This window comes from Ambystoma mexicanum, chromosome 2q, assembly GCF_040938575.1.
Source record: "Ambystoma mexicanum isolate Mex_15411 chromosome 2q, UKY_AmexF1_1, whole genome shotgun sequence".
NCBI classification, from domain to species: Eukaryota; Metazoa; Chordata; class Amphibia; order Caudata; family Ambystomatidae; genus Ambystoma; species Ambystoma mexicanum.
Window position 1 is genome coordinate 535558288 of NC_090924.1, and position 219824 is coordinate 535778111.

The 219824-nt window shown below is 48.7% G+C and overlaps 1 protein-coding gene across 1 annotated transcript; it reads left to right on the forward strand.

Moving 5' to 3' along the window:
* The first annotated feature begins 103185 nt into the window (after positions 1–103185).
* On the forward strand, positions 103186–219283 carry ANKS4B (ankyrin repeat and sterile alpha motif domain containing 4B). The gene is made up of 2 exons (XM_069647675.1): positions 103186–103385; positions 217099–219283. The coding sequence occupies exons 1-2, from the start codon at positions 103222–103224 to the stop codon at positions 218183–218185; spliced, it is 1251 nt and encodes a 416-aa protein (XP_069503776.1). The 5' UTR covers positions 103186–103221; the 3' UTR covers positions 218186–219283.
* Positions 219284–219824: the final 541 nt, after the last annotated feature.

Below are 219824 nucleotides of genomic sequence, written 5' to 3' on the forward strand. Positions count from 1 at the left end.
CCAGCGTCTCTGTCATTTCAGGCCAGCTGCAGTGACGGCGAAAAGGGTGCAGTGCAGCACATAACACAACAGGAAGTGCTGAAACAGACACTGCACAAAGTCTATGTGCGCCTCTCATCTTCCCTGGTGATGCTGTGCTTATAAGGAACTTCACAAGAAAGAGGTGGGATGAGCCACGGTTCAATGGCCCTTTCATCGTGGAGGACTGCACTCCTTCAGCCGTCAAGGTCCAGGGCAGAAGGGCATGGCTCTTCCTGAATGACATTAAACCTTATTTAGCGGAGAGCCCTCCAACCGCATGTAACCACAAAGAAACCACAGACAATGGGGAAGAACCTCAGCACGCACATACAAGATCCATGGCGAGGAAGAAGGACGCATGAGCAGCAAAATAAAGGCAAAGGAACTCTGTTTTAAATTGTGGCTTTTAAACAAGACATTTCCTCAAACCAGAGAAAGGTTAAAGAACAATAATACGGACACTCTGTGCACCACAGTTGCAGGGTGATGAAGAGAACTACACATACAAAGCCACAACAACGTTGATAAAAAAAACTTTTGAAATCGTGTCACGCCCAAGTAGTATAAAGAATCAAGACTCTGATAGACCACAAATAAGATATTTTCTGAGAGCGTAACACAGCATCCTGAAGCAACCAGTGTCAAGACTTTGTTTACAGAATTTATGGTATCTCCCAGCAGAAGCCTCAAGTGGGATGTGCTCACTTATTTTCAATTGGTGGTGATATCATATCCATCACTCGTAGGGAGAGAAACCAGTGTAACATACTTTATCCAAGATCCTACTAACAAGAAAGTAATCTGGCAACTGCTGACTCATCGCGGAAGCCTTCGCCGAGCTATCCGACCACAGCGAAAAGGACACAAATGCTTCCACCGCCGGTAGACATTGATGAACTCACCTTCCCTTTGTTATTTCAAATAATCGAGAAATGCCCAGGACTCGTCGGGAGAACAAATGATACACGCACTTTCATCAGAGACCCAAGAAACCTAGCACAATTGAACCAGCTGTGGACTAAATTAAATCACCTAGTGGCAATCCACGCAACAGGGAAGTGCAGAGACTGTTTGAATCAAAAGAAAAGCTTGTGACCAGGACCCAGCCAAACAGGACAAATGTCCCTATCACCCGAGGACACCAAGCTGGCGCACAACGTCCTGGTCAGACTAGTCACAGATTATCCAGAAATGGTGGGAAGGCCTGCAGATGTTGATGTCATCACCTTCCTCAGGGATCCAGCCAATATCTCACACATGGGCACACTCTTCCACGGCATAATATTCCAGGTGTAGCTATCTAACTTCCAGCAAGAATACCTAAGGAGGTTCCAGTGAGACTTTCCACCGTGGGACAGATCGAAGGGACAGAGACACAGTTCTTCAATTTTCCACTGTGGGACAGACCGAGAGAAAGAGACACATGGCCTCATCACGAGTTTGGCGGTAACCCTTAAATCCAGTGGTCGCGCTATTACCGCCGGATTTAAGGGTCTGCCAAATCAGGGCTTCGGCGGATTTCTCCCCAGCTGTGAGAGCGTGAAAATTCCCCATTGAGCCCATTGGGGAATGGGGCATTCCCGAATGGGCTCAGTGGGGAATGGGGAATTCCATTACCGCCAAACCCGTAATCCCGCTCTAATAGCGCGGTGGGTTTGGCGGTTGGGCTAATACCACCGGCGGTAATACCGCCGGCGTTACCGCCCAACTCGTGATGAGGCCCACAGTGCCTTATTTTCGCCGAAGGACAGATCGAGAAGAGCAGAAACAAGAAAGTTCACCATCTTATTTTTCTTTTTACTTTTCCTACTTTTTCCTATTTTCATTCTTATTTTTCCATGTTTACTTTTATTTTTATTTTTGTTTTTATTTTTACAATGTTTTGTTTTTGTGTGATTTTTAGCAGTTCCATCTTTTCATTCCTTCGCATTGAACAAGTTCCAGCATGTCCCCAGGACCAAAGCAAATTTAAGGAGTGCACTGGGACTTTACCTACTATAGATATGCATACTGAATGTGACATGCCAAAGATGCTAGCCTAACCTTTTTCCATAATCTAGCAAGAGAACTGTACTCCGTACCCAGAGACTACCGTCACCACCCACAAGAGGGGGGACACTTGAGAAGCACTCGTCACTTTAGTAATTCACATACTCTTGAGCAGCGAAATCAGAGTAATAAAAAGAAATAAACGCTGCAAACGGACTCATGTTCGAGATGGGGGCCCGGAACAGTAATTTGGGTTTACCGCCGACAGAGGGGCGCCCCCGCTTCCCTGGAAGGAAATGCTGCCAACTGTCCTACAACTCTATAATGTGTATATGCGTAGTAATTATCATTGTGTTTCTGTCTTTGACTGACAGAACTGCATTTTTTATCGGTGCGCGAAGCGTCCCAATTTCAGTGCACCCACCTGATAATGAACGCCTGGGTCCCATGAAAGCACCCAAACCCTATATAGTTATCCCAGTTCCAAGAAAAACTGACAGTAAAGTTAACGAACTAAAGTTAAATGTAATTGGCAGTGACACATACACACTTGAGGTGATGAATGAAAAGAGAAGCTGGAGACAGGGTCAGCACGGAGTGAGAGAGAATGTGGCGCTGACCACTGCACACACGCACACACTGAATGCACACGAACAACGGCAAGTGTCAATGGCAGCAGGGCCTCAAACAAGGGCAACGGAGAAGGAGAAACTGCCTACCGAATGAACAGCCCCAGAAAATAGTGGAAGTAACCAAGAGGAGCCAAGTGAGAAACCAAAGAGAGAGGGCATAGCAAAATCCCTCAAAAGAACAGAAGTAATCACAAAGGAACTCACAGAGAAAACACAGACGCTGATAGATCATTTGTTCCCATTCATAGTTAGAGCAAAGAAACTGCAGGAGGAGCTGAAAATTAGAACTCCAGAGACTATAGCAGCAAGCATATCAGCTCCACCGCAAGGAACAAACACCAGGCCCACGACACAGCCACGCGTTGGGATGTTGGTGAGCCAATGGTGGTTTGAGGAAGCCTTCGAAAGACTACTACTTCTCCTACCACAGCGATACAGCCAAGGCAACCTGCTCCACCGAGACACCCAGAGTGGAAAAGCAGCACAGACGCATTAAGAGACATAGTCATAGCAAACTACAGAAAAATGCTGAGAATCAAGAGAAGCCCACATGAAGATAACAATGAACTCAACGATTACCTGGACAGCACAGCCCACCTCGGAAACAACATATTTTATCAGCACATGAAGGAAGTAGGACGAAGGCAATCAGAAGGAGAATGCTTCGTCTGTGCACTCCTACCGTACAGCATGGGAAAATCCAAGATCTTCGTGGCTGTAGAAATTGATGTCCCCGCCGCACACTGCATGTCACACGTAGCAATGTGCAACACCAGAGGACAGTTCATGGGGAGAGACGCCTCGTTGATATGGGCCAACGAAAAGGATTACCCAGATGAAGATGGCTACGTCCAGGACATTAAAACAAGAAACAGGGCGCACACCAGGAACCATGTGATCAGATATGGGAATCCTGACGTCAAAGGATCAGGAACACGATGGGTAATAAACCTGAGACTAAACGTTCAAGGAAAAACTGCAGAAGAGGCACAAATCTGGAAGAACAGAGGCCAAATGCATATCTGGGGAACAGTGGTTTCCCCTAATGTATGGGAAGAAGGAGTAGTGATCTGCCGAGCTTGGATGGTCCTTGGAGCCTGCCAAGAAGCAATAGAGTATTCGCAGAGGTTATGCAGACCTCTATGGCCGAAATTGGCAAAACTGCTGACATGGGTCGAAGACAGAGGAGGACCCCTGCAAATAGTACCACTGGAAAGCCCGAAACTATGCTTCAGAAGCAACGGAACGAGAAAGATGGGGGAGAACCAAAACTGCAGACAAATCTTTGAAGACCCAGGAATGACACAAGGAACCGCAGTCATTATGGACCATTACTGGGCATGTGGATCCAAGGCATATATAAGACTACCAAAGAACTGGGGAGGCATATGTACACTCGTGAACGTCCACGTTCCCGCACTAGTGATCCCTAAAAATGACCTGATTTTGGACAGTTTCCCGAAGGCAGATGCTCATCTGAGAAAAAGGAGTTATGTGGAACTGATATCCAGGATGAAGAGAGAAAAATACTTTTCGGCCAAATCAGAAGAGGCATTCCATGCGATCCCGTACGAGCACAGGCTGTTCAGCCTCACCTCAACAGTATTCACAACACTACTCCTGCCACACATCCAAGTTGGAGTAAATGCTAAATGGCTGCAGATAACCAGATGGGAGCTATTGCAGACAATCAACACCACCACTAAAGGATTTAACACAATCAAAGAAGAACTGAGAGCAATCAGACTGATGACCCTCCAGAATAGATATGTACTAGACATGATCACAGCAATGGATGGAGGTGTTTGCGAAAAAATCGGAGAATCGTGTTTTCACATTTATACCATCGCACAATGAAGAAAATGGAACCCTGACAGAAGCCGTAGGTATGTTGACAAACCTAAGGAACCAGATGATCGATGAAAGTGATGAGGTGCAGCACGGTACCCTATCAGACAGCCGTACCAGCAGCTGAGACGGAATGAAGAGTACCTACAGACGGTCCATGAAGTGACCCAAAGAGCCTTAATGGAAGGCCAGTGGAAATGACACAAGGGCCTGGACACACTCGCAAATGAACGAAAATAGCTATCGAAGTTAGCACGCCAGTGCGAGTAGCTATGAAAATAGATGTAATGGACACAGGAAAGAGACGATGTTAAAATGTAAGGAAACGATGCTATGAGACAAGATGGAAGTAACCAACCATTTAAACGCATGTAAATAGGCTTGGAACGCAAGAAGCTAAGAAAACGATACTGCTTGCAATGCTTAGTAGAAGAATAGAGTGGCAAGCGCCAACTATATCTACCTCAATAAGGCACGGTATACAAGTGCGACTCCATTTTGTATAAACAGAAGTATGCCCAGGTGGCCAGAGGCCTAACAGGCCTGGTTTCATATCCCAGCCAAACCCAGGAGAAGGAGCTGAATCAAAACTCAACAAAGAGCAGCTCATGCCTGAGAAATCGAGGTCAACCAGAGAAAGGGAGGAGAGCGTCAGCTAACAGGATTGGAAACTTCAGAGAATACCAGCCTGCCCCGTGAAGGTCAAGATAAGGGAGGCCCATGCAGGTGGCAGGGCCGAAGCAGAATTAAATACACTAAAAGCTGGAAACTGAAGCAGATTCATGGTGAACTACCACGTGACCAGCCAGGCGCAAAGAGGTACAACCGCCCGATGTCATCCAGTACCCGAGGATGCCATAACTTTTCCTGATAAGAGGCTACAGTTTCGAGGCCATACCCAGCCAACTAATTGACACATAGCCCTAAGATACTGATTGATGGAAGGGAGGCAGGGTGAATCTTGGGACACCAGGCACCTGGGTGTCCATTCTGCATGCTGCTAATTAAAATGGGGATTTATTTCTAGGGGTGTAACCTGCCCAATCACAATGGACCATGTAATCTAGGGTCCTATAGATAGTAGAACCAATAGGACGTTGTACTTGTAGTGACATCTATCACGTGTGATGTAGAGGGAAGGGCGTAGATGTCCACCCGATAAGAGTTATCCAATCTGCATGCTCTATTATCATATAGAGATATAGCACCTATACTTAAGTTACCTTTTCTAACCAATTATATTGCATGACGGGTTTTTGTATAGTTAGACGTCAATGATGATGAGTTTTATGCATAAAAGTTGCTGTTCAACTGAAGTTCGAGGAAGTTGGAGCGAGACAGGTGATCGCAACGATGATGATTCACAATTGTTTCCCTGTTTGATGTTCTTATCATTAAACGGACTTCCCTTTGCCAAATTACTGAGTCCTCATTATTGAGTCGTGTTGGAGTAAGTGAATCCTGCACCCCCATCCCTCACATGGTGCAGCTATCTTTTACAGTTGAATCTGGGTGTTTTGCATTTTATGCATGTTTGGAATTTAGGGTTTTTCCCTCTATCTAGGAAAATTGGAATCTGGGTGTTTTGAATTTGCTATTGTGTTTGAAATGTAGGCTTTTTCTCTCCATTTAGGAAAGTCGGATCTGGGTGTTTTTGCTTTCTCTGCTGTATGCTGAAACCTAGGCTTTTTCCCTTTATCCTTGACACTTGAATGTAGACAGTTGCATTGCTGTTGTGTTGAAGTTGGGCTGCAGTTTCTCCCTCCCTCCCTGTCCTTCTCTCCATGTTCTCCCTCCATGTGCTTTCAATCTCCCCTATCTTTTCTAACTTCTACTTTATCACCTATCCTATCCCTCTTTTGAAGTCTGGAAGGAAAACGTTCAAGAAGGATCTCCTGATCCTGGGCTGCCCTTCGCTGACACCTATGTCAATACTTCTTCCAGGCAGACTGTCAGTGACATCCTCTTTGTTGTTCCTTCTCCGGACCTTTGGACTCCCTATATGGTCTCAGTGCTCTCCCCTTTCTCTTCCTTCTCGTTGGGAAGTACTCTTGGCATACTCCCCTTCCTCTGGTGCCATCAGTAATGTCTACCTGAATGGGACTGTCATGGTCCAGGGCTCTCAGCCCAAACTCCTGCACTTTGATAGGCGTCTTCCGTCTCTCATCAACTTCCTCCCTTCTCCTGCTACTCCTCCTTCTGCCACTGCTCTGGCCCCTCTGCCACTACCTATAGGGGTACCACATTCTCACCCCTCCTCGGAAGACCTTCAAAAGTGGCAACCAGCTCCACTTAGCTACCCTCAACTCTTGCTTTGTTGTCAAACACTTCTGTAACATCTGCCACCTCCTTGAATACTTTGACATCCTCGCTCTCATGAGACATGATTCACGGTCAGCTCTGTCACAAGTTTTGACACTCTCCTCTTGGATGGCTACAAGTACCTCTCTAAGCCCAGACCTAACTGGCCTGGGGGTGGAGGGGCCCTGATCTTCCCTGAATGGGGGCCTGCTACTATAATACCCACTCAGTCCTACTGCTCCCTGGAATGCCTCATCTGCAGGCTGGGCATTTCTCCTTTCCTCTTACTGACTCTGGCCACCATCTACAGGCCCCCAGGTCCAGCCTCCATCTTCCTCTCAGAGTAGTCCGACCACATCTCTTCCTTCCTGGCCTCCATCTCCAATCCTATGAGACTTCAATATTCATCTTGACTCCATTGTTGCAGCCTCTGTACTCTTCTGCAACCTCTGTGACTTTCTTACCGCTCCATTCTTCCCTCCAGTCCAATGCACTAAGCCGGACACACCCTGGATGCTATCCTCTCAGCAGACATTGCCATCTACAACCCTCTCACTACACCTCTCTCTTGGTCTGATAATGCTCTCCTGTCCTCTCACCTGGACCTGCTTGGTCCCCCAGCTAAGCCCCTGCCCGCACTGCCAGTCTCCTTCTCCATCATTCGACCAATGAAGCGAGTGTCAGTTGCTGCTTTTGCCGCACCCTTCATTCCCCCTCTCACTCCTTCCACTAACTCTCACTCTGACACAGCCTTTACTAACCTTCAACTCTCCATCTCCAACACTCTGAACATCCTTGCCCCTGTCATGAAGATCTGCATGAAGCCTGCCTCCAAGTGCAATACCCGGTATGACTCTGACCTGGTCTCTCTGAAACACAAGTGCACAGCTGCTGAATGGAAGTGGCAGGCTTCAAGCACATCCTCTGACAGACTGGCCTGTCACCTGCTCAAAGGCAATACAAACTACCCATCCATTCAAAGAAGAGGGCATGTATCCAAGCCTGCATCTCTGGGGCCACTAACAACACAACTGAACATTTCAAAATCTGCAAGGAACTTGCCAATCCTACTGCAGTCTCCATTTCTCCTCTGCCTTCCCTGACCCTCTGCACTACACTGGCCTCTCACTTCATTACTAAAACTCAGGTCATCCTGTCCTCACTCTCCTCTACACCACTCCCTTCTCCCTCACCCGCTCTCAGGCCTCCCTTGGCCCCCTCTCCCGTTCCCTCCTTCTCTCCCATATCACCTGATGAGGTCTCTAGACAAGTCCGCTCTATGAAAGTCTCATCCAAACAGATGCTCCCCTAGTCCTCCAGAACTATCAAGGAGAACATTGTCTCCCTTGCTCCAGCCTTGGTTGATTACTGCAATCACTCATTTGCCACTGGATCTTCCCCCCTACTCCACAATGCACCCTCTCCTCAAAAAGCCTTCCGCTGACCCCTCATGTCAGGCTAACTGCTGCCCTATCTCCATTACCCTCTTCCTGGGCAAACTCTTGGAGAAGCTGACCATCTCCCAGTTTATCCACCACAGTGAATCTGTTGGTTGTCTCCACGACCACCAGTCTGGCTTCAGAGCAGCCAACGGCACGCAAACTGCACTCCTGAACACCCATGAAGACTTGCTCTCTAATCTCGATTCCAACTCTCCTTCCATTCCCATCTTTCTTGACCTTTCCTCTGCCTTTGATACAGTCAATCATGCTATCCTTATACATTGGTTCCGTGATACCCTTGGCATCACGGACCTGGATCTGGACTGGTTGACCTCCTTGCTCTCTGACAGACCTTCCCAGATTCAACTGGGCCCTTTTCTCTCCTCCATCTCACTCTCAACCTGTGGTGTCCATTAGGGCTCTATCCTCTCGCTATGGCTTTCAACATTTACTTTGCCCCTCGAGCCCATTCGATCTCTGACTTCTCTTCTAACTTCCAGTGTTGTGCAGATGACACACAACTCTCCTTCAAGCTTCCCTCCATGACCACCTCCTCTTCCTCTCTCATTCCTGACTGTCTGCCTGCTATTCAGGCATGGTGCACTGCTAACGATTGCTTCCTAAATGCAAGCAAGACTGGGATCCTTCTCATTGGGACCCCAGCTCCCTCCTTCCATCCTACACTCTGGCCTCCCTCGATGGGCCCCCTCCTCTCACCCTCCTGTGGGGCAAAAAACATTGGTGTCATCCTCGACTTCTCTCTCTCCTTCTTTCCTCACATCACGGACCTTGCCAAAAAGGCCCACTTTTAGCTGCACCTCCTCAGCTGCATTCTCCCTTTCCTCACCTTCCCCCAGAAACTCAATGTTTCCAGAGCTCTGGTCCTCTCCAGGCTGGACTACTGCAAGAGCCTCTTTCTCAATCTGCCTAACTCCTACCTTTGCTCCCTCCAACTAATCCAGAATAGGATTGCAAGACTTATCCTTGGCCTCAAGCCCAGGGACTGCATCTCTCCAGCACTGAAATCTCTCCACTGGCTCCTGGTTGCTGCGAGGATCATGTTAAAGACCCGCTGCACCATCCACAAGGCTTTCTGAGATCTGGAACACCCCTACATCCAACTCTCTCTCCCTAAATACCTCCCTGCTAGAGCCCTTCGGTCTTCTAGGTCCAACTCTCTGCAGATCAGATGCTTTTCCAAACAGAGAGTGTGGGGTAGATCTCTCTCCTCCACAGGTGCCTCCCTCTGGAACGGCATCCCTGCCCCTCTTAGACTTGAGCTGGATCTCCTTAAATTCTGGAAGCTTCTCAAGACCCTCCTTTTCTCTTCCACCTTCACTCTCCCCCTCCCCTGCTAATGTCCCCCTCAGCCTCTTTTCACTGGCTGCCTGGTTCCTACAGATTCTTACAGGGCTCCAGGCCCTCCTCAACCAGTCGACCCTTGCACTTGTTTCCCCTTACCCCCCAAACATACACTTGCCCTTCTGAGGTCCCTCCGCCTGAACTAGCCTGGCTGGGCCAGCACCACTTGAGCCCTTCCAGCCCAGTCCATCGCACTTAGCACCTGGACCTCTTTCCCCTGCACTCTCTGCATTCCCCTGGCACTTGTCCACCTGGCCTCCCCTTGCACTCACATAACCCATGGGCCCTTTCAGCCCTGACCGGCACTTCTCCCTCCTGTCTCCCACGCACTTCTTGTTACTGCACTTGCTCCATCCAAATGACACAAGACCTAGTAGGACCTTTTTTGTTTTCTTCATCCCTGCCCCCCACCCCTTTTCTTGTTGCATCTTGAAACATCCTAGCTGCATACGAGCATTATGAATACCCAATAAATAAATAAATACATGTTTTTGGTTGGTACTCACAAAGGGTGCAACAAGTTCGCCAGTTCTTTATCAAGCCTGGGTCATGGCCCTTACCGGTAGCCCGATAGCTAAGCACTTAGCTGAAAAACAAAGGGATGACTGCACATTAAATACAAAGTCCAAAAACTAAGGAAGTATCGAATTTCTTCCTACCCTTAGGGACCTCTCTGGATCATTCCCATGCACTTGATCTCTGGGCCAGATGTGGCTCTCTGGATCTTCTTGCTTTTGTGGAGGCCTCTTGGCTAGTCGAGTACAGTGAGGAGATGTACTCCTATGGTCCCAGGTTCAGAAAATTGGTCATCCAAGGGGCTGTGCAAGCTTTTCAGCCATGGACCTGATCCCACAGAAAGATCAAGGACACCTGATCCCACAGAAAGATCAAGGACATTGAGCAGGAGAGAGGATGAGTAATGGCTTCTGTGATTTGGACACTAGGCCTCTTACCTCCTCCCAAGCTAAGGCTTGTGGTCCACTACCTAGCAACCCACTCGCTCTACGCCTCAATGTATCGCCATGTTCTCATACAGGGGGATCTTCTCCTGCCTGCTCCTTAACCACTAGCTTCTCCTATACTTAAAGACTTGCCCTGTTTGACGTAGTTTCCCAACACCTTCTCCCCCTTTCCTCCATTAGTTGTCTCCATTCCACCTCTCCTCTTACCTTACCTTCTCTCTCTTTTTTCCAACTTCCTTCTAAAAGTTTGCCTACTGGCCATATATTTACGTACTCTTCTTCACATCCTCCTTTTGCCTTACACATCCCACAAACCCCCCTACCTCCCTGATATTCTACTTACTCCTTGTCACCCCCTTCTCTGTGTTCTTAACCAACTCCTCCTTTCTGTTCCTTGCCACCAATTCCTCTCTGTTCTTAACCACATCCTCCTCTCGCCAGTCTTCTTCTCTCCTGCAACTCCCCCCACTCTCTCTTCCAGCCTTCTGTCACTCTCCATCAGCCTCCTGTTCCCATTGCTCTCCAACCTCCTTCCTCCTTTGCTTCTGCTCCAAACCCCAACACACCGGGCTCTAAGTCAGACCCAATATCGAGGGGGGGGTCTCAATTTAAGGTTTCATATGGGCTTTGGGGTGAAACGTCAGACAAGGGTACTTAGATATCAAGCGGCCATCTTGGTTTTCCACTTTGACGTGTAGAAAGGAGTGCTCGTGTACCACCGGGCTGGAGCCTCTCCATGGCTCCCTCTGCTCATCTGCGCACCTCTCCCTGACAATGTTGAATCTATGTTAGTTATGTGAGTGGACGGGAGACAGCTCTTGCTTGTGGGTCTTGTGTCCCCAATCAGCCTGTATGGTGTTTTCATACAGACTAATTATTTGTGTACAAATTGTGTTATTGTGAAGGTTAAGAGGCCTTTCTTGCACCCTACAAGGCTGGGTCAAATCTGTACTGACAAGGCCAGATTCCTTAAATGGCCAGCACCCCATAATTGCACTAAGTGGTATGACCTCCCTCCAACACCTTTCGTTCATGCCTCTGTGTGTGCTGCTTTTATACCCCTGCCTTTCTTGACCTCTGCCCCCCCTTCCCATTGGTCTTTATTTATTTATTTATTTATTTATTTATTCGCATTTGTTTAGCGCACAGGCAGCCCAGAGGGCATCATGGCGCTTGTTACAGATATGAAAATGACTTGTTGTACATACAGTCATTACTTAGTTGCAAGAGAAAAAAAGGTAGCTACAGGAGAGGAGAAGATGAGAGGAGGAGAAGAGAGGAGAGGAGGAGAAGAGAGGAGAGGAGGAGGAGAGAGTAGATGACACGAAGGAAGAGGAATTAGTTAAACAAGGTGGTTTTCAGTTTTTTTCGGAAGGCAGTGAGAGAGGTTTCTGCTCTGAGCATGCTAGGTAGTGCGTTCCATAGTTTAGGGGCAATGTAGGGGAAACTTATTCCACCTGCTCTTGCTCGTTTGATGCGTGAGACCCTAAGTTGGTTGGTGTGGCATTGCCTGGTTGGTCTAGTGGAGTGAGATCTGGCTAGCGTGTCAGACAGGTATGAAGGTGCAGACAAGTTGATACATTTGTGTGCGGTGGTAAGTATTTTGAATGTAATGCGCTCTTTGACAGGTAGCCAATGTGCTGCCTTTCTGGCTTGCGCGATGTGGTCCCTTTTAGGTATATTGAGAACTGCTCTTAGTGCATTGTTCTGTGTTGTTTGGAGTTTATTGAGATTGGAGTTGGAGGTGCCAGCTAATAGCGCATTACAATAATCTAGTTTGGCTCCAATGGTGGCTCTGGCAATAGAGAGGCAGTTATCTTTGGTAAGGAAAGGTTTGATGGCATTAATGAACTTAATGCTCAGGGCGGAGGCAGAAACAATGGAGTTGACTTGCTTGTCCATGGAGAGTGAGGCGTCGATGTGGACTCCTAGTGTTTTAACAGAAGGTAGAACTGGGATGACACAATTGTCTATGCAGAAGTTGGTGTAGAGTGGGCCGAGGTTATTGAGAGTGGATTTTTGACCAAGGATGAGAATTTCGGTCTTATCTCCATTAAGACATAGGCCGTTCGTGGCCATCCATGCTTGGATGGTGGCATATATATTCTGGAGGGTGGCTGGGTCCTGATGGTAGAGTCCTGTGAGCGGGAGGATTACTTGGGTATCGTCAGCGTAGTTGGTGTATGTGATCCCAAGTGCGTCCAGTTTATCGAAGAGAGGTTTGGTAAAAAGATTATAGAGAGTAGGAGCCGTACATGAGCCCTGAGGGACTCCATGCCTGATAGTGGTAGGCTCTGCGTTAGCTATATTGGAAAACACTTTCTTCACTCTTCCTTCGAGGAAGGAGGTGATCCAGTTTGTGGCTTGTTTGGAGAAATGTGCGGCCTGAGTGAGATGGTTAGTGAGGTTGGCATGATCGACTAAATCAAATGCCGCCGAGAGGTCTAGGAGGAGCAGAAGGGCCGGCTTGCCTTTGTCTAAAATTAGGGTCATTTGGTTCTTCAGGTCTAGTAAAGCGGTTTCAGTGCCATGACCTTTGCGGAATCCGGACTGCCTTTTACTTAGGACAGAGTTATTTTCCAGGTAGGACTGTATCTGGATGTGTGCAGCTTTATCTAAGATTTTTAGAAGAAATGGGACCGTTGGAATGGGCCGGTAGTTGTTAGGTTGGGAAGGGTCCAGGGTTGGTTTCTTTAAGAGCGGGCGCACCCACCCCTCTTTAAGGCTGTCAGGGACTTTGCCCGTCTTGAATGAGGCGTTAATGAATGCTGTGATGATCGGTGTGAGGGGTGCCGCACACTCTTTAATGATGTTGGGGGGGCATATATCGCCTTTGCATTGAGATGGTTTGAGCTGTTTGAGGATGTGGAGAGCATCGGATTCGGTGATTAGAGAAAAATTGAATTTGGAAGTGTGCTTATCTTTAGCAGTATTGACGGAAGGGGTCTGTTGGGGGTGCAGGGCCTTGAAGTGTTCTGCTATTTTATTTTGAAGAAGGTCTATTTTATTTAACATCGCTGTTTGGATGCTATTGCACCAGGCTTCATCCTTAACAATCTCATCTGTACAGATAGGGGGGACGGTGAGCTCTTTAAAGATAGTGAAAAGCTCTTTTGAGTGGGAGTTAGCTTCCATGATACGTTTATTGTAGGTTTCTGACTTCGCCTTAAATATGGCACTTTTGTATTTTTTTTAAATACAAAGAAAGTCTATTTTGGTGGCCTCGCAGGGATTGGCCTGCCATGTTTTGAGGGCTTGGCGCTTGCATTGGCGGAGATTTAATAGGTCCTCCGTGAACCATGAGTTGGAGTGAAACGATTTTTTTTCTTTTTTGTTTTCAAGAGGAGCTGCGGCGTTGATGGCATGGGTAAGGGTGTCTTTGAAGATCTCTGCTAGAATGTTGGGGTCAGAGGAGAAAGGAGGTGCTAGGCAGGGGTTGTTGAGAAAGGGACGTATATTGTCTGCTGCAGGGGAGTTGCTAGGTCTGGAAAAGACCCGGGGCTAACCTGATGTCGGAACTGTTGGGACTGGGGGCTAGCTAGTCTTTTGGCTGTAGCTCCTGAGATTCTATCCGGGGCTACAACCAAAAGATCAGGGGCTATAGCCCCCTTAGCCCCCCCCTAGCAACGCCCCTGGTCTGCTGTAAGTTTTTTGGCACTTCTGGCTATCTTGGCCGGTGCGGGTATAAGTGGTTTGGAGTATAAGGACATGGGAATGCAGAATTGAAGGCAGTTGTGATCAGACCATGAGAGGGCTGTGTTGGAGTTGAGGGTGGAGCCACATTTGTGATCTGCCACCCAATCTAAGATACTGCCTTTATTATGGGTCGGGGCAGTAACTATCTGTGTGAATCCTAGATCTGTGAGGTTTCTGGCGAGAGTGGTAGCTGCTTTGTCAATTTTATCATTGTATCCAAGGTTTAGGTCTCCTAGGAGCTGTGTTTTGGAAGTTTGTTTGATGTTTTTTCCAAGGAGATGGTTGACTATGCCTGTGAAGTTATTGGCAGGGCCTGGGGGTCTATATATGACATGGATGTTAACTGTATCTTTAGGGGAAAGGGTGAGTTTGGCTGAGAGGATGTCAGCGGTGTCTTCCCCGGTGGTGGGAGTCTGTCTTAAGGCTAGGGTGTCTTTAAAAATTAGAGCAACCCCACCTCCCGTTTTAGCTACCCTGTCCTGCCTTAAGATCGAGTAACCTGATGGTAAAGCTAGGCTGATAGTAGGGCCAGAGGCAGAATGCAACCATGTTTCTGTTATGGCTAACATATCTAAGTCTTGGCTGGTAATAATATCATTGACTTCTAACGCGTGGGCGTTGAGTGAGCGAACATTTAATAGAGCACATTTAAGGTGTTGGAGCTTTTTTTGATTGTGGTGGCTTGAGGTCGATAATAGGAATGAGATTTTTGGTAGTGTGGGTAGGCTTATTGGTCATGTGATGTCTGGGAGGAGCGAGCGTCGGCGCCCTGTTAAGGCGCTTGTGGGTAATAGTGTATGGCGGGCGGCAGTTCTTAGCGTGAGTGCGTGAGCCTAGGCGTGAGTACCTAAGTGTTACCTGCATGGGTGTGGAGGGGAATGCTAAAGGGAATGTGCGTGTTCTGAGTCTGTGCTGCCTGAGTGTGATCTCGGGCATTTTGGGGGGAGTAGTGTGTGTGGTGATGTGCCTAAGTTCCATGATATGGCTGTTGGGTTGCCCTGTGGGCATGAAGTAGGCAATACTATTTGTAAGTAAGATGTAGACTAAACCTATGAGGATGTGCAGTGTGTGGGCGATGTACATATTGAGATAGGGCAGCGAGAGCTGGGATGCTATAAGGGTTAGACAACACAATATCACAGTGGTCTCTAAGCGACCATAAGGCACAACACAATAGCACAGTGGTCTCTAAGCGACCATAAGGCACAGCAAAATATCACAGTGGTCTCTAAGCGACCATAAGGCACAACACAGTAACACAGTGGTCTCTAAGCAACCATAAGGCACAACACAATGGCCCAGTGGTACACAGTAGGCAGATTCGATTTTAGCAGTGGATGCCTAAGACACAGTATGCAAGTATACAGGCGTTCTAGCATAGAACACAGAGGGCAGATTGGAATTATATTTGAGCGTCCAACTAAGCACAGGGTACAAGATGCTTGGCAAGGCAGATGTTGTCAACATATGCTCTTAGTACTATGCGGGGTCAAGTGAGTACTAAGCTGTAGTTATAAGCTACAAGCTACCTAGCAGGTACAGGAGAGCTAGTTGTAGGGTGGACTGTGGATGGAGATAGAGTGGAGATTGCTATCAGGCTCAAGTCATAGAGCGGACCACAGGTCTATAAGTAAGTAACAGAACATGTGGTACACATTGGGTATAATAAAGAATGAGTCTACTATCTTATTGCGTACAGACAGAGTCTAACAATCAGGCATAGCAGATGTCTCTAGCAATCTAGCCTAGCAAAAGACTAACAATGCAGTATTACAATGTGTTTAGCGAGACATAGGGCATGTTTTGAGGGGAGATATTACAACACGTCTTAGACGGACCTTACAAGATCTTTCAGAAAGTCAAGAAAGTCAGGTTTGAGCAGGGACTTACAAGATGTCCATGAGCGTTTTTACTGCAGGATGAACGTTAACAATAGGCAGGAGTAACGACGGCTGGATTGCAAGACGTTCATAGTATGGTCCGTTATGCAGGGCGGCACCGGCACAATCGGTGCAAACAGGGGTAAACAGGGGCCTTATGAGGGCCTTAGAGGGGCCGCCGGCGTTTCCGCCTGCCGGCGGATGTTGGCGAAATAAGAATATGCTAGTTGCCTAGCAGCGAGGCTACAGCCTCGCTTTAGCGCCGCGCTGCGCCCGCCATCATGGAGTCAGGCCGTGAAGGTCAGGCACGGATCTCCGTGCTTATGAAGGGAGAATAGCTGCTGGATCTGCTGCAGCCAGCGTGTGGGCAGGATGGTGCCTTACCCCGTAGTGGGCACAGCATGCAGCAGCTGTGCCTCGTGGAGCCATGGTCTTCTGGGGTCTCGCTGCACGAGGGGCCAGGCAGGGCCGCAGATCGCAGGAGTCGTCGGTGAGGAGGGGCTCCTGCCCTCTCCTCCGCATAGCTGCTGGAGTGTTCTAGTCATGTTTTTCAACATGTTTTCATGTTGAAAAAGGCTGCTGAGTGGCTTCGCTTCCGTCCGGTCCCGGGTTCGAAGACACCGCCTTCCTTCCCCCGCGTAGTCCTTGGTCTTCTGCTTCACTTTTCTGCTCTAGCCAATCCAAATCTAGCCTTTCCCAAGGGGATGGATTAAAACGACCGGCCTTTTATAAAAGACCTCTTTAACTCTGCCCCCTTTTCACTCACAGGTGTTAATGCGGTTATGGTGGCCTGGTTTTTGGTCGCCATCTTTATCCATCTGCTAGGCGTACTTGAGTGTGGCCATGTTGGCTTCTGGATCTTGTGGTCTTCCAAAAAAACAAAACTCAAGAGAAGTGTCTGGAAGGCAATGAGTGAAGGAGAGTGATACCAGCAGTTGTAAGTTCGGGGACTGGGGTGGCCCCAACTCCCTCTCCCTGCCTATCGGGTGGAGTGGCTCAGGCATACACCAGGTGGGCCACCTACCCCAAGTTGGGAGGAGTTCCTGTTCCCCACTGACAAACTTTAGCCATTAACCCTGTCACAGTTTATGACGAAGAAAACAATCCGTGCTGGTGGTGGGGGGAATCACTTAGTGCAGCCTTGGCACCCTTCGGCAGGAAAGTAAAGAAATCGGCATTGGGAGGTGGAAGTGTTTGTTGAAGAGTGTAGGCTTGTGATCTTGGACGGTCAATAATCCGAGCTCTTGTGTTCTATGGGTGGAAAAAAAGCAATCAGTAATGGGAGGTGGGGGATGTGTTGCAATGTACAATCTTGGGAAACAGCACATTCCAAGTTCTTGTGTCTCATGGCTAAAAAGGAAAGTAAGCAGAACTGGTAAAAGTAAGTGATTCATTGCCCCGTAGCCTTATGATCTTGGGCAAATGTAATAGGATGTGTGGTGTTCTATATCAAAACATGACTTTGCATATAAAATACATCATTAACTAATGGTTAGTCTTATTGCGAATTGTGCTATCGTCTCTTACAATGTAGTAAATTGCAAACATGCTTCTGTTATACCCACTCCACGCTTACTTGCGCTTTTCACTCTTATATAGTATATACTTGGGCTAGCAGGTAACCAATAATTCATCAGATGATAGCATCATTTTGGAGCTCATAATACCTGCTTTAAAATGGCTAAATGTTCTGCTTTGTCCACGTCTGCTCTCTGGGGTTTGTTCTTCATCTAGCACGTAGAGGTTTTGTTTGAAAAAGACAGAAATTGTAACAAAAGTTAATTTTAACTCCCTAGAAAAGGTTCTAGAATAAACTTTAGGAGATACTGCTAAGTTCCAAAAAAATCATCTGGCGTGTGCCTTTGACCTTCTTTCTGTGCAAACTGGCAGCTGTAGGTTTTGAACTTGCAGACTGCACTGGCCAGCACTACGTTGAAGGCTTGCTCTGAAATCATGTTTTCCCAATGCATACACGTATCTGTTAAACTTTCTAATGAGAAACCTGAGCAGATCTGGTGCACACATTAATAGCCTTTCTCCCCTCCCATGTGAGTAGGGCAATTTAACAGCACCCCACTGCCCACACGCGAAACCTAAATGTCCCATGAACCCCAGCTCCCCCCTCATAAAAGCTGGCTGAAAGCAGGGGATGAATGCTAGTGGAGGAATTCTACATACTTCAGTAGTGAGGCTGAAATGCAGCTCCACCTGCTAGTGATGAGTTCTAGAAAGACCAAGCACCAACAGTCGCTTGTTTCCCACTGGAGGCGATTCATACACAAAGAGGCCAAGAATGGGATGGACATGTGGACTGTAATTTCCCTACCACTCACAAGAGGCCATTTATCTTTGAAGAGTTCAAGGTTTGAATTATTCTTTGAGGCACTCGCCAATGAAGGCGATGCTCTCCGCCAAGGGGTCTAACCAAAGATTCACTGGATATAAAGTTTGGATAACCCTAGATTCAACGATAGATGAATTCTTGTACAGATTGGCTACATAATGATTGGGCTGCAAACCTGCACCTACTCCACAGAGTTTTCCTTGCCCACTATCACTTATATTTAATTCCTTCAGAGAGATACCACTTGATGGGCCTCATTACACGGTAGGCGGTAAACCATGGCGCTATTAGCGCCATGGTTCATGCTGGTCATTTACTGGTACCGCCTTGGAGGAAAGGGGAATTACCGCCCCATTCCAAGGTTGGCGGGGCAGTAATTCCCCCTTCCACCATTGCCCTTCCCCATTCCCATTTTTGCCCCATAGGGCTCTATGGGAATGGGGAAGGCGCTAATTACGGTACCGCAAATTGCGGTACCGTAATTAGCTCCACTGGTCCCTTTGCGGGTTGGTTTTTAACGCCTGCAAAAAGCAGGCGTTAAATTCCCCAACCCGCAAAGGGACCTCGTAGTAAAGCGGTAAGGATTTACCGGTACCGGTAAAATACCGGTACCGGTAAACCCTTACCGCCTACCGTGTAATGAGGCCCGATGTCTCTAGGAAAGGATCCAAATGCCCTCCAGAGATAATGGGGGTCATTCCGAGCATGGAGGTAAGGCAAAAACCATGCCGGTAATGAGTTACCGGCATGGTTTTCCGCTCCATGCTATTCTGACCCCTCAGACCGTTAATTACGGCACCGTAAACTACAATGCCGTAATTATCGGTCTTGGTTCGCGCTCGCACCCCACCATGCCGAAATTAACGGCATGGCGTAAACCGGAGCTGATCACAAGTAAGGAGCACACATAAATTACGGCCTCCTCAAGCCCATAAAGTATCTTACCAGCATGGAGTACATACAGGCATCTCAGAGAAGGAGTAAAGAACCCTGAGCAGTGGGTCCCAGAGCCACAGGTGCACACATGCAACACAGATGGAGGCCAGGAGTCTGCCACAGCAGAAAAGGAACACACCCACACACCACCCCCCTCCCACACCAAGTTGACACCAATAGAACAAGCAAGGCCACAACCACACAAACCCCTGCAACAACACCACGCCCCCCCACTGAGGAGACACAGGGGTAGAAGGAGGGGGAGACAGGCCCTGCATGCAGCACCAGTGCAGCCTCCGTTACCACCCCAGCAGACCCCATGCACACGCAGCATGTCTGGCCACTCAAGGAGAAGTCCTACCAGATAGACACCCCTGACCACCTAGACTGTGACACCGTCACCACCATATTGCGCCACAGACACAAGAAAAGCGAGCACCATACAAATATACAGTGCCAACCTGGCACAAGTGACGGTGTTGCCTGTGCCCCACACCCATGCCACAGGCACCTACCAGCACACAGTGGCATGTCACAACCGTCCATTATGCGGCCACATATACAAGTGCCGTTACACCTCCCCAAGCACACAAGGGCCTACCAATCCCCAACATGGACCACCCATGAGATACACAGCAGTAAAGCTGGACCTAATGCAAATGGAGGCATGCCAAATGACAATGGTGCCCCTGACAGCACCCACAGGTCGTATGTGGACCAGCATGGCATGCAGGTGGCGGACACCAACTGCAAACAATACCACTCCCCCTATGTGCAGATGGAATCCAACGCTACAAAGAACTGCACACATGGGTGGGCCCGACACCAAACAACTACACATGACTCAAAGGGCCAGCAGTTCACCACGCTACCGCGCCACATGGTCCAACATGCAGGATGACCTGCCTGGCTGGCGGTTGAGTCGTCTGACTGTGTCATGCAAGTGCACTGGTGCCATGGGGTGGGTGCCTGCACTAACCAACTGGGTTGAAACGATGAAGCCACCGTACAGTGTTCACCCCGACAACAAACCTGCCACAGAACCAGTGCAACAGCACATACGAACAGATTCCCACTTTGCTAGAATATGGCACTAACAACACACTACATCTCCACCAACTGACAAGGGCTAATCACACTACACCAGCACCACTCATTGGCAGACACCACAACCGTAAGCGCATATCGGAAGACACACTGCACATGCACAATGTGGCATCCCCAGCTTGGCACCACATTGGAGACCCATCCCTGGGAGTGGAATTAACAGAGGGCAGCAGGGGTACGACATCACATCACCGGCATGGCACACCCATAGGAGTGTTGGGAATCACCATAGAATAGATCAGAGCAGGATGATGACCATGATCCACAGACTACAGCCATCACACCCAAATACGATTCTACACAGTACACAGCACCACATTGATCCGACATCAGGACAGCAGCATGCAACAAAGGAACATGTACCCCAAGATGTCCACACCATCGTTCACGGACCATCATGTAGACGCAACCCCCCACTGCATTCCATTGCATCGGACACATATTTGTGTCCATGATCGAGCGCAATACATCTATGGACATGTGCAGATGGCCATCATTGAAACCCTGCCATGACAGCCAAGTACTGTTCTCCACCATGACACTCCACACACTCACCTCATTTGGCTACACATGCAGCTGTTGTTGGCTGTCCCTTGATAACAAGCCACATGACCCCTGTCATTAACCCCCTGAACAGGCCCATGGGGCAACCAGACAATGGCCATACCCGTGCCTGCGTGTAGATGAAGAAGTCACCTGGCTTGCGTGAAGCACATATGTGCCGGCGAAGCAGGACTGGTGGTTGACCCATCCACTGATATCTGGTGTCGAATGAGCCCATGTCATATGTGCAGATGGACAAAAAGTGCATCCCTACATGAGCGGCTATCACCTCTGACATGGTACTGCTACAACCACAGGACGATGCAGTGAAGGCGGAGGGTGAAGAGACAACAAAGGTTCATTGAGGCAGTGCACTTGAGGAACATGTAATGCTCTGTACTTACAGTGGACAAGGTCTCCAGGACACAAGTCAGTAGAAGGTGTCATGACATAGGCACACAGGGCACTGGACACGTGTATACTTGTACACCATGCACTGGCAGTAGTCAATGAACAAATGTGCAATGATAAATGTCCACAACGGTTGAAGTTTGCGACACCAATTGTGTATTGTGAGAAAAATAAAATAGTGCATACATCAGCAGCAGCCCCTCCCCCTTGCCCCTCCCCCCCAACTCCAGAACAAACCATCACCCCCCTCCCCCCCAACTCCAGAACAAACCATCACCCCCTTCCCCCAACTCCAGAACAAACCATCACCCCCCTCCCCCCTCCTCCCAACTCCAGAACAAACCATCACTCCCCTCCCCCCAACTCCAGAGCAGTCGTCCGATGTAGGATGTGAAGCCCACATGTGGTAGGAATGCCTAATGTTTCTTGCTCCCCTTGTCTGGGGGAGGCATATCCCGCTGACACATGGAATGCCGAGTGCGTCTCTCCGGGCTGCCTTGCGTGGCCTCACTGGTTGCGGCCGTGTCCTCCTGCTGTAGCTCGGAATTTGAATGGCCTGCCTCAAGGGCATTCGCTATGCGGCCAAGGACATGACATAGCCGGGTCGTGCTGTCTGTTAAAGAGTCACACAATTTGGTGGTGCACTCGGTGAGGGACTGCCGCATTTGACTGAGTTCTTCATGCAATTCTGCCCTGGCCTGGCGGTTGTCCTCAATGTAGTTTTGTATGAGGTCCATCAACTGATGCACTCGCTGCCCGCCAAAAGATGGGAAACCATCGGAAGATCCACTTGGTCCAGCATGCTCTGCAGGGGGCGGTATGGGTGGACTGGGGAGATCGGCGTCATACACCTGCGGGTCGAGTTCCGGACTGTGCACAGGTGAAGGGGCATCCCCAGAGTCACTGCATGAGGCCAGTGTTACGATGCATGGCTCCGGGCTATGCACTGTGTCTTGGCCGTCCTCCAACAAGGCCCCCCAGATGGGTGACGGGCTGTGCTCACACTCATCAGTCACGGTAGCAGCAGCCTCCCCTGAGACGCTCGACTGTGCCGAGCTAGGGGTTGGCATAGTTGCTGCCGCCGATGCTGTGTGGGATGGTGGTCCGGCAGCTTCCAGTGGCCTTTCCGTAGGCAGGGGTTTGGTTGTTTTTGGTGCTGACTTTGGCCTGACCCTGCCACTACCCATGGAGGTGCTTGGCCGGATTGATTGGGGCTCTGTGTTGTCATGGTCAGTGCCTGTGGGGGTAGAAGAGAGGGACAACATTAGTGAATGTGCAATGTCCTATTTGCATGCATGGCTGCATGGACATTTCGGTCATTTTAGGTTTGTTCTGTTTTGGGGTAGCTATGGCAGTGGTACATGTGCATGGTAATGACATATACGCATGTTTGGGAGTGACTCATTGTGCCCTGGTTATGTACATTTTGGCTAGTACAATGCCTAACACGCTGGACAGTGTGCATGATGGGCTGTGCAAGTCAATGCACTATGGTTAAGGTGCGTTATGTACTCGCACTTGGACCATCGTTAGGCGGCAATTGCCTCAGCATTTGTTGAATGGGGGGATGCGTTGGATGGGGGGAGGGCAACACGAGAGGGTGCCTTCGATGGCCCCTGGGTCAGTTTTCATCATGCAATGGACATTGCCAGTGTACACTGTGGACACTCACCTCCTTCTGCAGAAGTCGTTCCCCCGCACTCCATGGTCCCCACGCCCTCAACGGATTCAGTGCCAATGAGAGCCGCACAGGTCTCCTCCCACGGCTCAAGTTGGACTGCGGTACTTGGTCCACCTCCCGTCTGCAGGGCCTGGCTGCGGTTGCTGGAGAGGAGGCCCCGCACCCGCAGGTCATCCCACCGCTTGCGGCTGTCCCTGGGGATGCGGGGGGTGTTGCCTACAGCGCTCACCCTCTGTGCAAGTTCCGCCCAGATGTTCTTCTTGCGGAGGGTGGACTCCCTCCGCATGTCGCTGCTGAAGACAACATCAGCATGCTCTGCCAGGTAGTCGACCATGGCCTGGAGTTCCTCGGGGCAGAATCTCTGCTTGTGAATGCGATCCGCCGCCCTTTTGGGTGCTTTGGGCATGTTGTGAGGTGCCTGGTCCTGTTCCCGAATTTAGTTACCTCACAAGGGTGCTGGCGGCTGAGGATGGCAATGGATTGTGTTTTTAAAGATGGTCGCCGCTCTCCTTCCCGTTCCTGTGCGATGTCGTAATTTCCGGTTCCTTTTTTTTATTGCGGTGACCGTAATTTACGGTCTCCGTAAATTAAGGTCACCGTTATGCACTGACGCTACAGCTTACAGGGCGGTGTTGTTGTTTACGTGTCGCAGCATGCCGGTAGGGGTTTTTTGGGCCGTTTTGCGGCAGGCCGCTTGGTCCTTTTCCGGCATGGCACAAAGCGTGTGTCCGCGTGCTCGGAATGGGCCGAAATTTGCGGTCTTGCACCAGCCCGGTGTCGTACTTTACGCCATGCCGGAAAGTACCGATACTTACCGGCATGGCTCGGAATGAGGCCCAATGCCACAGATTAAAAAATACACTCTTTATTTAGAAAAGCCACAAGTCTGCACCTCTGCATTCCCAGGGGGTTCATCGCACAATGGTGGTGTGATAGTATAGTGGGTTAAAGCACCTGCTACATTTCTTGGGTCTAGCTCATGTATTTACCTTCCCAAGGTTGGTGAAACAAGGACAATTGATTGAATAAAAGGTTCATCTGTTATCTATAGAACAATACAGTTGCTGTAAAAGGCGATCACTGTGAAAACACTAGCTTTGCATTGTCGGGGTGATGGTTCATTCACTGCTGGCAAGAAGGCAGGCTAACGTAGACGTATTGCTTTGTAAAGACTAAATGCTTGGGAATGATAATATAGATGTCATATAGCCTCTAGATGACTTGGTTTCTGAGCAAGAATCCAGTATTCATCACACAGACTCTTTAGAAATCTAGGGTTTCTTAAAATAAAATAAACCATATTTTGTGTTTGCAAGGCCTCATCTATTATCGACAACACACACTAATTAACCTTAGTCAGGCTTTTGTTTATGCTATCATTGACTTGTGAGTCTGCGTTCCCTACACAATGATTGACATTGTAGAGCTTTTCGTATTACATGTTGCTACCACAGGGTACATTTGTAATATTTGCTCAATAACACTATGAACGGGATATTCTGTCACTTTGCCAGCAGTTTATCATGCCATTGAAAAATCAGTAATGTGGCAACCCTACTTCTATTTTCCCAATGTAGTTTGACAAAAGCAGTATTTTCGCTGTCGCCATCTTGGAATGGCAGAGCGTACCTACCAATGTTAGGTGTCAGATCTGTGATAATACTTTAATTCAGTCCTCCTTTCTCTTGAATGTGAAAACTTTGAGCTGCGCATTTAACTATTCACCATAAGAAATGATTCACTGTATCATCTCTGCAAGATCATGTGTTGTTTTTCATGTATTTTATTTATTTATTTATTAGGCTTGTGTGGTTTAACAAAAATAGAAACCTTTTGCCTTTTTTTCATCAAATCATGAAAAAACCACAAATAATTATTGAAAACGATTCCTTCCTCCGTTATCACTTCCTCTAATATGTTAGTTTATGAGTGCACCCTCCTTATTTCTTAGCGCCTCCATTCGTTCGAATACAATTTTCAAAGGTTTGATCAGAGTTAGTGTTGTCGAGATATGGGGGCTGATTCATGGAATTGTTTGCGCCGAAAAGCAGGGATTTGTGCGCCATTCTGCCTGCAAATCCCTGTTTAACAAGTGGGGATTTGCTGGCAGGATGGCGCACAAATCCCTGTTTTTTGGCGCAAATTATTCCATGAATCAGCCCCATGATCTCCTGATAGCAACTCCCTCCACCAGTCTTCCGTAGTTCTTGATGGGTACTTGTTAAATTCATGAATCAAGAGGGATGTTCTTGCATCGTTAATCACAGGGCAAAACAGTAGCAGGTGTTTAAGTGATTCTTGAGAGGCCTTGTCACAGAGTCTACATGATACCCCGCCTTTAGTTCCCTTTCTGTGACACAGAATATCCCTAGTGGGGAACAAAATCAGTCTCAGCCTCAGAAATTGGTCTCTATAGTGCCAGTTCGGAAATAGGCATAAATATTTGTGAAGGGTATTTAAACTTCTAACTTCTTGTAGGGGTTTTCCAAATGTGGTATATGACGGTCTTTCCTCTTGAGTTGCTATCCAGTCTCGTATGTATAGTTTCTTTTGAATTCTGTTTGGATTTTGCAGCAGGCTGGTATCCGTTTCCCCCAAGTCTGCTATGATGGCTTTGCAAATGGAACTCCACTCTTGCAACGTAGGTTCGTTGGAATCTTCACAGGCTTTCTTTAGGACCACAAATCCTCCCCTTGGTGATACACCTATGCATTTTCTGTAGAGGGAAAGTGATTTCCAGGTCACTATGGCTTTCATTGATGTTAGACCCAATTCCATTCGGACAGCTTGAATTGGTGTACTCTTTGGGAGCTTTAATACTCTTTTCCAGGAGATGCCTTCTAACTTTGACCCGTTTCTTGCTTGGAACGTGAAAGAAGTTTCCGCTCCATAAGTTAGAATAGGCAGGACCATCATCCTATAAAATGAGACCAGTGGAATTATTGAAAAACAACAAAATCTCTTTAAGAGTATCCTTCCCTGGCTTGCCAAGCTAATAGCTTTTAAACACAAAGACTCCAATCTTGGTATGTCCGTTTTGCTAGTATTCAGAAACATTTCCAGGTATGTAAATGTTTTAACATCTGGGATTTTGTCACCAGCTAAGTACCATCCCTCAGATTTTGCCATGGTCCCCCCTGGCACATCTCCAAAGGTCACTTCCTTGATTTCTGTGGATTCATTGTCAAGCTGTTTGTTTCTACTTATTTTAGTAAGGCGTCTAATTGCTGTTGCAAAAATTGCCATTTGGTCCAACAGCACAACATCGTCTGCATATAGAAGTCTTGTGATGAGAGTTCTGGCGATTTTAGGTGGAAAACATCGGACCGTTAGGAGATCGTCGTTGATGTCACTTACAGATGACTGTTTTTGCAAGGTAGTATTATTACTTCCGTGAAGTTCTGCAATGCTGCTTGTGGAGAGGGTGGGGAGAGGTCGTGGGCAGATTCCTGATATTTCTTGTCAGTGCAATGTAATAAACCAGCATTTCAAAATTATATCAAATTTGTATTTGTAGCAGTTCCTAGGAAAAATGTCAAAGTTACTTACCTCGTTTCTTCTCACAATGCTGTCCATGGACTCAAGGCCCTGCGTGATCCATTGTGCATGAAAGCATAACCTGATTTACAAGACGAAAGCAGGACTTGCATAATCCAAACAAGGCTCCATCAGCCTGCAAACACGACCTGGTTCTTTTCCGGCGTACAAGCGACATCAGAGACATGCAAACACAAATAAGCCTGCAAGGTAAACAGGGAGCTTGGCATTCTGGGAGACATTAGGAAGTGGATGGTGTTGTCTTCAATAGCAAATATACAACAAGCAGCACTGGCAAATCCAATAGCTCTAGCTTTGCAAATGTTGACAGTAATTTGACTCCTGTGTCATTGGAGCTACAATAAATGGTATTAGTACCCGGCGAGGGACAATGAGATTGTAACATGCAATCTCGTTGGCCCTCGTTGCGGCGTTACCCGACCGGGAATCCCTCTCCTAACGTTCCTTTCCTTTCTGTCCTTGGTGGGGGTGTGGGGGTGTCAGCCACTCAGCTAATGAAGCTCGGAACAGGGTAATCCCCGCTCCGAGCCACCACACAGCTGGAGGCTGCCATCTTCCCCTGCCAGGGATCGAGGTAACTGTTTTCTCTCCCCAGCACTCTCATCTAAACAATCCCCTCTCCGCCCTCTCAACCCCACTTACCTTCTTTTCGGTCCTTTTTGGGAGCGGACGTACTTGGGACACTTCTGTCGTAGTCCCTTCTTCCTTTCCATTGCGGCCATTTTCTTTGTTTACATTTTCCATATTTTTTTAATGGCGGCCATGGAAAGGGCAAAGGCACTACTTGTAGTATAGTGGTCGATGGTAAACATATGAATATGTATCCGCTTTAGTGATGTTTAATTATTTCCTCCTTCTCTATGGGGTTTTGTGAGAGGCTAACATTCGTGGGCACCTGCGTTTTTAAATGGCTGCTACTCCTCTCAATGTAATGGAAAGAGTTCTGGAGGGCTCAGGCTCAAGCCTATGTGCTGTGCCAGTGTTTGATTTGCTCTACTATTTTTGATTGAAGATGGTGAATGTTTTGTGAGAAGAACTTTAATGATTATTATCTGATTGGTGCAGGGTAAAATAATTATACCATAACCTATCTAATGAACTTCATTGCCCTCCTCTAATTATGACTTTTATTTATTTAACTGAATGTTTTCTGGGAATGTCCTTCAGACGCAGCACTAACAGTGAAGAAGGGTAGAGGGTGTGAATGTTATCAGTTAACTTGATGCTAAGTGTAATAATTGTTTGTTGTTGGAAGCATTTCATTATTAAGCCTTTTTATAAGTTAACAGAATGGACTCAATCAATAAAAAGCTTGCCTACAAGGTCCATCTTACATGTGGTGACTATATAAAGCTTCTGATGCCATTTTCATGGCATTTGAGGTTGCAGTTGGCATATTATGGTGGCACATGTGAGATTATAGCTTGCATATGGTAGCTTAACCAGGCATGTGAAGGCATTATTGGAGCATGTGAGGCTTATTAGGGCCAAAACCTAATGGCTTTACCAATTCTTGTTTTTACTACCGGGGCCTTACAAAAACATTCTTAGGGGGCGATAAAAAAATATTGGCTCTGGAGCAATTCAGGAGAACCTCTGAATACCTCTGTGCCTCAGACCTGATTCAGAGAGCCTAAACTAGAGCAAATCTAGAGCTGCCTGCAGCATCTGTCAGATGCCCCTGAGCAAATCTTTGTGAATCAGATCTGCACATAAACCCCTCAAAGGATTTCGCCACCTTCGGATATGCCCCAATTTCAGGCTTTCTGAATAAGGCATGAGGTAGCAGGGGCAAATCTCAGATGCCTAGATTTGCATTTGGGAATGGGGAATCCGAAGCACCAGCCTCATTCCTAACAGTGGCAGTGCTTCCGTAAAAGGTCTGCCTGCAGGGGCCATTGCGCACAGCAGGTCTGACCCTGCCGGGGGCAATAGCCCCTGCAGCTAGACTCGTAGTGTGACTGTCCGGAAACAAGGAAGCCGGTGATACCAGCGGAGGTAATACTGGCACCGGAAATCTGCCAAAGGTATATCCGACAACAGTATAACCAGTGCCGGTATTACCAGCACAATGGTATTACTGATGCATTACAAGATGGGAAATTGCAGTAATTCTGCCAAAAGCAAGGCAGAGATACCTCCACCTGAAAGCAAGAGGTAATTGCATACAGGTGATGCAAAGAAAGCCACAGGTGCACCCCATGCACCCAGGTGCACTCAATGCACGCATGATGGATACAAAAGGGCCACACCTCCCCCAACCACATATCCCAACACCACCATGCTGCTACTCGTGTGTGTACGTGTATAGACATACAGCTGCTCCAGCTGAACACTGAGCGGCAGGGGCTGGAGGACCAACACACGGAATATCAAGTGGAGGAGATGAGGAGGAGGATGGAGACGCCATCCAAGGTGAGCGCCCATACCCGAGGTCAGGGCCTCACCACGGACCCTCACAGATAGCCAGATACTCACCTTGCCCCGGCTGAAAGGGGTGACAATCGCTGAGCTGCTGACCCTGATCCAGGAGGAAATTGGAAGCAGGATCATCATCAGGACAGCCGGACTACCACTGGTGAAGCTGGTGTCGGCCCTGCACTTCCTTGCAACAGGCAAATTCCAAATACTAGCCACAGTGCATTGGTCATTGTGATTTTGCCATGCTGCCCTGTCAATCACCGGCCATGAAAGTAAGACGTATTGGCTATGAGCAGTATGCAAGATGTACCATGACAGACTACACATGCAAGGACTGGAATGTGAAAACGTGTGACATGCTTGCACAGACTGTGTATCGAGATGCTGTTGTTACAGGCAACGCATCACAGATCATCATGATTGACACCTGTGTCCTTTGCTCTTGCATGTGACTCTGGATACCCCCAGCTTCCATGGCTAATGACTCCACTGAGGAATCCCCAGACACCAACGGAGGTCGCATACAACCAGGCACATGTACGGACTAGTGTGTGTGTAGAGCGCACCTTTTGCCTGTTGAAGGCACACGCACACTTCCAATGTTTACACTGCTCTGGAGGGGCCTTTATGCATCGGCCCGATAAGGTGGGACAGATTGTCCTTGCATGTGCAATGTTGCACAATATCTGCATACGACATGCCACCCCCTGAGGAGGTTGACACAGTGCCTGCAAATGCTGTGCATGCATGCATTGAGTGAGTAGAGGTGCTGGAGGGGCGACTGGCTCGCCAGTAACTGATAGACACGCTTTTCTGAGCATAGCGCTTCCCTTGCACCTTTGTCGATTGTCGATTCTCACATTAAAAACTTGCACACAATAAGTTAAAATATTTGTATGTAAATACGTGTAACGACCTTCACCGGAACAGCATCTCCCTCCCCAATAACCCACCCTCAACTCACCTCCCCCAATAAACCACCCTCAACTCACCCTCCTCAAAAACCCACCCTCAAAACACTATGGCAGTGTCCAACTGTCCCTTTCTGTGCTCTTGCCCACGGGGCTCTTCACCAGCTTCTTGACAGTGGGGAGGTGCTGTGAGCAGTGCCTTGTGGTACCTATTAGGGAGCCCTCTGTGGAGGTCAGAGAGGCAGAGGGCTCTGGCCCCTGGGCCCGCATTAACTGCAGGGTAAGCTGCATGCAGGGTCTCGATGGAGATGGAAGTAGCCTTTGTGTGCCCTCTGTCTCATTGTGGTCATGGTTGAGTGACGGGGCAATCCTGTGGCTGAAACCCTGCATTCACTCATGCATGGCCCACATCTCCTGCAGCTGCTGGCCCACCAAAGCCTGGAAGGAAGCCTGCTGCTCTTCAATCACATATAGGCATGCACATATGGATGACACACTGGGCATGTGTAGAGGTGGTAGGATGTGTGGTGGGCCAGGGCTGATGCATGGAGATGCACCTTTCATCTTGTGCCCTTCCTCATTCCCCTCATCCTCATCTGTGGTGTCTACATGGGCCCTGCCATGATGGGTCAGTGGATGCACTACCAGTGATGGCGCGGAGGGTGTGCTGGAAACCCCCATCGTCTTCCAGACACAGCACGGACGGCAGCACTATGTCCGATAACAAGTGCTGGCAGTGGAATATCATTGGTGGCTTTAGCGACAGGTGCGTCACCTGCCTGGTTAGAGGAGGGGCCACTAAGCGCTGCAATGGCTATTGTGTCCTCCTCAGGACTTGTTGGTGTGTCCACAGCAGTGGCCAGGGGAGGTGGTGATGGTGGCCCGGCAGCACTGCCCTGCTGTTTGCTTCCGCTGGCAAGGGGGTCTGGCCTGTGCCGGGGTGTGGCAGATGATTTGCCTGCAGTGGAGGGTCTGGTGTTGTCACTGTCCGTGGACTGTGTTCCAGTTGGGAATAGAATGACATGTTGTTAGTCATCTAGCACACATGTTTGTTTGTTTGTTTATTTGATAATGCACACCAAACCCTAGGGTAGCTGGGCGCAACAGGCCAAGATAACTTAGAGCTTAGTTAAAGAACATATCGGATATAGGCACAAAGATACAATAGAATGTGAATACTGGCACTTCTAGTTACAGTAGAGTGGTGGGGGCACAGACTCACATATTATGTACTACATATTACAGGCGATAGGTACAGTCAAGTTACAGGCAATAGGTGCAGTTAGTGGCAGATACTATAAACTCGGTCAAGCTAGGTATAGGCTAAACATGAAGTTATAAGTCATTTGATGGTAGCCCTTTGAGTCCATTATGTCTAAATATAGGGTAGGGTTGTTCCATTCTGAGATCAGGTGGAAGCGCGTTCCAGGATTGAGCTGCTTTGACAGGGAAACTGGTTCCACCAGCTGTGGTTCGTTTGAATCTGTGGGTCTCTAATGTGTGGGCATTGGTGGATCTCATAGGGCGGGTAGCAGTTCTCCTGTTTATCCTGTCAGCAAGGTATGAGGGTGCTAAATTGTTCAGGCATTTGGAAGTGAGTGAGATTGTTTTGAGGAGGATCCTGTCATTAATTTTTAGCCAATGGGCCTCTTTTCTGAACTTAGAAATGTGCTCTCTGTTGGGTATATTCAAGGCTGCTCTTAAGGCATTGTTTTGCAATCTTTGGATTTTATCCGTGATATATTTGCACCTGAATACAAGGCATTACAATAATCTAGTCTGGACATTATAAGTGCATTGGCCAGGTTAATGCAACTAGCAATAGAGAGGAACGGTCTGCAGGCTCGGATGAGCTTACAAGTGTAAGCTGTTGAAGATGCAAGTGAGTTAACTTGTTTCTTGAAGGTCAGTGTGGAATCACGGTAGAATCCTAGAGTTTTCACAGCAGGCATCACCTTGATGAGATTGTTATCAATATTGAAGAAGTCGTAGCTAGGACTATGTTTTTTAAGGTTAGTTTCAGAACCTAGGATCAGTATCTCAGTTTTATCGTCATTCAGGCAGAGGTCGTGGGATGCCATCCATGCCTGAATGAGGAGGTATATCTTATTTACTAAGGCTGTGTCCTCAAGGAAGTTGCCCGAAAGGGGGATGAGGATCTGGGCGTCATCTGCGTAGTTAGTGTTGGTGACACCCAGACTGTCCAACTTATCAAACAACGGCTTAGTAAAAATGTTATACATAGTGGGTGAGACACATGAAGCCTGTGGTACTCCGCAAGATATTTGAATCGGGTCAGCGGAATCTGTAGGGGAAAAGACTCTCATAGTGCGGTTGGCTAGAAAGGATTGGACCCAGGCTATGGCCTCCCCTGAAAAATGGGCTGCCGACCTAAGGTGGTTGCAAAAAACTGCATGATACACCAGGTCGAAGGCTGCCGATAGATCCAGGAGAAGTAGCATAGCTGTTTTCCTATTGTCCTTCAATTCATCAATTTTAGTCTTAAGATCTAGCAAGGCTGTTTCCGTACCATGAAGAGGGCGGAAGCCAGATTGTCGTGTTCCTAGTAAGTCATTAGCTTCCAGGTGTTTCTGAATTTGAAGGTAAGCTACTCTGTCAATAATTTTGAGTAAAAAAAGGGACAGTAGTAATAGGTCTGTAATTAGTGGGCATAGTAGGGTCTAAGGTTTGTTTTTTAAGCAGGAGGAGGACCCAAGATTCTTTGAGATTGTTGGGCATTGAGTTAGTTTTGAAGGAGGTATTGATGAGTTTAGAGATGAAAGGGGCCAGGTCTCTAGCTGCGTCCTTTATAATTTGGGGCGAGCAGCTGTCATGCTTACAATTTGATGGTTTTAGGGAGAGTATGATTTTCTCTGTCTCAGGAATAGAGATCTTTTTGAAACTAAATGGTGTGGTCATTCTGTTCCCAAGGTGTTGGGGGGGATTGCTGCTCCGATGGGAGCAGTGAGGCCTTCTTGTTAGCTATTTTGAGTTGAAGAGATGCAATTTTATTCGACAGAGCATTTTGTATGGCAGTACACCATGGCTTGTCCTTTGGGACATTATCTGCCGGAGAGATTGGGGATTCCATTTCACGAAGGATGGTGAAGAGTTCCTTGGTGTTGGACTTAGAAATTCTCTTATTGAATATGTTCTTTTTATTATTCATTATTTCTTTTTTGTCGAATTTGGAGTGGTCAGTGAGTTTGACTTTGTTATCGTCAGTGGGTGAATGACGCCAGATGGATTGGAGCTTTCTTTTTTGTAATCTTAGTTCTTTAAGTTGAGGCGTGAACCAGGCATTAAGATGAGATTTCTGTCTGCCTTTGCATAGTTTAGCCAGAGCGATAATGTCCAAGGCCTTGGTCATGGCGTTATTGAAGACCTCCACTAGTATATTAGGGTCTGAGATATTGTCTAAGTTGTTAATGGCTGGAAGGAGGTAAGGGAGGAGTTTATCCCCTGTAATATCCTTTTTGCTTTTAGTAAGAAGAGGGGGTGCCATGTCGATAGTTTTAGGGTTAAGGAGATCTAACGTGGCCGAGAAAGTGATTATATGGTGGTCGGTCCACAATTGCGGGGCAATATCAGTAATGACAATGTTACAGTTCAGGTCGGCCACCCAGTCAAGGGTCCTTCCTGTGTTATGAGTGGGGGAGAGGACTTTTTTGAGTGAGACCATGATCTTTTAGTAAAGTTGCTATAGATTGGGCATGTTTATTGTATCCCAACAACAAGGTTTGTGAGTGGTCTTTAGTGTTATTGGCAATGAGGTTAGTTAAATCCTCCTCGAAGGTTCCCAGTGGATCCGGAGGTCTGTAGACCAAATAGATCGTTAATGTACGGTTATTAGATAGAGGAAGTTTAGTTGCGAGTATCTCACATGATGAGCAAGAAGGTGAGGTGGCAAGTCTGATAGGTAGGTTGATTTTAGATATGATAGCTAGACCACCGCCTCTAGCGTAAGGCCTATCTGCTCTGAGTATCTGGTAGCTATCGGGTACCGCCATCATAAGGGTTGGTGCTGCTGCCTCGTGAAGCCATGGGCCTCATTACGAGTCCGCCGGTCCAGACTTAACGTTGCCGGTATAACCATACCGGCGCCGTTTCCGTGATCACCACATTCTGACCTCCGATTCCGGAAATACCACCACCATAAACCACCACCGCGGAGTTGAGGCACCCGTAAACTTCATCGGCACGGAAACCCCCAAGTTACCTGGAAACACCGCCACAGAATTTGTGTAAAACCTGTGAACACGGTGGCAGTATCGCCACCACCGCGAACATGACGTTAAACAGTGCCTGGTGAGCTGAATCAGGCCACAGGTGCACCAGATGAGCCCAGCTGGACCCAGCAGGCCACTGGGAGCTCACAAAAGGACCCCACCCAGGCCAACTCCAAACACAACTATGCAGGCAGCAGCTCTAGCAACATTGGGAGTGGGGCTATTGAACCAACAGGCAGCACTGCACATGGTGGCAGTAATGGTGCAGAGGAGGATGAGGCGGAGGCAGAGGAGGCGCAGGCAGCAGTTAGCAAACCCTGTAGCCATGCCAAACCCAATTGTGCAGCTGGCACGACCCCACAGGCAGCCTGCAATACCCCGCATCAGGGCCTCACCCTGGAACCTGACCCCACGGCGTTGGTCAACACTAAACTTTTGGGGATAGTTGCAGCATGAGCCAAGTTCAGGTTGTTAGGTCTGGTCACCTGTGCTTGTCTAGTCGGGTGTTCATTAGTTTGGGTGGCATTCTCTAGGGGGCGGCTATTTAAATTGTTATTTATTTTGGTTCATGGAGGCGGGTCAGTCTTGACTTAAGCCTCATGTTTCTAGCCTTAGGTGGGCATGTTGAAATAGTGGTGAGGGTCATTATAGCGATGAGACCAAGTGTCTGTAAGATAGACAGGGTCCTCTGGTTATCAATCATATTCAGAGAGTTGATTAGGTTGGGGTGGCGTAAGGTGGGCTACTCAATAGTCAGAGTAGGCTAGAACTGGTTGTCACAGAATGGGCAAGAATCACTTTCGGGGAGTAGGCTAAAATCACTTTTCCTGGAGTAGGCAAAAATCACTTTTAATGGGGTAGTCTAGAAGCATTTTCCACAGAGTAGTCTAAAATCACTTTTCACAGGGTAAACTAGAAGCACTTTTCAAAGGATAGGCTAAAATCACTTTTCATAGAATGGGCTAAAATCACTTCACAGGGTAAACTAGAAGCACTTTTCACAGGATATGCTAAAATCACTTTTCATAGAGTGGGCTAAAATCACTTTTCACAAGGTAAACTAGAGCACTTTTCACAGGGTAGGCTAAAATCACTTTTCATAGAGTTGGCTAAAATCACTTTTCATAGAGTAGGCTAAAAACACCTTTCACAGGGTAGGCTAAAATCACTTTTCATAGAGTGCGCTAAAATTACTTTTCACAAGGTAGACTAGAAGCACTTTTCACAGGGTAGGCTAAAATCACTTTTCATAGAGTGGGCTAAAATTACTTTTCATAGAGTAGGCTAAAATCACTTTTCATAGAGTGGGCTAAAATCACTTTTCACAGGGTAAACTAGAAGCACTTTTCACAGGGTAGGATTAAAATCACTTTTCATAGAGTGGGCTAAAATCACTTTTCATAGAGTAGGCTAAAATCACTTTTCATAGAGTGGGCTAAAACACTTTTCACAAGGTAAACTAGAAGCACTTTTCACAGGGTAGGCTAAAATCACTTTTCATAGAGTGGGCTAAAATCACTTTTCATAGAGTAGGCTAAAATTACTTTTCATAGAGTAGGCTAAAATCACTTTTCACAGGGTAAACTATAAGCACTTTTCACAGGATAGGCTAAAATCGCTTTTCATAGAGTGGGCTAAAATCACTTTTCACAAGGTAAACTACAAGCACTTTTCACAGGGTAGGCTAAAATCACTTTTCATAGAGTGGGCTAAAATCACTTTTCACAGGGTAAACTAGAAGCACTTTTCACCGGGTAGGCTAAAATCACTTTTCATATAGTGGGCTAAAATCACTTTTCATAGAGTAGGCTAAAATCAGTTTTCATAGAGTGGGCTAAAATCAGTTTTCACAAGGTAAACTAGAAGCACTTTTCACAGGGTAGGCTAAAATCACTTTTCATATAGTGGGCTAAAATCACTTTTCATGGAGTAGGCTAAAATCACTTTCCATAGATTGGACTAAATTCACTTTTCACAAGGTAAACTAGAAGCACTTTTCATAGGGTAGGCTATAATCACTTTTCATAGAGTGGGCTAAAATCACTTTTCATGGAGTAGGCTAAAATCACTTTCCATAGAGTGGGCTGAAATCACTTTTCACAGGATAGGCTGTAAATAGCAGGCATTATAGCCTCGTGGCAGTTAATCAATGTCTTGTCTATTTACTGTATGCAGACTAAGCGGGCTGTGAGTTAGAAGCACCAAACAGTAATGCAAACAGTGGGGTAGAACCCATTTACTGACATACAGGTACTGTACTATACATAGCGGTAAGGTCCAGCATATATGAAAAGACTCACTCTGTTCGCAGTGCCATGGCTAGGTACAGTGCAGTGCAGCAATGGCAGCATGTATACCAGGTTAGCACATATGGGAGTATACACAGGCTAATTCAATAATATCATCAAATGTGGCCTATTAATCTAGTGGCATAATAGAGGATAAGTTCAGTATGGAGTACTCTGGTGAGACCTCAGCAGTGGCAGTCACTAGCGTTCTGGAATGAAGGGTCAGATATTAGTGCCAGGATGCTGAGATATGGGTTGCGATAACTGTAGAGGGAGGGGGTGAGTTCGGAGGGGTTTTAAGTTAGTCTTACCACTGTAAGCATTGAAGACATCTCCATATTACGACCAATGCGCGAACATGTGCGTTGTGGGTGAAAAGGGGTTCTGTTGCTTAGCAACAGGTACATGGCCTCGTTTCCATGCCGAGAAGCATGGCGGCCATCTTTAGAGCAGGCGCCGTGTGGACAAAGGCCTCAGACAGAGGGAAATACCATGTATTGCTGATATAATGTGCAGATCAACTGTTCACCTCAATGGTATGGGTGATAGAAGGGGAATCGTTGCGGCTGTAGCAGGAGGTGTGCCGCGGTCGAGTGGGGCTGTGCAAGCTCCTGCTTGAGTCTGCAGACTTGCATGAGATGCATACGACATTGTGTGTGACCCGGAGCTGCATATTTCATGTGGTTGGCTTGGGTGGTATCGCTCCAATGTCTGCTGATACTATCAGGTGGTGGTTGTGCCTGCTGAGGGTGTACACTGTGCATGAATGTGCACATTGCCTTTTGGTCTGCCAAGGTTGCTTGTTGTTGTGGGTGTGGAGTTTCACTTCCCAACATGGGCTAGCTTGACGCACATGGGTGCTTCTCATGTGTCCATGTGTTGGCATGCACATTTTGACTATAGTGCATGTGCATTGCCACATTTACCAGCCTCCCCTGGTACATGTGTGTCTTCACTGGCCATTTTCTGTGACTACCATGTGCTGAACCATTCCCGTGCCCATTTTGTGCATCTCTGCTGGGGACGCATGCTTTTGGACACTACATTCACATGTCCATGCTGTCAGATGTACTTAAAACCATCGCTGTGGGTTCCTGCTCCGGCCTCCGCACTCCTTATCCCCTCCATGCCCTGTAGAAGATGAAGCTGACCGTCTCCTCCCAGGGCGTGAGGTGGAGGGGTTCCACTGTGCCTCCTCCTCGGCCAGCGCTCCACCTCCTGTGTCTGGCAATGAGGCTGCGGGCCCTCGCCTTTAGGTTGACCCAGTGCTTTTGGCAGTCCTTGATGGTACGGGGTACAGTTTCCACTGCTGTCACCCTTGCCATTATGTTGGCCCATGTGGCTGTTTTCCTCTGGGCAGAGGTATTTCTCTGTCTGCTGCAGAAGGGATCTTCAGCATGCTCCACTGTTGAATCTGCCAATGCAGTTAGCTCAGCCTCTGTGAACTTTGCCTTCCGGAGCTGAAGGTCTGGTAGACGGGCCTTTCTGTGTTGTGCCATATTGTTGCCACAACTATGGGGACTGGATGCCAGCAGGAAATAGGTGATTCTGGGTGGATTGATTTTATTAACATAGCCCTGCCAAGCTTCCTGTTCTGGCGATGACGCTATTTCCGTCGCTGGTAATACCGGGGGCAGTAATACCAGCCGCTATGGTAGTGGAAATGGTATTACCAGCATAATCACTACACATGACCTTGACTCCATCTTCATCGCTGAGACCTGACTGACACCCACCTCCATCCACATCCTTGATGTCCCTATCCCAACGGAGATAGCATTCAACACAGTGACTTGCCGAAGAAGACAGGTGGAGGCCTTGAAGTCATACACAAGACCTCGTGGCTCTGCACCAGACTTGACGTTGACAATATTGGCTCCTTTGAAGTCCTCTCCTTTCATTTTGCGCTCTCCCAGATGGACACAATCACCTTCCATCTCATCTACAGACCACCCAAATCCAACACTTCACCACCATGTCCCTCACGCACGCATACAACATCTTCCTAGGTGACTTCAACCTCCCAGGCAACAAGGCCACCAAACTGATGAAGGAAGCTCTCCTCAGCCTTCTCGACACTCTCAGCCTCACACAGCACACGAAAGACCCAACACAAGAGAAAGGTTACATCCTCAACCTAATCATCACTGCACTGTCTTCCTTCCACTACAGCTCTCCTCTTCCACTTGACTGGTCTGACCACCTAGCCGTGTCTTTCACCATCCTGCTCACCACCCCATTCAAGCACTCCAAGCAGAAGCTCAGCAGACAAACCTTCGGGTCCTTCAAGAACTTCCCAGTGGAAGCCCTTACAGAAGACCATGCCAAACTACATCTTACGTGGACAGAACAGTCCCAGCCAAAGAGCGACTCTCTACTGGAAGCACTCAACGCCACCCTCTCAGCCTCCATCGACCGACACATGCCTCTGAAACAATGCACCAACAAACCTAAACCGTCAGCCACATTGGTACACGCAAGAACTCAACTTCAGCAAAAGAGTGATCAGGAAACTTGAGAAAACCTGGTGCCATTCCAGGACCGCATCCAACCTGGCGCTCCTTAAGGAACTCTGAGCAACCCGCCGACAACTAATCAACACAGGCAAGACCTCCTATGTTAGGCAAGATTTTGGGTAGTACCCTTAGAGTGCACTACACAACCCTGGCCTCCTGACAATAGGAACCCAACCTTTGTTATAAGTCTGTAATACACAGGTTGGTAGTGTGGTTGAGCAGCCAGGCTTATCTCAAGAGGGGTCAATGTGAGCAGTAGGGTAGGTACACAGAGATTCACAGTGACAAGTATCCAAATAAACACTTATACTCAAGGTGTCTTGATTAAACAATTATTAATTTATTTAACAGTCAGTTTGAATAAGCCTTGTTCCGAAGGGGGCAATATAATAGTAAGTTAGTTTCTCCAAATCAGCAAGTACCAGTTTGGGATGGCACACAGACACTTCCTACACCCTCAAGTGACTTCAATAGCTAGGACACTGTGGACATTAATATATCACTGGTACATTTAGAAAGCTACTGAGATGGGTGTCAAAGAAAAGGTTATCAGAATAAAACAAGAGATCACACAAATATTCTGAAGCAGGAAAGTACTTTTGAACCCCCAATGCAAAGTAAGTTACCCCTTCCTGGAAGAAAAGGTAAAGCACATGGTCAGAGGTAAGAAGAGTCTTTCAGGGAGCCAGGCCAGCCAATGTTAAGTTAGCAAAAGTCTAGGTGAGCTGAAGCACTTCTTGCAGGTAAGTAAAAGTCTTGCACAATGTTTTAGAAGTCTTTGTAGAAAAGTAGAATCAATGTAGGGCCACAAGCTGTTTAGGCTTGCGAGGGGTAAAGCTGTAAGCAATCTACAGAGCAACCAAGACAAGTCTCAACTGAGAACAAGAAAGGCTACACAACAAGAGGTATGTTCTCTTAGACTGTACAGTACCTTTGATTAGAAGAAATGGTTCCAGCTGACTTCTGTTCCTTTGCAGCTCTGAAGATCCTGTTGTTCCTGGGCCTCAGTTGTGGGGACAAAAGAGAGAACTTCTGGGCATTCCTCCACTGCAATGGGACGGTCAGTGGCAGCAAACGACAATCTTCAAATCAGTGGTACTTCACGGTTTCAGCTCCTCACGTCTCAAGCAAATAGCACCACAGTGGGTTCTTGGATACCATTCTGAACTTTCCTTGCATCTGGGGTCCAGCACTCTGTTGAGTTGGCTCAGGCTCGGTCAGTCCTGCTTCCTGGGAGTCTGGGGGATCTTCCAGGAGCTCGGGTCTGACTTAAAAGTGATGTACTCCAAACTGGTGTTCCTCTCCCTGGCACTTCGGTTCCTGCAGCAGCAAGGAAGTACAGCCAGCTCTGAGAGGATGTCCAGATGAGTTAACTTTGGAGTTGATCTGACTTCCAAGCTAGAAAGCCTTGCCCTTTATGCAGGTTTCTCCCATTCATTCCAGCCTGGCTGTCAATCACACAGCTGGGTGGCTGTCCTTGCCGGACAGCCAGCCAGCCAATCACCTTTGGGTGCATTCCTGTAACCAAGGGGATTAAGCACAGGGAGCTTTGGGCACCTGCCTCAGTTCCTGCCCCTGCCAGACATTCTGGAGCCAGAGGCTGGCTTCACTCATGAATCCCGCCAAAGACAAAATGAACAAAAGGACCAAACCTGGTTTGGCGTGCAGAGTAAATCTCAAGAAGGACCTTTACAACAAGAAATGGCAAAAAAAGACCAGGGCCATTGTGACAAAATGGGCACCCATGGGTGCTTCACTGCAGCTGTGAACGCAGTCTGCGGTAAAAACACACAACTTTAGTTAAAAGTAAACCACTGCCACCAGCCATTAATTGTGAAAAGGGTAACATAAAAATGTTACATGAGAAACTAGACAAAGGGGATACTAAGTAACCCCTCCAGCGCCCAATTGTAAGATAGTGTGTGCTGGGTCTAGAAAATTACAGATGTAAGTAAAGTCAATTTCACTTCATGGCTCTTGGAAACAGTAGTTTATCCAAGAGAAGGTATTTAAACCTTTGGGAAATCTGAATTACTTCCCTGTGTCACTGCACTGAAGGTGCTGTGTGTCACAATGTAAAACGATGATGCCTATGGAGTTTGTGAGACTCCAAAACCAAGAAAAACACAGACAACACATTGGATTAAAAGTACAAAGTCCCAAAGTTCAGCAAAAGAGCTGTGGGTCTCTAAGGTGGAAGGAATTTAGCACTAAACTGGAAATTCTCCCTAACATCCTACTATCAGAATGTCATAACAGAAGCTGTAAAACCTGATAGTATGGAGAAGTCTTGGTTGTTATCATTATGGCATCATTACTTTGTTATGGAATCATTACCCATCATTCCATCATTGTATCCTGTTTAGTTATCCATTATACATTCTGAAGTAGCATCATTAGACTATCCACATTATTCTGCCACATATATGTAGCCATTTGTATTTGCCTATAGAATGAGGCCTGTTATACTTGTAGAGACATGTAGAGATATGTTATGTATTGAGTGTGCACTTAGAAAATGCAATGAGTTTGCATTATGTAGTGCTTGGGTTTGTGTGAATGAGAAAGTAAGCACTATAGAAAGAATGAGGCCTATGGCATTATAAAGCCATTCCACTGAATGGAGACACACAGAAGCGCCACTTAATTCTGTGCAAAGTTGTTATGGTACAGTGCGAAGATTGGAATGCAAACAGAGATAACACGACCCTTGTCCGAGTAAAGAGGGATGCTGGCCTTATCAGCATGGCTGGCTGGTGTTCGCAGAGAGAGAAAAAGTGGGGGCCAGGCAGCGCCACATGGAGGGAGTGCTTTTGCATGGAGGGAGAGATGGTTTGCTCTCTGAGGAGAGAGGGATTTCATGACAGTGAATGGAGAAATAGATGGTAGGATGGTACTGCAGACAGAAGGCCATGATATCGATATTATGGCAAATGTCACGATGACAGAACACGAAGTGAAAGAACATGCAGCACAGACATTCACAGACATTTAGGCACTGGCTCAAATATAGAATTTGCTGACAGACAGAGAAAGGCGTTTTAGCTTAGAGAAAGACATGTAACCATGGCGAAAGTGTGACGTGAATTGACACTATGGGGGTCATTCTGAGGTTGGAGGTAAGGAATTACCGGCACCGGTAAGGGTGCCGATGCCGGTAATCCCTTACCTCTGTATTCTGAGGTCCCTTTGCGGGTCCTTCCTTACCGCCTGCTTTTAGGAGGAGTAAAGTACGGGACCCGCAAAGGTACTTCGGCGGTAATTACGGTACCGTAATTTACGGTGCCGTAATTACCTCCTTCCCCATTCCCATTGAGCCCTATGGGGCAGAAATGGGAACGGGAAAGGGCAAAAAGTGAATGGGGAATTACCGGTCCCTCCAACCCTGGAATGGACCGGTAATTACTCCATTCACCATGCCGGATTTGGGACGGTTTCGGAGGCAACCATGGAGCTAATTACTCCATGGTTAGCTCCAAACCCGGAATGAGGCCCTATAACAGGAAGCCTGATTTAGATGTAGATGGAGTTTGAGTTCGATGAGAGAGAGAGACATCTGGGTGGACTGAGATCAAGAGGCGTTTGGTGGAGGATTGATGCAGCCTTGGCAGACCAGCTTGGCAGAGATCAATGAGCTTGGCAGAGGCTTGAGGCAGTTCGAGTGACCAGACTTGGCTAGATTGGAAAGGGGAGAGATGGGGCACATTCGAAATGAGACCATGGGAAGCTCAAATGGGAAGTATGGGGTATGGCCTAAACTGATTGATTAAGGGCAGACACTCACAAAGAGCTTTGGGTTTGGAGAAGGGGCAATCAGACAGGGGTTGTCTTAGAGAGAGAGAGAGAGGAATGGTGTGGATTGGAGAGGAATGCTGAATGCTGACGCTTGCATTAGGCTGCATTAGAATCACAGGCTTGCATTAGAATCCTGAAAGGCTTATAGTTATTGAACTACGTGGTAGATTTGCACCAAAAGTATAAAGGTGCAAATTCGATATTTGCATAGTTTTAGTATTGTTTGCATCATGCTTTGCTGTGCATGAATAACAGTGTTATTATTGTTTGAATCGATTCATGTGTTTTCTTTGTGTCTTATGTTATTGTGTCCATAGGAGTAAAATAGGAGTATGTTGTTAGGAGTAATCTAGAAGTAACACAGTGCACAAAGGCCCTGAGATACGAAAGCAGGGGGGGCATAGTGATCCACACCCCCCTAGGAGATTGTCTAAGATTGTCTAAGACTGATGCATGGTCGCACACAAGGGGTAGGCCAAAGGCAGGATTTGTTTTAGGAATAACAAAGCCGACAATAAAATCAGAGCCCTCTTCAAAGCTGTCAAGCACTGCCTCAACTCGCTACCCAACCCTGGCATACCACACTCCATTGAAAAATCCAGCAAGATTCACCAGCACATAGATGCCAGCTCTGCATCCACAGATTCACCTCACATCCCTCATTGTGAAATCTCCACACCCTGGACAACATTCAAGACACTCTCGACAGAGGACCTAGTAGAAACCCTGGCCACCCTCAAAGCCACATCATATACAGACGACATCCTACCAGCTTCTATCCTCAAGAACCTCCCCACAGAAGCTCTCTTTCCCTACCTGGAGATCAACAGCTCCCTAACTCAAGGCACCTTCCCATTTACCATAAAAATAGGACAATTCCTCCCTCTACTAAAGAAACCCACTCTGGATCCTGACAACCTAGGTAACTATCACCCTATCACCCATCTTCCTGTACTGGGTAAGATCATTGAGGAAGTGGTAGCTGCACAACTGCCTCAACACATCGACACCAACAATCTCCTCCAAACCTACCAATCCAGATTCAGACCCAGATGCAGCACGGAGACAACAACCATACAGGTGGTCGACGATGCCCTCAACATCCTTGACGATGGCCACTCCAGCCTTCTGGTTCTACTTGACCTCTCGGCTGCTTTTGACACAGTAGACCACCAGGCTCTTACGGACACCCTACAATGGTGCATGGGGATAAGCAACCTTGTCCTATGCTGGTTCAAGTCCTAGCTCACCAACCGCAAGCAGCTTGTTCAGATGGACTTCCCTAGATCGCCAATGCTGCCTGTCATCTGTGGAGTCCGGCAGGGTTCCATTCTCTCCCCAGTGATATTCAATCTATACATGAAGCTGTTGGGAGCCCTCCTAGCCACACACAACATCCACATCCACCAATACGCCGATGACACACAGCTATACTTGTGCATCGACTCCATCAAGGACATCCATAGGCTCAAAACCTGCCTCTCACTGATCCAGTCTTGGATGTCCAGTGCATACTTGAAGCTCAACCCCTCCAAGACCAAATTCCTACTCCTCGCCAACAGCAAGGAATACCCATAAATACAGAACTGGCTATCAACCATGAACTCTGAGGGCTTCACACCCGAGCTCACCTCCTGCGCCAAGTCCCTCAGGTTCCACATCGACAAACAGCTCTCCTTCAAGACACACATAGCTAAGTAAACTCAGACAGCTTGGTATCAACTCTCCTTTCTGCGAGAAGTTAAGCTCTTTCCCTCCCTGGACAGCTTTAGATCCAGCACTGGTCCTATCCCACCTGGATGGGGCAATGCACCCCTCAAAGGCCCTCCATCGTCCTCCCTTGTGCCCCTGAGAAGTGTCCTACACACGGCTGCATGCTTCTTCAAGGGTCTACGCAGATACGACCACATCACTCTGGCCCCATCGACCTTCATTGGCTCCCACTGCATGTACAAATCAACTTCAAGTCTTGCTGCATCATCTATAAGGCAGTTGCCTTGAAGACAGTCAGCTCCTTCATTGAGAAACTCAGCATCTACGTCGGACAGCGCACCACCATAAACCAGAACACGTGCAGACTTAAAATCTGCTGCTGCAAAAAGGAAAGGACCATAAAACAAGCCTTCTCTGTCTACGCCCCAAGACTATGAAACCTCCTCCCCATCTGCATCAGACTCGCCCCCACGCTCCTACAATTCAGAAAAGAACTCAAGACCCACCTCTTCAAGGAGTCTGTCCTCCTCAACACCTAGGCGATCACGTCCCCCCTCGCGTCACCTGACTCACTAGACGCTGCCCGCCCCTCCCGTCCCCACCACCCGGTACAGCTGTAATCCCTCCTCTGTGCCCCTCTGTATCCTACCCCCGCTATATATCTGTTCTGTTGTTACCTCTGAAAAGTGCTCTGTTATGCATCTGTGATGTTGTAAATCTCTGTAAAATGCTCCGTTTCTTCTCGAAGCTAGGTCTGCGCTCAATAAATCCCATAACAATAATAATAATGTTGGCGGTAATACCGGCCGATGGACGTCGCCGCCGGTAATGCCACCAGCCAGTATCACTGTTTCTGCCGGGGGCGGGGGGAGTGTGCACGCCCCATGAGTCATAATATGCCGGTCATCTCAGCGGTACCGGTAAAACCATCAGGGTGGAATTACTGGCGTACTACTGGGATTCTTGTAATGATCCTCATTGTTTTTTTTAACTCTGACCCATACCCCAAGAGGGATCCAGGGAACGTTGCCTGGAGGAAGCCTGAACTTAGAGGCTATTGTTCTGGCTGATTTGTATGTTCGTTTTCCGTGAATTGATAGGCCAGATAGTAAATCATTTTTTGGAGTGAGGACTCTTTTGTTTTGACATGTGACAAGCCCTCAGTTTATAGGCAAGGAAATCCCTCTCAGCAGCAGGGATAGATAGGCATTTTTCCATTTTATTTAGGTAAAGACCCTTGATATGCAGTCCTTGAGTCTGACTCCTTCTTCTCGTACGCCGCAGGCCCTATTATAGAAACTTTGCTCTTGGTCTTTGTATTTTGTAGACCATATTTTAGGGAATTAGAGAAACAGTTAGTGGACCATTGGCCAATTATGCATTTGCAATTGTATCTCATAATTGACTGATCATTGTTTTATCATTATATTATGTGATCATATTGGAACTAATTGCATCCTGCTTTTATTAATGTTACATTTGAGATTTTAACTGTTGAAATTATGGGTATAGTTTAAGGCATTGCCGAATAAACGTATGATATAGAAACTTTTGCATCAAGTGCCACTTTCAATGGCAATTGAATAGGAGCAAAACTTGCACAAGTACAATTCCATATTGTTTCAGTGCATAGATTTGCATCAGGCTCATTCAGACAGGGTAGTCCAGTCCTGTTTCCTCTCCTAGGTAGCTGCACCCAAGTTCACAAACATAGTACTCAGAGAGGACGCACTATGGGATTTAGGGGACTACACACAACTGTCTGCACATGATGTCATTAACAGGTTTAACCAGTTCTTTCTAGTCCTTCTTGGTTCTGGATCGTCTTGAGTTGTCTGTCATGCTGGGTTGAAGTAAAAACCCTTTGCTACTTCTGCCACGCTAGCAAAACCAAATAGGTGATGGCTGGAAGGTTTATAATTAATCTTAACTTCTGCCATTGCTCTGGCCAACTCTCCATACCATTGTTCTTCGCCTGCCAAGGCATTACGAAAGGGGAAAGACCATATGCAAATCAGAATTGGTCCCACCTCAAAAGGGGCAGCCCATCGGGAGCTATTTGGTCACATCCGTTCTGCACGAGAACACACGCATGCCCATGCTAGCCTGGGCAAGATGGGGCAGAGCGAAGTTCAGTGATGTCAATTCACCAAAATGCCAGGCTAGTGGATGTGACATCATGTGCCCGATGACATCACCGGAAGTAGCATAAAATGAAGTTTGACCCTGACAACATCACAGGGAGTGATGCCATTTTATCATTTGCCCTGGTTACGTCACGGGAAGTGATATAACAGAAGTAAAAACAAATCCACAAGTGCTGAAGCCTGCATGGCCACTGAGGCAGCAGGAGCCTTGTAGTGGACATGGGCACAGGAAGCAACAAGATCCCTGTAGCAGGAATGGGTAGTGCCAGTACCTCTGTATGCAGGAGCTATGACTCTTGCATGCAGAGTTGCTTTGACAGTGATTTGCCTTGCCATGTTCTCCTGCATATGTCTCATCACATCTATTGTGAGCAGGGCTCAAAGGCCCATCTATATTTTGCTCATACCTGCTCCGGATTATTGCACACAGTGAGTCAGTCTCTGATCAATTGTCTCTCTCACTCTCTCATTCCACAATATCCATGATCTACTTTGGTACCAAGCTGGTCATTTTCACCTCAAAACACTAAAGAAGGTGATTCCCATGTTAATGGTTACTCTTCATCCTCCGGTGGTTGCTGCCTTGGTGCTGAGCAGACTTGATTACTGCAACTCTTTATATCTTGCACAGCCCAAATGCATGCCCAAATGCATGATCCACTGGCTTCAGCGGCTACAGAACCTAGCTGCCTGGGTGGCTACAGGGTCTCCTTATGGAGCCCAAATCTCTCCTGTGCTACGAACTCTTCATTGGCTCCCAGTCATGCAGCGGATTAAGTTTAAGGCACTCTGCATTGTGCATCGAGTGTTGCATTGATAGGGGGCAGAGTACCTCCAGTCTAAATTTACCCGGTATCTCCCCACCTGTCCTTTGTGCTCGGCGTATGCTGGTTTGTTACTGGATCCTACCTTTTGTAGGTCACGCATGGGAGTATGTACTTTTTCGTGACGTCGCCGCACAAATGTGGAATGACCTTCCTTTCACAGTAAAAAACTTGTCCATCCATCTGTTGTTCAGGAAAGCGCTCAAAACATGTTTGTTTTAGTTATTCCTGCCATGGGCTTATGACTGTTGACTTCCCTCTGTAGCGCCAAGATACCTTAGGGTGAATATCCGCTGTATAAATTACACTAACATAAATGACACTAACATAACAAATGGATCCCTTATCTTTTCTTGTGTTTACACGCTCTTGCACACATAATGCTCTCCTCTATGTATAGCACAAGCTGTTCAGTTGCTGTGCAGATCATAGGAAGCTCCCAGCATTGCTCTATGTTTACTACCACGTTTTTATAGCATATCTGGCCCAAGCTTACCCACAACTCGAACGAACTGTCCTTGTAGTATTCAGAGATCCTAGAATTAGAACAGTGTGGGAACAGCTATTTATCTTCGCAATGTCTGACTACATGATCCACAGGGCTTAAAAACTAATACAGCACAAATCGGTTAACACACAGTTTTTGAGCATTTCAGGCGGGAAATTGATATCTTCAAACTGCACAAGGATCCAGTAGCACAGGTAAATGGGAGAAATAATTATAAACATGTTTATTTTGTCGTGTCTCTTATTCCCAAGTGGGGGTTTTGCATTTCTCTTTTGGCGAATATCTCTTGTTCCTAGTGAAGCCGCTGTATCCTCTATTAACACTACCCCAACCCCAGCAAGTGGAACAACCATGTTGGGTGGACAGGAGAACACTGCTCAGGTGTCTAACAACATGGGGTATAAACACATGACCAAAGTAGGTAAGGAAATCACTGGGGAGAGCTGTTATGTCTGCTCACTAATCCCCTATGCAATGAGTGCCTCCAGAACGTTCATAGCAACTGCAATACCAGCAGCAAGAGCACAATGCCTCATGTACCTATCCATGGTTACAACCCAAGGAAGGTTCCAAGGGAAAACAGCAACATTGAGATGGATGTCTCAAACAACATTCCCCTATGAAGACAGTTACATAAAGACACTTGGCATGATGAACAATTATTGGCAGTTAGACCAAGCAACAGAATACATAACTGACGGCCTGCAGAAAGGCGAGACAAAAACGATAACACTAAAGAAATTACCATGTCTGAAGAGGGGGGTGAAAAAATAGGAGGAGTACTAGGATGTTGGGAAAGACCATAGATGCTCGTGTATGGCCAAGTATACACAGAGTAAAGATGGAAAGATAGAGTAGTAGAAAGCAAAGCACAAACCCTAGTACAATAACCAGTGAACACAGTATGATATGATATGAAAGTTTATTTATATCAGTGTTAGGGAGAATTCTCTCTTTAGGCTGAATTTCCTAACCTAGTGAGTCCCCCAGCAGCTTTGCTGGATTTCTGGAGTTTTTTTTTTCCTCCTGCCAAGAGTGAGACTCTTTTTCTCCCACTCTTGGACATGATTTATGCTATTCCTTTAACTGGTAATGGGCCTCATTACGACCCAGGCGGTAATCTGCCGACATTACCGCCATGGCGTAATGAGCGTTTACGCCGTGGGCCGATGGCGTAAAGAGCGCCACATTACGACCCATCGCGCACGAGCATTACGCCATGGCGGTAATGTAAATAACGCCATGGCGGAAAGGGCCCCTACCGGCATCGTAGGACGAGCAAGGTGCACTTCCGCCACCGTAAGTAGCGGCCACCGTAATTAGCAGTGGCCGCAATTAGCGGTCACCGTAAAAAGCAGAACCGGAAATAGCGTCATTGCGGCGGAACGGGAAACAGCACGTCGCCCATCTTTAAAAACACAATCCATTGCCATCCTTCCGAACAACACCAGATCCAACCCTGACACCTGTCCCAACCCATCACCCACCCATTCAACCACCCAAAAATGCCTAAAGTTGTTAAGAAGGCATGTGACCGCCAGCGCCAGGAAAGATTTACCCGGGAGGAACTCTGCATGCTTGCGGAGACCCTGCAAGACAATGCAGCTGTCGTTTTCTCGCCTGAAATGACCAGGCCGGCGATAGCAAAAAAGAAGGGCATATGGGCCCTGGTGGCCGAGCGCGTCAGCGCGGTGGGGACCGTACCCCGCACCCCACAGCAGTGCAGGAAGCGTTGGGATGACCTTCGCATATGGGTCAGAGCTGTCATCTCTGCGAACCGCAACCTTGCCCCGGGTACCGGTGGAGGTTCGGAATCCCCACTGAAACTCCAACCGTGGGAGGAAATATGTGCAACTACGATTGGCATGGAAGGCATTGAAGGCGTCGGAGGGATGGAAAGGGGAGTTCCGACATCAGGCGATGAAGGTAGGTGCCTCAAACAAGACATGCCATAGTCACTGCAGTCCATTCATGTGTAGCACAATGTTGCCCTAGAGTGTAAATGCAACACATTAGCTGGACACTGCCCATAGCCACATGCCAGCTCCACCCTGTATACACTGCTGGCACCCACATACCTCCATCCACATTCCACACAAAAAGGAGACAACCTGCATGGCCCTGCCTGAAATCTGCCTCATCTACTGACCAGAATCATGTCAATCATTGTCATTCCAAAGTCCGCAGACCCATCAATAACGCCCTCCCTCCTTTGCTCCACCCCAGGCACAGAATCACACCCCGAGGACCAGGACACCCCTGCGACGAAGAGAGCCAAGAAGGCCAATAATACCATCCCCGCACCCTCAACCTCAGCTGCAGTGAGGCAGACCCCACAACAAACAGAATCCACTGCAAGCAAACCGGACGGCCCACCGGCAAGCACCCCAGTAGGCAGCAGGCCAGCAGCAGCAGCACCACCTGTACCAACATTGCCTGCCACAGAAGGCACCGGGTCTGCGGCCAGCAGCAATATGGGTGAAACAGCTGCAATTGCTGCATGTTCAGACTCTGACATTGAGGAGCACGAAGTCAGAAGCCCCACTGACCTTCTACATTCCCCCTGTTTGTCAAATGCCAGCCCCCATGAGGATCACACACAGGGGCACACAGAGGAAGAGGAGTGGCCTTCTACCCCATGCCCAGTTCTCAGTCCACAGGAGGGGAGCAGCCCCTCCATCACACCACCAGCACTGGGCATGGCCCAGCAGGGGCAGCAGTCCCTCGAGGACATCATACAACGGCAGCAACATCTGTCCACGATGCTGACTGAGCATGCTGTGGAATGTGTGGGGGCTAGGGCAACCATTGAACAGGCCACGGAGACCCTAAGGGCCGAAATTGCGCAGAGCACTGCCACCCTGAGGGATGCTATGCAGGCCATGTCTAGGGACATTTGTGGTGAACTTGCCGGGTTGCGTCGTGCGCTCACTGAGCTCACCCACACCCTACAGGACGTGCATGCACGGGAGCAGGCAGGGACATCCTCCGCTGCCAGTTCTGCACAGAGCAGCCCCGTCCGACATTCCGGACGGAACCTGCGCTCCACAGCCAGGGGTGCCCCGGGGGCCGGGAGAAGGGGCTTGTAACAGCCTGTGGCCACTGTCACAGGCATCTGTTGACACTTACATGGGGTGTGTTGGGGTGTGCAGGGGGGAGGGGGGAGGTGGGAGGGGGTGTGTTGGGGTGTGCAGGGGGGAGGGGGAGGCGGGAGGGGGTGTGTTGGGGTGTGCAGGGGGGAGGGGGGAGGTGGGAGGGGGTGTGTCACGACGTTTTATGATTGAAATACACTTTTTCCTTTTCCGAAATGAAATGTGTGGACATTTTCATTGCATATGTGTGCTTTATTGGTGTACAGTCCACAGTGTGCATGTCCCAGAGACACACAGTGCCCCAAGTGCAGTCTCCATGTGATACACACCAGCCGTGTGTGCTAGAAGCAGTGGTCGATGATATTTTGACGCATTTCATGCCCCTCCTGTGCATCGCCTCCTCCATGGGGTGCCGCCCCATCTGCACCCTCCTCATCCTCATCGTCAGGTGGTTGCAGTTCTGCGTCAGGGGGCAGGGGCACATTCCGTCTGATGCACATATTGTGTAGCATGACACATGCCATGACGATCTTTGCCACCTTCTCATGGCGGTACAGGAGTGCCCCACCAGACCTGCTGAGGCATCGGAACCGTGCCTTCAATAGGCCGAATGTCTGCTCTATGACCACACGGGTACGTGTATGTGCACGGTTGAAGTCCTCCTCGTGCTGGTTCTGCGGGTTCCGGACTGGTGTAAGGAGCCACCTCTTCAGGGGATAGCCTGCATCACCTGTATGTAGGCGAGAATGTATGTGTCAGTCATGACGTCTGATCAAGAACATGATGTGCCACCATGGCTTGCATCCAACTGTTACTTTGGCTCACTTCTACATGCACTAATTGATTCACACAATGCAACCAGTATATGCTCATGGCTCCCATGGCCTGTTTTGCATGCCATCACCCAATGTATGCAGAGGGGTGGAGTGCATTGTGAGTGCCCATCCACTGTGTCCGTTCATGCCGTTTGGTTAGTTGGCCTGGCACATGTCCTGTGATGGCAATGTGCACATCATTGCAACATTGCTGTAGGCCTCATCATGACCCCAGTGAGCAATGCTGATGTAGACAGGGACATTTTGGGGGCCCTGCTGTCTGTGTAATGGTGTGTTGATGTTTCTGTCCGTCATGTGCCTCCTTCGTGGGCAGTTATGGGGGACAGGCCTATCGGGTGATGGTGTTTGGTGACGTGCATGTAGGTGCTTTTCATTGTTGACAATGTGGTCTGAATTGGTAGAATGCACTTGCAGATGGTTGTGTCATGGTTGGGACACAACCTCATTCACATGGTAGGGCTGCATACATTGGGTATTGGCTTTACTGGTGTTGGGTGGAGTTTGGGTTGCTTTAGGGTATCATCTGTCTCCGTTCTCTCTGCTACTCACAGCCAATTGGAGTATGCATCACCCCCCCCCCTTTCAGCCAGGTGGGGTATGCATTGGTACGTCATTCACCTACCCACTTCACATTTCCATGGTCATGACATTGGACTCACCGAGTAGCCAGGATCTTGGGCCTGCATGTCGCTCCATGTAGCGTGGTATTGTGGAGTTCCTCAGGACCATAGAATCATGGGTTGATCCGGGGAATCGGGCACAACAATGTGTGATGATCTTGTTGGAGTCACAGACCATTTGCACGTTAATTGAGTGGAACTGTTTCCGGTTGCGGTACGGTACCTCCATGGCACGTGGAACCACCAATTCCACATGGGTGCAGTCGATGGCACCAATGCAACCAGGTATGCCGGCTAGTGCATGGAAACACACTTTGGTGTTTGCAATCTCCGGGGCAGTCCGTGGTAATGAGATGTGGTCGTCTGTGTGCTTGAGGAGGGCATCGAGCACTTGGATGAGTGTTCGTGAGAATAATGGTTGTGAAATGCCATGCAAGTGCCCCACTGTGTGCTGGTAGGTGCCTGTGGCCAGGAAGTGGAGTACAGACACTACCTTCAGTCGGGGTGGGATGGCGGTTGGAGTTTCTATCATGCTGACGATGTCGTTGTGTGTCATGTCTACGATGGCGGTGATGGTGTCCCGGTCCAAATGGTACAGGGTGTGGATCTGCTCAGCAGTGAGGTTGAATGGATTGGCTCTGATGCGTGGGATTGGGGGCTGCCTGCGTGGTGGCACTGGCTGTGCTGGTGGGGCTTGCTGGGCCTGCCTTGCCCTCCTTCTCCTCCTGCGTCTCCTCTGTGCTGCCTGTTGTTGTTGTTGCTGTTGTAGCATTTGCATTGCTATCAGGTCCTCCAGCCCCAACATTGCTAGTCGTATTGGTATCATTGTGGAGTGTGACTGGGTGTGGGAAGGGGTGGGGTGTGCTCTTTTTGTACTTCCTGAGTCTGTATTGCCTTCACCTGTGCTGTTTCTGTGCACCTGTGGCAGCTGCATTCACTTTACATGGCCATTTACGGTTGGTTCGCGATGGCGTAATTAGCACCATGGCGGTAAGGTACTTAACGGGCTGGGTGATGGCGTTAGGTGCATGTCCGCTTGGATCGGCATTCGCGTACCTTTCCGCCATGGCGCTAAGTACAGTGTGGGAGGTCGCGTGCGCGCGCCCTTGGCGCAGTTAGCGGCAGCGTTAACTACGATGCCGCTAATGGCATCGTAGTTAACGGTCACGGGTCATGATCGGACCTAGCGGAAAACGATGGCGGTAACCATTTACCGCCATCGTTTTTCACTTAGCGCCAGGGTCGTAATGAGGCCCAAAGTGTTTTATGGGCTATGGGGTCCTTTACTGCATAGGGTCTCATGTGTTTTTCCTATGTGCGTTACACAGAACCCTCCGTGCAGTAACACAGGGGTGTCATAGTGACACCCCACCATAGACTCCATACCCTGGGACTGACTACTGTCTCCCAGGGCATGTAAAGTCACCATTGGCTTTACTAGTCCCAAATTATTAACAGAAACCAGTACAAACCATCATATTGTGGACGTACTGGTCGGGGCAATTCGATTGCCCCGGGGTCTGTTAGTCAAGGGGGCACGCCTCCGTCCCCCCTGATCGAGTTTTGGCTGGTGGCAGTGGAAACTACTTTTTATATTCGACCGCGAATATTTTCCCATGGGATTTTCCCATTTTTCGAGGCTACCAACTTTAATTATTTAATTCTCATAGCCTCGAACATACCGCCGGTTTATTTAATTAATATAAATTCTCCGGTTAGTATTTTTTGCCAAGACTCGATTCTAAAATGGCGTTTGTTTTCTCTTCTGTGACTCCAACCCAAGTCGAGCCCTTTGTTCCACTTTTTGGCAGGCTTCTCCACAGAAGCCTCCAAAAGTGGTGCCACTCTGTCTGGGTACCACAGGGGGTGTCGGAGGGGGTTTAGGCACCCTGGACCGAGTTACCTTGGTAACTCAGGTCGCACTCTTGTGTGATTGGCCCAAGTGGTGAGCCGGCCGGCTCACCACTTAGCATGTTTGAGTGACAGCTAGGCTGAGTGAATGGGGGTTTTCTGCATAAAAGCAGGGCTTTGGGGACTGGAACTTCAGAAGTCGCCACAGGACCTGAGAATCCGACGAGGGAGAAGCTGAGCCAGCCTACCACAACGACACCACCGGTGGAGCCCTGCAGAACCGACTCACCACTTCCCGACGACAGAGAAGATCTCCCGGCTGCAGAGGCTTCTTCCCCTGACTGGTGGGCACAACCAGTTTACCTTTCTTTCTTCGCACCCCAGCCCGGTTTGTGGTCGAACTGCCCGTGCCAAGCACCCCGGCAGCCGGATAGCCACTCACCACTGAACCGCGAATCACCGGACCGCTCCTTGTACCTAAGAAACTCTGCGGCTGGTTTCTTCCCTGGCAGTGCAACGGACTCCTGTCTTCCTCCACGACGAGATCCTCTCTTCCCCTGGACGAAGCACTGACTTGCACCCGGTGCCAGGAACAACTGCCCCCGCTGGAGCGTTCTCACCACTTTAAGGTACCGTGTCCGCCAGGCCTCCCTTTCTAAAGATTGCTACAAGGTAATAATAACCCCTTAACCTTCTGGACTGGGCTGGCTGTCTTGACCCTCTAACTGGTCCCTTTCTTTGGTCCAACTCCTTTTTGAACCTTTACAAGACTTTTGTGCACTGCAACCGTGTGACCCTGGACACATTTCATTTGGATCCTCTGAAAGTGGATCCGGCTTCTTGAACTCTAACTTCACGGTTTTACTTTGCCTTCCTCTCTTGTTATGTTCTGATAAAAGTGTTGGGATCTGTTTCAGCTTGTTCTCTGCTCTTCTCTCCCTTTTTAAAACGAACTATTAGAGTGCCATCTATGTTTAGTGCTCACCGCTGTCTGAAAATAAGTGGGGCTTTACTTAAGACTTGTCTAATTATTCTTTTAAGGGAGTGTATATCTTTTAGTGACCGTGTTTTTGAATTGCTTACTATTAGTGCCTGTGTGTTTTTCTAGATGTGGTTTTAAAATAAATAATTATATCTCTTTTACACCAAGCCCTGGTCAGTGTTTACTTGTTCTACTGTGTTCTCTTGACCTATTGTGAATACTCTGTATACTGCCTAACTCTTCTTGAGGGAAGTCTGACTGCTCAGCCACAGCTACCAAGTGAATCTGTGTGGTACAGACTGCTACCAAGTGGGTTTACTGACAAACACCTGTAGTCCTAAATCTTTTGCAGTGGTCCCAAAGGGAACTGCACAGGTTTCTGCCTAACACTGGTGTACAGCGGTGGGATTTGTATTGAGTATACATTTTAGAGTGCTTGTTGAACACTTTAGGACAACTAACCACAGAGCTTAGCACTAAAAAGCTGATTTTCTAACTATGTCTGCTACGGAGAGTTATACCCTAGAATCATTGTCTGCCAAAACTGCTGATTGCTTAAAAGTATTGTGTAGACATAAGAATCTCTCTGAGAAGGGCAAGAAAATGGAACTTATAGAAAGATTGTTAGAAAACCAAAGTCTGGGTGGTACAGAGGAATCTACCCCCCCCCCCCCCAGCAAATGTAGAAAACAGTGATGGTATTGATCTGAATCAAAGTCTTGAGAATGAGTCGGAAGAGGAAAGTGAACCTAATGAAGTTAGCCACTCTGAGCCTCTGGCTGCCTTACCTGCTGTACCTACTGGGCCCATACCAGGTACTACGTGTAACCCTGCTTATTTTGAACTTGAAAAAATGAAGCTTGAATTAGAATACAAACGTTTTTTAGCTCAATCTGAAAGAAACCAAGAGCTAGAGTTCAGAAGAATGAATGCCCAGGCTGAGCAGAAGCAAGCTGAGTTAAGACTCAGAGAAATAGAGCTTAATCATGAGTTAGAAATGAAAAAGTTGTCTGTGGAAAATGCTTCTCTCTCCTCTGGTTCTTCTAGGAGTTCCAGTCCCAAAGGACCCCGGATGCCTAAGGAATTAGTGGGTATGTATGAACCTAGATTGGATGTGTTGGATTGGTTGAAAATGTTTGAGTATAATCATGGGCTCCAGGACATCACAGGGAATGAGTTACTTCCCTGGTTGTTCTCTAGGCTTCCCCCTGTTGCAACTGATGTGGTAATGGAGTTGGGGGAGGTGGATAAGAAGGATTATGAATGTGTGAAGCTAGCTTTGATAGCTAGATTTGGGAAGACCCCTTCCCAGTACCTTAAGAGGTTTAAGCCCTCAAAAAGCATGATGGTACCCCTTGGGCTACCTGGGAGAGTGAAAGTTTGCAAAACTTAGAGGGATGGATTAAGGGTTACAGAGTTAACACTTATGAAGGAATGAAGAATCTTGTAATGTTGGAGTCAATTTATGTTGCCTGCTCTCCTGAGCTCAGGCAGCACTTGGCTGATTCAAAGGAATTAGATTCCAGGAAGTTAGCTAAGGCTGCTGACTTGTGGGTTGCCAACAGGGCCACTCACAAGGATTCTGGGGCTACTCAGAAAAAGGATGAGCGAAAACAGCCGAAAAAGGACTCCAAAGAGAATTCTAATAATTCCCATTCCAAAGAGGGCCCCAAACAGAACGAAAAGGGTAAGCCACCAGGGAAACCAAATCAGGCTAGTGTACCTCCTGGTGCCAAACCAGAAGGAGGTCAGAACAAGCCACCATTCCAGAAAGCATTTGGTAAATGCTTTGTGTGTGGCTCTACTGACCATGTGAAAGGAGATCCCAGATGTAAGGGTAAACCTTCAGGGGTCCAGCTTGTCTCCTTAGCCTTCGCTCCAGAGGAGGAAGTCCAAATGGCAAGTGGAAACTTTCTATTACTGGCTGATGAACCCATTGGAGTCTCAGCTAGTGTTTCTTTAGTGTCTCTGGGTCTGTGGGAACAACAGAACTTAGATGTCTATAATTCTATCCCAGATAATACTAAAGAGTATTATAAGGACAGTGTCCAGGTGAATGGTCAGGAGACTCCTGCCATTAGGGACACTGGGGCCAGCATAACTGTGGTGGACAAATCGTTTTTTCAGGCTGAGGATGTTGCTAAGGCACCCAAACGCCTCACCAAGTTAGCTGGAGGGCCTGTGCAGATGCTTCCCCAATTACCAGTTCTCATCCAGTGTAATGACATGACTGTGAAGATACCTGTCAGCATACAAAGTGAGGTGCCAGGAAGGATTCTGCTGGGTAATGACTTGAAAACTCTTGGAGTAGTGTCACATACCCCCAGACCTCCTAGTAAAAGGTTACAGGAGCTCATCAGACCTGCAAGGGAGAGAACCATGAGAGGTACTCCCAAGGAGATGATGAAGAAAGAGATCACTCCTGCTCCACTAGAGATGTCAGCTGCTGTCTCTATGAAACCAGAAGCAAAGGGGAAACCTGAGACTTCTAACAAGAAACCAGCAGTCAGCACTCCAGTGCAGCCAACAAGGACTTCCCCTAGGTTGTCCAAAGTTACACCCGTAACTCCCCCTCCAGCTGAGGCTGAGAGGGAGGTACAACCCTGTGTGGTTGAACTAGACTCTGAAGAAGAGCTAGTGGAAGGCCAGGAACTCATTGGAGATCTGGATCCTGTTGACCATCCTGAGCTGCAGTCTTTACTGGCAGAAGGTGGACCCAGCAGGGCAGACTTCAGTAAGGGACAGAGAAAATGTCCAACTCTGGAAGGTCTTCGCCACCAGGCAGATGCTCAGGCTGAAGGGCAAGAGCCTGGGAAATATAGGTTACACTGGGAAGATGGCCTCTTCTACAGTGAACCAACCGAGTCTGCACCTGGGGACAACAAACGACTTGTAGTACCCCAAGAGAACAGACCACAGTTCTTGCAGTTAGCTCATGAGATTCCTTTGGCTGGTCACTTGAGTTTCAAGAAGACTAAGGAAAGGCTCTCACTCTACTTCTATTGGCCAAAGATGGGGGCCGAAGTAGACAAATACTGCAGGAGCTGCCACACCTGCCAGACTTCTGGTAAGGTTGGATCCAAGAATGTGGCACCTTTAGTGCCTCTCCCAGTTGTGGGAGTCCCATTTGAGAGAGTAGGGATCGACATTGTTGGTCCCCTTGATCCTCCAACTTCCTCAGGCAACAGGTTTATACTTGTTGTAGTAGACCATGCTACTAGGTACCCTGAGGCAATTCCTATGAGGACTGTTACAGCTCCGGCTGCGGCTAAGGCCCTCCTTGGTATTTTTACCAGGGTTGGGTTTCCTAAGGAAGTAATCTCTGACAGGGGGTAAAATTTTATGTCCCACTACATGAAAGCCATGTGGAAAACCTGCGGAGTTACTTAAAAGTTCTCAACCGCATACCACCCTCAGACAATTGGGCTGGTTGAAAGGTTCAACAGAACCATGAAGAGCATGGTAGGTGCTTTAGAGGACCCCCTTAAAAGAAGGTGGGACCTTCTACTGCCATGCCTTCTCTTTGCTTATAGAGAAGTCCCTCAGGAGGGAGTAGGTTATTCTCTCTTTGAACTTCTCTATGGTCATCCGTTCAGAGGTCCATTGGCCCTGATCAAGCAGGGGTTGGAGAGTGCTCCTTCCCCCAAGCCAGACAGAGTGACTGACTATGTGATAGGTCTCCACAGGAGAATGTCACAAATGATGGCAGAAGCAAGTGATAACTTGAAAGCTGGACAAGCATTGGTCAAGCACTGGCATGACCAAAAGGCTAACATGGTTGAGTTTACTCAGGACCAGCTAGTTCTCGTTATGATTCCAACAAGGCAGAAGGCCTTGCAAGACAAATGGATGGGACCCTTCAAAGTTGTCGGTAAACTTGGAGAGGTCAACTATCTGGTGGACTTGGGCAACCCCAAGGAGGCTCCAACAGTCTTCCACACCAACAGACTAAAAGCGTATGTCTCCAGACCTGATGTAGGAGCTTTGCTTCTAGCATCATCAGAGGAAGAAGAAGAGAGTGAAGCTCTGCCTGATCTCCTCAGAGGCTTACCTTTAGACGAAAAGATTGAAGGAGTAAATCTCTCTGCAAATCTGACACCTGAGCAACAGGAAGAGTGCAAATCTATTTTGAATCAGTTTGCCTCCCTGTTCTCACTTTCACCAGGCATGACCCCTTGGGGACAGCATGACATACTCACTGGTGACTGTCTGCCAGTCAAAAGCAGAGGATATCGAATGTCAGAAAATGTAAGAACCCACATCAAAGGTGAGGTCAACAAGATGCTTGATCTCGGGGTAATAGAGCCCTCTACTAGTCCATGGTCTAGCCCAGTTGTGTTAGTACCAAAGGCAGGATCTAAAGAACTTAGATCCTGTGTGGATTACAGAGCTCTTAATGCAGTCACTAAGACTGATGCCCACCCTTTGCCAAGGACAGATGAGTTGGTGGATAGACTTGGTGCAGCCAAGTTCCTCAGCACATTTGACTTGACGTCAGGCTATTGGCAAATAGCCCTGACAGACCATGCCAAGGAGAAAACTGCATTTTCTACCCCAGTTGGCTTATACCAGTTTAAGGTTATGCCTTTTGGATTGAAAAATGCACCTGCTACGTTTCAAAGGATGGTAAACCAGGTTCTGAATGGGATGGAGGACTTCTGCATGGCATACTTGGATGACATAGCAGTGTTCAGCAATTCCTGGGAGGAACATGTGGACCACCTGAGATATGTTTTGCAGGCTCTTGGAAAGGCCAATCTGACCATCAAGGCAAGTAAATGCCAGATTGGACAGAGTAAAGTGGTCTACCTTGGACATGAGGTAGGAGGTGGAGAAATAAGGCCTTTGCCCAGTAAGATTGAAGCTGTGCAAAATTGGACAACACCTACTACTCAGACCCAGGTAAGAGCCTTCTTAGGTCTCACTGGGTATTACAGGAATTTCATTGAGAACTATGGGTCCATAGCTTCTCCACTGAATGTCATCTCCTCTCCTAAATTCCATAAAAAGGTTAGATGGAATGAGGAATGCAATCAGGCCTTTGAAACCCTGAAAAAGGCTCTTTGCCAAGCCCCAGTACTCAGAGTTCCTGACTATCACCAAACTTTCATTGTGCAAACAGATGCTTCAAATGTAGGAATAGGTGCAGTCCTCAGTCAACTGGATGGGAAAGGTAGGGAGCACCCCATTTGCTTCATCAGCAGAAAGCTGAAGGATCCTGAGACAAGGTGGGCAACAATCGAAAGAGAATGCTTTGCTATTGTGTGGGCACTGAAGAAGTTTAGGCCATACTTGTATGGTTCTACTTTTGTCATTCAGACTGACCACCAACCCTTGAGATGGTTAATGCAAATGAAAGGGGAAAATCCAAAACTATTGAGATGGTCAATCTGCCTTCAAGGGTTTGATTTCACCATTGAGCACAGGTCAGGGTGTCACCATCAAAATACTGATGGACTCTCTAGGATGTATGTCATCGACTAGAGGTATGAGGTTCATCCAGGAATGGATTAAATCCTCCTGTCCCTTAGTCTGGGGGGGGGCGAGTTTTAGGGAGAATTCTCTCTTTAGGCTGAATTTCCTAACCTAGTGAGTCCCCCAGCAGCTTTGCTGGATTTCTGGAGTTGGTTTTTTCTTCCTACCAAGAGTGAGACTCTTTTTCTCCCACTCTTGGACAAGATTTATGGTATTCCTTTGACTGGTAATTTGTTTTATGGGCTATGGGGTCCTTTACTCCATAGGGTCTCATGTGTTTTTCCTATGTGTGTTACACAGCACCCTCCGTGCAGTAACACAGGGGTGTCATAGTGACACCCCACCATAGACTCCATACCCTGGGACTGACTACTGTCTCCCAGGGCATGTAAAGTCACCATTGGCTTTACTAGTCCCAAATTATTAACAGAAACCAGTACAAACCATCATATAGTGGACGTACTGGTTGGGGCAATTCGATTGCCCCGGGGTCTGTTAGTCGAGGGGGCACGTCTCCGTCCCCCCTGATCGAGTTTTGGCTGGTGGCAGTGGAAACTACTTTTTATATTCGACCGCAAATATTTTCCTATGGGATTTTCCCATTGTTCGAGGCTACCAACTTTAATTATTTAATTTTCATAGCCTCGAACATACCGCCGGTTTATTTAATTAATATTAATTCTCCGGTTGGTATTTTTTGCCAAGACTCGATTCTAAAATGGCGTTTGTGTTCTCTTCTGTGACTCCAACCCAAGTCGAGCACTTTGTTCCACTTTTTGGCGGGCTTCTCCACAGAAACCTCCAAAAGTGGTGCCACTCTGTCTGGGTACCACAGGGGGTATGGGAGGGGGTTTAGGCACCCTGGACTGAGTTACCTTGGTAACTCAGGTCGCACTTTTGTGTGATTGGCCCAAGTGGTGAGCCGGCCGGCTCACCACTTAGCATGTTTGAGTGACAGCTAGGCTGAGTGAATGGGGGTTTTCTGCATAAAAGCAGGGCTTTGGGGACTGGAACTTCAGAAGTCGCCACAGGACCTGAGAATCCGACGAGGGGGAAGCTGAGCCGACCTACCACGACGACACCACCGGTGGAGCCCTGCAGAACTGACTCACCACTTCCCGACGACAGAGAAGATCTCCCGGCTGGAGAGGCTTCTTCCCCTGACTGGTGGGCACAACCAGTTTACCTTTCTTTCTTCGCAACCCAGCCCGATTTGTGGTCGAACTGCCCGTGCCAAGCACCGCAGCAGCCGGATAGCCACTCGCCACTGAACTGCGAATCACCGGACCGCTCCTTGTACCTGAGAAACTCTGCGGCTGGTTTCTTCCCTGGCAGTGCAATGGACTACTGTCTTCCTCCATGACGAGATCCTCTCTTCCCCCGTACGAAGCACCGACTTGCCCCCGCTGCCAGGAACAACTGCCCCCGCTGGAGCGTTCTCACCACTTTAAGGTACCGTGTCCGCCAGGCCTCCCTTTCTAAAGATTGCTACAAGGTAATAATAACCCCTTAACCTTCTGGACTGGGCTGACCGCCTTGACCCTCTAACTGGTCCCTTTCTTTGGTCCAACTCCTTTTTGAACCTTTACAAGACTTTTGTGCACTGCAAACGTGTGACCCTGGACACATTTCGTTTGGATTCTCTGAAACTGGATCCGGCCTCTTGAACTCTAACTTCACGGTTTTACTTTGCCTTCCTCTCTTGTTATGTTCTGATAAAATTGTTGGGATCTGTTTAAACTCGTTCTCTGCTCTTCTCTCCCTTTTTAAAACAAACTATTAGAGTGCCATCTACGTTAAGCGCTAACCGCTGTCTGAAAATAAGTGGGGCTTTACTTAAGACTTGTCTAATTATTCTTTTAAGGGAGTGTATATCTTTTAGTGACCATGTTTTTGAATTGCTTACTATTAGTGCCTGTGTGTTTTTCTAGATGTGGTTTTAAAATAAATAATTATATCTCTTTTACACCAAGCCCTGGTCAGTGTTTACTTGTTCTACTGTGTTCTCTTGACCTATTGTGGTGAATACTCCGTATACTGCCTAACTCTTCTTGAGGGAAGTCTGACTGCTCAGCCACAGCTACCAAGTGAATCTGTGTGGTACAGACTGCTACCAAGTGGGTTTTCTGCCAAAATCCTGTAGTCCTAAATCTTTTGCAGTGGTCCCAGAGGGAACTGCACAGGTTTCTGCCTAACAATCGCACCCATACACAAGTGTTTCAGGGCACGACGAGGCAAGGGAGGGGTACAAGGGAGGACAAAAACAACAATCTTACTTGGCCAAGTGACATTGAGAATGCGCAAGTGCAGCAGAGAGGGAAGGGAGAAAAGTGCAAGGGAAGGGGAGGAATGGAAAAGTGCTGAACACGTGATCACAACAACAACAGGTAGTACGACCGGCAGGTGGCAAGTGCAAGAAATAAGCGCAGACAACGGGTGTCCATAAGTGCAGGTAAGGGGGCTGTAGGGTTGCAGATACAGACCCGAGTGCACGGGTTGCCAGGTGGCAGTGCAAGTATGCAGTGGGAATGGGCAGAGATCTGGGCCCAAAATCAGAAGGTTGCCAGATGCCCAATGCAGAAAACAGAAGAGATCAGCAGGGGAGAGGAAGAGAAACATAAAAACAACAAGGAAGGTCTTGAGGTGCTTCCGTAACCGAAGATGGTTCTCCTCAAGGAGAACAAAGACAAAATGATCGGAACCGAAGATGGTTCTCCTCAAGGAGTACACGGAGAAAATGACAAGTACCTGAAAGAATGGGATCCAAGTGCCAAATTGCTCACCTCAGTAGACAATGAAACTGGACCGATGCCCATAATACCTCTTAAGAAGCTGGCATTGTGCTACAAGAACGAAGGAGCAGTAAGAGTTGGAGATAACATAGAATGTCAGTACACAGAAAAGCTTCCAGCAATGAAGGTCGGCACTGCATTACTGATGGACCACTATTGCGGGTGCCGATGCAAGACATACGAGAAGCTGCCACCTAACTGTGGAGGAGTTTAATCGTTGGTGCACATCAATATGCCATCACTGGTAGTGCCCCAGAAGGACATAAAGATAGATGACTTCCTGAAGATGGATACTAACACGAGAAAGAAGAGGTCTGTGGGAGTAGAAGAAAAGGGAAGAAAGAAAGAAATGAGTAGAGTAAAGAGAGGAAACTATTTCTCATCAGAATCAGAAGCATCTCTAGATGATGTACCACCTGAACATAGGTTATTCAGCAGGACATAAATGATTTCCAGCCGTCCAGACATACACAAACACAAAATGGCTGCAAATAACCAGATGGGAGCTGGTGCTGACAATAATCTCTACGCAATGAAAGAAGAGCTCCGAGTAGTAAGGTTGTTGGCACTCCAAAACAGATATGTTCTAGACCTTCTCACAGCAATGGAAGGAGGAGTTTTCGCAAAAATTGGGAGTTCCTGTTGCACATTTGTATCTGTCAATGACAGGGAAAATGGCATGCTGACGGAAGCAGTGACACGACTGTAAAAGATGCATGCCAAGATGGTGGAAGAAGCCAAAGGGACCGGAAAAGATCAGAGCAGGATAGCGTACCTATGGTCCTGGATGCCATCATGGCTGGCAGATGGGCTGAAAGTATTACTAGGGGCACTAATATTAGTACTCGTGGCACAGTGTGTGATAAAGATCTGCATTACTCAATGCCGCAAACTACTGAGAAATCAATAGGGATGAAGGTGATGGTGGATGTGAACATGGGAGAAGCAAAGGACAAGGTAGTGGAAGAAAGAGATAACCTGAGAACAAGAATAAGGGAATGTTCACTGTTCCCAACTGAGATGGTAATATTCAATAACCCATTCGACAACAAGATGTATGGGGGAAAATGGGCATGGTGCAACCCAGAATGAGAATGCAGTTATATGACCTGGAGTTTTGATGATCATGCAAATTACTATGGACATCTCAGAGGAGTGACAAAAACATGGCTACCAAGAACGAAGGTGACAAGGTATGGAGGAGTGGTCGACGGGTCGACCAGAGGGGGCACTGAAGTGAGGGTGCCAGGAATGCCCCTCCTCACCACCATGAACATGACAGGCTGAAGAGCCAAGAACGCACAAAGTCACTAATTTCTTGGACAATCCCAAGTGCACTACCGACTGGCACATATGCAGAGAGGTATCCCCTCAGACAGCCATTCCAACCATATCCAGTGCATATCCTTTCAGATACAGGGGACTTGACAGTGATCGGGGATGCAAACACTCTAATGGACTGCATCGATTAAATGCATAGAAAACACTGGACCGACGTCACTAATGATACCATGGCGTAGCAGCGTTAGTCATGAAGAACACTTGCAGCCCTGCACAGCATTACACTAACACACACTCGTTTACACGAAAAACATGCTTACACAGTTCTGTAGATAGAGAACAGATACATATACATACTGTCAAATCTTTTATTATTTTTGTCATTAGCCAAAGGCAAGAACACTGAAACGTAAGGCAACAAGAGATCCTGAGCAAGCTTGCAGATGCTTATAGGAGTATATACAGAGCCTGGTAGGACCACGTATGGCTAGGTAACGTAGCACAGCACGAGCATGTAGAAATCACATTATAAGTCTAAGGAAAATTGCAGAAGGCCTCAATGTTAGGCAGAGTTGCAGGCAGTACCCTCTGGGACCACTACACACAATTCGGACTACAGGTGTAAGCGAAACCAACCTTTGGTATAAGTCTGTACCACACAGTTTCTGGTAGCGAGCTGAGCAGCCAGGCTTATCTCAAGAGTGAATGTGAGCAGTACAAGTAGTTACACAGAGGACTTTCAATCACAGTAGTTCAAGCAAACACTTATTCTCAAGGTTTATTGTTAAAAACACTTAGTATTTTATTACACAATCATTTAGAAAACATTTCACTAGCAGAAGGCATCTTAATATTATATACCCATACACTTCAATATAAAACTGTACGTTTTTGAGACAGTTGGAGCCCCCCTGAAATAGGAGCCAAATGGCAGTTCAGTTACTTAGCAGTGAGCAAAAAGGACAAAACTAAGTAGAATAGATCACATATACTTTCTAGGCAGTGCAAATAGTTTCAGTTCAGCAGAAGAGTTCAATTCAAGTCAATAGGCCAGGCCAAAGTCAACGGGCTAGTGTTCTTGATAGGAAAGAGCAGTTCTTGTATCAAACGGTAAAGTCTTTGCGAAAGTTCTTAGAAGTAGTTTAGGCGAAAAAGAATCATATGTCGGGTCACAAGCTGATTAGGCCTGCAAGTTGGGAAAGTTTCACAAACTTTCACCGCTAGAGTAGCGTTCTCTCAATCGGGTTGGCACAGTACCTTTGTATGAAGAGAACAAATGTTGCTGAAGTCCTGGTTGCTGGCAGGTCCTGCAGATCTCGCTGTTCCTGAGCCTCAGTCGTGGGGACAAGAGGGAGGACGTTGGGGGACTCCTGCACGGCACAGGATCGTTGAAGAAAGCAAACAAGATGGAGTCACTTCAGTTCCAGTAGCTGTAGATTCAAGAACACAAACTGGTGTCCCTCTCCCTGGTTAATCCTAACCAGCCTTGAGAATGGTATCCAGGCGTTTTATGAGTTGATTGGTCCACCCAACTCAAGGGAATAAGACGTCCTTGAAGGAGCTCCTCTCACCGGGCAAACCAACGGTCCAAGAGTTGCAGCAGCCGTCCTCTTCCAGCTCGTCTTTGGTTCTTTTATTCCAGTGGTCGACTCTGCCTTCCAGTCCTGAAGACTTGCCTTTTAAACGGTTTTCTCCCTTTCATTCCAGCCTAGCTGTCACTCACCCAGCAGGGTGGCTGTCCTTGCCAGACAGTCAGCCAGCCAATCACGCCAGAGTGCATTTGGGTCTCCTAGGAGACTAAGCACAAGGAGTTTCGGGCTCCTCCTTCACTTCCTGCCCACCCAAGACACTCAGACACCAGAGGCGGTCTTCAGTCCTGAAGCCCGCCAAAGGCACACAAACAAAGGGACCAAACCTGGTTTGGCATGCAGAGCCAAATACTAGAACCTTTCCAAAAAGAAATGGCAAAAAAAGAAGACCGGGACCTGTTTAAACAAAGGGGCTTAAGGCGCCATCATGAAAAACATGGCTCCTGTGATTTTTAGCTACTGGTGTTCGCGGTCAGAAAAATCCTGGTAGTTTGTTGCAAAACCACTGCCACCAGCCTTTTCAATAGGAAAGGGTAGCATTTAACTGCTACATGAGTATTTAGACACAGGGGATACTATGTAACCCCTCCAGCACTCCATTGTACGATGGTGTGTGCTGGGTCTATGAATTTGGAAAGACTAGTAAAATCAATTTCACTTTACATTCTCTGGGAATAAGTAATTTATCCCAGAGAGGGTATTTAAACCTATGAGAAGTCTAAAAAGACATCCCTGTGTCACTGCACTGAAGGTGCTGTGTGCCACACATGAAAAGATGATGCCTATGGAGTTATCTAAAACTCCATAATCAAAGAACTCAAATGTAAAGCACACATCAAAATACATGAAAGAGTGGGAAAAAAGGCTCAGACTCTTTCCAGGTAAAAAGAAATCAAGTCCTCAAAATCCAACAAAAGTGGCTGGGGGTCTCTAAGGTGAAGGGAATTAACACATTTATGAGAATTCTCCCAAACACTCGTTCCCCCCAGACTAAGGGACAGGAGGATTTAATCCACCCCTGGATGAATCTCCTTACTCCAGTCAGTGAACCATTCTGGAGAGACCATCCACATTTTGGACATTACACCCTGACCTGTGTTCAATGGTAAAATCAAACCCCTGTAGGCTGATTGACCATCTTAACAATTTAGGATTTTCAAACCCTTCATCTGCATTAACAATTTGTCAAGGGTTGATGGTCATTCAGAATTACAAAGGTAGATCCATATAAGTATGGCCTAAACTTCTTCAGTGACCATGCAATAACAAAACGTTCTCTTTCAATGGTTGCCCACCTTGTTTCTGGTTCCTTCAGCTTTCTGCTGATGAAGCAGATGGGGTGCTCCCTACCTTTCTCATCAGGCTGACTCAGAACTGCACCTATACCTGTATTGGAAGCATCTGTTTGCACAATGAAGGTTTGGCTGTAGTCAGGAGCTCTTAGGACTGGAGCATGACAAAGGGCTTTCTTAAGTCCTTCAAATGTCTTGTTGCACTCCTGATTCCATCTGCCCTTTTTAGGAAATGTGGGAGAGGAGAACACATTCAAGGGAGAAGCTATGGACCCATAGTTCTCAATGAAGTCCCTATAATAATCAGTGAGACCTAAGAAGTCTCTCACCTGGGTATGAGTGGTAGGGGTGGCCCATTCTTGTACAGCTTGTACTTTGCTAGGCAATGGCCTTATTTCACCTCCTCCTACCCCATGTCCAGGGTAGACCACTTTGCTCTGACCAATTTGACATTTACTTGCCTTTATGGTCAATTGGGCCTGCTCAAGAGCCTGCAAAACATATCGTAGGTGGTCAACATGTTCTTTCCAAGTAGGGCTGAACCATGCAATGTCATCCAAGTATTCCATGCAGAAGTCCTCCATCCCATTCAGAACTTGATTAACCATCCTTTTGAATGTTACAGGTGCATCCCTTAGTCCAAAAGGCATTACCTTAAACTGGTAGAGGTCTGCTAGGGGTTGGAAATGCAGTTTTCTCCTTGGCATGGTCCGTCAGGGCTATTTGCCAATAGCCTGACGTTAGGTCAAATGTACTGAGGTACTTGGCTGAACCAAGTTTGTCCACCAGATCATCTGTCCTAGGTAAAGAATAGGCATCAGTCTTCGTGACTGCATTTAGAGCTCTATAGTCCACACAGAATCTCAGCTCCTTGGATCCTGCCTTTGGCACTAGCACAACTGGACTAGACCATGGACTGGAGAGGGTTCTATTACCCAGAGATCAAGCATCTTGTTGACCTCTTCCTTTATGTGGGTTCTGACATTATCTGGCATCCTGTAACCTCTGCTTTTAACAGGTAAATAGTCACCAGTGAGAATACCATGCTGGCCCCAAGTGCTCAAGCCTGGTAATAGTGGAAACAGGGAGGCAAACTGATTTAACAGAAACTTGCACTCCTCCTGTTGTTCCAGTGTCAGATTAGAAGAGAGATTATCTCCTTCTATTTTCTCATCCAAAGGTTGTCCCCTGAGGAGATCAGGTAGAGTTTCACTCTCTTCTTCATCTTGAGCTGAAGCTAGAAGCAAAGCTCCCACTTCTGGTATGTTGGCATAAGCTTTTAGATGGTTGGTGTGAAAGACCCTGGGGGCCTCCTTAGGATTGCCTACGTCCACCAGATAGTTGACCTCTCCAGGTTTTCCCACAAGCTTGAAGGGTCCTATCCATTTGTCCTGTAAGGCCCTCTGCCTTGTGGGAACCATAACTAAAACGTGCTGGTCTTGAGTAAACTCAACCATGCTGGCCTTCTGGTCATCCCAATGCTTCATCAGAGCCTGACCTGCTTTTAAGTTATCAGATGCCTCTGTCATCATGTGTGTCATTCTCCTCTGGAGACCTAACACATAGTTAGTGACTCTCACTAGCTTGGAAGAAGGAGAACTCTCCAACCCCTCCTTAATTAGGGCCAATGGACCTCTAACTGGATGACCATAGAGAAGCTCAAAGGGACTCAATACAACTCACTCCTGAGGGACATGTCTATGAGCAAATAGAAGGCATGGCAGTAGAAACTAAGTTGATTTGCGTCTGGGTATTCCCCATTCCCGTTCCCCTGTAACCATAGGGATGCGGACGCGAAGCATGGCAGCGTCAACACGCTCATCGACGCTACGCAGTGCCACGTCAGGAATACCATGACAACAAACTATACAAGGAAGGGAACGCCATTAGCTTTCAAGGATCCGCGAGGCTTCGCACACATACATGCTTTTGCGCGTATCGGTAAGGAATGTTTCTGATAAGAAATACTCGATTCAGTGCCCACACGTTTGTCACTGTTTCACACATTATTTACATCCGTGTTTACCATTTTTGTATCCCTTTCACATAGAACTCATAGGAGTTTCATTTACTCCATCAGTGAAAACTGTGCATAAGATAGAAGACAGTTAACTGACAGGTACACAGTTTGCATACAATTATGAATTTACATTATGATTTGTTGGCCCATGAGGACTTCGTACATGCATAATTTACTGAAATTTGCATATGTTATTTTTTATCCCCTTCTCTCGAACATATATTTTACATGGGAAATGTGGTATGTATTGTTTCTTTACTAATTATTTACTCATATTGTGATTGTGTTTTTGAATTTGGATTCTATATGTAAATTCATGTTGAAATTTAACCAATAGAATATGGTTTCAGCCCTGAGGAAGGAGCTAGACCTCGAAATGCATAGGCAAAGATAACCATAATTTGAATGCAGTTAACTAGGATGGTTTTTGTACAAATTTCATGCAAATGAATGAATAAGGGAAACTACTGTGGTATATATATCTACAAATACCATAACATGAATACAATTGTGAAGTAACAATTTACAAAGAACCATTCAAAGAATTTTCATTCAACTTTCATCAACATTTTATGAACTTCATCAAAATAACTCAGGATACTGAGTATTAGCGTGAGCACCAATCTTGTCTGGATGGTTTATCCAGCTTTCTTCTTTTTTGTCTAGACTTCTTAGGGTCCCGGTGTCACAAGGACTATTACAGACTGGTCGCTCCGCATCAAAAGATCTAAGTTTGAAATATAAAGAGAGAACTCTTTCGAAGGGTATTAGTGGTGCCCACCTTTCTCCCGGCTTATGAGTAGAAGGTCCCACTTTCTTCTAAGGGGTTCCTCTAAAGCACCTATCATACTCTTCATAGTACGGTTAAACCTCTCTACCAATCCATTTGTCTGTGGATGGTAGGCAGTTGAGAACGTGTAAGTCACTCCACAGTTTTTCCACATGGCCTGCATGTAGTGGGGCATAACGTTTGATCCCCTGTCAGAGATGACTTCCTTAGGAAAACCTACCCTGGTAAAAAATACCAAGTAGGGCCTTAGCAACAGCCTGAGGTGTAACATTCCTCATAGGTATGGCTTCAGGATACCTAGTAGCATGGTCTACTACAACCAATATAAATCGATTGCCTGAAGAGGTTGGAGGGTGTAAGAGATCAACAATGTCGATTCCTACCCTCTCAAAAGGGACTTCCACCACTGGGAGGGGCACTAACGATGCCACATTCTTGGCTCCACTCTTGCCAGAGATCTGACAAGTGTGACACCTCCTAAAGAATGTATCTACATCAGACCCCAATTTAGGCCAGTAGAAATACAGAGAAAGCCTTTCCTTGGTCTTCTTGAAGCTCAAGTGACCAGCCAAAGGAATCTCGTGGGCTAACTGTAGGAACTGGTGTCTTTTCTCTAGAGGCACTACTAGTCTTCTGTAGTCCCCTGGGATAGACTTGGTTGGTTCACTTCACTGTAGAAGAGGTCATCTTCCCAGTACAACCTATGCTTCCCTGGCTCTTGCCTGTCCAGCTGGGAAGCTGCCTGTTGGTGAAGGCCCTCAAGAGTAGGACACTCTCTCTGGTTTCTGCTGAAGTCTGCCCTACAGGAGCCACCTTCTGCCAGTAAAGACTGCAGCTCAGGATGGTCTTTAGGATCCAGATCTCCAACAGGGGTCAGGTCTTCTTCCAGCTCTGAATCTTCAGCAGCTGATTCAACCTTTCCTGGTTGTTACTCACACTCAGCCTCAACTGGTGGAGTAGTCACAGGTGTGACCTTGGACAGTCCTCTCTGGGATGTGCTTCTTGGTAGTACAGAAGTGTTTTCTGACTTTTTCTTTGAGAGCTTGGGTTTCCCCTTTGTCTCATTCTTCCTTGAAATAGCAGTTAGTAGCTCCTGTGGGCTAGGTGTTATAGATTCTTCTGTAACAGCCTCTGGAGAGCCACCTAAGGGACTCTCCCTGGCCCTCCTTGTCTGCTCCTGTTTCCTTTTGCTGGGAGGCCTGGGGGTGCTTGATACAACTCCAAGAGTTTTTAAGTCATTCCCCAACAGGTCTCTCCCAGGAACCTCAGTCTGTACACAAACAGGTATCTTGACAGTCATGTTGTTGCACTGGATGAGAGCTGGTAGTCTAGGAAGCATTTGGACAGAGCCTCCAGCAAGCTAAGTGAGGTTTTTGGGTGCGTTAGCAACATCTGCAGCCTTGAAAAAAGATGTATCCACTACAGTCATGCTGGCCCCAGTGTCTCTAATGGCAGGTGTCTCCTGACCATTTACAAGTATACTGTCCTTGTAAAATATTCTTTGGAGTTATCTGGAATCGAATTATAGACATCTAAATTCTGCTGTTCCCACAGACCCAGAGACACTAAAGAAGCACTGGCAGAGACTCCAATGGGGTCTTCAGCCAGTACTTGAATGTAACCACTTGTCACATGTACTTCTTACTCTGGGGAGAAGGCTAAGGAGACAGTGTGGACCCCTGAAGGTTTACCCTTGCATTTGGGATCCCCCTTTACATGGTCAGTAGACCCACAAGCATAACATTTTCCAAATGTTTTGACAAATGGGGGTCTCTGCTGACCTCCCTCTGGTTTGGCACCAGAGGTTTCACTAGCCTGATTCAGTTTCCCTGGTGGCTTACCCTTCTTATGTTTGGGGCCCTCTTTTGGATTGGAGGTATTAAAATTTTCTTTGCTATCTTTCTTTTGCTGCTTCCGCTCATCCTTCTTCTAAGTTGCCCCAGAATCCTTGTGAGTGGCCCCTGTTGGCAACCCACAAGTCAGCAGCCTTTGCTAACTTTTTTGGATCAATTTCCTTAGAGTCAGCCAAGTGCTGTCTCAGCACAGGAGAGCAGGCATCAAAAATTGATTCCAACAAAAATAGATTTCTCATTTGTTCAGAAGTGTTAACTCTGTAACCCGTTACCCAACCATCTAAGTTTTTCAAACATTCACACACCCAGGTAGCCCAAGGGGTACCATCATGCTGTTTGAGGGTCCTAAACCTCTTAAGGTACTGGGAAGGAGTATTCCCAGATCTAGCTATCAAAGCTAGCTTCACATTTTCATACTCCAATCTTTCAAGTTCCCCACCTGCATTACAACATCAGTTGCAACCTGGGAGAGCCTAGACAAAAGCCAAGGAATCAACTGATTCCCTGTTAAACCCTGAATCCCATAGTTATATTCAAAAGCAGCCAACCAATCTAAAATATCAAGTCTGACCTCATGCATACTCACGGCTTCTTTAGGCATGCAAGGCCTCTTAGTACTGGAAGACCTAGAAGACACTGGGAGAGAACCATTTTCAAGAGACAATTTCTTCATTTCAAGTTCATGATTCAATTCCGTTTCTCTGAGCCTGAGTTCTTGATGTTCACTTTTAGTTTGCATTTGAATTCTTTTGAACTAACTCAAGTCTCATATTTTCAAGAGAAACAAATTCTGCACTCAGTACTGGACCTGGTAGGGTCCCTGCGTTATAGCTTGAGGACCTAAAGCAAGTAAAGGTGCAGTGGGGCTCACATCCTGAGACTCCTCTGACTCTCCTAACTCTTCAATAACATCTGAGCCTGACTCTGAATCATTATCATCCTCATCAACATTATCCACATTTGCTGGGGGGATAGGGGTTGTAGCTCTACCTCCCAGTCTTTGATGATTCAACGATTTCTCAATCAATTCATTTTTCTTGCCTTTAACATAATAATAATTTATTTAATGTGTTACAGTTTAGTTAATAAACTTTACACATAACATACAACAACAATTAGACATAGAATAATTCTGAGATCAAATAATATAGCATAACATAAGATGATAACAACACAGCAAAATAGCACTTTTAGTAAAATGAGGAATAAAAGATAACAATCATACCTAAAAAAAACATATCCAAAGTATGCCACCTTAACTAACGAGGAGCAGAGAGTAAACATAAATTAAAACATTGTTCAGAGTTTCAAGACATTATAGTTCTCATGTCACAGTAGTCTGCAACGTTCCATGTCCTAGGCAGAGTCTAATATTTAATATGGACATAATGTTCAGATCTTGATGCCCAATATTTCCTCAATCCTAAGCCAGATATTGTAAAAAGCAGTCAAGACTCGAATACTCTCCAAATTTATACAGTGGTGCCAAAATAATGAATCAGAAATTGTTGCCAGATCATGGGTATACTTTCCAATATGGTGATGGATTACGTCTATCATACTTCCACATTGTGTCAGAACATGTTGAGCTGACTCCAGTACATTGACTACTTTACACAACCGGCAGGTACGTTGTTCCATTGGTATCTGCTCTCTTCTACCAGTGAGCAATGCGGTCAGGAGCTGGTCCATTCTTAATAGGAGTATAAAGCGTTGCAGTCTTTTGGAGGGGCAAAGGTTAAAGTAGTCTTGCGGTTTCATAAATTAATATAGCCTAAATAGCATGAATTTATAGCTTTTCAATGAACTGAGGTGGGCAAAGTTCTCCAGCCATTCCCACATTTCAACACGCTTGTCAAGAGCATTCTGGACCTGCTTAGAGTACCCCCCTTCTCGCCAAGACCATCCTATATCTGCAATATATTTTGTCATTTGACTGCAGGTGAGAGGGGATTTTGCTTCTTGCATAGTTCCTGATTGATTGTTATCAGCAGAGGATTCGTTGTGCCACTACGCCTTTTCAGGAATAACCCAGACCTCTTTTTCATAACGATGGCTTTCAATGAAGGTATTCCCAGTTCCAAGCGTATAATGGCCATTGGAATTCCCGGTGCTAGGCCCAATACCTGACGACACAATTTCCCCCAATGACCTGAAGCCAGCTGAGATCTAGATCAAATAGCGCCTATAGCCCATAGCTCATCATGGGGATGAATATTTGCAGATAAAGTTGGTGTGTGCCCCATAGCGTGAAGCCTCCTTGTTTGTTTATAAAGCTGGCAATTAAAGCTGTAACCTGCGCTGCGCACGTACTCCGGAAAAGTTTGCATGCCACATATTCCCCACTAGGCTCAAAATCAATACCCAAATAGCGATATTGTGCTGCATAGGCGATTATGCTATTGCCCACCATAAGGTTAACGCGAGATACTCTTTTGCTGGTAAATCTCAGGACCTTAGTTTTATCAAGGTTAATGGTGAGACCGTCACATTTAGCATAATCCCACAGTGCCATAGCCGATCTACGCAGACCACTGATCGTATGATCAAGAATGACCAAGTCGTCTGCGTATGCCAGAACAGAGCAGACCGCCTCCCCAATTTTAGGAGGACAATTGGAAGCGGCCGTTATAGCCACCGGTATATCGTGGACGTATAGATTGTATATCAGAGGGGCAGTCACACAACAGTCACACAACCCTGTTTCACCCCCCCGTTCTGTTCCACTTTATCAGTCAGATGCCCCTCTTGGTCTAATTTCAACCTGACTGAGGTGTTATAGTGCAACAGTCTAAGGTAATACAAGATTCCAGCAGGGCAGCCTAGGGTGGTGAGTTTAGACCATAGACCTTCTCTAGGGACCATATCGAAGGCTGCTTTGAAATCGATGTATAAAGCATATAGCGGTGGTTCATCCCTACAGCGGGCCCTTGATCTCAACAAATTCATGACCATAAGATTATGACTCGTCGAATAACCTTTCCTGAATCCACTTTGGAATCTGGACAAAATATCGGTCTCATCTACCCATGACTGGAGCTCTTTGAGCAGTAGGGAGGCAAACAGTGTGCCTGTTGTATCCAGCATGGAGAGTAGTCGATAATTGTTGGGATCTAACAGGTTACCCTTTTTGAATGCAGATATCAACACGGCCTTCTCCCAAGAGCTTGGTATTGACCCCTGCGCCATTATCTTCTCAAACAGTATAGCCAACAAGCTCGCCCAAAACTCGGGCTGATTTTTTATGACTATGTTGGCTCCGGTGCTCTGGAGGATTTAAGAGTCTTTATCTTGCTGATTATAGCTGTGTAGGATATATCAAAGGGCATAATGGGTGCCAAGGCTATCTGGGGGCAAGTCTCCCCTCTCTGTAAAATAGCGTTACGACCTTTTAGGAAATTTACCCATTCATCTGCTTTAATAGGGTTGACCAATTGGCCCTTGACTGTCTCCCTGGCTTCACCAAGAAGTGACCAGATGCTACGTGCATTTTTACAGCACATGATCTGCACTAGCTTCTGGTGAGCCAAGGTTTTTTCAGCATATATTATATTTTTGATATTGGCTCTGTATTTGTTTTTAATTTTCCTCACAATCACACCTAATTCTTCAGAAGGGCCAAGCTTTTTCTTGCTGATACGCAGCTCCCTTCTCAGGTCCCTCTTGGCATCTCTAATCTTCTTGTTAAACGGGGGAGCCCTCCCTCTAGTCTAATCATACTCCTAGTTGGGACCGTGGCATGTGTACGAGAAAAGACCTTGATCCAGTTTTCTATTGATTCAATAGACATGTAGTTGAAATCAGGTAAGTTGGGCCATTTGTCAATCTCAAGTGCTAATGTGGCCTGACTTATATTCTTGGCAGACCACCTTATGTTTGTACCTACTTTGTTTACATAAACTGTGCCCATATTGCTCTTTTCAGGTACTCTTTGTTGGATGTTTAATACGCATCGAAGTGCAGAATAATCACTCCATTTGCTCGGTGAGACAATCATATCATCAACATCAAGCAGCATTTTAGGGCACATGAATATATAATCAAGTATACTACTGTACGACCCATTAGACCAAGTGTGTTTCCCAGGGTAGTCACTGATAGTATAACCATTCAACATTTCCAGGTCCCATTCGTCAAACAGTTGGCGCCAACGCAGCCCCTCAATGTCAGTTTTAGTGTGAATCAATAGACGTTTCTCTCTTAACTTAGGATTTTGTGGATGCCAAGAGGCTAATATCTCATGAAGGGCTTCTTGCAGTGGTACACTTATCAAGGCGTGAGGAGGATTATATAGATGTATTAATAAAAATGTTTCCCTTTTAACCTTAGGACCATACTCAACCTCAACTGCCAGCAAATTGTTGTCTTGATTGCAAGGTATCCCCCTCGAGGTCAAAGAGCTAGCCACTCCTATCAGAAGCCCTCCAAATGGTCTACCTTTCTCACCCTTTTTAGCAAAGGATTGATAGGTCATATAGCCATCAAGTAGAAGGATGTTCATTGCCCATGTCTCTTGTAGGCATATTAGACTATGGTTAGCCACAAAGTTTACGGACCCCTCCGGAGTCAGTAGATATGCAAAGCCTCTACAGTTCCAAGATAATAATGATAAATTTCAGTGTTTAGGTAACACCTCAAGGAGAGATTCCGCTAGCCATTTTAGGACCAATTGGACATCTGTAACTTCCACTTTCTTTCCCTTAGGAATCAAGGGGCACACCACTGAGTTGACCAACCCACCTGTTTCCTCATATTCGACGCTGGGGTCAACTTCATCCATATCTGCATCGATCTCAACATCCACGGCCCACAGCTCATCACGATATTTCCTTATCATCTGTGCAGTGGATAAAAACTTTCAATGTAGGGTAGAAACACAGGGATTAAGGCCTTTTAATGGCTCCACGAACTGAAAGTCATCAGACTTCAGGACACGTAGTTCCGGGACTGAGTGTAGTCAGATTAGAAACTCAGATCGTGGTAGCCACCTGTGTTCTCTGTTTTTATACAGGTTCTTGATCAAACAAATTCTGTTTGCTGTAAAATCACTCCCGGCTTTAGCTAATCTAGTGGGGAGATCACTGGCAGCGGCAGAAACTGGCTGGGATTGAGGCAATGGGCCTCATCACAAGTTGGGCTGTATTCCCGGCAGTAATACCGCCGACTGTAATAGCCCTAGCACCGACTGGTCCAGTGGTATTACCACCGGATCACGGGTTGGGCATTAACGGTAAATCCCCATTCCGCATTGGGTCCATTGGATCCAATGGGAAATATTCGGTGCTAATACTGCGGGCTAGTACAACCGGCTGTAATACCGCCTAAAACAGGGATTTTCACCTCCAGAAAAAAGCTGGAGGTAAAACAGCCGATTTAGCGCCCAACTCGTGATAGGGCCAGCCCTTACATGCGGCAGTAATACTGTTACAACCGCATTTAAAGGCTACAGCCCAACTCGTGATGAGGCACAATATATCAGGGCTCCTGGGCTGTATTTCCTCCACCACTTGGTCGTCGTTCTCAAGTCATTCCCATTCATCTGCCTGTTCCTCTAATTTGTCCATGGTAGGTATTCTTCCTTCCTCTGCACTCAGGTCCTCCCTTACTGGTCGTTCCAGCTCTGCTGGCATATCTTGGTACTTATCTTGATCAGTAATCAGCCAGCTAGACAAACAGCCTACTCCCGAGCTAATCTTTTTCTTAGCTCTGGCTGCCCTTTTTTTAGCTTTCTTTGAACGGCCACCAATGTTCGGCATACCTCCCTCTATGGTACCCAGTGTCGGGTTTTTCCTGCTCTTTAGCGCCTTCTTGGCCATTTTGCATTGCTTACGGAAGTAAAAGACCAACTTGCTCTGATCCATGATTACCGAGGCTTCTTTATCTGATGTAATATTTATCTCCTCGGCCATAACAATGGCTTCAGATGACTTGATTTCTGCCTCTGCTTCCTTATTTTCTTCTTCTGCCCGGTTAGAGGTCAATGAGTTAGTGTTTGTAAGAATACGCCCTGTCATTTGGAGCAATATTTTGAGGGCAAATTGAAGAGAAGCCACAGAGGATTGAGTCTCTGCCAGTTCCTTTGCCCCAGGGAACAAGGTGGAAAGATCTCCTTCCTCCAAGTCAGGCGCATCCTCCATTGAGACCATTACCATGTTTGGGAAAGCTGACAATCTGCTCATAGGAACCGAATGGCCCACAGCATTGACTGGCGAAGACAAAGGGTTATTATCCTGAGGCAGACATTTATCTCCAGACAGCCTAGGGATCTGAGGGGTCATTCCTCGCTGAATACTCAAACAGAGTTCTAATAGCGAATTGTTGTCAATATCGTCAAAGTTGGTAGAACTCATTGGGTCTCCCCCCCATCTCCAGGGAGTATAGGTTCCTCGATAATTGTAGAATTAATTTCCGGTATAAGAAGAGGGGAGGGAACCAGTTATTGCCCCTTGACCAAAGAGAGTAGGCTTTTTGGGCTTCTTCTTGTTGTTTACTTTAGGACTTCCCATCTCTTCACTCTGCAAGGCATCTGCTTCCAGTTGTTTCTTTGTCTTGCGTAGGTTATATTTGTTTTGTGTCAATTATTTCCCTGGTGGCATTTTAAATAGATAGTTTGATCCGTATAAGAGTTAGATTATGTTCACCAATGATCATAGGCGCTCCTAGTGATATGGAGTGAATTGCTCCAATGCACCCCTATCTGAACCTTGGAAGCGCCCTTACGCTTGATGCTGTCACTCTGGCCCAAATGGAACACCTGACCCAGTCGGCCAGATACACCAATAGGCCACACACAGCACAGAATTATACACCGTTAATTCGGGCCATAGATCTTAATTTACAGGACCAGACAGAGCCCACAATTGCCCACACAAAAGTAACAGAGGGCTATGGAATAATCAATATAGGGCGGATGATGATAGTTAAAAGCGGAGTTCCAGGCGAGTTCTTTCTCTCTCACAGTCCCGCCAAGCTCCACTCACCACACAGCAGCACCTAAGTGTCCAGCTGTACCACAGTGGCTAGAGGCAGGACACAAGGCTGCCGTGGCAAGCGCTTGGTATCCCAGCAAAGACACGGCGGGGGGGCACAGACAGCTGGGGTACAAGCTCCACTGCTCTCAGCTCTGGCTCAGTGCTGGGAGTCTCAGCAAGCACCCGTAAAGAGCGGCCCACTGCTAGCAGTGGTTCCAGCTCTACTACTCAAAAGCATAGGCACAATGCTGGGTATCCCCACATTCCACTGCTCAAAGCCCGATTCACCTACGTGTGGCCTCCTAATGGAGCGAACCCTGTGTACTGCTATACACCGCAGTAGTGGACCCCAAGCGGAGACTCAGCATGGAAAACGCTACAGTCATGCTTCAGGATGCTCCCGCGGTCCAAGCTCCTCGGTGGCCACACGCCGAATTGCTCCCGCGGTCCAAACTCCTCGGTGGCCACACGGCAGAATACAGCAGAATACTCCCGCGGTCAAGCTCCTCCGTGGCCGCACCAGCTCCAGCGCACAGAGCCTCATCGCGTTCGGCGTGTTCGAGTAAAGGACCCAAAGGGAGCCAAAAGCCAACGAGACAGTCAAGCCGCACTGCACAAAGAAAGCCCAGCAGCCACTTCCGACAGTCACTCTATTGCACTAGTGCCATTAACAGAGAGAAACCTGACTTTACACATATCTTTCAGTTGATCTACTGTTAGAATGATCAGGGCTTCCTGTTTGAAGTTATCCATATCTGGCATTATGAAACAATTGCTTCTCTAGTGATGCTTTGAAGAAAAGTAATAGCAGCACTCACAATGTAATAACTATACTTTATCCTCACCGCTGCACACCAGTGTTAGGCAGAATTGCAGGCAGTACCCTCTGGGAACCACTACACACAATTAGCCAAACCAACCTTTGGTATAAGTCTGAACCACATAGTTTTTAGTAGCGAGCTGAGAGGCCAGGCTTAGCTCAAGGGTGAATGTGAGCAGTACAAGTAGTTAAACAAAGGACTGTCAATCACAGTAGGACAAGTAAACACTTATACTCAAGGTTTCTTGGTAAAAACACTTAGTAATTTATTACACAATCATTTAGAAAACATTTCACTAGCAGAAGGCAACTTAATATTATATACCCATACACTTCAATACAAAACTGTACGTTTTTGAGACAGTTTGAGCTCCCCTGAAATAGGAGCAAAATGGCAGTTCAGTTATTTAACAGTGAGCAAAAAGGACAAAAGTAAGTAGAATAGATCACATATACTTTCTAGGAAGTGCAAACAGTTTCAGTTCACCAGAAGAGTTCAATTCAAGTCAGTAGGCCAGGCCAAAGTCAATTGGCTAGTGTTCTGGATAGGAAAGAGCAGTTCTGGTATCAAGCGGTAAAGTCTTTGCGAAAGTTCTTAGAAGTAGTTTAGGAGAAAAAGAATCGTGGTTCCTGGCAGGTCCTGCAGATCTCGCTGTTCCTGAGCCTCAGTCGTGGGGACAAGAGGGAGGACCTCGGGGACTCCTGCACTGCAGGGGATCTTTGAAGAAAGCAAACAAGATGGAGTCCCTTCAGTTCCAGTAGCTGTAGATTCAAGAACACAAACTGGTGTCCCTCTCCCTGGTTAATCCTAACCAGCCTTGGGAATGGTATCCAGGTGTCTTATGAGTTGATTGGTCCCACCAACTCAAAGGAAGAAGATGTCCTTGAAGGAGCTTCTCTGTCGAATGGAGTTTGGCAATTCGGACCTGCAGCAGGGCTTCACCGGGCAAACCAATGGTCCAGGAGTTGCAACAGCCGTCCTCTTCCAGCTTGTCTTTGGTTCTTTTGTTCCAGTGGTCGACTCTGCCTTCCAGTTCTGGAGACTCGCCTTTTAAACGGTGTTCTCCCTTTCATTCCAGCCTAGCTGTCACTCGCCCAGCAGGGTGGCTGTTCTTGCCGGACAGTCAACCAGCCAATCACGCCAGAGTGCATTTGGGTCTCCTAGGAGACTAAGCACAGGGAGTTTCAGGCACCTCCCTCACTTCCTGCCCACCCCAGACACCCAGACATCAGAGGCGGTCTTCAGTCCGGAAGCCCGCCATAGGCACACGAACAAAGGGACCAAACCTGGTTTAGATCGCAGAGGCAAACACTAAAAGGACCTTTCCAAAAATAAATGGCAAAAAAAGAAGACCGGGACCTGTTTAAACAAAGGGGTTTAAGGCGCCATCTTGAAAAACATGGCTCCTGTGATTTTTAGCTACCGTGTTCGCGGTCGGGAAAAATCATGGTAGTTTGTTGCAAAACCACTGCCACTAGCCTTTTCAATAGTAGAGGGTAGCATTTGACTGCTACATGAGTATTTAGACACAGGGGATACTATGTAACCCCTTCAGCACTCCATTGTAAGATGGTGTGTGCTGGGTCTATGAATTTGGAAAGACTAGTAAAGTCAATTTCACTTTACATTCTCTGGGAAACAGTAGTTTATCCCGGAGAAGGTATTTAAACCTGTGAGAAGTCTAAAAAGACATCCCTGTGTCACTGCACTGAAGGTGCTGTGTGACACACATGAAAAGATGATGCCTATGGAGTTATCTAAAATGCCATAATCAAAGAACACAAATGTAAAACACACTTCAAAATACATGAAAGAGTGGGGTAAAAAAGGCTCACACTCTTTCCAGGTAAAAAAACCAAGTCCTCAAAATCCAACAAAGGTTGCTGGGGTCTCTAAGGTGAAGGGAATTAGCACATTTATGAGAATTCTCCCTAACACTCAAGCCACAGGACACCAGACAAGGAAAGCAGGCTCAGCCTGCACAAAGCGAAGACCAAGCTCACAGCCGAGGTCAGAGATAACCAAGCGCATTCTAAGCTCCAAACGACAAGGGGCCAGCTGCAGGAAAACTGAATAAATCATCATAAATGCAGACCCAAGAGCTCAATTTTGTGGTTCACACCCACATGATGCAGCCGAACTAGACAATGGGCATTCACCCGTGGTGGGAAGACGAGTCGTTCTCAGCAACCCAGCAACCTAGACGAGAAATGAAACAAATGTTGCAATGTGGAAGCACACTCTCATAGGCAAAGGTGGTCTACTGCAAGATATAATTGGGACACATAGTTATTTCACATCACCTTGAAGAGGTGCACAGAGGGCTGAGAACCGCACTGGGTCCCAGGCCTGGGGAGACCCCATCTAACCAATCAAGAGACAGAAATCCAGGGGTGGATGGCAGAGGGCAAGGGCCAATGGTAAGTCTATAACCCTGCAACAATGTAATAGATAGTTTCTTGGGGACGGGGCAGGCCAGCCAACTGACATGCGAGGGCCAGTAGAATAACATCTATATGGGCTAGCCATTGGTGATACCACTCTATTTATTTTTTATTTATTTGAATTTGTATAGCGCACAGCGGCCCTGAGGCATTGTGGCGCTGTTACAGAGAGTTTGCTTGGTACATACATAATAGCGTAAAAAACAATACAGCAAAAAGGATAAATTCATGTACAGAGAGAGATGGTGCGGTTGTCATGAGCTTTTAGCGGTGAGCAACCTATTTAGCTGTGTCTAGTTGAACAGGTTGGTTTTCAATATTTTGCGGAAGACATGATAGGATTCTTCATTCCTGAGTGCAGTGGGGAGGGCATTCCAGTTCTTGGGGGCTAGGTGTTGGAAACTGGCGCCTCCTGCTTTGACCCTTTTGAAAGTTGGGACATGTATCTAGTTGGAGAGATGTGAACTGGTGGGTCTGACTGAGGGGTGGCGGGTGATCCTTTCGGAGAGGTAGGGAGGTGCGTTACGAGAAAGGCACTTATGTGTGATCGCCATTGTTTTAAAGAGGATAGGTAACCATTGAGCGTCTTTCCTGGCCTGGGAGATATGTTCCCTTTTTGGAATGCTCAATGCTGCTCTGAGGGCTTTGTTTTGAGTTGCTCAGAGTTTCCTGAGGTTTTTGGCTGATGTGCCAAGGAAGAGAGCATTGCAGTAGTCAAGCTTGGTGCCTACCATGGCTCTGGTAATGGAGAGGCGGTTTTTGATAGCTATGAACGGCTTGACTGCGTTGATAATCTTAGTGGTGAGTGCAGCAGAGGAGGCTATGGCACTGACCTGGCGTTGCATAGTCAGCGAGGAGTCAAGGTATACCCTTATGGGGTTTACTGAGGATGACGCCGTGATGGCGGTGTTGTCAATGTAGAAGGTGCTGTATTGGGGGGAGAGTTTCTTAAGGGTTTCTTTAGTGCCTACCAGGAGGATCTCTGTTTTATCCCTGTTTCGGAAGAGGCCGTTTGCTCCCAGCCAGGTTTGGATGGGTGTGTGGATGTTAGTTAGTGCAGTGGCGTCTTGTTCGTAGATGCCAGTTAGTGGGAGTAGGACTTGGGTATCGTCGGTATAGTTTGTGTAGGCTATGTCGTGACGATCTAGGTCATTGAAAAGAGGGAGGGTGAAGATGTTATACAAGGTACGTGTGGTGCATGAACCTTGTAGGACTCCACAGTGTATGGTGGTGAGGGAGGCACAGGCAGAGTCAGAGAATACTCTCATGAGTCTCCCTTTGAGGAAGGACTCAATCCAAGCTGTGGCCTGTGGAGAGAAGTGGGACGCATTTGTTATTTGCTTGCTGAGAATGTCATGGTTTACGAGATCAAAGACAGCCAAGAGATCTTGCAGAAGGAGAAGTGCCAGTTTGCCTTTGTCCATAATGTCACACAGTTGGGTTTTAAGATCAAGAAGGGCAGATTCAGCTACACTCTAAGCACCCAATCAATAGGGGAGATAGGTTTTTGGGGGAGGGCCGAGGTGATGACATCATTTGCGGTCAAAACTGTGACGTGCGTCTTGGGGAGTGGAGAAGTACTGGAGAATTGTGATTGTCTTGTATGATCCCTGTCAGTTTTTTGTAAAAAATGACAGTTTGAATTGCCCTTGGCTGAGTCCTATGTTATTCTAGGGAGACGGTTGTTGGGCCCTCGGGAGAGCAATCCCCAGATCTCTGATATACGAGGTTACTCACCAGCAGAACCAATTTGGATGGCGTTCTTTCTATTGAAGAACAGGACCTGGAGGGTGGGGGGATGGACAGGGTTGTGGCACGGGGAGGAGGGCTTGGGAGGGCGTTTAGTTGTGGGGTATTTGTTACGAGGATGAGTTGTTCCTCGCATTGAGATATGGAAGTACCATTGCCATATGTGTTAGAATGGACACTGTGTCAAAACCACTAAAGGTATATTTTTTTTAAAAGACAACATACCAGTATAACACGTGGCCAACTCACCAGTCTGTCTTCTGCCATGAGCTTCCAAATAACCTGCCCGTGCCCTGGAATACAGGCATGGCTATTTACAAGTGTGTAGCGACACACCTCACGTCCTTGCTGGATCTCGCTCCATTCATGACTGCTCTGGAATTACAACCTGTCAGAGGTTTGCTATACGTATCTTCTCAAGCCAGAGCCTCTTACCGATTAGCATCTTTTCCAGACCCAGAGTAAAGCACTAAAGGAAATATATCACACTTGGACCTGTGTGCATAGACTAGTTTCCAGCTGGCAAACGAGAGCAAATGAATATCTTAGGCTCTCAGCATTTCTTGATAATAGCCTGGTATGCTGGTAAAAGATGCTCAATACGGTCTCGCCAATCATAACCGGCCATTGCGAATGACAATGAATGCATTTGAAAAAACGTCAAGTTGGGTGTGCTCACTGTCAGTATGGGATGTCCACTTCAGGAATTTGTTTCCACTGTAGCTCAGGCAAGAAGACAATTATATACAATTCAGGAAGTCTTTGGAACGGGAGGCAATACAGGTCAACATCAATCACGCCATTCGGGAGGAAACACTGGTCCAGTCCTCAGTGATTTAAGTGGGCCGGGGTTAGCTTGTCCGGGCTCCGACAGTCTCCAAAAAGTAATAGTGAGCAGGTGCCCTGCTGGGGCTCACATTAGGCCCTCACTAACCCGAGCCAGCATTAGAGAGCACACAGCACTTCAGGGTGCTTGTGTGATGCCTTAGCTTGTTTGTCTGTTTGGTGGGCAGGGGGCTGAACAAGAGATGTTTCATTCTCGATATCTTTCAATCTGGCTTCAGGCCTGGCTGCGGTACCGGAACTGCCTTAGTGGGTGTTTGGGACAATATCCTTAGCGCAGCGGATGAGGGTGATGTGAGCATGCTAGTCATGCATGATTTATCAGTGGCATTCAACATGGTTGACTGCGAGATTCTTATCTCCAGATTATCCCAGGTGGCTCAGGTTTCGGAGGAATCTTTGAGCTGCCTGGAGTCCTTTCTAACTAACAGAACTCAACAAGTTAAGCTAGGAACTCAATATTCCGATTCCCTACCCGTTCTATGCGGTGTTCCACAGGGGCCTGCTCTTTCCCTCTTATTGTTCAATGTCTAAATTACTCCTTTGTTGAACATCTTCTCCGGTTCAATCTTAGATATTATTTGTACGCTGTTCATACGCACATTTATGTCACACACACCAATCCTTCAGAAGCCATCAATCTGGTGCAAGCCTGTGCACCTACAATTAAAAACCCGATGCTCGGTGGCCAACAGGGGGCGCAGGAATGCACAGCTCCTGAGTGCTGCTCTGTCCTAACGGGCCCAATTGTTGTAGAGCCCCTCCAGAAAGCCCCAGAGGAAGTGAACAGACCCCCCCTTGGTGTTGCCTGAGACAATCAAGCACACCCCAGTCCAGTTCTGGTCTCGCTGGACTGTGGGAGTCTGGAGAAACGTCCCCGTCAGAGAGGAGCGGTGAGCTGTTGACCTCCGAGCTGGCCTGAAACTCTGAGAGGTGCAACTAACCCCGCCCGGCAGGGGGGAGAGGAGCAGTATCATGGCCACGGCTGGCGGCCCTCAGGGCAACCAAGGATCAGCGAAGTTCGGTCCACCTCGCCCTTGCCTCGCTTGTGGGAGGCGTGGTTTGCAGGGCTTCCTGGTGACTTCGAGGCAGCAACAAGTGAGGAACGCACAGGTGGCCCGCAGCAGAGCTAGGGCCCTTCCTTCATCAACATAAGCAGAACGGCTAGTCTGACCTGAACACACCCCTTTGGCCTCTCTGCTTTCTGCTGGGTGACGCAAAAGCCCATCTTGGACCTCCCTGGCCTGTTCCCCGGTCAGGAAGGGAGCATCATTATTGGCCTTCTTCGGGACCGCAAGTTCTGCATGGAAGCCCACCTCAGGGACCGAAGAGAAGGTGGTGCAACGGGCGTGACTTTCCCCCGGTGAGGAAGATAGAGCAGGTGAGGGGGTCCCCCTGCATGGCAGGCAGGTCCGGCTCCTGTGCATAACCCTCTTGCCCCCACAAGTGAGCTCCTGCTGCCCCGGGCACTCATCCACGTTGACTTTGGTCCCCCAGCCACCGGGTTACACTTGATGAATCCGTGAGGTGCCTCCCGTTGTGTGATACAGATTGGTGGCAAAAGCAGGGGTAATTGGAACCCCAACTACGAAGGGGAGCTTTATAAACCACGGCTCGGAGAATAGAAAACTTTGTTTTGGAAAAGAGGACAAATGCAAATACCATCACAGTTTTTATAGCACAGGACCTACTTTCGGAGCGCCGGGAAATTTCTCTTGTAGAGCTACTCGATTACCGAGGTGCAACAAGGGTCCCATGGGGGGCCAAAATTGGCACCCTCTTAAACTACTTTCTGGAGGGAAGGGGAACCCGGCTAGATTGAAGGGGGGGAAAAGCAAGTGCTAACTCAATTTTTTGGATATTTCCTGGAATACCCTGGGAGTACCCAAGGACCCCTCCCCTTGAGCCACGGCATATGTGTGGTAAAACACATCATGACGGACATCAAGTGGGAAGAGCGACTTGAAAAGTGGGAATAAAAAGCTGTTGCTGCAATCCAAGAAGCAGAGAACTCCCCTTTTGGGACCCTAAGGGGGCCTGGGCTGTTTTGTGTTTGGAGGTCTCAAAGAAACAATTTGCCTTGGTTCTGGTGGGTGCAAAAGGATCACACTTGGTGTCAAAAACTCCTGCAAAAAGTCTGCTCCATTGGATGATAACCGCTGCCTACATAATAACGCGGGGTCCCGGTTGCCCCGTGCGTGTTCCCTGACTAGTTCATCCAGCTGCAGGAGGGTTGGTGGTGGTCATCCCACCAGGACAAGGACCTGCTCTATTTACCCGTGGTTTTCGTGCCGGTAACTGAGGCCAGCTGACAAACCCACCACAGCACTCGCACAACCACACCCAATCGGCGCAGCTAGCCTTATCTGCTAAGGCACAATAGGGACACTGTACACTGCACGTCACTTGACTTGGCTGCCCATGTGTTACTTAAAAGGACATATAGTAACCTACTGAATGTAAACAGATGACTATGTGCTTGCTAGTCCCTGATATAATCACAGATACAGGGTCATCACGTTTTGTGCATGCAGGGGCTGTGCCCTTCTTAGAAATCTGCGAGGAGAGGTCAAGCTTGTAGGGAGGAGTCACTCGGGGTGTGACAGCTGCAGCGAGAGGGAGGTGAGGGCCCCCTTCTCAGGGGCATGTGGCCGCCTCCCCAGGGAGACTGAAGGGACCGGGCAACTGAGAGAGCTGTCCTAGTGGCTGCAGCTAAGAGCACCTTGCCAAGCCCTATGGTAACTGGGACAAGGAAGCATAAAGAATTGTGGTTCATCAACCACGGGCACCCACTGACCACAGAGGGGGATACCCCACAGAAGACCTGAAGGGGACAGCAGGAAGAGGTGCATGGAAGCAAGGCAGAAGTTGGCACGTATAAGTATACTTCAAGTGGCCCGGGGGTAGAGATATAGTACAGCCCACCATAGCCACTGCACCAGAGGAATCCGTGGCAACTAAGAAGGATGTCGCTGCATTATTGGAGGAAATAAGAAGCATGATGGCAGACATTGGGAGAAGGGTAGATAGAATCACCCAACGAAAAGATAAAATGGAGGAGAGACTAGAGGAAGTCGAGCACAATCAATCCTCTCTCAACACCCTAGAGACACAAATGGACATGCGGTTCGCCGAAATGGAGAGAGGCGATGAAGAGCTCAGAATGAAGATGGATGATCTGGAAAATCAGGAGAGGCGGCACAACCTCAGACTTTTTGGTATCCTGGATCGCGAGGGGGAAACGGAACTCGACCTAAAGAGACCTTTACATGAGGTTACAAAACTGGTCTTCGAAGATGACACCATTGACGAAGCCAAGATTGAAAGGATTTACCAGGCGGGCGGGACCGTGGGAGGTCCAAGGTTGGTCCTCGCCAAGTTCATCAACTATGCCGACAAAGTGAACATTCTTGAAAAAGCAAGGCTGAGAGGCCCGGTCACATACGGCACATGCAGAGTGACGATCTTTCAGGACCTGTCCTCCCTGACCTTAACCAAGCGGAGACTGTGTTCGCCTCAGACCAAATGGCTGAATGAGAAGGGAGTGAGGTACAGGTGGGGGTTCCCGTTCTCCATTTCCTTCGAATTTGATGGACACAAATACAGGTTGACAACGGAGGAAGACATTCGGAAAGTTGCTAGGAGAAGCTGAGACTTCAGAGAAGCATGGAGACAAGGCGGCAGTCGACAGGCAGTGGTTGATCAAGGTACCTAGGAGACGACAGATGCCGGGATCCAGGAAATATAGAAAGTTGAACACGTCACTTATGGCTGACAATTGACTCAGACTGGAAGCCATCTAGGATGTAGACATGGGGCCAGAGCATTCCGCATCAGGGGACATTTGGGGAATGTATGATCAAGTAGGTGGCCGGCTAACGATGTCTACATGTTGAGGACAGAGGCCTTCCGGAGGAGGTAGGCCGTGACCTGAAACTGCAGATTGGGGGGGCGGATGGAGGGGAAGGGGGAGATGGTGTTTTGATGTTGGTGTGATGGGGGGTTCAAGGTTTATGAAGTTCTACGAGCACGGGACCGGAAGGGAGCCAGTTCCAACTGGTGGTCCAATCTCACTCTGGTGATGTTAACCAGGGGGAATCAGGTGCCGCAGCGGGTTGTTATGGGGCGTGGGCGGGGTTACTTTTGAACGGGTGGGATATGGGCCTTCTCAAAGTGGTGCTTACCGGTTGTAGTGGGACGGATTTATGGTATCCCTACAAAATATCCCCACCAAAAATATTGCCGTACATATGGCCATTTGTCTTGCCCTAGGCAATATTTTTGTGGGGGATATTTTGTGGGAGCGGGGGTTGCGGGGGTGTCCCTGCATATTTTAAAATAATGCGGGGGTTGCAGGGGTGTCCCCCGCAGGGTCCATGGGTCAATATTGGCACAAAAATATGGCGATATTCTTGTATCGCAATATTTTTGCGGGGATAGTAACACATGGAACCGGATTTATGTGTACAGGCCACACAGTGTGCTTAGGGGATTCAGATTTGGGAAAATAGGAGTATGGCTGTAGTCCTGGGTGACGAGGGGGTAGGACTCCTGAGGGTGGGGACACTGAATGTCAAGAGGATGAACTCGCCCACAAAGAGGTTTCTGGTAGCTAGTGAGTTTCGTAGAGCTGGCTTTGATGTGATGTTCCTTCAGGAGACTAAATATGCTAGAGGGGAAGAACGGAGGGTCCCGGGCAGGGCACTGGGCCAGGAATACTGGGGGTCAGGCCCCTAGAAATGCAGGGATTGGAATCCTTATTGGTAAGGAGACTAGAATGGAGGTCACAAAGGTCTGGTCCGATGAAGAGGGAAGGGCACTCCTGGTCTCTGGGATTATGAACAAGGTGGGGTTCACATTTGCTGCAATCTACTGCCCTAATCAGGGGCAACAGAGGTTTCTGTTGAAAACTCTTCCAAAAATAATGCTCGAAGCCTCTGGCCATATGATATTGGAGGGTGATCTCAATATGTGGGCAGATATCAGGACTGATATACAAGCCTAGGAGGGGGGGACAGAGGAAGTGTCAAGACCCGTGCACGGTGAGGTCTTGGGAATGTTGGAGGTTTATGGGCTACGGGACATATGGCGGTACTTGCACCCAGAGGAAAGGGGGTATACATTTTACTTGGCCCCACATGGTACTTCAACTACAATTGATTACTTGTATATCTCAAGGGGTTTATGGGCGGATGCACTGAGCTCAGAGATTTCCCCGATCACGTGGTCGGACCATGATCTGGTTTCAGTGGAACTGAATTGGCAGGGGATGGTACCCAGTGGGTCTAAATCCAGATGCAATGAGACCCTATGCAAAGACCCAGTGTTCCATGAGGAATTGACCAAAGAGATTGTTGAATTTTTCAAATTAAATAACACAGGGGAGGTTTCCAGGAGAATGGTCTGGGAAGCTGGGGAGGCGACATGGAGGGGGGTCCTGATTAGGGGAGGGGGTCGGAAAAAGTGAGAGCGGAAACTGATTGAGAACAGGTTGTAGGCTGAAATCGCCCAGTTAGACAAGAGGGTAAAGGACACTGTTGAGCAAGGGAAGAAAGGATCACAGAGGCGAGGGGGAAGCGGGAAGGACTACGACTCCTTGAAAAGGGTCAGATAATCAGGAAACTGCAGTTCCTGAAACAAAATTTCTATGAAAAGGGGGACAAAGTGGATACATTGCATAGACTGAAGGAACAGCGAGCCGAACGATGGCTGATGACCTTAGAGGGGGTGGCTAAAACGCAGGACCAAGGGGAGGACAGGATCCGAGAGGTATTTGCGCCTTCTACGAAGACCTCTACAAAACGGGTTCCAGTGCAGACACCATAGACATGACAAATTACAAGGGTTCCTACGGGGAAAGCACCAAGGGAAGATGGCTTTTCAGCTGGCTTTTATAAGTCCTTTCTTACCCCCCTTATTGCACTTATGGTACAGTTATTCAATGATATTTTAGAGGCGGGGAAGCCCTGGAAACCTTCTTCCGAGCAATGATTACAGTCATACCAAAGGAGGGCAGGGACCCCCACAGATGCAGTTCTTACCATCCCATCTCCCTCCTTAATATCGACGCCAAGATTTACACATGGGTTTTGGCAGCGAGACTAGAGACACACATGCCCCAATTGATCCATTCTGACCAAGTGGGCTTTATAAAGGGATGCCACGACATGGACACAGTTGGGAAAACCTTACATCTGATCCATGAGGCGCAGGGTATGGGAGGAGACCCAGTTCTCCTCTCTGTGGATGCGGGAAAAACCTTTGATAGGCTAGAGTGGGGCTTTCTCAAGGAGGTATTGGGCAAGGTGGGTCTGGGCCCTAGGTTCAGACGGGGTATTATGGCGGTCTATGGGTCCCCCCAGGCTTGCGTGGCTGTTAAGAGTGGCTTTTCCCACGGGTTCGCTCTGAGTAGGGGTACGAGACAGGGGTACCCTCTCTCTCTGATCCTATTTACGCTCTCTCTAGAACCATTAGCGCAAAGAATCAGAGAGGACCCAAGTATAGTTGGGATTCACGGCAGGGGGAGTGGGATATAAGGTAGCGTTATACGCTGATGATATGCTCTTGCATTTAAAGAATGCCTTAACCTCCATACCCAGGGTAATCGGGTTGATTGAAGAATACGGCGATCTCTCCAGATTTAAGATTAATAGGTCGAAATCGGTTCTCTTCCCGCTGGACAGAGACGGGGACAGAGACATACACAGGTTTACTCCTCTGGGACTAGTGGTGAATCAGGGCACATTGAGATACCTGGGTATTAACCTCACGAGGGAACTGGGAGACCTATTTCAGGCCAACTTCCCCACACTCCTATCCGGGTTTCAGACCAATCTAGAAAGATGGGGACAACTGACCATTTCGTGGCTTGGACGCCTCAATGCCCTTAAGATCGTGTGCTTACCGAGGTTCCTCTATGCATTTCAAAGGCTTCCTATTCATGTCCCAAAGCATTTCTCCGGGAAGTAAAGTTTGCTATGGTGAAATTCCTGTGGCAGGGGAAGAAGCCGAGAATATCATTTGAGTTTCTTACTCTAACGAAAGACAGGGGTTGGGCTTCCGAATGTGAAATTGTATTGCAAAGCCTCACAGTTGAGGGTCCTTATCCCACACCTCAGAATGCAGAAGGAGTACCAATGGGTAGGTTTGGACAATCTCCACCTCTTGCCCACCTCAGTCAGGGAATGGATGTGGATGCCAGGGGGCAGGCTCCCCCGCAGAATACGCGAACACCCTATTCTGGGAACAATATGGGACTTGTGGAGACAGGGCATGGAAATTAAGAGGTGACGACCTGGCCCTCCCCTTTGAGCCACTTGTGGGCACCAGAAATACTTGACGCAATCCCAAACCCAGAGAGATTCCAGGTGTGGTTTGAGGCAGGTCTCGCGCGGGTGGGTCAATTATGGAGAGACGGTACCTTTGTCACCATAACTGAGTTGGAGGGGGAGTTGGGCTTGGGTACCTTATCGGCTTTCTCATACCTCCAGTTGAAAGGGGTACTCATGAGAGGAAAGTGGAGGGATAGGATACAGAGGACCTCGCTCCTTTCAAAAAGATCTTAGATAAAAGAACGGAAATGAAGTGCCTGATCTCGGTCATATATAGAAACTGGTCAAGGCAGGGGAGGGGGCCACGGAAAAGCTGAGACAGTGATGGGAAAATGACTTTGAGAGGTAGATAGACCCAGAGTTGTGGCTGCGACTGTGTAGAGGGGCCTCTCAGACATCAATTTCTAGCCAATACAAGCTGCATGCCATCAAGCTCCTTCATAGGTGGCAATATGACCCCGTCAGGCTCTCGAAGATGTTTCAGACTGTGAGCCCGGAGTGCTGGCACCTATGTGGGGAAAGGGTTGACTACTGGCACATGTGGTGGGGATGCCCACGAGTGAAGATGTTTTGGGATGAGGTGTTGGGTTGGATCAAGGAAATTGATGGAGTTCAGCGTTTCAAAACACCATTCCTCATCCTGTTTGGTATGGAGGAAATTGAGGATGAATTGGGCAAGGTTGGGGGGTTGGCAGCGCCCCTGCAGCTTGCAGTGCGGGCCTGCCTGGTGATGAAATGGAAAAGTGCCCGGTCTCCACGTAAGAGGGACTGGATCAATGTGGCGCTGAATATATGTACCATGGGAAGGATCACTGCTGCACTTCATGGGAGGGCAGCATCCAATGAGACTATGTGGAGGGAATTCATGACGAAATATTTGTATAATTGATGCAATGTAATGCTTAGTATAAAGACAAAGGCACTCCAGGGTGTGCCGTACTAACAGTGGGTACATGGAGAAGCTACCCCTCAGGGGACCCCCCGTAAACTGGACTATAGCCCAAGAACTTTGTAAGGGAGCGTGAGGCAGCCACGGACAAGTATGGAACTCACTATTTCATTTCTATCCTGCGCTAGACAACCAAAGGTTTTTGCTCAAGGTTTCTTTGAGCTAGAGAAGACACCGTTATCAGGGGGGAGAAGGGAGGGAAGAGGGTGGGGGAAAAGTGGGTTACCTCGATATTGTGTGTGCAAAAGTGTGTTGTTCCTAATCTGTGAAAACCTGAAATAAAATAAAAAGTGTACACAAAAAAAACGTGATGCTCAAGAATACGCTCCAACTCAATCCCTTTAATACTGAGGTTATTGTACTTGGCCCAAAAAGACAATTAACAGGTTTTCAGTAAGAAATATCCTGTCCAACTCTCTTTGATGTTCAGACCTGACTATCTTTTCTATAAAGGTTAAAAAACTTGGCTATACTTAGTAGGCGACTTTACAACTTTAAGCTGTAACTCCTGTTTCAGCGAAGTTGTGAAGCCTATCTGTTATCAACTCAAATTGCTGAAACCAGTTTTCCGCTCCTTGCAGAATCAGACTGCCCTGCTGTCATAGGGTCCTTGGTTAACTCCAGACTGGATTACTGCAACGCAGTTCTTTTGGGCATTCCAGCTGGACAGCTCCTCCACCTTCAGGTTACCCAGAACACCACAGTTAAACTTCAGTTTAGTCTCTCCGGGTCTGCTTAAGTCTCCCCCTTTCATAGGATTCAACACTGGCTGCCTGGTCAGCAGAGGATCATATTTAAGATGCTCTGTCTGATCTTCAAATGCATCCATGGTACTGCACCCAGTTATCTTGCTTCTAAACTCTTGCTTCACTGCCCACAGCGTTTGCTCGGGTCTTCTTGCCAAACCCTATGCGCATTACAAAATCAAAAATCAAATCAATCTCCCTTTCAGGTCCTCCTCACCCAGTAGATGCTGTTAATCAGGCTGCATCATTATGCAAATGCTGCTTGCTGGGGGTGGGCGGCTCTGCCCAGGGTTCGAAATTGAAGGGGGCTGGGAACTATCTAGCTCCTGCTTGTAGCCTAGAAGTGCCTGGTTAGCTTGAAACCAACAGCCACCAGGAGCTACCTTTGGCTGATCAGGCAAACCAATACTGAACAAACAAGCCTATATGAATGTAACTCTGTGTGCTTGGGACAAGCTATACATATATATAAGGGCAAATCTATACGACATTTAAAATATAAGGGGTCATAAATAATGGACAGATTGATATGTGTCCATCATATGTGGAAGTTAGATACTATGTACTAGCTCCATAGAACCTAATTCTATGCAATACTGTGCTTTGCTGGCGAATCGTCTTACAATCCTCCTCACGGCTTCCTTGTACACATCATCATTCTGCCCTGCCACTGCTTCTGGTGTGAGACTGGCAAACTCTCTTTGTCCTTCTACTCCTAATGCATGTAGAAGCATTGCCCTGCGCCTCACAGCTGTGTATTCCGCACCGCCCAGCGCATCCACATATGTTGCAAATAAAGGTTCCCATTGAGGCCATGGAATTGTGGGCCTACCTGGAGTTTGCAGGAAAGGCGGGGGTGGCGCCGCACCTTGCATGGTGGGTCACGGGGACTCCATCGCTCCTCGTTGCCAATTCTGTTGTATAAAGATCAGACCTTCAGTAGTGTTGTAACCTTGGTTTTATTAATAAGAACAAGTGGCAGCATAAGTATTTACAGGACGGAGTTAGCTTCACTGCATTGTAATGTCAAAATCGCTGGGCTTTCTCATAGTCTTTAGGGCTAGGGCGAGTCTCTGGCTCCACGGGCAGGAGGAGTGCCGGAAGCTGCTTCTGCTCCGTGGCTCTCTGGCCTTCCCCTATGCTGAGGCTGCTTCCTGCAGCCTTCCGCACCGCTCGCATAAAGTCTTGCGAGATCTCGGCATTGTCAGGTCTCGCGAGTAGCCCTACACTGGTTAATGTTGGATACCAAGGAGCTGCTTTTAGCAATCCTAATTAGGAACCCTTTTACAGGTACAAAACAATGGGAGAGATCCCCCTCCCTCCACCTCCCAAAAGCAATAACTGCTGTGTGCCCCCTGATTAACGAGGAAAGAAGCTTTTGTTCTGAAAGGCTGTTGGCTGTGCTGTGCATGTCCCGAGCTGTGAATAATTTGCAAAGGAGGTCTTGTAATAAAAAAAAGGGTTTCCTTTCAGGCATGTACCAGCTCTAGATTGTGAAAACTTGAAAACAGCCATCATTGTTCGTGTTGTGCCTGTAATGTGTGTAAAGCATTGCTATGCTTGCTTGTAGGTCCTTGGTAGCGCTTCTATTGTTGACTTATATTGTTTGAATTTTTTATCAAGAGATTAAGCCACATCACCAGAGAACTTTCTTTTTCCCGCGGTGCTTGAGCATTCATGACCTTTTTAAAATGTCGCAGGTGGTAAACAGTTGGGATAGCGTTGACAGCCTGTCACCCCACCCCCACAGCAGACTCGGGCGGCAGATCTGATGTATCCTGCTGCATGAATCATTATTCAACAGCCTCACTCCCAGCCCAATGAAATATGTTGCACAGCTTGCTTTGACATTTAGTTTTGCCTCCATTTGACTGATGGAGTGCCTGACTTCTTTCAGAGTGAAGCAGCGAGGCACATGTAGCTGCAGGCAGAGTGCCTGGGGTTTTCATTTTTAGATTTTTAGATTCCTGGTTGGGTGCAAACTGCATGTGAATAAAGATTACCCCTGCTAGTTGCGCAGGGAGTATTCATTCTATTAAAGACTAGGAGGCGAGGATTATGCTTCAACTGCATTTATTTTACTCTCTGGCAGTTTCAACAAAAACACACACAAAAACTTTGAAAAGTATCTTCCTGGCACTTTTCTTCCTTTGAAACTACAAATCTCAATGTCCCAGTAGTTCTGTGTTGCCCAGTCCAGCTAAGACACTCTTCCTGTCCCTGTACTCCTCCTCTCTTTTACGGCTCTGAACTGACTCTTGAACCTTTATCAATGACCGGCCAACAGGGCGAACAGTTCCAACTTGACGCCAACTCAACAGAGCTACATTCCACTCACACTGACTTCCTCTGTCAGACCTTGATCCTCTCTGAGGCTCTCTATTCAATTGTTCTTCTGTTGTTCCCCTAAGAATCATACAAATAACAATATTAGGGTGGAGTCCATGTACTGTCATATCCATTGTTTACTACATACATTTCAGACAATACATGACAGGGTCGGAATGTAATGCTTGCCTCCTAGTCTTGAATAGAATCAATACTCCCTGTGCCACTAGCAGGGGTAATCTTTATTCTATGGCAAGACTGGAGGCGAGCATTATGCTTGTTCAACACTTCCCTAAGACAGTTGTGGCCAAACATTCAATTGGTTTGAAATAAAACTCTTTAAAAGTATTATCGCTCGCCCAGTCAGCTGCTAGCATAATATCTCACAGAGATACCCCTGCTGTAGACGCTCTGGAAGCCATTGCCCCTCTTATTGAATGTGCTCCATATATATTCAGATCGATACCCGCTATTTGCATCACCTCTCTCACCCACCTCGCTATGGTGGCTGTCGCTACTGCCTGAAAGGGCTTTCTGCACGCAATTAGTAACTGTGTAGTTCCTGCTGCTCTACATTCTGATGTCCTGCTCTCATATTCTTTGATACACTTCGCTAAACACCACTTGGGGTTAGTCGGAAAATACGGATAATGCACCCAAGTCGTGCCTCTCTTGGTCCTTCTCACTATTGGAAATGTGACCCTTTCCGGTCCGAAGGACTTCCTGGTAATTTCCAGCGCTTTAACGTCTGCTACTCTCTTGCAAGATACTTGGCATAATAAAATTGCTCATTTGCCAGACAACTGCTTCAGTGAGAGGTACCTGTCTGACTGCCAGCTCTCCAGTAGTCGCAACAGCACTGTCACGTCCCAAACTTTACTATACCTTGCCTCTGGGGATGCCTTATATTTTGCCCCTCTTATGAGCCTGGCTACCGCTGGATGTTCTCCTGCTGGAACTCCTACAATCAGTAAATGACCAGCTGAAATGGATGATCTGTACACTCCAATGGTCTGAAATGCTTTCCCATCTTCTAACAGGAATGCTAGGAAGTTCAATATCGCTACTACAGGGGCTGAAACGGGATGTAAATGTCTCCCTCTACACCAGTTCGACCACCTGGCCCAAGCCGCGTCACAGCTCCTCCTAGTTGATGGTGCCCATGATTCTGCAATAAGCTCTGCAGCTTGTGCCGAAATGCCTGGCAGCGCCCAGCGTCTCCTGATACTCTGCACGCTATTAGCGGCAGTGTCCCTCTCACTCTAAGAGGATGAGATGACCCAGCTGGGTCCGTGAGGAGTCGTTCTCCATCTGGGAGAAGCCGAGGTATGTCCGCTGACAGCTCTATCAGCGTTGGAAAGCATACCTGCGACTTCCACAACGGTGCTATCAAGATCAATTCTGCCTTCTCCCTCCGAAATTTCGCTAGGAGTCTGCCCAGCATCAAGAAAGGAGGGAACGCGTAGTGCAGGTCCCCTCACCATTGTTGGAGGAACGCATCTGTACCTCACGTGTCTGGGTCTAGTCTCCAGCTGAAGTAGCTGGGTGTCTGTGCGCTGAGGCATGGCATGAACAAATCTGTATGAACTGCGCCCCACAGATGATTCAGAGTTCAAAACACCCTAGTGTCTAGTCTCCAGTCGCTGGAGTCTGTCAGATACCGCGAGTTCCAGTCGGCCACTATGTTCAGCGAGCCTGGCAGGTACTCTGCTGTTACTGATGTTCCTGACTGAAGGCAATAATGCCAGAAATCCTTTGCTAGCTCTGCTAGTAGACGGGACCTGGTCCCTCCTAGGTGATTTATATATTTGACTGCTGATATGCTGTCCATTTTGAGAAGGACACAAGAACTCACTCTCTCTCTGGTAAACGCTTTGATAGCGAAGGAACCCAATAGGAGTTCTAAACAGTTTATGTGCAGACAGAGCTCTTCTTCGCTGCATTTCCCTCCGGTTTCCAGTGAACCGCATCTTGCTCCCCATTCTATGCGGCTGGCATCTGACTCTATGACTAGATCTGGTCGATCCCCGGAAATGCCACAACCATTCCAGGCGTCCATATTCTTCAACCACCACTCTAGTTCTGTGATGGAGTTCTGATCTAACGGTACTTGCTGATGGTATTTCAGACCCTGTTGAAGATGTTTGATCTTCAGTCTCTGAAGCTCTCGATAATACAGCAGGCCTGGAAAAATGGCTTGTATCGATTCTTGTATCGATTCTGCAAGCATCCGCACGATCCTCGCTAGCACTCTGATCAACACCGTCTGCTTTCTCAAGCAGTCTCTGATCTCCTTCTTGATATCTCTTATTTTTCTCGCTGGCAATTCTAGGGTTGCTTTCCTGGTATCTAGCATGAAACCCAAGAAATCTATCCTTTGTGCTGGCTTTGTATCTGACTTTTCTATATTTATTAGGAAACCTAAGGACGTCAGGAGGTCCTGTACCCATTTTGTTTGGTATACTAGCTTCTCTTGCTCTTCTTGTAAGAGCAGGAGGTCGTGTAGATTTACAATCATCTTGATGCCCTTCTCCCGAATCGCTGCTGCCACTGGCCTCATCAACTTGTTGAAAGCCCAGGGCACCGAGGCCAGCCCGAAGGGCATAGTTCTGAACTACCACAGCTGGTTGTTCCAGCGGAATGCTAAGAATGTCCTGTACTCTTGCTGAATTGGCACCGTTAGGTACGAGTCCTTCAAGTCTAACCTTGTTAGCCAGTCTCCTTCTCTTAGGGAATCCCTGAGCTGGTGTATCCCTTCCATCTTGAATTGGCAGTATACTTCCCAGCCGTTCAATTCTTTTGAGTTTATGACTGGTCGCACCTTTTCCTTTCTGTGGACCAGAAACATGTTGCTTATAAATCTGGGGGTCGCACAGTACTTCTCTATGGCTCCCTTCACTTCAGCTGCTGGAGCTCGTGGTCTAGACTTTCCTGCTCCGATAGTGCTAAGCACTGCTGCAAAGGCCAACGTGCTTGCACTGGTTGCTGGATAAATTCTAGTTGCAGACCTCTGACGATTTGCAAAACCCAAATGTCGCTGGAAAGCACGCGCCAATTGTTCCAGAAAAGCATTGTTCTGCCTCCCACTGGTGGGTATTGCGTTGGTCTCACCTGGTGTAAAGCTCAGCCCTCTGCCGGCTCCTCTTCCTCTGCGCCATCTCGGAAATCTTCCTCTGGTGGGGAAGAAGGAGTCCGGCTGTTAATTCTCCCAGTATTGTGCCCTGGGAATCTGGGGTCTTCTTTCTCCTTGAAATCGACCGGCTGCACGACCTCGATAGCGGCCGGTCCCAGCAAAAACTCTACCAGGAAAGATCTTCTTGATTGATGCTTGCGCCTTTTCCAGTGAAGCATACGTGCCGACGAATCGGCCCATCTCCTTGCCAAATGTCTCAGCGAAGAGCAGGCCCTGTGCCGATTCGCTGGCTTCATAGGACACTAGGTCACTTAGCTTAGGGTCTATCTTCAAGAGCAAGCCTCTCCTTCTCTCCAAAGAGATGGTGCAGTTTGCATTGCCTAGCAGGGATACTGCTCTCTGGGCCCAGCTGGCCAGTACTTTGGGATCCACTTCTTCCCCCGTATTCCTGGCTCTCTCTGCCAGGTCCATTATTTTTGAAAAGGGGCCTGATATGTCTAAAACTTTCTCCTGACAGCTCCTCCAGGACCTGTCGATCCCTTTTTGCGGACCATTACTGGACTTCGAGTTGAAGGTCAGCATCTTGGGGTCCAACTCTGGTGTCTCCGCCACTTTTCCCGAGAGGTCTGGCCGCGGGCATTCTGCTCGAAGATGCTGCCTCACTTTCTTGTCTAAGGCTTTTCTCAGCCTGATGCTCATGTACTGTGTCATCCTGGGGGAGGGCTCCCAGTCCGACGATCTAGGATTCCTGATACTATCAGGATCGAACATATCAGTCATCTCTTCTGGTCCCTCGACCAGATGTTTTTTTTTGCAACCTCTCTTTCCCCCGCTGGGTCTCACCCACTCATCTTCTGCTTTCTCTTCCTCCTCGTGGGGAGATAGCTCACCTTCTGCTGGCTCCTCTTCCGAGCCTGGGTCATCCTCGCCCATATTGTCTTCCCCTGGGAAGGGGGTCGTGAGGCCTGGAACTGTCGTCCTTCGCATGAAGGCTTCCTTCAGGTTGGTAAAGGCGTTGACTGCCTCTAGGGTCTTCTCTTCTACGCCGTAATTTCGACCCGGGGGACAGAAGAGGCTTTTCTCTTCTGGGTCTCGTTACTCCCCCTAAGCCGTGTATTCGAGGGTCCTGTGGGCGTGCTATTGCTATCTCTGGTGCTCTCTCTGGGCTGACTCAATATGCTTTCCAGAGTCTCCATCCTTTCTTGTAGGTGTCTCACCCCTTGAGCCACTGCATCCGTCAATGAGCTCCCCAGCACTTCCTTGAAACTGGCATTGAAGTCTAGAGGCTGCTGGATCTCACCCTCTTCCTCACTCCACCCAAATTCCAACATTTCTGGGTGATATGTGCCTGGTACCTGAGTCAGGTGTCTTTGCACGCCCACTGCTGCGTTGATCCGGGTGTTCAATCAACCGTATTGCCGGAGATATCAATCTCCCTTTCCCAGTGTCATGCTCACTCACTCTGTAATATATATTTTCTTTATTATTATTATTATTATTTTTCTTTTCTTTTTTGTGGCTATCACCAGTCTTTATACATATCTGTCTGTGGCCCTGTGACTTCTGTCAGGTCCTCTGGGGCCTAATCAGCTGAGAGGCAACTCCTATCTGTATCACTGCACGCTGCTGCCTGGTCTTGCAAGCCGACAGATCAGCTGATCTGGACTCTTGCCGCGTGCTACTCGCTGCTTGGGCTTATCGCGCCCAATGCAGCGTTCATACAACTTTCCATTCTGTAAACTTCAGAAGGTTCGATGACCGCCAGGCCCGTGTTCGCTCTGCGGTGCGGAAGGATGTGCTTGTCCACCCGCACGCTTCACACTCTGTCTCCGCCTCTCCTCTGCGAGGGTGGTGCCTGTGGCTCTGAGACCAGGCGAGCCCCCGGACTTGCCAGTAATGTGGCACGAGGCTCGCCTGCCTCATCGCCGTTTTCTACTGCCCCTTTAGTCTATCTACCGCGGACGTGATACAGCGCTAGGCACTCAAGCGATATGTCTAAAACAATCAAATGATGACACGCGCTGCCGCGCACTTCAAACTCGAGCTGTATGCGGTCTACCTGCAAATACTTCGGCATATAATTCCCATTTACAAAATGCACTTTAACTTCTCATACAAATATCTACTATATCTCATATTGTATAACGTACTAAGATCCTTCTAATATGCCCAAACCACGGAGATATGAAAGAAAGGTACTTATCTGCTGAAGAGCAGTAAAAGAAGAGGAGTCCAGGGACAGGAAGAGTGTCATAGCTGCACTGGGCAACATGAACTACTGGGACATTGGGATTTGTAGTTTCAAAGGAAGAAAAGTGCCAGGAAGATACTTTTCAGAGTTGTGTGTGTTTTTGTTGCACCTGCTGGAGAGTAAAATAAATTAAGTTGAAGCATGATGCTCGCCTCCAGTCTTGCCATAGAATTAAATGGCCATTGTAGGAACGCAGTCTTCTTTTAAATGTGAGGCATTAGAAATGGATCAGTGCAGAGCCATCGGGACCCAGAGCAATCATTCAATCATTGCCAGTTCATACATTTTTTTGTGGCACTCGGCCGTTGCTGCCTGCCCCCCACTTAAGCCACCTACACCCTACTTACGCCACACCCTTTGTTACAGCAGACCCTCAGTTTCTCATCCCACGTAAAGTCCTGGTTGTAACTTTGCATTTTGGGACTTTTAGTCATCGATTTTTCCCATTGTAAACACTGGACTATAGCTCCTGGTATGCAAGGTTAAAACAAGGACTGGAGTGGTCTCCCGAATGGAAGGGAGAATGTTGACATATCAATCCAGTCTCTGGCCTCGTGCGTGCTTCACTGGCTTTACAGAAGTTTCAGTAACACGGTGCAGGTTTGTGCATTTCTTCTTCAAAACTTGCCGGCGTTAGCTGACTCTCTTACAGGGCATCGACCCCTTCGTATCAGCACGTCTCCCTACCATAAAAGCCTGCGTTGTTGCGAGATAAAATGTACAGATAGCAAGCACAATGATAACCAGCCCATTTTGTCCCGCCCCATTTGACAATATCCGCAACTGGGCCCCAGGACCTTATAGTATGCCCCACCTACCCCCAGAATATAATGATCATCCTTCCAGTGGGGGTTACGACCGTGCACCTGCCAGCAGGGGGACTTATGACTGCCTTTATCACCACTGGCTCAATAAAACCACTTCCCTGAATGCTAATTGCTGCAACTGGCCTGCCTCGAGAGAGCGCGAGAGAGTGGACTTTGCCTACCACTTGGCCGTCGTTGCCCGTCGTGACGTCTACACGTGTAATTATTAGTGAAGGCGTGTGTTACAGTCCAAGCGCGGCTGAGCATTTGGGAACCCGATCGTACAAGGGGTCTGGCACGAAGAACACGACATGTCCACCAGGTACCACCAAGCTGCCATCGACGGCTACCTGGACCTTCTGAAAGAGGCCACCAGGAAAGACCTCAACACAACCGACGAGGATGGCATGACCCCCACGCTGCTGGCAGCCTACCATGGGCACCTGGAGGTGCTGGAGCTCGTGTGTAGCAGAGGGTAAGCAGGGCGGGCCCAGTCGCACCTCTAATGTAGCCTGCCAGCAAGTACCTTCTGTTCTTAATCTACCGTGCTCAGTTGCAGTGCAGGCCCCCTCCCCCCACACCTGAGAACCTCAGACCACGGTCGGACTAGGGCATAAAATGGTCTCGGGCACCAACGAAAAAGTGGCCCCCAGTTATAAATAGTACCCAGGGGCAGTGGTCGAAGTGTACAAAAAGAAGTAGTGGAACTAGGTTCCTACTGGCCTGCACCACTCCCCACAAACCCCATCGCCACCCCCCACCCACGCACATTAAAAACCCCAAAACACATGCTCCTGCTGTTTACGGGAACGCTCAGTGCAGTGCACTAAAAGTAAAAGTGTAAACTTAATCCTACACTTTTATTTTAAAACAAAACCATTCCGAAATGGTTTCTTTTAAAATAAGGGTATAGGAACAGTAAAAACGTAATTAAAAGAAGTAGAGGAGCACTGCTCCCACCCACTTCGACCACTGCGCAGGGGGGAGGTTTTTGATACAATATGATGCAAATAGTATACTTTAAAGAATATTTATTCAGCAACACTGGTGAAAACGTTAAACTGCACAGTGAAGTAACTCATCAAACTGTCCCACATTGGCCAAAAAAGTGCCCCAATTTGACCCAAAAAACGGGCCCACACAAGCATTTTGCGTTTTTGGTTATGCCATGGGCCTATTGTCCTATGGGCCAGACCGAGCCTGCCTCAGGCCAAGAATCGCACGAGAGTGAGGCATTTCATAGGAATCTGTGGGCTGATCTGGTCAGCTCAATAGGGCCTATACATGCATCCCAACTATACTTTATTTTGATGCATATCAGTGGTGAGCAACCAGCGGCCCCCAGATTGTTTGGTGTATGATTGCCATGATCCCTCACCTTTCAGTGCTCTGGCTAGGGCTGCTGGAAGTTGCAGCCAGAATCCTCTGAAGGGCTGCAGGTTGCACGCCACTGATGGCACGCGTCACATATGCTTTTCCCTTGAATCTCTCTCTAGCAGGAAGGAGTCCAACTCAAGAGGCATTTTGTTCACTTCATGCATCCAAATAAAAATCTCTTCATAGATACTGTTTTAATCCAGTCTTCCTTCGTCCACAACAATGAAAACTAATTTCACCAAAATAATACTAATAGTGGCACGTGTTTATGTAGCCTGTGGCCGCGAGGTGCCCGGCTATTAGGGGCTACATGCTTGTCCCCTCAGGGAAAACCCCTTGAAATAAAGACACAGAGGCGAGGGAATAAAAACATTTTAATAAATGTATAGTGGGTGGTTTATGTGTGTCTGGATTAAACCACCCAGCCCACTATGGAGCTGGATGGAACGTTCATTAAATAAAAAGAAAAAAACAAAGGAATAAAACTCCCCTGCCCATGAGCAGGGGAGAGAAAAGCATCCATGAGGTTTTAAAGCAGTGGACAGTTGAAAAAAAAACTGTTGGAAGAAAAAGCAGACAGAGAAAGATGCCTACAGTGCACCTCCCTCTGTGCCTAAATCCTGAAAATTGCACCAGGTGGCGTGTGGGGAGCCCCCCCACCACCTAAGAGACTAAGCCAGGGAGCCGCGCTGTTAATGCTAGTGGCAGCTCGGCTGCTCCAGGGCCGTGGTTCACTTTGCGCTGGCCACGTGTGTGTGGCGGCCCAGACCAGGCTGCCCAACCGGTCCATTGACGGCCTGCCTCATGGCCAGAGAGGCAGACCCTTCAAAAAAGTCCTCCTGGGCTGCAAATTCCAGGTGCAGCCCAGTAGGTGAAGAGCGGAGAAGCCTGCTCTACCAGGGGAATGGAGAGGTAAAGCCTAAGTCCCGGGTTGGTCTCACCGGCCCACCTGGGTGAAGAGGAGGAGGAAGTCCCAGGCTGCTCCGTTGAGCGGGAAGGTAAGCCCCAGACCTCCCGGCAGAACAGCCCAGGTGAATACTGTGGCCCATTCTCTGCATCCCACGATGCATTGCTGTGGAGGCAGGTTCGAAGCTCCATCAAGGCCGTGGATGCAGCGGTAATCCAAGGCGGTGCCCCTTGTTGTCATGGGATCAAGGCCTGAACCTAAAATGGCCACGGTTGCACGACGATGAGCATGACGTCATCCCCATGACAACAAGGACAGCGCCTGAAGATAAAATAGCGGCGCGGGCCATGTGGTTATGGGGGTGGTCCCCATGCTAACAGGGCTGACCCGAAGGTTCTAAAGTATGCCACAGGTGCACTGGTGATCACGGGTCGGCCCCCCAGCCAACGAGGCACACCCTGAAGTTTCTAAAGAGCCGCAGGTGCGGCTGTGACAAAGGGTAGGGCCCCCAGCCAATGGAGCCACCCAGAAGACAGCACAATGCTGCAGGGTGCAGCAGTGATAATGGGCAGACCCCCATTCATTCAGGGGGCAACCTAGGACAATTAAAAGAGTGCAGGCTGTACATTGAGTGTGAGTGGCACCCTGAAGAAAGAAGAGGGGCCAGGCCCCATCATTCATCTGCAGGGGACAGGCCCCCACCCAGGAAAGCCACCAGCCAACCACCTTTTACCCCTGCAACAGCCAGCTCTTTCTTTAACCAGCTTTTGTAGTCACACATCAGTGGGCCATCGCCACCAAGGACAGACCCACAAAGGTACTGTGAAGGGGTGACTGACTGTAGCAGTCACCCCATTGTGATCAAGTGTTTTATGTGTGTTTTATGTGTGTTAAATGTCATATGTATGTATATATATATATATATATATATATATATATATATATTTGTGCAGTTGTATGTATATATTTATTAAGTGTTAAATAGCATGTTAAGTAAAGGGAAACATAGTGTTTGAGGTGAGTGTTAGGGGGGATGTTCAGTAGGGTTACAAGTTAAGGAGAGGCAGGATATTAATTATTTATAAGAATGCTAAGAAGATAGCAGGGGTAGAGGGGAGGTACCCTGGCATGAGGTAGTAGGAATAGAGTCAGGCCTGTTTGAGGCCGCCTAGTGAGATGGGACCACCCACAGAGTCCATCCTCTGGCCTCACACTCTATGTGGGTGGTACCTTTGTGTAGGTAAGGGGTCTGTTGCATCAGACTCACCCTAAGGGTCCCTGAGACTCCCAAGGAAGGGTGAGCTGACGTAGCAGGTCCCCATTTAGATGGAGCTCACGCCAGGGGAATCCAAGGGGAAAAAAAGGTTTAAAGGGTAAAAATGGTTTTATAAAGAGGGGTCCCTGTTGGGATCCACATTGTTGCCCTGTTCAGAAAGAAACACACAGAGACGGGTCCGGATTCAACAACTTTATTTCTGTAACTAACTCTTTCTCTTCCTGTCACAGGGGTCTTCCCCTTAAAGGGCCCATGGATAGCATGCCATTAACCCAGAACACCTGTACAATTCACTCTGGTGTCTGTGTCCATTAGTGATCTAAGAACTCAGGGTGTAGCCCATCTCCTGCTATCTGCTATTTTATTTTGAGGTGCAGCGCCCCTTTACCGGCTGGCCTGGGAGTAGGGGGTGGTGGTTTCTATGGGGACTGTCCCTGGTCTGAGGTGAGGGAGGTGGACACCCTTGCCTGGATCAGGGCCGGAAACGGGGACTACACTTATGTAGCTGGATTTCTCCAACACCTATCTGCTGTAATAATAGGTGTTATAATACAAAGCCACATATAATGTTCTAATAGCGTGCAAGTGGTAATCTTGTTATCGTTCATGAATGATGTCAGAGCGCTGCTACACGGTTACTCTGCTCTCGCCAGCTGACAGCAACATTTCCAAACCTTCTTCTTATGCCAATCCCTGCTTCTCACCTGAGGACCATCCTTTAATCTTGAACCAAGGCCCACCTGGCTCCCCATCCGTTGCCCACCACTGCTCGTAATCTTGGGTGTGCCCACGCTTCTCAAACAAGCCCAACCCTGCTCCTTACCCGAGGCCTTTCCGCGATTCTGTAGGGATGAACTGTGAAAAATGTTAGCTCAGCTAAAACTTAAAGTTCATTCCACTGCATTGTTATTTCGAATAATCAACAGAAAATTTCCCATTTTTTGATGTTTCTTTGTTTTGGTATGATACAGAACAATGTTCCCTCGTAAATGTACACAATGAGGGCACTGCTCGCTTACAAAGAAACTCAGTTCTAAGGTTCTACATGAAGTCAGATGTCACCTGTGTAAGATGTTCACATGTAACTGTTTTAACATTGCTTCTTGGTAGCCATGGATTGGTTCTATGCCTGGGAGCAGTTTGCCATGGGTTACAAGGAGTTTAACTGGTTTGTTTGAATGCAGCCATCTGGGTTAATGTTGGAGCATTTTGACAATTAAATAAGGTTACTTCCTTTTGCACTGATGTATTTATTTTTACATTTGCAGGAGAGCGCAAAGCCCTAAGGCATCTAGGCGCTAGTTACAGTTACAATAGGATTACAAGTCACAGGGTTACACAATGGTTGTAAAATAGATAATTCCTAGTCAGTTACCATACAGAAGCAACAATAAAATACGAGTCAGCAGGAAAAGGTCATGACATGCCCTGCCTACTGGGTCCAAATTAAAGCAAGGCAGGTGTATAGTATAAGATCGCAAGAAGCACACAACAGGTAGTCATTTGGGGGTCTGCATGGGTTGCAGCCGTGACCCCTGTGGCCTCCCTTGCTACCCTTGCAGTCTCCCTTGCTAACACTGTGTACAAAATAAATAATTTGTTGTTTAAAATGGAAGCTCCTGGGCACTGGAGTAGCGGCCACCCCACAACTCCAGTGCCCAGGAGCTTCCATGGGGCCACACCACATCAGGTCTATGGGGGCCCCAGCCCAGTCCTCACCCATCAGGGTGAAGGCTGGGCCGGGGCATACAGCACAAGAAGGAAGTGCTCCGTAGGGGTTGGAGCGGACTGTGACATGTGGCACGTGTCACATGCCACATTTATCTACAACCCCTTGTCCTCTGGCTTCCTTCTGGCTCATATACAGGACCCAGGAATCTCTCCCATCTTCCTGGTTCCTGCATGTGAACAGCACGGAGGAGTCAAGGGTGGCCTGGAGAGACGGACAAGAGCTGGAAAAACAGGTAAGAAGGGTTTATTCTTTTTAAATGTGATGTCTATTTTGCATATGTGAAGTGTGTGTCAGATGTATGCATGTGCTGTGGGTCAGTGAGTGGTGGGTGAATGAGAATAAATGTAATAGTGAGTTTGTGTGTTGGAATTTTTTGGGTGTGTGTGTGCCTGTGTGAAGAATGCAGTGAGAGAGGATGTAAGAGAAGGTGTATGAGTGAGTAACTGTTTGGTGAATCAGCATGAATGTGATAGTGTGTGTTTGAATGTTCTGGGTGGATGGGTGGGTGTGTGTGTGCCTGTGTAGAGAATGCAGTGAGAGGGGATGTAAAAGAAGGTGTATGAGTGAGTGACTGGTGGGTGAGTGAGTATGAATGTGATAGTGTATTTCAATGTTCTGGATGAGTACGTGCCTGTGTGGAGAAGGCAGTGTGAGTAGACGCTAGAGAATGTGTATGGGTCAGTGAGTGGTGGGTGAATGAGTAGGAATGAGATTGTGTGTGTTTGAATGCTGTGGGTGGGTGAATTTGTTCCTGTGTGGAGAATGTTGTGCAAGTGAACATGAGAGGTTTATAGGTGAGTGAGTAGGAATGTGAGTGTGTATGTGTGTGTGTGTACATGTTCTGGATGGGTGGGTGCCAGTGTGATTGTATGTGAGAAGGTATATGGGTGAGTGACTGGTGGGTGAAAGGGTATGAATGTGATTGTGTGTGGGTGGGTGCATGCCTGTGTAGTGAATGAAGTGTGAATGAATGTCGGAGGAGATATATGGTTCGATATGTGTGTGTGTGTGTGTGTGTGTGCGCGCGCGTGCGTGCGTGCGTGCGTGCGTGCGTGCGTGCATGCTTGTGTGTGTGTGTGTGTGTGTAAGGCCTTTGGAGACTGGGGATCACTAGAGCATTTTTGGCACATCCTTATTGACTTTGCATGTTTTACTGGTATTTTCGGGCAAAGCCAAGTTCATGTGTGTCATTACCTGGTTAGACTGGCATTTTGGTACAGTCAGTCTACCCATTGCTTACTCAGCTTCTTTGATAAAGGAAGCATGATAAGTAGTATTACCTTGCTAGACTGACGTTTTGGCGTAGGGGCCTGTATATTTCTTACTGTGGCATGACTTTTTATGAACTGATCATCTATGATGAAGCAAGGATGATAAGTGTTCTCATGGGTCTAGACTGGCTTACATTGGAACAGTTTGGACATGTTTTCTTATTGTGACATGTCACTTTGAATGGCCAAACCAACTGGAGTATTTTCTTACAAAGGAATACTGCCATATATTGGCAGAGCCAGCTTTTTGCCTAGTTCCAGTAATGATACTATAAAAAAAACATCTCAATAGCGAACATGAGTATGTTCTTATATGGGAATAATAGCAATTGTTGGTGGAGCCAGCATGGAAATGTATGGGCAAATCCAGCATAAAAATGTTTTTTATACTGGCATATATTGCAGGGACCGACTGGGAAATGTGCTTGTGCACTTTTGGTGACTTGCATCGATTGTACTTTTTTTCATGAGTTACCTTACAAAACCAATTGCAAACTGTCTGGCCTTTACCCACAGAAAGTGTGCTGTGTAAGCACCATTTCAACACATTATCCAAAACATTTTCTCATGGGAGGGGGAAGAATCCCCCGAATCCCACAAACCCAATTTCGTTAGTTCAGGCCACCTCGCTATGCTCGGTTGCAATTGCATACTTGAGGCAAATATTTACATCCTCCAACAAAACAACTCACCAACCACCACTGGTGGCTGGTATATTTGGGGGCCAGCCCAGGCACTACCTCCTTCTTTCTACGCTAGGTGAAACATTTAAGCTTTGATTAAAAACACATTTTCTTCTTTCTATTGGAGAAGTGCATGCCCCTTGCTGTGGCATAATCTTCATGGACATTACGCAAACGTGGTGGTCCAGGCCATCCCGGGGTGTTGTGTTCCCTGTGCTTTGTTAAAGGGGGGGGGGACATTTTGTGCTATGCCACTGATTGGGCTCTGCTGACCTTGAATGCATTCAAGTGTGATGTGAATGGTTGAGAGGGGGCGCAAACTCGACCAGGACCCTGCTCTGGTGCAACACTGTTTAAGAAAATAAGCGCTGGATAGAGTCTCAGAAGTGAGAGAGCTATGGAGTGACCCACCCCGCCCCACTCAAACTCCTTCTTGGAAAGGGCATTGTGGAAGCTTCATTCATGGGGCAGATCATTGAATAACGCACCTTGCACAAAGACCTCTGAAAATCATAGATGCATTGAGCCCCACGCTTGAGGGAAGTGCAGCTCCGACCCCGCCACATTAAAAAAGATTGAAGAAGAGGTGTTTCAAAGCCTAGGACATTAAGGCGTTCTGTTCGACTGTGGATTGTGGGGGACAACATGTGGTTGTCACATAACTTTAAGATAAATGCACACAGAGACAGATGGCCTCAGTTCACAGGTAGTGGTAGCTGACTCATAGACACATTTATAACCAGGGAATTTTGTTGATACTAAAACCTGGTCAATGATTTAATTTTGAGGCCTTGCTCGTGCAGCATTTTGCTCCTGGGTATGCAGACAGCACACGCCTCCCCAGCTCAGTGCTTTTTTGGCTTGTTTAACACATCAATGCCACAGATAACAAGTTCTTCTGTGTCCATGTATCCATAGATATTTCATACAATAGCTGTAGCCTGCGTTAGAGATTTCGGTTACCCTGTTACCAGTACTGCATATGCATGTTTTACATGTAGGCCCCACGTCGAATCTGGAAAATGACATTCCCTAAATGTGTGATATCTGGCTGAAATGACAGTGCCTGGAAACACGGGTGTTAGCCGCATCTGATGGTCGTGTGCCACCGCTTCCCGTGATGTCCCTTGCGGGGATGGGGTCAAATGACATAACTTCCTGGGATGTCATCAGAAGTCAAAGGTAATGTGAGGTCACTTCTGCTACTGCTGGCATTTTGGTGAAAAGACGTCTCTGGCACACAATGGGAACAATAGTGCGGTGAGTCCCAAGGAACGTGCCACAAAAGCCACACCCAGTGGGGCGGGGGGCTACGTCGGCAATACGAGTGTGAAGAGTCTAGGTTAGGTAGGTTAGGTAATATATGGTGTTAGAAGCAAGAGATTACAGGCCCAGCATTGTAAACAAGAAGGAAGTCCACTAAAAAAGTTGCATGGCACACGCTGTTAACTTGCTAGTTCAGCTTTTTTCCTTCTAGGTGGCACGTGTCCGACTTTAGAGGGCAACATAGCAGTGTGAAGTAGGCTCCCATCCAAACAAATTTAAAAAGTATTCTTTTTTTGCTTTACTTCACGCCTCTGAAGTTCATGAAAATACAGTAATAACACAGAGGAATCAGGCTTTTGTTGCAATTTACTTTTGGTGCCTGGCGTCGTGTCAGCTCGGGTACATCCTACTTACCATTATGGCCACAGTGGGAGCATGTTTGTAATTGTTTTTCTAGCCTCCCCCCCTTCCCTTTGTTAACCTTACCGTCTTGCACAAGTTTACACCAGTCTCACGTGCCATTTTTGGAGCGATCCACAGCAACTTGCACGAGCCCCCCGCCCCCTTTCACCCCTCACAATCGCCGAGACCGCGGGGACATTTAAGGGACATTTTCCCTTTACGAGTTTACGGGGACATGCAAAGGTGTGAACAATGCACAGCGTTAAGTTGTTTAGGCAAAAGGAAACAACATGGGAACTGCACAGCTTTTTCAATGTACGCTGACACTATGATGGCACCAAATGTAAGTTACTTTTGAGGTGCACGTCTTTGAGGTCGTTAGGAGATTGCAGGACAGGCGTAACATGTGGCGTCAGATATAGCGAGGATAGCTCAGCGGCAGCGTGTCTTGGAAGTAAGACGACACGAAGCAACAACAGGTTCGATCCCCGGGTCCGCGCTTAGAAACCTCTGGGTGTTTAAGCGCGTTATAAATAAATACGTAACTAAGACAACAATAATTAAAAAAAAAAACAATTACGCAACTAAGAAAAACAAACAATTCCTGTAACAGCGCCTCGATGTAAAAATAAATAAATAGGAGGAAAGGGGAAATGGGCCGGGTTTGTTGAAAGTTGTCTGGCAGAAAGGGGGTAGAGTGGTTCATTTGGGGCAGTGTTTACCAACGCCCAGCCGCAGCACTTATTTCTTAGCACTGGGATTTAATGTATCAGACTCAGTGCGATTATGATGGGCTGTTTTGGCAACTTTCTCTTTTTAATTATCAGTCAGTCTTAGTCGCACAACAAGCCCCCACAGTGTTAGCCGCGCCAGCTCTGCTGGTTATCCAGTTTCCGATGTCTCCGCGGGTTAAACGCTCTTTGATTTGATCTGTAGGTCGCAGGTTCAAATCCCGGCAAGGGCCCCCTCTGCCTTTCATCTTGCCAAGGTCGATAAATGAGTGCCAATTTCGAATCGGTGATAATAGTAATGTTTGTAAATATGTGCTAATATAAAAAAAAGTATAATTATTATATGGCATTGGCACCGCTCACTACTGTACTAGCTGGCAGCACTGCCTCAGCAAGGTGAGTGGCCAGGTGTGTGGGGCGGGCATCATCCAGGCATTCACAGTACCAGTTGTAGCTCACTAGTTCCCTGGGAAGGTGGGCACTCCCATGTACATGTGCCAGTGTCAATACGCTGCACCTTTGCAGGTGGCGACACTCAGCAGACACATTAAGGGTCTTGTTAATCTGGGCCCCTCCCCTTTTCCTTCTGGTAAGTAGCCAGCATGGGGTGCAACGATGTGGCAGGCTGCCAACTCAATGGGTCTTAAACCCACCTTGGCGCGTGACTGATGGTGTCGCACAGTCACCAGTGCCATTGGTGGGGCAGAGGATACAGAGAGGACAACAGTATGACAGTTACCATGAGATGGGCATGGCTCATTAGCTGACCAGGGGCCTGAGAGACAGCACTCAATGTCACTAAGATACCCTTCTTCCCCAGACAACTTTCCCCATCCGATCAGCATTGGGAAGCTGGATTGGTATGAATGATTAGGGAGGAGACAGCTTTGGTTCCTGATGAAGGGCTTATCACTGTTCGAAACGCATTGGACTGCTGTTTCTCCTATTTTTGTCCCTGATTAAAAATGGACACGTTTTAAGAATACATTGTGTTCTATGTATAATATAATGTGTACATAGTTCCATATTTGATGGAACAATATAATAAATGACTAACTTAGCAGCGATAAATTCGCACGGGAACAGACAGTAATAGGGGCGCCTACCCCTGGCCTCAGGCTCATAATAATTTGTTCAGCTGCTGTCTACGGTGGTGGCTTACTGTCTTGGTCCAAATACAAGAATGAGCTAACCAATAGGACAGTATTGAGCTCATGATAGAACTGTAGGTGGTGCCCGCTTCCCCTGTGGGTATTACAAGGCCAGGGACACGACCACTGCCCTGGAGGAGTGTCTGTGCTTAGTACCGACCTATAGAAAACCTTGCTGAAGAACGTCACGGACACGTTTCCTTGTTAAATAATGTTATTTTTCTGCAAGGGGCGATTATTTTACTACATGAAATTAGCACCTTTGTCCATCTTTTCTCTGGATAGACTGTACTTGCCTCCTATAGAATCAGAAGACCTTGTTTATGAGAAAGATGTTTTTAAAGAAGCAGTTCAATAGTTGGAGTCTTATTTCAAGACACAGCCACTATGTTATGTTAATTGGTGTTTTTAAATTACACATCTGCCATGGGTGTTGCCATGGGTGTTGCACACATCACCCACAACGGAGTTGCAGCTGCAAAACCGAATATGTTGATGCTGTGGGGAGCACCAGCAGGTGGTAACAGTAACAGGGAGCAATCGACCGTCCCAATGTGGTACAGGCGGGCTATAAAATACTTGGGCCCAGGCAGGTATTTATTTACAAATTAAGCGCTGGGGCTTCTGGGGTGGAAAGACAGGAAGAGGGAGTCGGAAAGAGTAGGTGAACTTCACAGGAGGTGGTCATAGTGAAGGTGAGGCTAAAGGTTGTTTTACGTGGATGTACATTTTCTCTGGGGAATGCTGGCTTGCGCCTTTCCCACGCTCCCTGCCTCTCACAGTGGGGTTATGTTTGAGATCTTTTTTGTAACCCCCATCTGTCAACCTCATTGTCCATCAATGATGATCAAGGGGAACCAAGCCCCCGTTTCCCCCGGCGGATTATTCAACAGTACTTTCTTTTTAGTGTCAACCCACAGATGTGTGAACATTCTCTGATTAACCTCTGTAGTTGGCACCCTAACTTTCTGCTTCCCTTCCCCCTCTTCCTTCCCTTTCCATCAGTTTCCAATCCTCATCTTTGGTGCTGGCAGCAGGTGCAAAATCAACCTTTGCTCTCCAAGCCCATCTTTCAGCCTTCCTCTGCAAGCATCTCTCCCAGCCATCACTTCCCCTGATCACTATCCACAGACTCCCCATCTCCGCTCCAAGTCGCTTTCCATTGGTGTTCCACGTTCCACACTCCCCTCACAGGTGCCGCTGCTATTATGGTGAGGATTAACATTCTAAACATCACCAAAATCTGCCTGCACCTCCTCCACCACTCTGCCAAAACCCTTATGTCGACTCTGGTCCTCGGCAAACTTGAATACTGTTCTATACTCCATTTGGGCATTTCCCTCTACTCTTTCACTCCCCTGGAAAAAGTACTTAACGTTGTCACAGGTACCCTTTATTTCCTGCCTAGATCCTCTCCCAGCCAAACATAATGCCACCACGCCAGATGGCTTTCACTGCACAATCACTCTCTCTTCAAATTTCAGCACCTTGTATTCATACCTAATCATGGCCTTGCCCCCATTACCATGTCGACTCCACCTCTCTCTACTCTGCCTCTCAAGCTCTATTCTCTTCATCTCTCAAAACTAGTGTGACCAGATGAACAAAAAAAAACGGGACATGCCATGGACATAGAAGTAGGACTAAAGTAAACACAAATAACACTGTAGTCCTATTTCAATGTCGCGCTGCCTGTTGCAGGGGGATGTGCTCACAGGCACACTCCTCTCATTGGAGTAGAGCGGCTCGGGAGGGGAAGGGAGAGGAAATCGGGGCGTGAAAAGCATTCACTCACCCATTCGCGCGCAGGAAGAGTTGCGTCGGCCCTGATTTCGGGATTTCGAAATCACGTCACGGCAAAAACTGGGACCTTAGCCAACTACCCTTCCAATCCCAGGACGGGGTTTATAAAATTAAAAAACTCCCGGGACTGAGGGTGATTTCCCAGGATTGTCCCGGGAAAACCACAATGTCTGGTCACCCTACTTGAAACGTAACTGTATCCCGCCCTCCCTGCACTCCTCCTTCTGACTACCACCCCCCTCCCATCTCTGGAATGCCCTCCCTACAGCCGTCAAAGCAATCCAATTGTTGGAACTCATTAAGAGCAGACTCGAACTCCCATTGCTAGTCCATGAAGGGGATACTCACCTCTTGCCCTACCCAGATGTGAAACAAATCTCCATATGAAAATTCCTTTCTACTAAATACTGGCACCCTATATGTAACCAAATGTCCTCTTACCATTATAATTATCATTGGTTATTTATAATGCGCTTAATACCGAAGAGGTTTCTAAGCGTGGACCTGGGATTCGATCCTGTGTTGCTCTGCTTTGTCTTGCTGTGCATTGTCTTGCTTCTAAGACGAGCGCGTTGCCACTGAGCTATACTACCCATGTCACTACTGTGTCCAGTGCATTATCACTGCACTGCGCGATTCGCTCGCTCGCTCACTCTGTACTATCATTGCATTGTTGTAAATGCACTGTCCTCAGGGACCGCTTCCACGCTCTTTAATGTTCCACAGCACTTCCAGTTGAGTGGTCTGCCAATTTATCAAATACATAAATATACAAATAAATACCCTCCGTCACCACTCTTCCAACTCTGCTCCCAACACACTCTTTCTGCCTCCAAAACTTTGAGGTGCATTGTCCCTCTTCACCTTCACCAGGCCTTGAAGCAGAATCAAAAAAGTGGGGGATGTCTCAACATTATGATAGGACATTATTTATTGTATTTATTTATTTGCATTTTTAAAGCGCTCACACAGCCTGGGGGCATCGAGGCGCTGTTACAGGAATATGTCTTAGTTGCGTATTTATAACGCGCTTAATACCCAGAGGTTACGAGAGGGATGTGACCTAACGATCACAGGGGGTGTGGTGTAATCATGTTTTTTCAGTATTGTGTTCATCTGCATGGTTTCAATGGTCCCATCCTCCCAGCCTGTTCAGAGTTTGGAGCCCTTACCCATGCTGATCCGGTGCCACATATGTTCGGATTGCAAATCTTGATAAGTGAGCCTGAAAGTAAGTGAGGAGATTTGCATGTAGCTCACCACTGCAAAAGGGTATCCCTCCACCCAAACCCCCCCAAACACTTTCATGTTAAACAGAAAGATCTACTTTTGAATGCTTATGAAGCACTTAGTTCTTAAAGTGCCACTGTTGTTTACGGACTTCCAAAATTGCCAGACAACTGAACTAAGGTGCAGATAGATAAGGTGATTTGGCCAGGATCACACAATTTGGGTTCTGCAAGAAAGACTAGGGTGAAGCCCATATCTCCCGAGCCCGTTGCCCCTGAGCTTTCCTCCTGAGACAAAATGTTTACAAAATTCCCATATATCATTCTTTCATCATCAGCATGCACAATGGATAAACCCCATTGCCTTTTCATTCTCTTAAATGAGTTTTCTTTGTATCTGTCCAACACTAGACTTATATCTACTTATATCTATATGCTTCCAGTACTTCTTTTGATTTTTTAAGGGTGCTTTAGCAAGATCTGTGCATGCCTAAATGACTTTTGACTTATCCAAAGCTTGTACCTCTGCCATGCAGTTTTCGACATTAATGGGAGCTGGGAATTATTTAGGTCCTGCTTGTAGCCCAGGAAAGCCTGGTTAGCTTGATACCAACATCTACCAGAAGCCACTTTTGGCTTCCCAGGCCCACTGATGCTGAACAAGCACAACTATGTGAAATTAACTCTGTGCATTTGGGACAATCTGTAAATAAACATTACGACACATCTATAAAACATTTAAAGCACAAGAGATTGTAAATTATGGACAAAATTATATGTTTACACCTCATGTGGAAGTTACATTTGTGGATTGCTATGGACTAGTTGCTCGTTCCCCAATGGTAGCTCCTGGTCAAAGGTTAATGCTGGATACCCAGGAGCTACTTTTAACTCCTGCTTATCCAATCTTACTTTCGATCCCTGTTATCTCATTGACATTAGAAACAGATATATGTGGAGTATGGCTACCTGCTATTGTTAAAGTGTTTGTCTGCTGTTTGTACTACTGCTTTGTATTGGCGGTGGTGGGATTGACTCCTAGATATTCGTCCTTTTGCTTTTTTTGCTGACAAAGATACATAGTTCCATTATCACTACATAGTGACATTGATATAGCAGAGAATTCATGGATCCCTAATGCTTCCAGGTTCAGACTGGCCTATAGGGCAATACCTGAACCAAAAACGCAATATGCTAGTGTGGGCCAGTTTTGTGGGTCAAAGTTTGATAAGTTACTTCACCTTGTGGCTAGTCATTTTGACCAGAGTTACTGAATGAATATTCTTTAAAAAGCAAAATGTTCATTTCATTTTATCAAATACCTCCCCCTTGGGTACTACTCAAAGGAATGAGTTGACATTTGCAACTGTGCGCCACTTTTTCATTGGTGGCCGAGAAAACGTTAGGCCCCAGTCCGACCCTGAATGCCTCACATAAATCTACCTAATGTTGTGATCCGCGTGCAACAAATCGTCAGTCAAAAAGGGATCTGTCTGCTCTTTACCATATAACGGTACCAGGCACTTTAATTTTTATTTTCACTGTGGAACTTGAACGCAGCTTAAGTTGTTGTTCTTGATAGGGTTCCATAAATTCATGGCACTAGTCTCGGAGATTAGTCGCTGTGCTTTGAACTCATCAAACAATCTGATACCAAGAGCATGGTGCTAAACAGCATCTATTGCAATATCCCTAAAAACTGCATTGATTGCAATGTTAACAGGTTCAGGCCAATCAAACGCGAATATCCTGATACTTTAGAGTCATCATGATGTTTGTGTGATGCTGCTTGCTCCGGTATCCCTGCCATACTCAGCATCTGTTCAGATGTATGGTCAAGTACGGCTAATGTTTAAAAAACAGCATTCACATGCTATAGGTTGTTGAGTTAGGCCTACTAAACCCTGGGTAACCTTCAAAGCTCTGTTTTGATGGCTAAGCACATCATTGGCTCCAAAATCATAGAATGGAAAATTAGTTTTCTTCACAACCTAGTTTCCTTTTTCAAACCCTTCCTTTATTGCAGAATCAGACTCGTAATTTCTATAGCAGGGAGAGCCAGGGAATTCACGCGGAGGGCCGAGCCAGGGCCCCGTCTGGGCATCTGGCCTGGCTCTAAGGGCCAATCACAAGCCGAGCCTGGAAAACGGTCGCATAACACCTAAAATTGAATATTATGCCAATCGCACACACATTTTTACAAACTAGACCAAGTGCTGCGTAGTCATGTGATAAAGTACCTAAATCACAGACTGGGCCCACATCCCGGGTTCAACACTTAACCAAGGTGTGTGATCCCGGGCAAATCATTTCATCTCACTGTTGAAACGTGGTGGCAAAAACCAGTGCATCATTGTCCATAATTGTGAAGGTAGACACACATGCAGCACTCCCGCCAGCTGTACAAGCTGTGTATGGGTCGTGCACACCTTTTAGCTTTTGTCATCCCAAAAAGTGAATGGATTGACAAGGAGGCCTGCCCACCCTCAGCTTGCACCTACTTCCAATCCAAGCAGGGCAATTACGAATATTTCAACGATTTAGTGTCAAGTAAATTCTTAATTTACATTTTGTTACAAAATGCCACAACATTGGCTTTTAAAATATAAATGGCCATGCCATATGCAATACTATTATTCAACCCAGTCAGTTTGGAACATACTTCGGATAAGAGCTTTATTTCCTAGACTCATTTTGGGAGTCTGCAAGCAGGACAGAAGCTGATGGAATGGCTGCAGATTCGGGGCTCCAAGCATTCAAAGTAGCAGACTTTATAGTTCCAGTTTTGAACTGGTGCCATGCCAAGTCTACTTCTTGAACGTATTGCAAATCCTTAGCTCTTCTGTTAACATAAAATTCCTTAAATTCCTTTGAAAAAACTATACTCTGGCTTTAGGAGCTGTGGGCCATTGCAGGAGATGAAGACTGCCATGCAGCAGGATCGTTTCTGTAGTGAATGATGCAAAATGCTTGTGTCGGGCAATGTTATAAACTGCCATCCATCTTTATCACGTCATTCTTGATAAGAAGTCATCAAAGTTGCATTGAGGGATTCCTTTTCCATCGGATGTGTCCTCAAGAAAGGACACATTTTCTACAGTACTGTACGTAAATCTTCCTTTCACAAGCTCCAGTGGCTTACAACACCTCCACAATCTTCCATGTGGTGTAGAACTTCATTAGCCCAAGCTGTCTTAAGCCTGAGGACTTAATAATAGTGATCGAGGAGCCCAAGCAATGCATAAGCTGCACCAATAATTTGCTGCAGGAGAACTGCATAATAAATATGATGAAGGAGACAGTGACGGTGCAAGGTCCTTACATTGCTTCTGTTCGCTCTATGAGCTGCGGGATTGCCAGGAGTCGGTTCACGGCTGCGCGCCGGATTGTGAGAGTCCCTTGTGGCTCTGTGGGTAAGGGTGGTGTGTGTGCCCACTCCCTCTGGAACAGAGTGGGGTAACAGCGACCGGGGAGAGTGATTCCCTTTTGGTATGCCAAGAAAAGAAACATTCACCGCTGAATACTGCACATTATACCTGGTATCTAAGTTGTGGTCGCCGAAGGAAGGACGTGATCGCTCATTGTAGTGAAGTACCCCATGTTTTCGATTCTTCCCTCCTGGAGATGCTGAAAGAAAATTCCGATCATGCTTTGAATAAACCAACTGAGGGTAAGAACTTGGCTTTGATGAACAGGTATTTTATAGTCGATGATTTATCTTTTAAATCATTCTTTAAAATCAAGTTTCTGTTGTGTATCAATTGAGAAGCAGAAGTCAGAGCGCCAACGGCGCAAATGATCACTCTCATTTGCTGATCATCCCTGGTTCTGAATCGCAAACTTGAGGACCTATTTGTTTTTCGCCCCATCCCTCCATGCCCGTTGATGACAATTTTAGCCAATCAGCCAAAACAGCTACGGTACTCCGTAAATGCGTATTTTGAGAAAAGGATCCTGATAATGGAACCCATAGCAGGGGAAGGTCTCGGTCCGTCCCTGGGCAAACAGGACACGGGCCCTACTGTAAACACAGAAGATGGCTCTATTCACCCGAGTGACCTGGAGATCCTACTTAAGAACTCTGTTGGAGGCGCGGTAGCCCCCACCTCGCCTCATTTAGATATGCTTATTCATCAAATACCTGCTACCGTGAAAACTCCTATGAACACTTCTCTTAATATGTATGGCGATGCATCCAACCTATTGCTCCTCGAACCTATGTCCACGCCGCCTACTGGGCAGGGGAGGATCCCGTCTACAATAAGGGGGGGTTGGTGTTGTGGACTCCAATATGAGCCAGATATCTGCAGCAGTCCTAAATATGCTAGTAACCTCATTTGGTACTCTTTACGATAACATGAGAGCAGAGTTAAAAGGCCATGCCGAGACACAATATCTTGAATCGTTTGGACAAGTGCCTATACAATCCAAATCTGACTACGGGTGCTGGAGAAAGGGGGGTATCAACCCCAACTGTAGGGAACTCCCAGTCTGGAGGTGACATTATTACTTTGCCACAATTAATAGAGCTGCTTTGGTTATCCTGATATGGCTTACGAATCAGAGAAGAGTGTCCAACTCGAGATCCCAGTGGATTATAATAGAAACATCTGCCAAAAGTATTTATTTTATTGGCCATTTGTAAGGCGCTTATACATCAAGAAATTGGGTTTCAAAGCGCCCTGAAGGAGACGGTGACGGTATAAGGTCCACTGAAGTGGATAGTACAACAATCACTCTTAACTCAGGCTTGTGTGGCAAAAAACAGATGGCTACGGTGCAGAAAAAGTCAAAGAATCAAAAAGCAGCCAAAATTAACAGAAAATCCTCCAGGAAATGTCTGCGCAACCTAAAAAATCAGGTCAATACTGACTGTATTCAAACTACCAAGACTTTCATCCAAACAAAAATGCAATGCCTGTTGCATCTTTGCTAGTAACTCATGGTTGTGATCTTACCTCTGGCGAAGAAAATGTGCCCAATATACAAATAGATATTGGAAGCCAACAGGACCACCAGACCAGTCCCCTGGTGAGACACCTCGGCACACCAATCGTTTGACGGAATCTTTAAACTCTTTCAAAGACTCTCGGATTCAAACAATGGGTGGGGGCCCCGCCAATCTATCCTATGCAATGGTGTCTACGGGCTTGGAGGTGACTAAGACGGTCACACAAGCCCCCTCGAAATGATATTCTGCTGGAAACAAAATTGACACTTGAGTTTGTTTTACCAGGAATAACAAGAGGTGTGTTGCATCGCTCAAATGTCTTAGCGCTAATGCATGAGACTTTAAGTCTACGGCTGAAATCAACTAGAATTATAAAGAACCACCTAATAGCAGAACAAGAATCATTTCGAGGCATGGCATATGATATTTGTATGCAAGGGACTGGGGCAATTTTGCAATCCCGTAGTATCACTATGGGGAGAGAATCGATTAAAGAGCGTTGGTGATATTGGAATTTCATGATTTAGAGGGCTGTCTGAGAACCTAAAAGTCATCTTTTTGAGGGCTACCGCTCAAATAAGTGCCAAAATTCAAGACTGGTCATGGCTGTTTTCTGCGGTGGGACCACCATTACCTCCAGAGAAACACACCCAATTCTGTCTTTAGCCATACATTCCCTATGACTATGATGTCATGGAATACGGGATGACATCGTCAACTCTTTTGACAAATACATCTCTATGTGATCTTCTTGCAAATTATAATCTGCTTTTTTTGCAGGAAGTGTGGCTAACAGACTACTCCTATTTTGATGCTTTTTGCATAATATTCCAAGCCGCCACTACATGGGAAACTAGGCGTCCTACAGGGGGTTTGGTAATGGCAATTAGAAACTCATGAGATTCCTAAACTGGGAGAATATATTCTGCTGTTTCAGGAATCCTAGCTGTGAGCGTGGTCCTACATCCTAACACCTTCGCTATTGTGACCCTTATAGTTAAAATTTACTGGAATCCAGTTAAAAACTCTTGGATTTCCAGAAAGAATTGTTGGAAATCTTGGGGCGACTGGCATAGGAGCGTCCAGAATGGCCTCATTTTAGTCGCCTGAGATTTTACCACTGACTGCCTAATAGATGAGGTAGCTAACAGGTTTCAGATGATCCTGTATGCATGCTAATGGCTTGCATTGACTAATTGGGAATGTTGCGGACGATTGGAAGGAAGAGCCACCTGGAATAGGGGATTGTCAGAAACATGTATTGACTATTTATTTCCCAGTGAGCCATTATTTTGTATAATGTGTAAACAATTTTTTGGTTAAACAAAGTAATTTTAGCATTCAAAACATACTACATGCCGAATTAGCTATTTTTCAAAGCTGTGTCCAGGAGAAGGGTCTAAGCAATTTAAATTGCAATAGTTAGAGAAATGAACTTTGAGCATGCTGAAACCAGTAGGCAGGTAAAGTACCTTTGGCAAAAGCATACAAACTGGCTACTCCAACATCGTCATAAAATGTTGCAAAATGAGGGCGAAACCATGTTGAGGATCGTGGTTGTGTAAGAGTGTGTATGACGAAGGATCACTCTTGACACGGGATGTGAACGTAATAACTTTTATTAAACTTGGAGTCCGTAACGTTTTCTTCAGGCTTTAACAATGTTGTGGGGGTGAGGTGAGAAGTTGGGACTTCCCTCGATGTTCAATGTCCCATTACGTGTGGCAGGTCCTTCACCCCGGAGGTTATGTCTTTTCGGTGACCTGAATCTCACCGGGTACCCCAAAGAGAGAATAGATAGTATAAATGTCCTTAACTAGTTAAGGTCCGTGTAGTTCCCCAGCAACGACAATTGCTCCATTAAAAGTCTACGACCCTCCTTTACATCTTGAGACCTCTTCGCCTTCTATTTTTTTCTCTTTGCCCATGTCCTTGCCTCTCTTGTTTAACCAGGCCTCTCCTCACAATTCAGACTCCTCTTGTTAACGTTTCTTTTCTAAATAGTCCTCTACCCTTTATATAACAGTTCGGGCACGTGTCACAGTCCTCACCTCCTTTAGGTTCTCCGCCTCCGCAGCGCTGTCGATGGAGCCAGGCCTCCTCCTCTTCGCCCTTCTCTCCTTGATTCGGGAAGATCGACTATCCCTCTAGGTCCTCGTTCGCTCCACGGCCTGCTTGTATTTTCGGCTTCTCCTTGCTGTAACGAACCTCCCCTTTCTGTTGGGCGCCGTCGCGTCCGCCAACTTCGTGTAGGACTCCGCCGTCCCCGACAGGCCGGAGTGCCGGAGTGAACGGCGCTCAGCTGTTGGACGGAGCAACTGGGAGATACAGCTGACTGTCAGCGTCGGCTTCGTTCTTCAGCCTCTAAACCCAGGACTTCTCGGCGACGGTTCTCTTTCTAATAAGACTAAAAACGTTAACTCTTTTTCCTTAAAACATGCTCAACCGGAGCTGTCAACGTTTATATTGTCTCTTCCTAGTAGGCCCATTCATACGCGGCCGTTTCCTCCTGCCGCTCTCCTTCCTCCTCGCCGCTTTCAACCGCCTGCAGAGCCCAACCGCAAAACAAAACAAAACAAAACAAAACATCATCCATCCACAGGATTGTTTCAAGAAAAGCACCCTTTCTTTTCCTGTTCTTTCCTCATTGGAGCATAGATCTGACTTTTCTTAGAAGACCCTCCCATCGCCACATCATCTCCTGCTGACATCACAATCCCCTCAGCTTTCCTGCCTGGAAGAGCCTCCCATCGCCACATCATCTCCTGCTGACATCACAATCCCCTCAGCTTTCCTGCCTTCCTGAATGACTGCACCTTCAGTTGATTGGCTCTGATCAATGCTCTGATCTGTACCTTTCTCTCTTAAACTGTCACATTTCCCCTCCCTTAAGCCCTTACGCTCGGGAAGGGCATGTAATCTAGACAGGAAGTCTGCTTGAGACATCTTGCTCCCAGATTGGTGAACAGTCTGGAACGAATAAGGCTGCAACGACAGGAACCACCTCAGCACCCGTGGGTTGGTTTCTTTGTTTCGAGACAACCAGACTAGCGGCGCATGATCTGTAACTAGTGTGAACTTCCGGCCCAGTAAATAATATCTCAAAGAGTCTATTGCCCATTTTACTGCAAGGCATTCTTTTTCTATCGTTGCATATTTCATTTCATGTGGCATCAATTTCCTGCTAATAAACAGAATGGGTCGCTCGTCTATCCCTCTGTTCTGAAAGAGAACGGCTCCTATGCCTGTCCCCGATGCGTCTGTATGCAGATAAAAAGGCACCTTAAAATCGGGGCAGTGAAGAATAGCTTTGTTTGATAGAGCGTTCTTGAGGGCCATAAATGCTCCTTCAGTTTCAGGATTCCTCCACTCTCTTTTTGGTGGTGCATCAGATTTTAATAAATTTGTTAAGGGTGTTGCAAGCGTTGAGAAGTGGGGTATGAACCTACGGTAGTAACCCACAAATCCTAGAAATGCTCTAATCTGTCTTGTGTTTGCTGGGAACTGTACTTGCTGGATGGCTTCTACTTTCTCTCGTTGCGGACTGATGGTTCCTTGTCCCACATAATAACCCAGGTATTTGGTATGTGAGTTTGCCATATTTGTCTTCTTTGGATTTATGTGTAAGCCCGCTCCCTTCAGGCTCCGAAAGACTGCCCCCAAATGTTTTAGGTGATCGGCCCAGGTTTGGCTATAAACCACAATATCGTCCAAATAGGCTCCCACATAACCTTCATGGCCCTTAATTAGGTGATTCATTAACCTTTGGAAAGTGGCAGGGGCCCCGTGTAAACCAAAAGGGAGAACGGTAAATTGAAACAAGCCGCTGGGTGTAGCGAAAGCAGTCTTTTCCTTGTCTTCGGGATGCAAAGGAATCTGCCAGTAACCTTTGGTTAGATCGATTGTTGTCAGGAACTTTGCTTCACCCAATTTCTCTAGGAGGTCATCGATCCTTGGCATTGGATATGCATCAAATTTGGACACCTCGTTCAACCTCCGAAAATCCATGCAAAACCGAATGCTCCCGTCTGACTTCGGAACCATCACCAGAGGAGAACACCAGTCACTATGGGAAGGCTCCACAACCCCTAGCCGAAGCATCTCTTGAACTTCTTTCTCCACAGCTTGTAATCTGGCCTCTGGTAATCTATACGGTCTTATTCGTACTCTGACACCCGGATCAGTCTGAATGCGATGGCAAGTTAATGTCGTTCTCCCGGGCACTGAGGAAAACAAATCGGCATGTAGATCCAGCAACTCGGCCAGTTCCTTTTTTTGATAAGGGTCTAGCTGTGAGTTTATGTTTAAAGCCTCCCTACCGACTGTTTTCTCTGAAGTCGGTAGATTCTGTTGTCCCTTCTTCCACATTTATCATGGCAATCATCACATCTGGTTCTACCCACTTCTTCAACAAGTTGACGTGGTAGGTCTGAAGAGGGATTTTATTATCAGTTTGGCGTACCTTATAAGTCACTGGTCCTAGTACCTTCTCCACCGTGTACGGGCCCCTCCACGACGCTAACATTTTGTTTTCAGAGGTAGGAAGAAGCACAAGGACCTGTTCCCCAACCTGGAAGGTACGCAACCTTGACTTCTGATTATAATACTGTTCTTGCTTCCGCACAGCTTGTTGCAGATTCTCCCGGGCCACAGCTTGGAGCTTCTCCACTCTTGACTTTAACTCTGAGGCGTATTCCGTTAGGGTAACCTCTGGGTGAGCTTGCTCCTCCCATCCCTCTTTTAGAATATCTAAGAGAGTCCTCACTGGTCTTCCGAACAAAAGTTCGAACGGGGCATAACCCGTTGAGGACTGAGGCGTATTCCTCAATGTCATTAAAACCCATGGTAACAGCCTATCCCAATTTCGCTCTTCAGGTTGTACAGTCTTCCTCAACATCTGTTTTATGGTCTGGTTGTATCTCTCAACCAGGCCATCTGTTTGGGGGTGGTACACGGCTGTTCTAAGTTGTTGTATGTGTAAAGTTTCGCATACTTGCCTTAAAACAGCCGACATGAAGTTGCTGCCTCTGTCGGTAACTATCTCCTTAGGAATACCCACTCTTGCTATAAATGGAACGAGTACATCACATATCTGTTGCGCAGAGGTGGAACGCAATGGAAAAGCTTCGGGGTACCTGGTCGCATAGTCAACGACGACCAGCAGATATTTGTGACCTCTACTGGTGGGATCCAAGGGGCCGACGATGTCCATTCCTATTCGTTGGAAGGGTTCTAAAATTAGTGGCATTGACTGTATAGGCGCCTTGCTTACATTTGCTCGATTCTTTTTTTGGCATTCCGAACACTGTTGGCAGAACCGGGCTACTTGACCATAAACCCCCGGCCAAAAGAATCTCGCTAAAATCTTTTGTGTGGTCTTTTCTACTCCTAGATGACCTTCCCCTATCTGTAGATGGGCGACCTCCAGAACAGTCCGGTAATATTTGTTGGGTATCAACAATTGTCGAAGAGATTCTTGGTCCGGCCCTGTTGTCTCTCTATAGTATAACCCATTCTCCTTAATAAAATGGGGAGTCTTTCCACTCGTACCTAGTCCTATTGAGTCTCTCGCATGTTTCAAGAGGGGGTCGAGTTCTTGGGCCATACGAAAGCTATCGCCCCCTTCATCTATTTTCCAGTCTATGGCGACAGGGCACATGTTCTTCGTGATCCAGGCTTGTTTTTCTATCCTTCTCTGATTTTTACTTTTTCTCCTCTTATTGTCTCGGAATATCACTTCTTGGTTATAGAAAGGGGCCTCCTTTAGCCACTAACTCTCAATCTTTCTAATAAGTCGTGGTAGATCAGGCACATCAGAGCCAATTAACAAGGGTTCCGGCAGCGTGGGCATTATTGCTGCCTTCACAGTCATTTGTTCCCCAGCTAGCTTAACCTGAATCTCTTTGACTGGGTACCTTTTAACATCCCCATGCACACATCTGATGGATATTCTTTTGTTCAACCCCTCGACTCCACCTACCAGTTCAGGGATCACCGCTGTCTGAAGACTTCCGGAATCTAGCATGGCTCTGGTAGGTCGACCCTCGACCTCGGCTTCACATACATAAGGATACGTGGTCTTCCGGCTTGGAGTAGCTTCATACTGGTTGACCTCCTTGGTTGCCTCGAGAACTCCTACCTCCATCGGTTCTGCTTTAACCCTCCTCGGACACAGCCTGGCTAAGTGACCCCAATCGCCGCACTCAAAGCATTGCGGTCCTTTGGCGCTGAGGCTCGGTGGTCTGGAGAGCTGGGAGGTCAACTGGTTTTCACTAATAGGCCGAAATCGTCCTCCTTCCGAGTCAGTTTTTTTAAGCATTGAATTTGGCCATCGAGAGGTGGGCATAGGTCGGATGGCCATACCGGTGTGACTTCCTCCGGCCCTAGGAGTGGAAGGGTAAACCATTAGCTTCGCTTGACCGGCCTTCTGGTATGCAGAAGCGATATTGACTGCCTCAACCAGAGTGGGCCTATGATGTTGCCTCACCCATCTCTGCATTGGGACTGGCAAAGCCTCGACAAACTGCTCCATTATGACCTTCTCGGCTACTTCATGAGCTGTCGAGGTTGTTATTTGCATCCATTTTTCCCCTAATTCCTTTATCCGGTAAAACAGCTGTCGAGGTGTCTCCTCCGCCAGGAGTTTAGCCTCACGAAACTTGATTCTGTAGGCTTCGTCGTCATGCCCGAGCCGCTCAAGGACCACCCGCTTCATATCGGCATATGCTGTGTCCCCGGCTGGGTTAGCGGCCTGGTATGCGCTTTGCATCTCTCCGGTCATAAGTGGTGCGATGTAATGGCACCACCTCTCGGCAGGCCATTGAGCATTCCTGGCGACTCTCTCAAAATTGACAAAGAAATGGGCGGGGTCTTCACCACTGGAGAATTTTTGAAGGACTGATGTAGGGACAGGTGTGTGAATTCTCATGTTGGTGGCCTCCAGCAACTGGGCCTGCTGTACCTGTAGCGCTTGTTGGAAAGTTTGTCGATCAGCTTGGGCCTGTTGGCTTTGAATTTGCAGGGCCTGCTGTAACAACTGTTGGCCCTCAGTCAGGGTCTTGATTAGTTCTTCCATCGTCTCCGTGTTCCGATAAATCCCACCGCTGCCACCAAGATGTAAGAGTGTGTATGACGAAGGATCACTCTTGACACGGGATGTGAACGTAATAACTTTTATTAAACTTGGAGTCCGTAACGTTTTCTTCAGGCTTTAACAATGTTGTGGGGGTGAGGTGAGAAGTTGGGACTTCCCTCGATGTTCAATGTCCCATTACGTGTGGCAGGTCCTTCACCCCGGAGGTTATGTCTTTTCGGTGACCTGAATCTCACCGGGTACCCCAAAGAGAGAATAGATAGTATAAATGTCCTTAACTAGTTAAGGTCCGTGTAGTTCCCCAGCAACGACAATTGCTCCATTAAAAGTCTACGACCCTCCTTTACATCTTGAGACCTCTTCGCCTTCTATTTTTTTCTCTTTGCCCATGTCCTTGCCTCTCTTGTTTAACCAGGCCTCTCCTCACAATTCAGACTCCTCTTGTTAACGTTTCTTTTCTAAATAGTCCTCTACCCTTTATATAACAGTTCGGGCACGTGTCACAGTCCTCACCTCCTTTAGGTTCTCCGCCTCCGCAGCGCTGTCGATGGAGCCAGGCCTCCTCCTCTTCGCCCTTCTCTCCTTGATTCGGGAAGATCGACTATCCCTCTAGGTCCTCGTTCGCTCCACGGCCTGCTTGTATCTTCGGCTTCTCCTTGCTGTAACGAACCTCCCCTTTCTGTTGGGCGCCGTCGCGTCCGCCAACTTCGTGTAGGACTCCGCCGTCCCCGACAGGCCGGAGTGCCGGAGTGAACGGCGCTCAGCTGTTGGACGGAGCAACTGGGAGATACAGCTGACTGTCAGCGTCGGCTTTGTTCTTCAGCCTCTAAACCCAGGACTTCTCGGCGACGGTTCTCTTTCTAATAAGACTAAAAACGTTAACTCTTTTTCCTTAAAACATGCTCAACCGGAGCTTTCAACGTTTATATTGTCTCTTCCTAGTAGGCCCATTCATACGCGGCCGTTTCCTCCTGCCGCTCTCCTTCCTCCTCGCCGCTTTCAACCGCCTGCAGAGCCCAACCGCAAAACAAAACAAAACAAAACAAAACATCATCCATCCACAGGATTGTTTCAAGAAAAGCACCCTTTCTTTTCCTGTTCTTTCCTCATTGGAGCATAGATCTGACTTTTCTTAGAAGACCCTCCCATCGCCACATCATCTCCTCCTGACATCACAATCCCCTCAGCTTTCCTGCCTGGAAGAGCCTCCCATCGCCACATCATCTCCTGCTGACATCACAATCCCCTCAGCTTTCCTGCCTTCCTGAATGACTGCACCTTCTGTTGATTGGCTCTGATCAATGCTCTGATCTGTACCTTTCTCTCTTAAACTGTCACAGGTTGCCAAAACAGATGCCTCTTTCTGGTCCCTGGTGAATATGGAGGATTGCAAAAAGCTGGAAATCCAGACAAATCCAAACAGTGGGATGGAATGGAAAATGTATTTCCTGAAATTGTACTCGGCAGATAGCTCAGCTGGTTGAGCCCTTGCTGCTGCCATCTGAGAGTAATCTGCAGATCGCAGGTTCGAGTCCTGGCAAGGCCAACTCAGCCTTTCATACTTCCGAGGTCGATAAATGAGTACCAATTTATTGGGTGATATTGTATGTAAATATGTGCTCTGTAAAGCGCTTTGGATTAAGGCGCTATATAAATAACACATCATTATTATAAATTCCAGTTCTGTTATAGAACAAGATTGTGAGGATACAGAATTGGTGTGCCCTATTGATTACGCAGAAATTTGAATAATTATAAAAAGGGCCAGCAACTCTCCTGCACTGGTGTTAAAGAGCGCGCCAAAAATGTGGGCAAATACATTATATCACTAATTTAATGTGTAGGGAAACTCTGGAAACTGTCACATGTGGTTCCCATCTTTAAAAAGGGAGAATGTATGAACCCCTGCAATGATAGACCCAATACATATTTGCCGGAATCCTGCTGGTAATTCCGGCGGGATACCGGCAAACTGCCCCTACTGATGCCTGACATCCCGGTATTATCAGGCTATTTGCGGTGCCGGCAACATGGAGTTAGTCGCGCCCATGCTCGCCATAGCACACCCGCTTTATGTCCCCCGCCGCGCAGCGTTATAAGAGCGTAATTTGCTGCGTGCTGACATCTGAGGCCAACCTGCCATGAGCGCTACCCGGCAGCCCTGTGAACACTAATGCACCTTCACACCATCAGCAAGCATCGAGGACAGATGCCACATCAGGGGTGTTTTCTATGGAGGGGAACGCTGTAGAGGCATCCAGACACTGTGTCCCACTGCCCATAAAAACAAGTTTGTGCTTCAGCACGTTGTTGCAGCACGTGCACATATTGGCCCTGCAAGTTCACCAGCAGTCTGTGTCTGGACTCCCTGATGAAGACACCCACGCCTCCACACCCTGGAAATAAAGATTCTGATCAATGGTCCACACATAAGAAAGAGATGTACAGATCAATTGAGAGTAACATGCTGATTCATAACTGAAAGCCTCTCCATAAAAAGGTTCGGCCAAGTTGACTGCTGAAGAGTATAACGCCAGCAGAAAATAGTTGACAAAGCCACCGATAACAGTCTTCCAATGAGCCTTCTGCATCCACGCCTGCCACCCCGTCTGTCTTCATGCCAATCACGTCCACACAACATGAACAGCAACACAAGAGTGTTCCCCTGCAAGGGGTTCCGCTTTTGACATTACTGACACAAGCAGTCTGGGGCCAAGGTGGGCCTGGTGGATACTGGACTTTTATATCCATGTCGATGCCCTCGCGGTGCGGTAACCAAGACGTTTGAGAGGACTTCTGATGCACTCACTGGGGCCCACAGTGAGGCACATGGCTTATGAACTGCCTCCCCAAACCACTGTCTCATACACAGAGGTTATTGACGCCTTGAATGCCTATTTCGCCCCACACCGTAACATTGATTACAAGAGACATATTTTCCATACTACTACACGGGAAAAGGGGCAAAACGTTGCATTTGTTCATCATGGGATAGAGAGAGAGAGTGATAAACTGCGATTTCGATAACTATTCCACCGATGGGACCCTCTGGTCCCAAGTGATTGCTGGATGCGAGTCCCCTGACTTTCGCAAGAAGCTACTTCAACTTCAGAAAATAGATCTCTAGAGGAGATTCTTATGTTGGCCAGAGCTGACATGGCCATTGAGAGGCAGGCTGAATCCATGGTGAAGGTCAGCATCTCCCACACGACCTCTGGCCCTGTTTGCTAGAGGCAAGCATCAGACAGAACATGCAGGAAGGACACGCTAAAATGCTACCGGTCTGGCTACGACTTCCCTCACAAAGGGACGTGTCCAGCCATGGGAAATCAGTGTGATGCCTCTGGAGAAGATAATTATTTCAAGTCCATGTGCAAGGCATTCAAACCTGGTTTGTACAAATCAGAGAGAAGATGCACAGGAAGAACATCTGAGGGTCAGAAGTCTGCACCCCGGAGGCTATTGCCCCGTTGCAGCAGGAGGAGCTCCCTTGAAAGGTGTTGTACGTCACCTCGAAGCCCGAAGCGCACCACTGGACGACACTATGAAAGGCACAGATCCAGCATGGCAGAAGAATAGAAATGAAGGACCACATGGCAAAACGTGCACTACATCGAAGCATCCCCAAGACTTCAGTCCGGATCTGAATCATCCTCCAGCGGCAACAGAAAGAGAGGTTACATATATGCCATTGGAAATAGTATGGCCATGGAATTTAGCCCAACATTACCTTTACAAATAAACATCAGCACCCAGGAAGCTTTGGAGTGTCCTCTGCCGCCAACATTTTTCAAAATGAGATTCACCAGGTCATCAAGCACATTCCCCAGTCTCTAAACTAGAGCGATGACCTTTTGATATTTGGGGCCACGCAAGAAGCTCACAATGACACCCTACACACTTAAATGTGCAAATTTGACTCTCAACCTCAACAAATGTGCATTTAGCAAGTCCACTCTGAAATTCTTTGCACACATTTTCTCGTGTGATGGTTTGCAACCTGACCCAGCCAAAGTGCAGGCACTGATTGACACACTCACACCATCCTCTGTCTCTGCTGTCAGGTCTTTTCTAGGGATGGCCAGCTATTACACGAGGTACATCAAGGACTTTGCTTCTGTCAGTACGCCTTTGGGTCTCCTCACGGCAAAGGTTCAAGAGTTCTTCTGGTCCCATGAATGTGAAGATGCATTCCATAGAGATAAAATCTTGAATCTCGTTGGCTGCATGCATGTCGTAATATGACCCAGAGTTAGAGACGGAGGTAACTGTGAACACAAGCCCTGTAGGCTTGGGGGACATAGTGGCGCAGTACAAAAAGGGATCTAGCTCACCAAAGCGCATTTTCTCCTACACCAGCAGGAGCTTGTCAAGTACTGAGCGTGCCTACTCACAGCCAGAGAAAGAAAGTTTGCCTGTGGTGTGGGCCTGTGAACATTATCATCTGTTCCTGTGCGGAAAGGAATTCCCCATCGTAACTGATCATCATGCCCTCAACACCATCTATGGCAAACCCAACGCCAAGATGTCTCCCAGAATTGCTTGGTGGGGCCCCCATCTACAAGAGTATTCTTTTGACCTTGCCACAAACCTGACAAGGACAACAACCCTGCTGATTTCCTCTCCAGATTTCCACTCCCGGCGGCCGAAGAGGTGCAAACCTCCAAGGCAGACCACCAGTATGTCAACTACCTGGTAAACAAGGCTGTTCCAACAGCGTTGATGATTCAAGAAATTGTCCCGGAAACAGAGAGGGATGAACTGCTGTCACTGGTGAAGGAAAAAATTCTCGCAGGACGATGGCACACCACAGTGCGGGTAGAGGCCATGCTTGGTAGTGACCAGCAGAAGAGGATGCACACTTTCACGCTCATGAGGGATGTGCTGTCCACGTTGGCGCAGGGGTTACTTCTGAAGGAGAACAGGATCGTCATTCCCTTCTATTTACAAGTCTGCATCATTGAACTTGCACATGCGGGTCAGAGAGGAATTGTGTCTACCAAGGTGTGGTTTCCCAACATGGATTCCAAGATAGAGATGGCCCTGGAAGGCTGCCTGATATGCAAGGTCATGACGGCTCACACATTCCCTCAACCTTTACAGATGACTCCCATGCCATTGAATGTCTGGGACTAGGTGTCAGTTGACTTGTTTGGGCCGCTGGCTAACGGGAAATACGTACTGGTGGACATTGATGAGATGTCACGATACCCTGAAGTTCATCTCGTATCGTCCATGAGTGCACATGACATCATCCCTGCACTCGACAAGGCCTTTGCGGATTATGGCGTTCCCTCAGTGGTTAAGACGGACAATGGCCCCCCTTTTAGTGGCCGGAAATTGGCCATATTTGCAGAGCACTTATGTTTCCAAGACAGGAAAATCACACCGCCATGGCCCAAGGCAAGTGGGACGGTGAAACGATTTATGGCCAACATTAAACGTAGACTACAAGTCTGTACCATCACTAATGGGTCCTTTATGCAAGCCATCTGTGCACTACTGAGGGATTGATATGATATGATATGATATGATATGGCATTTGTAACGCGCCTGTACACAAGTGTTTCAAGGCGCGACGAGGCAGGGGGGGGGGAACAAGGGGAAGACGGACAAAGATCCTAATAGGCCAGGTGTCATTCAGATTGCGCAAGTGCAGCGGTGGGGGGAAGGGAAAAGTGCAAGGGAAGGGGAGGGGGGGAAGTGCAGTACAAGGTAAGTAGCATAAAAAATAATAAATAAGGCCAGCTGGTGGCAAGTGCAAGGTAGATGAAGAACAAGTGCTGGGAAGGGGGGGCTGTAAGGATACAGTGACAGTCCCGCAGTGCAGGGGGGTGCCAGGGAGGCAGTGCAAGTGGAGAGTGGCTGGGCCCTGGACCGAGGTCACTGAGAGTGGCCCAGTTGCAGATTCAGAGCAGATTCAGTGAAGAATTAAAGCTGTTCAGCAGGGGAGAGGGAGAGAGAAAGCAGAAGCAAAGAGGAAGGTTTTGAGGTGCTTCCGGAACCGGAGGTGGTTCTCCTCAAGTTTCAGGGAGGCAGGAAGGCTGTTCCAGAGGGAGGCCCATGCTGCAGAGAGAGATCTACCCCCAGCTCGTTGCTTCGAGAAGCGGCTGACCCTGAGGGAGTTGGAGACGGATGAGCGAAGGGCTCGGGAAGGAAGATATTTAGGAAGAGAGAGTTGAAGGTATTTGGGCCCCAGGCCCCAGAAGGCCTTGTGGACAATGCAGAGGGTTTTGAACTTAATCCTCGCAGCCACTGGGAGCCAGTGTAGAGATTTCAGTCCTGGAGAGATACGGTCCCTGGGCTTGAGGCCAAGGACAAGTCTCGCAGTTCTGTTCTGGATGAGTTGCAGAGGGCGGAGAGTGGAGGCAGGCAGTTTAAGATAGAGGCTGTTACAATAGTCCAGCTTTGAGAGAACCAGGGCTCGGGAGACAGTGAGCTTCTGGGGGAAGGAGAGGAAGGGAAGAATACCTCTGAGGAGTTGCAGCTTGTAGTGTGACTTCTTAGAGACGTCTGATATATGAGGAGAGAAGGAGAGTGTGGAGTCGAAGATGACCCCGAGGTTTTTTGCCTTGCAGGTAGGAGCAGGAAGGGGGCCAAGGGAGGCCGGCCAGAGAGCTGCAGGGAAGGAGGGAGTGTGTGTGCCGATAAGTAGAATCTCAGTCTTACTGGCATTAAGGCAAAGGTCATTGGCGGCACACCATTCCTGGATAGCAGACAGAATTACCCGAACACCCCAGACAGCACCACAGGGGTTTGTCCCTTTGAACTCATTTTCAACCGCAAGATCCACACACATCTGTCTCACGTGCTAGGTATAGCACCGGACGACTATAGGACAATACGTGCTCAAGAGTTGGACAGCACAGGCAAACAGAAGATGAGTAACTATGCTGACAAGAGAAGGAGAGCACAAGAGCATGGCATCAATGTAGGAGACCCAGTGCTGGTGCATCAGAGACAGACCCAGAAGGACATGCCCGCATTTCAACCTAAGCCACTGCAAGTGACAGACTTCAACGAATCAACGGTCTCAGCTGAGAATGATGCTCTCTCCATCAGCCGGAACTCATAATTTTTCCGAAAGGTTGGTCAATCTTTCACTAAGGAGACATCATCAGAAGATGAACTCAATGACGACGATCCGTCGGACGGGTGTTCTGACTACATGGATGCTGATGTGGACACTGTTGCCGACAGTGACTATGGAGCAGTTGAGTCACCCTGTAGTCGAATTCCATCCAAGAGGGTTGTGCGTCGACCCACGAGGTGGATTGAAGAAATAGAATGAGTAACTGTATGTAATGGTTTATGTGGGGGTAGATGTAATGTTCGAGTGGTCCAGGGCTCTGTGCCTTCTTTGCGTTCATTATCCTGCCTGGCAGGAAACACGTCGTGTGTGTTTCCTGGGGGCAGTACAGTGCCAGTTAATAAAGAAACAAGTTGATGCCCCCTGATCGGCGTGCCATGTCGTAGTGTCATTGTCTCCACGGCAGGACCGTAAGCTCACGAGCGAGTCCCTGCCGACCTCACAATTCTGACCATACCTCGCTGAAAATCAAGTGCAGAATCGCGGAACAGAAGTGGCTGGCTTCTAGCACTTTCTCTCACAAACTTGCCTGTCGCCTGCCCCAAAGGCTATACAGATTCTCCATCCATTCCAAGAAGCAGGGCCTATATCCAAGCCTGCATCTCTGGGGTCACCAAAAACACAGCTGCACACTTTAATATCTGTAAGGAACTTGTCAGTCCTTCTACAGTCTCCACCTCTACTCTTCCTTCCCAGGCCCTCTGTACAGCTTTGGCCTCCCATTTCATATCTAAATCACAGGACATGTTGTCCGCACTCTCCACCCCATCCCTTCTCCCCCTCCTACTCTCAGGCCTACCTTGGCCCCCTCCCTCGCCCCTATTCTCTGCCTTCTCACTCACAGCACCCAAGGAGGTTACCAAAACAGTCTGCTCTGTGAAAGTCTCCTCCAAACAGGGGCTTCCCTGTTCCTCCAGAACTTTAAAGATCAACATTGCCTCCCTCACTCCCTCGTTGGCTGAGTTCTGCAACCACTCCTTTGCCACTGGCTCCTTCCCACTACCCCTCAAGCACTCCCTTGTGCACCCCCTTCAAAAAAGCCATCTGCGGATCCTTCCTGCCCGGCCAACTACTATCCTATTTCCACTACCCCTTTCCTGGGCAAACGCTTGGAGAAATTGTTCATCTCTCAACTAATCCTTCACACCGAATCTGTTGGCTGTCTCCACAACCATCTGTCTGGCTTTAGAGCATCCAGAGGCACGGAAACCTCTCTCCTGAACACCCGTGAGACCTGCTCTCTAACCTGAATTCCAACTCTCCTGCTCTCATCCTCCTTGACCTGTCCTCTGCCTTTGACACTGTCAATCATGCCATCCTCATAAATCGTCTCAGCGATACTCTTGGCATCTCGGACTGGACACAGAAATGGTTGACCTCTTTCCTCTCTGATCGAACCTCCCAGGTCCATCCGGGCCCCTTTTTCTCTTCAATCCCACTCTTGTGGTGTCCCTCAGGGTGCTATCCTCTTAGCCTGGCTTTTCAACATCGACCTTGCCCCTCTTGCCCACTTAATCTCCACCTTCTCTCCTCATTTCCATTGTTATGCGGATGACGCACAGCTTTCCTTTAAGCTCCCATCCTCTTGCTCCCTCATTCCCGACTGTCTGACTGCTATTCAGGCATGGTGTGCTGCTAACCACCACTGCCTTAATGCCAGTAAGACTGAGATCCTTCTCATTGGGACTGCTGCCCCTTCCTTTCCTCCTACTCTCTGGCTGCCCTCCTTGGGCCCTCACCCTCATGTGAGGCAAAAACCTTGGTGTCATTGTCGCCTCCTCTCTCTCCTTCTCTCCTCATATCGCTGACGTTGCCAAGAAGGCCCACCATCAGCTTCACCTTTTCAGAGGCATTCTCCCTTTCCTCACCTTTCCCCAGAAACTCAACATCTCCAGAGCTCTGGTTCTCTCCAGGCTGGACTGTTGCAACAGCCTCTTCCTCAACCTTCCTCTTTCCTCCCTCCAACCTCTTCAACTAATCCAGAATAGGACTGCACAACAGATCCATGGCATCAAGCCCAGGGACCGCATATCTTCAGCCCTAAAATCTCTCCACTGGCTCCCGGTGGTGGAAGGATCAAATTCAAGACCCCCTGCATCATCCACAAGGCTTTCTGGGGTCTGGGAAAGTACTACATCCAACTTTCTCTGGTTAAATACCTCCCTGCTAGAGTCCTTCGGTCCTCTAGTTCCAACTCCCCGCAGATCAGACGTTTCTCCAAGCAGAGAGTGGGGTGTAGATCTCTTTCTTCGGCATGGGCCTCCCTCTGGAATCAGAGGCTTAGGCAGGGTAGGGCCTGAGGGGCAAGGCCCACCTGTAAATGCCCACTCAGCAGGGCTGTGTGGGCATTAATAGATATTTTTGTCAGTGCAGTGGGCCCAACTACATTAGCTTCAGGCCCCATTTGCTAGACAATCCTGGCTATGCCTCTGGTGCCAGATACTCAACAACCCAATAACCCCTTCAGCCCTTCTTACTCATCTCACAGCACCTCCCATAAGTGAGGAATTCATCTTTTGTTGGTAGATTTCCTTCATGAGGTTTAGCTAGGCCTGCATTCCTTTTCAAAGGGCCATAGAAGAGAGCAAAAAAGGAGAAGGCATAATAGAGTGGGATGTAGGTGGAGGACGAGAGGTCGGGGGGTTGGCAGTAAAAGAAACAGGGCCTGGCCTGGCAGAGAGTTAGAAGTTAGGGGCCTGGCAGAGAGTTAGAAGTTAGGGAACACAACAATGAGCAAGGGACAAGGAAAGATGTCTCAGGCATGCAGCTCTCTGAGTCTTCCCCACTGTGCCTGCAGAAAGAGATGTCCTATTCCTAGCTCTCTCCCAAATGGATACATTTGCCTGGAGAGCCCAGAACTAATGTCACTTAGGCAGAGGAAAAACAGAGGGCAGCTGAGCAGGCACACCCCTTCATTTTACTATGCTCCCGGGTGCTTCTGGGAGGAAATAGGGATCAGTATTCCAGCAAGATCATCTTCACCTAGGCCACAACACTAAGTTTACAAAGCAGGCTGTGACACTTTCTGGGGCCTAGGTGGCCAGGCCTACGTGGAAGAGCACAGATCCTAACCCTAAGCTGTGTGGGTGGCTACACCAGAGGGGCTGCATAGGACATAGGGCTGTGCCCATAAGGGCTGTGGTCCCGTTTGGGAGTGTTAGGGACACACGCAGGGCGCAGACCTCTGCCCATTTCCCTCCAGGATTAGGCCCTTGTTGTCAGTGGTGGAGCCAGCCACTCCAAAATTGAGGAAGTTCAAGGCAGAAAGCAGCCCTCTCGCCCCCAGGGCAAAGAGTGGGAAAGGCTTGCTACAGCAAGAATCTTTCAAATCTTTCACTTTTGAGAGCAGAGTGTTTACATTTAAAAATCATGAACAAACAGCAATCAGAAAGCATACAGTAGCAGAGGGCAGAAGACTCCCCTGCGCATATCAATACACCCCAATGATAAAGTCAAAGATTTAACTGACCTGCTTAGCTATTAGTGGCTCACACCTCACAATGATTATCATCTCTCTGTGAAACAAAACATCCTCTGAATTGGGGTGAAAGATAGATCTAATGTGCCAAAGGAAGGCAACATGGAAATTCAGTTTCCTGCTCTCAGAGGAAGGAGGGTCGACAGCCCAATGGGTTAATGCACCCACTGGAGCACCCTATGTGTAGCCTGCAGGTGGCACATTCAGTTGCTGGTGAGATGCTGATACAGGTTTGGTTGCTATGTAGGGGCCGGTGGCTGCCTGTCCAACTGCGCTGACACCACCTGGCAAAGGAGGCAATTAACGGTCCGGTCGATCGTGCCGGCATTGAGAAGCCAAAGCAGGGGGAGAAATCCACAAAAAGCAGACGACGTAGAAAGAAAAGCAAGACGCAACAAGAAGGAAGGAGAGGGACTCAAGTACCTGCCAGCACCGGAGACGTTCCTCCGCAAAGCTGAAGTTAATGGCGAGAATGGAACCCCGGAAAGCCGAAGGAGACTAGTTATAGCATCAGAGGAACTTGCCCCATTACCTACGACGAAACTGGGAAAACCAAGGTGATCAAGTTTAACTGCGTTACTTGGTAAAGAAAAACATAGAAATCCCAAAGAGTGAGGGAAATCAAAATGGAATATCTTTACCTTGGGGAAAAGGGGAAAGTAACCCCTTTTGCAAGACATGAAGAGTCTAAAAGTATATAGGGAGATAACTATGAACTGAAAACCAGAGAAGTTCCCAGGGTAAATGTTGTAAGTCTACACTGGGCAAAGCTGAATGATAATTATGCGGAAAACAAAAGCCCCAGAAGAGAAGGCACTAGACAAGAATATCAGAATCCTATAATCCAGAACAAAGGATCCAAATAAGGGGAGAGAAAACCCCCATAAAAGAGGAGAGAAAGACTATCAGTCCCATAAGGGAACTACAGCAGCTAATATGAAGGATAACAAGAGACTATTTGAAAATGGTTTGATAACCACGACTCTAAAAGAAGTGAAGGTGCAAAAGCACCACCATCAGGAGAAGGGAGTTACTCTCCTGACCTTAGTTGATGAAACTAGTGGTAGGGTCAGATAGGTTAGTTTTGGACAGCGGACTTATTGCTTTGAACATTGACTCATGACTGACGGGCACCTTGGATAGTAAAATAGGTAGGGAACACCCCATAGTGATAGGGAAAGGTGGGCCTCACTCTTATTTCTTTAACAAAGACCACAAAAAATGTCCTCAAACTGTCTGCGTCCTTCTCCTGATCTGCCACACCATATACCTCGTGAAATGTCCCAATTATTATTTTATTGATTGTTGTGTTTTGGTTTGAATAAACCTTATATATGATAAAATAAAAAAATGTAAGATCAATATTAGAGACATAGACAATTAGATCATATTCAATATCAAAATTAAACATATTAACTTATCTTGCACCATTACATGTTATCCCCTTCATATAAACCCTGTTTAAAATTCATTGTAGCTAGGAAGAGTGGGATTTGATTTCCAAATATTATTTATTTAAAAAATGTCAGATACCTTCATATATTGAAAAGACTGTATATTTTCTAAAGTGCTTTGTACGCTGCTGCTTAAGATTCGGACAGAACATACAAAGGTGTTCCAACGTTTAAACTACTGTGTCTTGACCACAATATCTACAAGAATGTGTCATCCCTCTTCATTTAGATCTTATACATTTTATCTCCCTGGTCGGGAGGAGATTCAATTTGAATTATTGGAAACGATATCTCCAGTATTTATATGGGGATTTCCTAAGATAATTTTAAATAAAACCAGCCCTTTGTTCTATGAGATGGGAGAAACAACCTAATTTAAATTGTGTGCAATCCTCAATTGTTTTGATTCCAATCCCATATGCAGAATTTCTTTTTTTTTTGATGAGGGAATTTCCTTAGTTCCTCTTTTGTCGCCATGATTTTGGTTAGTACAGATTGTATCGCCCCCCTCCATTTATTTAACACTATGTATGTCTCCTTTACCATGATCTCATTTAACTTTTTGTTCAGAGAATTGTTTGGAGGAGACAATGGGCCTCATTATAAGGTTGGCAGTAACACGCCGGTGCAACCAGTGGTTTGCTGCCAACCCCGTAACACTGAATCCGGCGCCTGACTTCCGGTGCCACCAGGACATTACAACTCCCGGCGGCGCGGGAAGTCAGGTGCCGGATTTTGTAACTCCCCATTCCCATAGAGTCCCAGAGGACTCTATGCGAGTGGAGAGACAGAAGCATTGGCACCGCTGCTAGCGGTGCTGGCGATTCCATGAAGAATCTGCCTACCGGGGCCGCTGCACCCGGCAGGGTCAGACCTGTCGGGCACAGAAGCCACAGCAGGCAGACTCGTAGTGTGGTGGTCTAGAAACAAGGGTGCTGGTAAGCTTACCGGCACCCTTGTTTCCAGACTACCACACTTGTAATGAGGCCCAATATCTTGTTAAACGATAAGAAGGATTTCCATATAGAATATGATTTAAGACCAACTTCCCACCTAATGGTTTGGATTGGGATATAAATTAAGTACTACTTTCCAGATCTTCCCCTCCAATTTGCACCACTGAGTTGTTTTCCATTTCACCTCTGCACCATTAAATAGAATCAGAACAACCTTCCGTTTATAAGAAAAATGTTGGGGACATAACTGATAATTTCCCATAGTTGATATCAATGTTTTCATCTGCAAGATTAAAGGTATGATTTTCAACCCAATTTCCTTATTCAGTGCTCCCTGAGCATATGTAGATCAAAAAAGTAATGCCCAGATACTTACAATTTTTGACTTGGTCCAACTTAATGTTATCTATGTAATGGGAGAAGTTCAAATTCAGTACATTAGTCTTCGTCACATTCAGCTCCAAGACCTATTCACACATGTACTTTGAGACAATGGTCAAGGAACTTTGAAGCTCCATGGGAGTTGGATCCATTACTATGATTTCATCGGCATACGCCATATATAGTGGCCGGCCCAGCTTTAGAGGATAGGAGGCACCAGATTGCAATGCAGTGCCTAAGTCTGATGTATATAAATCGTAAAGGGTGCGGGCAAGAATGCATCCCTGGCAGAGGCCCCTGTACGATGGAGTTGGTTCAGTCACTGCCCTTTTCAAATTTAATGGACTTGAATTGAGGGTTTGGTATGGAGGTGCCTTAAGATGTGAATCAAATGAATTGGAAATCCAATGAGTCTCATTTTCCACCACAATCCTTCTCTGTTGACTTTGTCAAAGGCCTGTGATAGATCTATAAATGCTATGTAAACAGGCTGATGTTTTACTTGTCTTGTTGTTGTATCAGAGACAATACAAAGGTGTTCAGGGATGTGCCCAATCCTCTTCTAAACCATGATTGGTTCCAATCCCCGATATCATTGATCCATTAAGTCCCGAAAAATGTTTACTTATAGAATCAAGGAGGGCAATAAGTCTATAATTGGATGGGCATTCTGTATTGCCTTTTTTGAAAATAGGGAATGAAATGGATCTTTTCCATGTTTCCGGTGTTGTTCTAGTTCTCACTATATCCATAAAAGCTTTAGTAAGATTCTTGGATCAAATCTCTGGGTTTTGCTGTGTATTGTAAAACTGTATTGTCAAGTTTCCCAATGCTAATTGACTAATTGAATTCCTTCCATTATGGCTCATCCTTCTGCATACTTAGAAAATATTACATATTAGAGATGCAAAGGAAAATCCATCTCCTTTCTGTCACTTCTGTGGACTCAACATTATTGAAATACTGAAGCATATACTATTAGTGTGGCCAGCCCTGTCTAACCAGTGAACGAATGTCATAGGTACATTTTTCTACAAGAATGAATTTGTAGATCATATGCACACTTGGGATCAGTTGTATTCCTCTAATTGTACACCTTTATCCCTGGCAGTACTGGCAGTATTATCTTGCTTAAAACCGATAACACTTATTAAATAATCGGTGCTCTTTGTGAAAAATGTATATATGAAAATGAACTGTATACTTACCTTCTGTATTTACTCAGTGTATATTGTATCATAAATATTGCTATTCTTATTGATGTTTGTTGAGAAATGAGTGATTTGATATTAACAATTGTTTTTCCTTTTTTTGTATTTGTCATGTTAATCATTCTTTTTTTAAAAGGTTTGAATAGCCCAACAAAACAAAAAAAATATACTGCTATCATTGGAATGTATAATTAGTAAGGTTAAGGCACCATATGAGGCCTGTCCTTCTATTAGCCATTCCTACTTAAGAGTTTGTGACAAAGTAGGTGTCTTCTGAATTCAATGTATGTTTTCAACCTGCAAGCTTTCAAACATTATCCTCCCATCTGCACAACATTTTAAAAAGGATAACACATGTTGTGGTTTTGCTTCTGTAATTTTGTCCTGTGTGATTGAACCTATGAATTTCCACTTCTCCTCTGTCAGGATGTTTTTCCGTAGAAATCTGCAGCCTGATATAGAGTCTTTCTATTTTATTTTATGCTGGAACTTGCTTCTGCATGTGTAAGGACAGCATTGTTAAATGGTTTGAAATTTTTTTTCGATTATTAGTTCTTGAAGACAGGATTGCTGAATACTACATTCTTGTCAAAAAATTCAATGTTTTCAGGATTTTCTTGATATCCGTTTATTAAGTGCAGACACTAATCATATGTCATAAATGAATAAAACACCTACCAATTAGAAACCCTCTATCTCACTCTAGTGTTACCATGGTAATTTGTAGTAAATGACTGTACAGATTAAAGCATTTTATTGAGTAATTTAGCATTCATGTTTGCGATTAACAGGTCAGAGTTACAAGTAGTTTGAACATTAATTGAGTAAGTCATGCTCTGATTTCGGAAGACTTGTTCGCAAGCTCTTGGTAAAAAAACAGGCATGTGTGGCAGTCCAACAACACTACCACATATGTGAAAATAGTCATACAACCTATTTTTTCTTTGTTAGACAGCTGTGATGGAGGACCAACAGAGCACTTGAAACCAAAGTACTGTCCAACACCATTAGTAACAAAACACAGCAGGTTGGGTTAGCAGAACGGTTCTATGCTATTGAAAGTATTGCAAACAGCTCAAATAAATACATTTTACATGAAAAAAATAAAAACGACTAAATGTATTTTACTTACAAAAAATATTTGGTGCAAATGTGTGCATTTATCTTTGAAATGTGTTTTTGATTTCCTATTGGTTTAGCAGTACCAAGGAAACCCCACTATAGCAACCCTAGCTAAACCCATCCCCCCATTATTTGCACTTCTTTCCATCGGGGACAGTCTACTTTCTAAATGGGGAGAACACCCCATGCCATCCAAACATCACACTGGCCTTCCCCTCTTGCTCTAAACTGTACTGATACCAACCAGAAGTTATTTTATTTTTATTTCATCCATCCATGAATCAAGTCGCGCCTTGAAACACTTGTGTAAAGGCGCGTTATAAATGCCATATCATATCATATTTTCATCTATTTTACAATTGTATATGATTTTTACATTAGTTATTGTCAATAAAAGTTATTTTTACGCTGTTCATTTTCAGTATTTTTTATTTTTGCAGAGTCTACTCGGAGGATATACTTACAGGGGTCAAGGATTTAAATGATGAGTAGAAAATATTAATCTAAAAGTGTAAGGATGTCTAATTCAATGTGTGGGGTGAACTCAACTAAAAGACACTGAATGTGTCCACTGGATAAAAAACGGGACAGCTAAGAGCAAAGGATGTAAACAGAACATATCTAGGGGGCGCTTGTATTTCTCTCTCTCTATCCTTGGTATGGTCTCAGAGTCTGTGATTAGGTTCTCTTCTCTCTCGTCTTGGTTTGGTGTCTGCCATTGCCTGGGGCATACCCTCAGCAGGATCTCAGGTTTCTCTCAGACTCTCCCCTCTCCTCCTCACCCACAGTCTGGCTCTCACCATGGGTCTGGCTCTTTCCCAGGGCCTGGCTCTCTCCCAGGGCTAGACTGATTCTCTCTCTTGGCCTAGCTCTCTCCCACGGCATGGATATTCCAATGAGTCAGCCTCTCGCTCAGTTCTTGTACTCTGCAAGGGATAGGGTGCCATTCTCTTCACAAAGGGGTCATGCCACTCCTCACGTCCTCTGCAATCTTTCCAGTCCTGTGATCCCTCTTAGTCTTCTCAGCTCTCCCAATTTCGCCACTTACTGTGACCACACACCACACCAGATCATCTCTACTTTCCTACTTCCTTTCTCCCAAACAGAGGAAACCGAGCCTTTGCCATATGGACTGGGCCAGGTGTCTACTCCCTGAATGGCCGAGGTAGTCCAGTGGTTCCCTACAAAGATCTGATTGGGAGCAAGGCTTTGTAATGCATAACTCTGTGAGGAGAGCTTTGAAAACGCTGTCGGCCATTTTGATGGTCTTTTAATGTTTGCTTGGTGGGCAGCCTGTTTCCCTCCCATGCATGCTCTGGTCTTTGCAGATTATTGAGTTTAAGCATGGGAAACGTTCAATTTCTTATGCAAGACTAATTCTCTTGGGAGTTTCGAGTTAGTGGCTTCAGTGTGGTTTCATGTACTGATACGCATTTTGAATGCATAAGCCCTGTTGCTTTGTTCTTCTGGCTGAAAGCGGGGAAGATACTGTTAGTGCATGAGGGAAGTGCCAGGGGTATTTTCGTTTCCTTCGTAGTGGTGCTTGACATCGCCTCTTGAACCTCGGGAGACGGACTGGTGGTTCGATTTAAAGCAAAAACGTTGGTCCATTTTGGGGGTTAGTCCAGACCCCCCATGCGATGCCCGTAAGCCCCCAACCTTGTAAGGACCACACAACACACGTCCTTATAGTTCGGGCTTCCCGGTCGCTCTGATGCGTCCGGGAACGCCCCCTTTATTTATGCTGCACGTGGCAGCGTGCAACGTCACTCCGACGCGTGCACGTCCCGGTAAAGGGGCAGCGCCACACTCCTCCTTTTTCGGGAGGACAAACAAAATACTTTAATAATACACACTGCAAACCACACAAGTTACTAACACAACCTTTCAACACAGTTTCCCCACATGCCCCTTTATTATCAACCACCCGGGTCCCCTTACTCAACAATCCCCAGACTCAGGTTGATCAGACAAATGTCCCAGCACATAATCACTGAGGTAAGCGGGTTTCCCTCGCCCAGCCCTCTGGGGGTACCTCCCGCTTACCTCCGGCACGGGTAGTCTTTCCGCAGGTGTCCCCTGGACAGGGGACCCTGGTGTGCTGGGAGGGCCTCCTCCATCGTCTGGCATTTCCATTAAGTCCGGTTCCAGGGGTGGTTCAGTTCTCGGATCCCCCAGCTTCTTGAAGAAGCTGACATTCCGGGTGATGGCAGACCTTCCGTCGGAGGCAGTTACCATAGACCCCTTGACGGCCACAACATCCAATGGCTCCGGCTCATAGGGGAGGGAGAGTTTCCCATGGGGGTGTCGGTTGCGGATGAGGACCTCGTCCCCTGACTCCAGCCATTGTGGGCGAAGCCCCCTTCGCAAGTTCTCCTGCCCGATCCTCACCCGCCGGTCCACCTCGACCTGTTGGTTGTCAACCACCCCCGGCTCTTTCTCCCCGACCTCGGGCAGCAGACCCCGCGGGCAGCGCTTCAACAAAGCCTCCGCCGGAGCCACCCCTGTGGACGCATGCGGGATGGTGCGGTACACCCGCAAAAACTGATAAAGAGCTCTCTGGAGGGACTGTCCCTGTCCTTGGGCGATCCTGAAAGTCTTGTTGAGTGTCCGCATTAGCCTTTCCGCTTCTCCATTCGCCCTGGACCACAAGGGAGTTATCTTCCGGTGCTGTACCTCGCAGCTCTCCATCAGCTCTGAGAACCGTTCACTCTGGAACAACGCCCCGTTATCAGAGCACAACGTGTGAGGGAACCCATGGGCGGCAAACACCTTCTCCACGGCCACCACCACATGTTCGAAGGCCACAGACTCCTCAAACTCCACCTCTGGATACCGTGAGTATTCGTCAATGATCACTAGGAAGTGGGTGCCCATGGTCGTCGATCCAAAGTCAGCATGGACCACTTCCCAGGGTCGCGTGCCTCGGGGCATTGCCTCAATGGCCGGTTCTCGCTGTAATGGAGATGCCGCTTGACACCAGACGCAGGCCGCCACAAAGTCGTCCACCTTTCGCTCTAGTTCAGGGAACCAAACTTTCAGCCGCAGCCTGGCCTTGGTCTTTGCAGCGCCCTGGTGTCCACGGTGGGCTAGGGTGATTACGTCCTTCACCTTGGATTGAGGGACTACTATCCGGTCACCTCTGAGCAGCAGGCCCGACGCCGAGAACGACAGTTCCTCCCTGACTTTCCATAGCTGCTCCAGTCCCATCTTGGCCTCTTGAGTCCGCCCTGCCAAGGATTCCAGCACCGACTTCCAGGAGCCCTGCTGCATAGAGTGCTTTAGGATTTGGAAGCACTCATCTTCGGCAGCTGCAGCCTCAAGCTCCGCTAGGGGCATTGCATTCGGAGTGGCCGCCTCCACCACCATTCGGACATGATCGTCAGCCTCCTCAGCACAGGTGTCATATCCCACTCCCCCATGCACTCCCGGGTTCCGGGAAAGATAGTCAGCTGCGTTAGTGGCCCCCGGCCGATACTCCAACGTGACTCCATACTCTAGAAGAGCGAGCATCCACCGCTTGATCCTCGCCAGAGGCTTCGATGATGACCCTGCCAGAATCGGAAGCAGGGGCTTATGATCAGTCACGACCGTCACCGGGCGGCCCAGGACATAGAGCCGGAAGTGCCTGCAGCCCCAGAGAACCGCCAGTGCCTCACGCTCAATCTGTGAATACCTTTGCTCGGTCTCAGACAGCGCTTTGCTGGCGTATGCCACTGGCCGGACACCCCGTCACGATCTATCTGAGTCAGCAAGGCGCCCAGGCCAAACGGGCTGGCATCGACGATGATCTCCGATGGTAATGCCGGATCGAAGAACACCATAGTGTCCTCAGCTGTCAGTGCGCCCTTGATGTCCTCGGATGCCGCCTGCTCAAGCGGGCCCCAGTGCCAGGTGGATTCCTTCTTTGTTAGAGACCTGAGGGGTTCCGACCTGGAGGCGAGGTTTTGGATAAAATGCCCACAGTAAGTGACCATACCGAGGAAGCTCCTCACATCGGACACCGACTCAGGTGGCTGCGCCTTCTTGATGTCCTGGACCTTCTTCGGGTCCGGCGACACACCTCCCTCTTTGAAAACAAATCCGAAGAATTCGATGGAGGGGCGCAGGAACTCACACTTATCCCTATGAAGGGTAAGGCCCAGGGACTGCAATCTCTCAAATGTCTTTGCCAGATTTCTCAGATGATCAACCTCAGTCCTTACGAACACCAAGATATCATCACTGATGTTCAGCACGCCCTCTAGATCTGCAAGGTCGCCTCGGATGATATTTTAAAAGACTTCCGCTGCCGAGGACACTCCGAAGCTAAGTCTTTTGTAGCGGTACAGTCCCCGGTGGGTGGTGAACGTGGCGATGTACCTCGATTCTGGATGGAGGACTACCTGATGATAGCCCACCCGGAGGTCCAGCTTGGAAAAGAAATGAGCCCCCTGCACCTCCGCAATAATGTCATCGATGGTAGGGGTAAGATGCCTCTCCCTCTTAATGGCCTTGTTCGGCAGCCTCATGTCAACACAGATGCGGACAGAGTCAGGTTGCTTGGGTTTCCTTGCCACGACAATCGAGGACACCCAGGGGGTCGGGCCCTCCACCTTCTCTATGATGTAGAGGTTCACAAGGTTATCCAGCTCCTTGTCCATCAGCTCATGAAGGTGGAACGGCACCCTGCAGTGTTTCAGGGCAATGGGCTGCACAGACTCATCAATATGCAACCTGTCCATTCCCATTAAAGAGAGCGGCATACTTATCCAGTAGATCGTTAATGTCCTCGAGGTACACGGAGTAAGCGAAGCTGACAATCCCGAGAGCCTCAGCGGCGGCACAGCTCAACAGAGTGTTAGTGCTTACCGGCGTTACGTAGAACCGGGCCTTGATCTGCGAGCCATCGTGCTCCACCATGAAGGCATCATCCAGTGGGATCGGCTCTAGTCCTCCAAATGCAAAGATGTGAGCTTTCTGTGTAAGTAGCTTGAGGGGCGTGTCCATGGCGTCATAATGCCCCCGGGCCATCACATTGACCAATGTCCCAGTGTCTACCAGGACCGGGACTGGCGAGTGATTGACCTCCACCACACATCTCGGCTGTCTCCTTTTCTTCCCTCTCAGGACTCCCACACTGGAGACAAAGAAAATGTTCTCGTCCTCTTCCTCATCTGCCTCCTCCACCTGGGCATCTTCCTCGCTCTGGTCCACCTGAGCCACATTCGGCTGGCAGTTCTGGCGCTGGAACCCGGACCGGGCTGGGCCTCTCGGCACCATCACGGGCAGGGCTGCCTTGCACACCCTCGAGAAATGGTCAGGCAGTCCACACCTACCACATGTCCTTCCCGCCGCCGGACACTCAGTCGGGTGGGGAAGATCGTACCCACACTTCTGGCAAGATTCACCCGCTATTCCAACTCTATCACGGGGTCCTACCCCAGGTCTTCTGAAACCTCATCCACCTCGCCACATGGCACACACCTCCTCAGACTTGACTGAGCGGGACTCTGCCTCAATTCTGGCTGCCCGAGCCTCCGCCACCTCGTGTCACCGGCCCAGCTCGAGGATGCGGGGTAGAGTGAGTCCCGGCTCTCTCAGGACTTGCCTTCTGATTTGCTCAAGGAGCACGCCTGGATCAGCATAGTTCGTATCATGTCCTCTGCGTCTCCCCACACACATGCCAAAGAGAGGTGCCGCAGGCATCCATAAAAGGTGTCCAGCGTTTCATCTTCCTTTTGCTTTGCCGACAGCATAACAAATCTTTCATAGTCCGAGTTGGCAAGTGGCAGAAAGTGAGCCTGGAGGGCAGTCTTCGCCGCGTCATAGGATCCATCCCCTGGTGGAAGCGATTCAAAGATCTCTTGGACCGAAGGCCCCGCCAAATACAGCATAGTTGCCAGCCTGCTGTCCTCATCCGTCACCTGTGCGGCCCTAAAGTACATATCGAGGCGGTCAACCCACCTCTTCCATCTGGGCCCAATGCTGGACGGCGGGCACGACACGTCGAACTCAGGGATGGGCTGCAGGGCCGCATGTGCTTGTGCTTGGGCCATGACGGGAAGTCCTTGCTGGGCAATCGGCTGCACCACTGGCGGCGCCCGAGGCAAAGGAGCTTGACCACCTACTTGAGCTTGAGGGAGTTGTTGTGGAGCTGCTACCTGTGGTGGCACCGGAGGCACTGGAGTCTGGCCCCCTGCTGGAGCTAGAGGGACCTGCTGTTGAGCTGCTGCTTGTCTGCCATCCTGGAGAAGCTGTTGGACTGCTGGCAGCCCACCGTCTTGATCGCCAGCCCCACTCATGGGTTTGAGCGCACAGGCACCCCCACCTTGGACCTTGGGGGCCGCAACTCAATCACCCACCACCACTGCACAGTTCTGTTGCCCCACCCAGGCAAGATGATGATGGTGCAATGTCTCTCTCTCCAGACGACATCATGCGCACACACAGCAACTGGACATGACGAAGAACCAGAAGAAGAAGAAAATGGAGGGTCCACCACTGCAGCAGTCGTCACTGATGATGAAGAGGATGAAGAAGAAAAACTCTCCAGCCTGATGATGAAGGGGAGGAAGAAGTAACCAGAACCCCAGCTGCAGCAGCACCCTGTGGGCACAGATGTTCCAAAATTTGAGCCAAGAAAGAGATCTGGGCTATGCAGGCCCAGCCATTATAGCCCCTCTCCTTGTTTACACTTGACGTAGGAGACCCAAAAATCGGGCATGGGCATGCAGGTATAACTGCCTGTTAGCAGTGTGTCCAAAAATTAGGCCTGGATGCCACTCACCGCCCAAACCGGAGCTCAGTGAAGTTCCACGGCCTCCTTGACAAAATGGCCACCAGCCGCGTGTGCGATGCACAGCCTACGGCATGAAACGAAATGCCGGTTTATTCCATTCCAGGGAAACAAAATTGCAACTTCGTCACCGCCGGGCCCAGGCATCATCCCCCACTCGTCACCACTGTTGGGGGTTAGTCCAGACCCCCCGTGCGATGCCCGTAAACCCCTAACCTTGTAAGGACCACACAACACACGTCCTTACAGTTCGGGCTTCCCGGTCGCTCTGATGCATCCGGGAACGCCCCCTTTATTTATGCTGCACGCGGCGGCGTGCAACGTCACGCCGTCGCGTGCGCGTCCCTGTAAAGGGGCAATGCCACAGTCCATGCGGTCACTGGGATTGTGGGGAGGGTGTTTTCCTGTCGCCTGACTGAGTCTTGGGAAGTCCTGGTAATGTTTCAGAGGGACACCCCGATTTAACACTCACCCAAATAGTCAGCAGGTAATGTAGCGTCTGCTCACGTCCCTAGGGTGTAGAATACTTTGGGTAATCTGAAAAGGCTCTGGGAAATTGTCCATGTACCGCGTCTGGGTAGCTCCTCACAGAGCTACTGGGAACGTGAAGTCCCCAGAGCACCTCTTGCTCCTGAAGAGGGGAGGCCAGCAAATTGTGCATTGTCACAGTCCTCTGTTTTTGCTGGAAACATTATGCAGGATAACAATTGCTCTAGAAACACATTTAACACCAGTTGCAGAATATTATAGAAACACTGGGGAATTGTTGGGAAAAACCGGTACTCATGACAACAGAGGTGCAAGGCCAGAATGCAATTTCAAGTAATGTAGGAGGTTAGGTTTATTAACAGGTTATCAGGTTCACAACAAATCATACAAATGTGTACAAAAGTGATAAAATATGCACTAAATTATCACAACATCTTATTCTTTGCATCTGCGCAATAAGAATTTATTTTAATATGACAATTTGTATTTGTTTTTAAAGGAAAAGACCACAGTAACATAATCACGTAGTAAATAGGCTAATCAGTGCCATTTTCTTGCTTTCTGTACAACAGAATACAATCAACACAGTCTCAAATAAAGTGGTGGCGCAGCGGTCCAGGACTGAGCAATACATTATATATCAATCGCAGGTGAGGACGGGATATAGCGGCTCATCAGGGTCTGATACCCCCCTCCCAGACAGGTGTCCTGCATCTTCTATCTTAAACCAGGGTAGCACAGCATAGCCCTTGGTTACTCAATCCCTGATCAGTGATTACAGATATACATGTCAAAATAGAACCTTCATATTTTTCTAATAACACATGGACGCCTGCTAAGCACAGAAACACATGTCATTGTTAAACAGAAAACTCCAGGTATTCCCACCTGTCAACAGGTTATCAAACAGGCAAAGGGGACATGTCATTTTCTCCTGTTCAGCTCTCATCAATTGACAGACAACAGTACACTTGCCCCAAGACTATCATAATTTAACATTTCAGCCATGTGGGTTTTGCTAATAACAATAAGTATACCTTAGCACTGCCCAGTGGTTGTTCAAGGGTGTTACAGGAAAATGTAACCACATTATTGTCATACAAGGCAATGACTCAGAGCTTCAGTACTTGATGGAGATTTTCAAAAATTGAGTGTAGCACCCTGGGATGGAGTGCTGGCAAATCAGGAGGCTCTGAACGTGGGCTGTACTGTATGGTAGAAGGCCGCATTCTGAGCTATCTGGGCAGCCAATGCCCCTTTCCCTTTCCCGCTCCCCGAGCCCATCACCTCTTCGCATCCAGGTAGTTTCCTACATGGGTGCCAAGAGTGTGCGTGTCCCCAAAAAATAAAAAGAACTTACCTTTGAGGCGCGGCCCAGTGCTGCACAGTGCTGTCATCTAGGCAGTCCCTCTTCAATGTTGCTGATGTCGGCCATCAACATTGAAAACTGACTGCCTGGAGGACAGTACTGTGTGGCATCGGGCCACGCAGCAATGATACGTTTCTTTCTTTTTAAAACAAAGAAAAACACAATTAGCACCCGTGTAGTGAACTACACGGGTGCTAATGGCAATATTAAACGCGGCGCCAGGCTGATCCTGCCAGTAATGACACCGCTGCCCGCCTTAAAGGACCCTCAACTTGGGAGGTGGGCCATTATTGACAGGGTCGGCCCACCACCTCGATTAATATAGCCTCATCCTAATTAAAACTGAAGGGCATTTATCAGGAAAAGTCCTAGTATATAGCAAAGGTTGAGACATGGGTCATCATTACGAGTTTGGCGGATTAACTACTGGTAAATCCACCCAAAACGTTTACTTAACTGACATGTTGCCATTTGGGAACTGAAGGTAAATCCTCCATAATCCAAGGTGGTGTTATTCCCCCCTATGGAGTGCTATAGGACTCTATAATGGTGACCCCACTGGGGTTTCAACAAATTACTGGCAATGGCCATTCCACAAGGGGCAGTGTCTACATTTTGTGGAGGTAAAGTGGAGGATATACCTCGAGTTAAGTGCTGGAGGTTTTCTCTGCAGTCTACTGGCAATGTCGAGATTTGGGAGTGTGGCAAAAGTACCAGTAATTCTGTTACCACCATTTTGTTCTCAAACCGTTAAGCTCAAACGGAGGCCCATAGATTTTAGTGCAGTAAAATTAATTAAGTCAATCATATTTTCTTTGGGCAATATGAGCATGAGTCTACCCTGTGAATGAAAGGGGGCTTCTGATTTCTTTGACGGTCTCTTTGGTTCTAAAAGGTGTTGATTTCAAAGCCAAGGTTCTATTATCAGCAACTGCACCAGTGACACCTATGGGAAAAAATGCGGCTTGTAACTTGATAGCAAATTCAATATGAGGGTGAAAAGTTTGCTCTTTCAATGGAAAGGACTGGTTGATGGACTACGCTGCAGAATAATGGGTTCTTTGTTTCAATATGATAGGATATGGCATTTATAACGCGACTATACACAAGTGTTTCAAAGCGCGACGAGGCAAGGGAGGGGGAACAGAGGGAAGACAGAGACAACGATCTTACTAGGCCAGGTGACAATGAGATTGCATAAGTGTAGGTGAAGGGGGAAGTGGGAGGGGGCAGTGCAGTACATGGGGTCGACAGTAAAAAAGAATAAATAGAATAAATAAAAGTGCAGCCAGCTGGTGGCAAGTGCGAGGGTAAGTGCAGACATCAGGTGTCACGTGCTGATAGGGGACTGTAGGGATACAGAAACAGTCCCCAAGTGCGGGGGTTGCCAGGGAGGCAGTGCAGGTGTGCAACTGGCGGGGGGGGGGACCTGGGCCCGAGATCATAGGATGGCCAGGTGACCAGTGCAGTTTCCATATCAGCCAGGAGTTCAGCACGGGAAAAGAGAAGAGAAAGCAGAAGCAAAGAGGATGGTTTTGAGGTGCTTCCGAAACCGAAGATGGTTCTCCTCAAGTTTCAGGGAAGCAGGGAGGCTGTTCCAGAGGGAGGCCCCAGCCGAAGAAAGAGATCTACCCCCAGCTCCTTGCTTGGAGAAGCGACTGACTCTGAGGGAGTTGGAGGCAGATGAGCGAAGAACTCTAGAAGGAAGATATTTAGGAAGAGAGAGTTGAAGGTATTGAGGCCCCAGGCCCCATAAGGCCTTCTGAACAATGCAAAGGGTTTCGAACTTAATCCTTGCAGCCACTGGGAGCCAGTACAGAGATCTAAGTCCTAGAGAGATACGATCCCTGGGCTTGAGGCCAAGGACAAGTCTCGCAGTCTTGTTCTGGATGAGTTGCAGAGGGTGGAGAGTAGAAGCAGGCAAATTTAGAAAGAGGCTGTTGTAGTAGTCTAGCCTAGAGAGATCAAGAGCTCTGGAGATGGTGAGCTTCTGGGGGAAGGAGAGGAAAGGAAGAATACCTCTGAGGAGGTGCAGCTGGTAGTGTGACTTCTTAGAGACGTCAGAGATGTGAGGAGAGAAAGACAGTGTGGATTCGAAGATGACCCCAGGTTTTTAGCCTCACGGGTGGGAGCAAGAAGTGGACCAAGAGGCCGGCCAGAGAGCGACAGGAAAGGAGGGAGCAGGTATGCCGATGAGGAGAATCTCAATCTTACTGGCATTAAGGCAGAGATCATTGGTGGCTCACCACTCCTGGATAGCAAACAGTCAGAGATGAGAGAGGGAGAAGAAGTGGCAGAAGGGAGCCTGAAAATGTGTTGGGTGTCATCCGCATAGCACTGGAAGTTGAGGCAGAGAGCGGCAATGCAGTGGGCAAGAAGTGCCAGGTATTGGTTGAACAGCCAGGGAGAGAGGTTAGAACCCTGGGGAACACCACAGGTAGAGATAGAGGAGAGGAAGGACCCAAGTTGGACCTGGGAAGGTCGATCAGAGAGGAAAGAGGTCAGCTAAGCCAGGGCCTGATCAGTGATACCCAGGTTATCACGGAGACGGTTGAGCAGGATGGCATGGTTGGCCGTCTCAAAGGCAGAAGAGAGATCAAGTAAGATGAGGACACAGGGGGTGTTGGAATCGAGGTTGGAGAGCAGTTCTTCACGGATGTTCAGGAGAGTAGTTTCCATACTTCTGGCAGCTCTGAAGCCAGACTGATGGTCATGGAGACAACCAACAGATTCAGTGTGAAGATTAAGCTGGGAGATGGCCAGCTTTTCCAGTAGTTTGCCTTGGAAAGGAGTGATGGAGATTGGGCAATAGTTGGCCGGGCAGGATGGGTCGGCAGAGGGTTTCTTAAGAAGAGGCTGCACAAGGGAGTGTTTCAGGAGGGAAGGGAACACCCCAGTGGCGATGGAATGGTTGCGGAAGTCAGCCAGAGCAGGGGCCAAGGTGTCAATGTGGTCCTTGATGGTTTTGGAGGAACAGGGGTGAACCTGTTTTGATGAGACTTTCATAGATCAGACTTGTCTAGAAACCTCATCTGGGGAAAACAGGGGAAAGGCAGAGAAGGAAGGAGGAGAGGGGGCCGAAGAAGGGTCAGAGGAGAAGTAGGGAGAGGAGGGGGTGAGGGGGCAGGGGGAGAGGAAGAGAGAGAGGACAGGATGTCCTGAGTTTTAGAGATGAAATGAGAAGCCAGGGCTGTGCGGAGGGCCTGGGAAGGGAGAGGAGAGGTAGAGACTGCAGCAGGATTGGCCAGCTCCTTGAAGATTTTAAAGAGTTTGGCCGAGTTGTTAGATGCCACAGAGACGCAGACTTGGATGTGGGATCTCTTCTTGGTGTGGACAGAGAGCCGGTATTGCCTTTGGAGCAGGCCAGTTTGTCAGAGGATGTACCGGAAGCACGCCATTTCCTCTCAGCCACCCTGCACTTGCGTTTAAGGGTGGCGAGGTCTGAGTCGTACCAGGAGTTGCACTTGGCTTTGGGCTTCAAGCGGATCCTTGTGACAGGGGCGAGAACATCAAGAGTTCCAGAGACAGCAGAGTGAAGCATGGAGAGGGCTGTGTCAGGGTGTGAGTCAGCCAAAGGGGGAGAAGGTGTGAGAAAGTGGTGGCGAAAGCCTCAACTGACACATGCTTCATGGGTCAGATAACCGAGAAGGTAGGTGGCAGTGCTGAAGTTGGCTTGGCCTGAGGGGTGGAGAGAATAACCTGGGAGGAAAGGAGAAAGTGATCACTCCAGGAGAGAGGAGTGGTGAGAGGGATAGAAAGGGGAAGGTCTGTAGAGATCAGAACATCCAGAGTGTGCCCTGCAGAGTGAGTCAGGCCTGAGGGGAGGATAGAGAGTGAGAGATAGTCGCAGAGGTCGCGAAAGAGTCCAGAGGAGGGACATGAAGCACCCAGGTGGATATGAAAGTCTCCAAGAAGCAGGAGTTGAGTGGTTGAGACCAGGAGGGAACAGGAGAGGTCTGCCCACTCAGAGAGGAAGGAGGATATCTGACCAGGTGGCTGATAGATGGTAGCCACAGTAAGGGAATGGCTAGGAGAGAGAGTGAGCCTGCAGACGAGGCATTCGAAAGAAGAGTAGGCCTGCGTAGGAATGACAGATACAAGAGTCCACTCAGGGAAGATCAGGGCTACACCCCCTCCGGAAGGGTTGGACCTGGGCGCAGAGAGGAACTTATAGCCATCAGGGAGGAGAGTCTCAAAGCTTGTGACAGAGCTGGCCATGAACTATGTCTCTGTGAGACCGGGGACATCAAGGTCAAGTTCTTCAAGGAGGCGACAGATGTCAGAGGAGTGTTTAACAGCTGAGCGAGAGTTTAGCGTGGCAATGTGGAGAAGGTTGCTGTCCTTGAAAGACATCCGGGGAGGGGTACAAATCGGAGGTACGCCCTGCAGAGGTGTAGATGAAGCATGAGGGGGGGGCAGAGGAGGAAGGAGGAGTGGGCAAGGTAGCCAAGGAGGAGACAACAGGGGGAGGCAAGGAAGCCGTTTACGGGAAGAGGGGGAACCGCAGGAGAACGAAGGAAGTTGATGAGGCGTGGGAAGCGTCTATCAAAGAGGAGAAGATTTGGGAGCCTTGGACCAAGATGGTACCATTCAGGTAAACATTAATGATGACCTTAGAGGAGTCGAAGGAGGACAGGAGGGCCTCCCACTGGGTGCCACCATTAATGGGAGAAGAAGAGATAGGAAAAAGCACAGAGACCATATGAAGAGTCCATAAGTCTGGCGAGAGAATGACAAAGAGGATGTCGGTGAGGGTTTGCCTAGAGGAAGCACTCGTATAGGTGTCAGGGATAGGGAGGCCTGGGATGGAGACCAGGATGTCCTTTTTAAACTTCTTCCTATCAGATTTAGTGAGGAGAGTAGGATAGTCGATAGAGAAGCAGTTAGAAAAGATAGGAGAGACAGAGCGCATCATAGAGTAGGTAGGGAGAGGAGAGAAAGGGAGGGAGAAGGAGGGAGTGGGGTGGTAGGGGCGGGGAGAACACTAGAGAAGGACAAAGGGAGGGGTGCAAGCAGATGAGACAAGGAGAGACGAGACAGTAGTAGACAATTGATCAAAACGACAAGGGCTCAGACAGTAGTAGAACAGTTTGCTAGGTAAACGCTTTGCTAAGAAGGCAAGAACCAAGGGCAGTGCTACTTACACAATGTAGTTTAACAACAGAGACAGCACACCTAGGTCTGAGAGTCCTGTAAGTGGGAAAAAAGCCTAGGTTTCACAGTGCATCAAAAATGTCACAGTTCTGGTCCAGCGTGGCACAGGCTAGCAAAACGCAGAATTATTCTAGTGTAGGTGAGGTTGCTATGTGGCAGGGTTTTAGGGTCCACTCCTACCTTGCTAGTCTCTGCTGGTTGACGGCTTCTCCTGCTGACACCTGCAGACACTAGCTGGAGCCGCCTCTGAAGGAGCCGCCCTTTGCCTTGGGGCCCTTAGCCACAGGGGCTGCCGGGAAGAGGGCTGCCCTGGGAAGGTCAATTATGTTTGTCAGAGGGCCAATCAGGGGTGGCAGGCGGGCATGGAGGTAGGTTTGAGACAATGCAGAAGCAGGTCGGGGACGGGATATGGGTCCTCACCATCATTTCTCTAGTATATTTTTGGTGCTTTTCTCTTGTTTTTGCCATCCTATTTTTAGCAGAGATTTTGTTTTGCCTCACTACAAAGTTAGGGGCATTTCTGCCCTTTTTTGCTGTCTTCTTTTTTAGTTTTGTATACAGCAAGTTTGACCTATCATTTACCTCTTCCCTCGGGGTACCTAGTCCCCAAAATGCTAGGGGTAGCAGAAGTGACATCACATGCCTGATGACATGGCAGGTAGTGAAGCCCACCACTAGAAACAACACAATATGGGTTGTGACATGATCTTGCTTTGGTGACATCACAGGAAGTGGCACCACAAAAGAAAAAAATAACTATGTGTGCAATTAATGAAATAACAAATAGCACAAAAGAACATTTTAGTCTTCAACCATATATCTATGACGGTGCTGCCTCGCTATATAGTGGGTTTAGTCCTGGTAAGCCGGGGCACAGTAAGCTGGGGCACAGCCAGCAGAACTATCAGAGGGGAGGAAACACTGCTTGCTTATGCCAGTATTTCCTCCTTGTCTGATAAAGCCTCTCATACTAGGTATAGTCATGATCATACTAGATATAGTCATGATAGGCTAAATGTGTCCTCACATGCCAGGCACTGGTATAATAGGTTAAGTACAACCTCATATACCCAAGTAGAAACATGTCATGCCAGATGAAGACTCTCCGACCATGTACAGTCATCATTTAAAAGCTGCAGTCTCATAAACCCAAGTGCTGCAGTCATATGCCAAGTGCAACCCTAATTACACAAGTTCTGCCATCTTATGACATGTAAAGCTTGCTGCACTATATACATGATTCAGCTTGCTTGCCTTTGAATAGCACAAACTGTACTGAATCACTTCTAGGTGATCTCAATTTGAGAAGTTAAGAAAGATCAGGCCCTAAGAGGTAACGTGATGTGTCCAGGATCACACATGTTCGTTTGACGGAGAAGCTGGGATTTGTGTCTAGGTGACCACCCAATTTCACTGTCTTCAATTTACCCATTTGACCATAGGCCATCTTTAGTATTACACCAACATACTAACATTTCTGCATAGTGGGTCATTTTCGTTGCATCATACCGTAAAAAGCATGCACAAATGGCATTGCACATGCTTTGTAGAGCCCTTAAATTTTGTATTTTATTTTTTTAAAATTTTTTTACTGTTTTTCTTTAGGAGAATCCTAAGAAAATGTATCAAAATGACTGGCTTTCGTTATTTCCAATTCCTTCTTGTTATTGTGCGTTTTCAGAAGTTTCCTAAGTGAGGAGTCGCCTTTGAAGGTTGCAGTCACGTGTTCAACTCCGGGCTTATCCTTTAGGCCGATGGTTTTTCCACTTTAATTTGTCGAAAAATTGCGTCTATAAGGTTTACCAACGCTATCGTCCATCTTGTAGTTTCGCCCTTAAAGTTCTTATCCCTGTCTTAACAACTTTATTTATGCACCTGGCATCTTCATGATTTTTTAAGGCAGGCGGTGCGCGGGACAGAAGTTAGGTTCTCGCCTCCCTGTTGTTCTCATCTCCAAAAACTACTTGGTTTTACGTCAGCATGGTATTTTCATGTTGGCATAAAACCTATGGATTCCTGGGGAATCTAACGGCTTTATACAGTAGCAAAAAGCAGGCAAATTCCATAGGAATGCATTGTAAATGCTGTCTGCCATGCGTAAATGGCAGGTGGTGTTTGCTATATTTGCAAAATGGAGACATAAAGATGATTTCGCCAGCATTTCACACCTCCCATTCGCACTTTGCATTGCAAATCAAAAAAATCACTCTGTGGGGACCTGTTTGCACCTAAGTGCATACATAACAGGTCCCCTCCAGGGAGTTACAACTGGGAACAATATGAGCTCCATTGTGTTTGCATGAGCAAAACCCATTTTTTCTGTTTAATGAAGTAGCTATGCGAAGCACCAGATCACACTTCAATTCAATCTCAAATTATAAAAGAAATCTTTATTTAAACCTGTTGGGTAAAGCAAGTATTATTAATTGTGATGGGATACACGATGAGAACAGTTACTGGAGGCAAGCCCTTAATCCACTGAGCTATCCTCATCCATTTGTACATAAGTTAATTTCCTAAAGTTACGGAAGTACATAGAGATAAGTGATTAGCACAGTGCCCAATGACGTTTCACACATAAGGCATATAATATCTGTGCTAAATAAAGAGCTGTTGTGCGTGCGACACACACACAGAAAATGTATACAGAGGAATACTTTTCCGTACACAATAACAACGCTGAAGATGCCATGGCAGGTGGCATTGTGGGAAATGTTTAGGTTCCTCATGCCAGTGTGTAAATCCCACACTGCTACGGGAACAGCTATTGGTGAATGGTTGAATGGTATTGCACACAGTTAATGTGTACAAATCAAAGGGTTTCATTTCAGGCCAAAAGTCTTTTTTCAGTCAGCAATGCATCAGTCCTTGATATCTAGGTTTGAGGGCAAACAGGCCAGGAGTAGCAGAAGCAGTGTCGGGGGTACCAAGGAGATTGCCAGTGGTAGCAGCTCGTACCCCTAAATGCCCCTAATTGAGGTCCAGCCTCTTCCTTCACATTTGTGCTATATTTTTGTCATCCCCTCCCCCTTCATCGATTCTCCTTTACTTGTCTCAGCTTGGGATCATTTAAGGGAGGAGTGACGCCCATTTTTGGAAAGAAATCAGGAAAAGGCCCATGCAAGACTAGAAGATTTACACAGGAGTGCGCCTTCATTTTAATAAATCACCTATTACAAATGTTATGAGCTACTGTCATGTTCACTGACTTCCGGGATGTACTTTGTCACCTAGTGATATCCATGCAAATGCTTCAGAGCGTTGTCAAAGTTCACTTCCAGAACGTTCGTACTGATGCCACCATTTCTCTTCCCAATCCGAAATATCGCCGAATTTAGATGTGCAAGCAATAAGCACTTTTTTCCATGTGTGGCGTCGAAAACGTGAGGGCCGTGGGGAAGAGGGAGCCAAGAACATCCCTGATAAGGTTGCAGCCAGGGAGGTGGACCTGGGGGCAGAAGTCTCTACTGGTGGGGGTTATACTGGGTCTCATTACAAACGGGTTCACTGTTCCCGCCACTCAGACACGCAGATTTCCCACGGCATTGCTAGTGGGATAAGGCTGTTAGTCCCCTTTCATGACTCAACAGGGATTTTGGCAGGTTTACCGTGAGCAGTGAATCTGACGATTTTTGGAGGGGAAGTGGAGGGTTTATCTTCACCTCTCGGCTACTGACGAAGGTTGAATTTTGATTTTGCGCCTGCTTCAGATATTTAAAGACCTTATTTCTGTCGTCAGGAGGTTTCGAGGAAAGGTGGTGGATTAACTTGCTGGGTACCATAGCTTAATTAAAGAGTTTCTTCTGAGAGATGAGGCAACCGGTTTAGGATTTGGAAATTCAGAAAACCATAGAAAAACCAAACGCAAGATACTCTTGTCTATTCACAGTGCGTGTTTTCTTCACTGGATATTAACACGTGTCACCGGGACTTGTCCTTAAGATGGTTTATCCAGCACCGTTCAAACTAAATGAATAAAGCAACAATCAGCCAATCAATTAGAAATATACTCAAAACTGAAATTCTTGTAAGAAGGGACAGCACCTTAGTGTGCCTCTTCACAGGGGGATAAAAGATGAAGAAAATGTTCGGGGGGACATGACATCTGAAGAAAAGGTGCCCAAGCCAAATGAATGGGAAGAAAATGTTGTGCCATGAAAGTTGGGGGGGGACAAACACCCCCGTCCCCTCCTAAAATTACGTCCATGATCACAATGGAACTTTCGTACTTGAGGGGCTCATTGAAACTACACAAAATATTCTGGGAGCCCCACTACCTGAGAACGACCACGGCCAAATAATCTGTTCTATGGGAAGATGCCCACCCAGAAGGGTCTACAACCACGTTTTTGCTCACTGTACCTTTCAGAGCAGAGAAATATCTACTTGCATATTAGTCTTTGTCACACCCACAAGGGCAGCCCAGCACCAAAATGCTAGGCAATTCTACTCTTAACAAATGTACCAACAACAACCCCAGACACATGTTTCGGCATAGCCGGGCCTCATCAGTGAGGGGAAGCTGTACCTCTCCAAGCACAGTGAGCAAGGGGTCCCCGTCTAGATTACCCTGGGGAACTTAAGGTGAAACCCAAAGTCCCTAGAAATGCACAAAAAGGTCCGGGTATGCTGGGTATGCTGTTCACCAGCATACTCTAAGGCCGCTTGAATCAAGCAATCAAACCATTGAACTTGCATCGAGCCATCAGCTAAACTAGTGCCTCTCCATGCAACAGACTGCCTTCTGATCCATCAGTTCTTGCTTTGCACTTTTGAATTGCTGAACGAACTAGCTGAACCAGCCCCCCTCAAGGACATTGTCACTGTGAAAGGGCTCCCTACAGCTGGCTCAAGTAATTGGAAACAACCTGTTCAAACCTGGCCAAAGCATACAAAGGATAAGCTCGAAGCTTTTGATCCACCACCACCACCAACAACAAAGGTAGTTAAATTAGAGAACGAGCTGCCAATCCTAGGCTCCCTGTGCACTCTAACCACTAAGCCTTACTATTAGCCCAAGAAACTGGCTAAGTCTCCTATAATCATCTCGATCCTCTGAAATAAGATTTCAAAAAGACTAATTTGTGTTTTGTCAGAGGCGAGGGATGAACAGACGTGGAAACATCTGTCAGTTTACTTCTTAGTTCGATTTGGTATTTACCGAATGGGGATTCAGGGGTTGACTGAGCTTACACAACAGGGTTAGGGTTAGTTCTAAGAAAAAGATCCGTGGTCCTCAGTCCCTTCCTCTCTCGCCCTTGCTCAAGGCCATCCTGCCTGCTGGAAAACATTTACTCACTGTCTCTCAGATTTACAGTGTCATCCACTTCGTTCTTGAAACTGTGTCTTTCTTGGTTGCTACTGTTATCATCACGGTCACACGTTTGTCCTCCCAGACTCTCCTACTAGGTACTCCCAGTTGGTACCCTTTCGCCTTCCTGCCGTGCCAAGTTCTAGGTAAACAGAGCTGGATGATCACCATGGAATCTCTGCTTCCTGCCCCTGAGATGGTTCAACAAGCTTCTTTTAGGCTTACATCTAACAGTTAATCCTTGCCTTGACCCTTCCTCCTCCACATCTGTATTTTGATTCATACCCAAGTTATGAACGGCTTAACACACTTTGCATCCACTTTCTCTTTGCCTCTCTCTCTCTCTCTTGATGTCGATAATGTTCTGTCTACTTCCCCCTCTCTTTGCTAATCATTTACCCTTTCCTGCTTTATCTCCTCCTTCCATTCCATGATACTATGAGGTTCCTCCTCCTCGTTTCTCTCTCCAGTCTTTCTTCTTCCATTCTCCTCTTTTCCTTGAACTCTATTTCTCCTCTTTGCCTCCTCTCGAGTCTGCCACACTTTATTCTGCCTCATCTCTGCCCTTCATTCTCTCCTTTCCACCTCCTCCCTCTCTTCTACACTTCTTCTACACTTCCTCCACTCCTCATTTCCTTTCTCATCTCCTTCTTCTCTGCTCCTCCCCTCGTCCACTGCTACACTCTCTCTCTCTCCCAACTCTCCTCCTCCTCCTCCTCTGGTCTGTTCTTGCCTCTGTGAATTTCTGCCACTGCAATGTGAAATTCCGCCAATATGATGTTTTAGCCCTTGTGATACTCTGCCATTGTAACTTTTTGCCAGCAACTTACAGGGTAATTCATAGAATCTCGCAGAAAAGTGTCGCAAGCGGCTGGCGCAGAGTGTCCGCGTGCGATTGACTGCGCCAGGCACGTGCGATAAAACCGATTTCCGCGCACAGCGTATTCATGGATTTTAGGCTTCCAAACCAGCCGTGGCGCAGAGAATCGCAGCGACCCTGCAGCAGCGCCAGTAACTCCCCCAAGAACGCCCTCGCGCAAGGAAAAGCCAACAAAATCGCTAAATCATCGCAAAGGGCTGCGCTAACCCTGGACCAGTTCACCGGGCTGGCAAACAGCAAACGCCAAGCGGGGAACGTGTATTGCAGGGGTGCGCGGGAAGTTCCACACGCGACTGGCCCCGTGCGAGCAGGGTACGTGCATTACATGGGTGCGCGGGAAGTTCCACACGCGATTCCATCAGGGTACGTGTATTTCAGGGGTGCGCGGAAAGTCACACACGCGAATGGGCCCGTGTGAGCAGGGTACGTGTATTCCATGGGTGCGCGGGAAGTTCCACACGCGATTACATCAGGGTACGTGTATTTCAGGGGTGCGCGGGAATTTCCACACGCGATTGGGCCCGTGCGAGCAGGGTACGCGTATCTCAGGGGTGCGCGGGAAGTTCCACACGTGATTCCATCAGGGTACGTGTATTTCGGGGTGCGCGTGAAGTTCCACACACGATTCCATCAGGGTACGTGTATTTCAGGGGTGCGCGGGAAGTCCCACACGCGATTGGCCCAGTGCGAGCAGGGTACGTGTATTTCAGGGTGCGCGGGAAGTTGCACACGCGATTTCAGCAGGGAATGTGTATTTCAGGGGTTCTGGGGAGTACTACACGTGAATTGGCCGTGTGGGTCCTCCCAGGTGTACGCTCCACAACCTCCACGGACCCTGCAGGCAGCCCACACCACGGGGGACTACCCTGCACCCCTGCTCATGTCCCGCAGGCAGCCCATCCACCATGGGCATGCCCCCCAGCCAACCCACATGTCACCTTGCACTACTGATCAACAATGCATGTCTCCCCCAGCAGTGCAGGGTCACCCTCCACCAGGCCCCCACTCATGTCTCCCACCACCCCCACCCCCCAGCAGTGCAGGGGCAGCCTCCACCAGGCCCCCACTCATGTCTCCCACCACCCCCACCCCCCAGCAGTGCAGGGGCAGCCTCCACCAGGCCCCCACTCATGTCCCCCTGCACCCCCACCCCCCAGCATCCAGGGGCAGCCTCCACCAGGCCCCCACTCATGTCCCCCTGCACCCCCACCCCCCAGCATCCAGGGGCAGCCTCCACCAGGCCCCCACTCATGTCTCCCACCACCCCCACCCCCCAGCAGTGCAGGGGCAGCCTCCACCAGGCCCCCACTCATGTCCCCCTGCACCCCCACCCCCCAGCATCCAGGGGCAGCCTCCACCAGGCCCCCACTCATGTCCCCCTGCACCCCCACCCCCCAGCAGTGCAGGGGCAGCCTCCACCAGGCCCCCACTCATGTCTCCCACCACCCCCACCCCCCAGCCACCATGGCCACCCTCCACCAGGCCCCCACTCGTGTCTCCCACCACCCCCACCACCCAGCAGTGCAGGGGCAGCCTCCACCAGGCCCCCACTCATGTCCCCCTGCACCCCCACCCCCCAGCAGTGCAGGGTCACCCTCCACCAGGCCCCCACTCATGTCTCACACCACCCCCACCCCCCAGCAGTGCAGGGGCAGCCTCCACCAGGCCCCCACTCATGTCTCCCACCACCCCCACCCCCTGCCACCATGACCACCCTCCACCAGGCCCCCACTCATGTCTCCCACCACCCCCACCCCCCTGCCACCATGGCCACCCTCCACCAGGCCCCCACTCATGTCTCCCACCACCCCCACCCCCCTGCCACCATGGCCACCCTCCACCAGGCCCCCACTCATGTCCTCCTGCACCCCCACCCCCCAGCAGTGCAGAGGCAGCCCCCACCAGGTCCTCACAATCCCCAATCATGTGCGTAATGGTCAGCCTCCACAGCCAAAAAGCCCTACCAAGTAACCCATTCACCCACATGGAAATGGAAATCACATGTTACACCCCCAATGTTCATGAAGCTAATGAACCCATGTCCGTCACACACAATGGTTGCAATTGAATGGGAAAACACCCAACATGACATGCATGAAACCAATGAGATGATACCACACAGTGAAGTATGGAAACAAAATTGTATTGAAAAAAATAAAGAATGCTAAAGTAAGAAAACAAACTACAATGTGAAAGAGAAAAAAAAAGCTGCATGTCCGTATAAAAACACAAAACTGCAAATCAGAATCCCAAAAATTTTTGTCCAAAGTCAATTGTAAAAAAATCGTCATGCAATAAATAACTATGTAAAAAAATACCAAGGGTCCATGAGCCCAACTGAACTAAGGAAACCTACTAAAAAACCTACCTAAAAATTCAACTATATACAAAAAGTGGAGCAGTGTCCGTCGACTCCAAATCATAATAAGAAAGAAAGGAAACCTAAAACTAAAGAACTATATACAAAGGCGGCGGGCAAGTCCAGCGGCTCACTCCGTGCTGTCCCGGGCCAGGGCATCATCGAACTCCTGTTCGATGTCCCGGAGGCGGTCCAGTTCCATGGCCCCGAGGGTCCGCAGGGACGACGCCATGTCCTCCTCCAACCCCCTGCGGATTGCCTCGAGGCACTCGGCCCGCCTCAGGGCCCTCCGCATGGAGTTCTCCGCCCTGACCATTGTGAGCCGCGCCTCTTCCGCCCGCCGCCGCTCCGCACCTATGGCGTGGCCCAACCACTGCCACACGGAAGACACTCTCTGTCCTGGGTCCCCCTGCCCTCCGGCCGATGCCTGCCCCTCCGATGTCGAAAGCCCCGAGCCTTCATCTCTCCCACCATGTTGCTGCTGCTGCTGCTCTGCCTCTGCCCGTGCACTGCCTCCTGCTGCCTGCACATCCTCTGCTGGCTGGGGTGCAGTTGTTGATGTGGCCACCCCTGCTGGACCTCCGACTCCCGACTGTGGCAGGGATGCCTCCTCCACCAGCCTGGCCGCACCGTCAGAGGCAGCTCCACAGGGCACCCAGGTGACTGATGGGTGGGAAGATGGCACAGAGGACGACTGGCGCGTAGGGGGTCCAGTTGAGGAGGGGGTCGGAGCAAGCCCCATCAGACAGCGGAATCCGGCCTGGGTGACCTGTCCCAGCAGGCTGACGTGGTCAACGAGCCATTCGAGATGACGTGCAGTCTCTCCATGAAAAGACTGCAGGTCACCTCGCATGGCCCGTTGACGCAACGCCACACCAGCCAGGACAGGCTCAACCCGGACCTGGATGGCCACGTCCGCAGGCAGAGGAAGGCCAGTTGACGTCAGCTCATCCCCTGCCTGAAAACGGGTCTGGACGTAGGCATCCCTGCTGGTGCAAGATGATGCAGGGACAGGATCGGGGACAGGATTGCACACAGGCACCTCCGCGGCGGCCTGTGCTGCCTCCTGTCCCTGGTCCTGCACTGCACCACTAGCACCAGTGGCATCCCCACCTCCAGACCCCGTCTCTGGTGCTTGCACGGCCTCCTCCTCCACCAAACCCCCCACCAACCTGGATGACTCTGTGCCATCTTCCCCTGTTGGGCCCTGTGGTGTCCCAGCTGCCCCTTCTGCTGCCGAGGAGTCCAACTGCAACCTCCGCCTCTTGGACCTCCCCCCGGCAGCTGCGGCCTGGGACGCGGCACCGGACTCCTGACTCCCCGACGAGATGACAACACGGGAGAGGAGCCGGGCCTTGCGTCTCCGGCTGGCGGTCGGATCCCCACCGCTGTGCTCCACAGCACCTTCTCCGCCCTCTTCATCAGTTGACGCTGCAGACAGGGAGAAACAAAACACAGGCATCAGGGCACTGTACAATGGACACATACACACATGACAGTTGCACATGAGTGGCATTGGCAAACCTCAGACATGGCATCACAATCCCCAACACACATGTCATTGCAACTCGCACACATGTGCCATACCACAGCCATATCGCAACTGCCACCACCATCCCTACACATACAACAGCATCAGCAGCCAAAGGGGAGCCAGACATCACATGCAACACAGGAAGTGCACCACACATGTACACACACCACCACACTTGCATGCATGTCTACACCTCTGCCAAGTGTCGCACCGTTCAGACGGGCATCCATGTCACATCTGCCAATCAGGCTTCCACATACCGCTGTCACATGCATCCATGTTGCATCACTGTTGCACCCTTGTCAAATACACACACATGCACATGTACACAGTGCTCATACATGCAGCCGAAAAAAACATACATGCCTGACATCACGGACATGTCTACTTACATACACATTCATCCAAACATGTGTGCACGCACAACTGCATTTGCCATGCAAGCCCACACACACAAGCACCATCCATGTCTCACACATCACAGCCCTCGCATGTGTCAGCCCCACGGCCCTGTACACCCCCACCCATACTCGACCCCATACAAACAGATGTGCAACCTGCACAATACCGAACAATCACCACACGCACTGCTCACAATCAGGATGCATGTACACTCAACGCTCGACTACAGACGGGTCTGCTTCTCCAGGACCTGGACGTGGAGCGCTGGGGATATGCGTTCCAGGACCCCATCTGTTCTTCCGACAAGTGGCCCCGGCGCCCCTTGGCATCCGCTGCCTTCAAGAGGCGCCGGGCCTTGTTCAGGGTCCTGGACCTGAAGTCCTCCCAGCGCTTCCTGACATGTTGTAAGTCCCGGACTGCCACCCCCTCCACGTTGATGGCAGTCACGATGTCAGTCCAGATCCGAGTCCGTCCTTCCTTGTCGGCGCGGCAACTTCCGAAGAGGGCATCATACTGCCCCAGGACTTGCTCCACCAGGACACCAACTTCGGTGGCACTGAAGCTGGTGCCCCTCTGCCTCTCTGGCCGGGGGTTGTCAGTGGTCACAGATGGTGTTTGCCCCGACATGACAACCCCAGAGACAGGAGTGTGTGGGCAACTGGGTCCTGGGGCTGGGCTGTGGAGCGATGGAATTCCAGTCGGGAGTCTTCGGTTCCAGCAGGGGTGGTCACAGCAACAGCACCCCTGGCTGATGTGCAGGCAGCAAATGGCCGTGCACGTGGGCAGCAGGCAGTCAGGCAGCAGCAGATGGCAGGTGGGAGCGTGCTCGGGGCTCTGGGGGGCAGTAGTTCGGCCTTCTGGGCAGGAGCGTGGTCTTCCGTGTGCTTACGCGTGGCCAGCTTGGTACGGAGTGAATTGGCACGTGAAAATCCTGCACGTCAGCGTGAAAATCGAGGAAAGGCCCTTAGCGCGTAAGCGCGTCAGCACGCATACGCGATTCTATTGGACCAAAGGCCCTCAGCGCGTAAGCGCGTCTGTGACGTGACCCGCATGGGTGTTTCCCACACAGCACGTGATGACAGAGCACACGTGGAAAGACTGCACGTCAGAGTGTCATCGCGTGTGATTGGTGGAAATGGCCCTACACGCAGAAGTGACAAAGCGTGTAATTGGTGGAATTGGCCCTACACGCATAAGTGACAAAGCGTGTAATTGGTGGAAATGGCCCTAGCGCGTACACGCCGCGTAAGTGACGCTGGACGTGTGCGCCTGTATAAAAGGTACGCGTACAACACCATTTCCTTGTACGTGCTTTTCGTGGAGAGCGAGTGGGTGAATTCTGTACTTCTTGTCGTTTCACACGCGATTTACTTCACGGCGTTTCAAGTTCGTATTCCCTGTTACCTCTGACAGCTTTTTCTCTTTTTTCTCTTTTACTGGTTTACCTGGGCCTGTTCCCTCAAACAGTGTTCCCTTCTACTGTTGTCCTGGCTCCTCAGACAGCGTACAAATCTTCTTTTGGCGGGGGTGTTGCCAACCAAAAGCGCTCCTTTTTCACGCTCTTTGACCTGGCAGACGGTGAGTCACACACGTATCGAACATCTGTGCTTGCCCCGTGTGTAGCCTACCCCTTCAGAGGTCATTCTAGGCTGCGTGTGACACGCATACGTTCATTCTTGTGTTACTGGGTGCCACAGCGTAGTGCAGGTTTTTCTTTCTGCACACGTGGTCTAGGAGGGGTTGCGTGCACGTCATCTCCCTTTTTTGGGGCTCCTGTGCGTAGCGTGACCCGTCATCTTTCCCCAGGGGTTACAATCAGCCTTGCAAGAGCACTAGGGTACAATTACCATCTGGTACCCAACACCTTTGACCCCCAATTGCCCAGGACAATATTTTACAGCCACTCCCATACGCACATTAACATCAGTGCCATGGCTGGGAGGCGAGGATTCCGTAAGGGTGGCAAAGGTGGAAGAGCCACAAGTGGTGGCCGTGGTGGATCCGGTAGGGGACGTGGTCGTTACTTGCAGGGTGAGCCTGTCCCCCCATGTGTGAAGGACCAGTCAAGGGCACCCATAATCCCCCCCCCCTCCCGTTGAGGCTGATGTGGCTGACACCATCCATGCTCAGCCCTTGTTGGACCAGCCCATTGTGGCACCAGACCTGGCTGACTCCATGGCTGACTTCCAGGTCAGCAGGCCTATGACACGTGCGCTGGTGCACGTTGATGTCACCATGCCACGTGCATCTGGAGCAGCAAGGTCATCTGGCGCACCAAGTAGGCAGGGCGGAGAGGCTGCAGGGGCAGCTGCGGCTCCATCCACCCCAGCCCTCACACACCCAGCCCGGACAGTGTCGGTCCTAGTCCATGCTGCTGACATTCCCCCTGACACCATCACACTAGAGCCAATGCCTGCACCAACTCCCATGCTGAGTGTGCAATCCCACACTCCTGATACAGAGTCCACCAGGGCTCCTGCCCCTAGTGTCCAGAGCGGCGCAGGACACTCAGGATCACCACCACCTTCCAAGCGGAAGAGGAAGAGTGCTCGTCCGGCACAGGCTGATGCCCCAGACACGGCTACACAGTCCGGCCCGTCCAGGAAGCCCAGCTTCACGGATGACGAACTGAATGCACTTGTCGAGTATGTGTCCGCACATGACAACGAGATGGTCATTGTTGCAGGATCCAAGACCACACCTGCACAACGCCAGGCACACTGGCAGACCGTTGCGGACATCGTAAGTGCCCTTGGAATCGTGAGGCGCACAGCCAATGATTGCTATAAGCGCTGGAATGACCTAAAGCGCAGGGCAAAGAGTAAGCTGGCCTCAAGTCATGCCGCAACTCTAGTGAATGGAGGTGGGTCTCCATTAGAAGACATGGAACTCACTCCACATGAGTCAGTCGCTGGGACCTACGTCACGGAGGAACAGATCCAAGGCGTGGGAGATTTGGCTGATTACGAGGCATTGTCCGGTGAGTGCACATGCATGTGTGTGTCATCCATGTGCATGGTGTGTGTGAGGGCTTCTGTTTGTGTGCCAGGTGAGAGTGTGTGCGCCTGAGTCGTATGGGTCAGCCATGTGCTTCATGCAATACATCCTGCGCAGCTGCATTTGGCCATAGCAGTATCCCTTCTGCCAACAGTAGACATCTAGCCCAACTGCACGCCAGTTGCCCTTGAAGTGTCACCTTGCCACAACATTGTTGCTTAATTTTTCACTGTTCATTTAGTCAGATTGTTTGCATTCCACCACTTATACTAGGCATGTCGCAGTCCTCTAGTCACATGTCTGACATGGCTATGGTAAAGTGGAGTGACTTTGTTACCTGGATATCATTTGTTCAAACATGTCCCTGTGCAATTGGACCATTTCGGACTGGCAGCTCCAGGTGAAGAATCTGACCTGTTTGAATTAGAAAAGCTATTACATGCGGGAACTGGACTGAATGAATAGGTGCTGCCCTCCTCTACATCTTCACTCAATAGCAATGGTACATGCCATCTGTGTGATGGCATGTGTGTTTCACCTGGCAATCACAGGCCAATGTGTGATGCCACTGCCAGGCAGCATGCAGAAAATGTGTTCATCTTCCATCTTGGTGTCATCAGTGTGTGCCATTTGCCTGCCCTTCATATGCAGTGAGGGTGCATGCATGGGAGGGTTTCAGTCATGTGGGACATGTGTCAAACAAGTACTGGTTCTCTTGCTTCTCAGCCCTCATTGTGTGCCATGGTGCTAATGCCTGTTTCCATTTCTTTGTTTTTATGTCTTTGCAGGGGAAGACGCACCTGATACTGCTGGGGTTGTGGAGATGGTGCAGACCCAGGAGGGGTCCGAGGGCCGACCAACCACCAGTGAGGGACGTGGTGTGGTGGTGGGTGAGAACCCACAAGTGCTGCAGGTCGTGCTCTCAAGGGGTGTCTCTGGCTGCACCTCCCCTGAGCTGTACTCAGGTGTTGATTCGGATGAGACCTACGTGCCGTCGCAGGTGAGTGTTCCAGGGAGGGATTCTGTTCTGTCCCACCCACCTGCACCAGGGTCAGAACCCTCAATGGGGATGTCAGTGTTGGCAGCTACGCCTTTGGTGGTTACGGATGCAGGGTCACACTCCGCGACATCTGATCCTGTTCCTGGGCCAGCAGATCAGAGGGGGAATGCAGTCCTGCAGCCTCAGGCAGTGCCGGCACAGCAAGGCGCAGTTCGCCTTGCCCCAGACAGGTGTGGTGCCCGCCGACGTGGTGGCCGTACGCCACCTGGCAATATCGCATGGGAGCAATCCATTTACGGTATGGCAACCCAACAGGCAGCATCATCCGAGATGATGGCTCAGGCCATGGATAGGGTGGCCACTTCCATTGTCCCCCCTGAAAGGCTGATGGAGCGACTAGAGCAGGCAACCGACTCCATCTGCCAGTCACACAGGGAGGACATGTTGGGGTCCAACAGGGACAGGCGGGCGGCACTGGCGACTCTGCAGGAGGCCATCTCCATTGAGTCCCAGGGCCACAGGGAAGCCCTGAGGCAGGAGCTCCTTCACCTCAGGACGACTCTTGTTGAGCTTGAGGCTTCAACACACCAAAGGACAGAACAGCAGCTGGAGCGTCTCACCCGTACGCTCTCAGCTGAGATGCAGGAAACGAGGGCGGAGGTCCGGGCATCCCGTGAGTTGTTGCATGGGGACCTCCGCACACTCATCCTCCAGAACCAGACCTACCACACCCGCATGCTTGCAGCCATGGAGGAGCAGACTAGGGCCTTGCGTGGGCTGCCTCCCATAGTGCAACCACCTCCGGATGCAGCTGCACAGGGTGATAATAGCGACAGCAGTGATACTCCCACAATAGGGTAGCCGTGTGGGCCATGAGCCCATGGAGGTGTTTTTTTTTCCCAGGATCCACGCAGGTGGGTTCTGGTGTGCATCCTGTCCTCGGACCTCCTGGGTGGCCTCCCCAACCCCCCCGGGCCCATCAATGGCCATTTTTTATTTTTTTTTTATTTTTATTTTTATTTTTATTTATTTTATTCCCAAATTTATTGGGACGATTTGTTGGCTTCCGTGGTTCCTGTGTTTGCATACGCTGCATTGTGGCTGGGCACATGCAGGCTTGTAATGTATTTGGTTCAGATGCTTGGGTTTGAGTCACACACACCCCTCCTGCTTCCCGTTTCCATGGGCTTGCAAAGGGTGTGCCCAAGTGACAGTGAATTACACAGTGACGTTGGACTCCCATGAGCTGTGTGGGCAGTCTGTAGTCAATACTGTGTATACATTCCTAGTGCATATTGCTGTTGTGTTGTACACTGCATGTTGCATTGATGTGTAACTCATCTTCTGTGTCTACCTCCCAATTTGCAGGTCCCTTCCTCATGTCTACACAAGGACCTCTAGTCTGGAGATGGGGTACATGTTGGCAGCAGTGCACCTACAACTCTACATGGCGCCAACACTGCACAGTTGGTAGCGGTGGGAGTGCAGGCATTTCCAGGTGGTGAGACTACTGATATTTAACATTTGTGATGTCATGTTAATGGTAGTACGTGCTCAAGTTTGTTGTTGGTCCGGCATTACTGTGAGCATTTCAGGTGTAGCAAGTTTCTAATAGGGACACTGTACATTGGGACACTAGTGTCATGTTGTGGGGATTACTTTGTTTACCTGCAAATAGCATGACATGGCACGGTGTGTCGTGTGGCGGTGCTGGGGTTGGGTTGGCTGACATGGCACTGTCCTCTTGTTGCATTTTGCAAGTGGGTATTCATTTTAGCTGCTTGAATGTGTAACTTCACAAAACTGCATTGGTGGTGTCTGTGTGGGTAGGGATGCACACATTGTGACACTTCCAGGTGAACAATCTCAGGCTGATATGGTTTTGACGGTTCATTCTCCAGACATTCTGGATCAGTGTCAGGTTGAGTCATCATTGATTGTCAGATGGAATGTGCCAGGGCAGTGTGCACTCCACAGGGGTGTGATTTCTATGTGAAGTAATTAGCCACTAGCTGTGTACGGGCTGCCTCCCCCCGTGCCCTTTCCCCTCCCATGCGCAGCGGCTGTGCATGTGGTTGGGGATGTGGTGCCACCACCATGTCCACGGCCAGGCCCCAGCGTGTTGCAACGTTGTGCAGGACACATGCTGCCACAATGATCCTGCACACTACTGGGGGAGCGTACAACAGCTGCCCGCCAGAACGGTCAAGGGAGCGAAAGCGTGACTTCAGCACTCCGAATGTGCGCTCCACTATGCCCCGGGTTGTAATGTGGGCTACGTCATATCTTACCTGGGGTGGCGTGGTGGGGTTCCGAATTGGCGTCATCATGTGGGGGCTGAGAGGGTAGGCACTGTCCCCTGTGGAGGTGGTGATTGGTATCATTGGTGGGGTTGTGACCTTGCTCAGTATCTGACATGCATGCATGTGCAGTGGCATTCATACTCACCAAGCAGCCATGTCTCGCCATGCCGCCCAGCTTCTAGGTCCCGGCTTAGGGTGGACATTCGGTAAATGAAGCTGTCGTGGGTTGACCTGGGATAGTTGGCATATACTGAGGTGATGATTCCCTTGGCATTACATACTACCTGCACGTTGATGGAATGCCAGTGCTTGTGGTTCCTATAGATGTGCTCAGATGCCCTGGGGGGACGTAGAGCCACATGGGTGCAGTCGATGGCACCTAGCACTTTGGGGAATCGTGCCACAGCGTAGAAATCCAGGGCGGCAGCATGCCTTTCTGCAGGGGTTCTGGGCAGGTATATGTGCCTGCGGACTGATGGGCGTTCAAGACCTGGTGTAGGCAGCGTGACTGGGTGGCCTGTGATACACCACCCACAATGGCACTTGTCCGCTGAAATGATCCAGTGGCTAAGAAGTGCAGTACATTGAGGACCTTCTCCAGTGGGCTGAGTGCTTGGGAGCACAGGGTGGGTGATGTGAGGTCATCCTCCCACTCACTCACCTGGTCCAGTATGATGTGTGGTGGAAACCTGTACCTCCCATGCACCTGGTCATCAGGCATCCCGAAAAGGCTGGTTCTGGGTGTGAATATTCTGGCCCTGACTATCCTCCTCCTCCTCCTCCTCCTTTGGTAGGCCACGCCCACTGCTGCTAGGAACGGTATGTTCATCCTGGGTCTGAGCTTGTTATTTTGTTAGCGCGCAAATTAATGCGTTGCGCGTGTTGTAGGCGAGCGTGTGACCCACGCACCCCTGAAATCCAGTACCCAGTCCAATAGCGTGTGGAAATTTCCGCGCACCCCGGGATACAGGTGCGCTGACGTACTTGCGTGTGTAAGTGTCCGCGCACCCCTGATATACACGTACATAGGCCAATCGCGTGTACGCGCACTTTTGTCCTATTACACGCGATGACACCCTGACATGCTGTCCAATGACACGCGATTAGACTCTGACGTGCTGTCCAATTACACGCGATGACACTCTGACGTGCAGTCTTTCCACGTGTGCTCTGTCATCACGTGCTGTGTGGGAAACACCCGTGCGGGTCACGTCACAGACGCGCTTACGCGCTGAGGGCCTTTGGTCCAATAGATTCGCGTATGCGTTCTGACGCGCTTACGCGCTGAGGGCCTTTCCTCGATTTTCACGCTGACGTGCAGGATTTTCACGTGCCAATTCACTCCGTACCAAGCTGGCCACGCGTAAGCACACGGAAGACCACGCTCCTGCCCAGAAGGCCGAACTACTGCCCCCCAGAGCCCCGAGCACGCTCCCACCTGCCATCTGCTGCTGCCTGACTGCCTGCTGCCCACGTGCACTGCCATTTGCTGCCTGCACATCAGCCAGGGGTGCTGTTGCTGTGACCACCCCTGCTGGAACCGAAGACTCCTGACTGGAATTCCATCGCTCCACAGCCCAGCCCCAGGACCCAGTTGCCCACCCACTCCTGCCTCTGGGGTTGTCATGTCGGGGCAAACACCATCTGTGACCACTGACAACCCCCGGCCAGAGAGGCAGAGGGGCACCAGCTTCAGTGCCACCGAAGTTGGTGTCCTTGTGGAGCAAGTCCTGGGGCAGTATGATGCCCTCTTCGGAAGTTGCCGCGCCGACAAGGAAGGACGGACTCGGATCTGGACTGACATCGTGACTGCCATCAACGCGGAGGGGGTGGCAGTCCGGGACTTACAACATGTCAGGAAGCGCTGGGAGGACTTCAGGTCCAGGACCCTGAACAAGGCAGCGGATGCCAAGGGGCGCCGGGGCCACTTGTCGGAAGAACAGATGGGGGTCCTGGAACGCATATCCCCAGCGCTCCACGTCCAGGTCCTGGAGAAGCAGACCCGTCTGGAGTCGAGCGGTGAGTGTACATGCATCCTGATTGTGAGCAGTGCGTGTGGTGATTGTTCGGTATTGTGCAGGTTGCACATCTGTTTGTATGGGGTCGAGTATGGGTGGGGGTGTACAGGGCCGTGGGGCTGACACATGCGAGGGCTGTGATGTGTGAGACATGGATGGTGCTTGTGTGTGTGGGCTTGCATGGCAAATGCAGTTGTGCGTGCACACATGTTTGGATGAATGTGTATGTAAGTAGACATGTCCGTGATGTCAGGCATGTATGTTTTTTTCGGCTGCATGTATGAGCACTGTGTACATGTGCATGTGTGTGTATTTGACAAGGGTGCAACAGTGATGCAACATGGATGCATGTGACAGCGGTATGTGGAAGCCTGATTGGCAGATGTGACATGGATGCCCGTCTGAACGGTGCGACACTTGGCAGAGGTGTAGACATGCATGCAAGTGTGGTGGTGTGTGTACATGTGTGGTGCACTTCCTGTGTTGCATGTGATGTCTGGCTCCCCTTTGGCTGCTGATGCTGTTGTATGTGTAGGGATGGTGGTGGCAGTTGCGATATGGCTGTGGTATGGCACATGTGTGCGAGTTGCAATGACATGTGTGTTGGGGATTGTGATGCCATGTCTGAGGTTTGCCAATGCCACTCATGTGCAACTGTCATGTGTGTATGTGTCCATTGTACAGTGCCCTGATGCCTGTGTTTTGTTTCTCCCTGTCTGCAGCGTCAACTGATGAAGAGGGCGGAGAAGGTGCTGTGGAGCACAGCGGCGGGGATCCGACCGCCAGCCGGAGACGCAAGGCCCGGCTCCCCTCCCGTGTTGTCATCTCGTCGAGGAGTGAGGAGTCCGGTGCCGCGTCCCAGGCCGCAGCTGCCGGGGGGAGGTCCAAGAGGCGGAGGTTGCAGTTGGACTCCTCGGCAGCAGAAGGGGCAGCTGGGACCCCACAGGGCCCAACAGGGGAAGATGGCACGGAGTCATCCAGGTTGGTGGGGGGTTTGGTGGAGGAGGAGGCCGTGCAAGCACCAGAGGCGGGGTCTGGAGGTGGGGATCCCACTGGTGCTAGTGGTGCAGTGCAGGACCAGGGACAGGAGGCAGCACAGGCCGCCGCGGAGGTGCCTGTGTGCAATCCTGTCCCCGATCCTGTCCCTGCATCATCTTGCACCAGCAGGGATGCCTACGTCCAGACCCGTTTTCAGGCAGGGGATGAGCTGACGACAACTGGCCTTCCTCTGCCTGCGGACGTGGCCATCCAGGTCCGGGTTGAGCCTATCCTGGCTGGTGTGGCGTTGCGTCAACGGGCCATGCGAGGTGACCTGCAGTCTTTTCATGGAGAGACTGCACGTCATCTCGAATGGCTCGTTGACCACGTCAGCCTGCTGGGACAGGTCACCCAGGCCGGATTCCTCCGTCTGATGGGGCTTGCTCCGACCCCCTCCTCAACTGGACCCCCTACGCGCCAGTCGTCCTCTGTGCCATCTTCCCACCCATCAGTCACCTGGGTGCCCTGTGGAGCTGCCTCTGACGGTGCGGCCAGGCTGGTGGAGGAGGCATCCCTGCCACAGTCGGGAGTCGGAGGTCCAGCAGGGGTGGCCACATCAACAACTGCACCCCAGCCGGCGGAGGATGTGCAGGCAGCAGGAGGCAGTGCACGGGCAGAGGCAGAGCAGCAGCAGCAGCAACATGGTGGGAGAGATGGAGGCTCGGGGCTTTCGACATCGGAGGGGCAGGCATCGGCCGGAGGGCAGGGGGACCTAGGACAGAGAGTGTCTTCCGTGTGGCAGCGGTTGGGCCACGCCATAGGTGCGGAGCGGCGGCGGGCGGAAGAGGCGCGGCTCACAATGGTCAGGGCGGAGAACTCCATGCGGAGGGCCCTGAGGCGGGCCGAGTGCCTCGAGGCAATCCGCAGGGGGTTGGAGGAGGACACGGCGTCGTCCCTGCGGACCCTCGGGGCCATGGAACTGGACCGCCTCCGGGACATCGAACAGGAGTTCGATGATGCCCTGGCCCGGGACAGCACGGAGTGAGCCGCTGGACTTGACCGCCGCCTTTGTATATAGTTCTTTAGTTTTAGGTTTCCTTTCTTTCTTATTATGATTTGGAGTCGACGGACACTGCTCCACTTTTTGTATATAGTTGATTTTTAGTTAGGTTTTTTAGTAGGTTTCCTTTGTTCAGTTGGGCTCATGGAACCTTGGTAGTTTCTTACATAGTTCTTTGTTGCATGGAGATTTCTTTTACATTTCACTTTGGACGACATTTTTTTTGGATTCTGATTTGCATTTTTATTATTTTTTATACGGACATGCAGGTTTTATTTTTTTCATCCCCATTGTAGTTTGTTTCCTTTCTTTAGCATTCTTTATTTGTTTAAATACAATTTTGGTTTCCATACTTCACTGTGTGGTATCATCTCATTGGTTTCATGCATGTCATGTTGGGTGTTTTCCCATTCAATTGCAACCATTGTGTGTGACGGACATGGGTTCATTAGCTTCATTAACATTGGGGGTGTAACGTGTGATTTCCTTTTCCATGTGGGTGAATGGGTTACTTGGTAGGGCTTCTTGGCTGTGGAGGCTGACCATTACGCACATGATTGGGGATTGTGAGGAGCTGGTGGGGGCTGCCCCTGGTGGCTGGGGGGTGGGGGTGCAGGGGGACATGAGTGGGGGCCTGCTGGAGGCTGCCCCTGGATGCTGGGGGGTGGGGGTGGTGGGAGACATGGGTGGGGGCCTGCTGGAGGCTGCCCCTGGATGCTGGGGGGTGGGGGTGCAGGGGGACATGAGTGGGGGCCTGGTGGAGGGTGGCCATGGTGGCTGGGGGGTGGGGGTGGTGGGAGACATGAGTGGGGGCCTGGTGGAGGCTGCCCCTGCACTGCTGGGGGGTGGGGGTGGTGGGAGACATGAGTGGGGGCCTGGTGGAGGGTGGCCATGGTGGCAGGGGGGTGGGGGTGGTGGGAGACATGAGTGGGGGCCTGGTGGAGGCTGCCCCTGGATGCTGGGGGGTGGGGGTGCAGGGGGACATGAGTGGGGGCCTGGTGGAGGCTGCCCCTGGATGCTGGGGGGTGGGGGTGAAGGGGGACATGAGTGGGGGCCTGCTGGAGGCTGCCCCTGGATGCTGGGGGGTGGGGGTGCAGGGGGACATGAGTGGGGGCCTGCTGGAGGCTGCCCCTGGTGGCTGGGGGGTGGGGGTGCAGGGGGACATGAGTGGGGGCCTGGTGGAGGGTGACCCTGGATGCTGGGGGGTGGGGGTGGTGGGAGACATGAGTGGGGGCCTGGTGGAGGCTGCCCCTGCACTGCTGGGGGGTGGGGGTGCAGGGGGACATGAGTGGGGGCCTGGTGGAGGCTGCCCCTGGATGCTGGGGGGTGGGGGTGCAGGGGGACATGAGTGGGGGCCTGGTGGAGGCTGCCCCTGCACTGCTGGGGGGTGGGGGTGGTGGGAGACATGAGTGGGGGCCTGGTGGAGGGTGGCCATGGTGGCTGAGGGGTGGGGGTGGTGGGAGACATGAGTGGGGGCCTGGTGGAGGCTGCCCCTGCACTGCTGGGGGTGGGGGTGCAGGGGGACATGAGTGGGGGCCTGGTGGAGGCTGCCCCTGGATGCTGGGGGGTGGGGTGCAGGGGGACATGAGTGGGGGCCTGCTGGAGGCTGCCCCTGGACGCTGGGGGGTGGGGGTGCAGGGGGACATGGGTGGGGGCCTGGTGGAGGCTGCCCCTGCACTGCTGGGGGGTGGGGGTGGTGGGAGACATGAGTGGGGGCCTGGTGGAGGGTGGCCATGGTGGCTGAGGGGTGGGGGTGGTGGGAGACATGAGTGGGGGCCTGGTGGAGGCTGCCCCTGCACTGCTGGGGGTGGGGGTGCAGGGGGACATGAGTGGGGGCCTGGTGGAGGCTGCCCCTGGATGCTGGGGGGTGGGGTGCAGGGGGACATGAGTGGGGGCCTGCTGGAGGCTGCCCCTGGATGCTGGGGGGTGGGGGTGCAGGGGGACATGAGTGGGGGCCTGCTGGAGGCTGCCCCTGGTGGCTGGGGGGTGGGGGTGCAGGGGGACATGAGTGGGGGCCTGGTGGAGGCTGCCCCTGGATGCTGGGGGGTGGGGGTGCAGGGGGACATGAGTGGGGGCCTGGTGGAGGCTGCCCCTGGATGCTGGGGGGTGGGGGTGCAGGGGGACATGAGTGGGGGCCTGCTGGAGGCTGCCCCTGGATGCTGGGGGGTGGGGGTGCAGGGGGACATGAGTGGGGGCCTGCTGGAGGCTGCCCCTGGTGGCTGGGGGTGGGGGTGCAGGGGGACATGAGTGGGGGCCTGGTGGAGGGTGACCCTGGATGCTGGGGGGTGGGGGTGGTGGGAGACATGAGTGGGGGCCTGGTGGAGGCTGCCCCTGCACTGCTGGGGGGTGGGGGTGCAGGGGGACATGAGTGGGGGCCTGGTGGAGGCTGCCCCTGGATGCTGGGGGGTGGGGGTGCAGGGGGACATGAGTGGGGGCCTGGTGGAGGCTGCCCCTGCACTGCTGGGGGGTGGGGGTGGTGGGAGACATGAGTGGGGGCCTGGTGGAGGGTGGCCATGGTGGCTGGGGGGTGGGGGTGGTGGGAGACATGAGTGGGGGCCTGGTGGAGGCTGCCCCTGCACTGCTGGGGGGTGGGGGTGCAGGGGGACATGAGTGGGGGCCTGCTGGAGGCTGCCCCTGGTGGCTGGGGGGTGGGGGTGCAGGGGGACATGAGTGGGGGCCTGGTGGAGGCTGCCCCTGGATGCTGGGGGGTGGGGGTTCAGGGGGACATGAGTGGGGGCCTGGTGGAGGCTGCCCCTGGATGCTGGGGGGTGAGGGTGCAGGGGGACATGAGTGGGGGCCTGGTGGCGGCTGCCCCTGGATGCTGGGGGGTGGGGGTGCAGGGGGACATGAGTGGGGGCCTGGTGGAGGCTGCCCCTGCACTGCTGGGGGGTGGGGGTGGTGGGAGACATGAGTGGGGGCCTGGTGGAGGGTGGCCATGGTGGCTGGGGGGTGGGGGTGGTGGGAGACATGAGTGGGGGCCTGGTGGAGGCTGCCCCTGCACTGCTGGGGGGTGGGGGTGGTGGGAGACATGAGTGGGGGCCTGGTGGAGGGTGGCCATGGTGGCAGGGGGGTGGGGGTGGTGGGAGACATGAGTGGGGGCCTGGTGGAGGCTGCCCCTGGATGCTGGGGGGTGGGGGTGCAGGGGGACATGAGTGGGGGCCTGGTGGAGGCTGCCCCTGGATGCTGGGGGGTGGGGGTGAAGGGGGACATGAGTGGGGGCCTGCTGGAGGCTGCCCCTGGATGCTGGGGGGTGGGGGTGGTGGGAGACATGAGTGGGGGCCTGGTGGAGGGTGGCAATGGTGGCTGGGGGGTGGGGGTGGTGGGAGACATGAGTGGGGGCCTGGTGGAGGGTGGCCATGGTGGCAGGGGGGTGGGGGTGGTGGGAGACATGAGTGGGGGCCTGGTGGAGGGTGACCCTGGATGCTGGGGGGTGGGGGTGCAGGGGGACATGAGTGGGGGCCTGGTGGAGGCTGCCCCTGGATGCTGGGGGGTGGGGGTGGTGGGAGACATGAGTGGGGGCCTGGTGGAGGCTGCCCCTGGATGCTGGGGGGTGGGGATGCAGGGGGACATGAGTGGGGGCCTGCTGGAGGCTGCCCCTGGATGCTGGGGGGTGGGGGTGCAGGGGGACATGAGTGGGGGCCTGGTGGAGGCTGCCCCTGGATGCTGGGGGGTGGGGGTGCAGGGGGACATGAGTGGGGGCCTGGTGGAGGCTGCCCCTGGATGCTGGGGGGTGGGGGTGCAGGGGGACATGAGTGGGGGCCTGGTGGAGGCTGCCCCTGGATGCTGGGGGGTGGGGGTGCAGGGGGACATGAGTGGGGGCCTGGTGGAGGCTGCCCCTGGATGCTGGGGGGTGGGGGTGCAGGGGGACATGAGTGGGGGCCTGGTGGAGGCTGCCCCTGCACTGCTGGGGGGTGGGGGTTGTGGGAGACATGAGTGGGGGCCTGGTGGAGGGTGGCCATGGTGGCTGGGGGGTGGGGGTGGTGGGAGACATGAGTGGGGGCCTGGTGGAGGCTGCCCCTGCACTGCTGGGGGGTGGGGGTGGTGGGAGACATGAGTGGGGGCCTGGTGGAGGCTGCCCCTGGATGCTGGGGGGTGGGGGTGGTGGGAGACATGAGTGGGGGCCTGGTGGAGGGTGGCCATGGTGGCTGGGGGGTGGGGGTGGTGGGAGACATGAGTGGGGGCCTGGTGGAGGCTGCCCCTGCACTGCTGGGGGGTGGGGGTGGTGGGAGACATGAGTGGGTGCCTGGTGGAGGGTTGCCATGGTGGCTGGGGGGTGGGGGTGGTGGGAGACATGAGTGGGGGCCTGGTGGAGGGTGGCCATGGTGGCAGGGGGGTGGGGGTGGTGGGAGACATGAGTGGGGGCCTGGTGGAGGGTGACCCTGGATGCTGGGGGGTGGGGGTGCAGGGGGACATGAGTGGGGGCCTGGTGGAGGCTGCCCCTGGATGCTGGGGGGTGGGGGTGGTGGGAGACATGAGTGGGGGCCTGGTGGAGGCTGCCCCTGCACTGCTGGGGGGTGGGGGTGGTGGGAGACATGAGTGGGGGCCTGGTGGAGGCTGCCCCTGGATGCTGGGGGGTGGGGGTGCAGGGGGACATGAGTGGGGGCCTGCTGGAGGCTGCCCCTGGATGCTGGGGGGTGGGGGTGCAGGGGGACATGAGTGGGGGCCTGCTGGAGGCTGCCCCTGGATGCTGGGGGGTGGGGGTGCAGGGGGACATGAGTGGGGGCCTGGTGGAGGCTGCCCCTGGATGCTGGGGGGTGGGGGTGCAGGGGGACATGAGTGGGGGCCTGGTGGAGGCTGCCCCTGGATGCTGGGGGTTGGGGGTGCAGGGGGACATGAGTGGGGGCCTGGTGGAGGCTGCCCCTGCACTGCTGGGGGGTGGGGGTGGTGGGAGACATGAGTGGGGGCCTGGTGGAGGGTGGCCATGGTGGCTGGGGGGTGGGGGTGGTGGGAGACATGAGTGGGGGCCTGGTGGAGGCTGCCCCTGCACTGCTGGGGGGTGGGGGTGGTGGGAGACATGAGTGGGGGCCTGGTGGAGGCTGCCCCTGGATGCTGGGGGGTGGGGGTGGTGGGAGACATGAGTGGGGGCCTGGTGGAGGGTGGCCATGGTGGCTGGGGGGTTGGGGTGGTGGGAGACATGAGTGGGGGCCTGGTGGAGGGTGGCCATGGTGGCAGGGGGGTGGGGGTGGTGGTCGACATGAGTGGGGGCCTGGTGGAGGGTGACCCTGGATGCTGGGGGGTGGGGGTGCAGGGGGACATGAGTGGGGGCCTGGTGGAGGCTGCCCCTGGATGCTGGGGGGTGGGGGTGGTGGGAGACATGAGTGGGGGCCTGGTGGAGGCTGCCCCTGCACTGCTGGGGGGTGGGGGTGGTGGGAGACATGAGTGGGGGCCTGGTGGAGGCTGCCCCTGGATGCTGGGGGGTGGGGGTTCAGGGGGACATGAGTGGGGGCCTGCTGGAGGCTGCCCCTGGATGCTGGGGGGTGGGGGTGCAGGGGGACATGAGTGGGGGCCTGCTGGAGGCTGCCCCTGGTGGCTGGGGGGTGGGGGTGCAGGGGGACATGAGTGGGGGCCTGGTGGAGGCTGCCCCTGGATGCTGGGGGGTGGGGGTGCAGGGGGACATGAGTGGGGGCCTGATGGAGGCTGCCCCTGGATGCTGGGGGGTGGGGGTGCAGGGGGACATGAGTGGGGGCCTGGTGGAGGCTGCCCCTGGATGCTGGGGGGTGGGGGTGCAGGGGGACATGAGTGGGGGCCTGGTGGAGGCTGCCCCTGCACTGCTGGGGGGTGGGGGTGGTGGGAGACATGAGTGGGGGCCTGGTGGAGGGCGGCCATGGTGGCAGGGGGGTGGGGGTGGTGGAAGAGATGAGTGGGGGCCTGGTGGAGGGTGGCCATGGTGGCAGGGGGATGGGGGTGGTGGGAGATATGCATTGTTGATCAGTAATGCAAGGTGACATGTGGGTTGGCTGGGGGGCATGCCCATGGTGGATGGGCTGCCTGCGGGACATGAGCATGGCTGCAGGGTAGTCCCCCGTGGTGTGGGCTGGCTGCAGGGTCCGTGGAGGTTGTGGAGCGTACACCTGGGAGGGCCCACACGGACAATTCACTTGTGGTACTCCCCAGAACCCCTGAAATACACATACCCTGCTGTAATCGTGTGTGGAACTTCCCGCGCACCCCTGATATACACATACCTTGCTGAAATCGCGTGTGGAAATTCCCGCGCACCCCTGAAATACACGTACCCTGCTCGCACTGGGCCAATCGCGTGTGGAACTTCCCGCGCACCCCTGAAATACACGTACCCTGATGAAATCGCGTGTGGTACTTCCCGCGCACCCCTGAAATACACATGCCTTGCTGTAATCGCGTGTGGAACTTCCCGCGCACCCATGAAATACACGTACCCTGCTCGCACTGGGCCAATCGCATGTGGAACTTCCCGCGCACCCCTGAAATACACGTACCCTGATGAAATCGCGTGTGGTACTTCCCGCGCACCCCTGAAATACACATGCCTTACTGTAATCGCGTGTGGAACTTCCCGCGCACCCCTGAAATACACGTACCCTGCTCGCACTGGGCCAATCGCGTGTGGAACTTCCAGCGCACCCCTGAAATACACGTACCCTGCTGAAATCGCGTGTGGAACTTCCCGCGCACCCCTGAAATACACGTACCCGGCCAAATCGTGTGTGAGACTTCCCACGCACCCCGGTATACACGCACACGTATTTTTTGTCTGCGGGTGCCCGTGTTTGTGGGTACCCCTTTGCACATAATTTGTCCTGGAGGGCCACAGTATAGGACATTCATCATGGCAGTATATAGGTGCTATTTGTTGGCGCACCTTTTGGCGCACATTTCTTCCAGCCGCAGAGACGCTACCGCCTGCTTTCTTGTGGCGGTTGTGTTTGTGCCTGTGCGCTGGTTTGACCGTGCGCTTTTTTGCCCTATTCTATTCCATGAATACGTGTTGTAGGCGAGCATGTGGGCGTTCCACGCACTTGTACCCTGTACTTCCCCCGTGACGCCCACGTTTTGGCAAGTTGTTCCCCATTCCGAGTGTTACGCCCGTGTTCCGCCTACTTTTGTTGCGTGCGCCGCGCTATGTGCGATTTTCGCTGTGGCCTGTGCGATTTTCGCTGTGACCTGGCGCACGCTGTTAGATGGCCTGTGCGCCAACGTGCGCCCTGCTCTTTTTTATCGCACATCCGCTGGTTTTCTCGCGCACGGCCTTCCATGAATCGATGTGCGCTGCTTTTCGTGCGATTTTCGCACTTGCACTGCGATTTTCGCTATTCCACTGCGATTCGCACGTTTTTGCCCACTTGCGCCGCGCTAATTATTCCATGAATCGGCCTCTGAGTCTGCCACACTGATAGTTTGCCACGCAGATAGTCGGGCAAAAAGAATCTTCAGTGAGTTTTTTTCCAGACACTTCAATACTCTGTCAATGTTGATACCCTACTAATGTGATGGTCTGTCATCGGGATATTATTGCCACTGTGATATTTCTTTTACCAGCAGGTTCTCTTACCAACAGATTCGTTTTTGTACACACTGGTTCAGCACTGTGCTATCCTTTTGCCAACAGGTTATTTTTTTTTTGCCCACACATGCTCGCTTGTCACACCGATAGCAGCCACACGGATAGTCTGCCACACCCATAGTTTGCCACAAAGACTTTCTGCCACTCTGATACCACATCACTGCCAAACTCTGCCAATGTGGGGGGCGCTCGAGAGCCCGGCAAGATGGCGGGCTCCTTGTGAAAATCAGCTGCTATGTAGCCGCTTCTTTAAGATAGTGCCTAGCTCCCATCGCATTTGCCTTACAATCTGTGTGGTTGTGCAAGCCTGTAGACCCCGCAGCATGCCGACAACTCATTCTGAACACTTCCGCTGGGGCTGCTGACTTCGAGACGCAGCCTCTGGCCCTGCTGCAGCAGTAAGACCCTGGCTGAACGACTTAGGCGGCAGCGCTGCCCCGCACATAGACTGGGCCCACCCGGGCCCTGAGAGTCACAGCAGACAGATGTGCTGTAGGTGCCGGGAATCCGCCTTGGGAGCTGCCCCGCCTGGCCTTGGAGCAGCCTGTGAAGTAAGTGGCTCCCCGCCCCTGTGTCCTGCATACACCCGCCTGGAACGACGCAAAGACCTTGCCGTGAGGAGCTGGGCCACCGGTGAAACCACAACCCCTGCCGAGATGCACCGCTGCCTGGCCTGTGGGGGGTCGCAGACTTTTCATATCTGTGTCCCATGCTAGCCCGTCTCTACCACCACTGCCGCAGTAAGTGCAGACATAGGGGATTTTCAGGAAGCGACGCTACTGGATGGCCACTGGGAGGAGAGCCGTGCATCTCAGGTGCAGCTTCTAAGGCCCAGGAGCCCAGGGGCTCGTCCCAGGACTCCCAACAGCCCCTGTGAGAGCAGGGGCCTGGGGGCGCTGGCACTGGCCTATCGGTTGGGGGCAATTGATTGGTGGCAGGATTCGGGGTCTGGTACAGGGTACTGCTGGAGAAGGAGCAACGATGGAGGGACTACTGGAGCCCATGGGCTGCGCCCCACATACTGAATTCCAAACATTGACCAGGTGTGAAGTTGAGCCCTTGGGGCGGCCTTGAGGCCTGATAGCTGGGCCTAGCTGGCTGGACTGCAGGCAGATGGTGATGAGTGGATTGGAGCGGCTGCAGCTGTCACTGGGGTACCTGCCCACCAGGAGTTGCCCTTGGACTGCACAGCTGCCGCTGGGAATGGTCCCACCGCCAGGAGGAGGGAGTGAAAGCGGGGCATTGGCAGTCAGAGGAAGGCAGACCAGGAGAGAGCAGTTGTCCAGACAGAGCAACATCAAAAAGCGCTTGGTGTGAGAGGTGACGCTTGACTGGGGGCGCATCCCACTGGCTCCATTGTGTAATGTTAACGGCCCAACCTCCCAGATGCAATACCAGCCCTAAATGGTGACGAGGTGGCATGCGTTCCACTACCACGGCCGCACAACACATCACAGACAAAGGAGACATGGATACAGCGGCCCTATTCCAAGCCATACTTGCAGAAATTAAAACGCTGAATCAGAGGTCTCAGGAAACTAACCTGGCGGTGCAGGATGTAGTGGAACTTTGCCAATGTGATACTTTCTGCATAAGTGTTATTTTGCCCAGAAGGTAAATTTGTACAGATGTGAACATATGCCACATTGATGGTTTTCGCTACACCGAACACAGCACACCCAACAAACAAGCGGGGCCTCAACATGTAGAATCACTCACCCACCTAGACTAAATTAAGATCCTCTAGTTCAACACTGCATGCATGCTCACACTTTCCCAAACCTACAGCAATGCCCCTCTACGAGAAAGGCAAATGGGCAAGAATGGACTACAGAGCGTGAAAGGATAGTGACCCCAGACGATCACTGAACACAAGGGACAAAGATTTCACAACACCTCCCAATCACTGCCAACCATCATTGAAAGAGATAAAACATCCCACATAAATGAGACCCAAAACCTCATACATCACACAATAACTCTCCACCTACAATACAATCATATTAGCAATTAAATGGGCCACGAAAAGTCATACAGGAGATGTCAGAAGTCCCACCACTAGAATCCACATGATAATTTTACCAGAGATAGATAGAATCTTGCAATGCAGAAAACATCAACCCAAAGGCGACCTTAAGAATTAGGGCTACACTCCTACCCATCACCCCCAACACCCCATAACAAGAGATTGGGAAACACACTACTCAAACAACAAATCCCAGAGGACCGTGAAACAAGACAGAAAGGCCCATAAGTAATGCAGTGGAGCTCCTCAATGAAGAGACAGACGAAACATACACAAACATCGAAAGCCCTAATCACAGCCAATCCATGCAACTCCCACAGACCGTACACCTGAAAAAGCACCCATCAACGACTCATCCAGAAGTAACACATTTCACTGCAGCCTGCTCAACATACGCTGAGTGGCAATTGCGGCGAACCAGAAGGAGGAGTCGGACTAGGATTTAGCATGCTCAAGGAGATTTTATTTAAATATTAAGAAAATGGTCCTTATACGTTTTACGGTATCCCGCCGGTAATTAAGGCAAATTAACTTACTGTTCCTGGCGCCTGATATGCCTGAATGCCTAGCAACGCTAGGTTAATCCCTATTCCATAGGACTCCATGGGGAGATTGCTGGTATTACTGGTGCCAGTAATACCGGCTGTTTTTTGCCGGTGGGGTGCCTGAGTTACCTGCAGCTTTTGGCTGGAGGTAAATCAGGCCACCCCACTGGCAAACATGTACTCTGCTGGTCTGGAAACTTGCTGATAAACGGAATTACTGGCATGTTAATTCCAGACCGGCAGAGTTATAATGAGGCCCAATGTCTATCTAACCCTATTGCTATGAGGGTAATTCCCTACCTAATCAACTAACCTAATGGCGCTCATCAAATGTCCAAAACAAAATAGTCCCCCGTCCAAAACCTACTTGCTATCTAGCCCTACCACTTCAGAAAAACGTAACAAAAAAGGTAGACTAAAGCAGTAGCCTTTCTACTTGGGCTGCACTTGGCCAAACTACGTGAGTTCCTCCCAAATAATGTCCATCAAATGGTTAGAGTTTGTCAATTTTTAACAATACTGTTCCCATCCTCTTTTCAGGTTCTAAATGACAATTATTAAGTCTTCACACATATCCAATCCTTTCCATTATTTAAAGGGAAAAAGGATTGTTTTAGTGCTATTCCACCCCATTAGGGCTTCTCCTTTGGATTTTCTCTTGGTTTGACTTTGAGCAGTGAAACGCTCCAGATTCTATTTGTCTTTCTTGGGCTCCCCAAATCCCTGTCCGTGTCCAATGTTCCAATGTCTGGTTTCTCGGGCTCCCGTAATCTTTTCGGTTACGCCAGGTTTTTATGATAATATTGCTCGGTTTTATTTGGCACCCCAAAGACCTCTGGTGTTCTGTGGTGCTTTCTTCAGCAGGGGTTCTCTTGGGCGTCTGCCCGTATCAAGCGTTCGGGTTTCTTGGGCTCACGTAACCCGTTTGGCTTTCCTGGCCTGTTATATCATTGCCACTTGTTTACCTAAGGCTCCCTGAAGTCTGCTGGACCCCTGATATGCTTAATTTGGCAGGGTCTCACCAGCCTGTGTACATAATTCGGGTTTCCCAGGCTCGCGCAACCCTTTTGGCTTCTCCAAAACTTTGGGACACCACTGTTCACCCCTTTTCTCGCCATTACCTTTTTGGGAGCATACGCTTCCCTCTCTCTGCCCGGCTTGTTATTACTCTTCTCATGCAGAGGTTGGTGATCCAATCCCTCCACTCCGTTCTGGTCTCAGTGTCGGCTAACGGGCCCCAGGCCCACTACAACGTCGGTGTGGTCACGCCACCAGGCAAGATGGTTTAAATACATATACAAGTTAGCTTCAATCTTAATTAATAACTGTTGTCAGATGATTAAACATCATTGAATCAAAGTATGTTGGTTTGAAATAAAATCTTAAAATGTAGTTAGCATATGCCAAAATATTATAAATCCAGGTATAAAAAAGTACATATTAGCCTGCAGATATGCAATTCTCTTTTTCCATGCGCTACCCAAATAGAATAACTGAAGATTTTCTTTAATATTATCATTTAACTGGCTTCTTAAATTGAGTGCACTGCTAACAGACCATACACCCTCATGCAGTAATAGTGGTTTCAACCAGCTAATCCTAGAATTTGCATATTGAGGGCAAATAGAAAGTGTGGCATAGATTCAATAATTGATTCACAATAATGGCTAAATTTCTTGTTATTCTGTCCCCATTTTGCCGTAAATTTCCCAATCGCAAACATTCCCAAACGCTATTTCAAACGGCTATTAGAGTCCCATCTATCGAGTTAGAATTCCGACTGGAACCAGTATTTCTTCCATAGAAAGTCACAGGCCAAGACTTTGGCTGTATTCTACAAAGATCCTTCTTTGTCTTTATTGGCTGAAGGTAATTCTGAACAACTCCGAGATGCCATGGGCAAGGAAGATGGACACAATCCTTGGCGTTCCAATGATGTGTATAATGAGATAGAGTCCTACTTAGGAGAGAGGGCAGGTGCTACGCAGAGGCGAGCCTCTGTAACATTGACGTCCTGGAGGGGTAGAGCCACGTGGAGTCAGGGAGCAAGCGGTGCCATGAGGGAAGTGAGACCCGGTAGCTGGAGGCCGGAAGGTGAATACCTTGATCGAGCTGGAGGCTCCGGTCAAGGGGAAAGAGATGCTGAGAAGAGAACAGTCTTCTCGGGTGGTGTAACACTGAGAGGCAGTGATGGGCCAGGCACCCAGCAAACGACGCCGAGACCTGAGAGTGGAATGGAACCCGAGGTCCCGAGCTCCACTTAGCAACTGCCTTCACAACCAATGCAGAGGCATACGCCATCAACATGTGCAGGTGAGCGAGCTGTGAGACTGGTGGTTTCCACAAATCCCAGAACCAATGCAGGTATGAGAACTTAAGAGAATGTAACGGACGCACTGCCCCAAAAAACCTGAGTTAAAGAAATACGAACACTGCAATTCAAGGCTGGAATAGCCACCAAAGACAAGAGAACTGAAGGAAGTGTAATGGGCAAACCCCCCAACCTCCAATAAATGTTAAAGAAATACAAACACTTCAATTCAAGGCTGGAATAGCTGCCAAAGATATGAGAACTCAAGGGAGTGTAGCGGGCACATGGACCCAATAAACCTGAGTGAAAGAAATACAAACACTGTAATTCCAGGCTGGAATAGCTGCAAAGCACACACAAGCTTATGAGAAGCTAACAGGCATACAGCCCCACTGAACCATACCGAACGAGAGACGTACATTGTGTATCAATGCTGGAACAGCCAACAAGAGTATGAAAGAAAGACAGATACAAGTCCTACACTGAGGTAGGGCGAAAGAAAGGTGAATGCTCTCAGCATGTATACCAAAGTGCAAGAAACCATGGGGAGCAGTGTTACCCAACTGGACAGACACCTTAAGAGAAATTGTGTACTTGAAAAGTACAATAATATCCACAGAACCACAAGCTTTTAGGAAGTCCCACCACCACGAAGGTGAGAAAGAAAGAAGTGTTTTTTCATTGATTCTGGCGGGATTAGATAATCAAGGGGAGGGCGAAATCCATACAGTATAATTTTATACAAAGAGCTTGATGCGAAGATTGTGGAAAATATACTATTGCGTTTCCAGGAGACTTTGGGACTGGAATCAAGGCAATTACAATTTTGGGCAAGGCAGAGGTTCATTCTGAGGCTGTTGTGCAAGCCTCACTTTTTTCTTTTAATTAGGTATAGTGATAGAGCCAGTTAGTTGGTTAGGATTACGACTAAAGACTATTTTTTTTTTCATTTTTTTTTATTTTTCAATGAGACAATACAACACAGTATCATTTTTGAAGCAATTGTATGATTAAGTTAACTCCCCATTTCCCTCCCTCCTTCCCCTATAGACCAAGACCATACAGGTGGGCTGCAGTTCGCATACGACGGGGTTCAATGCTGGCTGTCCGAGTCCTCACCGGAGGGGGTGTCTTCAATGCTATAGAACAGTGACGTAGTGAGGGCCACCCATTGTGATAGGTCATCAGAGGTGTCCGTGCCTTGCTGCCGCTGGGCCAGTTCCCATGCTCGTGTTTCAGCTGCTGACCATCTTTGTAGGTCCGCCCACCAAGTCGTGATGCTGGGGGCTGCGGGGCTCTTCCAGGTTATCGCGATGCGTCTTTTAGCCAAAATGTACATTAGGTCCTTCAGCCTGTTCAGGGGCCTGTTCTTCTTGCTCCTAGGGTATGAGCCCAAAATGCACGCCTTGGATGATTGCACGTCCAATATAATGTTTGCTTCGGCTGCTTTCTCGTTGATTAGGGTCCAGAAGGCGTATATGGCCGGACAACCCCAGAACATGTGAGACATTCCGGCTGAGAGTTCCCGGCATTTGGGGCAAGGCACAGCGCCCGTGCTACTGAATCTGGAGATGACGTCCGGGGTGAGGTAATCCCTATGGATGATGTGGAACTGAATGAGTTGGAAGCGGGCGTTCCTGGATACCTTTTTGTGGTAATATGTTATGGTCTCCCACTCTTTGTCTCCGAACGAAGTGCCGAGTTCTTGTTCCCATTTTGCCCTGCTTTTGAGTTCGTGTTGCGAGGCACTGTTGAGCATGATCTCATAGAGCCGCAAGGTTTCGTGACCGCCTTCTGCCGTACTCAGCAGGTTCTCGATAGCCTTGTACCCAGTATCGAGAGTCTCTATCTCGGGCCATCGTTTCATGAGGTTTTTCACTGTCGCTCGGTGCAGGAGAAATTGGCCAGGTGGCATTCCTGCAGTCTCTTGTAGTTCCGTAAACGATAGGATACCATGGTCGTCTAGTAGGTCTCCCAGGGTGGCGATGCCAAGGGGTTCCCAAATGTTCCTGATCGCCTTCTTGTCTTCTGGTCTGGTCGACATAGTAGCGGCTATCGGGATCTGGGGGGAGAAGGGGTCAGCCACCTTGGTGAACATGCAGGCTCTTCTCCAGATCCTGGTGCCTAGTTTGATTAGGTATGGATTTTGTTGTTTTGGGTCCGGCTTGATCCAGAGTAAGTCCCTAAGCAGTGTCTGGGGATCTGAGGGTTGCAATAGTCGTGTGTCCGAAGTGGGGTCATCTGCCATCCATTGGATCACATGTTTCAGCTGGCCCGCTAGATAATAGAGTTCGAAATTGGGTATTTTGAGGCCTCCTTTGTCGTATGGTCTTTGCGTTATATCTAGAGCGACTCTATGTTGGACTTCTTAGGTAGGGAAATTCCCTCATAGCGATAGGGCTAGTTAGGAATTTTCCTTTAAATAAAACAATTTTGAACATGTCATTAAGTTGTCCTTCTGGTTCACCACAAATAGAAGATTGCAAATCCCTCCTAGTCAGCTTCAAACTCAGCGATCAATTTAACATACTTTTCCTACTTATCTACGGGCCACCCACATACTATCCAGATTTCACTGTCAAACTCACTGATGCCATAGCCAGTTTAGTCGTAAAATATGACAACATCTTAGTGCTGGGAGACTTCAACATTTGGTACAAGAGAAAAAACAAAACTGCATCAAACTCCCTCAGTGCTCGCCTGGAAACTCTCTACCTGAAACAAATAGTGAATGGAGCCACCCACTGAGTCAGACACACACTCAATTCCATTTTCTGCAGATGTGCTAACCATTACAGCCCCACTGGTACCAATCATCCAAAGTGTTCACCACATGATCCCTTTCACCATCAGAATCCCAACACGGACACTGACCACAAATAAAAAGCAACCAACGACAATCAAAATAAACTAGAAAAAGCTCACTCTAGATCACCTAATGAAACTAATGGAATAGACCAAACCTGATACGCACCAAGTAAACACAATTATGCCAGGCGCCTTTGAAGATAAACTGCACACCGGCATCACAAACCTGCTAGATCGACTGACACCACTAAAGACCAACAAACCAACACAGAAAAAAGAAGCGGCTAGATGGTTCATGGGGGAATTGAGAGCACTTAAGAAAACAAAATGTGAACTAAAACAAACATGGAGAAAGAACTACATTCAACTTGACAAAATAAACTACAAATGGCAAATTCTGTTATACAAAGTAGCAGTTTTAAAGCCAGGAAAGCACATTACGCCAAATGAATTAAATCAGCAACAAACCCACAAAAGGAAATATTCAAAATCATCAAGGAAGTAAAGAATGCTATCTCATGCAGCAATGATGCCATGTCCCCGCACATGTTATGTGACAACATTGTGCATTCACCTCAGAACAAAAATACACACAATCCAACAGGCCATAGATGGATCCACCTTGAGTAAAAACGACCTCCTACCAACTAGAGCCAAGCTAATCAGCAGAACACTCAACCACTTCAAACCAATCTCTGAAGGCACCTCCACCAAACTACTAAAGGGAACCAACAAGGCTGCATTTCTCTGCAACCCATGTCCACCTGATGTCTACAAACAGCTGCTCACCTATAAAACCCCAGCCCTCTATATCTTAAAATGAGTCAGCTACACACAAAATGGATTAAACGTTATAATAATAAATGCGACAGTGAAGCAATAGCAGACATGTGGCAGAAATGTATGATGGAAAATGATACTAATTTTATGTATTTCTTTGTGAAATTTTTTATGGGATGTGCAGAGATTTTAAATGAATTATCCTGTGATGTGTTTTAATGTATATTTCAGGAAATTACTTTTATATCGTAATGTATGCCACCACTGAACATATACAAATAATATGCAGTGAATGCATGCTGTATATTTATGTGGGAAGTTCGCGGACATGTAATGTGATGTGATATTTTAAGACTGTGTGATTTAAGAAATACTGTATATTTCTAATTAATTTTATAAAAATGTGTATATACAAAGCCGATTTGTCTAAAAGTATATTAATAAATAAAATACAAAATACAAAAATACTAAAATGAATGGACCCATCACTGAAGACTGGAATCATTCCTAAAACATACACATCTGCCTATATTAAACCAATTTAAGAAAACGAGGCAGAAAGACAGACGATCCCACAAACTACAGACCTATATTAAACATACCTTATCCTGCGAAAATCCTGGAGAACCATGTGTACAAAGAAATGCCCAACCACATTGAATCTAATGGACTGCTGGACCAAGCACAGGTAGATGTTAGACCCTTGAGAGGAACCGAATCTGCACTCTCTTTCATATGGGCCACCTAAAGATGAATGCAGAACAAATCCCCAATCGACCCATATACTACCAGACATATTAGCAGCTTTTAACATGATTAGACATGCAACCTTAATCAAAAGACTGGAAGAATCTGGCATTCAAAATTCTGCACTTGAATGGCTAAAATTATTCTTCACTGAGAGAACCGAAATAACCTACCAACCCCCGTTCACTTCCAAAACGCAAAACACAAATTAATGTGTAGCACAAGGATCAAGTCTCTCACCACATCTCTTCAACATTTACATTGCCCCACTCATGAAACGTATTGAAACACACAGACTCACATGCTACAACTGCACAGAGGATACTTAGCTTATCTTTAGGATGACGACCAACAATGACCCTCACACTCTCTCAACAAAATAAATGTCTGGATGACTAATAACAATCTAAGACTAAACCTAAACAAAACAGAAATATTGATGACTCACGCAATGGCAACCAAACGCAGACATCGCTCACCTGGTTCCAAGATTTGGGAACACCACCGAAATGTGAACTGTAATAAAACACCTGGGAATACTCATGGACAGTGGTCTCACTCTAGAACCAACGCTCAGTGCAATAATAAGAAAATGCTTCCACCTTAATAGGAAGCATCCTCCCTTACCTTAATCACACGAACCTGTGTCATTATCTTTCTGGTATTATCAAGATCATACTACGCAAATAGCATACACCTTGGAATGCCTGACTACCTAACCAGGAAACTACAATGCATCTAAAACATAACGACACAACTCCTTCACAGACTACACAGGATAGAACACATCACCCCAGCATTGAGAAGTCTGCCCTGGCTACCGGTTAAAAAAAGAATACATTTCAAAGCTTTCTGCATCTCCCATAGAGCACTACACAGACTTGGAGTGGAATTCCTCCAATCAAAAATCACCCAATACCACCCATGAAGAACTCAGAGATCCAGTACTGACTTGCTCGTAGAAACAAGGCACTATGCGAAAACTAATCTCGGAGGACCAGCTTTCTCCATTCTCATAGCCAAACTATGGAACTCGATTTCTGAAGAAATCAGGAAGATGTAGGACTACCTGACTTTTTGGAATAAACATTTAAAAACCTGGTTATTCAATGCCCCAGGATAGAAGCATACCAACAACAATACACATTTCCCGTATTTCTTATCGCCACACCCAGACCTGACCAACATTAACACATACATTTCGTAAGCGACACGCTCCCCGTGCCTGTGTAAGGTTGGGTTCCCCAACAAAGAAGAATTGCACAGTTTTACTATGCACAGTGGCTCACCGCTGATACCCAAAAACCTATTAACAATCTCCACCACAACCACCCTCACTCACCTTAACCTGATCATCACGTCCCAGACAGCTAGAGAAAACCCGCTCACTAAAGCACCCTAAACTGCACATCTCTCAAGCCAATAAACAAACCACCCTATTAGCCTCGAATCCCGAAAACCCAAATACTGGATGTCTCCCATCTGGCAACAATAAGCCTCCAGTGTACACAACAAAGCACACCTAGAAAACGCACATGTACAGATGCCAGTTGTGGGATGTTCTGACCCACTAGGCTCTGCCCTGCAACATCACTGTGTGCTGTTTTCATCAGAAACAACAGGATGGCCGGCAAAAAGCTCTATGCGCTAAAAGTCTCTGAGAAGTGCACAGGGAAACCTGAAAAATAGGCCGCCAATCCATTTTGCCTGTGTCAGTGGTGGAACCGGAGACTACACTACCAAAACCTGTCATTGGGCTGCCCACAGAGTGCAAATGTAAACTTCATGAAAGGCAATGCTTTATTGCAAGGAAACCCAAAGGTGCTCTGAAATCCTTTTTTCCTTGGCTGCAGAAACTGCAAAATAATGGTTCAAACACATCAGAAAATGTCCAACATCCTTACTAGGTGTTACCCATCACTTCATTTAAAGAATTAACAGAAGCACACAATGTCAGGAGAAGCAGAATCCATCATAAGAATATCCACATTAAAAAGTGTACTTGTCTGTGAAAATCTGTAAAATATGGGCACAGTACCGTCGGCCGCCTGTAGGAAAGCTGTCAGTTAATTACATTGGAAGCTTAACTTGTGCAGTTAGAATCACATGGTTGAAATTAAGTGACTTGCCATCAAAAGCAATATAGGTTGCAACTATTTAATCTCTGTGTTTTAAAAAGACTGGAATTAGAGATTTGTTTGCCTGTTTTAAAAATTGTAACTTTAATTTCAACAAAGAACAATGTAACAATTTATTTCAAAGTAACCTGATTCAGCAAAACTTCAAAGAAGCTTCCCCCACTGGGAAACACACCACCCTTCTGCTTCCCACCAAAAGGACAGGAGCTCACATTAAGGTTTTGATTGAGAGGGGAGGGGCACTGGCTGGCTCCTGGGAATGAGACAAAGGGCTTCATGGATTGAAAAGAATATGCAGATGCAAGTGTCAACAGAAACTCCTGCTGGAGCAAAGAGGCAGGGATTGTTCTTGTCCCACCAAAACTTTGGGGGCGGGATAGACAGTTATGTGTATTCCTAAAGCGCAAGTAAGTATATTTTTGAAAAAGACTGACAGAGGACTGTGCAAAATTGTAAAAATTTGTAAAATACAGTATTGTTAATATGAAAATTCTGGTCAAGTTTTAAAACTACTCAGAACTCTGTATTATGTTCAGGGACAACACTACAGAATATGTGGTTTTGTAGCAATTGTGGTGAGGCCAGAAACATGAAACTTCACATGACTATGCCCAGATGTGATGCGCACATATGTGTAAAATTGTGGATAAATCTGACACTGGGTACCCAACCAAAAGCCCGAAAAACTGTAAAATTGGAACTAAAGCTCTCACTGAGTTGGGACTTGTACGGATACGTGCCCTACTAAATCTGTAATGTGAAGATGTATTATTAGGAAGTTGGTGATATTGTAAATATGATTTTGTGGAAAATAGATTTACTGTACAGAAACCAGGGGGAGGGATTCCCTGGGTTGTAAATTGCAGCATCACTATGACACTAGATTTCCGTCTCAAATCAGGAGAGGGGAAATCCCTTAACAAATAGGATTCTTAGAGGGTGTGCTTAGCATAATTTGGCCTACCCACTCCTTTGGGAAATACATAAATAGGGACTGCTTAGGACCTAGAGACACACACAGATTCACCCATCAAGTGATCTACTGGTGAAGCACTCTGCAGGAGAACCCAGATCCAAGACTCCAGAACTCTGAAAGCAGAAGGCCCAATTCCAAAGCTGAACCCTTCTCAGCTGGCCTTTAAAATCTTGCAACCTGATTTTAACCCCAGACTTCCAGGGGGCACACCAAAGATTGAACAGCCTGGCTGTGCTGTTTCTGCTTCTTGCCAAGAACTCTTGCTAGAACCCAGAGATCCAAACCAGTAGAGCAGAGCTGCAACTTGATAGCTATAACCCAGAATCAACCCGTCAGATCCAGTTCAGAGGCTGTGCAGAGACCAGAGTGCCGTGCGGAGTGCAGAACCGGGTGCCTGAATCCTGTCCGGTGGGCTAGCAGAATTCCAGTCCAAAACCTTTGACCAGATCTTTGACGGGCCTATTCCAAACCATAGTTGTAAGTATCTATAGCAAAGAACTGTCCATAGCCAATCTCTTATCCTTAAGTAATCCTATCCAACCCATTCTATCATATCCAGAACTGCATTGTAGAATCTCTTTTGTCTTTTCTGAATCTTTCCCTCATCCATATAGTCCTTTGTTAATTGTAGTGATAATATCATCTTTGCGATAATATATTTGCTGAAGAAAGACAAGTGTCTAAGCGGACAAAAGTCAGAGCAGAGGCGCCGCTGTTCGGGTGGCTGTCCGTTGGGTATCTTGCATCTTCATAGCCTCCCTTAGTGTAATGAAAATCCTTGTTTGTAATTCAAAAGCGCATCTTTCATTTGAAAATCTGGACTCTTTTTGAGAAAAATCGACCTCTACTAAAACCTTCATAACTTCTGAACCGTACATACTAGAAACGAAATGTAAGTGTCAAATTGAAGCTAACATCCTCAGCTTTCAAACGAACCTAAAACCGCATTCCACGTTTTTCTATAATTGTGTTTCTCGCTCGCTGAAAAGTTTTCCGCGAATTCGCGTTTGTCTCAATTTCATCACATGTAAAATAGCTATTCTTTGCATCTGACCTCAGAATTCAGTTTTCAACCAGCTAGTTATTCAATCATCATTGCTAGTGTTTACCTGAAACTATCCAAAGCAGCTCCCAATAGTTTTGAATCAAATTTAGAGAATTAAATCCATTTTTCAGTGATTTTTCCCATTCATTGCAAGCCACATTCAAAAGCATTTGACCTGTTTAAAATCATTCCTGTTTCTCTCTATGCTTGCTGGGGGGAATTGGGACTGAAACTGTATTGGTTGAGATTGTATATTACTGAAACCTGTTTTCTCTCCTTCCATCTCTATATTGCATATTAGGGGGATTGAGTAATATCAGGGGGAAAGAGTAACATTGCATTTGATTGAACCCATATCAAGTATTATTCTGTGTTGCATTGTTTTCCTATCCATATCAAGTATTATTCCATGCTGCATTATTCTTCTTATCCATACTCATTCTGATTAAAGAGATTGTTGATTGTTGTGATATCACCCAATGCTGATCATTGTATAGATATTAATAGTGTGATATCTAGATATTGTTCAAATTCATAGAGGTGTGACATGTATCTTGTTCAATTTCATAAAAATAAATCTTTTAACTTTGCAAAACAACCTGCTTCCTGGTTCAGTGGGACCGGGGGGATTCCAAGAGAGGGGCGTGATATAAGGGTACATCATTCAGAAATAAAATAACTTATAGATACAAATATATGATTAAGGATTCCAGCTGTACATCACACGCTAGGCATTGACTTAGGTGGAGTGCTGTGTTGAAATCACTTACACAGTTACTCCTAGATCTACATACATCAACAGCTGAACACATCAGCTGTCTTTTGTCTCTTTCTCCCTTAACCAACCCACCCCACTTTCCCTTTCAGAACCACAAACCATAAAAATGTAGGGCAATGGTGTGTGGTACAAATCAACATAATATAACATAACATGCTGATCTGCCACACAAAGTGTACACTTTAAATTAGGTCTCTATCGGCCGGTGGGAACACAAAGGATTTCATTCACCCCACACTCTTAATGAGCCCCAGAATGATTGTTCGTGTAGTGTCATCTGTTTCTTCTACCCATGTATTGTGCCTTTTCCACTGCGGTGCACTATATGATTATTCAAAAGCATTCGGTGCATGGGGACCATCAATCATCTATTAGTATCCACGAGTGCATGCCATTTGTTTTCCAAGCTATGTTATGGATTACTTGTCATTTTCATAGTAGGAGTGGCAACCTCCCCATAGGAGGAGGGCCTATAAAAGATGCAATGAAAAGTGATTAGAAATTATTCCTATAGTTAAAAAAAATGAATGCCTCTTGTACTTATGAATTGGTGTCAAGTGACAATGCGTGAAACGTGTATTTTGTGACATAGTAATGACACTTATGTGGAGCACAACTCTGACTTGTGAATCCCATTTAATACTCTGGCAGTGAACATGGGTGCTGCCCCTCTGGCATTATTTGTAGCCAGTGGTGAAAATGGAAAAGAGTTGGTGGGGGATCCCACAAGGGCCGGGTGGGGGTGGAGTTTGGGGAGGTGGTGTCCGAGGAGGCATGGAGTAGAGGGGCAGAGCTGGCAGTTGACCTCCGATCAACAGAAATGTCCAAAATAATAGTTTAAAACAGCAATATCAAACATTCTGGCACAAATGAATGGCCATGTGCAACTGTGGGCCACGTTTGCATTGGAGCCGAGACAAGTTTATGCCCAGTCCAACCCTGGCAGCCAGTATGCAGACGCATAACATTAGTCCACAGCATCACTCACAAACCACACTTTTACTCTGTGCACGAACCAAAAAAAGACAAATTACACAGGGTCACCGGAGTCTGCACACATTAAAATCTGGCCTCTATAAAATGCAGCACATCACATAATATAAAACGTATCTGATGTACTGCATTTTATAGAGGTCAGATTTGAATGTGTGCTGGCTCTGTGTGTCTCTCTGGTGTTTATTCTTAATTGGTTATTTGTATAACCAACTAGGAACAAACACCAGAGAGACAAAGGAAACGGGTGCACAATGAAAATGAAAGCACCCGAGGGGAGAATACAAAATAACAATAATGCTCTGTGTAGTGTGCACAGTACGCTTGCACTGTGGGGCAGATTAGACTCCGAGCCCACCAAATTGAGGGCTGAGAGATCTAATCTGCCCTGTACGAGCAGAGCACTGTGCACAAAGAGTACAGGGCAGATTAGATCACAGGCTCGGCAAGGGGCTGCTGCGCCCCCCCACACCCGCCGTTGTGGGTGCTTTATTTTATTTTATTTTTTTAAAGTAACCCAGCGTAGAGCATGGGTTTGGGGGCTGACTCTGGCTGGATCCCGAGATCCGGCTTCACATCTGATGCCGGATCTTGGATCCGGCGAGAGGCGGCCTAATGGCCAGCGCTTTTTGTAGCCATATTTGTGATACTACGGAAGGGCTCGGCATGAACCGCATCTTCCAAAAGAGTCGACCATGCCGGCCACGTTGTGTGTGTATGCGTGGGAGCAGAGTGTGCCTTGGCATCGACTGGTACCATTGCCTTGGTCGCATTGTTGGAGATCGGCTTATGTGCCCGAGCTGGACCCTCCCCTGACTTAGCAAACACATGTTCTTAGTTTACTGCATGCCTCTGCGGAAGGGGGTTCAGCTAGCCCTTAGACTGGGCCTGCTCCTGCATAGCGTGCGCTATTATCTCTATCGTTCATTTGCATACAGCAAACATCATCAGTGGTAGCAGCCTGTCTGTCCACATACAGGTTACAAAAAAAACACAAAGGATGGTGCCTCACGGAACTATAATTCATTCAATTAGTTCAAATTGGGGCTCAGACAGTGATAAAGGAATGCGACGGGTCAATGCTAAATTTCAATTCATTATAACATATATATTCTTTATTTTAGAAAATATTTTTTAAAAAAGTTTAAAAAAAATATTTCATAAACAATCCATTATTCTTTAACAGTTTTTAAACATTGTACAAAATCGAGTCATTGCTGTATTGTGCAAACAAATACAAAGCATACAGGTCCAAATCCGCATATAAAAAAGATTATTTTAATAATTCATACAGGCCACTAGTCTGTGACAATCGAGAACCTGGAAATCTATAACGTTTGTGCCAATGTATGTAAACTGTGAACACATTTAGGAAGAAAACACTCTCAAATGTTACTTCCATCTATAACATATTTCCAATGTTCATCAGCATAGTGCCAATGTTTGAGAGCTAAAGTCCACTTATAAATTGCAACTAAAAAAGCATATTCAATTGTTTGTCGCAACTATAGCATATTTCAAGTATTTGTCAACTAAAGGTATTCAGAAGGAGTACAAAGATCAACAAACTCCTCCGCACTTAAAGGAATAGTGCACTCAAAAATATTATTGTCCCGAGGGTTCGGGCATGTGTTTTTAAGCATACGTTGATCGATCGTACAAACATTTCCTATGCACCTTAACGTAGTTTTCCTCTTTTTTACACATGCGAAATCAGCAGCAGCGTGAGGCCATCTTGTGATAATCTTATCTGTTGCTGCATCGCCCAAGGTGGACTGCCCTGGCGGCACTAAATCATATCCCCCGCCCCTGAGGCTGACATCACCAAACCTAGTGATATTCTCTGCATATCTCAATGACGTTACTGGGCAACGTAGCCAAACGCACCCAGTCATCACCTAGGTGTTAACGTTAGTTGACGCAGAACCCGGAATATCAACACACATCATCTCACAACACAGCGCGGCCCAATTTTGAATATAAAACTATACTTTTAAAGGAAATAGCAAAACTGTATAATTTGTAAAGTACTTTTATTTCACAATAAATGCTACGAGAACATCCGGCGATTGCCATATTCAAGCAAATGGGTAATTTGTTTCTTTGTTCTCGATCCACAAATATTTATCGTGAGTCATGCGGTGTTCCTTTTGGGTATAAGAAGCGCATTGGACGCACTGTGAATCGCAAGGCTTGGGCATCAGCTTGGTGCTAAGCCAACGTAAACGATGTCAGGTTGCTCCTTATCGCTGGTACCACGCAAGGGCATATCGGCCCATGGCGATCGTCCCAAAAAAAGGGTCATTGTGATGCAGCCATTCAAGTGTATCTGCAGTCTAGTTCAGAAGGAGCTTATGTCCGTCTTCCTCGGAACTTGAAAATGGCATATCATTTTTTTCTTTTTAATTATTTCTTTTTGCACCATCCCATGATGTGTCTAATAATTCATATATTCATTCCTGGTTATAAGACCGCTTCCACACACGCTGCGATTATTATGGAAACAATAAAGCCAGAGAGAATCTTTCTCAAAACATGTTTCTATATGCATTTTCAAAAATATTGTCATGTTGGTCTATGATGGATTTGTGTATTTCCGAGCTGGGCCTACAAAACGGTATTATTTTAGCTATTGAAAGCCACAAATTCACAAATTAGTGCTAATTTCTATACAATAAGGAATGTGAAATATCATAGCAAGCACCGCCATTGCAGAATGGGCTCAACTCCTAGTTTCATCAGATTGTCTGATCCTGAGAAACTAATTTAATCTTCCTCTTCCCTCTTCCTACTCCCACCTGGGAGGCTAAAACCTTGGGGTCATGTTCGACTCCACACTATCCTTCTCTCCTCACATCTCTGACGTCTCTAAGAAGTCACACTAGCATCTGCACCTCCTCAGAGGTATTCTTCCTTTCCTCTCCTTCCCCCAGAAAATCACCATCTCAAGAGCTCTGGTTCTTTCTAGGCTGGACGATTGCAAAATCCTCTTTCTATATCTGCCTGCCTCTACTCTCCGCCTTCTGCAACTAATCCAGAACAGGACTGCGAGACTGGTCTCTCGAGCTCTTCGTTCATCCGCCTCCAACTCCCTCAGGGTCAGTCCCTTCTCCAAGCAACGAGTTGGTGGTAGATCTCTTTATTCGGCTAGGGCCTCCCTCTGGAACAGTCTCCCTGCCCCCCTCAAACTTGAGAACCACCTCCGGTTCAAGAAGCACCTCAAAACCTTTCTCTTTGCTTCTGATTGTTCTCCTTCTCTATCCTGCTGACTTCCTGGCTGAAACTGAATCTGCACTGGTTACCTGGCCACTCTCTGATCTCGGGTCCAGGTCCCCCCCCCCCACCAGTCGCACACCTGTACTGCCTTCCTGGCAACCCCTGCACTTGGGCACTGTTTTCTGTATCCCTAACAGTCCCACTACCACCTGATGTCTGCACTTACCCTTTCACTTGCCACCAGCTGGCCGTTTTTTAATTATTGTTATTTATTCTTTTTTCCCATGTACTGCACTCCCCCCCCCTTACTTCCTCCCATGCACTTGCACAATCTGAATGACACCTGGCCTAGTAGGATCGTTGTCTCTTGTCTGCCTCGGTTCCCCCTCCCTTGCCTCGTAGCGCCTTGAAACACTTGTGTATAGGCGCGTTATAAATGCCATATCATATCATATCAATCTCATCGGACCAGATTCTGAAAACCTTTGTTGGTGCAGGTTATGAGAAGGAATAGCACATTCCCCTGCTTGTGCCAATAAAAGGCGCACCCCATTCACAAAGGGCGTCATAGGTGCACACATTGAGGTGCCCCTTTTCATCACTTTGCAAAATAGCAAAAATCGGGACGCGTTTTCTGTGCGTTGTAAAGATTCAGAAACTGGATCCTCTTTATCATGTGTCGAAAACAAACACATTCCCTTGTGCCCGCTTGGAACAGACACAGGGGGGTGCGTGGAACAGACACAGGGGGGCGCGTAATGCAGGGCAGGAAACACATTCCCCTGTGCCCGCTGGGAACACAGGGGGGCGCGTAATGCAGGACAGGAAACACATTCCCCTATGCCCGCTGGGAACAGACACAGGGGTGTGCATAATGCAGGGCAGGAAACAAATGACCTGCAGGGCAGGAAAAACATTCCCCTGTGCCTGCTGGGAATAGACACAGGGGTGCGCATAATGCAGGGCAGGAAACACATTCCCCTGTGCCTGCTGCTCGAGCTGCAAAGAAAGAGGCAGGCAGCGTAAGGGCCCGGGGACAAGGCTATTGGAGAATGTGATGGGGAGTTGCACCATTTCCTGCCTTTCTTCACAAGGAAGATGGCAGTTGTAGGAGTTATTCATTATTCTGATGACTTTGAACAGAACAGCTGTGGCTTTTTGGATGTTCTTATCACTGATCATTGTTTTCAATGCTGCCCGAGTTTTGCTTCGAGTTAGAAACTAAAACAAGCATTGGCAATGCCAACATGTTGGGCCTTTGAGTAGGCATAGGAAAGGCACTTGCCAGACACTGCTGTAGTGGTAGTAACTGGCCATTGATGGTAGCAGGTGCAAAATGGTGTGAGTACCTGAACATCTAATAGAAGTGCCTGGTAAATGTCTAATACTTAAACAAGCCAAAACTGTTGGCTTTGCCAGTGTTTTCTTTTAACAGGACTTCAGTGATGGACACGCATAGTGCTTATAGAGTGACTGAAGGCAGACCTGGTTTAGACATTTACTACACTACTAGTGTGTTTCCAACTTCAATAAAGTCATTAACTGTCAGAAGACTGCTTTGAAAAAACTCTGGCAGGCAATTTGAGTACAAAGTTTGATGGTAATGCTTGATTAAAGTGAATTTTAAAAAGTTCCCATGAGGAGTTGTTTTGGGTGGGGAGGGGCAGGAACTGGTTGGGAATGGCCATAGGGATTGGCATGGCTATGGACAGTCAATGGGTGGGCAAATAACCAAACATCACCTTCAAGCTTTGGGTACCTCCTCATATGCCGTTTCTCCCTATCTGAACCCTAATGCAATACTTTCGGCTTATAGGGGGCTCTCCCAAGTAATAGCCCAAAATAAAAAGAGAAGCATAATGCTGGTCTCCGGTCTTGGCATAGAATCTATGACCTGCAGCTTCCAACAAACATCACCACCTCTTATTGGAGACTTAGTCCATTTCTAAATTCTGAAAGCAGTGATAGTTGATATGGACAATGTAAAAGGAAACGCATTTAGTGAGATGATAAACCAGAAAAAAGTCCTCTGAGCTTGAAAATGGGTTGAACATAATAAACTGCCGGGCACCAGCAACAAACAAAGAAATGTAGGATTATAATTGATGTAACTGGATACAAATTATAGCATCAGAAATATCAACACGACACACATTTTTTAAAGTGCTATATGTGTACACAGTACATGTAAGACACCTCTCCCGTGTGTATGACAAGAGGAGAAACCTTTCAGGTACTGTTGTGCATGCGCTGTTGAAAGTTTATTCACTGGCACAGGGTCTTCAATGACTCCAGTGACAGCATTGATAGATCAAACTTACAAAGAAGAGCAAATGGGGATCCAAGTCTAGTGGAGGCCCCTGTACACTTGCCCTCAACCGCGAAGGGAGTTCCCACCTCCCTAAATCAGGGTCCCCACTCCCGAAGTTTTTATTTAGGATTGGTTCATTATACACAGGGATGCCCTAGTCTCTAAGCCTGTCCTACTCTGTAGACGGTTAAAGGCTGCAGCCGTATCTATCACTCTTCCTCATGGCCTTTCCGGGGTAGCCTGATCATCTCACCATATCCTTCCTCTCTGTTGATGGTCTTGCCATTCATATTCTCCCTGTTTCCTCCACTTCTCCACTGTACTTTTCATTTGGATCTTACTCCTCTTCCCCTCTCACTCTTCCTATCTCCACCCTCCTCTTCCTTCCTTATCTCACTCCGCCTCTTACTCCTCCTGTCTCTACCCTCCTGATGTCACTCTGCTCTGCCTCTCACTCCTCTGAGCTCTACTCTCCTCCCTTTGCCTCTCACTCTTCCTATCTCTACACTTCTCTCGCCCAATCTTCCCCTCTCACTCCTCTATCTCCACCTTCCTCTTCCCTCCTTGATCTCGCTCTGCCTCTCACTCCTCCAAGCTCTACTCTCCTCCTCCCTTCTGATCTTACTTCGCTTCTCACGCTTCCTATCACTACTCTCCTCCCTTTGCCTCTCACTCTTCCTATCTCTACTCCCTCCCAATCTTGCTCCGCTTCTCACTCATGCCATTTCTCCTCTCCTACTCCCTCCTGATCTTCACTCTCACCCTTTCTCACCTCAGACACTCACACACGTACATACAACAAAATGGATCCAGCCAGAAATCGCTGCCACTGCTGCGCTGCTTCCTGGTGGTTCCAGCACCACCACGGCTGCTCATATTCCTGACCCAGTCCAATTGCAGAAATCCACAAGTGTTTTACATTTCATGGGTATGGCATATATGAAAATTTTATCAGATGAAAACACCCCCCAAAACAATGGTTTTTCGATGAACCATTGCAGAGTGTGCAGCTCCATTTATGTGCTAGTTATGCATGTGGTGTAGTAATTGTGGCGGAAATAGCTAGCAGAAGAACAAAATAACAATACAAGAATATTCGAGAACTTAAGCAAAAATCAAACCTCGATTGGTACGACTGTAGGTAGGTAATTTTGCCAATTGGGAACCAAGAAATGCATACCTTTTCCAGCCCTTGTTTGGCATTCATTCCTATGTCAGAGTTTCACCTCATTCGTGGCTTTGTTCGTCACAGAGGAAAGCAGGCAAAGGATTGCGGGTGCAATCACACATATGAAGTGTTGGGCAGGGCACGCTTATGCAGCCATATGTTAATGGCAATAACTGGAGAACACAACGCCTACATGGGCCTGTCCAGAGAAGTCCCGAAAAGACACTTACAGGCTATATCCGACAGTATGAGTCTAGAAGGTCATAGTAGGCACTAGTAGATGAAAGTGGTTATGTCAAATATATCCAAGCTAATGTGACGTTGTGCGGTAGTGCTCTGCTCTGCTCAGGCGCAGCCTCATATGCCTGTTCAGACTCTTCCTAACCAAGGTGTAAGGATCCTCACATGAGCAGGTACGGTCATGTTATGTCCAAGGAAACACTGTGCAACTTAGGTATGCACACTATTACATTAACAGGCCGATTCATGGAATTAATGTGCGCTGAAAATTTCGGCGCAAGCGTGCGAAAACGTGCGATTCGCAGTGAAAGAGCGGAAATCGCAGTGCAAGTGCGATTATCGCACAGAAAACAGCGCACATCTATTCATGGAAGTCCGTGCACACGCAAAATGTGGGATGTGCGCTGAAAAAGTGCACGGCGCACGCTGGCGGACGCTGGCGCACAGGTCATCGAACGCCGTGCGATAAGGCCACAGCGAATTTGCACATAGCGCTGCGCACATAACAAAAGTAGGCGTAACACGGGGCGTTACACGCAGAATGGGTAACAACTCATGAAAATGTGGGCGTAACGGGGGAAGTACAGGAGGCAAGTGCGCGGAACGCCCACACTCTCGCCTACAACACGTATTCATGGAATGGAATAGGGAAAACAGCGCACGGCCAAAGACGCGCACAGGCCCATACATGTCCGCCACACGAAAGCAGGCGGTAGCGTCCCTGCGCAGGCAAAAAATGTGCGCCAAAGTCCTACACGCGCGAGAAGTTCCACACGCGATTGGGCCTGGGGGAGCGTGTGCGTGTATTTTAGGGGTACGCGAGAAGTTCCACACGCGATCGGGCCTGGGGGAGCGTGTGCGTGTATTTCAGAGGTGCGCGAGAAGTTCCACACGCGATTGGCCTGGGCGCGTGTATTTCAGAGGTGCGCGAGAAGTTTCACACGCGATCGGGCCTGGGGGAGCGTGTGCGTGTATTTCAGGGGTGCGCGAGAAGTTCCACACGCGATCGGGCCTGGGGGAGCGTGTGCGTGTATTTCAGAGGTGTGCAAGAAGTTCCACACGCAATCGGGCCTGGGGGAGCGTGTGCGTGTATTTCAGGGGTGCGCGAGAAGTTTCACACGCGATTGGCCTGGGCGCGTGTATTTCAGGGGCTCACGGGTGGTTTTACACGCGATCGGGCCTGGGGGAGCGGGGTACGTGTATTTCAGGGGCTCGCGAGTGGTTTTACACGCGATCGGGCCTGGGGGAGCGGGGTACGTGTATTTCAGGGGCTCGCGGGTGGTTTTACACGCGATCGGGCCTGGGGGAGCGGGGTACGTGTATTTCAGGGGCTCGCGGGTGGTTTCACACGCGATCGGGCCTGGGGGAGCAGGGTACCACTCACCGTCTGCCTTGCGTGTAGAAGAACGCGTAGCCAACACCCACCCGCTGTGAAGTAGTAGCGTGTGAGCCCCAACGCCTGCAAAACACACGCACCGCACCCCACGAAAAGCAACGCCCGTGCGCGATACGTCACAGACACGCATACGCGCTAAGGGCCTTTGGTCCAATGGAATCGCGTATGCATGCTGACGCGCTTACGCGCTAAGGGCCTTTCCTCGATTTACACGCTGACGTGCAGAATTTTCATGTGCCAAATCACTCCGTATCAAGCTGGCCACGCGTAAGCACACGGAAGACCACGCTCCTGCCCAAAAGGCCGAATTACTGCCCCCCAGAGCCCCAAGCAGCCTCCCACGAGCCATCTGCTGCTGCCTGCCTGCCTGCTGCCACCGTGCCCTGCCATTTGGTGCCTGCACATCAGCCATCTGCAGGGGTCCAGTTGCTGTGTCCACCCCTGCTGGAACAGAACACTCCCGACTGGGATACCATCGCTCCACAGCCCAGCCCCAGGACCCAGTTGCCCACCCACGCCTGCCTCGGGGGTCGCCATGTCGGGGCAAACACCATCCGAGACCACTGGCGACCCCCAGCCAGAGGGGCAGAGGGCCACCAGCTTCAGTCAGAAGGAAGTTGTTGTCCTGGTGGAGCTTGTCCTGGGGCATTATGATGCCCTCTTCGGATCACCACGCGCCGACAAGGAAGGACGGGACAGGATCTGGGACGACTTTGTGGTTGCCATCAACGCGGAGGGGGTGGCAACCCGCAACATCAAGCAAGTCAAGAAGCGCTGGGAGGACTTCAGGTCCAGGACCCTTATAAAGGCCCGGCGCCTCGTGGAGGGGGGCCGGGGCAGCATGAGTACCATCCAGCTGAGGGTCCTGGAACGCGTACGCCCAGCGCTCCATGCCCAGATCCTTGAGAGGCAGACCCGTCTGGAGTCGAGCGGTAAGTGGCCAAGCATTGCTGTGTGAGACAGGGCATGTTGCAGTGTGCTGGTTGTCTGATACTTGCCTGTATGTGTGACATAGGCCATGTACACGTGTGTGTGTGCAGGGACATCATGGTCATGCATGTGAGACCAGTAATGTGTGAAGCACACGGTTGGTGTATGTGTTTAAATGCAACATGGGGAGCCCTTTGCGGAATGGACACATGAGAGCATGCCAGTCTCTGTTCCTGGGTGAGGGATGTGTGCTGATGCCATGTACATGTATGGTGTCCATGTCTGTGTTTCTGGCCTGCATGTCTGTGACTTGTGAATGCCATGGATGCATGACACATGTCTGTGACAATGTTCAGAATCACTGATGCAGCCTAGTTATCCTTGCATCCACTGTGTCTGGGGTGTACGAGTCCAGATGGATGAAAGTACGTTGAAGTGTGTGCATGTGATAGGCATGACCCATGATGCATGTGAGTCCAAAATCAACATTGTATGCTTCAAGACTCCCTTGGACATGTTTGCTTATGTCCATAGCATGCGCCATGCCTGTTACTGCATGTGTTTTGCCTGCACTGACCCATGTGTTGTGGAGGGAGATGATGGAAGTGATCTTTGACAGTGCCACTCATCTGCTGTTGCTTCCTGTCTAGGGGACCATTGTACAGTACCCTGATGCTTGTGTTCTATGTCTCCCTCTACACAGCGCAAAGTGAAGAAGAGGGCGGAGACGGCGCTGTGGAGCTAAGCGGTGGGTGAGAGCCCACAGGGGCTTGCAACGGTGGAAGACGGTGTGGAGCCATCCAGGTTGGTGGTTTCCACAGAGGAGGAGGAGGCCGCTACTGAGCCGCACATGGGGCCTGGTGGGGGCATCCCTGCTGGTGCAAGTGGTGCAGTCCAGGGGCAGGGGCAGGGGCAGGAGGCAGCACAGGTCGCCGTGGAGGTGCCTGTGCATGTCACTGTCCCTGACACTGTGACTGCACCACCATGCACCAGCAGGGATGCCCCATCCCAGGCCCGTCCGCAGGTAGGGGGGATGTCCATGTCATCTGACTCCCCTCCACCTGCGGACGAGGGGACCCCTGGCCGTATGGAGAAGGTCCTGATTGGTGTCGCGTTGCGCACGGCTGTCATTCGTGATGAGGTGCGTGCTTCCCGGGGGGAGCACGCACGTCATCACGAAGAGCACCGTGGCAACGTGGCCCAGTTGGGAGCGGTCATGGTCGGGGGTCTCTACATGTGTCGGGCACTCTGGCGACCCTCTCCTCCTCTGTGGAGGCTATGCGCCAGTCGTACTCCATGCCGTCTTCCGGCCCAGATGCCACCAGGGCCCCCTGTGGACCTGCCCTGACCAATGCAGCCACCTCAGTGGGGATCCCATCCCTGCCACAGTCGGGAGTCGGAGGTCCAGCAGGGGTGGACACACCAGCAACTGGACCCCAGCAGATGGAGGATGTGACGGCATCATCGGGCAAGGCACGGGCACGACGCATCGGTGGATTCCATCAGCCTGGATGCCGTCGTGCTGGCACAAGCAGTTGCGTCGGAGGCAGCGGCAGGCTCGACGTGGGAGGCATCATGGCTCGGGGCCATCAACATCAGGGGTGCAGGCATCGGCCGGAGGGCAGGAGAACCCTGGAATGGGAGTGGCTTCCATGTGGGAGCGGTTGGGCCAGCAGATAGGTGCGGAGCGGCAGCGGGCAGAGGAGGAACGGCTCACAATGGTCAGGGCGGAGAACTCCATGCGGAGGGCGCTGAGGCAGGCTGAGTGCCTCGAGGGTCTTCGCAGGGAGTTGGAGCTGGACACTGCATTATCCCTGCGGGACCTCGGGGCCAGGGAACATGCCCGCCTCCAAGTCATTGAACAGGAGTTTGATGATGCCCTGGCCCATGAGAACAACCAGTGAGCCGTCGGACTAGCCCGCTGCCCTTGTAAATAGTTATGTAGTTAGTGTTAGGTTTCCTTTGCTTTTTTATTCATTTTGGACATTTTGGACAATGGGCCACATTTTTGTATATAGTTTTATTTTATTAGGTAGTATTTTTATGTAGGTTTCATTTCTTCAGTTGGGATCATGGACCCTGGTTTGTTTATCTGTATATAGTTGACTGTTGGATTTTTTTTTTTTTTGGATTTACCCATGGAGCAATGGTTTTCGGTTTTGTTTTTACCTTAGATTTACTTTCTTGAACTGTGACTTTGGACACCTTTCCTTTGGATTATGATTTGTCGTTTTTCATTATTTTACGGACATGCTGATTTTGGTTTTTGATTCCCATTGTCATTTGTTTATTTTTAATTCCATTTATGCTGTTTTTAATACATTTTTTTCATCAAACTTCAATGTGTAGTATCATCTCATTGTATCATGCATATCATGATATGGGTTTTGAGATTCACTGACACCCATTGGGTGTATGTGAGGGCCATGTGTTCATTTCCAAACTTGCAATTGGGGTTCTATCATGTCATTGCCATTTCTAAGTGGGTGGATGCAATACTCGGGTGGGTGTTTGGCATTTGGAGGCTGACCATAAGGGCCAGGGATCTAGATTGTGATGACATGTTGGCTGGGGGACATGTGTGGGGGCCTGCTGGCAGGTGCCCCGCAATGCTGGGGGGTGGGGGTGCAGGGGGACATGAGTGGGGGCCTGCTGGCAGGTGCCCCGCAATGCTGGGGGGTGGGGGTGCAGGGGGACATGAGTGGGACATGAGTGGGGGCCTGCTGGCAAGTGCCCCGCAATGCTGGGGGGTGGGGGTGCAGGGGGACATGAGTGGGACATGAGTGGGGGCCTGCTGGCAGGTGCCCCGCAATGCTGGGGGGTAGGGGTGCAGGGGGACATGAGTGGGACATGAGTGGGGGCCTGCTGGCAGGTGCCCCGCAATGCTGGGGGTAGGGGTGCAAGGGGACATGAGTGGGACATGAGTGGGGGCCTGCTAGCAGGTGCCCCGCAATGCTGGGGGTGGGGGTGCAAGGGGACATGAGTTGGTGATCAGTAGTGCAAGTAGACATGTGCCTTTGCTGGGGGGCATGCCCATGTTGGGTGGGCTGCCTGCGGGACATGACCAGGGATGCAGGGTAGTCCCCTGTGGTGTGGGCTGCCTGCAGGGGCCGTGGAGGGTGTACAGGGAACACCTGGGAGGACCCACACTGCCAAATCACATGTAGGACTCCCCGGCACCCCTGAAATACACATACCCTGCTGAAATCGCGTGTGGAAATTCTCACGCACCCCTGAAATACATGTACCCTGCTGAAATCGCGTGTGAAAATTCTCGCGCACCCCTGAAATACACGTACCCTGCTGAAATCGCATGTGAAACTTCTCGCGCACCTCTGGAATACACGCGCCCAGGCCAATCGCGTGTGGGACTTCTCGCGCACCTCTGAAATACACGCACACGCTCCCCCAGGCCTGATCGCGTGTGGAACTTCTCGCGCACCCCTGAAATACACGCGCACAGGCCAATCGCGTGTGAAACTTCTCGCGCACCTCTGGAATACACGCGCCCAGGCCAATCGCGTGTGGAACTTCTCACGCACCTCTGAAATACACGCACACGCTCCCCCAGGCCCGATCGCATGTGGAACTTCTCGCGCACCTCTGAAATACACGCACCCAGGCCAATCGCGTGTGGAACTTCTCGCGCACCCCTGACATACACGCACACGCTCCCCCAGGCCTGATCGCGTGTGGAACTTCTCGCGCACCCCTGAAATACACGCGCACAGGCCAATCGCGTGTGAAACTTCTCGCGCACCTCTGGAATACACGCGCCCAGGCCAATCGCGTGTGGAACTTCTCACGCACCTCTGAAATACACGCACACGCTCCCCCAGGCCCGATCGCATGTGGAACTTCTCGCGCACCTCTGAAATACACGCGCCCAGGCCAATCGCGTGTGGAACTTCTCGCGCACCCCTGACATACACGCACACGCTCCCCCAGGCCCGATCGCGTGTGAAACTTCTCGCGCACCCCTGAAATACACGCACACGCTCCCCCAGGCCCGGTCGCGTGCGAAACTTCTTGCACACCTCTGAAATACACGCGCCCAGGCCAATCGCGTGTGGAACTTCTCGCGCACCTCTGAAATACACGCACACGCTCCCCCAGGCCCGATCGCATGTGGAACTTCTTGCGCACTCCTGAAATACACGCACACGCTCCCCCAGGCCCGATCGCGTGTGGAACTTCTCGCGCACCTCTGAAATACACGCGCCCAGGACAATCGCGTGTGGAACTTCTCGCGCACCCCTGAAATACACGCACACGCTCCCCCAGGCCCGATCGCGTGTGGAACTTCTCGCGCACCTCTGGAATACACGCGCCCAGGCCAATCGCGTGTGGAACTTCTCGCGCACCCCTGAAATACACACACATGCTCCCCCAGGCCCAATCGCGTGTGGAACTTCTTGCGCACCTCTGGAATACACGCGCCCAGGCCAATCGCGTGTGGAACTTCTCACGCACCCCTGAAATACACGCACACGCTCCCCCAGGCCCGATCGCGTGTGGAACTTCTCGTGCACCTCTGGAATACACACGCCCAGGCCGATCGCATGTGGAACTTCTCGTGCACCCCTGAAATAGACGCACCCAGGCCATTCGCGTGTAATACTTCTCGCACACCTCTGAAATACACGCACACGCTCCCCCAGGCCAGATCGCGTGTGAAACTTCTCGCGCACGCGTGTTCCCGAAACCCGTAATACACATTCCCCGCTTTGCGTTTGCTGTTTGCCAGTCCGGCAAAACTGGTACAGGGTTGGCGCAGCCCTTTGCGATGGTTTTGCGATCTTGATGGCTTTTCCTTGCGCGAGGGCGTTCTTGGGGGCGTAACTGGCGCTGCTGCAGGGTCGCTGCGCCACTCTGCGCCACGTCTGCTTTTGGAGGCCAGAATCCATGAATACGTTGTGCGCAGGAATTGATTTTATCGCACGCGGCTGGCGCAGACATTCGCACGGGCACGCTGTGCGCCAGCTGCGTGCGACACTTTTGTCCGAATTTCCATGAATTACCCTGTAAGTATAGACATAGTAGTCGGTGAATAGAAGTGCGCAAGTTCGTAAAACGGCTTGTGTTCATAAGATACAGAAGTGTTTAAGTATTCAAAACACTTCTACTAGGTATATGGGCTTTATTTAAGTTCCCTTTATCAAATTATAGCACATTCGGGGATGGCGACATCCCCATCTCAAACCATTGCAGTCATTTCACAAAGAATAATGCTCATATACCAAGAAAAATCCTTGGAATGCTTAAAAACGTGCAATTTAGGATTTGCAGAGCATTACATTAAGCATAGACATAGTAAACCGACTTTAATTTACAGTAATTCATAGAAGTCCTTTTACTATATCTGTTTAATGTAATAGTGCTGAAACCCTAACTTTTACAAACCGCATTGCACCCCATGGCCCATACTGACCTCTACATGCATTCCTAGGTAAGTGCTCCAACATCATCTCGCCAGCCTGTGCACCCCCTCTTCACCAATGGGATCCATTTGCTCCTAGGATTCAATGGCAGCTGGGATTCCACCTTTCAATCCAATCACTGGGAGGTTTTCAACATCCGTGGAATGTAAACAGTGTGCATCATAACATAATGCTTAAACGCTTCGCGGGTGGTGCCTAATAAACTGAGATATTCGTTGTAAAAAAAATGTACTGTTGAAAATGAACACAGAATTTTGAAAGACTAGTCCATTTGTGACACTTTCAACAGGGGTGTTGCCAGGTCTGTAAAAGATCTGGGGCTATGCTAATGTCGGAACTGTCAGGACTGGGGGCTAGCTAGCTTTTTGGTTGTAGCTCCTGAGATTCTATCTGGGGCTACAACCAAAAGAGCAGGGGCTATAGCCCGCTTGGCCACCCCCCCCCCCCCCCCGCCCTCTAGCAACGCCTCTGACTTTGAAACAGATTCTCCAGCAGGAAAAAAAATGAAATGTTAATGCTGTCTTACTTTGCCACTGTCTGCAGTAAATCACAAAATCTTTACACAAGTATTGACGTGTTTTCCGCTTCTTTGTTTTTCAGTGGTAACCCTGATAAATGTGACATGTGGGGAAACACCTCCCTGCATCACGCGGCCACCAACGGTCACATTCACTGTGTTTCCTTCCTTGTCAACTTTGGGGCCAACATATTTGCAATGGACAATGACCTTCGAACACCATTGGACGCAGCGGTCGGCAGGGACCGGAACGAATGCGTCATGATTCTAGACAGAGCCGCAACCAATCAAAACACAATGAACCCCAAGAAGGTTTCCCGGCTCAAAGAACAGGCCAAGAAAGATGCAATACGGCAAATAAAAGAATGTGAAAAAATTCAAGCAAAGCATCAAAATGAAATGACCAAAAATTATAACAAGGGAAAGTTTGGAACCCTTTTGTCTGCAAAGGGAACGGTGTCTGGTGCGCATGCCAGCCATTCTGAAACTTTGGGTTCTTTAAGTCTGACTGAGACTTTGCGAATGAAGCTAAAAAAGAAAGATAAGAATACTGTTGAGAAAAACACAGTAAATAATGTTATATTCATGGCCGACAACACTCCCGGGCGTACAAGAGCACTGGACGTATTCAACGAAAAGCACGAAGATGAACTTTCTGATGACTTCCATAAGAAAAACAGCCTAGATGGAAACAGCAGCCAGGCTGAGCAGGAATCCATCTTTAAGCGTCCAGGCCTGGGAAACATTGTTTTCAGGAGGAACCTGGCCGTCGGGATCAATGCAGACTTGGAGGAAATGTCCTACAGCCCAGAAGATGTAGGGTCCAAAATCTCGAGCGAATTATTCCATTCGGAAGAGCAGGATCTGGCAAGCGAAGCAGATGCCGACAATGACCTTGACTTACCTTGGAACGAGGAGGACATGGGCTTGGATGACAATGAGCCCGAGACTGCCCCGCTTCTAGTGTTTCTGGCCTCTCACAATCTATCTGAACTGGTGCCTGCCATGACGCGGGAGAAGATTGATCTAGACGCTCTCATGCTCTGTAGTGATGGGGATTTGCAGAGCGTGCATATCCAGCTTGGCCCAAGGAAGAAAATACTCAATGCAGTTGAAAAAAGAAAGCAGGCATTCGAAAGGCCTGGCAAGATTGTAGATACTGTACTTTAAAATGCTCACTTCCAGGGGTCCCTCTTTTGCATTCATTTTCAGCCAATTTAAATATTTTAGAATCGGGGAATTGCATTTCTTAGTTATCCAGGCAAGATGTGTTTTTCGTTTGTCACAAAACGCCTGGACTGGCCCTAAAATGCCAGTTATTGTTCCTTATGCATATGTGTAATTTCGTTTTTCTTTCACAGAATATATGGACTGGGAAATAACTTCAGATTGCAAAATGCAACAGCGACACACATCTTCACTACAATTGTATTACACTCTGATATCATATTTTCCTAGTATATGCTGCCAGGTGATATTTTATAGAATCACTTTTTGGGACAACGTGACAACAAAACGTGTAATCATGGCAACACGTTGAAATACTTTACTGACTCATTTTTGGATTTTGAATGCAGATTTAAAACCCTGAGAACGCATGCCTGTACGTCCTGTTGGCTAAGATATTGAAACCTGGATGAAACCAATCTGACCTACAAACATACATGCTGTAAATGTACGTATGCGAAAAGCATGGATATAGTTATGATGCCAAATTGCTATATTTAATCTTTCTTTGATAGTCCCCTCCCCTTTCCAAAACATAAAGGAGGTCATTTTCTAAGACCTCAATATTTGCAAGGAATGGACCTGTTACGTTTTCACTTAAATGCATCCCCAACACCAGCACATTCAGATGCTGACGTCATGCGGGTGGATTTGCCCCTGCTCAGCCATTCAAATCAATGAAAATATGGTGGAGCATGAAAAGCGTGTGTCCAGGTTTTACGCCTGATTTTCACGCTCTGTCATTATGGACATGATGTCCAATGTGAGGTAGCAGTACGTTTAGGATATCTGTTTATTTGAAACTGTACCTCTGTGGCCCATGTATCAAAAAAATACTTGGACACTAGAGTTTTTGGTTCCTGAAGATAAAAAAGTGCAATAGGAAAACTGCTTCCACAGCATAACCGATTTTCCTAGATCTTAAATACACTATTTGAATAATATTTGTATTGTTGTGGACTCGTAGTGGCTGTGAACTACACCCATATGTCAGTCAATTAAACTGATCGCCTTTAATCTGTATCACTTATTAAAACTTATTTTCTAAATTTGTTGGAATTTAAAATGAATTCTAAAGCCAAGGCTGATATTTCATATCGACTAGAGGGTTTAGTATATTGTATTTTAAGGTATACCAACATACACAGAAGATTCTCTCCTGATCTGATGTCAATCTGAATGGAATTTGAGCTATACGTCGTCTGTTTAAAGGCCATGTCACTGTGTAAAGACCAACCACTTTGCCCTTCATAATCTTTGTTCAAACGAATAGACGTGTTTTTATATAACTTCCTTATCAAAGTCCACGAAGTTCAGATAGAAGAATTGCCCACGTCTGTACGTCTGTAACACTTATATGATATGAATTGTGCCTTTTTTTCGACTACTATGTCACCTGGTGAGTTTAACCAGAACTGTACTGTGCAGCCACTCTTCTTCATTGCTCTGCTATACTCTACCGCCCCATGGCTCTCACCATCTCACCTATCTTCTCTAAATGCTACACTATCACCTATCCCCGCTCTCGCACGAAAAGCACAAAAAAAAGCCCTAAGTGAAAACCCTGGCCTTCTCATCGCAG

Excerpts from the sequence above, each read along its gene's own strand:
- ANKS4B (XM_069647675.1), top strand. The coding sequence starts at position 103,222 with ATGTCCACCAGGTACCACCAAGCTGCCATCGACGGCTACCTGGACCTT. Across the intron at positions 103,386-217,098 it reads GAGCTCGTGTGTAGCAGAGG|TGGTAACCCTGATAAATGTG; the intron begins GTAAGCAGGGCG and ends TTTGTTTTTCAG.